The following is a 272,839-nucleotide window of genomic DNA, read 5'->3' on the forward strand; positions in this document are numbered from 1 at the left end:
TCCAATAAAGCTGTTGCTTAATGGCGTAAGTAAGTATCTAGGTAAGTATCAACATTATTTATCTGAAATGTTTCTGGAAAACACATAGCATGATTGCTATGTACTTGTACTTAATGTGCTTGTTCCTTCCGGGGTAGATCCCTGATAAAACACGTGTAAAAAGTTCGTAAAAATACCCTATAACATTTTATAATAATCCAGCTGCACTATAATATAATAACACATATTATTTTCCAAGATAGCCATCTCGAGACCACATGTTTTACTTAAGTATATTTAATTTTACTGTCAAGCGCAAAACACTACATTTAAGTTGGCAATTAACTAAGTATATCATTGTCTTTTGTCAACTGTAGTCGTATTTTTAAACAAAAATTACATTAATCTCTTTAAATTAATATATTATGTAACCTGCAGTATAAACCAAGAGTACCAAAACCAATAGGCAATTTATGTAGGTGGTACATAGTGAGCACAGTTTTTTCCCGAAGACTAGCTCGGTCTTCACCAGTAAATGATGTATCTAGTATAAGATACTAAACATTTGGGTAAGTGTCTAACTTTTAGTACTTTGGTGCTGAAAAACACAATTAAAACTTAAAATATTATAAGTAAGTATTAAGTTATAAGTGCGACTAGGTACGTACACTCGAAACATAATTGTCATAAAAAACCCGGGCAGTCAAATTCTTCCTTTATTTCACAGTTAGCAGACCGAGTGAGAGCCCAGAGATACCTAAGTCTACTTACATCCTAAAAGTGGACTAGTACTTATCACGTCGTGTCCTAATGTGATGAACGTGTTAAGCGATTTTACATGTATCATCACAAAAAAAGTCAATTATCCTAATACCTTTTCGTAGTTTCTCATTATCGGCATTTTTAGCAATGAGCTAATGTATAATAGAAGATTCAAGGAAAAAAGCGTTAAAAAAAACCGAAAAACTGTTATGATGAACCGATGAAATGGAAACAAGTAGGTATGATGTTTTTGTCGTCTATTTCCATTACTTGGTGTATTTTTTACGCAGTTCTTTAATCGAATCCTTCATCAGATGGTAATAAAGTCAATTAAGTATAAATTATAATATGCATATTTCATACGCGTTAAACAACCTATTATAAAAAGAAACGGGAAAAATCGGAGGTATTGTCAAAGTTATTGTCATTAGCATCTATAAAAGTACTTCCCTACCTACTTTATCTGAAACTGTCTATGTGAACGTGTGCAATGTGCATACAATTTGGCCGACCAAGTGAATACCATCCGAAGTAAATCTACAAGAAGTCACGTATAAAAAAGCGTACACACAAACTTGAACACTGTAAATGTTCCGGGACGTAGTGGTAGCAAAATCCCGGAATGCTTCCGGCACCGCATCTATGTGTAGCGAGCTTAAAACAATGAGGGACTTCCCAAGCTACGTTCCCCAAGAATTATACAGGGTGTTAGTGACATCGTAACGAATACTCAGGGGGATGATTTAGACCATGATTCTAAATTAATATCAGGTCGAATTTTTCGTCGCAAAATTCATGATTTTTTTTAGTTTTTTAAAATTATTTTCAATTCTATACTTTTGCGATGGAAAATTCCACTTGATATTAACTCAGAATAATCAGCTGAATCATCCCCCTCAGTATTCGTTACGATGTCACTTACACCCCACACAAGTACGTACATACAGTACCATACAAGTAGGTATGGGTATTAGTGACAACGTAACGAATACTGAGGGGGATGGTTCAGACCATGATTCTGAGTTGATATCAAGTGAAATTTTCAGTCTGAATATTCATGAAAATTTTTGTGTCTTTTTTAATTATTTTTATTTTTCGTTCCATACTTTTGCGACGGAAAAATCCACTTGATATCATCTCAGAATCATGGCCTCAATCACCCCTCAAAGTTTCGTTACGATGTCACTAACACCCTGTATAGATGTCGCTGTCGAGATTTAACGTGATAATTACCTATTTTCTCAATTCAAAAATAATTATTAAAAAATATTCAAAAATACAAAATAATGGCAGAAGCATATGTACTTATATAAAAATAATTGTTAAGTACTTACCTGATATTTGGGTTACACATTACGTATACAATTATGTTGCTACCTAAGTATTTGCTTCCCTTGTTTTTAATCAGAATAATAATGGGTGGAAGATGTAATTATGCGTGGGTGTAAGTCACGAGCATTAATATGTATACACTTTGGTACCATGTCACATTAACTATTTTGACAAATTGAACTGTAAGTCTCACTAAATGTCAAATAATATATGTTAGTGCGACAGAGTCCTATAGTGGGTACATTATATTGCTCATGACTGTACTTAATAACAAGGGTCTTAATTAATTAAAGGTGCATTATTTATTCAAAAGATACATAATATAGAGTGAGTGTGTCCTGAGTGTGTTCGCAGACAGGTGGGACTCTCCACTGCTGCGCAGGTGGATGAAGCTCCATACCGACTGACAGACTGACTGACAGGACTGATGCATTATTTTTAGTTACTAACATTAGACAGTAAGAAAATTGTTACTAACAAACTATGGACAAATGTCTGAAAATAAAATAAATAATAATAATAATAATATCTGTTATCCATGAAATTAGAAAGTTAAAAAAGGAAAATCTTTACAGTGCTATATTGTTTTTGAGGAACTTACCGTGGAATGTCCCTCATAATGGAGGATATAATAATGGAGGATTAAGTTTTTATTAACATTACTTACTTACTTATTTATATTATTTAAAAAAAAGGTGCATTTAGGTGTAGCATATACATGAGACATTACACTAACTATGATTTACAACAGTGTAGTTAATATCACACCTTCATTCATACACTTATAATGTGTAAGTACATACTTAGTTCGTACGCAAGTAACCTGACAATGTTTTTCATGTCATTTATTTTTTGCAGTGTACTTAAATAAAGGTTGAAATTGAATAAAAACTCAATGAATCATCATTAATTATATTTTATCATTGATGTTAGAAAAAATATACTTTAATTAACTGTAAAATAATGAGCGAAAATATAATATTTTGCGCTTTGAGTTTTCCGGCGATCATTGGCTCCGTTTGGGTCATCCGACCCGCGTATCCGCGTGTTTTTTGGACTTCAACCGAAAAGTTTCCATTTGTTCCAATTATACCCGTGCGCTAATCAAAAGAGATTATAATATGGTTAAAATCCTTTAATAAATTACCATGTTTTTATTCGTGATGTTTTTGTTGTGAACTAATTGAGTCTTGTACACAGCGCAAATTGTCGAACAGTATTGGATTCGTTCTTGTTGACATTATTACAAATGCTAACGTCGGCGAGATACTTGCTATCGGGTATAAAGCATCGCATTCACTTATGTAGGCCATTCGTGAGCGGATATAAAACGCAGTTTGTTGCGGTCGTGTGACATTTAACTAAGTATTTGTATAATGGTAAGTTCTTCCCATCTCTACAAACAGACCTTCGTAAAGTCCCGAATATGATCACTTAAAATAACTATAGCAGTAATGAGGGACTTTGCTGGCAACATTCCTTAAAAACAATATAGATGGCGCTGTACAGATTTTCCTTCGTTTAACCTTCTAATTTCATAGATAACAGACATATGCATCTTTTATCTTTGTTTACACCAAGGCACTATAACATCCTCCACCCATCATTCTGATCAAAATAAACAAGGTAGCAACATAATTATACTTATACATAATTTGATCCAAATAACAAGCAACAGTTATTTTTATATGTCCTTTTGCCATTATTTTTGAATAATTATGTAAGTACCCCGAATAAGTAATTAAATGAAAAAATAAGTAATTACCACGTTAAATCAACTATTATATTGATTAACGGGTAACGTAAACATTTTTTGTCTGTAATTTACCTACTACCCAAGATATACATTTTTTACAACTAAAATAAAGAAGATTATCAAACATCTAAGTAAGTATACTTACTAAAAGGTCTAAAAAAAGCAATGATGTAAATCTGCTACGTCTCGCGTCAAACTTATTTACCTGCGTTTATTATTATTTTGCCGTAGCGTCTGAGCCGCGCGTCATTGTGCACTCACCCTAATCGTCCTTACGTTTCTATCGCAGGTTGTTTATATAAAAGCCTCGCCGCGCTTCGCCACCAGTTTTGTCCTTACCCAGCGACTGCGATCTTGACGTGCATAGTTGACATTTGAAATAAAACTCTACAATTGTAGAACTGTTGCATAGTCTATTGCAATTTTTGTACCAATTTTGAAGTTTGGTAAATTTATTTGTGTAGTGAAATGTCGTTGCTGCAAGGGCCTTCGGCGAAGCAGGCGGAGATCATCAAGCAGGAGCTGAATGAGTGCGAGGAGGACCTGGAACGAGGAGTGAGGGAGCTGCGGAGCATGTGCGCTGCCGCCCCGCACCTGCCCTCGCCCGATCACTTCGGTGAGTTACCTTCTGTATTGGGAGATGGTGGTGGCTCTTATTTACAAGTATTTATTGGACAACACAGGACAACACCTTTGTCTGAAGTCATGATATGCTCTTCCGGCCAAGTAGGTACTCGTTGAACATCGAAGGCAAGACTACAAAGATAAGCGAAACGATTGATTGATTGATCCTTGCTCTCGATTCTCGATCTTACTTGGGTTCTTTCAAAAATCAAGAATTATGGATTTAACAGCGAATACCCGAACGTGGATTCCCGCTACAGTGAGTCTCTTTAAGTGAATCTACGTCGCGTCTCTCATATAATTTTGTTTGTACAGTACAAAACACAAGTAAAATGACGCTGCATATTTACAATGTAAACACCATAATTCGTATTAGAAGAAAAATTCTAATAGGTACTACAGACACAGACGGGCAGGCAGGTACATCATCTACCTACAAAACTCGTAGGTACGCTGTTCAAAATGCTATTCGAATAAACAGTAAAAAGTCATTTAAACAGAAGTCGGTAGGAATAGTTGAGATTAATAGTTCAATAAGTACTTAATTATTTTCCAATATCAGTTGTGTAATGTGACCTTTTGGTTACCAAACTATCAAGGAATCGATTCTATATTCAAAGTAGAAAAGGGCCTGCTGCCCTTGCGCCACCTCATAAAGCAGTTCTCCTTGATAACACAAAAACTATTTAATTATACCGATAACGAAAACGAAATCAATAGGTGGCCATTAGAAATATGAATGCAATCAAAATGTTTAGCAACCATTGTATTTTTCTCCGTCGTACATTTATAACTAGTTAAAAGTTTATATTACATTTAATTACGTACTTAAGTTCTTGATTTTACCCGTGGTTTCGATAGCTTACATAAAAAAAACCCTGAACCGACCTGTCAAAATAATAATCCATTAACGATCATACAAAATTTCATCCAAATCGGTGGAATACTCGTAGTCCCGGCGTCAGACAAACCTTTACATTTGTGATATAAACACCCAAACAATCTTTTCATCACTAATTTAAGAGCCACGCTCTTATCGGTGTAGCATTCTCCATTCTTGTCTACAACAACCAACCCAACTCAACTCTCAACTTTCAACAACACCCTTACCCGAGCAACCAACCCAATCAACCTCAACAACCTTCAACCTTTTACCCGACTATTTTTATAATAATACTATAGTGAAATCTTCTTTGATTGACGATGTTTGATGAAAACAAAATGTGTATTTGTGCATTCGGTTGCATTTACTGCCACGCTTGCAGCTATCGCAGGGATACATGTCAAGGCTGAGAACACAGTAATGAGACTATAATGCTGATTATTGAAGGCATTATTGATGCCGTAAACTATGTTTATAAATTGAGTTTGAAGTGGTATTATAACATTGTTTTAATAAAAATATCACCAACATCAAGTGTTTCGCTTCCTCGTTTCTTATAAGTTCGTATCTAAGGTCTAAAATTCCCTGCTCGCGAATCAGTTTTCCGTTAAGTACAATCTGGGCCTCTTTAATAGCAAATAGGCACTTACCACCAGGTGATTCGAGATTGTGGTCAAATGCTTTCCCATTTTTTTTTGCATGCATCTATGCGCATGTATCTATCAAACAAGTAATCTAAAGATTTTAAATGTGCTAAACATGATCTACGAGTAAAAACTTCCTTCCTTAAAGTTGTGAAGTCTATAAATAGGTTCACGTTATTTCATTAAACAATAAATAAAGTCCCTATACACATAGGCATACATACACAAACTCAAGCCTATTTCCCACCTCCTATTTTCCACCTATTTCCAACGGCTTCCGTGGTCCTGGGTTTGAATCACGGTGGGGACATATCACAAAAATCACTTTGTGACCCCTAGTTTGTTTAGGACGTTTCAGGCTGATCACCTGATTGTCCGAAAGTAAGATGATCCGTGCTTCGGAAGGCACGTTAAGCGATTGGTCCCGATTACTACTTACTGATGTGAGTTAGTAGTCGTTACATGAGCCATGTCAGGGTTGTTTAGCGGCTTAATAGTAACCCTGACACCAGAGCTGTTGGGGTTGGTAATCGAGATCACAACCCACACGATATAAGAAGAATATTTTCCACCGATCACAGACTATGGAATTCTGACACACTTCGCAATCGTTTCATACACGAATAGCCGGCGGAACACGTGCAAATTCATAATGAATCCTATTACACTACTACCCAAAGGTTACCTGGAAAAAATTGCTGCATGAGCAGTAAGGCCGCATGTTGTGTCTTTCTGTATCTGTTGTCCTTATTTCTATATCTAGTGTCCATTGTGCTCAATAAAGTATTTTATTCAACTATAAATAAAACCTAAGCCGGATTTCTACTGTTGCTGTGTTTGTCACCATCCAATGTTACATCAACAGAACAATTTCACGAGGACGCATTTTTACACATATAAAAGGAGACCTAAATAATTTTATACAATAATATACGTACTTAAGTAACAACATAGCCGTTCTCCTTGGACCGAGATGATAATTTGATTTAATATGTGTCGCGGAAATTTTTACTGGACACCGCTTTACGTTTACGGCTCCATGGTACTTCACAACACACGCACTTTAGATCTATCTAGAACTAAACAATGATCAAGCATAATAAATTAAAAATATCTCAACCGGAAAACTTAAGTACACAAATCTAATATGCCTATAATCTGCCTATAAATAACTTTTTAACATGCCCACGTAAATATACTTAAATAAAATTAGATCATGACATAATAAAAATATTTATATCGACTTGATATGTAAATTGCTATCGTAGGTATTATCGAAAATTAATTCATAATGAATTAATTCATGTTGGTTGATTCTAATTTTATGTGTTTTTGAATTTGAAGGCTTTTGTGTTACAAAAAGTTAAACCTACTTACCTTAGTTTTTTGATATAAGTATTGTATAACTTAATGGGTCGGATAGAATTACAGGTACTTACTTTTACAAATAACTATTAATGTGTTTTTCCAATATGTATAGGTATAATATAATATCTCTGTTTATGGGTCGAAAGTGCCATTTATTTTAGTAGATACCTTCCTTCGTCCTTTTCAGGACCATAAACTTCATAAATCAGTCGTTGCAAGTTTAACAATAGGCAATAAACCGCCGAAATTAATAATATGCCTTAATGTCCACATAGAAGCAATGGTCCCTACGTGTTATTATGCTTGTATACAAATATCTTATATTTAATAGAGCGTTTTATGCCATTAGGCCGTTTTTTAGTGCAAGCAGAGCCGTATACAAAAACAAATAGTCAGGACTCACACATAAAGCTTTATTCGGTATGATTTAAAGTGTAGAGAAACCATGAGCCTGTCAATACATTGCCAGTAATATTGTTTCATGACATGACAGAAGGGTATGAAAACAGAAATGAGGGACTTTCCGGGCTACATTTCCCAAAAAATATACAGATGGCGCTGTACAGATTTGCTTTCGTTTAACCTTCAAATTCGATGGATAACAGACATTATGCATCTTTTATATTTATTTTTGAATATAAATGATGACCCTTGTTATTACACCCAGGTACAACACATCTTCCAACCATTATCATTCTAAACAAAATAAAGAGAAGCAATAAAAGTAGCAACATAATTCATAGATCTGATCCATATACCAAGCAACAATTATTTTTGTATAAACATCTGACTATGTAGCCGTGTAATGAGAAAATAAATAATTATCACGTTAAATCTGTATAACTCCATCTATATTGTTTTTGGGTAACGTAGTCTGGTGATAATTTTTCCCTAAAATGTAGGATGGTTGCCTGGAAGAAATTGCTGCGTGAGCAATAAGGCCGCATGTTGTGTTTTTCTGCATATGTTGTTCTTATCTCTTTATTTTGTGTCCATTGTGCTCAATAAAGTATTATTATCTATCTATGGAGAGGAATGCTACACCGACAAGATTGGCTTTTAAATTGGTGATGAGTCTGGAAAGTCCCTCATTAAGTGGAATAATTTCTTACAAGACATCCAGTAGATAAGTAAGTAAACTATTTGAATGTAACAAGGTTAGCCATATCAATATATCTCACGCGGAAGGAACACGCTTTACGTCGGTATTTCCGTAACACGAACGGTAAAAACCGACCAAGACACGCCGTAATTAATAAAATAGACTTTTTTACAAATTAATAGCTTTGTTTTAAAATAGATATTAAATGGAAACTTTTAGAGATATTTATAGAATTCATGGTCGTTGGCCTCATTTGAGGGAGTTATTCGCAATAAATTATGATCATTCAACGTAACGGTGGATCGTTTTTATGTTTCAGTTTCGTTGGGAAATTTCCATATTTAGGTATTTTACCGGCATGAATTGGCTTCGTAGCTATTATTATATTGAGTTCTAACTCTCTTTATATTTTTTTCTTCTCCTATTAATAATAAATGACATGTCTTATGATTAATCATCGCCATTGATGTTATAATAATGTTATAATGTTACTAATTAATAATTTGATCAGGGTAATTCCCCGTTGTTGCTTAGTTATATTATTCACTTAAGAAATCACTGTACAGGCAGTAGGACTTGCTGCTTCAGCGTAATAATCTGTAAAATATTTATATATAAGTATGTCATCATCATCAGCCCATTAACGTCCCCACTGCTGGGGCACGGGCCTTCCCTATGGATGGATAGGGAGATCGGGCCTTAAACCATCACGCGGGCCCAGTGCGGATTGATGGTTATTAACGACTGCCTTCCGAAGCACGGAGGAGCTCGAGATGAAAACTTTTTTTTGGTCACCCATCCCATAGGATGAGGTTTTGCGAAAGTTGCTTAACCTCAACAATCGCAGACCGAGCGTGTTTACCGCTGCCCTACCGAGCTACTCAAGACAGATAAGTATGTACACGTGTCTTAAAATGCCTTCTGTTTCTGTAATTAATGAATTCACCACCAAAATTAGATTTTCCGTTTTAAACGAATAGTAATATCACATTCCTATGTGTCGACATATCTTTGTAGGCTTTTCTTTGTAAGTAAGTACGTAAGTATTTCAATGGCATATTTATATCTGTATATCTGTTGACATATATTATATTATGTGATACCTATGATTTGTTTAGTTTGAAACAAAAATAAAAAATATAAATCAATTAATTAATCATTAATACAATTAAGGTCGGCGAGCGCGTTGAAATCGTTTGTATGAAGGACCACACGCACGGACAGTAAGGAAAACTCTACGCATTGATTAGCGCGCAAACAAAATACTTAATATCTAAGTAATACATAACTAAGCTTACTAAAGTCCACAGGATGTTTATCGTTAGACCATACGCAAAAGACAAACTAAGTACTTACATATGACAATGGACGATTTAATAGTAGAAACTACAATATACCCAGATGGTTATAATTAGGGGTGAATAATTTACTTATAAGTAAGTAAGTACATAATAAACATTATTTGTAAAAAATGATATTACGAAAAACATTGAATCGAAGGAATTATGAATAATAACAATGGTAAATAATGTTAGAATCTATACTTAAAAAAGCAAATTCCAAACGCAATTACGTCAGTAACTAAACTAAAATAATATTCAAGTGTATTTATTAACCACAATATTTACAATATATCTCGATATAAGTTATATTGCTATTTCAACACGAAAAGCCAATAAATATAATTCAAATCGCATAAAATTGGTTCAGTCGCGAGTCGGTAGTCGTTTCAAAACAATTTCAAAATCAGACATTTTGCTATCTACTGCACGCACGTAGGTATTTCTACCTCTACGAAATGTCTGCGGATTTCGTATGAGATAAGTAAGTAGGGTAGGGTTATTATATTACTTAAGTAAGTAAGTGAATTTCGTCAGATTTAGCGACAATTTTCTCGCCTAGCATGAGTGATGATTTTAGGGCTGATTCACATTCAGTTCACATAAGTAGTACCTACCTACTTACAAGTCTGTAAAGGAGTTTCTACACTGTACAAGTCACGGCAAGTGACGTACGAATGCGGTGATGTTTCTAGATTAAAAAAATAAAATAAGACACTGGAAATGTGTTTGATACTCAAGAACTAGAGGGTTATATTAGATGTAAACACTCGGGGTGGTATTAATAAGCTTTGAGACTGCCTCCAAGATCATGTCAATATGACAGTTCTTATATAAAAACAGGGACTTGAGCATGATCTTGAGGGCAGTCTCAGCTGAGATTAGTTTATTAATACCACCCTTTCTTACTTACCTCGTATTTTGATGTAAGTACTAGCTAAGTTACTTATATCTAAGCACTTTAAAGTCGCTTTAAATATAGACCAAATGCGAATCAACCTTAAAGTAGACCATCCATCAGTTCTCTGCAACTCCCGCGCCTCATCTGCATTCAAAGTGTGTGCGTGTGCGCAATGTTCTGTTTAATTGATATTTTGAGCGCAGCGTTCACTAACCCTGGCTTCTTTGGGGATTTGGGTTGCTGCTTGTTATACATGAAGTCACTTTATTGCGAATTGGTTGGTTGACTATCAGTTCATTTTGACAGGCCACGGCCAGGGGCCTGTTTAATAAAACTTACAATTGTAAATTACAACGACATTTTGATGTTCATTACGTAGCTAATATGAAACTACAAAATATTCGTGATCATACACCCGCAATGTACATCAAATTGTCATTGTAATTTACAATTGTAAGTTTTATTAAACAGACCTCTGGTATGTCGAAGGGCGATAGCCTTTTTTCGCCGACTGTAGATAACATAATAAAAAACGCTTTTCCTGTTTTGATATGTACATCGTTGCTTAATAATGAAGGGCAAATTCCTCAAAAAAATATTATTTTAATATTTAGATATCTCCATAGTATATAACCTTAGATTATTATATGTATTTTACATGTAAGTACTTATCTACAATTGTAAAAAGCTTTTTCTTGTGAAGTAGAACGGTTCGATACACTGACATCCGGAAATTCAATACCTATTATGTTAAAACTAGCGCTTTGTTCGATGATCGAATAAAAATATGTACTTAGTTATCATAATATTTACTAGATAATGACGTAGGTGTAATGTAGGTTATGGTAACGTAATGTGTACTTGGTAATTAATATGAAACCACTTATGTATCATTACTTGTGAAATGTAATTTTAGTTATTTAATGACAAACGCGACGTAGAGTGAATAAACTAATCTCAAAGACTGCCCTCATGATCATGCTCTAGCATAGGCATTGATATTACTTTTCGTTTGAAACGGAAAATCTAATTTTGGTGGTGAATTCATTAAAATATTACAGAAACAGAAGGCATTTTAAGACAAGCGTACATATTTATATATAAATATTTTATATATGACCTGTTATATTGACATGATTACCTCAGACTCGAAGCTGAGATTAGTTTAATAAAACCACTTGTAGAGGCACTCGCCGTAGCCGGAAGATGTTCTGGAAGTCGCTGTCAACGCAATAATTCGTGTTAAGTACCAGATACTTAAAGCCTAATTAATTGAAGATTATCTTCTATTAAGTACCTAAGTAGAGGTAGGTACTAACAGTGGATGGACATTGGACTTTATATTCAATAGAAACCCGCTAGATTTTCTGGTTGAGTAAGACATGGCGGGTGAAAGAACCACTGCGCAAGACGCAACCGGTTCCCCTTTAGACATAGGCAAACTAGGACTAGACTAATACACACACACACATAATAATATATATACAGGGTGTTAGTGACATCGTAACGAAAACTTTGAGGGATGATTCAGGCCATGATTCTTAGTTGATATTAAGTGGAACTTTCCGTCGCAAAATTCATGATTTTTTTTTAGTTTTTTGTAATTATTTTCAATTCTATATATATTCTATATATTCTATATATCAATTATATATATATATATATATCAATATATATATATATATATACAGGGTGTTAGTGACATCGTAACGAAAACTTTGAGGGATGATTCAGGCCATAATTCTAAGTTGATATCAAGTGGAATTTTCCGTCGCAAAAGTATGGAACGGAAAATAATTTAAATAAGCTCTAAAATTTTCATGACTTCTCCGACAGGAAATTCCACTTGATATCGACTCAGAATCATGGTCTGAATCATCCCCTTCAGTATTCGTTACAGTGTCACTAACACCCATACCTACTTGTATGGCTACTGTATGTACTTGTATGGGGTGTAAGTGACATCGTAACGAATACTGAGAGGGATGATTCAGCTGATTATTCTGAGTTAATATCAAGTGGAATTTTCCATCGCAAAAGTATAGAATTGAAAATAATTAAAAAAAACTAAAAAAATAACATGAATTTTGCGACGGAAAATTCCACTTGATATTAACTCAGAATCATGATCTGAATCATCCCTCTAAGTATTCGTTACGATGTCACTAACACCCTGTATATACACATTTTTTTTTCTTTTTTTTTATAGAGGGTTTTTTCTATACAGAATATGCCACCCTCATAGTTCTTACAATATTATAGGTTTAACCTAAGTTTCTCTGCCACCTTAAATAACTTATACACACGCACACCTACCCCGCCGCCTTTGCCCACTTTACGTATAGAATAAGTTTATCCTGTAAATGTTTTGTGAATTTGTGTGCAATAAAGTATTTTATTATTATATATTTTAGTAAAGTCGCTAGTCGCACCACTCTTCAACTTTTGGAGTGCTTTGGAGCGGGCAAGAAAAATTAGAAAATATTTGTCAATTTTTGTACCAGAGATAAAAAAAAAACTGATTATCTGTATTAAATTGTGGCAGGTAGCTTGCCCATGTTATTATTGCTACTCAAAAGTGCATTTACGTTTTTTTTAGTTTTCTTCTACGATTACAGCTATGCGATAACACGATCCTTTAACCTCTTAAGAACCGGATTTATTTATTTGGTTCTCCATCAATGAGTACAATAAACATTACAAAAAGAATATACAAAACATATACTTAATTCCAATATTTCCAGACACAATAGTTAAACAACGGGATTTAGATATTAAAAGGTTCTTAGGAGGCTAAAAACAACTCGCAGGTGGGGGGTGAACTATCAAAGCATACTTACATAGAATAAACTAGTAGTCATTGGAAGTAATGAGTACTTAGTATTAGTACTTTATATGGACATGCACGCTGGTAGTAAGTAGCTAATTTTCTTTGAAAACTTTGATAAGAATCCGTGGCGTTGATTCTTCAAATTGTTATTGACAAGACTAGTTATTGCGAATTATAGAATAATAAGCAAGTCCTTATTCTGAATACGTAATTCATTTATCTATTCAAAATATACAGGCGCAAAAATATCTTTCGGTTATTATAAGTCATCAAACCATTACGTAAATGCACGATGCGTTAAAATTGTCTATTTCGTGGAACTTCCGCGAATCAATTGTTTTATTTGTGGAAAACCCAAAAAAAAAAATGTACTTACACGTGAAAAAACAAAAATATTCCGAATAACATAATTGTACGGTCACGAGTACTAATATGTACACTTTGAAACTATGTCACATTAACTTTTTTAACAAATTAAACCGTATGATTTATTAAATGTCAAATATGATGGTGCGACAGGGTTCTAAAGTAGTTACATAATATTGCTCATGACTGTACAATATCTTATTTCACTTTGTGTTTTACCTCCGATTGATCTTTTTTACTAATAATAGCCCCATTTAGTAGGTAAACCGTGACATCATCGGTATGTGGTATCTATTAATGACCGCATTGCGGAACTACAATTAGTAAGTAAGTACTTAAGTACGTATATCAAAATTACACACGGAAAAGTTGTACTTATATCTCTAATTAGATCAAGTAAATGCTGCTGAGGAGCTCGGTGGCGCAGCGGTAAACGCGCTCGGTCTGCGATTGTTGAAGTTAAGCAACTTTCGCAAAGGTCATAGGATGGGTGACCACAAAAAAAATGTTTTCATCTCGAGCTCCTCCGTGCTTCGGAAGGCAGGTTAAGCAGTTGGTCCCGGCTGCATTAGCAGTCGTTAATAACCACCAATCCGCATTGGGCCCGCGTGGTGGTTTAAGGCCCGATCTCCCTATCCATCCATAGGGAAGGCCCGTGCCCCAGCAGTGGGGACGTTAATGGGCTGGTGATGCTGAAATGCTGCACGTTATTTACAGGTACTTACTTACAGTTTTTAAAGTGTACTTATTAGGAATTACGTTTTAAATAGTTAAGATTTTAGTTTTATCAGGTATGTAGACTATTATAGAGAAAGAAATAAATGGAGAAAGGTCTGAAAGGAGTTATAAAGGTCACATCGAAGCAATTCATCTGAATAGGAAATAAGTAATGCTATTTGACATTTGTTTGCATTGCGCACTTACTTTTAAATGCGCAATATTTTTTCTTTTATATTCTCTAATCTATTCAAATATTTTATAACCGCATGCGGCCTTTATTAATTACGATTACAGTCGTGAGTTATGTTTGTCGGTGTAGGTCTTCCTGTATCGTGTAGGTTGTGAGGTGGATGACCCATCACAGCAATGTTGGTGTCAGGGTTATTATGGCTCATGTGACAACTACGTACTTCCATCTTTTAGTAGTAATCGGGACCAATGGCTTAAGTTGCCTTCTGAAGCACGGATCATCTTACTTTCGGACAAATGGCTGTAATGTCCTAAGCAAACTAGGGATCACGAAGTGTTTTTGTGATATATCACCACCGGGATTCGAACCCGAGACTTCCGGATCGCGAGTCCAACGCTCAACCACTGGACCACGGAGGTCGTTTCGGTATAGGTTAGATATAAAACTTATTTAATATTCGTGTATTATTGGTAAAGCAATGGCTGTATCATAAGATGTGCCTTGCCAACAGGTGGCCAACTCTTTTGCAATTTACCTTATGTACTTATAACAAAAAAAACGAGAAGGTTCTAAACCAGTTTTAAAAACTACTTACAGTAAACAAAACGGTCTTTAATTCCTACGTTCTGGTAAATGCTACATAGACAAAATACTTTATTGCACACAATGGACACAAGATACAGAAATAATGATAACAGATAAGTACAGAAAGGCACAACAGGCGGCCTTATTGCTCACGCAGCAATTTCTTCCAGGCAACCTTTGGGTACAGGAACATTTTGTACAAATATAATAGTTAATATATAGTTAGTAGGGTTAGTGCATTCTGACATATAAGTACACTAATACTATATATTACAGATAGTATACATATATACATATATAATATCACTATGGGAGAAGGAAAACATGACAGATGGTTTACATAGAATAAGATAGAGGCAGAGTTCACGAAATGCGCCTTTACCTACTTGTCTTGTAATGAATGGGAGGAATATGAAAAGCTTGATTGTTTGTTTAACAATGAAGTTGGAGGTCTTAAATTAGAGGTCTGCCTGTATGGAAGTACATAGTTATACCTATGAGGAACTTATTTCCAGTCTTTTATTGTCTACAGACAAAGCCCGTGTCCCACCGAGTATGGCTATTTCGCATTAAATACTGCATTACGTTTTAGTGATGTTTTGAATCGAGGATTACGAGTCGTAACATACCTATAAGGTTACTTACCTATAAGGTAAGGTATGATTAGACTAAAGTCCCTTTCCGGAGATAGCTCAGAGGGGTTAAAAAGACCACATCGAAGCAATTCACCTAATAAAGCAATATTGCTATTCGACATTCGGCGCAATGCAAACAGCGCACTTATTTTATATGCGCAAATGTCAAATTGCAATATTAGATTTTTTAGATGAATTGCTTTAATGTGGCCTTTTCAACACCCCTGGTAGGGTCTTTGCCTCTTTTAAAGCAATTTTAGCATAGCGTAACTTTATGTAGATGAGTAGGTAATATCGAGTTGTGCAAGTGCCGTGTACCTCTTTTGATTCGTTGACCTGTGAATTGTGATGTATATTTGAGGCGAACTGTTTGACTAAAAAGAGGTAGGTACGGTCACGAGCATAATATGTATACACTTTGGTACCATGTCACATTAACTTTTTTGACAAATTGAACTGTAAGTCTCACTAAATGTCAAATATGTTAGTGCGACAGGGTCCTAAAGTGGGTACATGATATTGCTCATGACTGTACGTCTCAAAAGAATTCGTATAGATCAGTATGTCACTAGACTAGTTGTTTTATATTATAAGTAGAGCCTTGACCGGGTAAAGGCCCTTCTACATTATGTGCTGTTGTAACTGTCATAAATACTGTTATTAGTATCATTTTACTCTATACAGGATGTTACTGACATCGTAACGAAAACTTTGAGGAATGATTTAGACCATGATTCTGAGTTCATATCAAGTGGAATTTTCTGTCGCAAATGTATGGAACTGAAACTAACTAAAAAAGACACTAAAATTTTCATGAATTTTCCGACAGGAAATTCCATTTGATATCAACTCGGAATCATGGTCTGAATCATCCCCAGTCAGTATTCGTTACGGTGTCACTAACACCTATACGAATTGTGTAGTTATCTGTAAGTACGTACTTGTACGGGATGTAAGTGACATCGTAACGTATACCGAGGGGGAAGATTCAGTTTATTATTCTGAGTTAATACCATCAGAATCATGAATCATGGTCTGAATCATCCGTTACAATGTCACTAACACTCTGTATAGTTATTACAGTACAGTATTAGCTCGAGCCCTACTACTGTTCACGTCAATATACTGTTACGCAATATCTGTCACTAGGCTGTATTTTACAGAATAACAACCGCCAGTTTAATAAATCTTAGCCGACTGTTTATTACGAGGACTTAGGTATTTGTTACGTATTAGTTATTAGATTTTGCAATTGGTATTACTTGAGTAGTAACAGCCTCCGTGGTCTAGTGGTTAGAGCGTTAGGCTCACGATCTGGAGGTCCGGGTTCGATTCCCGATGGGGACATTGTCGAAATCACTTTGTGAGACTGTCCTTTGTTTGATAAGGACTTTTCAGGCTTGAATCACCTGATTGTCCGAAAAAATAAGATGATTCCGTACTTCGGAGATCACGTTAAGCTTTGGTCCCGGCTATTAGCCGTAGAAACACCTCCACCAACCCGCAATGGAGCAGCGTGGTGGAGTATGCTCCACCATACCCCCTCCGGTTGATTGAGGGGAGGCCTGTGCCCAGTAGTGGGACGTATATAGGCAGTTTATGAGTAAGTAGTAGTTATACTGTGAGTCTGTGGTAATAGCGAATATAATGACGGTATTTTCACGCTACGTTCCCCAAAAAGAATATAGATGGCTCTGTTTAACCTTAGCCTTTAGCCTTCGTTTAACCTTCATGGATAACAGACATTATACATATCTTTTATCTTTGTTTTTGGGTATAAATGGTGACCCTTGTTATTATACCGAGTATTAAAATAAGAAGTAAAAAAGGTAGGAACATAATTAATTCTATAAGTACCCTGATCCAAATATCAAGCAATAATTATTTTTAAATACGCCTCTGTCATTACATTATATTTTTGAACAATTACGTAAGTACCCGAGCAATGAGAAAATAGGTAATTGTCACGTTAAATCTGTACAACGCCATCTGTGTTTTTTCGGGACCGGAGCCTGGAAAGTCCCTCATTGGGATATAGTTGTGAGCTTATGTTATGTTTAATCTGATAAGAGTCGAATACCTAACTTTTTAATACCTCACATTCAGGACTAACCGGTCTGCCAGAGGTTTTCCTTGTAATTTATTTTTCGTTGCATTAAAAAACATAAAGTACCTATAAGATTACGCCTTTTTCCTAGGTAGAGACCACAGAATTTCACTTATTAAATACGAAAAAAAATAATTTTAGAGACACTTTTATTTTACATAACATGGGGTAGTCAGACGTACGTCCATAGTAAGATTTTTCAGGTGAGGAGAGCCTCAGCGCTCCCCATATGTTCGGCGAAGTACGTAGTTAATAGGTACCATCTGCGGCAAATCTACAATAAATCTAACTACTCTTTAAACTTGAACTTCAAACTTTAAACTTGAACTTCCATGGAAAACATGTGTTAAATAACTGATTTAATTCCCAATAATACGCATTCTATTACGGGACACATCTGAACATAACTTTATGCTTAGGCGATGACCTACATTTAATTTAGGCACCGCGCGATATTGTAAATTACTTAGCTATAATTAGTGTCCAATAAAACTTCATAGTGACAATACGTTTGTATACTTTCTCAACTTTTTCTTTATGTGCACTCGATTTCGGCCAAGTAGTTAATGCCATCCGGCCAAGTAGTTAATACCATCTGCGGCAAATCAATGAGTCACGTAAAAAAGGGCACTCGAAAACTAACTTCAACTTAACCAACTTTAAGATATATGGGCTAATTTTCTCTCTCTCTCTCTTGTTCGTCACTACGAAATAACATTCAACCGGAATGTGTCGGAAGAACATTCTGCTGGGAAGTCAGGTCCAGTGAAACTAGTTCCAGGTGTTATTAGCCATAATTTATTGATCATCAAGTACCAAAGCCGTAGAGAAATTGCGTTGATTATTCAAAGAACCTTGCCTCTTGACAATGACTGCGGTCTTCATTAAAGGTAATTATTTACTTAATAATAACTATGAGATTTACCCCTGTTCTACCGGTTTTTCTTTGTTATTTTTCACCATTAATGATGCAATATTTCCTGTCTGAATGAATCGTTACGTATCTATTACTGCATTTTCTTATTGGTTTCGACACGTAAGAGCGAATGAAGGATAATAGGATTACTAAAGCGGTATATAGCGGAGGTTGGTGGTAGGGCTGACCTAGAAGGACGTACATTGACCAAATTGGAGATGTCTTTAGAAAAGGTTTACTACGATCTTCTCTGAACCGGCGTGCGCGTATGAAACGATTGATGAATGTGGAGGAAGCAAGAGAAGTGTGTCAGGACCGAAGCAAATGGAATTCCATAGTCTCTGCTTACATATAACACATTATAACGCTCATATAACAAACGTAGACAGTTTCCAGTTTTCCGCGGCATGGTGAAAACCTAACGTTATTCGTCAGAGAAGCTGAAATAAAGCCTTCACTTCATTATAGTCTGATATAATTCAGTTAGTTTACGTCTAAGTTGTCTTGTGATTACTTGTAGCTCTGACCATCCTATTTAAGATTGCGGGCGTGAATATTTTCTCTTATGAAGCAATTCGGATGCAATAGTTACCTACTTAATGTTAATCTTTCAGCTAATAGAAGATCCACGAGCATCTATTGTCTCGGACATACTCCGTCTTGCACCGAGTAAGGAAGTCATGACGCCAACAGACGTCAGCTGTTTGGCAACCACTTTATAGCTGCCCGTATTTAGCATAGTAACCTGTTATCTAAATACAACTACATACCGTACCAAGATATTGAATAGTAAATAAAATAGCCTGCTATAGGTACACAGCACCGGTATTGTCCGGTATTCTTGAATAGGAATAATTTTCTGCTTGAGTTAGCACTTACAAACATCTCTACGACCATAATAATAATGTACTTACTTAAGTAAGTAATTGTATATATTTATAGTAGATATAACATTCTTTGAATTTGGAGAAGGTAGTACCTTACCTAAGATTTTAATTGGAAAAGTTTTTGAAAAATACGACCTTAAAATTAATATATGTAAAACCAAAATTCTAACAATTTCCAAAACTCCAAAAATAGACAGCCAAATAATTAAGTTAAATAATATCCCGATTGAAAATGTAAAGAACTTTAAGTATCTAGGCAGCATAATAACGAATGACTCAAGATGTACTTTAGACGTTAAAACCAGAATAGCAATGGCAAAACAAGCTTTCCATAACAAAGGGTGCATATTCAAGGCTAAGATTGCCAAATCTATCAGAAAAAGATGTGTCAAAACCTTCGTATGGAGTATAGCCCTCTATGGATGTGAAACTTGGACACTGACACAGAAGGACAGAGAGAGACTCGAGGCCTTTGAAATGTGGTGTTGGAGGAGGATGGAAAGAATAAGTTGGACAGAAAGGGTTACAAATGAGGAAGTGCTAGTAAGAGTAAGGGAAAAGAGACAAATACTGAGAATTATTGAGGACAGAAGAGGCAAGATGATTGGACACCTAATAAGACACGACGAATTCATTAAAAACATCATAGAAGGAAAGCTAGAAGGAAAGAGAGGAAGGGGAAGACCAAGAAGAGCTTACATGGAACAGATTAAAGAAAAGGTTAACGTCGTGTCTTATAGGGAAGTCAAGGAATTGGCCTTTGATAGACTGGAATGGAAAATGCTACACCGACAAGAGCGTGGCTCTTAAATTGATGATGATGAAAAGTGTATTTATTTCAAAATGTAATTTAAGGATTTTGCGGGGTTGAACTTGAAGCTGTAATAACAAAGCCTAAGTAGGTACTTTATTTATACGTCCCACTACTGGGCACAAGCCTGGCCTCAATGAACTAGAGGAGGTATGGAGCACATAAATACATAATATAATAATACATTACTTATTTACTTACTTACTTAATTAAGTATTCACCACCACTCAGATGATGATGATCATAAGTAAGTAATTTCTTTTTTTTGTGTTTGTCAACAGACAGGCAGTTCCTAGAGCTGTTCGTGCGCGGCTGCCGCATGGACATGGAGCGCGTGCGCACCAAGTTCGAGGCGTTCTGCGTGGCGCGCGCGCGGCACAGCGACCTCTACGCCCACCGCTCGCTCACCGAGCCGCCGCTCAACGACGTCTGCAAGTTCCTGTGAGTACGCTGCTGTCTACCGGTTTAAAAATTACTCACTGGGTTCACATTTCTTCAATATAATCTTCTCAAACGACGCCCTGAGACTAGCCTCAGGCCTCAGGCCTGTTGACTTCAATTTTGTACCTTCAGCGGCTTAGTAGCCACCCTCACTGTTTTGTAAGTTCACTGTCGCGTCAGCGCTCGACAAGATAAAGCAATACACTTACCTAAGTACCTACTAGTATACAGATACCAACTAATACATTGAAGCACCACCGAAAAACAGCCATTGATTAAGTCACGCCACACGGTGTCTTTTGCTGATTCAACTCTTTAAATCATTGATTGAAGTTCTTCGAAAACTTATCTTAACCCTTTTCCGACAGAGACATGATCCCGCTCCCGCGGCTGACGGATGAAGGCTACCGCGTGACGTTGTTCCGGGTGCGGTCAGGGTACCCCGAGAGCGCGGCCGACGTCGCCGCCGCCGTGCGCGCCGTGCTGCTCGTCAGCGACGCGCGCATGTGCGACGAGCGGCTCATTGCCGGCGACGTGTTCATATGGGAGGTCAGTACTAGTAACTCTGTAAATATTTATAGATGCGTGTCCTCTTCACTCTTTCTTCTTCTAGCAGGCAAGGCATATGTGCCACGGGAGCGTAACAAACGTCTAAAAGTGGCTTGATACAGGTTTCGTGATTAGAAGACGAGATCAAAATTTAAAAAAATATTAAAGTATAGCCCTGAAATTCTGTTTTTAACTGATAAAATCAGACGTTTATTGCTATTTATATTATATAACATGTAACGTCATGAAAACTTAGATACTTAAGTAAGTACTTATACTTATTTTTTTTGTAAGTAAAGTAATTAAAAACTACAGTAACTGTTTTTTTTTTTTGCAAACTGCGTAAATATGCGCCCAGTCAGACGTTATTTTCTTCACTTTACGAATATAAGTAGGTACTTAAGTACATAAAACAACGTTACATTGCAGCTTTAAATCGAAACATTTCTCAGAATTATTTCAATAAAGCATTCCAACGTAATATTGTTATTCTGCAAGAATCATTTAAGGCTTTGTTCTTAAGCTAAAAAACCTTCTCATTCCGCACGTGGCTATGAGTCAATGATACAGGAAGCTCAGATTATATTTACATAAAGAACTTATCAACTTACGCAACGTTTGCATCGGGCGATACCAAATCATTAGCAATATGTGGCAGTACGCTCGGTGGCGCACCGGTAAACGCGCTCGGTCTGCGATTGTTGAAGTTAAGCAACTTTCGCAAAGGCCGGTCATAGGATGGGTGACCACAAAAAAAAAGTTTTCATCTCGAGCTCCTCCGTGCTTCGGAAGGCACGTTAAGCCGTTGGTCCCGGCTGCATTAGCAATCGTTAATAACCATCAATCCGCACTGGGCCCGTGTGATGGTTTAAGGCCCGATCTCCCTATCCATCCATAGGGAAGGCCCGTGCCCCAGCAGTGGGGACGTTAATGGGCTGATGATGATGATGGTGTGGCAGTATCTACCGAGTTGATGTTTAAATAACGTCAACGGAGGAACAAGTCTGATTGTTGTCGACTAATCTTGTTCACATAAACGCTTATGCTATACATAATAGTATATTACGATATGAAATATGTTAGTGTCCTCTTATCAATCGTAACGGCGTTTGAAGTAAGCTTTATAAAATAAACTAATATAAAGCTGGGAATACGGGCCGCGGCGCGAGATTCTGTTTCCGTTTTTTTTTTATTAACAATGAGTTTGCGTGTGACGACAATCTCACTTGATGGTAAAGATATGCCTAAGGTAGGACATGCTTCTCAATATATTCCAGCTTTCCTTTCTGTCCCGCTTTTCCAGCTCTGTGTGCCGGTTTTTGTGTGAAGGTTTTTCTAATCGCACGTTCACTTTTACAAACTATAAAAAGTTGTAGGCTACTGACGTATCTAATTTTACATTGAGATAGTTGTAGCTTACCTTGGCAACTTGTAGAGTAGGGGCATCCCTCCACGGAAGGAATCAGGAAGCGACATACACCGGCCGCTTTTCAATGACAAACTTATGGAAATATACCAACTCGAATATATAAGTAATATTTAAAATTAAATCATTTAAGTATCACTACAAATATTTGTCGGTAATAAAGTTAATAAAAGATAAGTTGACCAAAAACCAAATAGATGCCCTTAGAAGAAATTCAGTACGCTTTACTCTGAACCGGCGCGTGCGTGTATGAAACGATTGATGAATGTGGAAGCAAGAGAAATCTGTCAGGATCGAAGCAAATGGAATTCCATAGTCTATAAAGTTAATTATATACGATGGTAGGTATGCAAGGTGATGTATCGCCGGCATTTCGGTATCTTCGATCAACCTCATTTATTACATTGTGTGCACTGAAGGGAACATATTTTTTTCAAAATGTTTAAAATACTTTATAGGTTTAAAAGACTTACCGCCGTGAGTAAGTTAAGTATAATATCGTTGACCTTTCCTGCTTGTCCGCTCATCTTGGAAAATTACTTGCAGGTATTAGTTCGTTATTAAATAATAATACTTACTACACCTGATTAATGAATACCTCTTACGTTTGCGCTAGTTTTTTTGTCAGTTTCGCTTCAGACATTAGCCGTTTGTTTTAGAATCAGAAGCATTGCGGTTTTCTGTACTTATTTCGCAACCAGGATTTCGAGTAGCTATACTTCAGCAGGGTCTATATGCCAACAATGTTCAACCACAATCCTCATTCATCTTGTTTTAACTGCTTAACGAATGACCAGTGGCGTTGAATCCCTGAAATGTAAGTACCCTTAGGATTTAAAAAGTTCAAATACCTACCTACTTATTTATACTTCTGTAAGTATTACCTATTGGTTTTATGAGGAATAAATTCAAGTAAAACCTACTTGTTACTTTTATTTCTTTCATTCACTTTCTTCTTCTTTAATCTGAAAAACATTATATTATTAAAAAATATTTTTATTAGACATAAAAAAAATATTTTTGTATTTTGTAGAATGGTGTCGATTCGAGCAATAACCCACATGATTTTAAACTTAATTTGACAGGACTAAAACTAGCTTTAAGTATTCCTTTCTTGCACTCATTGTAAATGAAGGACAGCACATAGTTTAAACCCGATACTAATATCTCCATATATTAATCTACATTATTCTGCAAAACTTGAATCCCTTGCCTGCAGGTATCAGAAGTGCGCGGTTCACTGGTGGCGCGCGTGGCGGCGGCGTTTGGGCCGATCCGGCGCGCCATCCAGCTGGCGCAGGCGGCTTACCCGCAGCGCCTCAAGCGGGTGCACGTGGTGGGTGCTCCGCCCTTCCTCGCCTCCTCGCTGCAGCTCATGCGCTCGTGCGTTAACGAGAAGGTTCGCCGGCGGGTGAGTTCAATTCAACATCATTGTACTGTGTATTGTGTAATCTGTGAATATACTATGCCTACTATCGACCTTACTGTTTGGGATTTAAACTTTACAAAATAAGAACTCTTTGTGACACATAAATGCGGCAAGATGCGGCATGTTGGCTCGCAGGTTTGCCCGTTGTAGTAAGGAGGTGAAGATTACGCTTTTTAAAGCCTATTGTCAGACCTTCTACACGGGGGGCTTGTGGACCAATTGCTCGCGGAAGGCACTAGACGCTCTGCGTATACAGTATAATAATGGTTTTAGGATGCTCCTGGGATTGCCTCGATATTGCTCAGCGTCGGGCATGTTTGCTGAAAATCGAACAGACGACTTCTTTGCCATGATAAGGAAAAAGACCTCATCCATTTTAACAAGAATGTGGGACAGTCCCAACAGCATCCTACAGATGGTTGCTGCTAGGTATGACTCGCCTGCACTGAAACACTTCATGAGGGTTTTAGTGAGGCAGTCGTGATTGATTGTATATAGGCCAATATAGTTTAATAAGGTTATTGTAATACTAACATAGTTGTAAGTTTTATTTCTGTAACTAATAAGTGGGCCTACGTTGCCTAATTATGGTAAATACAAATAAATAAATAAAATAAATAAATGCATAACAATAAATACGACAAAAGCAGTAGCAATTTCTTCCATGCAACCTTAGGACGAAAGTTAAGTTAAAGTTAAGTATATTATAATGACAGATATCAGACATAAGTCAAGCTCAGGTATATGAGACACTATTATTATCGACATTTAGGTAGTTTTACATCAGTAGCGGCTCTAGCAAAATATTTAGGTGGTGCGAGACCTCACAGTGGCGGCTCTCAAAATACAGTTTTTTTTCGATTAGTTTACGGCCACCGAAATATACCTAATTAAATCTTTGAAAAGTGTCGTTTATGGCCACCCATTCTTCTTCTTCTTTGCGAGTCGATGGCGATCGAAGCTAAATTTTTGCTGACCAATAATTGGCCACGCTTACGGCATTGTCAGTGGCTTCGTACAGATCTTCAATAGTGCTCTCCCCGCCACCCATTAAATGTATGAGTTTTATGTCGCCGATAAGAGGTCTAAGTCACATCACAGGTGTACCCAATCCAGTTACTCCCCTGTAGATCCGGGGCTGCCAGCCAGGATGGCCCCGTTTTGGCTGATTTTGGCGCCCCATCCCCCTCCCCCCTTAAACCGGGGCCCGGTGCAGTCGCACCGTTCGCACCGCCCTAGGGCCACCACTGGGTTGCATGATAAATCATCGATGTTACCTACATTACTTACTCTATCTATCGTTTACAGTAATAAACATTGAGAAACATTGAAACTCACTACTTATAATTTCATGATGAAATCACAGTCAAGACATATCAACCTTTTAATTGTGAAATAAGTACAGTCAATGGAAATATTCAACCAAAATTGCGATGTAAAATAATTGTTGCGCAAAAAAAAAAACAAATTTCCATAGGTGATAGATAAAAAATTCCTAAGTCAGCAAAACATAACGATTAAAGTTATTTTTGGATGTAACAACAGCAAAAAAACCGGATCACGTTCAAGTTATTTTGGGTTGTGCATCACTTAATTCTGACAGCGTGTATAATCTATGATTCGGAAGAATGTTATGAAGTTATAACAGTAGCCTATATGCCTGACGGGGTAGGCAGAGGAGTATAGCATACACACCCAATGCACACACTATATTTTTCATGGCCGTTATTATATTTTAATGATGTTTGTCCACAGTACTACCTACATTCTAAAGTGGACGAGCTTCTGGACCACGTCCCGGCGCGCGTGCTGCCGGCTGAATGGGGCGGACAGGAGGAGTCCATCGACATCCTAACCAGAAAATGGCGCCGACGCATCGATGAGCTGCGAGATTACCTCCGGGACCTCAGTGAACTCAGCACCGACAACACCCCTCCCCTAAAAGACAGTGACCTCTACGGCACAGTCGGTGCGTTCAGAAAACTCGATATCGACTAAGCACACCACTAGTACACCCGCCAACCAATCGGAGTGGACCTCGCGTCATAGCGGAGCGCTGTGATTGGCTGAGCATGCCGCTAGACACGTTGCTCTCGGGACGGGCACACGTCGATATCGCGGCGACCGGTGCAAACACCAAAGAATGAAGGCGCTTACTTTACAGCTCAAATAAAACATTAGATTTAATAAGAATCTAACTACTTAATAAGTAGTACTTATAATTAAACTTAGTAGGAATTTGTACAAGATTAAATAATAAGTAATGTGATATTTTATGAATATCAACCTTAAAGTAAGTAAATTAAGAAAACGACTATCCTTATCTTATAGTGATAAAGTAAATATTGTATACCTAGGTCAATTTATAAAGTAGGTAAATAATTAAAATAAATATAAAAACTTAGATTGCAGCAGTTTTATTTCATTATTGCCCTATTATATCAATAACAAAAATAGAATAGAAGGAAGCAACACGATAATATCTAGGATCTAGGCTATATAATTTGGATTCTAGGTAGGTGTCTACCTAGTTGATAAACAAAAAGGAAGTACCTATATCCACCCACTGCTTGGTACAGGCCTCCCCTCTTTCACGCCATCCTTTCCAGTCCAGCAAACTCTCATCGACTGCTTTCCAACATATCTCACAATGACATCCCACCATCGGGCTGGTGGTAAGTACTGTAAAGTGACGCACATGCTCAATCGGAACAAGGAATTTGACCTCCCGTTTTTTATATTCCAAAATTGAATTTTAAATCATGTTTAACTTGTTTTATTTATAATTAGTATTAGTAGGTACGGTCACGATTAGGTACTAATATATATACACTTTGAATTCATGTCACATTAACATTTTTGACAAATGTGACTCATGACTGTACCACCCATTTACGTCAAGCATACTTACTTAAAAATACTAAACAGCGGGTGCGCCAAAGTTCACCTAAATTTTCTACTCCGATATTTGGAACTCCGAAAATGTTCTTCCTAACATTTTTCATCCTAACAATCGCAATTCCTAACTGCTCTGTTTCTAATGTGCATAACATCGAATCATTTAATTTCATAATGACAGTGGCCATAAAAATCTATTGTACTATCCTTTGTTTTCCTATATTTTCTCAACAAAACCGTCTTTTACACTAAACAGCACATAAGAAAGTACAAAAATGAAGTAAGTAAGTAAATACATTCTAGTTCTGAGATCTCTGAATGATTCTCTAGCTAGAATACCGTAAATCCTTGTACTTATTTATTTTTAACTAATTGTAGGTTTGCCTCAGATGGTATATACTACTTGATCGGATTCGCAAGTAGTCATAAAACATGGCAAAATATTTGCTCGGTCCTTGTTCGGTCGGTAGTCGAATTTGAGACGGATGTATTCGATTCTTGTTTGTTATCTGGAATAATAAAATTATGGAAATGTCCAACTTCGGTCATCAATTTTACTTTCATATGATCGAATTTGTAATAGATAACGCAAAATATTATACAAATTAGCATTCATATTAATCTCAATTAATACCTATTTTATTATTCTCTAATAATGACCTACTCGGATCAATATTATGTTGTTATATTGTTATATTGTTATATATATATTAGGTAAGTACCTATAAATAAACTTGGTACTTAAATATAAATAAACAAGTAGTAGGTACCTACTGAGTTGTTATTGCTTTATTTGTGTTGTAAAAAATAGTAAATCCTTACCTACCTATCTAATAGTCTCGCAAACATAATTAAAAAAGCAGTAGAATGATACTGAACAATGTTTATAATTTTTGTCGTATTTTTCGTATAATATTTTTGACCTTAAAACCTATGCGACTGAGATTAAAAATCAATTCAGATTTACATAAGTTTTATACCGGTTATACTTAGTCCATCTTCCGACGGATGTAACTCTGACTATCCCAATTGGGATATAGTCGTGAGTTTTTATATTATTAAGTAAGTACGTTTATTCGTAGATAACAAATAGCAATCAAAGCACGATACTGGCTGACAACTTGTGGCTCTGTCTACCCCAGTAGAGATTTAAACATGAAGTACTTATTTGATAAATAATTTACATTGTACTGCCATCTGTTGTTCAACAGATGAACTAATAAAATAAAGATGTTTAGTACAGCTATTAGACACTAGATGGCAGGAATCACCGGAAATTGTTAACTTTTTAATAATGTAAAATAACGTTACTAATATGAATAACCGTTAAATATTTTTTTGCCTGGCAACACAAGTAGTTGTCATTTCAATTTCGATTTTCAAAATAACGGCGGAGTACCGGGCTGTTGATTTCGTACTTGAAAATATTATAATTACAATATTTACAATAAACAAACCATGTATAATTTGAAGTGATTGTGTAGATATTGTTGTTGAATATGGAGCCGTCGAAAGAAGCCATCGCAGTGCGCATTACGCGGCTAAACCGCCAAATACTGGGCAAAGTGACCAGTGGCACCAGTAAACTGAAGAAGACAATAGACCGCGAAACTCTTCTGGATGCTCTCACTGTGTTGTATGATGAATGTAATGATGACCCTATCAAGAAATGCGATGAGCTCGTCAAAGCGTTCGTGGATAAATGTAAGTTTCTGGTGTAAAAACTCTTCTTGATCTGTAAGCTTCCTAAAAGTAAATTAGACCATTTTATTGAATCAAAAGTATTTTATTTTCCGATTGTGCACTAACTTACAATCCTCTTTTGTAAAAAAAGACGCATTAAAGCGCTAGTTATTCTTATATTCTTTATAAAATGCTTTAGGAATGTCACACCTGCCCCATAAAGCAGCCTGTATTGCAGGTGCTGTCAACATTTTTGCACCTTATTAATTCCAGTATATCATACTAAAAATTAATGTTGCAGCACGGCCCTAATAATGAGAATATGTTTCTAAAAATGCTAAAAATTATACCAAATATAAAACTTTGTTCACCAATCCTTTGCCTAAGGGTTAGGAGAAAGCACCTATGAGGCTGGCATAAGCACCCAGAGTGTTCGAAGCCTCATAGAAAATGAGAATAAAAAAGACAACAATCGGCTGTTTCTGTATAAACACAAAGCAATGAAATTAGTTATGTGGCTCATATGCCCCTAATTGGGTTGTGAGACAAATAAAAAAATATAATTTTCCCACACTATTATTATATTTTGTTATTAATACTTACATAATTTTAAGAACATCTGTCGAGGTACAGTAATCCGTCTGCCTACAGTGTGAACTGTATCAAGAGCTTTGATCAACACCCTTCAACAACATCTATCCATGTGTGAACTCGTCAAAACCCTCTATATTACGCGCGACGCGCGCGGCGAGGTCGCTATGCGGCGCCTGCTAGAGACCTTAGACATTTTTCTAGTTTGTATCATTTATATGACCTTTCAGATCGCAGCACCCTGGTGGACCTGCGGCGCACCCGAGTCTGCCTGTCTGACTTTGAAATACTGCAAACAATTGGCCGGGGACACTTTGGTGAAGTGCATGTGAGTTTTACTTTTGTTCCAATAATACCGATGGATTAGACAATTATTTGAAGATTAAAATAAAATACTTCACAAGACATTTGTAGCAGTGAAGTAAGGAAAATATTTATATTCTAAAATATTTAAGCAAAAATATGACTAAAGCCAACAGCAGCCATACTCTTAACTAATGATCCTTATACCATTACCAGATGGTGCGTGAGAAACAGACGAGCGACGTGTATGCATTAAAAGCGGTGCGTAAGGAGCTAGCGACGCGCGCAGCCGGCGTCGACGAGCGAGATGTCATGGCCACCGCCACCACGCCCTGGATGCCTAGGTTGCAATATGCCTTCCAGGTAAATGAATATATGGAAGTATTCCCTAGATTTGTGAACCGTCTTTATATGAGAATTTCCTTCATGTGGGACATTGGTTGTTGCAGCAGCAACCTACACTGTCCTTTTCTATACTGTGAATGTGTAACAAATTTTAATTAACAAACTCATTGCATTTATAATAATGATTAGGATTGGATTTCACTCACAGGTGTTTATTTACAAAGCAGAGAACATTATGAACTGTCCACTTTTTCATTCTATACAGAATACTACTATTAAGTTCTGGAAAATGTGAAAATACCAAACATTGTAACTATAACTATTATAGACAGTTTAGAACAAATGGCGTTTATGATGCAAGCCTCCAATGTCCTTACCAAATATCCCCATCTGGAATTGAACCTGGACCTCCAACCACTAAACCACAGAGGCTGATTGTACGAAAAACGTTAAGCCGTTAGTCCCAGCTATGAGCCATAAAACACTTCCACCAAGTGACAGTGGAGCAGTGTGGTGGAATAAGCTCCACCAGTTGATTGAGAGGTCTGTGCCCAGTGGGTCGTATATAGGCTGTTTGTGTTATGTTTATGGTCTTCAATCAATCAATCAATAATACTTTATTGCACAACAACATATACAAAGGACATAAACATACGAATAAAAACATAAGCACAATAGGCGGCCTTATTGCTGCAATTTCTGCCAGGCGACCTTAGGGTGAAAGAAGATTATGCATTGGGCAGGTCTTTTTGGAGAGACTATTCTATAATCACTTGTACGTCCCAGGACAACTCGTCCCTCTACCTGGTGATGGAGCTGTGCGTGGGCGGCGACCTGGCGGGGCTGCTGGCGCGGCGCAACCACCCGCTGGGCGAGCGCGACGCCGCCTTCTACGTGGCCGAGGTGGCGCACGCGCTCAAGGCGCTGCACGGGATGGGATACGTGCACCGCGACGTCAAGCCGCACAACATATTGCTCGATCGGTGAGTTTATACCACATCCTTTTGCTTGGTAATTGGGCAGTTTCCTAAGTCGAAATAAAGACAGATCGAAAGGTGACAAAAAATGGTTCCTTTTTTCTATTTAACTTAATTATGATTTTTAATAAAGAAAAACATACGTTTCGACACGTTTTTCTGAAAAAACGTGTCAGCTCTGTGTAAGTATCATCTGTCGAATTGTTACATTACATTATTTTGGTGTAATAATCATGTAATAATCATGTGTGCTCAGTTCATCTTACGATGGATGTACCTCTGTCTAGCCCAATTGGGAATATACCTGTGAGCTTATTTTATGTGTTCGAAATTGCAATCGTCTAGATGTAAGCATCCGCAGATTCGACTCATCGTGCGTAGTAACGGAGGTTAACGCAGTAAATTTGTCCGCAGCTGCGGGCACGTGAAGCTGGGCGACTTCGGGTCGTGCACGCGGCTGTCGGAGGGCGGCGGCGGCTGCGGCGGCGGGGCGGCGGCGGGCACGGCCGACTACGTGGCGCCCGAGCTGCTGGCGGCGGCCGCGTGCGGCGCGCGCCACGCTGTGTGTCTGCAGTACTGTCGCGGGATTGTGCACGCCGCCATTGTGGGTTCTCACGCTCTCGCTTTGTGTACAGGCGCTCTTATAAGTACAGCTTGGACGGACCCTCGGATACCCTACCATTAGTGTTATGATTGATTGATGTGTGATAAGCTACTGAACGCAATCTATGTTTCCTTCTTTATGTAATCTAGCACAGAATATAACATAAACAACCAATATACGTCTCACTGCTGGGCACAGGCCTCACTTCACGCTGCTCCACTGCGGGTTGGTGGAGGTGATTCAAGCCTGAAAAGTCTTTACTAACACTAGACTTTAAATCGCGGAAGTGTGGGCACGAATTCGTTCTGATTATGGTCTCTAGATACCTTCATACTATGTGCAATTTGAATTCTCGAGGCCTTTTTTTTGAAGCAATTACCTGTGATCAAGGATTGTATGGAAACTTATATTTCTAATCTCACACACACATACAATTTGCTCTCGGTAAATCAAACTTAAGTCTGTTACTTATAGGAAACTCTGTATACTGTAGGTAGATCTATAGTAGGTTTGGTGTTGATATGTAAACTTAGATTATGTGTGATTTATTAATTTTATTATTTATGAATGATGTCATATTTTTATAATAAATAATATACTTACACCTATACTAGTAGGAAGAATATACAGGGTGTAAATGACATCGTAACGAAAACTTTGAGGGATGATTCAGGCCATGATTCTTAGGTAAAATTCATGTGGTTTTTTAAATTTTTAATTCTATACTTTTGCGATGGAAAATTCCATTTGGTATTAACTCAGAATCATGGTTTGAATCATCCCCCTCAGTATTCGTTACGATGTCACTAACAACCTGTATATGTATCTTGTAGAAAGAAGTAAGATACTTTTAGTAAGACTTGTTTGTTTTTCGCACATCTAACTTATAAGTAATATTTTTATTTCAAATAGAGCATGGTTTTCGAAAAAGAGCATTATTGTAGATAGTATTTTCATTTGTAAATTTCGTAGTTAGTGCGATGTGGTGATATGAATTGTACAATTAGATAGTGTAGTAGGTAGATGTTTCAACAACTTTTCTAAATTAACTAATGCACTATCGTGTAACCTGCCGGTGCTTAATGGTTTTATTAACATTTAACTTATTAACGAATAATCCATCACGTGAAGAGAAGAGGACTTAATCACTTGTCGGTTTTTACGACATGCCTGGAATGATAAGCGACTGAACGCAATCTATGTTTCTTTCTTTATGTAATCTAGCAAAGAACATAACATAAACAGCCTATATACGTCTCACTGCTGGGCACAGGCCTCCCCTGATGCTGCTCCACTGCGGGTTGGTGGAGGTGTTTTCACGGCCAATAGTCGGGACCAACGGCTTAACGTGCCCTCCGAAGCACGGAATCATGTTAATTTTTCAGACAATCAGGTGATTCAAGCCTGAAAAGTCCTTACTAAACAAAGGACAGTCTCACAAAGTGATTTCGACAATGTCCCCATCGGGAATCGAACGCGGACCTCCAGATCGTAACCGTAAACCGGTACAGGACTTGCATGAATGAGTCATAAACTTATCTTAAGTGCAGTTTTCACTAACACAGTTGACTCGACCAGTATAGACGGCGATACGGCACACCGCGTTGGTCTAATAGAAAGCTCGGTGATGTGTTCATCTTGCGATGGATGTACATTTGACTGCCCCAATTAGGATATAGTCGTGAACTTATGTTATTTTTCACTAACTGTATTATGTATGTCGTGTTCAGTCGGCGTGCGACTACTGGTCGCTGGGCGTGGTGGCGTTCGAGCTGGTGACGCTGCGGCGGCCATTCTCCTCCAGCGATGAAGACACCGTCGCGCAGATACTCTCCAATATACAAAAGTAAGTATTCTGTTCTTCACACAATATTATGTATACACAATATAGCAGACGAAGTTACAAAGTATATTGTGAAAGCTGTTGTCTAAAATGCATGAGATCATGCAGGTGTAGTGAGCGAAACCTGAATTATTTTTATTGTAACTATGTAAATGTAAGTTATGTAACCTTTGAATAAAGTAATAGTGACATAATATTATGTATACACAATTTAGCAGACGAAGTTACAAAGTACTTAAGTATTTTATTTGTGTTGTATCTACAGAATTTGTATGAATAAGTATTAATGTACTTGACTATTTTATAATATATTGACATTTGTGTTATGCGCTCTTTAAAAATGATGTGATATTCTATCGCGTGGGTTGTGAGGTAAATTACCAACCTCATCAAACCTGGTGACGGGGTTACTATTGAGCCGCCAAAGGCCCCTGACATGGCTCATGTAACGACTACTTACTAACATCAGTAAGTAGTAACCGGGACCAACGGCTTAACGTGCCTTCCGAAGCACGGATTATCTTACTTCTGGACAATCAGGTGATCAGCCTGTAATGTCCTAACCAAACCAAGGATCACAAAGTGATTTTTATGATATTCGGAAGGCACGTTAAGCCGTTGGTCCCGATTACTACTTACTGATGTAAGTAAGAAGTCGTTACAAGAGCCAAGTCAGGGGCCTTTGGCGGTTCAATAATAACCCTGACACCGGGGTTGATGAGGTTGGTAATTCACCTCACAACCCACACGATAGAAGAAGACAAGCTTAACTACCTGCCTACGATGTTCACCTCCCAGATACGAGAGTGACACAGAGACGGGCCCCCCATTCGAGCCGGCGCCCAACGGGCCGTCGAGCTCGTGGCGCGCGCTGGTGGGCGGGCTGCTGCGCGTGCAGCCGGGCCGCCGCTACAGCTACCTCGACGTGCTGCAGCACGCTGCGCTCGCGCACCTCGCCTCGCACAACATACGCGACCAGGTCTCTATACCTCAATTTACCTCTTATACCACTTCCTATTGACATTCGCAATTTACCTTCCGACAGTTTTATAACAGTGATTAAACAGAAAGTTTGCAAAAAAGTTATTGTAAAGTTAATAACTATTTCCAAGATAGAAATTCATTGGTATAACCGCCTGGGAACCAATATTATGTAATTACTGAAATTGTATTCAATATTCTTTTGCTTTTTTTAAGAACGTGTAAGGCTCTGTGCCGAAGGTTTTCTTGCAGCTTCTTTTCCTTGGGTATGCAGGTAGGACAAGCTATACTAGTTTTAGGCGAATGGCAAAAAATATATTTATATAAAAAATACGATTCAAAGTGTAACTATGTTACCTAATAAATAAATATTTAATTTGTAACTACATTAGCGAATCCCAGCGACTTCCAAATCCACTTTAGATGTGCTTTCGTACGCACACAATCTCTATGCGCACAATCACTATGCGCACTTTCATAGTACTCGGAAGACTGGAATCATTTATTTATTTGTAGACAATAAAACATACAAAAGAAACAAGCTTATCTCTAATAAAAAGAGTTTTTTTTCTAAGAGATTGTTCGTGCGTGTTCTTAAGTACTTATATGTACGAATCGAATTCGTACGGAAACGCATGCGAGACCAACCTAAATGTGAAGTTCGAGATCTCGAAAGCAAAAATGTCAAAAGGAACCTGTGTTGTAAGTCGTACTGATAAAGTACGTTGTGGTGCAGCCGCCGCCGTGGGTGCCGTGTGTCCGCGGCGCGGAGGACGCGTCGTACTTCCACCCCCCCGACCGCGAGCGGCCGCAGCCGTCGGCGGCCCCGTTCCGCTCGCGGCCGCCCTTCGCCGGACAACTGCCCTTCGTCGGGTACTCCTACGTGGCTCTCGAGGAGAACGACGACAGTAGCGGCGGCTTCAACGCCTCGCATGACTGTACTGCCATCGATTTGGCCACTTTCAAGTAAGTAGTTATAGTTAGAGTATCGTATTTTATTTGTATCTAACATAATTATCAAATTCAATAATCTAAAAATAACAAAAACAACAACACGAGCTAATTATAAATAGAAAACCTCCTCCAAAACGCTGGCAGCATTGCCCCTCTGAACTGCCAGGCCTATTCTCTGCGCAAAATAACTGCCAGCTCTCGGATCGCCAGTTGCCTCAATGAGACGCGCCGAAATGTCACTCAAAAATAATTTCGCCTCAGGGCCCCACGGTCCCATCGTCTCCACTGCGAATGGCAAAAAGATATACGACCCACTTAAACCCACATATTTCCTTTAGTTAGAGTCATCTTAAAAATGTACATAAACATAAGCTCACGCCTTTATCCCATCATCACTAATTTAAGAGCAACGCTCTTGTCGGTGTAGCATCCTCCATGCTACCTTTTAGGGAAAAATAGATATGTGGTTTCCCTCTCGCCTTCTTTCTATATCCCAATTGGGATGAATTAATGAATGAGTATTTATTCTTATAACAATTACAAGATAAACTAAATACCTATGCCTCACCGAGCTTTCTGTTAGACCAACGTGATTCGCCGTCTATAATGGTCAAGCCAACCGCGTAAATGTACCTATAAGTACTCGATATTATCTCAATACTCGATCACAAAGATATTTTGTAAGTAATTTGGTACGTAGCAGCCATGGAGTAACAGAGTCGTCTCTCAACATTCTGTTTAAAAAATAACCAATGAAATAATCATGTAGGATCTGCGCGCTTTATACAATTTTGCTTATAAAACATTCTTAAACATGTTATTATAATAATAATTAGACAACCATTAAATGCGTCATCCTCACATCACATCACAAATCTATTGATCTGTTAGTTTTGTTTACGTTCTGTTGGATAATATTAGTTTAGTGAAATCTATCGGCCATGCTGCCCGAGTTTCATACGGTCGTTAAATTTAGGAATCGTTTTTTGATTCTGACGTTCAATGTGTAAGTTAAGTAAGATACTTCATATTTAAGTGAAAGGCGATTTCAAGTTTTAAGATATTATTTCAAATGTACGACTTGAAAATGCTATTTATTTAGGCTTAGGCGTAGTTACGCTGATGTTATTATATATTATGCACATGTCGACTTACGGGACTGAAGGTAGGGAGAATAGAATGTACCGGGTATACTACGAAAACGAACGAGACGGATTCTTCGTAACGGAGTTACATTACTCTATGTTATTGCTCTGTTAGTATTGTAAGGTCAGTCTATAAGGAATCACTTGCGTTAATAGTTCCCTAATACATATACTCGTATAGTTAGTAATGTAGGGCACTAACAGTACTCTGCGTTTGTTAGATTAGAACCCTTATGGATTCGTCATGTCTGTCTGTCTGTCCGTCCGTATGTCACAGTCACTTTTATTGTTAATAGATCAGCGGAGAAGCTGGCTGCGATGCGCGGTCGCGAGATCGCGTCGCTGCAGAGCAAGCTGGCGGCGGCGGAGGCGGCGGCGGGCGCCGAGGCGGAGCGGACGCGGCGCGCCGCCGACCAGGAGGCCGAGCGCCAGCGCGCCCGGCTGCAGGCCGAGATCACCGCGCTCTCGCTGCAGAACAGGTTCGTACCAAGTCTAAATATTTAAAATGAGAAACCTACGTATTTCACTACGCGCATACGTACAACTAATGTACACACTACGTATAGAAGGGACACTCCATCCGTGCGACCGATACGAGCTTGGATTACCTTACCGAGTGTGCGCGGACTGTTTGTCTCCTTCGCACACGCGGGGAAAAAAAATTGTACAGTGTCTGGAGTGCGCTACGAGGTAGACACGTTACTAATCGCTTCATTATGAAAACATTTATAAACCTCGACTTGCTAAAATATACAGCATAGCAGCGCTGGTTCTGACTAGAGACTTGCAGTTTTAAACGAAACACCTCCATGCGAATGAAGTCGCAGCTAGTTAACGTTAGTTTTTGTACACATTATAGTGATCCTGACCATTCAAATGTAGAAGATGGTTAGTCGAAGGGCCAGAGGTGATATACAGGTTTAGACAACTTGAGACAAAAGAGTTAAAATGATAGATCGGCGAATGATGTTGAATTAATGATCTTCACTTATTAAACCAAATGCAATAAAAAATGGTGATTTGATGTTAGATTTTCTCTGTATTTTGTGTCCATTGTGCTTAGTATTTTATCTATCTATCTATAATAATATCTTTTTCACTTGAAGATAAAACGATATACATTATATATTATTACATTTATTCACTTAAAAATAATACTATTTCGTTTACATTATTTCAAGGGCCTATAATAACTTCCTTCAGTTTTAATTGGTAACTTTTATTATATAAATAAAAAATACTACAATTTGAAAGAAATGAAGTAAAAGTTACAATTTACTATTTTATTTATTTATTAGTTATATATAAATTCAGATACAATATTTTTATTTTTATACACATTCCATTATTCGGCGGTAACGTTTAGGTCTGTATCTGTGTGCCCATTGGCAAAGGCCTCCCCCAATCTATTCCACTCCTCTTTGCATTTAGCCGTTCTAGTCCAGGTTCTTCCGGCCACTCTGACGATTTCCTAACTAGACTATAAAAGTTAATAAGAATACTCCACAACAGTCTAAAATGGCACAGTGCGAGCAGCATAAAGATTATTTTGTACATGTCTTTATTATTTATTTATGCAAGTTTCAAAGAAAGTGTTACTTTTAAATTGTTCTTACATTATCTTCAGATCAGGCCTCATAGATCTCTTAATTATAGCCTCAGTTCAGTACTAACATAGATTACCTTGCAGTTTATTACATCAATAAACAAACTCTTTATGACAACGGTCTCAAAACTTAATAAATTTTTTTCAAAGTCATTCGACTTCAATAACTTTTATTACCATTGCTTCACCGTTATCATCATTTAAACATGGTAATTTCTTAGCACTATAGTCTATATTCTTTTAAGTTGTACCTCTAACATAATTCTCATATCAGCATTTTTTTCGCTTAACTCCTTTGTGGATTTCATTTATATCAAATTTTTCTTCATCACTATGTTCTTCTGGGTCTGTAGTTTCAATTTTGATATTGGTTAGAAATACTTTATCGTATTCTACATTTTCTGGAGGTAAATATTTACTCTCGGGTTTTAGAACAGTAGTACTACAACCAGAATCAAACTCTATAGGTACTTCTATAGGAGAAATTGGTACTGAGTCATTATCTAGATTCTGTTCGGATTTAACAGACACAATCACACAGGGTAGATTTAAAGGAATATTAGGTTCGCAACCAAATAATGCTTGATAAGAAGATTTGCCTGTAAGAGGATGCAATGTATTGTTCTTCTGGTATTGCACAAACATACAACCAAGTGTCCAGTTTGTAGAGTTTTTTTCATGCATCCATGATTGTAACAAGTTTTCGATGTCTTGACTTTCCGTGCGGCCTTGAGGTTTCCTAGGGTTTGGGCCACAACCTTGTACAATATTACTAGCAGGCCACAGTGCTGTTATTTCTTTTATAACTTTTTCAGTTAAATCATGACCCATTTCAGACTGTAATACATTAGGAGATCCGAATGTTGTAAATATATTCACAAGTTCCATAGCAACGTCAGATATATTTTTAGTTTTCAAAGGACGAAGCAATGTGAATTTCGTAGCATTATCTTGGTAACTGAGTAACCACTTATAGTCACCGTCAGCACAATACTGCAAGTCTATGATATCAAATTGTCCCTTTGCATTGTAACGGACATTGGCTGGATTCATAATGCTGCTTCTTTTGGGTGCATTTCTATACATTCGACATGTTGGGCACAGTGAAACAAATATTTCTATTGCCTTTTTTGGTATATAAAATTTATTCTTGATGATATGGATCATTTTGTCCCTTCCAGCATGTCCACATGATTCATGTACTTCAGATAGTTTATTAAAATACTGTTCCCTCGGTATTATATATACAGTGGGCTCCTCAGAGTCATATCTTCTAAAAATTAAATGATCCTTATCTTCGGTGGTAAGAACATCGTACTTGGCTGTATAATAATAATCCATCTGTGCTCGACGCTCTCCAGGATTTAAAGCTTTAGCTTTTTTAAGTTGCTGTATAACCTCAACTACTCTTTTCTGAAACCATGGCTTCCTCATAGAACCTTGAAGAACACAGCAATAGATTAATATTTCAAAAAATCTGCATAATATTTACAAAAAGCAAAATAGGTGTCAAATAAAATTATTACCCTGGTGAGTTTCATCATAATCCAGAAGCTTTTGTTCAAAGTTTCGTTTGAAGATATTGTTTGCCTCTTCGTGGTTGTTTAGTCCCGTAGTTCCCACATTTTTCCTTTTTACTTCGTTCATATTGTTTACATCGGCCGGCGAAAATATCTGAACTATATTGGAGTCCCGAATTCCGTGGACTAGTTTGGCTTGTATTGTTTTTTTTTTTTTTTTTTGTTTTGGTTTTCCCCGAAGGGTAAGGCAAAGGGAACTATGCCCATACAGCCATGTCTGACGTATTTTTTTCTTGATGATTAATGAAATGATGAAAGGTGATGATGATGAAACCTAAGCCCCCACCCTCGGAGTAGACTCCTACTCCGAACCCCAAACGAATTAACTCAAAAGTCCGCATAAACTTTTGAGTTATGAAGCGGCTTCCTGACACGAAGCGAAAATAGGCAGATACACTTTGTTTATTGAATACACCAATATAATAACACTCGCGAATGTCTTCCGACTAACTTAATGCGATCATTAACCACAAAACACCACTTCGTATTAATTATTTAGATCATTCAATGAAGAAAGCAACTGTCCCGTTCCCGTTTCCCGCCAAAAAGCCTTGGCTTGTATTGGTTTGACAAGTGATTTTTTTTTTGTTTTGGTTTTCCCCGAAGGGTAAGGCAAGGGAACTATGCCCATACAGCCATGTCTTACGTATTTTTTTTCTTGATGATTAATGAAATGATGAAAGGTGATGATGATGAAACCTAAGCCCCCACCCTCGGAGCAGACTCCTACTCCGAACCCCAAACAAATTAACTCAAAAGTCCGCATAAACTTTCGAGTTATGAAGCGGCTTGTTGGCACGAAGCGAAAATAGGTAGATACACTTTGTTTATTGAATACTCCAATATAATAACACTGTCGCGAATGTTTTCCGACTAACTTAATGCGATCATTAACCACAAAACACCACTTCGTATTAATTATTTAGATCATTCAATGAAGAAAGCAACTGTCCCGTTCCCGTTTCTCGCCTTTTTGTTACTGTCACTTTTCACGTCAATTACCGTCACTTTTGTGCTATGTTCAACATATATGAATTGTAAAGTCCAGCAATTAATATATGTTGACCATAGCATCACGCCTGTATCCCCGAAAGCGTAGGCAGAGGCGTATAGTATTTAAACCGAATCCTCGCCCACTATGTTTAAGCCTAAGCAGTAATAGGGGGCGAGTCTACTGCCATTGCGGTCACAAATCCTGGATTCAAACTCATAAATTCTAATTCAGTGTTTTAGATCCCGAGCCGAAATTCTGTGACCAGGGATTCAAAAACAAAACTATTCCTGACCTAATTCGATTCTATAAGAATATACACACACAAAAATGTTATTTGCATAGACCATCATACACTGGCCTTCCATCCTTTCTTATGTCTTTCGGTATTATATCATAAATCTTCGTTGCGGCACGCACACACTCGCCACTCCTCCGTGCCGTGCACATGCTTAATGCACTCCTTGCATCAGCACCAGAGTGTGTGTTTGTGAGTGAGTGGACGTATGTGTGTCGCGAGTGTCTGAGGTTCTGCGAGATAATGAATGATGTGTGAAAATTAAAATGTTTTATATGGTTTACACCTAAGTTTTTTTTATGTCTAATGATATTAATGTTTATATTGAAAGTTTCATGGCGCATTGGCGCTTCTGCACTGTAAAGTCGTGAAATGTAAATAAATAATTAATAAATACGTGGAGCCGTGTGTTAACTAACAGCTTTACTTCTCAGGCGTCTTGAACGCCAAATCGAGGTGGAGAAGGAAGAGCGCATGGCCTTGGAGCGCACCAACCAGCAGCTGTCGACCAACATCTCCGACCGCACCAACGCCGAACTACGCGCCGCACAAGCTTCCGTGGCAGAGGTGAGTACTACCATAGCACACTCTCTTTCACTTCATTCTTCTAACAAGACAGAAAGACAGAGTAAAACATGCTTTATTTCACAATTGTCTTACGCGTCATGTTTCAACGCAAATACTAGGTATATTGTTATTATGACGTTTTTAAATGGTACTACGCTACGCTACTTGTTTTTAAATTTTTACGCTATCTTGACAATTTTTTTTTGTTTTTTGACGTGACTTATTGTAGATTTGCCGCAGGTGGCATTAACTACTTGGCCGGACAAATCTTGACATTTGGAAACTTGCGAAATGTATGTGTTTCCGTATTCTGAAACACGAAAGAATTAAACTGTAAAGAACTTTGTTTAGTTCTTCCCGGTCCCAAGCGGACCCTGTGATAAACGGGATAATGCTTGGGTGACGAATCGTTCCTGGTCCATTCGATAATAAATAACTTAATAAGCCATATTTTTTCAGCTTTGTGGTAAATAATTACATTTATTAATTCAATTTATAAGTTATTCTGTTATGTGAAGATGACAGACTTTACTTTCAAGGCGGGTAACAAATGTCCTTCTGATGTTCCCCCTCTTATGTTAAACGGATCATCTATAAAAAGAGTTGGTTCTTTTAAATACCTTGGCCATATGATGACTGAGGATATGCGTGACGATCTCGATATGGAGCGAGAGCGTAGGGCTCTGGCGGTCAGAGCGAACATGATAGCCCACAGGTTTAGCAGATGTACAGCTCAGGTTAAGATAACTCTTTTCCAGGCTTATTGTACCTCGCTGTACACTTGTAGCTTGTGGACTCGTCACTCGCAACGATCATTGGACGCCTTACGCATTCAGTTCAATAATGCATTCAGGGTGTTGTTGGGGCTGCCGCGTTTCTGCAGTGCCTCGGGTATGTTTGCGGACGCGCAGGTAGATGGCTTTCACGCCATACTCCGCAAACGGTGCGCTGCGACGCACTGCAGAGTGCGTGCCAGCACCAACAGCATCCTGGCTGTAATAGCTGATAGGTGGGACAGCAGCTTTATAAAGCACTGGACCCATCAGCATTTAAGCGTGTGCCATTATGGTGTTTTATAGCTTTTAAGTATTTTCTTTCTTGTATTTTAGGTTAGTACATATGGATGTAAATTTGTCCGAAATAAAGTATATTTTATTTTATTTTATTTTTTATTTATTTATTTTACTAAATCTGGTGTCATTTATTAAGCTATAAGGATGCGACGCTAGTGGCGACTACCTATTTACTTAGCTTAATTTGCAACCGACACTGGGGGCTTAACGTGCCTTCAGCACGGAATCATTTCGTTCCCAACTAAATCAAAAATTATTGTAATGTCAGATACAAGCGGAGCGGGATGCGCTGCGCGAGGACTTCCGCCGCTTGGAGTCGCGCGTGGCAGAGCTGCAGGCGGAGTGCGCGCGCGCCACCGCGCTCGCTGACACCGCGCAACAACAACAGAAGCATTATAAGGTACATTGTAAACATTTTTTTGGATACTTCTCTCGTGTGCGCCGTGAGCTCTATGACCATCTTCAGCGACCTGGTGTCAGGGTCCAGGGTTGCTATATTGAGCTGCCAAAGGCTGACATGGCTCATGTAACGACTACCTACTATAACGTACACGTATATGTGTATATATAAACAGCCTATACATCCCACTACTGGGCAGCCTCTCATCAATCAACCGAAGGGGGTACGGAGCATACTCCACCACGCTGCTCCACTGCGGGTTGGTGGATGTTTTTACGACTAACCCTTGGTCCTTCCAACCTCTTTCTTCTGTTCCGTGGTCCTGACATTCCTGTATTTTATGGACTAAACTATTATATATATTGTTGTATCCTGCGATTATTGTTTTACCCCGTCCAGGACATACTAGTGCACGCTCAAGAGTTGCGACACAGGCGACTGACGGAGATCAATGTGAAGGCCATAGTGAGTGCCTGTTAACGGTGGTCATTTCTGCTTGTGTATTATTTCTATTAGAATGTATACAGGGTGTTAGTGACATCGTAACGAATACTGGGGGGGATGAGTCAGCTCATAATCAATCATTATTCTTTAACCTGTAGCATAGAATAAATAATAGTGTATCTAGGTTGAATGACACGTGCATTATGAGTGTAGCCTTTTTGTACATTTTGTGCTTTTGAGACAGTAATGGTTAACTGCTGACTTTGTTATTATGCGTAGTAATAGTGTAATGTGCATTAGTGCAAACCTTTTTGTTTCTTTTTTTTTTCAATTTGCTATCTGCGAGGAACTATAATTGGCTTTCTGTTTTTACCATAAGTTGCTACTAAATTAATTATAGCTGTTGTTTCTCCGAACATTAAATAAATAAATAAATATTTTCAGTTGTATACTGTGCGATGGCAAATTTCACTTGATATTAACTCAGAATAATCATCCCCCCCTCAAGTATTTGTTGCAATGTCACTAACACCCTGTATGTAGACTAGTGTTGTACTGTATTAGTCTTTTGTAGTTTTCATAAAACTAATAATTTTATTTGATTCTATCCTATATTCTTATATGTAGAATCAGTAATAGAACTTAGATTCACCTATACTCAAAGGTTGCCTGGAAGAAGTTGCTAGCTAGCAATTAGGCCGCTTATTGTACTCTTTCCTTTCTTTTTTTTTGTTTTGTATTTTTTTTATATCCTGTGTGCAATATGGTATTCGTTATGTTGGAATTAGATTAGATAATTTACTTAGTAAGTTAGAAATTAGCTAGTAAATTGTAAGTTGTAATAATAATGTCGCTGGATGGCCGCGTGTGTTTGATTTTTGAAACTTTTGACTTGCAGGACACAATAGCGAAAGAGCGCGCGTTGCGTCGCCAAACATTAACCGGTGGGGAGGCGGAGAGTCGCGAGGCGGGGGCTAGAGTGGCGCAAGCGGAGGCCAACGCGGCCAAGGAGGCGCGCGCCAGGGAACAGCTGGAGAAGCGGCTGGCCACTGCTGAGGAGGAGAACGCTAGCCTGCATGCCGAGGTCGGGCAGATCCGGCGGGAATTAGCCCGGGCCCAGGTAAGATTACTTACTACATAAACAGCCTATATACGTCTCCCCAAGTGAGAGATCTCAGCGCTCCCCAATAGGCTAGTTTCCAACTAGTCAAATCAGTTACAACGGCCTCCGTGGTCCAGTGTTTGAGCCTTGAGCTCACGATCAGAAGGTCCCGGGTTCGAATCCCGGTGGGGACATTCACAAAAAACCACTTTGTGATCCCTAGTTTGATTAGGACATTACAGGCTGATCACCTGGTTGTCCGAAAGTAAGATGATCCGTGCTTCGGAAGGCTCGTTAAGCCGTTGGCCCCGGTTACTACTTAATAATGTAAGTATGTAGTCGTTACATGAGCCATGTCAGGGGCCTTTGGCGGCTCAGTATAACTCTGACACCAGGACTGATGAGGTTGGTAAACCACCTCACAACCCACACGCTAAGAATTATCAGTTACTTTTTACTAAACGTCAAAACATGAAATGACTACGGAATTTGTATGAAACAGCACACTGTGACGTCATAGATATACGTGATGAAATGTCGCACTTATTATTACGTTTTTCTTGATTAAAATTCATAAATAGAAAAAAGAAAATGTTTTTCGTCAGTGATCAGAATTTCATAATTTATCTTGAACCTAGTACACGACCCAATTGTCCGGCCAAGTAGTTAATGCCAGTTGCGGGAAATCTGCAATATGTCCATCACCATTAGTTCATCTTGCGATGGATGTACGCCTGACTAACCCCATTGCGATATAGTCGTGAGCTTATGTTGCTGTAAGTAACGTAAAAATAAAAACAAAAGTAAATATATTTATATACATCCCATTCTGCTGGGAGCTTCTACGCTGGATTGAAAGCGAGTACAAAACATAGAACACGTTCAGCTGCCTGTCTTGCGGGCATGACGTAAAATCCGACAGAGGAATGGTGTCTTTAACATTATATTGGCGATGGATCGATCAGCTGTCAATATACAGTTCACCATATCCATCTCAGGACTTATATCAAAAGTGAAACTAAAAGTTGTCTTCTGACCACGTGCTCACCCCATTAGGGGTTACGGGCGTGATGGGCGATATTTATGTGTATGTGTATGTATATTTATGTGTATTATGTTATATATCGATGGTTATATGCTGCAGCATTAAAGAGGAACAGCCTCGCAGGGAGCAGACTCCCTAGATATTGCAAAGAATTATCTTAGTGCGCCAGATTCTCGTTTCTTTGTAAGTGTCCCTAAGCACGGGTAAGTGCTATAAAAACAAAAATCATGTTTATATTTTATTTTTTAATTCTAATCTATAGGAAACCCTGGGTGAGAAGAACCGGTATGCAACGGCGTCGACGGAGCAGCTGACGGTAGCGCAGGCGCAGCTGGCGCAGGAGCGCGCGCGGGTGGCCTCTCTGCTGGCACAAGTACAGGTACTTATAACTCAAGCCTCGTATTTTTAAATCGTTCGTCCCCAGCACACATGCCAAAATATATACCTGTTTCATCTTGAAAATGACAAGTTTTGATGCGCTACGTGAAATGTAATGTAATTTATGTAATGATTTATTTATTCGGTGTACCTTTTGTCTTACTGATTTTGGTTTACGATATGGGCATGTATATAATGAGGAGGGATGAAAGGCAGTTAAAGGAAAGTTATGACTATGAATGTGGATGGATATAGGAGTATTGGACGACTATTGGAAAGTGTGGACGGATTGTGTAAAGAAGGATATGTGTGTGAATTTTGTGAGTACCGAGATTGCGACTGACAGAAATGAATGGAAGAAGAATACATGTTGTGCCGAGCCACGTAAAATGGGACTTATCTGATGATGATGATAATACCCACCTGTATCATCATCATTATCAGATAAGTCCCAGTCTATCATTATGGGTATCATCGTTCTCCTGCCTAAGGGCAGATTTTGGTGTATGTTGTGTCTTAGGTGTTTAATTAATTTATCACAATGTCATGGTAATGTGATCAGGAGTTGGAGCGCGGCATGCAGGAGGCGGGGCGGCGCGAGGCGGCGCTGGAGGAGCAGTGCGGCCGCACGGAGGCGCGGCTGCACGAGCGGCTCGACGCGGCCGAGGCGCGCGCCGCCAGCGCGCTGCAGGACGACGCCAGGCACCGGGAGAAGGTACGGGCTACCTCGGGCACTTCCTTAAGACTATTGTGTCTGGAAATCTCGGCCACAAAAGGATAAAGAAGCTTACTGTAACGGACCTATTGCTCGGCGGCTTGTGAATTATTTTATTTTCTTTGGCACACCAACAGTAACTATTCATGTATAAATTACATTTCAAAAGACTTAAAACCAAAACTAATTGCGTAACTGATTAACGGTGAGCACCGCATGCAATAGAAAAGAATATAACAAAAACAAACGACGTTTGTCACTCCTCAAACAATAAAAAAAATACTAAAAAATTAACAGACTTTGTTGAAGTTGTCACAAAAATATAGCTTATTCATTAAAAAGAACATACAAGCCATAATTTATAAAAGAAAGACCGAAAATCTATGATTACAAACTGATTCGCGGGCGACCAGAGTAGTGATCAGCCTACTTCAATTTCAATCACTTTCAAAATTCCTTTGAATTTGATGTTTGATTGGTTAATGTGATAATAGGTAATAAAACTAAATACTTCGAGCCGGATCTGAAGGACCAAAAAATATACCGGACTTATTGCTCGGCGGCTCTTGATAATAAGTACATACATACATACATAAACTCACGCCCGTAATCCCTAATGGGGTGGGCAGAGCCACAAGTAATCAAAGGCAACTTGCAGCCACTTTTGATACCATGTCGTAAGCTGGATATGATGAACCTTATAAAAGACACTTACTTGGATAATAAGTATTTCGTTTTATTACCTATCACAAGCCGCCGAGCAATAAGTCCGTTACAGCTTACTATCAATATTATTTTTGAACATCATAACAGATTCAAGTGAACTTTCGTCTACAATTTCACCTGATGTTAAGTGCCAACGGCATTTTTAGCTGATCCATCACGTTCCCTTAGTCGAAATGTACGGCTTTTGTAAAGGTACAGAGAAAACATATTATGTTTCTTTTTATTCCAGTAAAGAAATCCATAAGTTATCTAACATACTTTTTTACGTGACTTTGTGTAGGTTTGCCTCAGACGGCATTAGCTAAGTATTTAATTCATCTAAGGCCGTCACGCTCTCACGTAATCATTTAATATATACTAACCTATCCCCCACAGGTCAACACCCTGGAGCAGTTAGTCCGTCAGCTAGAACGGCAAGTGACGGCGCTAGAAGGCCGCGCCTGCCCCAATTGTGAGGCGCGAGACAACGAGGCCAAGAAAGACGCGCACAGCGACACGGAGAGTGTCGGCGACGCGACTAGTGTCGCGCAGACACAGGTCACTGTGCTCAAGGAGCAGCTTGAGAGGGCCGAGGCTCAGTTGCAGGTAACATTCTAAAAAAAACTTTTTACTCTCGCTTGTGTGTGAACCCCGAACGGCGGTATTGACTTTTATTCCTGATTTTTGTTTCTCTCTCTGTGCTTTATCGCAAGTACGTTTTTTCACGTGGTCTCCGTGGCTACCCACGTGGCGTGTGGTGTTAGCCACGGCGACCACAGCCAATGTTGTACTTCTTTGTTTTAGGCACGTGCCGATGAAATTGCATCCTTGCGTCAAGAGGCGAGGGCCGCTAATTTAGCGAGATGGCGAAAGGTAAGCACTTCCTGTGGCACTAGGTCAAACGTCCATTTCGCATTATGACTAAGAAATTCGTCGAGTCCGTTTTTATTACTAAAACGTAAATACAATTCTAAGTAAAGCGGGTTGAAAACTCTAGCGAATGGGTTGGGTACTAGCTCAAACGCTTCTACCAACCGGCAGTGATTTAGGTGAAGTCTGTTCTTTTTGATAATTAATTTGTTGACATTTTGTATTCGCGATTTTTACCTTAACCTCTTAAAGCCTAGATTTCCAGATACAATAGTTAAACAATGGGGTTTGGATTTTAAAAAGACATTCGATCTTACGGCTTTAATATGAAGGACTAAAGCTAGCTCTATCTCTTTCTTGCACTTATTGCAGTGAAGGACGGCATTAGTTTAAGAGCTGTGTATCCGTCCGAATAGGCACCATTGTATTCTAATATCTATTCATTGACGATCATATCTTTGTTGTTACCTTTTTATATTATGTTAAATGTTTTAAACATAAATGAAATAAATACAATTATGTATGTTATGTAAGTAAGCAACTTTAAGTTTATGTCCTACAGGAACGCGAATTCAACGAGTTACAAGTAGAAGCGAAGTCGACGACACGCGAGCTCAAACGCGTAGAAGAGCGTTTATCAGCTGCATTAGAAACTAAGAAGACTGCTGAACAGAAAGCGTCGACGCTACAGAGCGAGATGGCGATATTGAAACCGCAACACGAGCGAGCGAGCAAGGAGGTGGAACGGTTGAAGGAACAGTTAGAGAAGTTGCAGAAAGCGCATGAAATTGCTCAGGCGGAGGTGGACAGGTAAGGGTTGTTACTAAACTTTTGCCACATCCTGAACATTCTATACAAAAATCCCTTACTGTATGTCTAACGTGTAAGTGCGAGCGGAATTATTATTAGTATTTCAATAAATACAAAACTGGGCATTTGTTTTCTACCTTTAGCCAAGCATACAAATTGCAAGGGGCTTTCATATAAACCGTAAACATTTTTTTCGCTCTTTTGAGTGACAAAACTTTTGCCGTTGTTTTTTTATTCCGATTGTCTGAAAGTAAGATGATGCGTGCTTCGGAAGGCACTTTTAGCCATTGGTCCCGGCTACTATTTACCGATGTAAGTAAGTCCTTTGCCGAAGGTTGTCTGGAAGAGATCGCTCTTAGCGATAAGGCCGCCTTTGCCCACCTTAGAATAAGTTTATCCTGTAAATGTTTTGTGTATTTGTGTGCAATAAAGTGTTTTTATTATTATTATTATTATTAAGTAGTCGTGGCTCCTTACATGGCTCATGTAAGCCCTGACACCAGGATTGATGGGGTTGGTAATCCACCTCACAACGCACACGATAGAAGAAGAAGATCCGAATATTATTTTTCAAAATTACCGCCAGGTCTCGTAACGACATCCGCAAGTTGAAGAGCGAGTTACAATACAGTGAGAAGCGGCGCCTGCACGCCGAGGAACAGGAGGAGCTGTCGAGCCGCGAGCGAGCGCAGCTGCGAGACGAGATGACAGAGGTGCGCGCGCAGAACAACGATCTCATACAGGTATGTTGCTTATTATATTACTTGCAGTCCGCCCACGACTTCGATTGTGAAATGATTCTAACTTTAAAAATAACAAAGTTTCCTACAAACTTAACACCTACGTCCTAAAAGGAACCCCTATGCAAAATTCTCATTCTTACCGCGTTCTGCTTAACACGTTAAGCGCGAACGAGACAGACAGTTCGCGCGCTCCCCCTTAATCTTATTCTTTATTCTATGACATAAGTCTAGGCTTCTAGGTACTCATCATCTCCCTAGCATTATCCCGTTTTACCTAACCTGAAGATTTGACAGGTCCGGTTTTTTACAGAAGCGACTGCCTGTTTGACCTTAGAACTCGCGAAGGGAAAACCAGCCTAATACAGGTTAGGTTAGGTTAGCATACCTCCATAGTATACCTCTGAAAATGCATCTCGGGAATCATCAGACATTTCTCACGACGTTTTCCTTCACCGCTGAGCACGTGATAATCATTTATAGTCCAAACATGAATTCGAAAACAAATTCGACAATTATAGGTTTAGGCCTGTGCTGAATTGGAAACTGCGAGCTGAAAGTGAGAAGCAAGCGTTCTACCAACTGGGTTACCATGGCTCTAGGCTTCTAGGTACAACAAGATGAAATTGTCCGGTGCTGCGTTCCAACTTCAAGTGTTCCTACTCGAGCGTTGTTCAGCTGGGGTCTGTCCTCGTGAACTATTGACATAGCTATGTATAAAAACAACATTACGTAAGTATCCGTTTGTGTTCGTTGGTCTTTTATGTCATCGATTTTATTGGAGCCCGTTGTTGATGGAATTCCTGAGCTGTTTTTCGGTCGGAACTTATAAACATAAACACGATTGTCTCACCGGCGCATCATGATCCTCCTTTCCTATTCAGTAATCGCTCAGTCTTTGTTGGCGTCGTATGGTCAAATGTCCTCCATCGCTCTCGTGTATAATTAATTATATTTGAAATGAATTTATTTCGGCGTTTCAATTTGTAAAACGGGCAGTGTTCGTCTGTGTTCGCTTAAATATTTTATCTTTGGAATTGGAATATGTTTTCGCGGATAAATCAGTACCAGTTGGAGTTGGAGATGCTGCAGATCGGGGTAGGGGCGTCGTTTCAGCAGCGCAAGCGGAAGGCGGTCGGTGAGAAGCCGCCGGTGCGTCCGAAGCCGGCGTACCTCCGCACTCTGTTCGGCGCGAGCGCGGCGCGCGGCCGCGACGGCTGCTGGGCGCGGCGCGTGCGCCTCGCCCTGGCCGCCGACCTGCTGCAGGGCCGCTGCCGCGCTACCGACACTGCGCTCTTGGCACTCAACGCGCACTTCGACAAGGTACTCTATCAGAGACGGTCTCAACTCTAGTGGACGCACACATCGGTCTAACAGAAAGCTCGGTGAGGTATGGGTGCTTAGTTCAACTGCGATGGATGTACCTCCGACTTTTCCCCAATTGGGATATAGTTGTGAGTCTATGTTGGGTTATGTTTATAGCACACAAAGTGCAACCGGCCTTATCTAGTTCCAATAACACAGGGACTACTTCACTGAAATGAAATGAAAATGTATTGTAATAAATGTGGTATTTCTTTTAGCATTCTGCACATTTAGTCATATCGTGACATACAATAATAATTAGATAACACAAACACAAATCAATGATTACAAATATTATACTTAAGTATCTTCTGTTACAAGCAAGAATTCAAAAGTCAATGTCTGTCTGTTGTATTCTTTCTCCTGATGCTTAACTGTATTGATCTTCTGTGCTTGATCATATGCACGTCTAATCCTAACACTTTATATTCTTCTTCTGTCCCTAACAGCTGGTAAACCATAAAACTCGTTCGAGATCGCACTATCAACATCGCACAAGAGTCGGTTAATAAAAACTTATGTTTACAAAATATGTGTCGACGTAATTATTGTTTGTTTACAGAACAACAAAGCGTTACAAGAAGCATGCAGCCTACTGGAGGAACAGCTGACGGATTTGGAGAATCTCGCCGACATGCACGAAATTAAGAATAAAGATCTTGAGGTTAGTTCTATATCAGGTATTTTAAAGATACCTATATGTTTCCTTTGGAACTGAAATAATCCAACGTAAAGTTTATAAATTGCCAAGTAGAATGCTCTAATCGTTGGGCGTAATGTTAAGTCACTCGTAATTCCTCTATCATTTCCGAAACATTTATCATTGACGGCTACCTTTACCCTTTCGCGTCTTTATAATTCATCTGTACTTAGATACGCAAATTGTAGCGAGAGTTATATGAAACTAGCGTGGATTTCGAGTTCGAGACTTTAAGCTCAGCTTTAAAGTGGTATGCAACAACGTTGTTTCTAGGCGGAGACGCAGCGTATGCGTTCAGAGCTGGAAGCGTGTCGCGCCCGCCTGGGCGAGGCCGAGCGGGCGGCGGCGGCCAGCGCGGCCGCGGCCGGCACCGCCTCGCAGCAGAGCGCAGACGCGCGGGGGCAGGCGCACCACGCGCACTGCCAGCTGCAGCTGCTCACGGTACACACGCATACATACTACATACTTACGGCGACAGGTATAATTTTGTAAAAGTAGGAGCAGATGCTATTTCGTTTGGTCCCACCGGAATGAATTAAAAACATTTGACCAAATGTCTATTTGACTAAATTTTTTATTGCTAGAACTAAATAAACATAAACCTAACACACTTTTGTCGATGTTAAAATCCAGGAGCGGCTAGAGAACCGCGAGGCACGTGTGGCCGAGCTGGAGATGCGCGCGGCGGCGCTGGAGGGCGAGCGGCTGGCGGCGGAGGCGGCGCTGGGCAGCGCCGTGCGGCGCGTGCGCGACCTGCAGGAGGAGTGCGCCGCCATGCGCACGCGCGCGCGCGACCACCACGCGCGCGCGCTGGCGCTGCAGGCCAGCCTCGCCGAGGCACAGGTACCTGCACACGCGTGACCTCACTGAAGTGTTTGTCTTTTTACGTTGGTATATAGAGACGGGATTCACTATGCGACTACATAAATTGTCGTATAGTTTCACGGTTTGGCCAAATGAAAAAAAAATCTACATATCTATTTTTTGTATGTAATAATATTATAGGAGGAGATATCGGCGGTCCGCGAGGCGAGCGAGGCGGCGACGGCGTGGTGGCGCACGCGCGAGACGAAGGCCGACGCCACGCTGCGCCAGCAGGCCAAGCTTATTGACTTCCTGCAGGTAGGTGGCCGGTAGTATATCCGATGAGGAAACTACAGCAAAATATCAGTTTATTGACCTATATATTATATCTACATTGTTATTGAAAATCTACCATTGTGGGACCAATGCACAACATACAACTACTATTCCGAAAATCTGATATTTGATTATATATATATATAATCAAATATATAATAAACACCATAGTATATAATATGCCATCGAACCGAATAAATACCGAGAATTGTTTGATATCCTTGGGGGAGGCCTATGCGCAGCAGTGGGCGTCATACGGCTGATGATGATGATATATCCATACCATACCATATTTTGATATTTGCAGGCAAAAGTAGAAGAGGCGGGCCGCAAGAAGTGTTCGCTGAGCAACAAGTTGTTCGGCCGCTCCGGGCGCAGGACAGCCACCTCGCCGCCGCTGCGACGCGCTAACAGGTAAGCTTTCATCGTTTGACGAGAGAATACACGTTGGCTAACAATACAGACTACCCGCAAACCCGCAAGGAATGTACCGCGCCTTGGTTACCCAAGACATTGAAAAAAGGAAGAAAGAGAGAAAATCGTTTATTTTAGAGATAAGTACTACATATTTCAAAGGAGTAGTAATAATTAATTTTAACCTTATGATTAAAAAAAACGCACATTATCAAAGCTAAATCGTTGGCACATTCCCACAATGAGGGAACGCTGATTTTCAATTGTGACTAATAACTAAAAGAAATGAAAATATATACATAACTTATACATAGCTTATATACGCTACTTGGCACGGGCCACCCCTCCTCACTGCGGGTTGTTGTAGGTGTAAAATAAACTAAACAAAAATCAAAATCAAATTGAGATTGCTGACAGAGGAAGCGAAAGCACGAGATCAAATACTGATTATAAAGAGAAAGACAACAGATAGTGAAGTCGAGTGCCTTTCTCCTGTGTGAACACAGCGCGGCTGCGAACTATCTAAAGTTCAAAGTAAGGGCTGTTAGACTAAACAGCTAGAATATTTATTATACTTCATGACTATATCTTTTTCAGGGAATTACGTGAAGAAGTAGACAGATTACGCGCTAAGCTGTCGGCGTATACACTCAACGGCGAAGCAGGGTATGTTATATATAACATTTTGTTTATTCTTGGTCGTTGTGAATATTATGTGAATGTATTTTTATTATTTTATTGTTTGCAGATTTCCAGCCACACCGCGACGAGAAAAGCCGAAGCCAGCAGTTAATGAGTACGTATTTTTTTCATATTTTCTTGAATTTTCTATGCGTTGTCCAATAGTAATTTATGTTGTTATCGGCAACATCGTACAACAGCGCGCGACGTTGCCAGCTGAAGCGCAACATGTCGCGCGTGTTGTTGTTTGTTTAGAGAGCATCGTTAGTTGAGCATCAATTGTTGTCGAGTGGTCACGTGACACGCAACAACAGTACTTCCTTTGGCGACATGTTGTCGACAACGTGTAGTAGTAGATGCGTAGACAGACAACGTTGTTAAAGAATTTTCAACATGTCGCGCGCCAAATGTTGCCAATTGGAAACGCGGCTTTAAGTAAGCACGTAACATTAACATTGTTGCAGGAAGAAAAGCATAGACACGCCCGATGGTCCCGATGAAAATACTTTGCAAATAATATGGTAAGTTAAATCTTGCATTCTATTCTTGAACAATCTCTAACAAGTGCAAGATCACATCTTTAAAGCTTGTAGCGAAAATATTGCAATTACACAAGTCAGGCCAAATACAACTAATGTTGCCGAACTATTGATAGTTGTACAAAATTTAAAACAACAAGCCTCAGGGCGTCGTCTGAAAGGATTATATTTGAAAAAACTAACCGACACTCGTGGGTCGACACTATAAATCATCATTTATCAATGTATTGATTTTTTTAAGCTATCGATATTGGCCAATTGTAGGCTACATCGTCACTTACCAACATGTGAGATTGTGGTCAAACGGGAACCTAAAGTGAATAAAAAAGTCGTGGCTCATCAAACATAAACAATTTATCCATTACCGCCACGTAGGAGTGACGGGTCCCGCGAGCGCCTGCGCGCGCGCTGCAGCGACGGCGTGCTGGTGCTGGCGCAGGGGGGCCGCGACGTGCGGGCGCGGCTGCTAGCGGCCGACGCGCGGAACCTAGCGCAGAACGAGGCTAATCGGGCGTTCAGTGTGAGTATTGAATCACGATAAAAAATACTTCACGCATTTATTTTTTTTTAAATTCAAACAAACTCATGGTCATAGAAAACATGTATAAACTTTAATGAGGACACCCCATCGAGGTCGTAACCAAGTAACGAGACCACAGTGACAGACGGTCAGCTCATCGCTTCTAATTCTCCATCATGTTGATCGTGTTTTTACATTCTGCTACGCACACTACGCAGGTCATACATGTATCATCTCCCTATATATCGTAGGGTCCGGGGTCAGCGGTATCAAAGGTTGCCTGGAAGAGATTGCTACTTAGCAATAAGGCCGCCTATTGTACTTTTCTATTTTGTTTGTGATTTAGTATTTCCTATGTGAGCAGTAAAGTACTTGTCATGTTATGTCCGCTTCACGCAGTAACATGTCTGATCGATCGTTATAAATACTTCCATCCAGGTGCTAACAGACAAAGGCGAGGCCACAGTAGTGTGTTCGAGCATCAGCTCCCGCGCCAGCTGGGTGTCGCGGCTGACGGCGGCGCCGCCCGCCGGGTACGCGCCCCTCGCCGTGCTGCAAGTGCCGGCCCAGCCAGAAACCGCGCTCTATGTCGCACCCAACGCCATAGCTATAGGTAACACATTGGTTCCCATTCTGGCAGACAAAACTTCATTATATTTTAGCCTAAAAGCTCAAAAAAGTGCCGTCCACACGAAGAGTACGAAAGAGATAGAATAATCGCTACAATCCCAATAGTCGCAACCATCATTTTTAGAAATTCTTGTTTGCGCACTGTCGCAGGTGGACTTCCGCTGGAATAGATCTGTCTGACGATAAACTTAGCTTTATCCTAGAAATTACCGAGAGTTTGTTAATTCAATGCTTTCTTGTAACTTTGCTCCTACCTTCTATTACTCAAACAATTATATTCCAACCAACAGGTTGCACAGACGGCTTGCACTCTCTACGCGGCCTAGTAACCTTGGAATTTGACAGCGAAGTATCTCCGCCGCGTCATAGCGCTAATACCGGCGTGGTATGCTGCGCTGCGGCCGCGGGGCGAGCGCTCGTCGTGTGGTCGGGACAGCTGCTCCACGGAGGGTTGTTGGCGCTAGGGTCCGCGCTGCGACGGGCCGAGGCCTTGAGGCCAGGACTCGCGCTTAGCCGTGTGAGGCTGCCTGATCTCACACCGCCGCATCTTGTCAAGGTATGATATCCTTATTAGCTAAATGTTTGATATAATTGGATTATATGTTGGTAGACCAGGCCATAGATTTATTCATTTGAAGACGAAAAAGTGTTATATTATCATTTACTAATGGCTTTCATAAAATCTGTTGTTATTTTCAGGCTTCAAGCTATGATGCCAACGAAGGTCCATGTGCAGTCGTCGCATGCGGACGCAGAGTGTTTCTACTCCGATTCGAGGCATCAACAGCTGAGTTCAAGGTCGTTCGCTCGCTAACTGTCGATCGGCCGACCAACTCACTATTGCTCATGGACAAGTGTCTGTACATCGCGGGCGAGAAGCCGCTCAAGATAAATCTCCCTTCGGGAGCTCTGGAAGCTTTCGGTATGGACGAACCAATCATAGCGGCCGCTGCCAAGAAACATTCCCCGCCTAAAGCTATACTTCTCATACGCGACCGACCGACTGAAATCCTGCTCTGTTACGCAGAATGTGGAGTTTTTGTCGATGAAAACGGCAAAAGAACGAGAAATGAAGACCCTAAATGGAGTTCAGCTGTTCAAAGCTGGGAGTATATCAACCCTTTCCTATATCTCGTAGGCGAAGAGAAGATCACGATTATCTACATCACCGAAGAAGCGTACAGAGCCCCTCCGTGCACGTGTGACACCACATCGCTGGCGTCCACAGCATCAGAATGCTACATGCCTGAGAAGTTCAATTTGAAAATGAGCGAACCCGCTTTACTGGGCTCAGCCCCGAATGGAATTATAGTACGTTCGAAAACCGACAGTGGCTACAGCGTCTCAATAGTTGAAGGCATGGCAGCCTTCAAAAGCGTCGGTGCGTCTATTGAATCTCTAGAAACCATCTCCGATATGAAAGGATCTTCTTCAGATTTGGGTCAATCGATGACAGATTTAGCACAGTCTATGAATGAGCTAGCGCACGACGTTTCCCATGAGAGTGTGGAGGCGAATACAGGGTTCCTAGCAGACATCAGGAAGAGAGCGCAGCAGTTAGCCAAGAAACGTCACAAGGACAAGTCCCCGGAGGACGTTATAAAAGAGATTTTAACAACAGAGGTGGGATTAAAACGGTCTTCCACAGGTAGAAAGTCACCAGCAATGATTTCCGAGAGTGAGTCGGAAACGGATAGCGAAGATATGGAAGAGAACCAACAGATGACCGCCACCAAAGGACCAGCGGATCTCTGCGCAGAAATGTTTACGAGACAGGTTAGATTCCAACCATCTTAATCAAACTCATTAGAGTAAACTAACATAAAGTTGCTTATATAAAATGACGTAAGTGAGTGTATTGAAGTACCTACTCATATTTTTGTTACTGATTTACAAGTTTTCATAGAATGTTGGAAATGGATAAATGTTCTCAATATACGTATATTATGAAAGCTGTTGTCTAAAATGCATGAGATCATGCAGGTGTAGTGCAGGATTATTTTTATTGTAACTTTGTAAATGTAAGTTATGTAACCTTCCTTTGAATAAAATAATAGTGACATAATATTATGTATACACAATTTAGCAGACGAAGTTACAAAGTACTTAAGTATTTTATTTGTATTGTATCTACAGAATTTGTATGAATAAGTATTAATGTACTTAACTATTTTATAATATATTGACATTTGTGTTATGCGCTCTTTAAAAATGATGTGATTATTCATAACGAGTTTTCTTCAGAAAAATGTAGTGAACATTGTCAATATACCTTTACATGCTACCAACTGCAGGGAATGAAAGCAATAGTGTGATAGGAAGACAAGTTGATACGATATCATGTTTATCTTGTTCTTTTGCAGTTATATAACCTGCATTTGTAATTCGTACAATACATGTCGTTTATTTTTGTAGTACACCGTTTACTGCAGGGGTTTACTGTATTGTTTTCGTTTCGTTTGTGATTGATGGCGACGCTTTCAAGGAGTTTCAAAATTTTATTTGGATCATGTCAGGTCTTGCCGCTCAATAAACACATTTTTAAATGTAATTGACTTAATATTTATTTACGAACAATTTACTGTGATTTGATAAGTTAATTTAGCGTTTAGATTAGTTTTAATCGCTAGTGTTTATTTGTTTGTATTGTAAACTGTGTCGAAATAATGTAAGTGATGTTTGTTTATGTGTTGGATAATATATTTTTTCTTCAGAATTTGTCGTTTTTAATTTCTAACAGGTAGCGTTAAAGTTCCAGCTACTTAACGTTAGTTCCAGTAACTTAACAACTTATTAGTAGAAGTTTAATAATATCTCAAACGATGTGTTTTAGAGCGATCATTATGAAAATTTGCCTCTCTTTTAGATGCCACGACTATTTTACTACCACAGTTTAAGCTTGGGAATTTCTGGAACTAGATGTATTTGTTATTTTCATATTAGCAATGCATTTATCATTAGTAGGTATTTAAAATTTAGAAATGAATACGTATACCCAACCATTGAAAAGGAGAAACTATAACAATAGTGAGATGAAGCGTGGTTCTGCCGGTCAGAACGTGAAATCAGAAAATGAACGAACCTTGTTTATCGTGTAGGTTTATCAGGTGAACGTACCTAATCGATACGGTTATGTGATATTTATTTATATTTATGTACCTTCAACTTACCTCACAAATAATCAATCAAAAATAATGTAATCTAAATTAAAATACGACGAGGGATAACGAGAAAATCAACAAAACATATTTATTGTAATGGCACTTTCACACTCAACACAAAGAAAACAATACTTAAAATTGTTGAAATCTTTTATTTACAGCTTATACATACATTTTACATTACATTAAGTATATGAAGTGTAGTCGGAAAGATTGTATCGCAGATCACGAATTATTACATTCCTCTTGAAGACACTAATATCGGGAGAGTAATCAAAGACAGAGAAACAACACCCATAATACGGTTTTCTTTCGAATATTACTTCATTAACAAGATCATGTACTTGAAAAGTGTACTACATAAATCTGACGTAATAGCAGAGATCTTTATTCACAAAACAATGTACAACACAAATTACATAGCACGTTGCTTTGCCTGTAGTTATATTAGACTCAGTCAAAACAGTGCCGTTATAATACAAGAATCATTCAACTGCTTTTATTACAACATACATATCCACTGGTTTCAATATTAAATAATGAAATCACACAATATTTCACAGTCACACATATATATCATTATTTTTACATAAAAACCACTAAAAATTCATATTCGTTTGAGGCAGTTTCCGAAACCGCATTGAGTAGCGCTTATCTGCTACGAGTTTGTCATTTCAGTTGACATTCAGGATGATAGAGCTCAGCTCGATTGATTGTAAAATACATAACGGTTCACAACTCTTGCAAGGCGAAATAATCGCAGTCTTATGTTGAAGTATCAAGGAACAATTGTATTGCTATTTTCAATAAACTGTTATTTATACAGATTACTAATATTTCATCCATGATTTTTCCACGACTCTTTCGACGAATACCAATCAACGTCTCGCTCTAAGCACTTACTTAGCCGGGCCCGCGACACAGGCAAGCGACATTTAGTTGAGGAAGCCGCGGCACTGCGGCGCTCCACAGAGGCAGGGGATCTTCTCGTCCTCGAGCGGGAACTTGTAGTCGTACGTGATCTCCTCGTCGACGCCAATTGGCTGCTTCGAGTAGATGACGATTTTCTTCTGAGACTCTATTGTGATAATCTTCGCGTAACAGTTCGGCTGTTGTAGACAAAATAGTTGTATTATTTTCACGTCAGAAATAACTTTGTAATTAAATTAAATGCCAATTAGGTTTCTTGACTGTTTCTTGACAGTCACAAAATAATGGGAAAGTACCTACTCTACTAAGTTACTTAGAATGTTGTAAGTCAAGCAATGTGCAAATATCTACTAAAGACATGAATAAGGGTGACTCCTACTGAAGCGTTAACCCACACCGCTCCGGGGAGCAATTGCTCGACCTCTGAAGTAGTATTATTATATAAGCTGAAACCTCAACACCAACAGACAATACTCACATTGCAGCTGTGGTTGATGAACCGCGCGAGGTTGCCGCACTTGGTAGCGTCGATGATGGTATCCAGGTCGATGCGGAACAGGTACGAGCTGCCGATGCCGGTGGCCTCGTAGTGCGCCTCCCGCACGTCCGCCACGATCGGCCGGATCATCTGGCCCACGTACTCGATCACCATCTCGTCCGCGGCGATTGGTTCCTGGTATGAGAATCGTTGGTATAGTGACTATTTACTACTGCTGCTGTTATACATACGTTGATAACCTCTTTAGTTAACATCCTTCACATCACCATCAACATAAAAATATGACTTGGAGACGCTACGATTTGCGCACAATGTGGGACTTCACGCGACCGAAACGATAAGGAGAGCGTACCCTATTTGTCGAGACAATCATGTAATTCAAATCTGAGGCAATCATGTAAAAAGAAGCTTACTCAGCCTGGTGGTGGGTATTTTATGTTTGGTGCGATTATCATAACAGAATAGAAGTTCCAAAGATAACGCTACAACATAGTACAATATACGTATACCTCGCACATACAAATTGACTAACCCATCGTCCTCGAAATAAAATGTCATTAGCATAACACATTCACAGGAAACATGGTAAAACTGTAGACTGCTTTTAAAATAAAATATCTTCATGGTAACGGTAGAACCTGCAACACGACTTTGGTTACCAATGCTACTTTATTGTGGCCTTACTTACCTGAAATGAAAAATAAACTGTTTGAAACGTATTGCCTTTCTTTCTATGGAGGCAAGAAAGAGTCCAATGTGTTCATTTTTCATTCCTGGTAAATGATGTAGGTCACTTTTCCAGATATAGGAATGTTATTCCGTATATCGATGTAGGATATGTGATCAATGAATTGCATGTTATCATAGAGACTGGAGTGACAAGTTACCTGCGCAAAAAGACCCCAGTCGTGAATGCCAGACTTGGCAAATTTGAGCTGCTTCTTCCTGAACTTTAACTGGTTGAATTTCAGCAGATCCGAATCTGTGTCTGTACCTGGGGACACAAAATTTTGTCATAAGTTCATTGATAATCATAGGCATGATGGGATAATAAATCAAAAATTATTAAGTAATTCTGCTTTAAATGTCTTTGCAAGTTAGCAGAGCAACTTGTAGTAACTCGGAAATCTGCCTTTTTGTCCAAAGTTCAAACTATGTGACTTACCGAAAGCAGTTAGCAGTCGGCGCTGGTTGGACCTGGCCTCTCGGGACAGCAGCTGCATCTTGGAGGCCAGCATTTTGTTCTTGTCCTCCTGTGCCGGTGCGTCCATCGTAATCGTTGAGCTGCGTCCGTGGTGGTACTTGTACTTGGCCTTCAGGCGCGCGTCCATCTTGTAGTACCCTTCCGTGCGCGCTGAACCGCTGGAGTGACCCTGGAATTAAACGATTAGTTGATGTATGCGAAGTGTATAGTCAAATGCGAGGTGAGCTCATATGTCGGATTGTTGGTAACGAATCTACATTGTTACGCCAACTTCTTTTTCTTATTGTCCGTAGTCAAGTAAGTCGTGGTAACAACAGTAGTATTTCATGCGTAGGTACATAATTTCTAAATGCTTACCTGTAAATCTTCATAAATATTATTATGCCTCTTAGACTTCTTCTTGGGCGGGCTATAGCACACGTCAGTGGGCGAGTGGTCGACCCAATGCGTATCGTTGAGCCAGTATCCCTGCGCGTCCTCAGCTAGTAGCGACTCATACGCGCGTCTCAAGTACTCCACGTCCTCTCTGTCGATGCCGCGCGTCAGGAATTCGTACATCACTTGCATCTCAGCCATTATGTCGCGCGGCTTGAAGGTCACGTTCGGGTGGAGCATCTTATCGTAGTCTTCGCTTCTCTCGAAGATCCTGGTAGAGTGTTTAGTAAGTTAGATATTTTATGATTATGGAATGACTTTAGCTTTGCTTCCAAAAAAACATGGGTTAGCGCAAAAGTAACTCAAGTCACTCTGAACTTAAGCCAATAGAAAATAGAGTATGAAGGTTTGGAGCACTATCTAGACCAGGTAAGAGTTGATACTCACTTGTTCTGTATCTCGGCCAACTTCTTGGTCTCGTACTTGCGTTTGTACGGCCGCTTGGTCTTCTCCTTCGGTTTGACTTCCTCCATCGGCGAGTCCAGCTCCGGTTCCGCCATCCATGTGTAGCCTAGAGAACACGTCCAATGTTAATTTAACAGTTTTGAATACCGTCCGTGGTCCAATTAGTGCTATATGAATTAAAATATAATTACCATCGAATTTGGCGCATTGATGGACTTATAAATATAAAAAAAACCGTCCATCTTATTAGAAATGACACAACTTTCTGTCCTAATGTATTGGTAGGGGTAGAACAAAATTGCCCTAATGACGACGGTTATTTTCATCGTGGTCATGTCGTAGATGATTTGATGGTCTTCTTCTCGTGTCCTCCTCGTCGTCAGGCAGCAGTCAGCAGTATAAGTGGTTGAGCGCCACCTGGGAGGCCTGAGACGCTCGTGACGCTTGCGACTGGAGTGAGGATGATCACTTACCATGATCATGTTGTAGATGGTTGGATGGTCTTCTCCTCGTGTCCTCCTCGTCGTCAGGCGGCGGCCGGCAGTATGAGTGGTCGAGCGCCACCTGAGACGCCTGAGACGCTTGTGAAGCTTGCGACTGTGGCGACGATGTCTCCGACAGAGCGCTGCTGATCTGTAGGGGATGTAAAATTGACAATAAGGAAGAAATAAGGAGGAAGGAAGGCGAAATATACCATCATTATGAAAGTAGACTCAAGTTTGACCTTGATTTGATATTTATTCGGCACTTGTCTACTAGCATTTCTCGATAGACCTTCACACAGCTAACAACAAGTAGTGCAATAGGCTCTTAATATTGTTAATTCCTGGGTATAATCTTATTTCTACTGTTGTCTGTCAGAGATCCAGAAAACACCAGCTCGATCGAAAACTTTTAAACTATCAATACCCTTTATGACACAGAAGAAAATGTACGAGAAGAGTGGAATAATCAAAGGGAGCCTTTTGGCCAGCAGCTACTCCAAATAGGCCACGATAAGATAAAACGAAAATATACCCTACACGTACCTCCTTAACCCCGTTAACACTAACAGCGTCAGTGTTGCTGTGCTCACTAACAGACACGATCCGCTGCCGCTTGTCTCCCTTCTTCCTTGCATCCTTGCGTCGCACCGGTTCCTCCTCTGACGTAATCTCTCCTTCTTCCATTTCAGTGTCCAGCTTGCTCTTTTCAGGAGACTTGACGTGATTCTTGAGCGGACTGCTCTTGGGTTCTTCAGCTTTACTATTAGCTGCCTTCTCGGGTTTGCTGGTTATTGAAAAAATAAATGAGTAAACTCTCAAGTTTACTAATGATCAACGACCCATTCAAATTAGCATTGGGATTTTTATTTTAGTAGCTTTATTAAGATTTCCATCGGATTGCAAAAGGAAGGCAAGAGGGAAACTACTGTCCTATTTTTCCCTAAAAAGTAGCATGTAGAATGTTTCACCGACAAGAGCGTGGCTCTTAAGTTAGGGATGTGATGACTAAGATTTCACTATTGTTTCATGATCATGACAAAAAAAATAATGGTGGTCTAACGATTTTGTACTGACACATTTCTACACCTCTCCTTCCTATCGCAGTAGGCAAAGCCACAAATCACCGCAAGGCAATCCGCAGCAGCATCTGATATCCATGTCTTTGGACTCCAGTTCCAAAGTCTAAAAATAGAAACTCTTCTGTCGTACCTTTCGTCAGGCGGTTTTTCAGGCTGCGGCCGGTCTGACTCCTGCTTCTGCCTCTGTTCTTCCAAGAACTCCCTCTCGATCTGTTCCATATACTCTGTGTTCCGTCTTCTTCTCTCCTGTTATTGAAAAATGGAAATGTCGTCAAAATTCTCTTAAAAATTAAACTTAACTCTATTTCACTCGAGTATACTATTTAATCAGGAAATTACTCTTACGTTTTATTCTGTTTTTTATTCAATAAATTTAACTAAGATCTTCAGGCGGCCTTTATTTCCTGTCTTTCGCATATTTTTACCCCACTTAGTCGAAGCATTTTAGTCATAGCAAGTTAATACAACTATAGTTTACCTGGTATTCTCTCTCCTCTTCCGAATCCGAGTACACTCTGTCCAGTAGGATATCCTTCGGTTCTTCTTCTGGTGACAGGATAGGAGAGCCCAGTCGGTCGTCTGAAGCCTCCACTTGAGGTATTGGGGTCTTTTCTGAAATTATAATAGGTATAAATAAATTACAGAAGATATAATTTGCGTGCATAATATCTCTAGTGCGTGCTTACTTTACAGATTCTTAAAATATAAGTACATAGATAAATAAGCATAAAAAGAACAGAGAAATCAGTTACGTGAACCATACCTCTCCTGCTTTGTTCCTCTTCGCTGTCTGAAGAAGATGAATACACTCTCCTGAGTCGTTCCTTGTTCGACACCACTTTGAGCTGAGAAGCAAGTGAATATGTTTTAACAAAAATTGAGACATGCTGAAGTTTTTGGAAACGTATATTGTGTTCCTTTCTCCCTCCAGCAAGCCACACTGAATCAGTGTGGTGAAGTTTGGTCTAGATCCCCTCCGGTTTATTGAGGAGAGGCCTACACGTAGCAGTGGAACGTGTTTAGGCTGTTTTAGTATATTATGTATGGTCACGTAGTGTGTTGTAATACTTTATTTCATTTACCTCAGCCTCGTCAAGGTCGGAGTCATCGTCCGACTCGGAGTATATCCGCGGGGCCGCGCCCTTGCGCTCCGGCTCCGACTCTGTTTCCGATGACGATCGACTCGACGACGATGACGACGATCTAAGAGAAAATAGATTAAAATGTAATCCAGAACACTAAACCATAGTTAAGCTGTATAACTAACAGGTCCAAGCCACCTGGCACGGCTGGTAGTAAACTGTTGGGAGTGTTTACAACGTGAAGAGGCAGTCGGTCAGTATGGCAATCGATTTTCGTCTGCCATCTTGTACTTGTACGTATTTACTACGAGTCACAGGACGTATGCGATTCCTAAGTGTGTTTTTAAACGTGTTTACTGCGAGTACGAACCTAGAGGAACTGCTAGACTGCCGCCGTCTGCTCCGGGACAGATATGAGCCAGTCGTCCTGTTCCGCGGACTCGTCGGTACCTCCTTCTCTTCGTCAGAGTTCTGCACCATCTCCTCCTACACAAGAAGATTGTTTAAAATTATTTTATTTCAAAGTATCAAGAACATTTGAACATGTCATTTCATTTGGGTGTGAGGGTAACGAAAGTTGCTTGACTGTAGAATGCGAATTGATTTGCAGATCTAAATACAAACGGTCTAAGTACTATTTATAAAAATATACCAATTAAACAGTGACAATATCCCGGATAATTCTCCGGGAAGTGAATGATATAATCACCTGGTCGCTAAGCCGCTTGCTGGAGTCGTCGTCGATATGCACGGGCGAGGGTATCTTGCGCTTGCGCCTGAAGCTGGGCATCTTGGGTATGGCGGCGCGCAGGCCCAGCCCCGCGCCATAGCCGCCCAGCTCTAGGCCCAGATCGCGGGACTCCATGATCGACTTGATTGAGTCTACCGCCTCTTCCTTCTTGTTTGAGATGTCCTGGGAGAGGAGATTGAGTTTTTTTTTTAACATTGTGTAAAAAGACCGGTACCACTCTGGACGCATACGAACGAACCCTGGTCAATGATCACCAACTCGCACTTAGTGCTGGACTGTTAAGATTTATAAAGATATATAAAAGGTCTAGACAGGAAAAATAAGTCTTTACTAATTAGAACAAAGCGTCTACCATAAGTGGGCATCGGCAAAAATAAAACTAGAGCCTGTTTCACCGCTTGCTGTTTGCAACTATCTGATAGCTTATCCAGGACTTAATGCTATTGTACACTTATCTGGCAAACTTGTTAGAAAGTTACTAAATAGGCTCCAAAACATTTAAATCCAGTTTAATCAGTTGTCAATATTACCTGCAGCGGCTGCCCCTCCTCCTTAGGCTTGACAGTCTGCCGGTTCTTGCGACTCTGCTCGTCCCACCACAGCTCGAAGTTCTTGAACGCCGTGCTCTCGATCATCTTCTTGTTGAAGTCCTTCTTGAGAATCATCTTCAGCTCTGCCGTCACTCGCTCTATCACGCTATTGATCGTCGGGTAGTGCGGGTTGTCGCATTCCTGTGTAGTGTGGTTAAAACTCAGGTTATTATACATATAAGATGACGTCTATTTCTGTTGATGTTTGTGAAGCACTCGAACCACATGGCCAGGGGGAATGCCTGTCATCGCTACATACCGGTACTGGATGCACAGGCTCCGTGTAGGGCTGGTAGTGATGCGTGAGTATGGGCGGCGCCGTGAAACCCGCGCCGTACGCCAGTGCTATCTCCGGCGCCGGGTACCCGGGGGGAGGGTACGCTGGAACAAACATATATTGTTATGTTCCTTACTTGTACTATGTTGGCGTCCAGGTAGGTGGGCGAAATAAGTCACAGAACAGACACGTAATGACGTAGGATCTGGATGTCTTGGATAAAGACTGGTGAGAAATCGCTCGTGATAGAAAACAACTGAAGACAGTGAGACATTTGTCTCACTAGACGGGAAAATAGGTTAGGGTTGGGGTATTGTTTATGTTCACATTTGGTGTGCGACAGCTGTTATAGAGATCGACAAGTATACGTACCAGTCGGCGCCCACATGTGCGCGTAGTAGGGGTGGTGCGCGGGCGCGGCGGGCGGCGCTGCGGCCGGGTAGTAGTATGCGTCCGCCGGGACCTGCTCCTCGATCTTGGCTTCAGTTGACGACAGCGACGACAGCGACATCTGGAGGTAGGATGGTGTGCTCAGTCAATAACATACAGCAGTTGGCGCTAGTGCATTTCGCACGGGGCGGAAGCATGGGCGGATCCAGGGGGGCGACAGATTGGGTCATGGGTTGTCACTGCTATTTTATCTAATTCTCTACGGAGATAAGTTGCCTGCTACCTGGTGACCCAACACCCTCCCATAAAAACTGAATCCGCTTCTGGGCGGAAGGCGAAGAAGCTGGGACACGTCGAACAAAACGGATCAGTAAGGTATGACGTAACTCATAAGCTCATTCTATGTCTATGCTGTTCTGGGAGCAAATAAAAAACATATAACACGTTCAGCTGCTTGTCTTCCCGGGCATTGTCCTCTAACATGATAGACTAATGTTATGGGCGATAGGCTGATCCCTTATCACCATAAGGTTTATCATATCCAGCTTACGACATCGTATCAACAGTGGCTGCAAGTTGTCTTTGATTACTTGTGGCTCTGCCCACCCCATTAGGGATTACGGGCGTGAGTTTATGTATGTATGTAATAACCTGGTCGTCGTCGAGGTTGTCCCGGTCGTGGTGGTTGTCGGGAGGCGCGGCGGGCGAGCGGCGCGGCTCCTCGCCCGTCAATAGCTCGTCCTCAGACGACGAGATGTCCGACCCGATCTTGTCCATCAGGGGGAACTTCCTACGCTCCGCCTCTTTCACTTTCTACAACAAAAACATCTCTACATCATACCACGAGTTCTTTGACCTTACATAACCTCACTTATAAGTCTGGACTGGATCATCTGTAGACATAGTTTTCCTGTAAGTGTTAAGGAGTGTGGATTGATAATCGGGGATTAAAAAGGCCATATCGAGGCAATTCAAAAAAACAATATTGCTATTTGACATTTGTGTACATTGCGCACTTTTATATGCACAAATGTCAAATTGCAATATTGCTTTTTTAGGTAAATTGCTTCGATTTGGCCTTTTTAACCCCATTTTTTTGCACAGAGGTGCAGGCGGTGAAATCAAAACACGCCTTGTAAGCTACCAATACTCTTTTTAGCTAGTAAAAATATGATCTGAGAGTTTAAAATGACCAATAGCTAAAGCTTAAGGAACATTGAAATCACACCAATACCAACAAGTAGGTGTTAGTGACAATGTAACGAAAACTTTGCGGTACGGTTGAGGCCATGATTCTGAGTTGATATCAAGTGGAATTTTCCGTCGCAACACTATGGAACTGAAAATAATTTAAAAAAGCACTAATATTTTCATTAATTTTCCGACAGGAAAATCCACAAATCCAGGAATTCCACTTCATACCAACTCACAATCATGGTCTGAATCATCACCTCAGTATTCGTTACGATGTCACTAACACCCATACGAACTAGAGTGGTTATCTGTACGTACTTGTACGGGTTGTAAGTTACATCGTAACATCCTGTATTATTATAAAGCAACGCACCCTTTCAACGGTGATTTTAAGACACTCGAGGTAGAACTCTCTCGACAGGTACGGCGAGGGCGTCGTGGACAGTGGCTCCGACTCCGGTTCCCTCTTCGTGTTGAACGATATGATGCTATCCCGGTCTTCACTGCCTGAACCTATTGGGAAACAAGTCGTTAACAATGTAAAAAAGTGTTTCTTTGATGCAGAAAAGACTTTAAACTTTAAAATGCTACGTTGCTACCTCTTGCGACACAATACAATCATAAGAAACGTGAGGGGTGCAGCTTACTCAATCACACTGCTCCTCTATTAGTTTGGTTGTGGTGTCAGTTAGTAACTGTCAGTTGTTAGTAATCATGGCCATGTTCACCGACAGAAGCAGTGCAGTTATTGTTGAGAATAGATATTCGCAATCAAACTCTCTAACGTTCACTTGGAATGGATGTCGTTTATTTTCAGTACAGTAAATATTTCACAGATATACGAATATGTATTGTTTATCCTTAGTTTCTGTCCTTTCTACTATTTGGTCTTGCTGTGTACACTATATTTTTATTTTGGGTTGTAGACTATTTCTAAACCTGTTTCGAGTATATCATATGTATATCATGTATATCATATGTGTATTGTTTACAATCTGTGTACCTTTTTAATAAAATATTCTTTTGCGTGGTTCGGAGTAGAGTCATGGACCAATATAGTCTATGCTATTTTACTTCTTTATGATGAGTGTTGCCATAATTATATCGCAATTTACAACAGTAGTAGATACCTTCATCGTCCGAGGGCGGGTGGTGTGCGTCGAGGTCGGGTATCTTGGTGGGCAGGCGCTCGTCATCCTCCTCCTCGCTGGACATGTTGAGCGACAGGAAGGGCGGCGCCAGCCCACCGCCGCCGCTCGCGCCCTTCAGCAGCATCGCTATTCTGTAACACAACGTAACATTAATAATAATTTACGTTTATTATGGCAACTCGGCCCAATTGTTAGTAATACAGAAAAAAAACACGTAAATACTAAGGTTAGTAAAGCTTAACATAGAACAATATACTTCACAGATAAACACAAAAACATTTTAATGGGAAGCGATTAACACCCCCATAAACTGCTTCCATATTGGAAGCTCCAACACAAAAGTCCACACGAATTCATGTCGTACGAACACGTACTAACACGCCTGAATGACCTCTAAACTTCCAAGTACTTTGGAAGTGCGAGTCGGTCGTCGAAGACAAGTAGTTTAATCTAGTAAGCTAAAGCATCGCAAACACGCAGCAGCTACAGCTGTTGCCGTAATATCGGCAACCAAAGCAAGTAAAGAAGCTTTTCAAAACAGGTTTTCCAAGGTTCTCAGACATAATCATCAATGTAGCTATAAATGTACCTAGTATCGAGATCAACATTCTTGGGCTCCTCAGCTGGTGGCGGCGGCTTGGGCTCAGGCTCCTTCGCGTCTGACGTGTCCTCCGGCGGCCGCGGCTCCACCACCTCCACACTCTTACTTGGAGTGTCCACAGCAGGCTCCTACATCAACACATTTTTATCAAACTCCAGCACAAGCCAGGGGCCTAAGTTGCAAATGTTACTATCGGATGAATCATTAACGTGTAAGTCGCGCGAAGCAAAATGCATCGCTGGTACGCATCGTCCTTGACATAAGGTGTTCAATTAAATCGGCTGGGTTATACGTTATACGGAATGTAGACACCGAAATTTAGCACCTGGCTATGCCTAGAAGTCATGATTTGAATTTTATAGCCTAAATATTTTGATTACTGAAATAAAACGCTCATAACGGAATAGCATAATACATTGATTATGCACACAGCGCCTTTATGAGTATGTTGGAAGCTATACGAAATATTAAGACAAGATAGTTTTCTGTGAATCATTACACCCGTTATGATAAATTGGTTTATTATTTAAGTACTAGGAAGGCAAGAGGGGCCACTGCCCTATTTTTCCTTAAAATAGTAGGATGGTAGTAGATTGAGAATGCTACACCGACAAGAGCGTGGCTCTTAAATTATAGAGTGATTTAGGTAACTATAAAGAACTTATCTAGACAGACATGCATTGTACAAGATCATGCACCACACCATATAAATTAGTCACACTATGGATGGATAACAAGCGGAACATGCGTTTATTGATGATGCGGTTTTACAAATACTTACCGCCCATAAAATTATCGCAACACGTGTCTACAAGTAGCCTAAGTCTATTTATCTATTATGTGCAACATTAGATAGTGTTTTTTACTTAATTTGTGAAAGTGTGCTAAACATTCATGCTTATATTTAAATCAATCTTTTCACAGAACCACAATAGCCCTTTTTATATCGACTCTACATATTCTTAGGACTAAGTTACACCTGACATCAAGAGCACAAAACGGAAGCGAAAAAGAAAAATACGTATTACTGTATGGTAACGGAGTCGTTGGGTCATAAACGTCAAACCCGATAACTTAGTTCATAAAGGCTGTACTATAATTATATCGAAAGATTTAATCCGAATCTGTCAGCCGCAACCCATCGCTTTCGTTCCGTGCTTAAAACCTTGATATAAGCCTCGTACGAGGAATATATTTATCGTAATAGTGTTGGTATGTTTGCATGCTGTGTGGCTATATAATATGTGCATAGTTTTCAAGTGCGTTGGTACGTGGGTGGGTAATGCCGACCTTTTCCTTTTCTTTTTTCTCCTTGACTTCGGGCGAGACGCGCTCCTTGGGCGCGGGCGTGGACGCGGTCCACGCGGGTGTGGTGCTCGCTCGCCGCTCCAACTTTAGTCACACCATAGTTTAGCTACTGCTCTCTACACTCATACTATTTATACTCATTGTATTGCTCCAATACAAGGGTTCTAACGATTGTGTAACTATCGTAAAATGCTTAATTAATTTGTAATGAAAACAAAGCGACATGATAAATGGAGAATTCTGCTGGAAAAACCAATGACAGTGATTTGGATGAATTTTGGTGTTAATCAAAAAGAACGGGAATTTATTATGTAACACCAAAACACACTGAAACGTGAAGTATAAAACGGATGAGCATCTTGTTAGTATCATGTTACATGTGTGATAGATAAAATCTCAAACAGCACAAACAATGATTTTGGGAATTTAATTCACTGGTAAGCTTTCTTAAAAAATCTGAAGATGATGGAAATTGTATGGTAAAGGTAATTTTTATGTTACATGAGTGGTACGAGTGGGTACTCACATGTGGGTGGTGATGCGGCGTGTGGTGCGCGTGCCTCCAGTCGTGCCACCACACGCTGCCGCCCGGCGTCGCTGCGGGGGCGGGGTAGCTGTACCCGTACCTATGCACCGAAATAAACGTTTTTATTATAATTACATAACATAGCATCACGCCTGAATTGTATAGTATTAGCTATGTTTTAATTCCCATGTAATAAGGGGCAATCCTACTGCTATTAACCAGGCACAAATCCTGGAAATCTGGTGATATCAATTAAGTGGTTCAGAGCCTCGGGATTCGAACCTTTATTATTATTTATATGAACCGATTCTCCTTACTATCGTGAGTTTTCAATCTTAACCTGATAAATACATCATGATCAATATACAACATCACCACACTGTAATGTGTCAGCCATATCTTATCATCAGACTCTGCAAAGAAGCTATTCCAATCTTACTTATTGTAGATATGTCTTGGATAGGTATTACGTGGACGAAGAAATGGGTCGAACCTTTTATCGAATAAGGAATAATAAATAGCACAGTGATGAGCAATATCATGTACCCACTTTAGAACCCTGTCGCACTATCGTATTTGACATTTAATGAGGCTTATGGTTTAATTTGTCAGAAAAGCTAATGTGACATGGTTGCAAAGTGTATACATATTAGTACTCGTGACTGTACAATATAGAACGGCAACTCTCCGCTTCCCACCAGCGGCTTAGCTAGGTTTACCTCACCTCCCCTCGGTCTAACTTTAGTCTACAATCGTATGGGCGTCAGACGTCAGACACAGTACGCGTGTACGAAAACATCAGTGTGTAGTGTCTGTGTAAAACGAGGTGTTTTGTATGAATTGTGTGGGGTGTGACTGAGGTAAGTAGTACTCACCCCGGTTGGTAGTAGGGGTCGTAAGTGACGGGTTGCGCCGGCGTGTAGGGCACCTCGGGCGCGTGGCTGGGGGCCGCGAACGGCACCTCGCTCGTCTCACTGGTGCTGCGCGCGTAACGCTCCCTGTACCTTTATAAGTGCAATAGAAATTGGTAATGATTCTAATATAGAAATATTAGAATGATAAGAATCCGCGAAATCACTAAGTTAAGAGCAAAGAATGTGCACTTACATTTCTTTTTTGACATGACTTATTGTATAATAGATTTCCTACATGTGACATTAACTATTTGGCCAAAACAATCCGTCTACAGTTTAGTAGTCTAGTTTAGTTAGGCTAGTTTAATTTGTATGAAAAAGCAACCTGTGACGTCATAGAAGAGCGTGACAAAATGTGGCACTTATATAAGATAAATAGAAAAATGAGACGTTTTTTGACACCTTTAGATGTGTCTTTATTTAGAAATCAGAATTTCATAATTTATCTTTGACCTAGGAAACTACCTAATTCTGAGTATAAGACTACATTATAAAACTGTGAAGAAAATTTGGATATTAATTATGTATGTATAGAATTATACCTGCGTCTACACTTCCTCTTGCATCGTCCGCTTGTAAAGTAAAATACACCCATTAAGCTACAATAATCATATAAGAAATACCAATAGTTATTTAGAGTATAGTTTTGTTTACTTGAGCAGCTGAAGTTTAAATGCGAATAAATGTATCGTGGCCCGATCCCGCTCAGAGCGACTGCGGTGCCGGTCATGGCGGCGGTACTCGCGCAACAAGTGTATCATATTACCTGTCCCGCTCACGGTCTTTGTCCCGCTCTTGCTCAGAGCGAATGCGGTTCTCGCGCATCAAGTGTACCATATTACCTGTCCCGCTCCCTGTCCCGGTCTCTGTCCCGCTCACGGTCTTTGTCCCGCTCCCGCTCAGAGCGACTGCGGTGGCGGTCGTGGCGGCGGTACTCGCGCTCCTCGTCCGACCATCGCGTGTTGCTGTCGCTGTGCTCTACGTCTTTGTAGCTTCGCGGGTATGCCTCCTGTAAGACCAGGCCTCGGACATTCCATACAACTGATTCAAATCAAATCAAATATACTTTATTGCACAGAACTAAATTACAACAATCAGACATAACACATGAATAAAGTACAATTTGGGCGGCCTTATTGCTCTAGAGCAATACAACTTCAACTTGATTGATTCAGCTTGTGCTTTTACACGCGTGTATTGACGTATGTACTAGGGTCTACACAAAATTTATATTTACCCATTTAGTCTTGGTTAATGTCTAAGAGGGCAGAAATATGTACAAATTTGTCTATAGGCTTTATAATTTTCATATTTAACACCATACTACCTGTTCCTTTATTTTTTTGCAACTATTAATAACATAACACTGTCAAAATTACAACATAATATTACCAAAATATTTTTAATCTTACTTAATTTAACAAGTTCGAATTCACTGATACTTAAAAGACAATCTTAATTTACTTTATAAACAACAAACACACAAAAAGACATTTCTTAACAATGCATCCTACAGCTGTGAGAATAGCAAAACATATTTAATTATGTAATATCTACCTATTATTTAAATCTTTACACTAATTTTTCTCAAGCCTTGGAGCCTATGTTAATGTCTCAAGTAATTATATAACTAGAACTTACCTTTTCAGTCAGCTTGGTTTCCTCTAATCTCTTGCTGAGGGTAGGGTCCACCTTCTGTGGCCTCACATCCTCCACCAGAGGTGGTTTTGCAATGGTGGGCAGGGGCTGCGGCTTCTTCTCCAGAGTTTTATCATCTAACAACTCTTGACATCTCTTGCCAAAGGCATCATGGAAGACTTCTAGCACCTAGAAATAATACATTCAACATAATTTATATTCATTGTTATGAAAGAAGGATGAGTATATAAGCTAATGATTTGTTAAGATGTTTTTTCCATTTTTCATCTATTTTTATATAAAGATGGTACGCAAAAGGGTAGGTATGGTTCTTATATTGTCAACAATACGGGAGAAAGCCTCTCTCAATGCATTTGTGCAATCTGAATAAGTATGCCTGCAATATAGGGGTATTTAACAATATTATTAAAGTAGTAAGTATGTAACATTGGCTCACCTGACCCATGACAGACTTCCCATTATATTTTTCTATACATAGCTTAGTAAATTTTACATCTTGGAATACTACTCGAGCAAATCCCAGGTGCCTGTTTGTTATTGGATGGTAGAATATAGTCAGCTCTTCATAGGGACCGATTTTGTTCATCATATCGGCTAAGAAAGCCTTATCTATGTTGTCATTTAAATTAGCTATTGTTACTTCTAGCTGTGGGGGAGTTCCTACATAATTTTTGTCTATTTTGAATCTGAAAAAGCAGAAAAATGTATAAAACAAGAAATACAATATGCAATAAATTGTACTAGGAAATCTATTATTTGAAATTGCCGCCACATGTAAATGTCAAGAATCTTTAGGTTATGTTGGCAACATTGAATTTGGAGCTATAATAAAAACAAAGGGAAACAATAGCCAAAATTGCAATAATTTCACAAAATCTTTACTAGGAAATAGTTTCTATCCATAAAACTGTTTTAATTTAGTTCAAGAATCCAACAACAATGAAGTAATATTAAATTTAAAGTGCCACATAACAACCAACTAACCCAACTGCAAGATATCAATAAAATTGTGAAAATTCAACAGTAGAAAACTAATTAGAGATATTTCTTCAATTATTACTGATATAACAAGTAGTAATTATGTACTATTGGCAAGAACTTTGAGATAGTTATCCTAAAACTCAATATTGACACCTTAACAGTAACCTGAATATGTAAAACTCTTTTACCTAGGAACTGGCAAATCCGCTGGCTCCAATCTATTCCAGATTCTCGACAGCTGCGACCTGGGGTCTCTGCATTGCACAGGGGGATATGAAGAGTCTCCTGGAACTATCCCATCATATCTGTACAATTTTATTGCTCCTTTCACAAGAAATGGGTCCATAAGCAGTTTATAGTTTTTAGGTGCTTTATGAAGCACAGCATTGTGACCTGAAGCTTTATGCTCCATCCCTCCATTCATCCTGAAAGAAAAAAGCAGTAATAATGTTAAACAAGACATAACCTCAACTTTTACAATAATTTACAATTTCTTCAAAATGATTCAATCTATAGCCAAGTACTATACGTCGATATCCGTATAACATTACAATAATGATCAAAGAAAGGTAATATTTCTGTAAAACCGACCTGAAATAGAAAAACAACAATAATGTTAGAAAAATTTACAAGTCGCCGTGTTTTGACGATTGTTAGCTGCGGGATACGATTTCATCGTATCTTATGGGGAACGAATCTTCATAACAACAATGAGTATGACGAGAATATAAATTTCACTAAATTAACGCAACAAATATTGAATTATAAAATAATTTACTACAGTAAGCTCTCTCCATGGTGACGGTCAAAAGAACTCTATTTCGTACAAGAAAAAACATACTTACAATAGATTTTTTATGGCCTCAAAATATTAAGCATAAAAGGTTTCGTGGATTAAATGCGCCATTAGAAATAATATTCCGAGTAAAATAATTTTACTTGGACAAAACACACAAATAAGACCTTCGTTTGATTTCTTGCACAATGTTTATAAGAAAGTATATAATTTTTTAACCTCACTTCAATACAACTTATTTTGAAACAAATCTATCCTTTCTGGGCGTGTTTTTTTTGGAATGTTGGTGAACGTGTCTGTCACTGTCACTTTTACTACCGCATGACGTCAAAACCTACCATGTATACCAGTTAACAGTACTTTGTATTTTCCATTTTTATGTTTTCTCTTCAAATATATGAGGAAAAAAAATGTTCAAAGAATTGAACAAGACTGCATTTTGAATTCTCACCTAATTAATGTTTTATATGTACCTTCCTGAACATAATTACCTTTCCTTATTATAATATGCAAAGTTTTGACTTGTAGTACAATTTTATGTCGATTTATTAAAATTTACTACCAATCTGTTGAATTTTATGACGATAGCAACATTATTTCTAACTACTTGCTGTTGTTGCGTCATCGATTGAGGTAAATTTTTGGTAAATTTTCCATATTTTATACTAATTTTACTGATAAAAACGTTATATTAACTCTTAAAAAATAAAGCAAAATCTCTACCTATAGTAAGTCTTAATATTTTTACAGACAATTCCATAAGAATGGCCGACAAAGTGATTCCTGTAGTCAAGGCGGAGGAGGCTGAAGAGGAGGAGATGGTCGATCCTCAGACGGAACTCAGGGTTTGTATAAATTCCTATTCTATTTTCTTACCTTACAAAGCTGACATCAAGGTCTTTCTAAAATCATAACCAAACTTCACCTCCATGGTGTTTTGAGGCTACCTTGCCAGAAACGGTGTTGTTATTTTATTATAGTAGGTATTCTATTGTTTTAATATTTTTTACGCCGAATGACCTTGAACAGAAAAAGAACTACATTGTTTATTTACTTTTTTTATAGCAACGGATTGGAACTCCAAAGAATATTTTATCCTTTGAACTAATCATTGTCCACCAACCAAGGCGGCAGCTATGAATTGTTGAACTTTATTTATTTTAGAGAAAATGAAGAATTGAATCAGGATACTTATAAAGGTTTACGAAATTTTATTTCATAGCAATCTTGTTATACTTGTAGTATAAATACTTGTTTAGTTATTCTAGGTATATTACCTGCAGTTATGGCATTTCTTGTTTGGGTACTACATTTGGTTCATATAGTTCTGCTGTTAGAGCTCTCAATATTTACTTTAGATGAAATGTAACCAAATGTGTAGTGTAAGTTTTAATGTATTAAATCCAAAGTAACATTTACATCAATGATTAAATCTGTGGTTGTAATGTAATTTTTTTTACAGGAAAGTTGTGCACAGAAGCCCGAGTGCCAGAGATTCTGGGACAAGTACCAAGAATGCAATGCTCGTGTCAGCTCCCGATCACAAACCGCAGAGACCTGTGAGGAAGAGCTCATTGACTATGTTCAAGTCCTTGACAAGTGTGTGAACAAGGACCTCTTCAAGAGGTTAAAGTAATCCTATAGATCATAATAGATTTTAATTGTCTGCCATCACTCGTTCCGGTTTTCAGTCAAACCTAGCAAAAGATGGAATTTAGTGTGTCTAGTAAATTATTTTACCAATTACCATTGCAGAAATGATACATAAAGTTGTTGTTTATTTGTAAATAAATAATTTTGAGGTTACATTAATGTGTTTTTCTAAGGCATCACTAAAACAAACACATTTAAGGCATATACAATCTTTATTATAAAATTTAAACGAAAATATAACATTTTGAATATAATGATCATAAAAAATAATCCTTCAAAAAAAGTAAGTAAGCTCAAGAAATTACATAAAATGGCACTAGTCTACATTATAAATTGAAATAGTCATAGTTTTTACAGATATTTTGGAATGTTTCTCAACATTATAAAGTATATTTATTATCTCTGGATTTCGAACACATTATTTTGTATGTTCTTAAAAATCTTAAACTAAAATTCACATTTAAAATTGACAATGTAAGTAAGCAGGTGAAGTGTGTAATCATCACAAAATAAAGCCATTAAACGAAGTTATAAAATGTAACAACATTTTTAACAATATGTTAACTTCACATAAGTTCGTATTCTTAAAGCTAGTTTCAAAGGGAATACAAGCACAATCAGACTTTGGCATAGTAATTTCATACACTTACTAAATCGAATAATTTCGCCAACTCATATTTCGAGGCACTATAACATTTGGAGCCATGTATAGTTAACTGGACGCAGCCATGGCTTACAATACTTCTACACCTAGAGTGTTATAGAATCACTAGCCTAAACACTACAAGTACAGCTACATACACAAGTATTTGCAGTTTCGATTTAAAATGTGAGGAACAAAATGTTCTACATCTCAGAACAGAAAATATACACACAGAATTCTATTCATACATGAATGTGGAAAAAGCTGGTGAATTCTAAAACATTTGTAATAATAAAAGTACTAGCGTCTATTGAAAATCGGCCGGCATATCCTTATACCCAAAAACTACAGACCACTCATCTCCTTATCGCATTCCAACTATTATATTATGATACAATTTGTTTCTGCAAAGGCATAAGTTTTTTAAACTCCAGTGCTTTCGAAGTTTAAATATATCAAGTAAAAAACGATTTTATACGAATAATCCTTTCAAACAAGCCAGTCGTTCGAAGCGGACGGACGCGCCATTATTGGATCGTATAAATAAGTGAATAACACGGTTTCCTGCTCGTCGGCCGCTTCAACTGGTTCCGTCTATAAACAGATAATCACGCCGTATTCCTATAGCACAAGTCATCAATAAGATAACTCGCAGCTACTCCTGAAGTTAGATAATAAGTCATGTTATCGATCGCCCTCGACATACAGCGGCTCCGAGGACTAGATGGCCCCACTAGCTAGCCCGTCCTGCGGTGACGTCACGCGTAGCTAACTCGCGCCCACCTGCAGCACGTTGAAGCAGATCTCGCAGACTCGCTGCGGCTTGTTCAGGTTGAACTTGAGGATCGGCACGTCTTGGCTCGAACACTTGTTGCACAGCATGCGACCGCAGTGACGGCTGCCAAGGAAGTGTTCAGAAGTTTTTAATAAGTTAGAGCATAGAAAAGCCTACTATTGTAGACTGAATAATGATGGCACAACAATGATTGCCGTTGCAATTTTTCGAAAGTTGTCTGGAAGAGACCCCTTTTAGTAATAGGCCGCCTTAGCTCTTTTAGTTCGTGTACCTGTTCTGTATTTGTGTGTGCAATATAGAACTTATTCATTCATTCATCAACTAGAAATTCCTTGCCGTGCAGTTTCGTTAGTGTGCGCGAGGCTCTTACCAAACAAATAAAAAGTGCCTAGTTACCAGTGATGCTTCCTCATAGTAAGCGTGAACTTCGTGCCACATTCTTGACAGAGGTCGCTCTCCGCCCAGGGTGCTTCCGCAGGTAAAGCGTCTAGCAACCGGTGCAGCAACTGCTTAGTTGCCACCTGTAAGTAATGTTTTATCTTACAAGCACATAATAATATATTAACAGCCTATCTAATGTAATCATATCCCACAATTGAGTGCAAGTCTCCCCTCCATTAATATATAATTACCGTAGATTAAACATAAGCGCTCAAAAAGTGGGATGAAAAGTTAGGGTACAAATAGCGATACACGCTCCGACATTACGTAGTAGCGATTAGGCCACTGGCAACATGTGCATTCACATCGCGCTATAGATGCGACGACCGCAACTACGTAATTTTTGACGATTTTAATGTATCTATATACCGCTGCGTATGAACTTACAGCTAAGTTAGCGTCATGTTTTCGTCGTATTTTTGTATGACGCGCTTTATCAAACGGAGGGGGAATGGAATGTACACCAACACGCTGCTCCAGTGGTGTTACGAGCTAGCTGTAGATCTATAGTATGTTTCTGTAGCTGACATAATTCTATTTGGAACTAGCATACACAATCACTTCTTAGATTCTTGACTGACAAAAATTCGTCGGTAGTTAAATGTTATTTATTTACAAAGGTGGATTAGATAAAAGTAAACTCATCTACCCTACCTGGTAGTTGAATATGGAGACGCCGTCCTTGTTCTCTTGCGCGAGGCATGCTCCCGCGCGGACCAGTACGCGGCACATAGCACCCTGTCCGTTCATATACGCTAGCAAAAGAGGTGTGTTGCCCTGGAAATTCAATAGCAATTTTGGACAAATAAGGTAGAGTAAAAAACAAAATGTCTGCCGTAGAAGGGTAAAAAAGCTGAGAAGATAAAAGAGTTTTGACAAGTGTTTCAAGTTCACTTGTTTAAATATAAATGCGACCACATATTATTTTATTTTCACACAGTAAAGACTATAGTCGTCAGTTTAAGTAATTACGCACAATAGCATCAATGATATTGGCGCCCGACAAGGGGCATCAACAATAGTAAAACAAACAGTATTAGTATGTTTATGTTACCTGCAAATCAGTTTTGTTGATGGGATAATCGGGCATGAATTCCAGGAACGTTTCACAGATCACTGCTGCGTTGTCTTTTTTACACCAGCACAGTTCATGCAATGGATTTCGACCTGAGAAAGAGTAATTTTGTTAGTTTTCCCATATTAAATGGATAAACAAAACAAGGCAAATAAGATGATTTTATAATTTCTGTGTGTACAATAAAGTATTTATGATTATTGTATCTAAAATGCTACTAAAGGTGCAATTCCAGAACGCTACTGGTCAGTACAGTCCGCAAATGTATAAGAACGATTACGATAACTGCGCCGCGAGGTCAGTTGACGACGACGCCAATATGAGTGTCAGCTATAGTCTGACTGCTTGTGCTATATCGTGTCTTAGAATGCATGGCTCGTGGCAACATTACTGGCGGCGCTCGATCCGATAATTTTTCAATGTCGTTACGAGTAATTTACCTTTCAAGTTAGCAGCGACGGCGTCGATGTCAGTGTCCGCCAGCAGCGCCCGCGCGGCAGCCACGTGCCCCTCCCTCGCCGCCACGTGGAGAGCGTTATCCCCACCAGCGTCTACGGCCTCGCACAGCGCGCCGCCGCTTACAAGGGCCGATATTATGTTCGCGTGGCCCGCTTGCGCCGCGACATGGAGGGCTGTTCGCCTGTAAGGGGTTGACACGTTACTATCCTCGTCGAAAAGATAGCTTTATCTTCTAGGACAGCACGGTTCAGCGTCTATTGGTAAAATGATTTTTTAAAGTTAACACATCACCCAGAGTGATTCTTCAACGACGGACCACAATTTACGTCGCTAAGCCTTCGCTAAAAGGTTTTGCCTTAAGGACGCTCACCAGGCACAGCATAAAGCCTATCTCCGCGGATAAACAGACGAATATGAGTCCAGAACGACTTGAATTCCTTTGAGTTGAGGTCAACTGCGAATTACGTGATGTCATAATTAACTTGATGCAACCAGGCCAAAACAAATACTAACTTGACGGCGTCGCGGTCGTTGGGCCGCGCACCTGCCAGCAGCAGCGAGCGCAGCAGCACCTCGTTGCCGGCGGCGGCCGCTAGGTGCAGCGGCGGCGTTAGCGACGCGTCCTGCACGCGCGAGTTCACGTCCACCTCCACCGACAGTAAGAACATCACGCTCTCCATGTCGCACTTCTGGATCGCCACGTGCAAGAAGTTGCGGCCTTTTTTGTCCACCTGCGCGGAACGATTTGCGTATAAATAAAACTCTCTTCACACTGCCGGCATGACGGGGCGCTAGTAGTTGTACTGAGATCTAGGATAGACGCCGTCAAGAGCGCGCGGTTACCGCCACAGCGAGCACTTACGCCAGTCGTGTGGCGTCTCTTCTACATTACAGTACAATAAACAATATCACCCGTTCACCCGTATGGCCCGTTCTCCCTATCCATCCATAGGGAAGGCCCGTGCCCCAGCAGTGGGGACGTTAATGGGCTGATGATGATGAAACAATATTAAAAGTTTCAGCGGTTCTTGAGACCGAGATGATATCAGTATGAAACAGTTATAGATAAGAGAAAAAAAAATCAAATATTTGAAATAGCAAGTATGTTCAAGTCACCTGTTCAGCAGCAGAGGGATTCTTCTCCAATATAGCCTGCGCCGCTTTATTGTTCCGAGCCGTCAAGGCCGCGGCAAAGGGCGAGACTCCTCTGTTGTCTCTTGCAGACAAGTCTATGCCCGGCTGCGAGAGAAGGAGAGAGATGATACCCGCGTGCTGATTCTCTATCGCGATGTGCAACGGTGTCTTGCCTTCTGAGTCCTTCGAGTTTATATTCGCGCCGTGTTCTAGAAGAGTCTGAAAAATAAGTATTATTTTAGTCATAGAGTGATGTAATTGTGTCGCAGAACCAATTTAGTGCTTCCTATGAAAAAATAACAAAATCAACTCGTACACTTTAGTTTCAGGAACAGTCTGTATAAATTAGTCATCTCATGTCGGAACAACAAATATCTTTTGAATTGTTGAACTTCGTATCTGTTTACAAGCTTTCATTCCTTCATACGACTCCTTCAGACAGCTACCTTCTCACATTACAACCGAGAATGAAGCATCTAATATAACTGACAAACTATACGATACACATTGAAACCCCCAAACACGCCTACCTGTATGACGTCAGTGAGCCCCCACGTACAACAGAGGTGCAGCGGCGTGTGCTTCTCGTTAGCGATGTCGGCGCCCTCGCCCGCCGGGCCCGCGCGCCGCGACGACTCCACGTCGCAGCCCGACCGGATCAGGAACGTCGCCAGGTTCTCTTTGTTCTCGTCTACAGCCCTGACGATTGAATTTAGTTGGATTATCGTTAATTTTGTGATATTATGTTTCTTTAAGTGACGTTTGTTTAACACTTTCAGAAGTTTCAGATTATCAAAATAATTGTCAATTACTCGTAGTCACTGCTTATTTTAAAAACTGTTGATTCTCGATGATTATAATTATGTACCAAGCTCAGTAAGCTTACTAGCAACGGTTCACGTTAGATAGTTTAGAAGGGCATTGTTAGGATTAGGGTGTAATGTTCCTAGCGACTGCAGAGGGCTGGTTGTCTGAGGATGAGGCTGACAAATAAAAACATCCAGAGTGCCAAAAGTTACTGAATTTAATTTAAATTCGTACAAAATTATTAATATTTTTTAATTTGTATCCAGTAGGATACAGTAGTTCACGAGCGCGCGAGGAGCGCAAGAAAAATCGGAAGTGACGCGACAAATGTTGTCATAGTAATAAAAATATAAATTTAGTGTTGGGGTTCCCAGCAGGCATGTTCTAGAAGGTAAACTTCTGTATCCAACAGCTATATGAACCCGAACAACCCTGCTGCAATAAACAAACTAACTGTTCTGCAATTTGCATAAAACATTTGCAATTTACTTTATTGTAATAACAAGGAAATTATACGAGCTAGACGTTATTAAGTTACGGTCCATTAAATTTTATTCCCTGGGGTAGAATTACAGCAACTTTGTTAGTGAATAATAAAGTCGATAAGAAATAAACTTGTTATGCAATATTTGACAATACCAGTCTGAAAAAAACTGGCTGTTCAATGGCGCCTCTCACGCACACATTATGAATCGATATAACAATTTTATATCCGGTCCTCAATTTTCTAAATACTTCGGGAAATAAAATACCTATTATTTCCATATTTCAATTGTTATAAAAATAAAGTTATCTTACTTGTGCAACAGAGTTTGTAAGCAGCCATCTGGCCCGGGTCCCCAGCAGTCGGCGTCCGCGCCGTTTCGGACTAGAATCTAAAATAAAGGGGCATTCTTTAATATGATAAAAATATAAAAACCCTTATTTGCGAATAATATTTTTATACATAAATTATCTGAAACCTGCCTTTGTGAATGTCAATGTTAGGAAATCCACTAAAAAAGGAATACACAAATTTCAAATTACAGAATTGCATTTTAAAATGAAAAATTGTTCTAGGTTCAACCTGCTATTTTTTCTTATGTAGTTGGTCTTTAAAAAGTAGGATTAAAAAAAAAAGATGAAATTTCCAGATGTGTTGTTCAGACATCCTGCAGTTACGGGGCAGGTCAACTTACACTGGCCACCTCCTCCTGGCCGGAGTCGAGCGCGGCCCACAGCGGCGGCACTCCGTTGGCGTCCAGCCTGCTCATGTCCACGCCACGAACACACAGCGCCTCTACTACCAGGCCCAGCCGGCAGTGGATAGCTAGCTGCAGGGGCGTCTCGCCGGCTTCAGTTCTGTGGTTCAACCATATTGCGTTGGACAGTTACTTAACATTTAGTCCATTATATTTGAAGGAACTGTACTACATAAGTACAGTCTGTAATACAAGCAGTAATACAAGAAATTGCATGTGTCATCCATCAAACTGAATGCCATTCAATGCAAACATACAATCACGTTAAAAAGTCCCGCTCTGTAGGGAAAACATGCGCAACGTTTTAAAATTATGTATCGATTCAATATTTTTTTATATATATTTCTTTTTTATTGAACTTGACATCCTTAAATCTAAATACCTTTGAAATTTTGACATTATTGCTTAATTCAATTCAATTCATTGACATTGTTACTTTGTTTTTGCTATTTAAATTATTATTAATTGCTATAAATTTTATGTTATTAATTATTTATTTTTGTATATGTAAAATTGTTATGTTCTTGTCATGAAATGTTTAAATATGTTAAATGGATTATTATTATTATATATATGTCGAACACAATGTAAAAATTGTTAACGATTACATAAATAAAAAAAAATAAAAAAATTTGTCGAAATCGATAAGATTGTTTTATTCTCTAACATGCATGACACGTGATTTTGTACGTATTTTGATAGAACGACATGACTTATTTGGGTTTAAATATTAGCACCAATCGACAAAACGACATAATTACACCGTCAGAATCGATAAAATGACCGTGACATAATTTTATCATGTTGCGCTAATTCACCCTACTGGTGTTGCCGTACTTTATTTTACAATCCAATTAATATATATAGATATTTTATATCTGTCTTAAGCAATTTATTTTGTGATTGTCAATTTGTTTTAATATGCACATAATAAGTCTTCATACAATAGAGACGTTTTAAGTACAAGCACTCACAGAGCGTCCATATCAGCGCCGTGGTCCAGCAAGTAGATGGCAGTTCGGGAGTCCTCCTCCACTATGGCCTGGTGGAGTAGCGTGAATCCCTTGCCGTTGCGCACATTGGGGTCCGCCCCGCCCTCGATCAACGGCGCTATCAAGTTCTTGTGACCTGCACAATTTTGTTGTATCTACAATACTTTAATTGCTTTGTTATGTAATTATTTATTAAGCAGTGTGTTTTACAGAAAACCTACTCATGTAAACTGAATTTTTGGCTATTGCATGTTTTTTAATGTTCTTTAGCATGTCATGCTTGTGCAAAAGATCGCGATAAGAAAAAATCTGTTATTCGAGCCCTACATCCCAACAGGAGATATAAGGATTATTAAAAGAAGAAGAATGTTTGAAATTTTGGCTCTAGGCTATTGAGGTGGTGGGAACTTTCCGCAGATAGTCAAATATGCTAATGACAATGGGTAGATATCATCATCATAAAGGGTAAAGACGATCCAAGCAGTATCTACGATGTATTTACCCTCCTTTCCTTCATCCTCTGTAATGAACGAACAAATACAGATGAAGAGTAGGTTAAAAAGAGTGAATTGACTGATCACCTTGATTTAACAAAATTCGGTAAAACGCTGGGACTTAGTTCATCATGCGATGGCTGCACCTTTGCCTTTTTGCCCTTTGCCTATGTATGTTTTATGACGAGTATACCTTCAGTCAAGGCGAGGCTAGCCGGTGTGTCTCCCTCGGAGTTCTTGAGGTTGAGGTTGGGCAGCAGCGGCGCGCCTGCGCGGTCCGCGGCCGGCAGGTCGCCCCTCTCCACCTGCTTCTTGTGTTCTATCACCGCTAGCACCACCGCCTCGTGGTTGTTCAGTACTGCCAGGTGCAGTGGGATTTGTCTGGGTAGGAGTATTAGTTTTAAGACCTTTAATTGATATTTGAGAGGACAGTAGCAGTTGGGACTCTGGCTATGCCGCAAATATTTTGTGATAAAAGGAGTCAACGTTTCTTGGCAGGTCCCCAAAAAACTAGAGATATCTATCTGGTAATATCTACTGTGTGTCATTAAGATTTTTATCAAGGAGCGAAGTCATCTTCTGAGCAACGTACTCCAACTCGTATTATCTTCAGGATGCCACGAGAGACACAGTTCGCGAACCAGAACGTTGCGCTTGTCTCGCGAGACGGTCAGAATGAACCTAGTTAACGTGGACCCAGATGTTGGAGGTACAGACCTGTAGACAGTGTCGTCGTGTTCCCCGTACGAGCTCTGCAGGTTAGGCCGGGCGCCGTGCTCGAGCAGCGCGGCGGCGAGGCGAGCCAACCCGTTGGCGGCGGCCGCGTGCAGCGCAGACAGGCCCGCTTCATTACTGTGGTTTAGCTCCCCGCCCAGGTGAGACACTAGGAACACTGCCGAGTCCTAAGTTAAAGAAAAGGTAAATATGTATTGTCGCCGTTTTGAAGGCAGAAAATAACGCGCGCATAGAAAAAAAATATTCTTTTTAACAAACTAGGGACAATCTAGAAATAGAAAATCCAAGGGCAGTAAAACAGTTCATTAACTTTTCTTTGACAGGCTGTTGACAAATTTCCCGCCGAGACATGAAAACCAGAGATTAGTTGTTATTCAGTATTTTATTTATTTTGGGATTTACAATAGAAACACTGCGCATATTCTTTTTAAGATTTTTAGCTGCTACAATGTTTTAAAAAATGTTCCGGTATGCTACGCGTAAGGTGCAGTCCATAAACGGACGCCCCAAGTGCGCATTTATGCGTGCGTTGCACTGTGACTCATTGCACCAGCTCAATAAAACAGACGTCAGCGACGGAACGAATCCAAACTTCCAATACTTTTGTGTAACCTTGCAAGTAAGTCGCTATCGGCACGCTGATTTAGAAGTACCCATTAGTTTATGATTCAGTACACGTGAAATGAAATTATTTACACTAAATTTCTCTTTGTTACTCGTAATTGTGCATATGAGCCTCCCAGTACTAGCCTTGTGAAGCAAAATCTTGCGATGTAGACAGACTTTATATAATTATTGTCTTGTATATATTAGAAAACCTTATTACTTAGCTAGAACTATTGATTGACGTACCCATCACCTCCCATACCTCCCATTATGCCAATTGCGTAAATGCATGGCCACATTTAGGCTGCGCTGGTTCAAATATTTGTTCGTTCTATTTGTATAACTATATTAATATTCTTATTTGTATAACTATATTAGATTTCTTATTTAAAATGCTAACCTCAAACCACCCTTGCGCTAGTATATGCAGCAGGCTATCTCCCGACCCGGAATAAAGGGGGTTCGGCTGGCATCCTTTCTCCAACAACTTAGCAGCGAACCCTCTCTCGACGATATTCTCCGTCTTGCCTTCCACGGGGTCTTCAGTAAAGGCGTTCTTGTTCGTCACCGGAGTATCAAACGGATTGGATCCATTCATTACTAAAGTCTCGCTTGAAGATATAGACGCTCGTCTATCGTCTACCAACGCGTAGTACAACGGTGGATGCTCGTCTGTCAAAGTACGCAAGTTCGTATCCAAATTGGTCTGTTTGAGAAGCAGGTCGAATATCCTTTGGTTTCTAGCTATGACTGCTTGGTGGAGAGGTGTGCTGGAAAGTGTTGAAAGAATTAGCAAAAAGGCATTTCACACAACGCAAAACTTTAGTAATTTTCGAATGCACTGAAGAAATAATAGGGTCAAGTATTTTTGGTTAAAACTATTTTTTTCATACAACTGAGAATACTTTGTATTCTAATACTATTGTATTCTTAGTAATAAAAGTAAGAGATAATAATTAAAGTAGCACATAAATATTACGTTTTTAAAGAAGTTGTTTGTTCTTGAAATCAGCAGAAATATAAATATTTTAATTAACAATTTTAGTGTTCACTTACAAGCCCTTTCTATTCTGTCTGTTGATATCAGCCCCCTTCTGTACCATGACCTCTGCGATCTCAGCCATCTGTTCCATGGTCTCCTCGTCACACGAGCTCGTCGTTAGTGACGCAATCAGATGCAGTGCCGTGTCGCCTTCCTCTCTGAGTGCAACATTTTTATAATTCAAAAAATACACTTATCCTTTTATTGGTTGGAAACTTTTAAGGGCAGAACCACGACGAGTCATTGACCTTTCATTTATAAATTAATAGTCACTTGGGAGTGGCACTATCGACCTGGCCTTGAACATGTTAAAAACCTTTAATTACGGTAAAGTGATACATATGATATTTTAAAATACCAGCAAAACTGATTTATGCTGCGAACTGTGTAATTAATTGATTACAGGATTATTTTTAAAAGAAATACAGATGATCTTTATGCGAATTTATTTTGTATTTATAACGAGTTCCGTAAGTGTTCTGGTAAGAACAGTTGATCCTCGAGACGATTTTGAAGCTTTGGCAAGACACACAGTAAAGCTAAAGTTCAAACGTCTCAGCATTACATACATACAGCCTAAAGTGAGTTAACTGATATTTTCGCACACGCCAAGGCGACACCATCATTGTAATATCGTTCGTTTCCCTTTACGTCATTCACTCATTATTTATTACTCTACTTACTTTGTGGTAAGGTTAGGATCAGCACCATTGTCGACTAGGAACTTAGCGGAAAAGGCATCCCTAGCGTCGACCGCTCTATGCAGCAATGTGCGCCCGCGCGGGCCGCGCGCGTCCGCGTCTGCGCAGTGCTGCAGGAGCGTGGTCGCGATGGACGCGCTGCGGCCGCGGAGAGCCAGCTCCAGCGGCAGCTCACCGCGCGTCGACATCGCGTTTACTATATCTGTTAGCTGGAACAAGAGGAAACTCGTTAGAGACTGGAATTCTCTGCCGTCTTCTGTATTTCCGAATGCATATAACCCAGGTGTTATCAAGGCCAGAGTGAACAGGCACCTTCTAGGCGAACTCGCTCTATCTTAGTTTTCATCAATTCGCCTTCGGGCAAGTCTGGGGCCAAAAGCAAACCCATCAAAGGTAAAAAAGAGAGGTTAGATGCAATAAGTTCCCTTTAGTATATTATTCCCATAATACTCAATAAGTATATTGCCATTCCACAATGTACAGATACAAGTGAAATTACACAATAAGAAACATTATGGAGCCTGGAGGGCACAGCAAAAGTAGGAGAGAGGAAAGCGTAGTCTTAACTTAGCAAAAAATAAGTAATAAAGTATGGTTGCCTGCATAGATGATATAAAATAGGATGCCTTGGGTCTGACAGACTTCTGCTAACAGTTGTTGAGTGATCACAAACATAACTACACATTGATAGGAGTAGGTACGTGAGATGAAAGTACGTAGTGATTACGTAGCTAAGTACCAAACCGCCAAGTTACAATATACCAGTAAGTAGTTCAATCCTTTCAAGGAGCAGCCACCTTGCAATATAGAGATAAGGTGGTGCTATGAAATCGTGAGCTCATTAAAACGAAATTAAAACATTTATGTTCACCTCACTCGAATGGTAAAACATTTCATACAATGAATGTAAATTCATTCGAATCAAATGTCGGCTCTTTGTTCAACGTAAAGAGCTGAGTTCAATTATTCATCAAATTAGTAAACAACATTGTCTTTAACAGGCCCATGAGTAGAATTCTCAAAATTACGATTGGTACTCTGCCAAAAGTGAAGTAAGAGTAAAACTGTGCACGTATCGGAAGCGCAAGCGCAGTGTCCGAGCAATATATCATGGTGAGCGCGTGAGTAGACACACGTTCAATTGCACGTAACTATTGATTTATGACCTCACTGATCCTTAATAAGACTTGGAGAACTCTGTAACAGTGCCCTATATGTAATCGTATTCATATAATGAGGCAGTTAGTAAGTACAGGTATAAAAGATACAATATGGATCCGAATAAACAAAACAAATAGAACTACTAAATGAAAGAGAAAGGATAAAAAAAATAGGAGAATATATATATTTTTAATTACAATTTATTATTTCTACACTATATTGGCCACCCGATATTGTCAGAGAATAAGTTTTGTATTTGACGTGACTTATTGTAGATGCCGCAGATGGAATTAGCTACTTAGCCGAACAAATGGGGAGCGCTGACCCTCAGAGAGAATAAGAAGACAAACTGGCAATCAAATGATTCAACGTCTTACGTGCATTAAATATTTATTGTGTTGTTTATATTGTCTTGTAGGAGCTGCTATGACAATGAAAAATTGCAATAGACATTCCTCTCAACCAAAAAAGTTTGCCTCTATAATAGCACATGGATCAAATATATTTTTTAAAACCATTTTTACATCATTTTTAACATGTTACGGTTGATGTAAGCCGCTACCGGAAAACGAAGAACACTGCCTAATAATACTGTTTATACTTTCATGAAAGACTGTTTTTAGACGACATAATTTAATGTTTTTGCATGGTTAATGACAAAATTATTAGCTGCCAGTCCACTCATTCTTTACTGCGTACGAAGCAGCGCTGTCGCGATTGTCGATTAAATAATAGGTGCCTGACGACACGCGAACGATCCCAATTATCGAATCAATTTAAATACAATTGGACGTTACGTTATTACGCTTACATTTGCATGTTTCTTTATTGCAACGGCACTTTAGAACTCGCTGCAAAAAGTTATTATGCACTGCAACTTTTGGCGCTTACTCAAGATTTAACTTGAAACTACAATTGAGTACACGCTACTTAAGTGCTTTTCTTATGCACTAAGTGATGTTCAAGGAAACTATTAACTTTTAAACGGGTTAAAGAACATATTTTCTAAAGACACGATGGATTTTGTTACTGTCTAGAATCGACATCTACCTGTCGTGTATTGTCGAATTTAGGCCTTCACCTTCTTTGGGTTGACTGATCTCTTTTCCATTGATACTAATTACATGCATCTATTAAAACATCCGTGTTGTCTGGAATATAAATGGCACGCTAGCAATCAGTGTCAATTGTCATCTAGCGCGATTATACTCGTAGTGACAGTTTATGTAATTGTATCACTGTAGGGGTACGTACATTATTTGATAGTATGGTCAGAAAATTAACAGAAATATAAAGGTACTATAAAAGTAAACTTTGTATATCATTTACTAATTATTAACTGATTAAAGTATTACTTATCTACAAATGTAAAAGATACTAAGTACTACGCGATTCCCCTACTAAATGCATTTTATTTATGTTATGATTTATGTCATAAAAAACACGAGGCGCGGGTCAAGCCGGTAATACAGTTTAGTTCAGTGTAGTTTCGTACATAAACATTATATAGGTACATAAACAGTATATAAACTATACATGTTTATGTAGAAAATTCAAAATGTTTACAGTCTTATCGTGTGGGTTGTGAGGTGGAATACCAACTTCATCAACCCTGGTGTCAGGGTTACTATTGAGCTGTCAAAAGCCCCTGACTTAAGTTATGTAACGACTACTTACTTACATCAGTAAGTAGTAACCGGGACCGACGGCCTAACGTGCCTTACGAAGCACGGATCGTCTTACTTTCGGACAATCAGGTGATCAGCCTGTAATGTTCTAACCAAAATAGGGACCACAAAGTAATTTTTGTGTTATGTTCCCATCGGGAACCGAACCCGGGACCTCCGGATAGTGAGCCCAACGCTTAACCACTGGACCACGGAGATCGTTACAGTGGTAGTAATGTTTACAGTGATATAAAGTTGAATTATATTTGTCAAAAAATCAGCCATTAAAACTTGTAAGTAAATATTTATTGTTAATGCACGGGACAGGGCACAGGTGCCCTGCGTATGCGCGGCGTATCCGCACTGAATGTATCTTGATGAATGACAATAGTCCGCTTTCTCAGTTATATAATACGGCAACCTTTTCGTGTCAACTAGTCGAACATTCGAGTTAGTTTCCCAATCATAAAGATTTAGACCTAGATTCGATTAGACATTTAGCATGTTTTTTTAGTTACAGCATCATTCATCAGCCGGAAATCGTCCCCTGCTGGACGGAGGCGTCCCCTAAAGCTCCACAGTGACCTATCCTCTGCTGCCCGCATGCAGCGAATAATACTTAAGTATATTGAAAAAACATATGAGAGTAGACACAGTTCAGTACTTTGCACCCAATAAGTTCTTTTACGAAATAGTCCTTGAAGTATTGGGTAGTTTCTTAGGTTAAAGATAAATTATGATTTTTTTATTTCTAAATAAAGACACATCTAAAGGTGACAAAAAAAAAAACGTTTTCTTTTATCTATTTAACTTATTTTTGAATATTAATATAGAAAAATGTAATAATAAGTGCAACTTTTTGTCACGTTTTTCTATGACGTCACAGGTTGCATCTTCATACAAATTCGTGTTTTGACTTTTAGTAAAAAGTAACTGATTTAACTAGTTGAAAACTACCGTATTGTTGCGCGTATTATATAAACAAACAAGATATTTTATTCCCATAAATTACATCAAAGTTGGCAAAAAAAACTGATCAGGAAACAAGTAATTATATGAAATACCTGTAGGTATTTCAGTACCTATTATGCAATGATCATCACGCATCAATGAAAATAAGTTGTTTTTGTATCCTGTAAAACTATTTATTGTCTCTATATTTACATGTTTTCGGAAACTAATAGTTAATTCAATGAGTCACAGTAGATACTAAGAATGTTATAATGTATTATTAATATAGACAATATTGTAAGCATTTAGTCATTGGTATACCACATCCGCTGAATATGATGATGTCAATAACATTTGTAGAGACGAATCAAGTCGAGGACCTTATGATGAGTAACATGTTTGATCATACTATTATATTATTATTGTAGTTTGTTGTTTGTAAAGCATACATAAAACCAACTAAACAAGAAACCAATTTACAATTTATAATTTTTATGCAAAAAGAACTGGCTATTCACTATTGCCGTTCCATTCTTTGTAACAAGTTTTTGTACTGTTTGTAGGCATGCGCTGCTTACCTCATTACATCTTGTTAAAGAGGATTCAATCGTGATTCAATCAGCGATCGTGTAACTTCATTATTGATGAAGATTGTAGGTCTTATTATTATATGTAATATACCTAAAAACAATGACTCTCTTCATTTCTTGTAACTTCTAAAGTCTTGGCCGAATGACGGACCTGCGATGAGTATTCACTATCAATTTTCTTCCATTTTACAAATGCTTTTATTTTATCAGCAATCGTTATTAAACAGACAACAAAGGCATAACGACGTTATCGTAATATGCAAATATTTTATTTTGCAAGATTTAACAGAAGGTTTTGATCGAACAGGTAGGCATGTAGCAAGCGAAAGAACATATTGCTATTAGGTATTTTAAAACAAAAGATTCATATCGTTTACCAATACAAGTACCTGTATTTCTAGTTTTTAAGTTGCTAAAAGAGCAAGTCGAGAATAACCTGTGCACATAGCGGCCGTGATGTCATTCATCTCATGATTCATCCTTCACATTTACCGTAACAATAAATACTATTCTAAGTATAAATAAATAATTAAACATTCCTCAATAAAAGGCCCTTTATTCCGCTTCCGACAAACGTCATTGTCAGTGATATCCGTAGATATCCATCGCTGGTAGCGTTACAAGTTTACTTTCACAAGGTGGTACAATAACAGCATTGTATTTGGTGTTATCGCTTTGTGAATTGGTTGATTGTTGGCCGCGGCTGCGATCGGCCGGATGACGTCGATTGAGGTAATCATCAGTAATAGTACGCGTGGGTGCCAAAACAAACCGGCGAGGTTCTCGAATACAAGGAGACATCTGATAATGTATTGTGATGACTCATGATTACTTTTTGTTGAAGATGTTCCCACACCGATTTTGCCATACTTTTGAAATATTTGGTGCAACTTTTTTGGTGAATTTCAAAATGTTTATCACAGCATAAGGGCAGAAGTTCTTACAGTAGCAAAGATTTACCCCGAAAAATACATTGTCCATATTGTTTTGCTGTCGTGAGAAACTGGATATTTCGTAACTTCAGAGACCTTGGATACTTTTTATATAAAAAAAAAATACACCGACACCTTTAAACAGGCACGACTACAACAAAATATTAATTGTCAGCTTATACTGAGAAATCAAGATTTACAGGTTTTAAACTCGTGCTCTAAAAAACTAATATCTGTTTCTAAAAAAATAAGTTGTTTTTGAAAATATAATGTCAATTAATTTTACGTTTTAATTGGTCAAAGATAGAAAATATTGAATACTTTGAAGTTATTCACAAATAATCAAGTAAATAAATATAGTACTTTAATACTAAATAATTTCATATCCAGTTGCGAAAATTGATTGATGAACAAAATTAGAATTGTAAATAAGGCACAAATTCAGAAGTTGCAACATGTACTGCCGATCGAGCTTTCGAAAATCTTTTGTAATCTGCAGCGAGCGTGCGCTGCGCGTGCGCTCTACCTTGGCGACTTGGCCAAAACTCGCTCCGTGACATTGAACACTTCGTTCTGCTCTTATACCAACAACCGGTCTTTAGACACAGCTGATTACTTATACATATAACCATAATATACAAGCTACCAATTGATTTTAGCAGCATTTCTAGATTTTTTGTACGGTCTAAACAGTTTTTAACAGACTTTTTAATCTTTTGATAGTGATATCATATAGATAAGTAATTGTATACCAATTTACATTTTTCATACTAATATTAGTAATAAAATAGGTATGAGTCTGAAATTATGATACTTAAATGTGCAGTAGAGCCTTGACCCTTCGGATACTAGGAAAAGCCCCTTAATAGTACGTCTTGTGCAACAGAAGCTGTTTATCTTTGTACCTATATACACAAAGGCTAATGGTTTTATGATATGACAGTAATTAGTAAAGGCTGCCAAGCTTGTTGACAAATAACCAGTAGTTCATGTTGTCTCAAAGCAACGCTTGATGTCGGAAGCGATCAATTTCACAGTCCAACGGCTGTTATAACTTAATAATGGGTAACTGAAATGGCGCTCTGGAACAAGCAATCGAATTGCTCAAGTGGTCTTAGGGCACTTTATATTCCGTGGCTTAAGCAAGTTCTCACTAATCAACTATCAGTCTTCATAAGATGATTAATTGATTATACATTTCCTCTTGTAGCCTATTCGTTTGTAACAGCACATTCTTGAGCAGCCTGCTACGATTAACTGTGTTTCGTGCAGATTTAGATTCTGGAGTCGTCGAGTGTTATATGGCTCTCATAAACCGGAAAAGTTCACCGAATAGGTTCACATTGTTTTCGGGAAAAATATCGACATATTCTTGGGCCGAATTTCATATTTATTATATTGTCTTTTAGCAGGATTTTCAGTAACGTCATGTATCACGTTTCAGGATATATATAATTAAGGAATCAATATAATTAAGTTAAAAATTATATTAAATAATGACGTAGACAAGAGTGTCTAAAACGTCAAAGCGGAGTATTGTACCTGTGTTATACAAGGTTCTTACAATATCTCGCAGCCTTGGCTTTGGCGCATACACCAGTCAGATGTTGAAGCCGGTGCGAGGCACACGTTTGGCTGAACGAACCAGCGGAGTGAGTTGCGATCTCAAATACGATTCCCGCGTGTGTGGTTGCTATCAATATTGTGGTGATAACAATTCTTATTGGATGTGCTTGGATACGGGAGTATATAAATTACGAGGTTTAAGGTAGTTATTCTTTTTGGATGTGAACTTTATAATTATACGCACTAGTGTTTTTATGAAAATGATCTTTTATATCGGATTCGCTCACAGATTTATTGTTCTGAGTTCTGTAACGAAAACCCTGGCATTGAATATTTACTAGGTAGAGTCGAATCATAAGTAGTTTCCAGTTTTATTACTTTTGGGTATAGGTAAGACTATACCTATTATGCTATTTTAATTAGCGAAAAGCGAAGATATTGATTAATAAAATTATCCTATTATAGACATCGATAGGTGGTACGGGCTGAAAATATTTTTAATACAAGTATATATTACGAAATATCTAATAAAACTGTCTAGTCTTCCATGATCAACCTAAGTGAGTAATATGTAATATGTGTAATGCCGAATGTTAACACATTTATGTTTCTAGTAACCTAGTTAAAAGCTGTTAGCATGTGTCTTATAGCCACATGAGAAGTTTTAAGCGTTTACTGGGTTTCCACACAAACTAATTAGTTTCAAACAAACTCTATGATGCAACAAACGACCTCTTGCAAATCTCTTAATTAATTTTACAAATACGTGGAACGCTCGCGCCCATTTGTGAAACACTACTTATTGTTTCTCTGATAATATCGCTTTAGTTGCAATTCATTGCAAATAAATTACAGAAGATCAAAAGATAAATGTCTGGATAATCCATAATTTTGAAATAAAGTAGGTAAGTAGGAAAAACGTAAAAAACTACACGATACCGTCATTATCACTATAATTAATTTACATAATACAGTAATAAATACTAATTAAACAGTGTAGAATAAATAGGATAAGGTGTAAATATTGTGTACGAAGCTATTAGTGGCAAGGCTGCTTAGGCTACAAAATATTAGCTTTGAGTTGCAATGAATCACTATATCAATACGAGCGTATGTTAAAATAATGCTAAGAGTCATATTTCTCCATAGATATTACAAACATACGTAAACTGACGCCCGTGTGATCCCTAATAGGGTAAGCAGAGCAGGAATAATTATTATACGCTTACTTACGGAATAATTAATAAGATACGCTTCTGTATATACAGAAAGTTGCCGGTTCAGACCTTTTTTCATAAATCAGTAATAATACCATGATAAATACTCCATCGAGGGTTTGCGGTGTTTCTCAATTACAAGTTAAGAAAAGTATGACTAATAGAAAACCGGTCATATTTATTATACAGCCATAGCCTCCATGGTACTGTTTCCATCTGGAAAATATGTATAAGGCCTGATGATGATGAGCAGCAGGACATTACTAGCTTAGTACGTTTATCAAACAAAGTTTTCTAGACAATCATTTTTTTATTAAATTCTGTAGTTTTTTATAGTCTAAGATATAAACAAAAATAGTGATTTTCCACAAATTGTGCGTCAGGAAATAACTACTAAGCAATTGTAATAAAAACGTTTCAAATCGATGTTTAATTCACGATGACATGTGTTTTGTATGTTCATATACTGATTTGGGTTTTAATATACTTAAAGTTTTTGTAAAACGATACCGGTGAGATCACACTTAAATAGCGTTCGTTATACACGACGTAATTCACGATTACGGTGATACACAAACAAACTCACGTCCATAATTACTAGTCGTATGCATACACCATGAGTAGCCAGGAAACATCTTGCAGGTATTCTTAACAAGTGCTTTAGGCTCGCCCCCTATTACATGGAGCTTAAACATAGCTGGCGAGGACTGAGCGTAATACACCTCTGCTAACTCCTTGGGCGTGCAGGCGTAATGCTATATTATGTATGTCTTAAGATAGACTTTGGCCAACAGCTTCCACTATGTATTCTAATATTGGTCTATTCCCTATAATAACGTTATATTTACCATTAATTTACACTGGAAAATTTTACATTTACAACGTTCAACATGACGTCGCCGTAAAGAAACTATTTTATTTCGATGCCACTAATGCAGAAAACGACGACTGTTAATAAATTAATTAAGATATTGCTTGGTGTACGAAACTGCCAAGTCTGTGGTACACAAAGCGATATTCGTTTGACCCACATGCTGTGAGTATTGTGAAACTGTACAGGTTCACTTCATTTGCTTATCTATTGAAGCTTATTGAAGTCATTAAACTAAAGAAATATTGGTATGTAACACTTTAATCTAAACATCGGAAGGAAACCAACATTCCCGAAAAATAGGTACGTATCGGAGGAATGGGACCCAACCTGTATTGGGCTGCGGGTTAGAAGTTCAGACAGGCAGATACGCTTCTGTAAAAAATCGGACCTGTCAAATCAGGTTCTTCAGGTTAGGTGAGCGAACCCTGTGTAAATGGGATAACGCTAGGGAGATGATGAACATTTTCAACTAATCAACGGAACAAGAATCGCTTGAAGTCGGCAGTTTAACTCTTGTAATTCTCCCTGTCTCTATCAATATCATCTTCTATTAATCTTTCGAACGCCGGAACGCGGATCTCGACCAGACACAATGTAAAATCTATTGTGTCTGGTATCTCGGCATATGAGAGGTTAAGCTAGTGCTGAGTATCTAACGTATAAGGTACCTACCTTACCTAGTAAGGTACCTACCAACGTATACGTTGTGTGTTGGTCACCCAGCCTGCCTACGTACCTACCTAACGAACGACGAAGATCACGTTGAATTGAAAAAAAAAATCCTGGCTGCTCAGCATCAGCGACTATCTGGGTGACCAACAACAAAAAAGATGCAGATGGTAAATAGTACCTAAAAGTCTTACGATATGGCATGTAGGTACATTTATTTTTGAAAGAGTCACCCGTAAATATGGTATCGCTCTAGTTTAGTTCTTTGTCTCAAAATAAAAAAAGTCGCATTGTTTGAGGTTTAGGCGGTTACAATACAATGCAATACAAATATCCGGTTTTCGGGAGTCTCATATTTCTAATTAAACGCGGTAGGAACCCGGTAATATGTGTTTTAATTGAAAGAGTCACAGTCCACGGAATGAAATTACGACACCGATAGTTTTGTAAGAGTTAAGATAGCAAGCTCCAAGCAAATATACACGCAATTTAGTTGAAGCTATTTTGTTACTTTCTGTACAGAAAGTAAAAAAGGACGGCAATTAATTTCGGTATGTGGACTTGACGTCAACAAAAGTTAAATATTCACTGAACTTGAATTTAATAGTACCTACACACGAATTAAACGATAGTATAATTAATCTTTGTGTTTTCTTTTCTTTAATTCTAGTAGGTACGATAAAAAAATATTTAAACGAATTCCTATATTCGCAATAAAAACCTAGGAAAAGCAGTTTCGCCAGGAAATGCAATTCATAATAAATCACTATGGAAACCCAACATGATGATATGTGCGTGAGGTAAAATTATTAGCGAAAGCCGACATACGCAAGATGTAAATAAAACAAGGCAGACAGACAACGTGCATAACACGAGTTAGTGCTTTGCCTAATGAACAGGTTGTCGTTGTGCAAATTATTTCAAAACAAACTTCAACGCATCTGGCTTCACATAAGTGCCTGACAGCATATTTAGGACTAACACACATAATACAGATTATATCCATATATTATAAATAATTATACATACACCCTTAATCCCTAATGGGGTGGGCAGAGCCACAAGTAATCAAAGACGACTTGCAGCCACTGTTGATACGAAGTCCTTAGATGGATATGATAAATCTCCCATAATAATCAATATCGCCCATAATATAAGTAACATAACATACCTACAAGTACAACATATGCTCTCGACGATATCCCAATTTGGGATAGTCAAATGTACTAAGCAATTCGCAAGATGATCTAAGGAATTCATATAAGAAGTATATAATTATAGTACGAAAAAAAAATACGCTGAGGTAATTAAATGACGTGAATGAGGTAAATACAAACAAACCGTCAGTCTAGGGTCTATCTAGATACGCAAATCGTCGAAAAAGTCGAAGACATAATCTTCTCTTCTTCTATCGTGTGGGTTGTGAGGTGGATTACCAACCCCATCAACCCTGGTGTCGGGGTTACTTTTGAGCCGCCAAAGGCCCTACATAATGAAGACATAATGTATCAGTATATTCCCCATCTCTATTGTTACAAAATGAGCGTAACAGTTCGTGTAAACTCGATTACCATCTATTTGCAATGGTCGAACTAAAAGACGTGAGTAAAATGTCCGAGCTTTCGTCCATAGCGACGAGTTTGACAATAGCATACGAATGCAGAACACGTTTCGCCAACCCCGTCAGGCCAGTTGACTCACTGTCGCGAACGAACCCACGCCAAAATACAAAGAAACACACTATAAATATACACACATAATCTGTGACTCTTGTAGCTACTGTTCTATGTATTTTTGTCCCTATAAACACATACTTAATAAAAGTAAAAATTCCATCGATTTTAAATGTCTAAAAACAATGTCGCGATGTCGTCAAACAAATTGATTAAACCTAAGGAAACATGTCCAGAAAATGAGGTTTATGTCCACGATCCACTAACAGAGGTAACTCGCTGTTTCGGAACCGCGGCAGAAGATTCTCACTTATCCAACTCTTTGTAACAAAGTTTATTAGGTACAGCCAATAATAGTATCATTAATTACGGTCCAATATTGGCCATATGCAAGTAGAGCACGCAACAAGAAAGGAAAACACTTTTAAGCACACTGAGAAAATGTTATTTATTTACATTGTCTATCTTTATTCATATCTATACATTATATGTATATACAAACTGATGTGTGCACAGCCCCAAGTAATCAAAGGAAATTTGCATCTACTGTTGATGCGAAGTTCTATAAGATGGATATGATGAACCTTATGGTGACAAGGGATCAGGCTATCGCCCATAATAATTTATTGTTCATCATATTAGAAAGGACACAATCCTTCTGACGATTTTTACGACATGCCCGAGAAGACAAGTAGCTGAACGAATTCTATGTCTTCTATTCATTCCCAATCCAGTAGAAGCTCGATAATTTCTCGGTCATTAAAATAGTGTACGGAATTTTTTGTCACAGCTATTCTGTTATTTTAGGTATTATTTCTGGCCTATTGTGAGTGGTTACATAATTGACCAGTAGCTAAGCGAATTCATTTAATAGTAATTATAGTACGAAAAAAAAATACGCTGAGGTAATTAAATGACGTGAATGAGGTAAATACAAACAAACCGTCAGCCTAGGGTCTATCTAGATATGAAGGTACCATTCCTGTACCTATGAAGCAATATTGTGCATTATCCTTGGAAAATAATACACCTTTCCCATAATCATTTAAAATGTATTGGAACGCATTTCAAATACACGTATAATCATTAATAAATTCAACCTTAACCTTTATCATTTAAGTACCAGTTCAAAACAAGCTGTAATTACACACGTTATTCAGCATAGGCCAGCCTTCACCTACCGATACCGACTTGTACGTAGTCTGACACAATGCAACGAGAATTTCAAGTATCAAGATTGTATGACGGCCTTCAAAAACTTCTGCAAACACGCATTAGCTGACTTCATTATAGAACGCATTCGGTACCTCAGTAAATCCTTCGTGATGTTTATATCAATTTATACATTGTTCGAGGTTTACGCGGTTACTATTATTATTAAAACACATAATAACGAATTATTATCGCATTAATCCTTCGAATGCGGGAAACACTGATCAGGGCCACACACAATGTAAAAACTATTGTGCCTCTTATCTCACCAGATAAGAGGTTAAATCAGGAATATCAGACTATGACTTGATGTATATTTTTAGGTAGAGTATGGAATTGATAGAGAAACACAAAAACATAAATACTGTATCCCAATGGTGTAGAAGTACATCAATCGCAAGATGAACTAAGTACCTACACCCCACCGAGCTCCATAAAAACATGGTCATTTATCAAAGCAATATCTTACCTTTTAGGGTCTTTTTGTCGTAGTAAATAGATGTCCTAAAACGCAATTCGCAAGTTTTACAATTTTGCAATCATTATAAGTGTGAATTTAGCTAGTATTAGATTTTTGCAGTGGAGTAAGACAACGACCTCAAAAATAAAACAAGAAACATCAACTGTTCACCTTGTCTAAACTTAGATTTAGAATAATTTGGCAGTATATGCTAATACCGAGATGTAACAAAGGTCAAATCTTGTTTGCAAATCACTTTTGAGCCTTGAAAAGTGACGAGTAAGTGTATCGTCCGAAGGATCTTGCTACATTAATATGAAATAGATAAAATAGACTAAAAATACAACTATAAATAAATAACCTTAACTTTTCGAACGCCGGAACGCAGATCTCAACCAGACACAATGTAAAGTCTAGTGTGTCTGGTATCTCGGCAGATGAGAGGTTAAATCTTCAAGTTGAACCCTTTTTGCACTTACAAATTAGGTAGGTAATGATTAGCAAACCTGCAAACTCTAGTCATTGACAAAGTAAATAAGTAACATAGTTTATCGCATTAGCAAATGATGTATTTACGTCTCTAAGAAATAGGTAAGGTAATAATTGTTTCAAAGTCACAATATTTAAATTATTGTGCTTAGTCTAACCGAACTAACTGCGTTTAGAATTAGAACATTGTAATCTTATTTTATAGATTTACCAATTGCGATGAAGTAATCAGACACTTCACATGGGAATGGTATACTTTTATTGGATGGAACTCCACGTACTTGATAACTCGATGCACGCTAACTCATGCTCGTTTGAATATAAACTCGAACTATAAAATTACAATGCACAGCGAAATTGAATCATACCTATTTGTAGATTTATAGATGTTAGAACGGAGATAAACACTTTATTATGTAGCTGGTATTAATGATGGTAATATAGATCCAAGAAAGATAATGTTTGATAAATGACCATATTTCACGCCGATAAATCCGGCGCAACAGCTGTTTTGTGCTTATGTTATGTATATTACCTTAAAAATATGTTATGTAGGTATACAACATGATAGCATAATTGCAGATTGTATTAAATCAAAACTGCGAATGAAGTCAGTTAATAAAAATATAATTCAAGCAGATAGCTGCACACACATATAGCTGTGATACAGACAGATAGCTGTGAGTAGCCGTTTATATCCCAGGTAAACGTCAACAGTAGACAGTTTAATATTTAAACGTCAATGCCTATATACTACAATTATTATAGTAAGTATTATAGATCGGCAGATATTACAAACAGGCCCTGTCAAGTGGTCAGGGCAACTTTGCTCATTTACTTGAACTAAACCACCTATCGTAACATACCATACCAATCGACCATGTATAAATTGTATAAGACGATTTCTACCGCTAAGGTATTTCAATTATTATTTATGATAAGAAAGAAGTTGTTTGTTATAAAGAAATACCTTTATTATTTTATTACTTTTTTCTTCTACACTACCGGAATTAGGACCCTTTCATCATATCTCCTTTCATGGTGTAGGCATATAACATGATTTGGAGTAAGAGGTTTTCTATTTGTATCTCTATTATAACTACTCGTACCTTATAAATTCAGATCCAGAGAAGAAGCAATATCTCTTTTTTTATTTGATATACTTAGATGTATAGATGGTATTGCCAAGTAATGTAAAAGTGAAGTAGATAAGAATGTCATCACTGTAGTCACGATTACACTAATACATAATGCATGGACTATTTGGCCAGGATTGGTGCGTACGACATCAATAAGTAATACAAGTAACATGCAACTAGTCTGAGAAAGGGCAACTGTGACCTTGAAAGCAGACTGGGTCAAACTTAGCGCAATGCATATTATTGAACGCCGCTCGTTACGGAACAGTTTCGAATCGATTCTAATCGGTAAGCAAGCCTAAACGAATTACATAGCCGGTGTAATAAACGAATTATTTTTTCTTGCATTTCAATTGCATGCTGCTATTGCGGATAGAAATAAGATTATATTGAGATACCTACGCGTAGCGCAGAGTATTTAAATTTAAGTATATTCGATGATCTTATCTTATAGAAATGTCAACTGTGTCCTGTGTTCCAAAAGTTAAAGTTAAATGGAAGGTCCAACGGTCCAAAATAATATCCTTGTAACTACTACCGTAGCGAATTAGGGGTATGTTCACTTACCTAAAAAGTCAGAAAGGGATTTGGTTTGATCCCTCTTTCGTCATATGTAAATAAATTATAGGAAGACTACACACTTGTTGGAAAAAATAAGCAGTCGGCATTTTTACATCATTGTATTATTTTACACTATCATGAGTCGGTGCGCAAACAAACGCCACGGCGTGTATCACTTGTATAAATCAATTAATCAATAAATCTATTAGTTCAACAGAACAGGTTACAGGTACAGGTACAGGTTTCTGAACCGGCGTGCGTATATGAAGCGATTGATGAATGTAGAGGAAGCAAGAGAAGTGTATGGAATGATAGAAGCAAATGGAATTCTAGTCTCTGCTTACCACGGTGGGAAATAGGCGTGAGTTTATGTATGTATGTATGTGTTCAACAGAATATTCTATCATTTCTAACATGTCTAAAGAGTACGGGCAAGAGCTAACTCAATGTACAATATCTAACTCAATGTACCTACATTTGTGGTTTTATGTCATTTCGGTAACTTTTCCTACTGTCCTATTTAAGTTACCATTATGGAAAAACATTAGACTATTGTTTTCGCCTGTCGATCTTTAGTGCGGTGGTACCAACCAACAAGAATAGGAGTTCGTAGTTATACTAGTTACTAGTGTAATCACGAGGAAAGAGGATATACGAAGACCTATTCACAGTTCAATGACCAATATCGGAAATAGCGGTGACAGAAATGACCCCTAATATATTGTTTACAAATTAAAGAATACCTAAAACAAGTAAATTTATAAATCATCATCATCATCACCAGCCCATTAACGTCCCCACTGCGGGGGCACGGGCCTTCCCTATGGATGGGTAGGGAGATCGGGCCTTAAACCACCGCGCGGGCCCAATGCGGATTGGTGGTTATTAACGACTGCTGATGCAGCCGGGACCAACGGCTTAACGTGCCTTCCGAAGCACGGAGGAGCTCGAGATGACAACATTTTTTTTGTGGTCACCCATCCTATGACCGGCCTTTGCGAAAGTTGTTTAACTTCAATAATCGTATACCGAGCGTGTTTACCGCTGCGCCACCGAGCTCCAAAATTTATAAATATAAGAACAATATTTCAAGTAGAAGAAATGTTAATTAGACGTTAATATTGTATATTAAACACAACATAACATAAGCTTACAAATTGGCACATCCATTACAAGATGAACCAAGTACGCACACTTCACCGAACTTTGTTTATGAAATTACACAATTTGTCTATTGCGCGGACCAACGTTGCTAACAATCAACATAATATGCTTCATTCACACAGAAGCTTGTGGTGAATAGGCACAACAACACAATGTAATTGATAGCCTATTGTTTAATTTATAATTATTTTGTGGCTGGGTATGATTGGCGACATTTCTACCAAGGCTCTACATATTTTCGTAACGCGCTGTGTTTGCAACTGGTATATTTATTCGCATTAAATAGAGGAATGAGTGTTTTATCATCTAGCATAGAATAAAGATTTATATTACATCTAGGTCGTGATACTGCTGTAGTTATTTTTGTGGACACTATGAATCTTGTGGATCTATTTATATCGTCATAACATGTCATGAACTAATGAGCGGACGTTGGTGTGTGAATTGACATATTATCTCTGTTTGCAAACATACTTATATTAAAAGTTGAATAAACTATACGAACAAAAAGTAGGTGTACCTACTCACAGATAGGACAGAGCTTGTCTTATCTGTAACTTTGTATATTATTTAAAAATATCAAGCAATCATATTTGTTCTTTGCCCGCAGATATCACGAAAACAACTGGGTACCGCTGAGTTGACTGGTATCTACATCATAATCGCTGGGGCTCTACGTATTGCGGATATGAGGAGGACAGACACTATGGAGCCGATATCAGTAGCCGCCGTGACTGCTGTGCTGTCTATGATCGTTACAGGTGCTTATTATTGTTGAATTCCATCAATTCGCAATTGCAAAGTAACCAGCCAAAAATAAGGAATAATTAATAATTAATGGTTATTAGGATGTCATTTTCACATCTGTCGGTATTAGTAAGTACTACCCGATACAGCGAGTAGTATTAAGTACGTTACAACGTACTCGCTTGGGCTGCTCGCGACTACCCTGTATTTTTATGAAAATAATATTTAATAGCGGTATTAAATCAGAACAAGGGGGCTAAAAAGCCACATCGCAGTAATTCATCTAAAAAGCAATATTGCAATTTGAGATTTGCGCATATAAAAGTAAGTCCGCAATGCAAACAAATGTCAAATAGCATTATTGCTTTTTTAGATGTGGCCTTTTTAAATCAAATCAAATTAATTTATTTGCATCAAATGTGGTACATAAAGGTTTTAACCACCTAATACTCGTTAAAAAAGAAATTTCCGTCAGCCAAAACGACTTAAGATATTTTACAAATTCACCCAGTGCACACCGTTACATCAAACCCACACGCATTAATTCGTGGCATATGTAACAAAAATGTGAAAAAATGTGGATATTTGCGTAATAAGTGATTAATTATCGTGAAAAGTGAAATGCAAACGTTAAATGGTTCCGCGGTGGAAGTTAAGCGTTATATGCACTTTTGAGCACGAACATCGCAAACAAATCACGAATCACTATAGATACATAGGATCTTATACATATAAAATATATTTTCTCTGTCAACTGAAAAGCACGTTCGTACCATGTAGAAAACGCTTATAAAATCTGAATTCAAATCATATTCAATATGGCATTTACAACTACGGACATAATTATAGAAATAAGCGTGATTCTTCTCTAGAAGAAGAAGAAGAAGCGGGAATGACAGTTACTGCCAAGTTTTCTGTTCACCCACAGCCCATAAATTTCCAAATACTTAAAACACCCAGTACATTCTTCAGTGCCACGTTCGAGTTCAAAGTTCGCTAATGTTACACATACGAACAACATTGTTCTGTTACACATCGCATAACGTTACAAAGTTGTTCGGACTTGCGTATTGTGTACACGTCTTTGCGTCTGGATTGCGAGCCGGAAACTAGAGTAAGAAAATCAGCCACAGAAGTTGCGCGAACTAGCTATTAATTGCAGAGCCACGTATTGTAATAATCAATTTTAATTATAAATTCTTTTCATAGCTTCAGTAAAAATATATTTAAAAAAAAATAGAATTTATACATGTTAATGTAAAGATTACCTTATTAGCACGAAAATAATTTACTAACAAATTAGTTATTTAGTTCCAAGCTGATAAAACTAAAATATTATATTAATTGCATAGCGCAACAAATAGAGTTCCGTTGCCCTTCGCAGTTTCAGAGAGCACTTAAAGAATACCTTGGCAATGTTGTATGGCTATGTCCAACCTTAACCCACAAAGACATTTTAAACTGTGTCACTCTCTATTGTAAAACACGTTACATCTTCATATACACTCATAATATATTTAGTTACTTCTAAGTGAAATATGTAAAAAATGTATCTTCGAAATAATACAATTTTTATAATTATAAACAGTTATAATTATTAAATATATTAAGAATTACGCCAGCTGTCGCACTATGCCACTAAACAGGTCATACAAAATGAGCGAGAAGAGCGCGACGGCAGCTAGTATAGCGACGACCCTGTATCCAGGAGTAGGGTCCCGGAACTCGTAGCACAGCGCGTGGAACTTCCTGCCAGTCTCGGCGCACAGCGAGCCCGGCTTGCCGACCACGTACACCGGCTCATCCATATCACAACGAGAGTTCAGTTCCTCTTGGAACGTGTATCGAGTTACTAAACGTGCAACCCTACTAATCGATCCATTAGAAAAATCACCTATGACTTTTCTAGACCAATTTTCTTCGTACATTCTTTGCACAGCATCAAGTCCCCATTCCTCCATAAACGGCACGCCTACAACTCGGTCAAATGTAGACCGTGAATGACTTAAAGTGACTGTTGTTGATTGCTGTACAAGATCGATGCCTAGCCTCCTTAAGAATTTATCACTCATGATATTAAGCTTTCCCAATGTTTGGCTGCCTTCATAAGCTATTAAACCACAAAAATACTTCTTCTCAATAAAAAATTGTGCGCCCGGAGCGAAGTTACATACAACTCTAATATCGCCGTTGGACTTTTCTGCATAAGCACATCCTATTTTGAAAGTTTTCGCCCAAATCAATTGGACTAAGTTATACGTCGATACTTCAATATGTCCACATTTGACATCTGTTACAGACAGGTTGTTGCCCGCGCTCCAGTACCAGGCGTGCAGGCATCCAATTACGGGGTGAACGGAACATTCAATTTCTGGAGTGCTGTCAAAGGATTAAAATAGTTAAAACTTAATAGGTAAACAAACAAATGAAAGCATAGATAAGAAAGATAAGTAGATATGCAATAATGTGTAAAATTACCAGAGAAAATATAATAATGATTTTACCATACACTACTAAAATCTTCCATATCTGCACAGCAACTTTTTGCCCGTTTAGTGCATTCCAGCTGAGAAACGTGAAGATCATTGAGAGCTACGCAGGGAGCCGGGCCCGGCAAACACTGACGAAGCCATCGCTCAGCCATTATTTGGAGATCGTAGTCGTAGAGAACTTGCTTCATGTTTGCAGCAGGCGGCAGAAAAGGATACTCACTCTCTGAACCTTTGGCAACATGATTTCTCATAGAATTTAATATATTAATGAGAGCAAGTTGTTCCCAAAACGTCATTGTCTTCACGACGTATTTTTTGTCACAATTAAATGCGTTTTCATTGCTTGGAAAGAGGCACAGTGTATGATCACCATAGCAAGGTGCCATTGAACACCATTTATCATTTGAGCGAGACAATTTAAAAACAGGTCTTACGTCTTCCTCTGGTCTGTAATCATATTTAACGTTTTTTAAAAGAACAGGATATGTACGAAATACTTCCGACAAATTTTGGATTTCAATGTTCCCATGAAGAAGAGGCAGTTTCCAACAAGGCAATCGTTCTGGGACATACCACGTGTTCAAGTTGGTTTGATCCACAACATCTCCTCCAATCTCTATATGTTCTGCAGCTGGTTCTAGGTTATAAAATTCGTTTGCTGGTAATACGATTGTGGTTTGATTGTTATATTTTGTTCTACTTTTTAAAATATTATTCTTGTTCGTGGATTTTTCCCCGCGAATCACATTTGAAACAAGATGCAGTCCCAATTTAGGGTGAATTTTTATGCTCTCATTCGTTCGGTCGTAATCAAGGTTTGTTTCGTCATCTGAATAACTATAATCCGTATTAATGCCCAGTTTCCGAGTTTGTATATCACTCTGTGTGTATTGACTATTATTGAGGTCCTCAGGAACTAAATATTCCCCAATTCCAAAGCTTGATTGAACAAACGATAGTAAAATTAAAATATTTAACATCAGCGATGCCATTTTTACTGCTGTCAGTTTCGTTTTAGGCCTACTAGAGTAGACATTATAATGATTTAACAAAACTTACAGAGTTGTTTAGACAAAAACCATGCGACAACGTGAACGTACGGTCACGAGTACTAATATGTATACACTTTGATACCATGTGACATTAACTTTTTTGACAAATTAAATCGTAAGTATCGTTAAATTTCAATATGACAGTGAGACAGGGTTTTAAAGTGGGTACATGATATTACTCATGATATTACTCATGACTGTACACTATTTATGAGAAGCAAGAATAAAATATATACAATTATTATTGATTATAATTTTGGCACAATGTATATTGTTACAGTATTATGTATGTGTTATATTGCAACTGTTAAAGGGGACAGGTTAGTGTCGCTTTCAAAAACGCTGATTTACCGGCTGTGAACACTGGAAATCCGCATGTGACTCCACCATTAGCAAACAATGTGATTGTAATTCAAACTTTCCTGACATTCATATTTTATCTACAAAATGAGATTTAATACCTTCATTATAGGGACGTAATTCGATGGAAATATGTTATTTTAACAATCAAGCGTCAGTTGTCGGCCTTACTAAGTTATGAATAGTGTTAAGGCCATCGACACAGAGTAATAAATAACGCAAATAAGAGAACATACAACTACTGTCCGACTGAACATTCGGTTTCGTTTTCGATGCGGTGCTAAATTGATTTCCGTTTAGTTTTGTTTTCGGCAGAAAATCCGCCCAAACTACGAACTAAACGGAATCTAAGATCGTTAGCTGTTATGGCCTTCAGACGCGATCGGCGCAGTGCAGGATGACGAGTCGAGGACACTTTGCCTATACTTATTTCATTTTAATTTTATATGTATTAATAGTATTCATTTTATACGCCCTTATTAATAGGCTGTTTGGGTTTGGGATCCATATAAAAAGGCATGGACTATTAATGTGAACAGAGCCATAACCACAGATTAGGTACTACGTAAACATAACTAGAGCCGATCAGCCACAGAATTTTTCATGTCGTATCTCCACGAGTAAGCTTATTATTTCCTTTCGTGTTCCAGGCGTGTCATCCCTGCAATGCTATCAGTGTCACATCAACCCACCTCCGGGCCACTATTACAACACTACTAAGCGACTGTGTATGAACTTCGACTATTCGAAAGACTTCATCGTCGACTGCCCCTACTCTACCTTCTGTGTCAAACAGGAGTTTTATCTGAACTTACTGAATGGAGGTAAGTGTTGCGTCTGACGTGTGGCTATCTTACGTTTTAACGTAGACCTATTCGTTTTATCCTGAAATGTTTATATTCGTCATATTTTCCATTGGCATATTTATAAATAATTAACGCTGGATTTCAGATATAAATTAATGACATAAAAGTGAAGATGAAACTAGTTGGTATAGAATTGCATAAGTGTAATTGAAGTTGCAGAAATCGTTCTGGTATATATTATATTCTCAAATAAGTTATTGTACTTTCCAGAGCGGGTAGACGCCACTCTCCGGGATTGCGCACCTCAGAAACATGAGTACCAGGATTACAAGAACGGGCAGTGGTCGCCCAAAATGGAGATCCTCGAACCGTATCGCGAGGGCTGTGAAGACGTCGACGACAAGGGGCAACGAACCACACCCACCCGGTACTTGCCTTATATGTTTACATAATGAAGAGCAATATCAAGCTGTGGGTGTAGAAAAATAAACTAAAAGCATTGATCAACGACATTGGGTTGTTTCAATCAAACAATATAATATTAACTGTAAATAATTGCAACACTTCACAATGAAACATAAAAGTTTTTTTTTACTTTGCCCACAAAAATCTGCGAAGAACATGGACGAACAGTATTCAACTTTAATTAAATATTTATAGAATTTATTATAAAACGAATCATGTACTTACGAAGTAAATGTCATTACCCGTCGCGAAGCCTTGCGATTTGTTAGTTTATGCGCTAAATCGTCATTCATTAGCTGTTGGTTTAACTCTATCAGATAGTATATCAAACAATAATGGTTGTATTACATTTCAGATACTGCTACTGCCGAAGCGACCTATGCAACTCATCTCCAACGACAAACCACGAAGGATACACGGACATCATGGGTGTGATAGTGGTGTTCAACCTCATGAAGTACATTAACAGCCTCAGGTAGTGACTGTGACTAGTGGACCTTCCAGTGCCAACATGTAGGCTATGATTGCTATGATACAATACGAGGTTGTGACTGCCAGTCTGTCGGTAAGAGTGAACATTACCAGTTTATGAGTGAAAGGTAATGGGGAGCATCCAGCCACATTATATAGCTTTGTTTTATTTTTTAAATGTCCAGTGTATTAGTGAATAAATGATTATATTTATCTGTAAATAGCAAGTTATAATCCAGTTAAGTTAAGTCATAGTCAAGCCTACACTGAAAGGAATAAGATTGCATATTTACTTCAATATGTTACTCATAATTATACGTATCGTGAGCCAAAAGTTACTTGATTCTACTTGCAAGGAGTTTTGGAATATACCTATTACTTATATTGGATCTAAACCTTCAATTTATAATCTTTGAAATATTCAATTTATAATTTCTCTATGGATGTTCCTCGGCTATACGACTCAAAATTGTGATATTGACGAATGAATGTATTCCAAAGGGACCAATCTTTAGAATTAAGATATATTGTATATATTTAAAAATAATCTAATAAAATAGATAGACAATTTAATTAAAAGCTAGAAGGTACTTCGGCTCAGAAAAACTGAGTATGTATCTATGGTACTATTACCGTTTATCGCAGATACGATGAGAATTCCGGTGTATAAAATCATTTGTTTAGATATTGGTGTGATGTTTTTTTACTTCATTTTATAATTAATTATATTGAGTAAAGCAGAATATTGCGTGTTGTACCTAATTTAATGCACATTACATAAAGTATATACCTATTTATTACCTAGTATTTGTGTCGGAATTGTTTGTTCTGTAAAAAACGGGACCTGTCAAATCGTCTGAATAGGTAAGCGGACCTTGTGAAAAGCGGGATAACGATAGGGAGATGATTTTTGTCGGAATTTAACAGTATTTAAATTACAAGAAGGAAGTATCTACAGTAATAGTGAAATGAGTAACATAAGCTCACGACTATATCACAATTGGGATAATGAGAAGTACATCCTAAGTACCCACACCTGACCAAGCTTTCTTTGCTTTTTGTTTAGACCAACGTGATAGATGGTGAGCCGTATCGCTGCCTATAATGGTCGAGCCAATTGTTTGTGAAAACTGCACTTGATAAATTAATAACTTATTGGTACAAATCCGGGGGAGTCTAGTAGGAGAAATTAGTAGTGTAAGAAAATTTGGATTTAAAAGTTAAATACGTCATAACTAGCTGAAAATTTGCATACGCACTTTGACTTTTTGTCTACACCTAACCTAAGTAAGTGAACAGTGTGACTGAGTAGAAGTACCTACCTACGCCTAGTCTCATAAAATGAGAGTTTAAAGTTTTATACTAATTTTAGTTTAAAATGTATATATTTACTGAGATCATGTTTGGAAAAAAGATGTTATTAAAATTGAATACTTAATTTTAAATAACACGAAGTAATTTGTAAATTATTTAAGTACGAACATTTTTGGTGCAAATTGTTTCAACGATGATAAAATAAATCAATTAATTATTTAAAATGCGTTTTAATAAGCTATAAATATGAAAAGCTTTGAAAGGAATGTGACGCAGCGCAAAATGAAGGAAATCGACGACCATGCCGCCGCCGGCTGGGTCGGTATCGGGGTCCTGAAGTGTTTGTTGTCGTGGGCTCACTGGCCGTCTCTTATGGTTAAAGTAATCGGGATGTTAGGATAGAATATTGCATCTTTCGGACGCCGATATTTTTCAGGAGATACCGTCCCTAAGCGGGATGTATTCGGAAGCCGCAACTACCAGGGGATTTGGGTACGGCGTAGAATCAAAGAAATGTATAGAAACTGATTTGAGCCATTACAAAATGGAAAGGAGACCTAGATTAATGTGCAGATTTTCAAGCACATTACACAAGGAACCACAGGTCTCCCGTGTGCCGTGGCTTTTCAAATGAAATGATATTGCATCACTTGTGGCTGTAGCTGGTGGATTAGTCAGGGACTTGCCTGAGTCAAGACCACTCCGGCATAGGTCATGACCGGAAGGCACTTTGCTCCTAAGGATAATTTACTAAAAACCGACTAAGAGAATATGTCATCGGCGTATATGTATACTTCTCATTAATTCATATTAGAACTCCAATAACAATTGGCGACTTGTGGTTACACATACCTAATAGGTACGTAAATATACTCATATTTAAGTAATTCTAGAGTAGTATCTATTCAAAATATATTCGTATTACAAAATAAAACTATCTTCTCTACTTATTTGAAATAACATTATATTTGGAAATAGAATTATATAATTCCTACATATACCTGTCACGAGTTAAGCTGTCGCACTATGCCACTAAACAGGTCATACAAAATGAGCGAGAAGAGCGCGACGGCAGCTAGTATAGCAACGACCCTGTATCCAGGAGTAGGGTCCCGGAACTCGTAGCACAGCGCGTGGAACTTCCTACCAGTCTCGGCGCACAGCGAGCCCGGCTTGCCGACCACGTACACCGGCTCATCCATATCACAACGAGAGTTCAGTTCCTCTTGGAACGTGTATCGAGTTACTAAACGCGCAACCCTACTAATCGATCCATTAGAAAAATCACCTATGACTTTTCTAGACCAATGTTCATCGTACATTTTTAGCAAACTTGCTAGTCCCCATGCGAACGCAAAAGGGTGTTCTCTCACATCAGCGTTAAATGTATGTGGTGAAAAATTTCGCTTCATGTGAGGTAAAGATTCGACTGTTGTCGATTGTTCTGTAAGATCGATGCCTAGCCTCCTTAAGAATTTATCATTCAAGATATCTCCTTTTCCCAATATATCATTGCCTTCATAGGTTACTAAACCACAAAAATACTTCTTCTCAATAAAAAATTGTGCGCCCGGAGCGAAGTTACATACAACTCTAATATCGCCGTTGGACTTTTCTGCATAAGCACATCCTATTTTGAAAGTTTTCGCCCAAATCAATTGGACTAAGTTATACGTCGATACTTCAATATGTCCACATTTGACATCTGTCACAGACAGGTTGTTGCCCGCGCTCCAGTACCAGGCGTGCAGGCATCCAATCACGGGATGAACGGAACATTCAATTTCTGGCTTGCTGTCAAAGGATTACATTAGTTACGACAAATATTGAATTAAACTTAATATGTACGAAAACTCAGAAAATACTAAATATTTAAGCAATTCATGTTTCGATTATGTACTATGAAAAGCATACATCGCGGGACGCTATAATTGAACCGATAGAATAAGGGGCCTTTCAGACCATGTTCCTCAAAAAATACAGATGGCGCTGTATGACTCCAACGTGACTATAATTACCTAGTTTCTCATTGCTCTTTACATAATTATAAAAACATTAATGTAAGACCTCTGCCAAAAATCGTAGAGAACGCGGCCTGGAAAGACCCTCATTGGTTTATTTAACGCGTAGCCAATAGGTTTGGTCCATTTATCGCAACCCACGCGGTTTGCGTACCGCATGCTACGGGAGCTGCTTTCGTTTTAAGTATATCGAATCGTAAATAAGTAGGTAGGCTAAGTATGAATATGCATCCTGATGCATATTACTTATAAAAATATGATCGTCACCTTACAGCTCAGAAGCTGTTAGGCATTATTAGGATAAATTGTTATCGTTATAGATAAGTAAAATACAATCACATTTTAATATAAATTGCGGAGTGCGTGTGTAGCTTAAATAAAATAATTTTGTAGTTTCATAGCGGTTACGCAATGAACACTGAAATGTAATTGTATATTACAATTGTAATATTTATTGAACAGGTTTAGAAAATATATACTCCTAGTTCGCGCCACGAAAGAAGTCCCGTGGCCGGGGCGCTGATTAGATTCTGCGGAAAATTATTATGATTTCTTAATTACTTGGTCATTCAAATCTGTAGACTTCTTTCGTGTCGAAGGCATCTATATTTTAAACCTGGCATTATACTTAGTTTTCTTTTTGTAATAAGGCGGGTCTTGTTTTATTCGAGCTTACTGTTACTTATAGTGTAAATAAACCAGAATGTTTATAAACACCTGTAAAATTTTTCCGAGTTCTAAAAAGTATTAGAAATATTTTTTTACCATTTACCACTTTTATGCGGTTCCTTATTCAAACAACAACTTTCCGCCCGTTTAGTGCACTCCAGCTGAGAAACGTGAAGTTCTTCCAGAGCTATACAGGGAGCCGGGCCCGGCAAACACTGACGAAGCCATCGCTCAGCCATTATTTGGAGATCGTAGTCGTAGAGAACTTGCTTCATGTTTGCAGCAGGCGGCAGAAAAGGATACTCACTCTCTGAACCTTTGGCAACATGATTTCTCATAGAATTTAATATATTAATGAGAGCAAGTTGTTCCCAAAACGTCATTGTCTTTACTTTATGTTTTTTATCACAATTTAATGCGTTTTCTTTACTTGTAAAGAGGCATAACGTATGATCACCGTAGCAGGGTGCTAGTGAACACCACCTATTATCCGAAGAAGATAATTTAAAAACGGGCCTTAAGTCTTCATCTGGTATAGAATCATATTTAACGTCTTTTAAAAGAACAGGATACGTACGAAATACTTCCGACAAATTTTGGAGGGCCATACTTCCATGAAGAAGAGGCAGTTTCCAGCAAGGTAGTCGTTCTGGGACATACCACGTATTAACGTTGGTTTGATCCACAAACTGTCCTCCAATCTCTACATGTTCCGCAGCTGGTTCTAAGTTATAAAATTCGTTTGCTTGTAATACGAGTTTGTCGAGGCTATAATTGTAATATTGTGCCCTACTTTTTAAAAGATTCTCCTTGTTCGTGGGTTTTCTCCCGCGAGTTACATTTGAAACAGGGTGTAGTTCTAACTTTGGGTGTATTTTTATGCTCTCTTCCTTTCGCTCGTCATTAAGATTTGTTTTGTCATCTGAATAAATATAATCTGTAGTAATGCCGAGTTTCCGAACTTGTATATCACTGTGCATGCGTTGAGTTTTATTGAGGCCCCCAGGGTCTAAATATTCTCCAAGTTCAAAGCTTGACTGAACAAACGATAGTAAAATTAAAATATTTAACATGAGCGATGCCATTTTTATGGTTGATAGTTTCGTTTTAGGCCAACTAGATTAGATATTCGAGGCTATGCTATATTACTATGTATTACAAGATACAACAATAGTCTGAATACCAATCTTATGTGTAAAAACTTGTATTTAATAAATATATTTTTTCCAAGTAAGGCTAATGTAAATATGCAGCTACGTTACATATTCAAATGCAACGGTTAGACAAGAGAGGATTGATATATTCTGTAATAAGTAGGTATGTAATATAAACACACGAGATAGAAACAGAAATACTCCCGAATCTAATAAAAGCTCGAAAGTGTCTCGAAGTTAATTGGGACAAAAACAATATTTACTTAGCTACAAGAGGTATTAATTACAAGTCGGACAGACAGACTCCAGGCGCCTGCCAATCGTTTCATAGCACGACACGCGACGTTGCCGTGCTAAACCTAATCGATAGGAACGCAAATACTACGCAATAATTTTGTGCAAGTTCCGTAAGTTTAACACGTTTTATAGTAAGAATTAATTGAAGTATCCAACTTTCTATAGGCAGCTGAAGCATAGAAAGCAAGTTTTAGGTTTTTTTGGGTAATCCATTTTAGATAAATTTATAAATATCGTATTTTTGTTAATTCTAATTCAGACTAAACCTTATGAATTGCTATGCATGCACCTGAAATGACTTTAATATATATACCTATAAGTAACTACTGCTGTAACTGTCTGAACTAGATAGATCTTTCTCGAGTTATTGAATTAAACAGTGATAAAGTATTTCCCATTACTGACAATATCGCGGATTTGTAAAAAAAAAACGTAATTATATTATTATTTCACGATGGATGAGTCAGTGAGCCTATTTAAATTTCATGTTTCAAGCCACCCACGCGCCCCGCCCTTGGAAAATTATAATTATGGCGCCCTACTTTATCTACTCCATTTGTGACATTATACATACATATTTATCATTTCATACATTTGTTGTAAAATAATAGTACTTGTAATATTTTTTGTTTTTAGGTATTAAGGTTTTTAATTATTATAACGTAACAGTAGCTCACGAATATACTCACAATTGGGGTAGTCAGAGGTACAATCATCGCATAATGAACGAAATACACACGCCTCACCGAGCTTTCTTTTACACCAATGGTAGGTGGTGAATTGCGTTAGTGAAAATGCACTTAAGATAAATAAATAACTCATTGTTGCAAGTTGGGTACAGGTGTAAGAACCGGGGCACTCCGTGTTTGAGAAGCAAGCCAGTGTCACAAAACCACAGTGACTTCTAATTAGGTATAGGTATATATTTTTTATTTTTTTATAATTTCCGCCCTATAATTACTATACTATATGCTTAAATTAATGAATGCACACATTTATTTATTTATAATTTGGTAAGTAATAAGTGTAAACAGATCTCTGTTCTACTATTCATTACACATTGACAAAGCGGCGACTGCCAGTCGCCAAAAGAATATATGGAAACCTCTGCAGTCGCTACCACTACCTATGTTTATTGATAAGAGGTGAAAGTAATATCTCTACTGTTTACATTTAAAAATTATTTTTATGCGTCATCTGCCACTGACCCGAGTGGCAGATGACGCATAAAAATTGCCAGATCATAACATTTTTATCTTGAGTGGAAGCGCAAAGGATGTGCGCGTATCAGGAGGAGCGTTTCACAACGGCAGACGCGCGCAAAACGGGATACCTCGTAAAATTAATATTCCACTGAACTACAACTATCGGCACCTTTATTAAGATTCTAAACACATACACATTCAAAGTCCAAGTCCATTTATATATTATGGGGAAAAAACATAAACAATATTTTGATAACGATATTTTTTACCTATGCAGATAAAGCAATCACTCGTATACAGAAACCAGAGCAGCTTTGCAAAACAAATAATATACAACCGTACCGCAGTTCTATAAAAAGACTTAGGTATTAGGTTAACCTAACGTTTTCAGAAAACAAGAAGTCGTACAACTTTCTTCTGCATTGCCGGCAATTTTTTAGCGCATCAATCACCAATACCTGTTGCTATAATCAAAACAACATAAGAGAGTGAGTGCGGGAGCTAAAACAAAAATACGATGCGTAACCGCCAAAAGATGGGCAGTCAGTAGTCGGCCCCGCGTCGGCGCCACCGGCGGTATCGACCGCGTGATTCAGCGCCCTGTCCCGCTACTATCGAGCCTCAATTTCATCGATATTTGGACATGTCCCGTTTTGCCACCGAGTTTCCTTTCTGTGAATCACTCGGGATATAGTTGCGGTTTCAGTCGTGTAGCGATGGCTCACACGCTTAACATGTGCCTCCGAAGACGGGACTTTGACAAAATTTCGCGATCAATTGCCATTTGAAAAAATAGCTCAGTTTTAGTTGTTATATTTTATTTAGTTGTAAGTGGTTCGCGAAGAATTTTAAGTGTTGTTTAATTTATAAACATGGATTTGTATTTGTTTTTATTGGCGTTCACGCTGTTTTGGGAAAGTAAGTGCAAGTTTAGTAAATGAAAGTAAACAATATTCGACCTTAATATATTTTACGTTTATGTTGTTTGAGAACTTTAATAGCAAATAATTAAATAAATATCTGCTTCAGTATATAACATTTATCAGCTCATTATTATGCATGTGGGCATCACATTCGTTACTCGTTCTGTATGTAAATCAAGTGTCGATAGAATTTCGACACATCTGGCGAAAATGTCGCATTGTGGGTGTACTAGAGGCTAATTTGGACTCGAACAATGCAAAAACTATTCCAGCCCGGTGGCGGCGGCGGTTATATCGACCATGAACATTATAAACTCGTAAGTGCGTGGCGGAGTGACATTGCACTTGTTACTAAAGTAAAAGGTCTAGATTTTCCCTAAAAGTATAACGCGGCTCGTTTTTTACAGGAATAATTGAACTATGAACGTAGAGAAACGTGGGGTCGTCCTTATATACCTAAGTACGTGTATTAAAAGGACATATCAACTTGTCGGCAATATGTTGCTTACTTCCCACACTGCTCTACTGCAGGACGGTGGTTAATGAATAATTATCTTTTAAATATATTTTAAGTACTTTTTAAATTAAAAATAAGTAACAGCTAGCAGCATGTTCTTAGACAAAATGCGATTGTTGAGTGTGAAAATGTAATAATTTCGCTGCAATATTGTATGTCACATTACAGAATAAAATATAAATACGTTTCTCAATTTTTTTAACGTATTTATTAATCAACTAGTTAGTATCGCAAAATAAACAATTCGAATGTATTCCAAGGATAAATATATGCAGTGACGTTTGTATTGTACAGTCATGAGCAATATAATGTACCCGCTTTAGGACTCTGTCGCACTAACATATTTGACATTTAGCGAGACTTACAGTTCAATTTGCCAAAAAAGTTAATGTGACATGGTACCAAAGTGTATACATATTAATGCTCGTGACCGTACGTTGCATTGTGGTACATAACTACGGATAGCTGTTACAGACAGACAGATAATGTGACCTCAAATTTGAGACAATGCATAGGTCGAATTACATTATCTCGTCCTTATCTACAACTTCGATAAAACTGAAACATGTGATGGGAACGAAATATAGAAAGAAATTCTAGAATTACGTTGTAATATAATATACTAGGTACATTTAATAATGCCTAATATAGCGATGTTTGTAGATCCGTCCAATTGGAATAGGCAATTTAGTTACACTGAGTAGTTTGGCCAAAATCTTTGAAAATCATGCAGGACATTTTTATGCGAGCAGGCCAACTTAATAATAATAACATTTGTTTAGGCCGTGGTAGCCCAGTTGGTCGAAAGCTTGCCTCTCACTTTGAGGTCGCGGGTTCGAATCCAGCACAGGCGTAAACCAATGATTGTCGAATTTGTTTTCGAATTCATGTTTGGATCATAAATGATTATCACGTACCCAGTGGTGAAGGAAAACATCGTGAGGAAACCCACATTCCCGAGAAATGCATTTTCGGAGGTATGTGACGTAACCTGTATTGGGTTGGTTTTCCCTTCGCGGGTCGGAAGGTCAGACAGGCAGTCGCTACTGTAGAAAACCGGACCTGTTAAATTTTCAGATTAAGTGAACGGACCCTTTGTAAAACGGGATAATGCTAAGGAGATGATGATGATGATCAAAAACGTTTATTTCGAACAACCACGAGACACATTTACTTACAACTAACGACGTCTATTCGTAGGTAATCTTATAAATTCGCAATTTGTAAAAAAAAATACATTTTAATTGTAAAAAATACATTTGCGCGCAATGCAAACAAATGTCTAATAGCATAATTACTTTTTCAGAAGAAAGGCTAGAGACTAGTTTCCAACTAGTCTAATCAGTAACTTAAAAAACGAAATTGTATGAAAAATCACACAATGACGGCATAGAAAAACGTAATAAAATATCGGCATTATTACGTTTTTTTGATTAAAATTCATAAATAAATTGAATAGAAAAAATAAAATGCTTTTCGGTAATCAGAATTTCATAATTTATCTTGAACCTCGCCTTTCTAATCCCCTTAAATGAAGAAACTTTTCCTGCCACCGTACTAGCTTTTTAACCGGCACATAGAAATATGGCGTCTTGCGGTTTCGTCTATTTTAAGAGGGACTATGTGCGTATGTTGTTCTAGTAAAATAGTGTCCATTCATTATGTACTTGTAGAAACAGTGACATGAATTATGCAAGCCATGTAAGGCGCTGCATGTGGCACCATATGGGCGTTCCTTGTCACAGAGGGACCTTTATGCAGACCGGATTTGAACAAGCATTGACGTATGGCATTAATCAAACGTGTTTTATACGCTTTTTGATTACCAAATCTATACTGAGCTGTACTTCGTCACTTTTGAATTATTTTCGAAAGCGTTGTAAGTATATAGTTTATTAATGAGATTAAACAATTGGGTATTTGACGGGGTCAAAGATAAATTATAAAATGCCAATCTAGAAATAGAAGCCAGTCTATGATGTTCAAAAAAAAATCAAAAATCTCATTTCACTTTATGACTTATTTTCGAATTTTAATTACGAATTAAGTAACAATGAGTACGACGTTTGAGCGCTTTTGATGACGTCACAGGATGGTATTTCCATACAAACTCCAAAACTTCCGTTTTCACGTTTCGTAAAAAGTATCTCATTTGACTAGGTTGTCAAGTAGCCAATTTAGGTTCTTATGTTCAGTGACTCGATATTATATATGTACTCCTTTGCCCTCGTCACTCAATTCAACAATAAGTCACGTAGGTTCCTATCTTTTTGAACTTGCTCATGTCTAGGAACTTCAAATCAAATCACACGACTCTACCGACCCCCAATGCTGCTCCATTGATGTGAAGAATATGTCCGTTCAGTATAATGTTCAGTAGTCGGTTATTTATGTTGTTTATGTTATAATATGCACTGACGAAATCCTACTCTACTTTACACTTTATACTACAAGCAACGGAGAATGAGTCTTTGTACAATAATTTCTATTGCACAAATAAACATTTTGAGTTCTGGTGAAGTATATATTATTATGCTATTTGTGTAAAATTAGTTTCAAAATCAATAATATTAATATTTAGGTTACTTTTTGTGTGACTAATCATCACTAATTTAAGAGCCACGTTCTTGTCGTTGTAGGATTTTTGGTAACACCCATCTGCTTGTGACTTTGCAATGAATAAATGAATATGAATATGCATTCTCCATGCCACTTTTTAGGGAAAAATAAGGCAGTGGTTTCTCTCTTGCTTTCCGCCCCATGATGACGATGAGTGAGCAATACAAAATCAAAAATTTTTTGTCATTATTATTATTAAGCAATTCAACGACATTGTACAAGATTTTACAATAATCATCGCGCTGGGGTTAGGTATGTTCAACTTGTAACGTTTGTACCAGTATCCATAAAATTTCGTTTCGTTTCGTTAAACCAATTCTAGACAATAGACATAGCGCCAGACAAACCATATTATTCTTTAATTGTAAAACCGCTGTTGTTAATTGGCTGTAGAATGTTAATTTATTTTTTTAAGAACTCTATATTCGTAGATCTGCCCACTGCTATTTTAATGCAGTAGGTACTATACGAAATTATATAGATAATATGTAGTACTTAGTTAAGATACTTTTTGTAATTATTTCTTTTTATTTTGGTGCAATAAAGTGTATTTGTATTGTTTGTATTGTATTGCATTTACATTTGTTTGGGTCACCAACAGAAACTAAGTCTTATATGCCTATTATATCGCAAGTGGTCGTAAGTGGACTAAAGAATCTAGTGTCTAACACTACAGACGTTATGAACACAATGTGTTGAATGTAGTCTATCATTAATATAACGATACAAAGTATTTATTATGAAGACTAAAAGTAAGTGCGTTTCTAAACGCACTCTTTGCAAGTGTGTTCCTAAACGCACTCTTTGCAAGTGTGTTTCTAAACGCACTCTTTGCAAGTGTGTTCCTAAACGCACTCTTTGCAAGTGTGTTTCTAAACGCACTCTTTTTGTCTTTACAGCCCGTTTGACCGTGCCTACTACGTTACGAATTATGAGCGTGAGTTAAATTATATTCAAATCTAAATTCTTGTCAGTGATTTATTTTTGTCAGTACATAAATACATTATTACATGTACGTATTTCTTATGTTTATAAATTGATATAAATATTCTTAACACGCACACTGAATTTATTATACGACCACATAAAAGTATTTGTTAGCTATAGTTTGACAAGAAAGTGATATGATATTCTTTTGTCTTGTGTTGTCATTTGTGTGTCATTTTATTATAATAATTTTACAAAAGGCGAACTTCGTTTTCATAGAGGGACTTAATATTAAGGAGCGCTGGTCCGGATAGGAGGTAAAAACAAAGTTAGCCTTTTAGAAAATTATAATTCAAAGACACACATATGACAACACAAGACAAAAGAATAGCATATCACTTTCTTGTCAAACCATAGCCAGCAGTATTGTTGACTGATTTGGCACATCAGAAAATAAACCATGAAAATCTAATTATTGTATTTGATTGCAATGTCATTTCTTAGGGGCTACGGGGTGTAGGCTAATTTTGAAGAGGGAATGCACGAATATTTTACACCCGCAATATAACTGATTAGCCACCATCAATACATGGTAGGAAGGAAAACAGCAACTGTAAAGGAAAATAATACGATAACAGGAATTATGTACGAGTACGGGTAAAATCCAATGACAACCCAATGTCAAAGGTATCAGGAATGTTATTTAATTGTGTACGTACCTAAACATAAAATCCAAGGTAAAACGAAGCTGCTACAATCTACGTTATACTTAAATCGTATATAGAGTTATCGTAGAATCGTAATAAATCTACTTTTGGAGTATGTTTGTAAGGATGCGGCAAATCCATAGTAAGTAGGGAGTAGTCACTTAAATGAAGGAAATCCTATTATGTGGGAGAGGGACGTATATACGCTACTTACATTAGCACATTACTTAATATTACATTGGTGCTGATTCGGGCGAAAGACTTTATTTTAATTTAGATTGATTTTTAAAAAATAGCGCTGTTCTGTACTTACGATAAGTACAAGAATGAGATAGAGCAAATTTTAGAGCTAGCAAAATAATTTCAAATTTGTATCTGCCCGAATCGAGACTATTGTCCTATTTTTTTATTATATTTTTTTTTATTGATCAGTACAGTACTGTATTATTTCAGTGTCAACGTGCATACAGTGCTTTGCGTGCGAGGCGCAGCGGTCTGACACTAACAAGCTGCCTCTCTGCGAAGGCTTCGACTACAGCGCGCAATTTATTGCCGACTGTCCCAAGTCCACCGGCTGCGTCAAGAAGGAGACTCGGCTCATCAGCTTAGGAGGTATGTAATGTACATTTATAAAAAGCCAATATACGTCCCACTGCTGAGCACAGGAAAAGGTCCCCTCAACCGGAAGAGGTAGTATGTATAAAAAAGCCAATATACATCTCACGGCCACGGAGTAGATACTACACCTCTTTGGGCCAGTAGTAATACTAGCTAAACACAGAGTTCTTTTAAGCGACATCAACGAAGTACCTACATCATATTCGTTAATAAAGACTACCTTAAGATTTTTCCAGGAGTTACCTTTTTGTCAATATTTACACGAATTGGTTATAAACTTTAGGATAGCAAGTAGACAAGTAGGTATATAACCCAACAGGGGGCTAAAAAGGCCATATTCAAGCAATTCATATAAAAAAAGCAATATTGCGCACTTATTTTTATACGCGCGAATAGCCCTATTGCTTGTTTAGACATATTGCTTCGATGTGGTGTTTGGAAGAATTATGCTAAGCTGAGAGTGCCAGTAATTATTAGACACAAAGAAAACGTAAATCAGTCTTTAGTGGGTGTGAATTTATAAGTTGGTGGACGCTGGGTTAATTGGTTACCTTCACAGGTCAAACATGGTTACTCACGACTCTCGATGCAAGTATGGTTAACGAACGAACGACATTCTTATGAACGTATTACCAAACGTGTCCACTCGTTTTACTTGAACTATAGGTGGGTACTACTGAGTAAAAAAATATATTTCGTCACTTGCTTTCCCTTTTCTAATTCAGAATAAAATTAATAACGCAACTTGGTTCTTAGAAGGCAGCAATATACACTTCTCATCAAAAAAATCGAAACACTTCCGTTTTCATTGTTTCTGTCCGAATTTAACACAAAAAAGAATTCATACGATGAAAAAAAATACATAAATGTATAGCTGGCAGTTTGGCCATTACAGTAATAAGCGAAAATTCTAAATTCAAAATTAGAATTTCATTTGTTTATCTTATAAACGAAATGAATCACTGTTTTGAGACAAATGTGTGTTTAGGGTTGGAGTACATTTAGCGTTTAAAAACTAAAAATTGGCGCCTATCCTTAAACTTTTTGTTTTTTATTTCAATACTGTGACTTTGGGACGTCTGAAAAAAGGTTTTTTTTCTAAAACGTATGGATACTTCGCCCACAGAAGCCGCCCAAGTTGTGGCATTGCTGGATTCTGGCCTTAGTCAGCGTGTTGTGGCTGCAAGACTGCATCTAAGCCTGTCATCTGTTCATAGAGTCTATAAACGTTATCGGGAGACTGGTTTGTTCACGCGCCGTTCAGGATCTGGCAGGAATCGGGTCACTTCTGAGCGAGATGATCGATTTATTGTAACAACTTCTTTAAGAAATCGACGCCTTAACGCTTTTCAACTGCAGCAGCGGCTTCGTGTTGTACGAAGGGTGGCTGTAAGTGACTCTACAATTAGAAGAAGGTTGAAGGATCGTGGACTGGTACCGCATAAGCATACGGAATAAAAATGACTTATTTAACAAAATACGAAACCTATGAAAAATTCATTTAAATTTAGAACATTAACATTAAGATTTGATAAGCTCATATTACTCACTATTAAACGACATTTAACATTTATTCCTAAATGTACACATTTTTCTGATAATCCTGACAAAACGTAAACTTGCAAGGTGTTTCGATTTTTTTGATGAGAAGTGTAGTTGATCAATCCTTTTCTTTAAGTTCATTTAAGTTCTATTCTTCCGACTCTATTCACATTCACCTCTACTAAGCTAATCTTCCTCATTCAAAATTTCTTAGATGAAAATAATTAAAATTGAGTCTGAATAGTATTATTAAATGATCTTTAAGAATGTATCTTCTGCTACGCCAAAGTCAGTTGTTTATAATCCAATGCCAATGACCGGTTAACCTCAACGACCCGCCCCGACATTGTGTGACGCACGAACCATCGAAATATTGTCCAAATTAAAACAAACTCCCATAAGGGCTCGCGAATAATGACGTGAGTGTGAGAATGTCTGAGGAGGAATTTAATTAAGATCTGTCTGCTAGGCACGTAGTTTTGTAACAATAATTTTGACGCCGCTCACATTATTCAAAAAAGGAATTACAACTTATGGACGTACTGGCTCTAAAGTATCACCTTTGCTGTTACAAAGTAATTCCATTCATAAAAACTCTACCAGCTAAAACGATAACTTTTATAACTCGAACCTCTACGAAAGGGAAAATAAACAAGCACTTAAACCGAAAGCGAATGGTATTCGCGAATTGCAAGCATCCATAAAAGGCTTAATGTTCCGAGACGGCACATACGGCAATGGCGTAACTTTTACGGCGTGTGGTGTGGTAAAAGCCCACTTACGTCTAACGTGTAAGGAAATTGGGGCGCCTCTTTTACTCCGAGTAGTAAATACTCATAGCATAACCCTTATATTGCGGTCGCTTAGTATCACTTAGGCATTGTTATAATAAATGTTTATTTACGATAAATAGTACATTTATCGTAAACGCAGTCTTCATAACGCAAGGTAAAAATATTAATGGATAAGTTCAAGAAGTTCCTAAGTCCACTTAAGACCACATAGTTAACATTCATTCATGAATCACCCAGCGATAATGATGATCAAATATATTTTTTCTACATCAATTCGATTCGAATTTTATCAGAAGAATGACTGGTGCACCGAGGTGTGAATCGTGTCTAATTATTGTTCCCTGAGAAACGTGAGTTGCGCTTTAACGGTTACCTGGGTCTGGTGAAGGACTAATAAAACGAAATGCATCTTAAACAGAGAAAAATGTGAACAGTATCAAAGTTAGGTGCGCTTTACCTGAAGGATGTGGCCATGGTATGGTCATGGTATATCCCCAACAACCAAATACTTAAGGGAATAAAAACAGCATTTGAAAGACAATTGGGTCGTGTACTAGGTTCAAGATAAATTATGAAATGCTGATCACGAAATAAACACAGATTTAAAACTAACGAAAAACATTTTCTTTAATCAAGAAAAACGTAATAATAAGTCCGACATTTTATCACGTTTTTCTATTACGTCACAGTGTGCTTTTTCATACAATTTCCTCAGTAATTTTGTGTGTTGACGTTTATTAAAAAGTAATTAATTAGACTAGTTGGAAACTAGCCCATTGTAGATATTTCAATTCGAATACAATAAGTTAGCAAAAACGCTCTATTATCAATATTTTATGATACGTACGACTTATCACGACTAATCTATAAGTATGTAAATGTCAGACATGAGCGCCGAGCGGCTTAACAATACAGCTCATCTTGGTCAAGGTAATTAGTTTGAAGGCTGCACCTGTATTTGAGGATTTGCACAAGTGCATACGTAATTTGCCTAGAGTTAAAATTTCACTTAAAAAAATAGACTCGGTGTTGTAATTTTACCCCCTCCCTGCCCCCTCCAGTTGATCGATGGGAGGCCTGTGCCCAGCAGGACTGATAGGCTGTTTATGTATGTTGTAATTTTATACAGGATTTTTCTTAATCAGCATCTTTGGCTTTTTAGTGATCAAGTGAGACTTTATATATCTATATCCCAAAAGAAAAATACTATTGTAGTAACAATTTAGGCAAAACAAAAACCATACAAATGGACGTACTATTAAAATCCTAATTCATGTTGATTACAGTGACAACCAGTACCGTAGAACGCGGCTGCGCGGCACAGACTATGGATGGTTATCAGGAGAAGATCAACGGCCATTGGACACACGTCACCAAGATACACGAGGTTTACGAAGAGGAATGCAAAGAGGACTCCAAGGAGTTCGGCAAGTCAACGCAAGCTACTCACTGCTTCTGTCGAGGGGACCTTTGTAATAAAAGTGAAATCATGCGGAGTGGCCTGGCTTTAGTGGCCGCTTTAGTCCTGCTATTGGTGACGTCGTAGTAGGTTTATGACTAGGATTGTTAGGAGAAATTACTTCAAACTAAAGGCGATAGTAAGCCGTTCATTTGAATAAAGAATAGAACTAAGTATGTAAAATTTATTCGTAGACGGAAATGACAAAAGGAAAATGCTTTGGAACTAAAACTTACTGACTATACAATAGACTACACTCATTTAACACAAAACTTTATTGATCTGTTTCTAAAGAATCTTTCTCAATATACAATTATTTTCATTTGTCGGTATGAAAATGCATGATAGAATTTTGCTGCAATACTTTCATTCCATTTTGTTTTAATTTGGATGAGTCATCAAAAGTAAAAGCAAAAATGAACCGCATAATAATGCCTTTAGGCAAGGAAGTTTCATCAATTTCACTGCCGTTTTTATTAAAAACAGAAAGATACGTCAATGCGAATCGTATTTATTAGTCAATAGTTAGGGAGAACAACGGTTTGATTTGTAATTAATGTATTATATTTTTAGGGAACCACGATGGACTTCAGTCATTGAAGCTCTTAGAAATATCGTATATTTTGAGTAATTGAAATCACTTGAAACTAATTCAAATTAATTAATTTGCTTGATTGAAATTAATTCGTAATAAAGACGCGTGATTATTGATTCCATTAATTAAAGGTGCGTTCGTCGACCTAACTAAATACATACTTCAATTTACAAATGCTATTTACATACAATAGACCGCAAAATGTAAAACATTTTTTTAAAGTTTTATCAAAAATATTTTATTACGAGACGCATTATTCTTTGACAATACGCAGAAAAAATATATTTGAATTGAATTTATAGTATAAAAATAGATGTGGAAATATGTGACACATTTTCAGCAAGATAGTGATAATTGAATACTCGTTCCGTAGCGATAACATTCGCTTTGTTACGCCTACTACGTTACATTGTTAAATAAAAATAAAATGTACTTATTAGATGCTTAATTTTAGCTTGAATTCTTCATATATTTGTGTTTAAATTTTTCAAGTCATATTTTATAGTAATTAATTATATTTTATAAATAGGCTTTTAAGGCGATAAGTTTGCTAAAATGTGATATACTTATAGTCTATTGCCATGTAGTAAGTTATGCGTAGATTTTAATATATAAGTAGTAAATGCTTAGAATTCCAAAGAGGATAGTAAGGGAGCTTTTACTTGGTGCTTTCAATATTCCATTATGTTAGGCTTCGAGTCACAAATGGAATATACCTTCAGGGGGAACTATAAGTTTCCTTTTTTTAAGTAATGCTTAGTACTTAAGTAGGTGTACTATAATGTTAGTAAACCATTAGCTAGTCTAATTTTATTACCAAACTATCTTCCAAAACTTAAATTTTGTATGTTATAATATATTATATTACCTGTATTAAGTCAATCATTCCCGCTTATTGAATTAAAAAGTGTCTTCATAAATAACAGTTTTTCATTTAGTATTGCCTAATATTCGGTGTTTACACTCGTAAATGTTTGGGTTTTAAGAAGTGACTTTGACGGTGAAGAGTAAACATAACAGATCGTAGGGAATTTAGAAATAATTTTAGCCACAATGGAGTAAGAATCTCGCAATCGCATTTTGTTGGTGTATGTAGGTCGGGATTTAGACAGCGTGGTGGACTGTATTCGTAAAACACTTGTGACGAAGTTTTAACGATTTAGAGCCTTTTTGTTTTAATTAAACCAGGAATTGGCCCCGATTCCTGCAGACACTTCCTAATTTTATTTTAAGTTATACCCGTCATTTTCTTATCTGCCGAAAAGGAAAGGGACGGACGCTCTTAATTTTAGGAAGAGTGAGTAAATTAATGAATAACTCGGGCGAATTAAAAAGGTATCTCGCTGGTATGCAAACGTTTGTTATTAGCCAATGCAAAATTTTTAGACAATTGTTTTAGATTTCTGCTTAAAATTGACGTGTGTTCCATAAATTTTATGCTTATCGATTACCCGTCCCTTTCCTTTCCGGCGGATAAGAAAATGACAGGTGTAACTTAAAATAAAATTAGATGGTGTTTACAGGAATTAGCACCATCTTTAGAAATATTATGCCGGTCTTTCTATACTATTGACCTTGAACAAGATATTTTATATACTTTGCAATGCAATACGTCAGTGCGCTACAAAATGGAAACCAGCACTTCATTTATAAGCATTTCAGTAGCAATAAAGTAAATGATAATTTGCATCTGTAGGCTCTGCACGGTAACCGGGCGCGAATTATATCGAGGCCTTCAACCAATAACCGTTTGACGGTCATCTACGTAGATAGCATCCTTATCTATTATTGGTCGAAGCGCTCAATATAATTCGCGCAGCGCGCGGTGCGATTGTCATGCAAACCCGACTGGAACCCTTATGACATAAACGGATCTTAATTTGTCTTTCAGTGGAATATTGTTAAGTCATCAAACATGTGGCTCTACTCACCCCGATAAGGATATATCAAGACATAGAATAACGTCAATGACGTCACGTCAACTCTCCGCTCCCCACTAGCGGCTGAGTTAGGTTTAAATATTCGAAAGAATTGAAAAGAATTAATCGATCCTAACGGGTCGATAGCGGTAAGCGCTGAATGAGCCGAAATCGTCGACCACGCCAGCGGGGTCGGCATCGGGGTCCTGAAGCGTTTGTTGTGGCGAGCTGATTGGCCGTCTGTATCGCTAGAGTTATCGGGTCGATCGTCTTTTTTGTTACTGCTCCGTGGTGGGTAAACTAAATTATGAGGATATAATAGAAAGCGCAGGAGTGTTAGAGCTAGTACTCACGTTGGCGTGGTTCTCGACGAGACAGAGGAAGACAACGTCCTCGCGCAGCAGCCGCACGGCGCCGTGCAGCGGCTGCGCCGTTTTGCTCTTCAGCATACGGTACAGAAGAGCCGACGACATGTGCGCGAAGTCCTCGCCTGACAAATAAACATACGTCATACAAATAACAAATATGGGCACTTCAAGCCTTTGGTCCCACTTACAACTTAATGATGTAAGTAAACATTCGTTATATGAGCCATGTCAGGGGCCTTTGCAGCTTAATAATATTGGTGTAGTACCTAGGCGGATCCAGAGGGCGGGGTCTAGGGGATCCATTGTTTCATTCTTTTTTCAAAAATACAACTGTAAACTGAAGTTATTTTTGTGTAAATACCTAATAGTACTCACCAGTGAGATCATCCCAGTGAGCCGATATCAACCCTGAGCAGTGTTCCTTCAATGCTGACGCGCCAATCTCGTCTGCTGCTGAATAGAACTTCACACAGGACCTGGAGCAAATCATTAAATGTATTAGTTTTTAGCAATACCTCGACATTTCTCTATCAACTTATAACAAGCAGTAAAGGGAAGTCAATGAGAGAAAGCTTGTGCAATCTAATGCAGACATATAAATGTACCATGTTATAAATAGTAGTATAAATGGATAAACACATACCTACCATACACGCACCTAAGATCTAATATTATGAAAATATTTTTATTTAAATTGACCAATCATTCTCTATCATTGAATTCACATTTCAGAAATCTTTAAACATTCAGGAATCAAACCTGACGACCTGACAACAGATAGATTTACAGCAAGCTGTAAATCAGTCTTTTTAAAGAGATGTCAGTACATTGTTAATTATCTTACATTTATCATCTTAAATTTGTAATATCTTAAATAGTAGAAACACAGAAATGACTAATATTTGTCAGTTTGTTTATATTACAAATATCTAATTAGTATTCTTAGATTTAGTAAAGATAATAAATTACATTAGAAATAATTATGGTTAATAGGAGTTTGACAAGTTTCTTGGTGTAGATAACAATGTTAGTAATCAGTATGAGTGTATAGTACCTATTACTGCTTATGTAACATTCCTATAATGAAAATATGTATTTTGTATTTCATTGGTAAACCAAATTAAAAAATGTAAAACTAAGTAGGTAAATCTATCCACACAACAAAGACAAATGTCTCCACACAATAATGACAGGAACAATGTTAACAAATTAAATAGAAACAAATTTGCACTACCACAATTCAGACTAGATAAGGTAAAAAAAACAAGCATTAATAAGTAATAAAGCAGGAAAGAAAGTATAAAAGCTATATATAAAAGTGGAATGTGTAAAACAGCATACTATAAAATAGATTATTATTTAAAAGATAAATTAGGATGATGTAGTAAAGTTTCCACTAAACATAAGGATAAATTAAGATTGATGTGTGGTTTTGATTTTGAATTATAAAGACATTATACTGTGTTGTTGAGGAGTTTGTTTTGCCACTTCTTCAGTCATAACATGTTTCGAAGTAGTAGTAGATTATTAGGTATTGTAGTAAATAATCATTTATTGATTATTATTTTAAATATACTACCCTAGTAGAAAAGCTAGTTAATTCTTAAACTATAATTAATAATTATTATGTATTGTAGGCCAATTTTCCACATCATTAGCATACATTATAAGTAAGTGCATAATAAACTACTTAGACCATGTTTACATAATGGTTGCTTTCACAGTGGTAAGTCAGTAATTCACCTAACATAATGCTACACCTGTGCAAATTAAATTAGTGGCCAAAGACTAAGCCAAAAGAATATATAAAATATATGTGACATGAAAGCAGGAGATGATCCTTACCTAACACCAACAGATGCAATAAGTGCCTGTTCACACTTGTTGACCAGCCCATGCAGTTTGAAGCTGGCTGCAGACTTCATGAGCTGCAACGCGAATGCATCCCCTCGTGTCAAGTCCACCACATCTGTGTACAGCCATTTGAGGAGAGCTGCACCAACTTCATCAGGAAGTGTGGACCAGTCTGAAATATTATTGTTCTCTACTTAGTACATAACATAAACCCACCTACAGGATAGGATAGGATAGGTAGGATAACATAAATGGCCTACATATGTCCCACTGTAGTGCACAAGCCTCCCCCCTATTTACTAAACCTAAACCTATCAACTGGAGGGGGTATGTAGCATACTCCACCATGCACATCAAATGTGGGTAGATGGTAGTGTTTGGGATAGTTGCCTGGGGCCAATGTCTTAACATGCCTTCCAAAGCATGGACTCTTACTTTTTCAGGCAGGTGATTTAGTGTATTAATCTAGCTAAACAAAGGACAGTGTCCAAAGTGATTTTGATATTGTCTCCATCCGGAATCTAACTCGGACCTCCAGAGATTGTGAGCCCAATGCTCTAACTATTAATCCACTGAGGCTGTTTCATGTTTATTTACTATTACTATAAAGAGAAGAATAAATAAAATGCATTGAACTAATTGTCTTATAAACACTGCTACCATCTTTATTTTTTGCTGCATTGCCTGTACATTAACTCACAGTTAGTACACAGAACAACATTCAAGGCTTACCTAATTCATCAAGGTTCTTCAAAGCTTCTTCATTCCAGTCATCAGAGCGGGCATTCAGCACAAACTTGTGGCCGGGCATGGACTTGCTCTGTAGCTTCACCTTGATGTCAGAATAGGTCTCCCGCCCGTACAAGGTGGCCACAGTCATCAGCAGCCTGGCCACAAAGCTAGTCTCGCTCAGGTCGCCGGCAGATGCCGCCGCCAATGTATACTTCCTTTCCACTTCCGCGCAGTGGCTTTGCAATTTTCCATATTCCTCCTTCAACAGCGCCAAGTGCTGCTGTAGTTTCGTCACTTCGCTCGACGCTGTAGAAACCGACATAATCACACTCTTGAGTACACAAGTTTCACTACACCGCCCACCAACAACAAAACAAGTTTTTCACAAACAAGACAATTCCTTTCAGCGCAACTACTCACCCATGACGAGGATTTACTATGGAAAATCCGTTGTTAGAACCTTCTAAACTTTATATCAAATAAAATAAAAAAAGATTTATCGGTAAATAATTGGAAAATGACAATGACAATTTACGCGATCTCAACAACAATGATTTTTTTTTTGTTTTGGTTTTCCCCGAAGGGTAAGGCAAAGGGAACTATGCCCATACAGCCATGTCCTACGTATTTTTTTTCTTGACGATTAAATGAAATGTTGAAAGGTGATGATGATGAAACCTAAGCCCCCACCCTCGGAGTAGACTCCTACTCCAAACCCCAAACAATTTAACTCAAAAGTTTATGCGGACTTTTGAAGCGGCGTATGAAGCGGCTTGTTGGCACGAAGCGAAAATAGGTAGATACACTTTGTTCATTGAATATTTCGATATAATAACACTGTCGCGAACGTTTTCCGACTAACTTAATGCGATCATTAACCATAAAACACCACTTCGTATTAATTATTTAGATCATTCAATGAAGAAGAAAGCAACTGTCCCATTCCCGTTCCCGCCAAAAAGCCTCGACAATAATGATGTTTTATTTTATTTCATCTAATGCGAGAAAGAGTCTGCATGTCTAAACATTGTCTAAACATATCTGTTTTTAATATTTACCATGGCTCAATCGCTATACCTTGGCTATTTCTAAGATTAACCAGGTAAAAGTCCGAAATGAACGTTTATTGAGAAATAATTCGGACTTTTATCATAATCACTTCGGATTTTTTCGGGCTTTTACAGTAACAAATACAATACATGGCCTAAGGAAAACCAAAGAAAATATAAATCAAGTACCTACGCTTTACCTATAACATAAAACTACCAAAATTAAGAAGTTTTTACATACTATATTAAATTTTAACGCATTTGAATAAAGTTTATAATCGTGCAAAAAAAATAGGAGTTGCTTTTTTTTTTTTGTTTTGGTTTTCCCCGAAGGGTAAGGCAAAGGGAACTATGCCCATACAGCCATGTCTTACGTATTTTTTTTTTCTTGATGATTAATGAAATGATGAAAGGTGATGAATGATGATGATGAAACCTAAGCCCCCACCCTCGGAGTAGACTCCTACTCCGAACCCCAAACGAATTAACTCAAAAGTCCGCATAAACTTTTGAGTTATGAAGCGGCTTCCCGGCACGAAGCGAAAATAGGCAGATACACTTTGTTCCTTGAATACCCCAATATAATAACACTCGCGAATGTCTTCCGACTAACTTAATGCGATCATTAACCACAAAACACCACTTCGTATTAATTATTTAGATTACTCAATGAAGAAAGCAACTGTCCCGTTCCCGTTTCCCGCCGAAAAGCCATAGGAGTTGCTTTTATCAGCTGTTTGTTCTTTAATTTTTAAGTTCCAATTTACGCAAATAATTTGCACTCGAAATACAAAAAATAAATAAAAATGCAATAATAAATGAAAATGTAATAAAAAAAGTATTCTTTTTATAAGTATAAAATGTAAAGCAAATGTAAAGTATTGAATAAATCTTTAAGTTGACAGTTGAAGATGGATAGAAATATATATTAAAAATCATATTAATTTGCGTATAAGGAAATGTTTTTATGCTATTTTCCGTTGCACGCAAATGAACACTAGGTAGAAGGTGTTGTGTAATAATTTGTAGAAATAATTAACAAGCTAAAAAGACAAATTTAAGAAATGCCTAATCTTAACTTATAGTAGTATTTTGTAGGCTTTTAAGTTATAATTTATGTACATTTCTATGTTCTATTTCAACATATCGGTACGTTTCAGTATCACGATCATGGTCCTTGTGGTCATGACATTTGATGACATTTGTACTTGTCGGTCTATTATACAAGATGGCACTACCGGTCTAAAATCTATTAGATAACCTTTAACTGTTTTTGTCAATTATAAATTGATAACAAGCAAGCATCAGAGTAACAGCCTGTAATTTGTGTGATTAAAATAATCAAGATCTTTAACCGCCAATATGGGATCTCTAAATAAGGTTGTACGTTATAGTTCGGTGATTCCGATAAATGCAAGGTATTTTTCCATCATATCATGTTATTTACGAACATCCAGGTTTATATTTGGATCACTGTAAAGTAAAAGTTATTTTTGTAGGTTGATCTCTACGACTGCACGTCTGGACGCTGAAGACAGCTGGTTATCAAAGTTGTTGGTGCGGAAGATAGAGCCTACTAAGGAGTCGCATAGTCGTATGCTTAGCGACAAGGAAATTATATACGCGTTACATACGCATAACATTAGGCCGGACTCTGTGGATAAATACCTGCAAAACTAGTACGTACTCAGTATACTTATGTCTATAACTTATAACCTGACGCCGATGGTAATCAACTGTTATGCAATATTCTGTAAATAGTACAATATTATAAGATCGGCAACGGCGATAACGTAATAAATTGTTTACATTTCTTTATCGGCGAGACCTTGAACCTTGGTAGTTGTATGGGCTACCACCTTTGGCAACTATTTTGAAATATTGCAGCTATGTTGATGGAAGATAGCACCCCTCTGAACATTTTTCTATATTCTACAGAGAATAAAAAATTAAGAATCTTCCATTATCCATCTAAAAGGCCAATACAAGATCTGTAAAGCTCAGTGATTATAACTACAAACAACCCTTTTTAATAGGTTTTTAATTAGCAATTCTAATATTTATTTTGTACATTAGATAGACATGCAAATTAAACTATTATGTTTGCATTTTTCTAGCAAAACTTCTGTAGAGTTTGTACACTCTAAAAAATCAGAGCTTGGTTGTGAGCTGGTGGGATCATGGACGGTGTCAGTCGGGGACATGGACCAGGCGCTGCACCTGTGGCGCTATGTCGGTGGCTTCGAGAAGATAGACAAGGCTAAGATTCTTTTCAGGGAAAGCTCGGTAAACCATTAATTTCTTTGAACTTTTACAGCTATACCTGGTCTTTAATCCCATGTAGAAGATAGGCAGAGCCATGTTGTCACTTGACAACTGCAGCCACTTTTAGTATTGGTTTACTATATTTTTTTAACGTGTTACAAGTATTCTTTAGGAATTTTATATGTCAGATAATCTGCGTGTATTATAGTAACATCATTATGACTACAATAAAGATTATTTCTTGACAAATAATAGCAATAAGTTATAATATTTGGGTAGCCTGACCTGGATTATAAAAAATCTTGTGATGTTGAGGAAAACCAATAGAACATTAGAATTTATTCCAATAATGGTATTACACTTAAAATGTGACTGTCAGTTTGTTTTCATTTATTCATAGCCGTGAAATAAAAATACTTCTCAATACATTAAAATAGTTGTTAGAGAAGAATTCTGAAGAAAAATCCCTACTCCACTAAATAAAGTTGTCAATAAGTCTGGAGCAATTTTTATTAAAAAAAGACAGTTTGTGTAGAAATGCAGAGTTCCAATTCTGATTTAGATAATTGATAAAAAAAAAAAATTGATCAGGATTTGATTTACTTTATATTCTATTAAAAGTGGACCGCTTAGTAAGGGGCTGTAAGTTTTCTGATTAGTTCTGGCTCTACCTAACCCATGGAGTTCATGTATGCAAGTTGTTTAAATAGCACTTGTATACAGTAAAGAAAACATTAAACTTTAAACAAATTCACATGGGCCTGTTCAGTTACTGTTGCAATAAAAAATTTTATGTGGCACCTTTAAATCTGCAATCCATAAACAAACTCAACATTATCTATCACCAGTATGGAATACTGCAATTGTGAGAAATGTTTTCTTGCCACTGGTTGCCTGGAAGAAATTTCTGCTTAGCAATAAGGCCGTCAGATTGTACTGTATCTTTCGTCCATGTGTGTAAAATTTGTTTTGTATGTTGTGTGCAATAAAGTATATTTGTATTGTATTGAATACTTTTAAAATGCTTTGGATACTTTTGTGAGTTTAATCTTATCTTACTCTTGAACTTCACATCTGAGAAGTGGTTGGTGGATGTGATAAATATTTTAAATGGATTATGAATGAGAAGACATTAATATTCGAATGCATTTGACGCAGGAATACCGTGCACTGGAGAAAGAGCGCGGCAACTTCGTGAGGTCGCGGCATCTGCAATACCTGCTCAAATTCAGCTTCTGGCCCAACGCTGAGCCCAGGCCTGGGAATAACATTTATGAAATTAGGTCCTATAGGTAAATAATCATTTTTAGTTGCAATAGAGCAGCATGGTGGAGTATGCTCCATACCTCATCCAGTTGATTGAGGCGAGGCCTGTGCCCAGCAGTATGACATATATAGGCTATTTATTTATGTTATTTAAATATTTCAGACAGCAAGTTTCACTTGAAGAATGAAGTTAGATTCAGGCGTTGCTGATTAATGAAACATATTTCTAAATATCTATATTTTTTTTTATTGCCAGGCTGCGAAACGTATACCTTGTTTTGCGCCAAACATTTAATTATTTACGAAGTACATTTACTGTCGTGATTGGCTAATAATGAATGTTTTTCTTATTAGTCTCAAGCCCGGCACAATGATCGAGTGGGGCAACAACTGGGCCCGCGGTCTGCAGTTCAGACGCTCCAAGAATGAAGCATTCGCGGGCTACTTCTCGCAGATCGGTCGTCTCTACAATGTGCATCATATTTGGTGTAAGTTTCACTTTTTCTCCATTGTTGTTCAGACTTCAGACACTTTGTCATGTAGTTTCCAGTCAAAAAGATTTCATCTTGTAATGAGTTCTTCCGTCCGCAGGTTACAAAGACCTGCAAGCTCGCCGCGAGACGCGCGAGAGCACGTGGCGTAACCCCGGCTGGGACGAGTGCGTCGCGTACACCGTGCCGCTCATCAGAGAGATGCACTGCCGCATCCTCGAGCCCACAGAGTTCTCGCCCACACAGTAGACACGCTCACCATTTGTACTGGCATCTATGGAAGGACCCCGCTTGCCTCACTTTATAAGGACTGCTCTTGCCTTTCACTTTAGATCCAGAATATTATAGGTATGTTAATGAAATACAGTTGATGTAGAGGAGATCTAAGAGTGAGGAATATTGCTAATTTGAGTAATTAATTTTTGAATAATTTACCGAAATATTAAGTAAAACTCTCAAGAAATACACTTGTGATTATGTGGTATGTAAAACATATATTCCGAAGATAATAATTATGTAAATACCTATGGTAAACCTATAGTATTCTTGATCTGAACTTTCAAACAGGTGTTTAAAGTTTACATAGCAGCTATGACATTGTAAAGAATGTTTCCTTTTGATGAGAAACTGGCATGGTCACCTTCATGATAATGATTGTAATTAGATATGTTTACGTTAATTACGATTGAAGCACGCGAGAATAGTTTCTGTATATTAACTTCACTTGACATTAATTTCGTATTTTTGGCTTTTATCAAATCGATTTTGTGGGGCGGCGTACAAAGGCATTTTTTCATTATTTATGTATCTGGATGGATGCCAGTTATTGAATTAGTCAATATTTCGAACATCATGGCATAAAACAGAGGATACAATGAAATGTTACTGTGCAATATTGCACATCTGAATTATAAGTTAGTCATGACGCTATTCGTGTGACGAGAAAAACCTTTTTTAATTGTTTTACAGGCTGCCTTTTGAATATTTTGACTGAATAATTATGTGTAAATATATCTACCCCTAAGAATAAGTCTCGAACGAAAGCTAATTGTGGGTCAGCCGTCATTGCAGTTAATCCAGTGTTACTGGGGAATTATATTCTATGTATTTTTGAAATAATTATCTAAATCTATCTAAAAAAATAGGTGCAATAACTTTGTAATGCATGAAGTAGAGCTTCTATGTACTGATCAGCACAACATACTGCGCCATGTAATCGGATGCAGATATAGTTTTCTAAGTAAATAAAATATTCTTTACTTATTTTTCTTTATAGCATTTATATGTGTATAATTAAATTTTAAATATTGATACATAAACCAATATTAGTAAGCTTATTTCGAAATTAAGTATCGTTAATTCTTGTTTTTTGTTCCAATTTTTACCTTACTATACTATTAAAGTAGTTTTTTTAAACATTTATATGTTTGTTTCATTTACTGTTGTATTGGGTGGAGCGTACAGAGTAGACAAAACACAGAAATATTTCCTTTCTATTTATTTTCAGTTTGATTTTTTCATTAATAAGATTATATTACAATATAATAATTAATGATAATAATTATTAAAACTACAAGTCGATTGTGTTATTTAAATATATAACAAAAAATAAAAAGAAAACAACAACGGCGCCGCCCGCGCGTCAACAACCGCAACGAGCCCCGCGCGCGCGCGCCTTGTCACACCTCTGTCAAAATATTGCTAACTACCTATCGGTGATAAACGACTATACAATGGTAAAATATAAAAATTATTTAGTTACAATACAATGTACATATAATACGTGATCGCTAACTACGAGTTTGGTACTTCTATATCGTAATAATAATTTGTCGGTAGTGACGTGTTGAGGGTGAAACTTCTAACTCTAGAACAGCTAAGAGGTGGGAGGTTGGGAATAAGAAAGAGACGCATCTACGCACTATTCCCTTGCTTTCATTCGATACTGGTAGGTCACTTCACTGCACTCCAAATTCGAATCGGAGACAAACATTTTACTAGATGCTGTTGAAAACACTGAACTCTTACAAGTTAGTACAGAACGTAGCCATACTCAGCAGTCTTGTGGTGCATACTTGGAAAACAATCTCACAATTTAACTTCTTTTTAAAGCACAAGAGTTCCACCTGCACGATTTCAAGCAGGGCTCTATGTAGCGAGCGATAACTACGCGCCTAACGTTTATATACCGACCATCAATTGCAGGCAAGCGAAGTTACAGCTACAATTCAATTCCTTAAGTGCTTCGGATCCAGATATTTTCTAAGATCTTTAGGAGTTCAACGGTGGCCTTAGATGTTCACTTAAAAATATATTTTCATATATCATAATTTCGATTCAACATTTGAATGGCGAAAACTGCATGGCTTGGCTAAGGTGCATTAGTTTATCAAATATGATATTTAAATAACAATTATTTATTAGGCACATTCATACTTCGTATATAATAGAGTAACACTAGTGACTAGAAATATTGTCCCGACCTGCCGATCGGTACATAAATCTAGTAATAATTTCAATGGCAATTAGTTGATAGAGACCACCGCTGTTCTCTTATATAAAGGGCTTGAGAAGGTAACGATATTAGTATAGATTCATTTAGATGGAAACAAGTTTCGCGAGCGCTAGATTGCACATTGGCCTAATGTATTTACAGAGACAAAATGACAAGTCGAGTCAGGCTGTGTCTAGAGATTATTGTCAATTACTTGGTCAGGTCAGGAGAAGTGTGGAGGCTACGACTTTTGAAGTAGCGACGTGCAATGCCAGCTACCGTTGAACGATACTACAAATAAGTCAGTCAACTGTCCACGACAGCGAGTTGCTATAACATGCCACCAACTAAATACAGAGGAAACTCGAGTCTGTTTATAAATAAGATATCGAGAGCTGGCATTGCACATCTAATAATTTTGAAATTAGCGATTTAATTTCGATAAATATTTAAACATCTATTTTGTATCGAATTTTGAAACCCTAAATAACTGTCAACAGACTCAAAATAATACGAATCACATCGTGTGATGCTTACGAGCAATGTGATATAGGAAGAGAATAATTAATAAAATAAAAAATTACTTTAAAAAATAGCATTAACTAAATTTGGATATTTATGACTAAAATCGGCGTTAAATTAAATATTTATGTAATCGTCTATACATACATGACTGGTAAGCTTAGTAGACAATACAATAGTGTATTAGGACACTAGATAAAGAAAATAGCACATAGTGGGCCCCGCGTGGGGCGCACGCACTCCCAATGTACACTATAACGCACTCGCACCTTACAAAAGTAACAAACTATGTATAATATAATTTTATATTATTGTTCTTTATGTACAAACACCGAGCCCCGCCCGCCGCCACTCGTAAGGCAAATTGTGTGCTCCTGCTCGCGATATATACTTTAATATTTACAAAACATAATTGGCAGTTTGTTATACAATATCCATACACAGCACTTGCATTTTTGTTACGATTTATTTAGTAAAGCATGTTACATATTAACATCTAAAACTTCTAACGTAAGCACAATTGTTGCATTGGTAACAAAATTGTAAATACATTTAGAAAATCAATTCTAGGCCAATAAACAAAACGATCAGTCGGCGCGCTAAGAAATAAACTTATTTATTATTTTCAAAATTGTCCCTAAAGTAAAAACTAATGATATGAATATTATAATTTGGACTATCTAATGTGTGTGATAGTGAGCTGCGAGCGGGGTGCGGGCGGGCTGCGGTCGCCGTCACTGCCGCCCGAGGCCGGCCACTAACTTGTAAGCGTACTCTTTGAGGATCAACATTCCTTGGTTACACTACAAAGTTTACCTTAAAATATCATTTCACCTGCTCGTGGTTTCGCCTTCCATCCTGAATAGGTGAAGAGTAACGAGAGAAAGATTGGCTAGAACCACTAGACGTATTACAGCTATATAATATGTTACAAGAGTAGATCAGAGTACTAGAGTTTAGTTTAGCATGCGCTCTACACTCTACAGGACCCTGCTCCGTCCGCTCTGCTGCGGCAACCTGCAACTTTACTCATGGACGGCCTAATAGTATTTTAGATTCCGATTCAACTTTAAATCTAATCATGGAAGATATAAATCCTTATGTCTAAGAGATCAAGACGTTAGTCAAAACAAAATATTAAGATAATTTTATAGCATGCAAAAGTGTTATTTTTGTGTGATTATTATTTGTTTTGTTTATGAGCAAAAAAGACGAAGCAGAGTCGTATTGTGAGTTAAAATTCCTAATAGAAAAGCGTATCATTCGCACATCACTGCACATTTAAATAACATGCTACCGGCACAGTCTCTCCAACAATTTCATACAATCATTTTTTTATTTTGCAGTGGCATGTTCCGGGCTATATGAACAGTTTGATTTCGTTCAGGCTCCATATCATGAGTGTCAGTGACATTGCGTTCTGAATGTGTCCGGGCTGTGTGCTACGAGCGTGACCAATGTACAAGGCGGTCCCGGAACTAGCCGCTGCGCTACATATAATTTAATTAATTATGGAGTGTAATAAACTTAATAGTGTAGATTAGGAAATGCCCTCCCGAGCCGCTGGCTGGGCTACCGATACTGCGCATTCTCACTTGGAAGACAACGTAAATAACTATGGGGTGTAGTTTTCATTTTGTAAATTAAGCGTGATTGTTATCACTTAAATATTATAATAGATATTGTATAATTTAATAAATATTTTAAACTACACTCCACGTAATAAAACAATTATAAAGTTGGCTAGTAGCCAGTCTAATGTTTACATAAAATTCGTGTGTACAGTAGTACAAGATGCGGGAGGGCTCACAGTCTCAGTACGATGACGATGGGGCGCGGAGGCAGGCCGCTGTTGCCAGGCGTACCCTACAACTAGTTATTACCAATTACGTGCTAGCTGAGTCTTCAACATTCCAAAATGTATCAATAATTTTCAAAAGCAATTCAAAGCGATCGCTTCTAGATTGAATACTCGTAACGTAGCAATTGTCTAACTATCACAGCGAAGCGTACTCAGTGGCCATCATTCCGATTCGCGACACTATCCCTCCCTATTCCTACACGCTGCTGAACAATTTCACTCAAGCCTCTACAACAATTACTTATGGCTCCAGCCTAAAGGCAACACAGGATAAGATAAAATAGCTCACTACCAATACAGTGAACGTACGTTTCAAAAACACCCATTTAATACTTTTTAAATTGACTTTCAGTAAAAACGAATTACCTAAAATGTGAAACATACTACGTCTCATGAGCATAAACCCTCAAGGACAAAAGTAGAAATGTTCAATATACAAAAATAGAGAGACCTCGATCACTCGATGTAAATAAAAGAAGAGAGCGTTTTATCTTACACCGTTCACCAGAGCAAAGGTGTCTGGCAACAGCGCGGCCTGGGTACAGCGGTGTGGCGTGTGTGTGTATGTATGGTGTGTGTGAGTGTGTGTGTTAGAGCGAGCCGGCGGGGAAGCTGGCCGAGGAGTTGGAGTGCGCGAGCGACAGCAGCGAGCCGGACAGGGACTGCTCCTCCGAGCCGTAGCCCTCTCGGCTGCCCTCCGCGATCGCCATCGCGCTGCAACAACAACATTCATGACAGGGACAGAGGACATTTTCGATTTCATCAGTTGTTGGTTCATATCAAATCCTTGTGGTTTAGTAGGCGAACTTACTCATAACAAATTTACTTCACCTAAGTTTCGCATCCACGATCGTCAGGATTTTCGCTTCGTATTCCTTCATCAGCACAACACGTAATTGCCGACGCTACGTGCGTACGCAAAGACATGGATTCTTGACCCGGTAAAATATTCAACGGGTAAATATTGTCTATGGTGAATTTATTTTTACGGGGTACTTGTCCATATCTAGTGCTAGTACAGTGTGAGCAGGGAGTAAGTAATACAAGATGACAGTATAGGTGTACCGTACCTGAACCCGAGCCTGGCACTCTCGTTGTCGAAGTGCTGCAGCTCCCGCTCGTGCCGCTCGTGCAGCATGCGCGTGCGCTCGGCGCGCTCCGCCACGAACTGCGCGCACTCCGACTCCATCTGCGACACCACACCACGGTTAGAGGGCCTTGTACTCTGAGATTTCTTAGAAATATGATAATAAATTTCGCTGCAGATTACAAGTATGTGCGTAAGTTGTTCATCTGTCTATGCATGACTTTTAAGTCGTAAGACTGAATGTTCTTTTAATCCAAACCCAATTGTTTAACTATTGTGTCTGGAAATCTCGCCTTTACGAGGTTAAATGTAAAATCAGTTGGAAATACCGTGGAGTTTTGTCCTGTAGTATGTATGTTTGTAGCTGATGGATGTAGCGGGTCTCCATAAGACACGTGTCATATGGAGCAGTTGGTGTGGTGGTGGTATACCCACCTTCTGTTCGAGCAGCGCGCGACGCACGGCGACGCGGTCCTCGAGCTCGCGACGCTCGCGGTTGCGCTGCGCCTCCGCCTGCATCTTGCTCTTGCTCTGGTACGCCGTCAGCATGTCCAGTTCGTGCTCCAGCTGCATCTTCAGCTGCTGGCACTCCATCTGCAAATTGTATACATAATGTTTATCTTTATGTATCATATACTGTAGCAATACTTCCACGAACCCACAGTGGAGCAGCGTGGTGGAGTATGCTCCATGCCCGCTCCGGTTGATTGGGGAGAGGCCTGTGCCCAGCTGTATATACTGTAGCAATATTAATTCCTTAGATTAAAATAGTTTTCTTTGGATGTTGACAAGTTTAGAAAGAGTAAGAGAATCATCGTCTATATAAACTAGGCGCTGTCGTTGTTCCTCGCGTTATCCCCCCCCCCACTTTGTTGTCGACGGCAGCGAATGATTATATTATGCGGATTAATAATAATAATACACTTTATTGCACATAAATTCACATTTACAGGATAAACTTATAAATGAGGATAGTTCACGCCCACACTCGCAGTCCCATTGCCGCATATGAACCATCAACTGGGATATTGAAGGGTAGCGCTGGAGCAAGACGAGCGTCCTGTTACAAACTCGCAATATTCACTATCCCGGAGGCCGACACTGAAGTCGTTTTTTACCAGACACTACACAATGACGTTATCGTACACGCGCATCTGTGTGTGTGTGACGTAAGACCGAGGGGGGTGAGGTAAACCTAACTCAAACATTGGTAGGAAGCGGAGAGTTGCCGTTCTATACGTGGTTTTTTTCCTTATTCTATGATTGAAAGCTGAATGTATGGATGGGGGTCAGTCGTATATATCTCACCATTTGGCTCTCGTCGAGCCGCACGGTCTGCTTCTGCAGCATCTCGCTGATGCTCTGGTCGTACTGCTCGCCGAGCAGCACCAGCTTGCGTCGCTTCTCATCCTTCAGCGTCTTTATCACCTCCTTCTGTTGCTCCTGAAATCATTATGAATGTAAGTAAGTATTACTACTTGGAAAGTATTGTAGGGAACTTATTGCGAAAATGCCAGTTTACAACATTTGCAAACTTCATCTTACGGTTTATCGTATGCATTTTAAAATGACTATCTCAAACCCCGTTACATAGATTATGAGCATAAGTTTGTATAATTGTATGTACACATTTATCGCCGGCTGCTACCTTGCAGTATAGGAAATTGTCCATTACAAAAATGCAGTGTTACAAATAGGAAGGGCTCCCTTAAGAATTTAGTTCAAATTCCGTACCTAATAGTCAAATATCATATTACATATTGTAGTTGAGTTACCTTAGCGGTCATCTGCAGTATCTGCGCTTTGAGCGCCTTGTACTGGCGTGTCTGGATCTTGCACGTTTCCCGGAACTGCTTGCGTATTTGCATCTCTTTTTGCTGGAACACAAAGTTACACTTATTAGGATTGTTATATTAGAAAATGCATCTGCGACGAGTCTATACAGCTGGTACATGGGCGAATCCAGAGGTGTCTGCGTAATGTGGGTCATCCCCCCCCTTCTGGACGACAGATTGGGTCATGGGTGGCCACTGCAAATTTTATCTAATTCTCTCCGGAGATAAGTTGTCTGCGACCTGGTGACCCCCTTGATATATAATTCATCACAACTATACTACGGGATTTATGCTCGGATACTAGATAATTGATATCACGTGATTTCCAGGATTTGTGCCCAGTTACTGACGATGGGTTCGCTCCCTATTACATGGGACTTAAACAAAGCTGGCGAGTAGGGGGTATACTAAAGACCTCTGCCTAATCCTTCGGGGTAGGTGTATGTTTTTGTGTACGGGATAAAAGTGTCTTCCTCGCAGTCTAGAATGAGTGTGTACCTTGAGGCTCTTGGGTTGTTGTTTGAGCTGCAGCGCGTGCTTCTTGCGCAGCTCGTGCTCGGCGCGCTGCATGTACTCGCGCTGGTTGGCCAGCTCCGTGGCGTGCTGGTTGGCCAGCTGCTCCTCCCTGCAAGCGCCGTACACTCGTTATTAACTCTTACTGTAGCGAGCGCACGTGGCCAATGCTACTTGGTCTGGACAATGCAGATCGATATTGATATTGAACATATCGATTGATGAAACATAATTATCCTTATAAGGCCGCGTGGCTTGGGTTATCGTGATAGGTATCTATTCATAAGTCCCTGACTGAAAAGCATCTTATGCCCGTTTCCGAGTTACCAATTTTCATCCAATTTGATACACCGTGTCAAGGTGACAGACAGTTACTTCCGCGTTTATAATATGAATGCGAATAAGGTGGAGAGATAAAGGGGAGGCCTTTTCCCAGCAATGAACCAAAGGAAAAAAATGGCTAGTAAGATGAGAAGTATCACCGTAGCGCGTGCACGCCCTTCTGCTGGCGGTACTCGAGCTCCTGCGTCTTCTCATGGTGCCGCAGCAACATGGCGTGCGCCTGCTCCAGTTGTTGTTGTCGCTTGTTCAGCTCCTATAACACAAAACACATGCTTTTTTTATTTACAAGTGTCAGTAATCTTCAGATTACCGGGTAATAATAATAATATTTATTGACAAAAATATTTAATGTCGGTAGAATGTCTTTCTTAAAGTAAGCATATAGTAGTAAATTTGACATAAATATAATTGAGTAGGTACCACAGCTAAGTAAGGAAATACTTGTATTTCAGTCTATGATGCCGCTCTTCTGGAGATGACACACGGAAACATAGCTAGCATACAATGTTATGTTGCCGAGTTCCGGGTGTCTAGAAACTACTGCAAATTGGGGTGGTTAAAGCTTGATACTTCCGCAAACTTTATAAGGTCAGACAACCGTGTCGCTGCGTTAGATAACCTATAGACACTGTTGCTGTCTAGAAATTACGTACACGGAGAATAACGGGATAACGACTAGACAATGAAGATAATACAATCCTAACCTATCTCAGCGGCAAGTTTGACTGTATTTGGGCAATCTACCAGATTTTTTTAATTGGGAATTTTCCCAAAATACCTCGTACATTACGCATCTGAGTATTGTATCAGCCAGGTGGATGTGTGTGGAGGTACCTCTCTGAGCAGTTCCTGCTCCTTGTGGTGCGCGGCCAGCATGCGGCGGCGCCGGAAGCGCCGCAGCTCCAGCTCCAAGTACTCGCGCTGCGAGCGCACCAGCCGCGCCTCCTCCGCCGCCTCGGCCTGCTTCAGGTTGTCTTTCTGAGACCTGCAATAAAAGTGGTCCATGGTTTTATTTATTTTTGACAAATTGACACATCTTATTAGAGAACGGGTAGACGGTCGCCGTGGTCTAGCAGTTAAGAGCATTTGGCTCGCGATTGGAGGTACGGAGTTCTAATACCAGTGAGTGACAAAAAGCATTTTGTAAGACGCTGTCCCATGTTTGAAATTGCTATGCTGAATTATTTGATGGGCTGAACGACGAGGTAATTCATACTTCGGAGACTTCGGTTTCAGCTACTAATTACTCAAGTAAGAACGTGGTTTTTAACACGGTAAGTAAGAGGTTTTGGCCAAATGACTCTGAAAGATGAGATAAGCCTCCAACCCTGACCTTAAGTACAACCCACATAACAAGAGCACATATATATCAAGTATACTGACTGCAGCGTGGCGTCCCGTTGTCGTTTAGGCGTGGCGTCGTCCATGCTGAGCTCCTTTTTCCAGCGTTCCTTGTTGGCCTTGTACTCGCGCTTGCGCTGCGTGTCGAACGCCTTGCGCTCCTGCTCCTGCCGCGCCGTGATGTCCTTTATCAGCTTCTTCTCCGCTGACGCGTTCTGCTTCTGTTTGCGCTCCAACTCTTGGGCGTGCTTCGTCTGGAAATATGTTGTTTGGTTATAAGTTTGTCGTCGACAGAGGATGTCAATGGTATAATAGTTTCGGTCGATAGTAAGCTCGACTCCAAGTTTAGAAGTCACTCATGATCATGGTTTACTCGTGAAATTTCCAGAACTTGACCAGTTGTTATATTTACATTATGAAAGCGTTAGATATATTAGTGGAGCTTCCGACGTGTGCTCGTAGTAAGTAATACTAAAGTTATTACCTGCAGCCGCTCCAAGTCGCGCGACAACTGTTGCAGCAGCGCGTCGTACTCGCGGTCGAGCTGCGCCTTGTGCGCGTCCACGTCGGCCTTGCAGCGCTCTTCTAGCTTCAACAGCGCGGCCTGGTGCTCGCGCCGCATGCGCTTGTAGCCCGACATCTGCTCGTGCATCTCCTGGCCGGAAAATGTCACTCTTAGTGTCACATACAAAATCAATTAAGTTATATAATGTCGGGTGCGCTCAATCGGTGTCAGATGGGTGATACCGAGCACTATTTTACTCAGCGGCTAGCGTGTTTTATCACGGTCGAGTGGTCAATTACATAGTTTTTATTGCATTGCACTGCCTAATGTCTTATCTTTTACAATGGGACTGTGTGTGGTCTTGGCAGAATTGTGAAGCAGTTGTACGGTGTTAGATATAAGTACCTGGTTGTGTTCCTTCTGCTGCTTGGTGACGATGCTGGTGGTGCGGATGGTGGCGAAATTGTTGGCGCCGTGCTCCGACACCGCCAGCGACATCGCCGCGGACACGCTGTTGCTGAGGCCTGCGACACCAATATACATATAACAGGAACGTCACAACAGGAGGCACAGTAGGAGCGAGCACAACAATTTGACATTATTTATCTGATTTATTTAGAGATATTTGTGCCGTCTTTTAGTGCAAGCTGTAATTACACGTAATTTTAAATACGAAGTTTACTTGGCTTTGTATTACAACATTAATTTATCAACATTTTATATAACGCATTACTTTTTCTTTAACTTGAAAAATATAGTAGAGAAACAGTATACATACATTCCCGATCCCTGTTGCTGAGCTGTCGCCGCTGCGTGTTCCTGTTATCGTCGCCGGTCTCGTGATGCCAGGCGGGCGGTGCGTTCACATACTCGCGGTACTCACTGGCCTGCCGCTCGCGCTCTCGCTGTGCCTCGCGTATAGCCTCGCGGTTCGCGTAGTCGTCTCCGAAGTCATCACATAATGAATCTCGGTTGGCGAAGTCACGCACCGCGTCTCTGTTCACGTAGTCGTCGTTCACCGCCGGCAGAGGGCTCTCGCTCTCTCTACGTACGAAACAGCAACATGAGTAAAGCCACTTGCGTCTGAAAGTAACGTGCGACTACCGCTAGTGCGTGCAAAGCGACTACATCTGTGTATATGGTTGTGATGTGTGGCTAGTACACATTATAATACATTATACTATACATAATGGATGCAATGTTGTAGGGTGTTTCGTTGTTAGGAAGTTATTTTTGATTTTATGATACCAAAAGTATTTAAATGAAACATAGGTATATTATGTTTCGTTTACACATCATTTTCATTATTTTTCAATAAATAAAGATTCAGTTTCCAAAAGCGATGATTGGGTATGCTAATAAAATTTTTATTTTATGAGCATTTAGATTATTTTGTGCATAACAAACAGACAACCAATCTCTGTAAAAAAGCTTGTCACACACTACGGCGCGTAACGACACTGTAGAATCGATATTGCACTTTATTTGAACAGCCATAACATCTCAATTTGAGGGAACGAATTTATGCTATCTACATAACTTAATGTATACGACATAAGTATTTACAACACAGATCTAAAAACTCCTTATCGAAGCTTTGATTTGATTTTTCAAATATTTTTATAGATTTTCATCTATGTACATAATGTATTGTCTATGATTTCAAGCGTGCAAATGCAAAACTGTGAAATAAACAAAGTACGGTGTTGACTCGAGTTAATTACGATGAAATGAATTAAATGAATATGCTATTTATTGACGATTTGACAATCATGAAACGTATTTTTTTCTTTTTGGACTGTTTGGCCTGATTTAACAGATTTAAAGATCAAAATAAACTTTTATCCTGTGACGTTATAAGGGTCGAAGTCGTCGTGTTCTTTTAATTTCGTAATCTTTTTTGAGTCGTAAATGACAAAATATAGTAGGTATAAAATCAAAATATCTTTAATGTTTTTTTTATGTCTATCCATCTTAGGGCTTCGGATCAAAAGTGGCCGTAAATCGTCTTTGATTATTTATCTGCCCATCCCATTACGGAGTTTATGTATGTATGTAGCATTACATTAGCGTACCCAATTCCTTTTAAACGAAACACCCTAGAGTTTATAGCAGAGAGAACCATTTATATGGTGACTACTTTATCATGTACCTACCAATGGTGACACAAAGTGAAACACAAAGGTAGTAAATGCCATAGAAATGGTATCATCTGATACAAACACTTGAATACAAATACACTTTCGACATATATAATACTTCGGGAACAAAAACGAAGAACATGCATAACGTGATAGTTATTTCACAACGTTTATCTACTGATATCTACAGCATTGACAAGCATAACATTCTATCTACCACAGAAGCTCAGTTTCAATATTTACATGCTGATATATCCCCCCTACCTGATAACATCTAACAAAGGATTTAATTCCAGTCCAAGAGATTCAGATAACCAATTAATTAGACAAGTTTAAATTACATGTCATTTATCAAGTAAACCCAATATTCCAAATCTAATATAGAATGATTTCTCTCTTGATTAGATGCTTCTCTTTCTTATAAACATTGCAAGTTCTATACAGGGTGTTAGTAACATCGTAACGAAAATTTTGAGGGATGATTTAGACCATGATTCTGAGTTGATATCAAGTGGAATTTTCCGTCCATATCAACTCAGAACCATGGTCTGAATTATCCCCCTAACACCCTGTATATGTTGGGTTTATTTATTCGTGAGTTTGAGATAAACCCGAATTATTGACATCAACTCTGCTTATGTTTGAATATTTCTATCTTTTACAGGCAAATTGTCTTTTAGAGATTGGAATTACGGAAGTTGTGTCTTTTTATACTGAAGCCGTGCAATGTTGCACATGTATTACATTGCGATATATGAGACAGTACAAATTACTTGGTTTATTTACAGAGACTAGAGCAAATATTAGGGCCTTATGCTACGACTGCATAATTTTCTATTTACACAATCAGAATTGATGTTAGCTGCCTTCACCATAAATAAATAGTACGTACCGCGGCTGGTGCGGCGAGTGCTGGTGGTTGAGATGCGCGTACTGCGGCGCCGGCGCCGGCTGGCCGTGGTGGTTCGCATTCATCTGGAACAATACACAATAATATAACATAAGCTCACGACTATATCCCATAGGTACATCCATCGCAAGATGAACTGAGTACCCTCACCTCACCGAGCTTTCTGTTAGACCAACGTGATAGGTAATGAGCCGTATCGCCGTCTATAATACGACTTTTACAGTGCAGCTGGATCGACATCCAACTTAAGATAAACAACTCACTGGTGCAAGTCTGAGAAGTAACCCGAACCACAGGACCACAATGACCTCAATAATGTTCCAAGTTTATATTGCAAATAAAAAAAAATGGTTGCCTACCAGTGTTTCCGGAAACCGTATCGATTCTTTTAGTATTTTGTATCTCTTTTATCTTAGAAGAGCTCGGCTCGAGCCTAGTGTTGCTTAATTTTATTCGAACAACGAAGTTTGAACAGATTTTGGGAGCGATCATTCGCCTATGACTTTCAACATGATGGACAATAGGACCGACAAACTGGTAACCTGTCACTGTACGGTAAGCGTGGCTGTTGGTCGTATTTGGCGATTTGTGACATAGGAATTACAGGAGTGACACGTGTCCGTTTGTCTTCTAAAAGAAACACCATAGATTAACAGAACGCACCACTCTCGGCCGCCGCCGCAGACTGCCGGAGGAGGAGCTCTGGCTGGAGGCGCCGGCCGCGCTGTGCTCCGACGTCGCCGAGTTGGACTTGGAGCTGTCGCCGCCTGATCTCTCCTCGGCTGTCTCCTCACTATCACCTGGGGTAACATAGTTTATGAATTATACTCAACGAAGATAGGCTACACGAACCATCTTCGGGCGCATCAGCGTCGTGACGACTAGGAGTCGAAGTGGTCGCTATGGTTGAAATCCGGCGGAGATCATCATCATTATTATACACAATTTTGAATACATGCTAATAAGTTGCGTAATAGCATAGGTACCCTATGAGGATGAGAACTTATGTTGGAGAAGGTCAAGTCAAAGAATTTATCAGCAAGTGAAACAGGCTCTAAAACGAAAACAATTTAACAAAATACGTATGGAACGATTGATGAATGTGGATGAAGCAAGAGATGTAGAGATGATGTATGTCAGGACCTAAGTAAATGGAATTTCATAGTCTGCTTACCCCGGTGGGAAATTGAATTGGGTCTATGTATGTATGGCATAATAAACTCTCGGTTTCTAGAATACATACCGATTGCGCTTTCATTATCGCCGTCGACCATCAGTATCTTCTTCATCTTCCTGTAGTTGAGGTTATCCAGGTCCCGGACGGCGGCCTTGGTGCGTTGTATCAAGTCCACCAGCACGTTGGGCGATCGCGGCCGCGTGATGAACGGGTGAGACAGCAGCTTGGTCGACGACGGCCGGTCCGATGGGTTCTTTTGCAGACACGCTTCCACGAAGTATCTAAATGTGTCTGTCCATTCTGGCGCCTGGATGAGGACAAGTTTATGTAATGCTTCTAATTCATTATATTACGAAGTCTTAGTAGTTTACTGAATGTATAGACGTTTAAATAAAGACTCATCACTAATTTAAGGGCCACTCGGTCGGCTCTTGTCGGTGTAGCATTCTCCACGCTACTTTTTAGGTACAAATAGGGCAGTGGTTTCCCTCTAAATATTTCTAAGTCTCAGACGCCAATGGAGGCGTCGAGACTAACTGAACATCGTCAGAGCGGGGTTGGTAAAGTCATCTACTTTACATAAGAAAAGTTTTGATAAATGACTGTTGTAAGGACAAAGGAGAGACACTATGAAAGTCAGAAGAGATGATAATATGTAGAAAATACGCCAGTGTGACGTTCAAACCACCAACATCATGGAGTTTTCAGTTCTATATTATAAATAATTGATACAAAAAGTATATTTACTTGTAGTGTCGGCGAGTCATTCTGCGCGATGTGGTAGAGCGCGGACATGGCGTTCATGTTGAAGTATGGCGGCTTGCGCTCCGCCAGCTCGATACACGTGATGCCCAGCGACCACACGTCCACCTGTAACACAAATACTTGTAGAAAAAACAACTAATCAGCTTGCTATCCAACCCCCTTTACAGAAGATCGCCACTCGAACAGGTTATATGCTAAAACTTCATACATTATCTTATTAGTTGAGTATGCTCCATACCTCCTCCGGTTGATACTGGAGGCCTGTGCCCAGCAGTGGGATGAATATAGGCTATTTGTGTTATGTAACTGCAGAATATTTAAGAAGACCATTAGACTCCTTTTCACACTTATATTGGAATTGAATGGACACTTTAAATGTAATTATTTTCACTACATTAAGTCTTCATAATTAGCGTATTTGATAATGACTAGATTCCAACTGCACACTAACCTTGCCGTCATACTGGCCCTCGTCCATGGCGAGTATGACCTCGGGCGCCATCCAGTAGGGCGTGCCGACGAAGCTGTTGGCGGGACACTTGATGCTGGCGCTGCCGAAGTCCGCCAGTTTGACGGTCCCGTTCTCAGTCAGCAGGATGTTCCCGGCCTTGATGTCGCGATGAATGCGCCCGAGGCTGTGCAGGTACGATAGCCCACAGACCACGCCCTCGCATATCGCTGCTATCTCCTCCTCGCGCAGTGGACGCTTGTGGACCTGGTGGTGAACAATGGGAGGCTCAGTCACCCTTTACTAGAGGTATTAACAACCTAAAAACTTAAAATCTATCATGCGTTTGAACTAGATACTAGCAAAAATCTGTTATGGAGGTTCAGGCGGTGTGAAAAAGAATGGTTGTATAGAAATCTTCACCAGCTTGTTGAGGCGCTTCTGAGACTAAATTATTATTTTTTAACCTAACCTAACAAATATTTAAGGATAAAAATATTTTTTATTTCACATAAAATTACGATATAATTTTAATCGCACTACAGTATGACATTAAGGCCCCTATATACCTGAAATGACTATTTTTGAATCACTACTGCTCCTAAATTAGCCGGCTAAAATTCCACAAAAATATATAATAATAATAATAAATAATAAAATCGTTTATTTCGGACAAAGTCCATAGAATGTTAGTATACAAACGACTTATAAACTAGTGTTAGTAGGACATTATTCGGGCGATCATGAATACAAATTATAGGGTGTGAAGCTCCATCCACCTTTTTAGAAAGGGGGAGTCCCACCTATCACATAACGTCTTCAGGATACCGCTGGGGCTGGCTCGAGTCCGCGTGAGAAGCGACGCACAACGTTTCCGCATGATCGCCGCAAAACCATCTGTGTGGGCCTCAGCGAACATACCAGAGGCGCTGCAATATCGCGGCAACCTCAACAATATCCTGAAAGCGTTATTATACTGGACGCGCAGATCGCTGTATGCCCGACGCGTGTAATCCACCCACAGACTGCACGTGTAAAAGGACTGGCAATATGCTCTGAAGAGCGTTACCTTAACCTCTTCCGTACACCGTGCAAATCTGCGGGCAAGCATATTACATCGGACAGCCAGCGACCTGCGTTCTCTTTCTATATCCGTACAATCACTGAGGTCCTCTCGAACCCAGTGTCCCAAATATTTGAAGCTCGTGACCTTGGACAACGCGGTATCTCTGAGCATGACTTGTGGTACCTGCGTGTATGTTTTTAACCCCGCCTTAAATATTAAAAACTCGCTCTTTTTTGCGTTGTACATTAGGCCATGCGCTTCTACATACGACTGGCAAATGGCCAGCAGCCTCCTGAGAGCCCCTATCGATGGACTCAACAGCACCATATCATCAGCGTAGCTTATATTATTGACGCAGACTCCGTCCACATGACAGCCAATGCCGGTGCCGCTGAGCTCATCGATCAGCTTATTGATATACAGGTTAAAAAGACGGGGGGACGTTAACCCTCCCTGTCTCACCCCGCATTCCAACCCGTACTCCTCTGAGCAAGCTCCTCCCCACCTAACTGTGTTACTCTGGTTGCTGTACCAATATTTTAACAGACCTGTTACCTCATATGGGACAGTGGTGTCTCCCATTAACTTTGCCCATAACACGTCATACGATACTAGATCGAAGGCTTTAGAGAGATCTAGAAAACAAGCAACCACGGGGGTTTTTCTGGCTGTATAGTACTGTACAGTCTGCTTGAGACAAAAGATAGCATTCTCTGTAGAAAGGCCTGAGCGAAACCCAAACTGCGCATCATTAAGAGAAATATGCTTATCCAGATGTCTATCAAGCAGACCATCCAGCACTTTGGCGACAACAGAAGCCAGCGATATTGGTCTATAGTTAGCCAAATCAGAAGGGTCCCCCGTTTTGTTCTTAATGATCGGGACTACTACTGTACGCATTAACATTTCAGGTAGATATGAATGACTGAGACAAAGTGTAAAAAACATGGAAAGTACTCTGGGGAGATGAAATATATGTTACGCTTTGATATCTTCCCTACACTTGAAAAGTGGCATATTAAATACTATACTAAAAAAATAATTAAATAAAGCTGTTTTCAACTTTCATTTCCCTGCTTCTCCCAAACTACAAACGATTCATTTATGGCTATTATTAGACCATAATAGTAATTAATTTATCTTGAATTGGTACCTACACTGGGGATTTGCACAAGGTTTAGAGAGTAAACAAGCGGAGTAGTCTTATTTTTTTAAATTGTAACATGGTATTGTTCATTGCAGACACTTGTTGACAATACAGTAACAAAAAAAATTTTTATTTTTTATATATTTTTATTCGTCATATACGAACGTAATGAATTATCAAAGATTTTGTTAAGCTAAATATTACAATTATTATTGATTCTACTTTAGTTAGCTAATCGCCTGAATTAAGTTAATCCGACTTTTATAATTGATTTCCTTATAGTGTAAACTGCGCTGCAAATTATGTCGCGCACAAATACTATATATACATTTCTACGGTTTGAACAATAAAATTACCTCGTTAGACACGAGTTGGTGTGTGTGACTGGAGATAGACAATCCGACGGTGTTACGTTGGAAGATGTATTAGGCATACCCATATGCATCGCGCTGTAAGAACTTTAGCGCGTTTCAAGTGCCGATAAGCACTATCTACGAGTGTGTTTCTGTGTAGACTATTTGGTTAGTCACATCACTACCTCCTCTGGCCGGAGGTCAATTCATCTCATGACTCAAGTGCCACTACAGGGATGTTGTGTTGCTATACTCCCATTGAGTCCTATTGAAACAGGAAGAGCTACGCACAGTAAGGATGTGCTTCTGGCTACGATGAGTCGGGATGTGGAGTTGGTCCTTATCCGCGATGAGTCGAGATATGGAGCTGGTGATTGGCGTGAGGCGAGAAGGCGACCCATCGGGTGGAGTGCGTTGCTGGACAGCGTGGTATGGCAGTGTACTCGTATGCTATGCTGCTGTTTGAATGAAGTATGGTGCAGGCATCTAGAGCACCTGGTGATGAATCATGACGCTCCTATGTCCTGACGCATGGAATGGCAAGTCCAGAAAATGTGTGCAGCTAGCTGCTTGTGGACATGTTGTTGCCCCGATGATTAAAAGCTGATGATGATCTCCTGAGTATTGGTGCTGATGGCATGCTGGATACTGCTGGTGTGAAGGTGTTGACTCCCATAAGGTGGCTCATGTAACGACTACTCACTTACATCAGTAAGTGGTAACCGGAACCAACGGCTTAGCGTGCCTCCCGAGGTGAGACGTGATCAGCCTGTAATGACCTAACCAAACTAGGGATCACAAAGTGTTTTTTTGTGATATGTCCCCACCGGGATTCGAACCCCGGAACTCCGGATCGTGAGTCCAACGCTCAACCACTGGACCACAAAAGCCGTTACCTATAGTGAAATGAGATTGAAAACTATATGTTGTAAAATAATGTAATCCGAAAACAGGAAGTAAATAAAGAAACCTACTCAGTAGTGGTGTGATAATACATATTTGATATTCATTTGCACCGTACGCGTGTCACGGCACGGCGCGAGTGTATTAACATGAGAGAGGTGATGGGAGCCCGTCACTTGACACCGTATGCAATTTTTGTATTACATTTCCATACTAATTAGACAGATACATCCTCAAAGAAAGATTTGGCTTCGTAAATGTATTAAGATTACTCGACTAAGATTTACCTGTCATATAATTTATAAAAAAATAATTCGCATTTCTATTCAGAATAAAATTTGCGTTAAATAATATTAAGACGAATCTATCGGTGTCATATATCTGTGCCGCCATTCACGGCTAAACAGTGAAAACGAATTTGGTCAAAGCTGTATCAATTATCATATAACAAGCCATCAGAATGTAAAACAGGCGGAGGTTATTCACCGGAATTCGTAAACGATAGAGACATTATATCAAACGCACCCCAAATCTTTAGTGATAGTTCGAGTATGCTGGACATAGATAAGGAAGAACTGATCCACTTTTCACTGATTAGGTAAATACGAGCAATAACATAATATTACGACGTTACAATACAACCAGATGACTCAAAAATAGTCGTCATTTGCATTAGGTTCGCGCGGGACAAAAGAAACATCTAGAGCGGTTAGCCGATCATCCGAATCCCCTCGCATCAGAGCTTATAGACCTCGCAAATGTGGTGAAACGACTGAAGAGAAGCCATGTCGTATAAAGTGGGAGGCTGTGACATTGGTTGTGGCTCCTGACACGTCATCTATCCACTTAACGAAACTGCTTATAGTCTAGAGGACTGATTGTAGTTTAAACCAAGAAAAAAAAAAAAAAAAAAGAAATCAAAGATAAGTATGACTTCATATTTTTGTGTGAATTTGAATTTTTCAAATTAGGCGCAAATTAGTCATTGTTAAACGGACACTGCATGTTGTGAATATCGGCCTAGCGCCAATTAATCACTGAATTCTAGTCATAATCAATCTTGGCTAATTTGTGGTGTTAGATCCAATTGCAAATATGATTATAAATTATATAACAGCTGTTTCATTTCCTGTTATTGGCTAGCTTAAATTAATAACCATTCTATTTTGGAAGTTGCACAGGTAATTTATCTTTTTTATAAAATTCTATACATAATATCGTCACTGGAAAGGCAAAATTACGTAAGCGCCAAAAGGCCATTTCGAGAAAAAGCCGTTTAAAGTTTCATTTTTTCGTTTTTTTATCATAACTTTTTACCCAATTATCCAATTTAGATGATGTCAAAGTAAGGTTACATTGTTTTTTAATTTTCTATGTCCAGCAATACATATTATAACAGTTGGATTGCTATTTTAGGATATAGTGGCGCTTACGTAAAAATGACTTCAGTTTACAGTAAAGCAAATTTACTTAACCGCCATCTGGTTAAAATATTATTTGGAAGCAAAATTACTTACAGCTCTTACGACAATGCATACGAGAACGACAATATTTCTTTAAATATAATAATACTGTAATGTTAGCGGAGTAAAAGTTACTGTAACGACTTTTACACATCTGCTTTCATTATGTGAAAATTGCCTAAAAAGTGATCGATTGATTATGTCAGTTCACCAAAGATTCTTTAAAGTAAGTTCTTGTAATATCTTACATGGGTAAAAAGACGTAAGAGACAAATAATTATTCTTAATACCTCCTTAAATTACTTATTACTTCAATTGATTTATAAAAATAGCTATTAAAATACTGAAGTGCCAGAAATAAAGTTTCATAAAATATAAATAATAGCGTACAACCCGTTATCTGTTTGTAAAAGTTTCTTTTTAACACTTTCAAAGACAGAACGTATACGGACGTTCCGATTCCAAGGTGTCATACTACCTATTATGAACCACCAATGACCCATGGTCTCTATCCGTGAAAGGGTTAAACGGTTTTATTTAGCTAAACCCGTACGGTATATATTTGTATCAAAATTAGAAATTGCAATTTAAGTACCTTCCTGTTGTCAGATTGATCTGAAATTTGGTACGCACCTTTAATTCCGATGTCAATACAATAAAATAAAATCAATAACATTGTAAAACTAAGATGGCAGCCGATACAAAATGGGGATTACATATTTTTCCAAACCCCCTCAATATGGGTATCAAATGAAATAGCTACACAAGTAGAATACTGTGATTATGTCAAAATTTGTTCCAAAATAGCGGACTAGGTACATATTTTTCCACAACCCCCTCAATATGGGTATCAAATGATAGGACTACACTAGTAGAATATTGTCATTATGTCAAAATTTCAAATCCAAGATGGACGATATTACAAAATGACTGAAAGAAGGATGTTGCCCTTAATTTTGTCAGTGGCATCCACCGTCCATAATATGCAGGGCAGCACAGTGGATCGCTGGGCAATGATACCGCCGACGAACTGGCAAGGAGAGGATCAGACACCAGGGTATATGGACCCGAACCAATCCTGCCGATACCTTTCAGTCAGTTACGCTCGTGGGTACGGGACCATACCCAGCAACTACACAACGACAGATGGGCACAGCTGCCCACATGCAGACAGTCGAAGGATATCATGCTTATCATGCAGGAATGGGGTCGCTCCGCGAAGCCTGTGAAATCCCCAGGAGGCTTCTGAGCTTCTGGAAGGAGATAAGTTGGCTTACGTAGTCAACAGTTACACGCATAATGGGCCACCTTAGAGTCTAAATGCGGAAAACAGAGCCCACTAACATAACATAACATATGCAGAGCAGCACAGTCGACCATGCAGTAGTATATTTGGGCTCAAAATTGTTTGAATTAGGACAAGCATACGTGGCTCTAAGTCGAGTCAAGTCTCTGGAAGGGTCAAGTCTTTTTAATTCCTCAATAATTTCTAATTCCTCAATAATTTCTAATTCCTCAATAATTCCCCTTATTGTTTTTCAAAGTATTTACCACGAAGTTTAAAACACTTTTCCATTCGCTCGAACCAGGTATTATTTAACATTTATTCCACTCCAAAGTAGAGGTGTTCAAAATGGCTGACTTGAAAGCGTTGGCCGCTTCTTCACCGCACTGGAATCTTTGACCGCGAAGAGTTTCTTTTTTAATTTAAGGAAATGTAAAGAAATCATTGGAGCTTAGGTCAGGACTGTATGGAGGATGGTCAAGAATTTCTACGTTTTCCTGCTTCAAATAATCGTTTGACGAGCGGTGTGTGAGCTTGCGTTGTCATGGTGCAGCATCCTGCACCCCTGGGCATCATCATGCGTCGCTTTGGGTTAGATTTTCGAAGTTCGGCGATGACTTGTGGTAAACAAATTGTGGTATACCAATCCGCATTAACCGTCCTACGATCTTCAAGTGCAATTGTCGCAACATGACCGATTTAGCCACCTTTTTCTTTGAAGTGCTTCGAGAGCGAACATCTTTAGTCGGCTTTGACTCGTTTTGGAAGACCCAAACTGTGGATTGTTGTTTGGAATCATGATAATAGCATAAATCCAAGATTCGTCACCACTGATGATGTCGTGCACGTGATTTGACTCTCCTCGGTTGAACCTCTGAAGAGTTTTCTTACACCATCTGACGCGGGCTACCTTATGATCGTCAGAAAATGCGGGATGCAACGGCAAACTAGTTTTCTCACACCAAGAGCCTCATGCAATATCGTTTAAATGGTTGTCCCTGAAATGCCTAATAACGCCTCTATTCTCGGTATGTCACAGTCATGACGATTTTTGAGGATTAGTTGTCTCACAGCAACGATATTATCTTCAGTGAAGGCGCTCGAATTCTAAATACCAGCGTTCGATGGTCCGCAGACATGGCACTTCATCGTGGAATAGAGATTTTAACTCTTTGAAACACTGAAGTCGCGGTAGGCCTCTTCGAAAGTTATAGAAAATTTTTCTTTGTAAGATTCATTTTTTTTTTCATTGTTTTGATATTCGAAATTCCAACAAATTTGAATTTTGAGTTCTCAATTCAAAATTGGCGCTAAATATGCAAACGACAGAACTTAAAAAGTATAACAAAATCGCTTTTTCTGTCCCTATATCCCTATGTACGCTTAAATCTTTAAAATTGCGCAACGGATTTTGATGCAATTTTCTTTAATAGATAGAGTGATTCAAGAGGAAAGTTTATAGGTATGTATAATAACATCCAATAAATAGTGTAGAAATACTGTTATTTTTGAGGATTTTAATGTGATGTCGTAAATAATTTCATTTTTCCTCAGCATTGCACCCGAGCGAAGCCGGGCAGGTCGCTAATAAATTATAAAATCAATTCTAAAATAGTTTTACTTTTAGATCTATTGTTAAAAAATAACTTCCTGGGAAACTTACTGCTAGCCCACAAACTTGCTTAATAACAGCATAAAAATGCGAAGGCAAATTTACGTACACGCCTTACTTATTCTAAATACTGTAAGTCAAAATTACTTATTCGCCATTCACTGCATAAACATGCTAAGACATTTTTTCTTATACGCCTTACTTATTTTAAAAGCTGTAAATAAAAATGACTTATACATAGTCTATTTTTTATTTTCAGTAGTCCAAAATTACTAATAAAATGATACTTTTCAAACTATAGAATGCCAAATTTACTTAAAGTTAATATGTAGTTATTATATAGGAACACAATATTACTTATACACCAGTCACGAAAAAAACACCAAAATCTTGTTGTTTAAGAAACTGGAATTGAAAAAAGTCAACTATTTTTAAATTTACGTAAGCGCCAAAAAAGTGCTCGTATCGCAATGCTACCCAGACAGATCGACGCAGAATGAAACGCTGATTCCGAATATATAAAAAACCCAAAATACCTATTTTGGCGCTTACGTAATTTTGCCTTTCCAGTGACGATATGAAAAACTAACAAAAATTACAAGGATATAGAATAATGAAGTTACCTCAATGATGTCAGATGCAGAACCAACACAGTACTCCATAACCAGCCATGCTGTGTGCTCCCGCTTGTAGCACCCCTTGTATTCTATGGTATTTGGGTGCTCCAGCTGTTTCAAAAACCTGCACAGAAAATTGCAATTACAATACATATTGCCTGATTCCAAGTTTCAGATAGACCAATCAGAAAACATAAAGTATTCCAATATAATAGGGTAGTTTCCAACTAGTCAAATCAGTTACTTTTTACTAAACATCAAAACACAAAATTACTGTGGAATGTGTACGAAAAAGCAACTTGTGACGTACTAGAAAAACGTAACAAAATATCACACTTATTATTACATTTTTCATTATCAAAATTCATAAGTTAAATGAAAAAAAGAAAACGTTTTTGTTACCTTCAGATCTGTCCTTATTTAGTAATCAGAATTTCTTAATCTATTTCTTAAGCCTCATCTCTATAGTGTAGTGATATTGATATTAAAAAATACATATAGTATTATATGTGATTCCCTATATCATATCATGGTATCAAGTAACTTACTTGATCTCTTTCAAAATGTCCTGCCACTTCTCCTCACTCTGCTTCCCCAGATAGGACATCTTCTTGATTGCCACAATCTCTTTGGTGAGATTGCAGCGTGCATAGTACACCGCCCCGAAGGACCCATGACCGATCTCGCGGAGGTCCTCAAAGATCTTCTCAGGATCATGTTTGTTGAACAATTCAGCTATGTCCGGGTCCTTCAGACTGCCGGGGCGCGGCATTCTTGTCTGAAACAAGAATTACAACTTATAGTCTCACTTTCTATCTCACTGTAGATATAATGTAAGAGGCAATGAAACTTTTTATCATGTCAGTGATCCTCACATTTCTATCTCTGTTAGTATATTGCTCTTGACAAGTCTAAATGTATCTTTATATTCCAGTCAGTAAAGAGATCCACATCATTTTCTTGTTTTCTATTTAGTACTTGTCCTACCATTACAAATAACACATGGACATTGGATGTCTTATAATGAAATATTCATAAATTGACTTTTGTTTGCACAATATTGATGTTTAGAATAAAACATTTTCTTGACATAAAAAAATAAATGTAGTTAATCCAGTGGGAATATTCAGCAACAACAACTACTTATTTTACAAATATTTTATTTTCCTTTAGTCTTAGTCTTTAGTCCTTTAGTCTTCAGATTAACAGACAAACATATTAATGATGATTTATTTCATTTTTTGCAGTAATTTTAAATTGGTGCCCATCATTTGACAATTGTTGTTAAGGAAATCCCATATTTTTAAAAGAAAGAAAGAAACATTTATTACTTTACATTTTTTCCCTGTAAACTTCATATTTATATGGTGAAAGAAACTTAACATATTTTTATAAATAAAAAAATATAAAAAAAAATAGGGATATGACATTATTCAGTGAAAGGATATAAGTGGTAGTATACTGCTAGGTACTATTCCTATTGATAATGAGGGAGGGACAGTGTGCCCGGTAGTGGAATACACTATTTGTGCTTTATGGAATTATTTGCTATATTTACATAGGACTTTTTATCAAGTAAAAAGGTTGAAAACTTCAAAATACATTGGCAATGTTAGCATTGTTCACAAACAATACCACAGCACATTTGCCAGTGACCTTGTGATGCATGATAATTATATTCTGTAATTGATCATAATACCTGATCAGACATCATGTGCTCTCAAACAATAACCAATGTTTTCCTGCTTTTAATTGGCATCATCTATGACTATTACTGAAAGGATTCATTAGTTCCAGTCTTTGTAGTATCTAATGGGCTTAAGCTCTACTTGCTATTATGGAAGCCTTACAATTAAAAATCTGCTAAAGAAATGAGTAGAAAGATTATTAGGCATCTAACACTATTACTTGAAAAATATAGTGACATTTGCAATTACTGCAATAGGCAGTGTATTATAATCATAGAAGAAGTTATTAACCTATCAATGATTATGCCTGGCTATATGTGCATGAAACTTTTAACATACTGGTATCAAATAATGATATGATTGACTACTTTTCAGAATGAAAGAATCGACCTCATTCTAAGTCCCATTGATAGGTCAAGTTTGAGTATATAGAGAAATAGTGTAAGTGAACATACTGCTAGCGCCAGCTGTAAGCCGGCGGCGTCCGTCAGTTAAATAGAGCGCTCCTGCCCCGGGCCATCCTCCGCGCCCGATATCTGCAACAGTCGGAAATAGCGATAACAGCCACGCCGCAACCACTCACACCCCTCCGCGGTCAGCTCTGCACCAAACTTTGCTGCTGTCCGCAATAACCCCCCACATCTCCAATCATTAACCCGAGTCAGCGGTGTAATCTAATTAATGCGAACACCAGGACAGCAAGTCGTAACCCATCACAGGGCATCCCATCCACCTGAGCCCAGAGTAATGACGCGGCCTTGTATCACGTATCACAGCTATTAGCCACCCTTTTCACATTCACTGTCACTGATATTTATCACTCACAACCCTTACACGAGGACGCTAATCGAAAATATTGCGAAATACTTGGCACTTACAATACAAAATTTCGCCTCAAAATGGCGTTGGGGTATCGTGCGCAATGATAGTTTTTTGTTTCATAAGGCACACCTATTATGGTTTTCCATTACTTTCAAGAGTCACTTTATAACCATTAGATCACTTTTAATGCATCTTACGTTTGTAAGGAAAGCGTTTTGTTAAAATTATAGTGAAAATTATTTACAACTTTCCCATACACTGGATGAGACAACTTCAACTTTCAGAAATAAAAGCGCCCTCTGTCTTCCTCTAGCATAAATATTTTTTTTATTTCATTGCCAGTTAAAAAAACATTGAATTGAAAAAAAATATGGATTTATAAAGTCAAGATTTACTACGGATAATAAAATATTTTTAAAAGGTGATTGATTTTCATACAAATTATTATAGTATTATCTTCTTGAAGCTTTTTTTGTTTTTTGCTGTAACTTGGGCGTCATTGGATGAATGAAGAAGTATTATATATGAGAAGTTGAGAACTACTGAATCAAATCATGATTTGAACTTATCACTATCGTTCATTAATTTTTGAGCACAACACTGCTGGTGAGTGAATGATGTGAAAAAAAAAAAACAACAAAAACTGATGGTTCCCGTTTGCGGCGTGACGCCGGTTTATGTTTTTTGTGTTGTGATTTGAAGACGAGAGGTAAAATGTATTTAAGATTAGTTAAAAATTCTCTATACAACCGAAGGAACTTGCTATACATCAGTCAAACATAGTTTTTGTGAAATTTTACTAAAACCGCCGCGTATTAGACTTGATTTTGCTTTATCCAAAATGGCGGGACAATAATCGCAATAGTATGCAGAAATTGTTTTTATCGTAGTTGTAACTATGTAACTAAATGATTTGTTGAATTTAGTACAACGCCCAATTTATTGCTGAAAAGGGTTATAGCTTGATAAATACATTAAGATCTAAAGTAGATTATTACTCATAGGTTAAGATGTTGTCAAAAACCTGGATTATATTTTTAAATTGTTCTTTTTTGTTCAATACCTATTGCTAGCCTAGACCTTTACTTTTTTAGTGTGCAGGTATAATTTAGAATGTGATTGATTCGACAGTGTAGTGTTTACATACATTGTGTTTACATTTGTACAGAACTGGCTACTAACCTAATGTGTGATTTGTTTAAATTAATTTTAATTTCAGTGTTATAATGGCTGATAAGAAGGCGGAGCCCGAAGCAGAGGAGGAATTTTCTGTAGAAAAAGTGTTAGACAGACGCGTGAGGAATGGAAAGGTAAAATAGACTTTATATTTTATTAATCATAGTTTCACAACTACAAACTTACCGATTGTGGGTGTTGTTTTTGACAAAACTGTTGTGGTAAAAGGGCGAATAGGCGTAAGTCTACTATGTGTTAATTCTGAATTTTACAGGTGGAATACTTCTTAAAATGGAAAGGTTACAATGACGAGGATAACACCTGGGAACCTGAAGAAAATCTTGATTGTCCAGATCTGATACAGGCATTTGAAGAGGCTAGGAAAAAGAAAGAAGCTGGTAAAAGCAAGATTTATCTAAACATAAATAGAATATTATAAAAGTTATTCTAGCTTTGCATTTTCAGAGGATTATTTAATAATGGATTACCTATCACATATTTTTATATTTTCTAAATGTCTTTAAGATATAAATAGTAGGTACCCATGTTATTTAAAACTATGTTTTCTAACTGTGTAGAGGGGAAAGGAGTCAAAGTAGAAAAAGATGCTAAGAAGAGGAAATCAGTTGCTGCAACACCTGATCTAAAAGGTGCAAAAAGGGCAAAGAGTGACGATAAGAAAGCTTCCGGGTTTGATCGTGGACTTGAGCCGGAGAAAATTATAGGTAAGTGTTAAACCTTTATTTGCTCTTTAAATATGTTTAATTTAATAAAGTTATCATAAACCTTTACATTGTATACTGTTTTCATTTGCTGAATTACTCTATTGTATTCACATTTGCAGTTTGAAACTTAATCATATATTTATTGTTATAGGTGCAACAGACAGCAGTGGCGAGCTGATGTTCCTAATGAAGTGGCAAGGCACAGATGAGGCGGACTTAGTGCCAGCCAAGCAAGCCAATGTTCGGTGCCCACAGGTTGTCATCCAGTTTTATGAAGAGCGACTAACATGGCATACACCTGCACCTGATGAAGGCAACAATGACGACTAGGATGTGGTAAGGATTAATGTAAATCATAAAATACTCTTAAGTAACTAGGTACATTTTAATGGCAACAATACAATATATCTAATGTTTAATGATCAATCAATATTTCTCTTTTAAATACTGTATACCTAAATAACATAAACATGTTTGTTTTCATTTCAGGTTTGCCATATTGGTGAACTTAAATGGGATTCTGATTCTAATGTTAACTTCACAAAAAAGATGTGGCATGTATCAAAATGTATCAAGGAAAATGACTGCATAGCAAAGTTTATTTTATAATAAATGTGAACCTATAATATGTAAAAACAAAACTGGTGTTATTATTAGAAGGTCAAAGGTGTTGATTTTATCACAAATAAATAAATTCATTTTATAAAATGTAGTTTTGACTTAAGAGGTATTATACCACTCAAGTCAAAAATATATTGAAGGTAATGTATTATTACTGTATTTGTTCAGGAATAAGTTTTGTATAATTTAATACTTATTGTGGTATATCATGATAATTTAAAACTAACTTGTATGCAGAAGCTAATTGATATGTTTTTAGGCAAAACATTTTCAAAGCTTTTGTCACATTTGCCAGATAATTTGTGTGGTTAACATTGCTGTAAGTGAAAATTTGATTACTTTGACTATTAAGAACTTTTTTAGGTTAAGAACTAATTTTCATTTGTGTATTTGAATTAAGATAAAGACCATGTCTGTGTCGTATGTCAGTGACAAGGCCTATGCAATGTATTGCGAAATATTGGCCCAAACCAGAAATCAATATTATGTTAATTGTAATGTAAACTACACATCATCATAGACCGGAAATCATCTACTGTTGGACATAGGCCTCCCCCAAGGCTCGCCACAATGACCAATCCTTTGCTGCCCGCATCCAGTGTTTTCCCGCGACCTTCAGAAGTTCATCGGCCCACCTTGAGGGAGCCTGCCCACGCTGCGCTTTCCGGTTCACTGCGATTTCAGTAAACTACACATTGGTAGTCAATGATTGTAGTTAATTTGTAAATCGAATTTAGAATTAGTTTTAAAGTCGACAAACAATCATTGTTGGTTGAGGGGTTATAATTAAGTGTTAATGTTTTGGAAAAAAAAAAGTGTTTTATAGTGTGGTCTGTAAAACTACTGCTGCTCATCATCTCTATCATTTATTCTGGGCCTACTTACATAACTTGAAGCCAGTGTTAGTTTTAGCACTGCAACGAAAAAAATGGAATTGATATAATGAAATAACCATTAAAAAAAAGCATTTACCACGTCACTTAACTCACGCACTTTGAGTCCGTATACGTAGTCTGTTAAAAATAGTTTACTGTAATTACCAGATTACTTGTCAGAAGCCAAGATCCACTTCGGGTTGCTACGCCGAGGGAAGCAAGTTCTCCGGCGTAGCGACCTGTTGTCTGTTGCCAGTCAGCACTCTCCAGCTCAGCAAGATTTTTTTCTACCGGAGTCCTTCCAGCGGTATCTTAGCGACCCACCGGTCTTACTTGCCGGTTTCCAACAAGGATCCGTCCTCTTTACTGTTTTTATCATATACCAGTGATATTCCCAAATTCTGAGCTAGCTCTATTCACTGATGACAGTCGTGTATTCTTCGTGCAGCGATCGAGATATGTTGCTAGTGGTTTTGCAAATGGATAATGGAGGTAGCCCGGGAAAAAGTGTTAACGTCACTACTGCCTGAAGCGAATGTCGGACTTTTTCTGAACTAGGTTACTGATTCTCGAACGTGAACGAACCCTATGAAAAATTTGACAATTTAGCACAGACTTTTCATACAGTTCTGAAGTTCTTGCTAAATTGTCATCATCATATAAATCTTGTTTTATACTTGCCCATTTAGACAAAAATACAATGAGGGACTTTCCAGGCTGCATTCCCCAAAAAAAAATATACATACCTAGATGGCGCTGTATACATTTGTCGTCGTTTAACCTTCTAATTTCATGGATAACAGACAAGCAACTTTTATCTTTGTTTTTTGGGTATAAATGATGAACCTTGTTATTACACCCAGGCCCAATCACATCTTCCACCTATTATTCTAATCAAAATAAAGAGATATAATTGTATGTGATCAAGCCACAACTATTTTTATATATGCTGCTGCCATTACATTATATTAAATAATTATTATGTACTCGAGTAATGAGAAAATAGGTAATTATCACGTTAAATCTCGACAGGGCCATCTATAATATTTTTGGGACACGTAGCCTGAGAAGTCCCCCTCCCTGGGATGTAAACTGCTCCGAAAATAGAACTGTTTTCTGGTTTGTCCACTTTAAAGTATAATCCAATAACGAATGGTGTTTTACGTCATGCCCTCTAGCATAATTTACTCCAATGTGTGTGATGCCTACGTACACTACGTACGTAGTCATATATTTTCTACTATTAATATTTTTAGGCTTGACGACTATTGTTATTACTGTCAGACGTGGCACCACAACAGTTGTGTAATAACACAACAGACATGCTGATTTATAAATTGCCGACTTTGTTTTACACGTTTATAAGTAGATTCATATAACTCGTTATAATTATCAGATTGTGTAAATGAACTCTTCGGCCAATATAAGATAAAGTACGATAATGTAGTTTTATTTTGTAATTCTCCTTTAGGATTATTTTATACACTTCTCATCAAAAAAATCGAAACACCTTGCAAGTTTACGTTTTGTCAGGATTATCAGAAAAATGTGTACATTTAGGAATAAATGTTAAATGTCGTTTAATAGTGAGTAATATGAGCTTATCAAATCTTAATGTTAATGTTCTAAATTTAAATGAATTTTTCATAGGTTTCGTATTTTGTTAAATGAGTCATTTTTATTCCGTATGGAGTATAAAGGAAATGGATAAAACAACACACGTAAATGAAAAAAAAAGCTAAAAAACGTTTATTTAATAACTTGTATTCCCTCCCCGAGCTCTAATTACTGCTTCCATACGGTTCTTCATCGATCGGATGAGAGTCACGATCACATGCTGTGGTATATTGTCCCATTCCTCTTGGATTGCATCTTGCAGCTGGCTAAGTGTTTCTGGGGCAGGATCTCTTGCTCGAATTCGTCTCTTTAATTCATCCCACAGATGTTCAATGGGATTCATGTCCGGGCTTCTTGCTGGCCATTCCATAATAGAGATATCGACTTCGTTAAGATAATCTCGTACGACGCCCGCGGTGTGAGCCCTAGCATTGTCGTGCATGAATATGAAGCCGTTGCCAATAAAATGTGCATAGGGCATCACATGAGGCTCGAGACACTCTTCGACGTACCGATGACAGTTTAGTGCAGGCAGACGTGGCCCAGACACGAAAGCAAGCTCTGTCTTACCGTCGGCGCTGATTCCTCCCCAAACCGTCCACGAACCGCCACCATAGCTGACCTTTTCTTCAATGCAGCATTGTGCATAGCGTTCTCCGTCTCTTCTGTAGACCTTGTTCCTTCCGTCGTTACCATACAGCATAATTTTACACTCATCAGAAAAGAGAACTTTGCTCCACTGTAGGTATGACCAATTTAGGTGCTCACGTGCAAAGTTAAGGCGCGCTCTTCGATGGTCTGCAGTTAATTTCGGCCCATTTGCTGGCTTATGCGGTACCAGTCCACGATCCTTCAACCTTCTTCTAATTGTAGAGTCACTTACAGCCACCCTTCGTACAACACGAAGCCGCTGCTGCAGTTGAAAAGCGTTAAGGCGTCGATTTCTTAAAGAAGTTGTTACAATAAATCGATCATCTCGCTCAGAAGTGACCCGATTCCTGCCAGATCCTGAACGGCGCGTGAACAAACCAGTCTCCCGATAACGTTTATAGACTCTATGAACAGATGACAGGCTTAGATGCAGTCTTGCAGCCACAACACGCTGACTAAGGCCAGAATCCAGCAATGCCACAACTTGGGCGGCTTCTGTGGGCGAAATATCCATACGTTTTAGAAAAAAAACCTTTTTTCAGACGTCCCAAAGTCACAGTATTGAAATAAAAAACAAAAAGTTTAAGGATAGGCGCCAATTTTTAGTTTTTAAACGCTAAATGTACTCCAACCCTAAACACACATTTGTCTCAAAACAGTGATGATTCATTTCGTTTATAAGATAAACAAATGAAATTCTAATTTTGAATTTAGAATTTTCGCTTATTACTGTAATGGCCAAACTGCCAGCTATACATTTATGTATTTTTTTTCATCGTATGAATTCTTTGTGTTAAATTCGGACAGAAACAATGAAAACGGAAGTGTTTCGATTTTTTTGATGAGAAGTGTGTATTGTGATCCTTCTTCCCAAATAATGGTGTAACATTTTATCAAAAGTACAGGCGAATATTTGTCTCACAAGACGTTTGGGTTCGACGTACGTACCTCTGAGAAGAATGAGTAAGGTTCAAACCCAAACTACATCTGGCAGACCCTCGTCGCACTTTTCTATATATTTCTATCCTTTTCTGTTACTGTGAACCGTCACTTTAGTCATTCATTTCCTACAGCAGGGAGAGCGACCACACGCGGTAGAATCGATGAGGCCGCTGCATAGAATAAGGAATAATACTTCTGCGATTGTTGAAGTTAAGCAACTTTCGCAAAGGTCGGCCATAGGTTGGGTGACCACAAAAAAAAAGTTTTCATCTCGAGCTCCTCCGTGCTTCGGAAGGCACGTTAAGCCGTTGGTCCCGGCTGCATTAGCAGTCGTTAATAACCATCAATCCGCACTGGGCCCACGTGATGGTTTAAGGCCCGTTCTCCCTATCCATCCATAGGGAAGGCCCGTGCCCCAGCAGTGGTGACGTTAATGGGCTGGTGATGATGACTACGTATATAACGGCAACTCTCCGCCCTCCAGCACCTGAGCTGGGTTTATCTCCCTCTCCCCTCGAATATAAACTTAAATAGTGAAGGCTGCGCGCGGACTGTTGTTTTTATTTTTTATCAGTTTATAAGTTATGTTTTAATTTTGAAATTGGACGCCGATGTTCTTTCGTCTGATTCGGAGATCCGTGTTGTTCTATACCCGCGCTGGGTATGCCTAAAACGTATTGGTTATATTTTTATTTTTCATGGTAATTATCTATTCATCAAAACATGCTAAATAATTTGCAATAAAATTGAGCCTAGGCTAAGTGCTTAATGTTAAAATAATGTGAATGCAATTAATTATTTCAGTGATTTTTTAAGTCAAGTGTAAAGTGTCTATTTATTGAACCTACATTGTTCAAAATTTCTTGTTTATGATTTGTGTGGTAAATAAATAAATAAATAAATATTAACTGATTATTATAAAGCCCCTTTGGAAGTAGTACTACCTAAGTAATAACGTTAAATAAGGTATTGTTATAGTCTAGTTTCCAACTAGTCAAATCAGTTACTTTTTACTAAACGTCAAAACACGAAATTACTATGGAATTTGTATGAAAACGCACACTGTGACGTCATAGAAAAACGTAATAAAATGTCGAACTTATTATTACGTTTTTCTTGATTAAAATTCATAACTAAGTTAAATAAAATAAAGAAAATGCTTTTCGTTAGTTTCACATTTGTGTTTATTTAGTAATCAGAATTTCATAATTTATCTTGAACCTGGTACACGACCCAATTGGCAACCCTCAGACATCACGCACACAGCTACGCGTGTTGATTATGTCAATGTGTAGTGTCTGTGTAAAACGAGGTTGTTTGTATGAAGTGTCCGTAGTGTGCCGCTAGCGTGCGTTAGCATGCGTTCGCGCGATAGCTGCTACAGTAGTACACTGACGCGCGCGTACGCGTTATTAGGACCCATACGGATCATAGATAGAAGTGAGACAGTTTAATAAATACGATAATAAAGGTAGTTTGACTTATTTATTTATGTATAAAAGGTACACCAACAGCTTTTACATTAAATAAAATAAAAGTTACATCAGGAATTGGACAGTTCTCTACATTGTTTAATTATTACGATAAATTTTACTGTGTTCCCTACTAGTATTATGTTCAGATATTATTGAAATACAACAAACATTCTTGTACGCTATTAATACTCGAACTCGTCTAATTGCAACATAACATAACAAATAGTTTTTTGCATACAGATAATACAAACATACTTACAGAAACAAAGAGAAATACAAATGTGTAAGTATTTATATATATTTTTTTGAATAACTTATAATTACGGAGATTATCAGAGTATGCAAGCGGATTTTTATAAGAAACAAAGTATTTAAGAAATAATATAAACGATATACATACCTATGTAGGTATGTTTAAACCTACTTATTTAATACTTATACCTATGCAGGTATGTTTAAACCTACTTATTTAATACTTACATAAGAAAATAATACATACCCGTTGATGCGTATTCGCGGCCCCTCCCTCTTAGTCGACACTGAGGGACGGAGGCGCGCCTAATAGACGATTACTTGACGTACCGTCTTCGGGTGCCAGGATCTTCATACACTCGTCCATCATCACTGTGCTGGATGAGCCAATTAGATCTGATATGTCTTTCCATGTTGAACCATTGACTCTTGACAATAAGTTTAATTCTAAATGTGCGACTTTTTCTGAAAAGCCAGACCAAATACTTTAAAATATTCACGCAAACATTTTTATAACCACCACCACTTTCATGATTTTACGTAAGGTTTTCATCTGAATTAATTAAGTTATAAGCAAATATTTCTCACCTCTCATTTTATTCAAATCGTCTACAATAAGTTGTATACTTGCTAAACTTTTTTGTATCTGATGTCTTGTTATATTGAGAATTTCAGAGTCGTCATCCACAAAACTTGGTAATTTAGAATCACAATCAACTTTTGACTGATTGTTAATTGTTACACATTCGTTCAATAATAGTTTTGCCATTATAGGTAATTTTTAAAATTAGGCGCGTTGTTATTCCATATATTATTTATTTTTACCTAGATTTTTACAATCAGTAGGTATGTGCAAGTCTTTAGTGTTTGGCGGCATTTTTTTTGTTATGAATGTTGCTAGCAGTGTTACCAACTCCTAAAATTATATATCCCTAAAGCTGAAGTTAAAAACCCTAAAATTGCTACAATTACGAGAAAATCCCCCTAAAAAAATGTTATTATTAAAATGAGAATAAATAATAGTACCCGTACTGAAAAAATATATACCCAGGTAAAAAAGAAATGTGCCTCATATAATATATGTGACATGTATCAGACATATTTAATTAAAAAAAGAATAATGATTATATAAATAGATGGAAAATAACTTAGGACATCTTTTAGAAATTGAAGGCAAAAAGTATTAGAAAATGCAGGTATTGCTTTCATGTAAATTTCGTTCCATTTCTTTTCGTCTTTTGGATAGTAAGAATCGTAAGTACTTATAGAATCGGCAACTTCATTAACAGTTGATATCAAAGCTTTATGTTCTTCTAAGAGTCTCATATACGTTGTTGTCAACTTCCAATGTCTCAGAACAGTATAATTGATTTCAACGTCATTAGCGCTTTTGAAATCACCTCCAAAATCATGTCGCTTGTGATAGCATCTTTGACAACAAAGACCTTGTATAGAATAGACAGATAATATTTTAGAGTGACGATCAAACTATCACAGCTCTCTTTCTTCCCTATGGCAACAATCTCTGTGAAAAAAAGAAACAAACATAGACAAACACCGCTGTCTAGAACGTCAGTGTTGACCGTTTTGAGATGTTGTGGTAGCCAGCTGGATACCAAACCTGCCGTTAGTTTTTTGGTGTTTTGGGACGTTATTTTAACTTTTTATATAAAAAATCTGTGAAATAGTTATTCATTATGAACCATGGCTTGCGTAGCTATTGGTTGTGAGAGTAGAATGGGTGTTATAATGGAGAACGATCCAATTATGTCTCACCATGGGTAAGTTATCGACCACATAATATAAATGTTTTGCATTACAACAAAACAGTTATTATGTGTTGAATAAAACACACAGCGTTTAGGTGAAGAAGCAGTCTGTGAATAGCCTTGAAACCATAAATAATTTAAGAAAACATACCTGAATCTCTATGGTTTACCGTAAGTTTCTTTCTACTGTCACCAGAGGGCGCCAGTTTCTATGCGATTGGGACGTCATCTATGACGTACTTCATAGTGTCTTCGCCACCAGCAAGTACCTTGATGCAACGCTGTGTGTTTTATTCAACACATAATAACTGTTTTGTTGTAATGCAAAACATTTACATTATGTGTTTTCCTAAAACACACAGCGTTTAGGTGAAGACCTGTTTGTTATCTGCTGGTGATTAAAACAAACGCTATGTGATCTATAAGAAAATACACTTTAACATAATCAGAAACTTTATGTTAAGAAAATAAACATTTACATATCATGAAATTGTATGAAAATAAACATTTAAGAAGCATGTCTTAAACATATTCAAAATAAACAATCAATATTAAACAAATAAAAAACGAAAAGTAACTAAAATTCTTCCTAAGTTATTTAAAAATTAAATCAAAAAAAAATCTTAGGCATTTGTAAAATTAGAAACCAACAAATCAGCACTTTTAGCTTCAGTTCTTTCAATCTGCCTACAATAATATTTACTGAAAGTTTCAATACTCTTCCAATTCCCTCTGCGGAGAATTTCTTCTACGGGTCTATTCTCTAACCAGCCTCTTGAAGCTACAGCTGATCTTATACTTCCAGGTGAAGCATCTATATGAGCCTCTCTAAAAATGGTCCGTATCCATCCTGCTATTATGGTCCTAGTAGCTGGTTTTACTACACCAGTAACCGAGATAAATAGACTTAAAGGATTTCCTCCTTTTGAACGTCTAGAGTTAGAGGCTTGGATAAGATGTTTAATATGTCTTACAGGACAAACCTTCACATCAGTGTGTGCATATAGTCGCCAACCTGACTGACGATGAGAAGCTGAATCTGTTTTGGAACCAAAAATTGGCCACAAAATGATTTCATCATCTTGTTGAATACAACTCTCATCAGTGACTTGAAGAAGTGTCAAATCATGTAATCTACGTCCTGATGCTAATAGAAGAATCAATGCTGTTCTTCTGGAAATATCAAAAAATGAACCTGTACTCGGAGTTGTTCTTAACCAATCAAATAACAAATTTGTATCCCATATTGGTGGCTTTTGGGGTCTTGGTTTCACTTGTGATATGGCTTTTAACACTTGGTGAACTAGAAAATTTTTTGTCAGATGTTCTCCGGATGATGCACAATATGTCAATATTGCAGATTTATGTAGCAATATGGTGCTATAAGCCAAGTTTTCCTTTATGTAAAGGTTGGCTAAGAATCTTGCAATGTCATTTCCATGTGGAATCTTGTGATTAATGCTATTAGATTCACACCACGAAATCCATCTCTTAATAGGAGCGCTGTAAGTAGTAAGAGTAGATGTCCGCCAACTACTTCTCAAGAGCTGTTGTTCTTCGTGGCTCCAATGCGCGATCCTATCAGCCCACCCCCAATTTTCCACGCCTGCAGACATAACTTGTCTATTTGTGGTGGAACAGTTTTTGTAGTCCAGTCTATCAGAACCTTCCGCAGGTTCGGTATAGGAATTGGCTCTTCTAGGGCTCTCGCCTGAAGGTCCGGTAGCCAAAAGCACTGATTCCAATTCGGGGCTATCAGGATGAACGTCCCGCTCGCATTGTTGAGATGAGCTAGCACCCGCGGTATGAGATTGGGTGGTGGAAACAGCCAGCCCAGCTGGACGACCCATTCTTGACTGAAGGCATCGCAAAAAATTGCCGAGCCATCTCTCGAGTCTAGGGACACATATTTTTTTACTACGGCGGTTTCTCTGGACGCGAAGAAGTCGACGTCTGGAACGCCCCACTTTTTGAATATGGCCTCCGCGGCCGGGCGTAGTAGGTGCCATTCCGGTAATGGTCGACCCCTTGACAGGCGGTCCGCTATTCCGTTTAACCTCCCCGGGAGGTAGGAAGCCGACAGCGTCAGATTCAGCTGCTCGGTTAGCTCCAGGAGCCTGGTAGTTAGATCCAGCATCCCCTGTGAGTGCGTGCCCCCCTCGTTTCTTATGTAGGCTACTAACGTCCGATTGTCCGATTGAATCAGGACATGAGCATTCTGAAGGATTGCACGTTGGTGTTCTATGGCACCATACACTGCGTACATTTCCTTCATGTTGGAGTGCCATTTCCAAGTCCACTTCCCCGTCAGGAAGAATTCGTTTAAATGTGCTCCCCACCCCGCATCCGCTGCATCGGTGGTTAGAAAGTGGGTTACTTTTGGCTTGTGCAGTAGCGTTGAGCTGTGATTGATTGCAGCTAGCCACCAACTTAAATCTTGGAGTACGGGGGCAATTCTCTTTTTTGTCTGGGTCTGTTCTTGTTGAATTTTCTCAAGAAAATTTGGGTTTTGCGACAACGTAGGCGTCCCTTGGGAATGGCATAATTTGCGAAATTTAGTAATCCCAAAAGGCATTGAGCTTCCCGCAGAGAACACCTTCTTCTGCTTAGGAGCATCGAGATGCACTCCCTTAGCTTCGTAACTTTCTTTGAGGGTAGTGACAGGGTATTTAATTGGGTGTTCCATAAGAGCCCCAGGTACTCTAACTCCTGGGTGGGTTCGAGAATAGATTTTTGGTAATTGACATGCCAGCCCAGTGCTTGCAAAGTCTTCAGTGTTTCCGCAACCTGACAGACTAATTTGGAGCGGTCTTGGTGTACTAACAGGAAGTCGTCTAGATACACCAACAGACGGATGCCACGGGCACGAAGAATCTCCGCAACCCAATTTGTAACGGCCGCAAAAGTGCGGGGGGCCGATGACAGGCCAAACGGTAGAGAAGTTAATTGGAGTACTTCCTGGTTGTAAATGACTCGTAGGAAGCGCCTGTGCGATTCCGAGATTGGTATATGAAAATATGCATTTTGAAGGTCTATCTTTGTTAACCAGTCTCCGGTCTGTAAAAAGTCTCTCACATCTGTTTGCATTATTAGGTGGAAATGTTTTGTATATATGTGGGCATTGAGACCCCTGAGGTCGAATATTGGCCGAGTGCCTCCATCTGACTTTTTGACTAAAAACATCCTCGAATGAAACCCGGAATTTAGAATGGGTGGTTGTTCTAATACCCCCTTCTCCTTCAGATCGTTTATCATTGATGTCATCTCCGGGGATATTTTTGTTGAAAAATTCTTTATAATTTTTCTGTGAGGGTAATGTAGAGGGGGCTCGTCTTTGAAAGGTATCCGACACCGCGCAATGGTTGTCAGGATGTATTGTTGGGCACCTAATTGTTCCCAGTCTGCTAAATGTTCCCTCAGGCAACCCCCTCTGAACGCCCTCAACAGATAGTCATTTTGACTTAGTATTGGAGTCTGTTCCACTGTTTCGGCGAAAGGTGTGGTTTTTCTTGTTATTATGAGTCTGTCTTTTCTGTTCTGTCTTATTAAATTTGCTTGGTTGCTTCTGGACTTTTTTATTTGTATGTTACTCTGAAAACCTTTTTTCTTTTAAATAATTAGTTGTGTTCAGCCAAGACTGCACTCCCCCCAGAGAGTTAATAAGTGGCAGCAAACTACCTCGGCTAAACAGGTGCTCTGCACTTGGAGGAATGTTCATTAAGGTTGTCTTAACATTCGGGTTCTTTATTTCCTTAACGATACGGTCCCGACGTACCTCGATGCATTCTGATCTCTTACCACAGATTATTTGCATCGTTGTTTCAGACATGTTATAGCTTGGGGAACCGGGACCAAATGTAGATGAAACCTTTTCAAATAAAGAATTAGGGTTCAAGTCTTTGGGGTTGGCCGATGCCCAGTCTACCAAGTTTTGTAAACCTGTCTTTAAAAGTTCCCTTTGTTGTAAAACAGCATTTGACAAACCAGCTAACAGATTCTCTGTTGATGCCAAATAATCCTTGTTCTTGTTAAAATGACAAAATTCCTCATTAACTTTCAAACCTACAAAACCAGGTGTTGCTGAAAGAGTTTGCAGTGCTTTTTTATAGCGGATATTTTTCCAAGCTGGACTATCAAACTGTTGCAGTCTTTTTAATTCTTCTAGTCGGTCCTTGTCCGCTAATGGCACAATGTTTCTTTGGTCAAATTCCAAACCTAACTCACCTAAACCGACACAGTTAGAAACCGGCAGACACGGATTTTGTAAAAAAGATGATGGGCCTGGCTGAGCAATGTTATCTACATTTGTATTAGTGTTTAAAGATTGCAAATATTGCGGTATTTGTGACACATACTCAGATAAACAACTTACATGATTAATTAAAGTTTCGACACGAGGGTCGGAACACGTCGTAACATGTTTGGTGGACTTACGTTTTGGTCTCTTATTAGGCGGCGGCGATACGATACTTTCCTCATCTTCCGAAGATGAAGAACTGCTATCAGTATCGCTCGAGGTCCTATTCTGCTCTCCCTCAGGAGCAGCAGAAGGACCCGCTTTATCCACTGGTTCCGAATTATCCACTGGTTGATCCATATTACATTCGTAACCACTTTTACGTGATGCTATCACTCACTTTTACGTTTTTTAACATAAAAATCTATGAGAATAAACTTTAATTTTGCCTTTTTCTTACGAGAAAACTTTTGACGTTCTGTTACCGGCAAAATTCACAAACGCTATGAAGTACGTCATAGATGACGTCCCAATCGCATAGAAACTGGCGCCCTCTGGTGACAGTAGAAAGAAACTTACGGTAAACCATAGAGATTCAGGTATGTTTTCTTAAATTATTTATGGTTTCAAGGCTATTTACAGACTGCTTCTTCACCTAAACGCTGTGTGTTTTAGGAAAACACATAATACATGTTTGTGTGCAAGAAATACATTACCTGGTCTGGTTTTTGTAAAGTTTATTGAGCCCTAAACACGATGCAGACGCAGATTTTCAGCAAAGCCGTCACATTTGTAAAAATAATTGATTTCACATTTTACGTTAATCAGCTTTGACAGATCATGTACCCAAATTATTATAAGTAGTGTTGTCCTTTGATGTCGATAACATAATATTATGTTTGAATGTAACATCTACATGTTGTGTTATTCTATTCCCGTTTAATTTATTTTTCGACCTGTTTCCGATTTGGATGAAGATTACATAAAGATATTGTATTTTCCAGATTTCCTAAATATCCTAATTTACGAAACAAGAAATTAAGAAACAATTAGATTCAGACCATGAAACGAGATGATTCTCTCTTCTGAAGGACGCCTTCTCCTTATTTAAGCCTGTGCTAATTACATTTCGATGTATCTTGCTTTCTATCGAGCAGGATACCAAACAAAAATATTACATAAAGATGCAGTACCAACAATATTCACTCACATATCTCACATAAGGTGAGTTTAAGTTTAGTTATAAGTTTATAGATGAATTTGCAGCTATTTCGTTTTTGTATTCTACATAAGCATGGAAAAAATAATTCAATACAATACAAATATTCTCTATTGCACAAAATAATTAGTATGAATAACTATTTTTGTAAGTACCTGTGACTCTTCCTTCTATGTGCAATGTGTAAACATGCAATGCTTGTGTATTTGTGTGCTCCACGTTAATATGTGCCATTCTTGCAGGTAAAGTTATAACGACCAGAGCCGACACTATACACTTCTAAAGAAAGTGAACAAGAGGAAATATTTTTTTTTATCACCAAAAGTCGGAATTGTTCAGTGCTTCGTGGTCATTGTATTCTAACTATATTGAATAAAAATCTTATAAAGAAGTATTTGCTTTTATTCTTTAATCGCATTAAGATAATCCCCGAAATATACTAGAAGGTCGTCTGCTTCTTGTATCGAGAGCCGATTCGATTCCCGGTCAAGTCAATGAAAAACGTAGAAAACGTGTATTTAATTGTTATAAAATATTTTTGAATCAAGCATGATTTAGAGCGAAAACAAAACAAAGCGTTCTTCCCGGGGTAGGTATGTGATTTATAGCAACCTGGCCGCAATGTCGTATTAAAATGATACTATAGTATATTTGGACTAGATGGACCGTCCTGACCTCCTCGGCCATAACACCTTGCGAAATGACATAGATTCAGAAATGTTAAATTGACCTTTAACAAGTTTGTCGATGATAATTGCGTTGAACAAGTAAATCGTTTTAACTAATTTACTTGTGGTTCTACCCACCCAGATATGAATACTAGGTCGTTATTTCTGTATTTAATTAATCATTCAATTTGTAAAGTATAAATTTTTAGATCTTGGACTAACATGAAATATTTAGCCGATAATAATGTCGATAAAAACATGGAACGGCACTAGTGGTCTTGATACAAAAACATATACAATAGGTACGTTTCTATAACAAACCCGCTACGCGAGTACAAAAGACGTACCGACGATAGTATATTTATCTCTTTTTAACTTATGACGGCTCATATGAGTGCGAAAGACAAAACCTATGTTTTTCTTTCGTCTTAAATATGCTCCGTCTATTCTATACAAGGTCTTTGTTTGACAAGTTTGTTGTAATATCGATGCTTCTCTCCGAGAGTTTTGCCTTCCAGTTCTTTGGGCGGCATCTTGGAATCCTGAAAACACAAAAGCGATAGTACGTATTGGATAAGATGATCAATTTTAGAGTTTGGTTCACCTTAGCCGTAGGTACCTAACACAAATAGAAAAGACCTAGGGCGAGGCGAGGATGTTCCGGAGACATACCGCCCCTTTAATGTACATTCCTACAAAATGTATATGTATGTCGTGAGCCGATCGCGATCTAGCTGCATTTCATGATTTGGCCAATTAATTATTTCATGATGTGTCCAATATAAAGTTGGGCAGATCGATGGGAGCAACGTCGATGCCCTCGATATGATCTACGGATGTGATAGATTTGGCTGAGCGCATCGCAATATAGTTCTGTTTCCGGACACTAGTGTTGCCGATCGATAGCGCCATATCGATAGTTTTCGATCGAACTATCGATAGTTTACCAAAAAACGATAGTATCGATAATTAATCGATAGTATCGATACTATCGATAGTATCGATAGCTCATTTTTGGCGATACTATTGATAAGCAACGATAGTATCGATACTATCGATAGTATCGATAGTTAAAAGATGAAAAACTATCGATAGTTGAAAAACGAAAAACTATCAATACTATCGATACTATCGATAGTATCGCTCTTCGATATTGCGCAAGCTATCGATACTATCGATAGTATCGATACTATCGATAGTTTTGTACGATCGATAGGGCCCTTAATTTCGACTATCGATAGGCCTATCGATTGGGTAGATGATTTTGGCTGTTTACTATCGATAGTAAAACTATCGATTTTTCGGCAACACTACCGGACACTGGTGGCGCTGTTTATGTGTGTAATTCTTCCTCCAAGGTGTATTACGTGCGAGAAAATTTGATGGAATCACAAGTCTGTTGGGTGAACATTTGCAGATATGAATTATTATAATACGAAAGGAACGTACTAGCAACGTACGTAAAGTGAAATTAAATATAAGTACTTTAGCGAGAGTTCTTAGGACCTCGGAATGAAACCAGTCCTTGAGAAATTAACTATTCGAGAACGTAGCTTTCGAAGCGGGCCGGTAGGCGGCGCTCGCGTCGTCCGGTAAGACGTTTCGTTTCACGCGCTACAGTACCTCCATGAATCGGGAGTTATTATAATAATAAAATGACCTGCGGTTTGTTTTCGAATTCATGTTTGGATCATTTAAATGTTTATCACGGGCTCAGCGGTGAAGGAAAATATCGTGCGGATACCCACATACCCGAGTTTTGGAGATATATCACCTAAACTTGCTGATTTTCCCATCGCGAGTTGGGAGGTCAGACAGGAAGTTGCTTCTGTAAAAACCAGACCTGTCAAATCTTCAGTTTAGGTAAGTGGGCCCCGTGAAAAACGGGATAACACTAGGGTGAGATGGTGATTACTTGATACCTACCCAACACAATATTTCTCTCTTCATCATACCTCCATATGTCCTCTAGAGGGCGCCATATTGAATTTAGTATGACGTCATACATAGACCTAACTACCGGACAAACAAGACGCTTCTATTGACACCTCATTTGTTAAATTCTGATAAGTGTTTCCGAAGTTAGGAAGGAATAGACGTACATACCCACGTACATAGTGGTCAAATTCATAACCCTCCTTTTCGTTTCACCGCAGTCAGGTAAACAATATGACTGTTGATTCCTTTTTTTTTTGACGTAACTTATTGTAGTTTTGCCGCAGATGGCATTAACTACTTGGCCGGATGACTGTTCAGTCGACATCGATAACTTTTAATTATCACCCGCCACTTCATCTTTATAAATTATACCTCGTGGTATCCTGCATATCCATGCATAAGCAATATTATTAAGTTTCTTAAAAAATGTATTTCCGTAACAATTTATAATATGACCAGGATGTAAGATACGCGTTAGGGTAAATTAGCAATAAAATAATTAAACGATTGCTGTATTTGTAAAGTATTTATTATTTAATTTAATAATATTACGACTCTTAGTACCTACTGTATATTATTTAAACAATATACCTACCAAGTTAACTATTGACTTAATTTATCAAAAAACTTAAATAACTCCTTAATGAATAGCCTAATTAGGTTAGTTAAAAAAAAAACAATAAATCGTAATAAGTAGGTACAATTGTTTATAACATGAAATAGTTATTCTTAAAGATATTGCGTAAATTACTTGTGTAGAATATAACTCACTTGTGCATTATAGGCCTCTGATATCTAAAAAAGTTAAAATATTCATACATGCGCATATTACTTTTATCAGCAAGGCCAAAATCTAAAAATACATTTAGATCGGTCCACAATTCAAACAGTATAATATATAATTATAAAATACAAAATGATCAGGCAAAGCAATGAGTTAACACCTGACATTAACTTCAGCGTTTTCCCATCCGACGGCATCCTGATACTTTCTGTAATAGTGAATTCTAATTTCTGTTGAAGGATGCGACGAAATCATTTTACGTATTTCTGCTGCTACCTCTGATTCTTCATCTTTCTCGTAATAGTGTTCTGGCAAATTTTCCAGAACTAGCAAATAGCTCTGAATAAACTCGCCATCTTTTAAAATATGTTTAAAGAGATTTACACGAACCAGTGGATGAATATTTTCAAATGTACGGTTAAGAGCTTCTCCAAATAACAAGTAAATAGAGGAAAAATATTTTTGTATATCTTTTTTCAAATATTGAAGACATATATCAGAAAAATCGGGTATCACTTTCATGTACACCTCGTTCCATTTATTTTCGTGTCTCGCATAGTAATAACCATAAGTAGTTAATGATTTAGTTTCTTCATTAACAGTTGGTAACAAAGCTTTATGTTCTTCTAAGAGACTTACATACGTTGTTGTCAATTTCCAATATCTTAGAACAGTATAGTTGACTTCAACAGGTAACGATTTTTCTAGTAGATTTAATATATCCGTGAATAATTTGCTAGGGAAAACCATCTTTTTCTCGAAAACAAACTTTTGAAATTGTCCTGAAATCTCCTCCAATAAATATCTAATATTTTCTCCTATCCATTTAGGAACTTCTTCTTTCTCGTCATCTGTCTTTTTATAATCTTTACATTGTGCAAACGAGCGTTCCAGCAGTGGAAGCAGAATCTTGTTAAACCTCTCGGTCTGTGACTCTACGTCTTTAGCGCAAAGTAAGTAGGTTGCCATTATCTCCTTGAGTTCATATCCCTGTTTGCTGAACTTTTCATCTAAAGAATCCATTAGCAATTCTGAAACAAATCCTGGATCTAAGTGTTCCATCACACTCGGCATTTTATATATTATGTTATTTATAATGCTTTCACAATTTGCCTTAGATGGTAGGGACTTTAAAAACTTGAATCCCTTCATTATAAATTTGCCTCTTACACCGATTGGTACATTATCAACCTTACCCAGTAATTCATATATTTTTTTGTTTTCTTCGGTTGATATATTTTCAATAAATATATTTAGCAATTCCCATATTTCATTTATCATGGTTGCGTTTTTCTCTCTGCAGAGCAGATTGTACGTCTGTTCAAACAACACTGCTCGAATGGATGAATTTTTACTTGCATTCCAAATATTATGAAATACTTGTTTCAATTCTGCGGTATCTAACTTAGTGAAGGCGAGTCTGATTCCGTGTTTTTGTAAGGACACTGGTGCATCTAAAAGTTTTGTTATTTGTTGGCGGCTACTTGCAGAGCTCATGTTGTGTAGAACTGCATTTAGAGAGGGAAGAGCGAATTGCAAATAATCGCCACGAGCGTACAGCATGACCACATCGAGTGGCGGGTGAGGTCTGGACAGGTACATATTTCTAGCAAGTTGTTTTCGTAAACTGAGCACATGCTCATCATCTACACTCCAATTTATCTTACTTTCAGGAGGGGCATATTTCTTCACGATATCAATTACTTGATTAAGGGACATTAAGGTGCAGAGGCCCCGTGTCAGTGCTTTATGTCCACCTGCTTGGTCCAGTCGAGTGAGATACGAAGTCGACCATTCGCTAGCTAAAGTCTGCGGCCAGTACACGCGCAGTGTGACCAGTGAGCGCCGTAGAAACACACTATCATTAACAAGAATCTTCTCCATCTCGTCTTTGTGTCGTGATAGTAAGTCCGGATCATGTTTTAAAGCGTTATGGCAAGTTTCATCGGATGGAGACATGGACACAGACTCTTCGAATAAAACTTTTCTCCATGACTTTTTTATGTGGTAAAGAGAGGACAAGCTTGGTTTCCACGAATTTTCGTTTTTGATTTTAATGATTTCCTTAATTTTGTCGATTATAACTGGGTAATCAACGAGTTCCCGTTTCCAGTCTATTAAAAGGTTTTCAATATCTTCCACCGACTGAATAATTTCTGACAAATCTGATTCACTGGCAATTTTTTTATTTTCAAGTTTTTTTGCGACCAATTTGTATAAGTAATTGAAAATTATCTCATTTTCTTCCTTGTTCAATTTGCTTTGTATGGATTTGAGGGAATTAAACTGAAATTTATTTTCTATGATCTCAGGTATCGGTTCATTATGCAGAATTTTGTACACAATTATTGCTCCGATACAGGATTGAACGTTATTCTCAGATTCGGTGTATACTTCCATACTGTAAAATATTTTGTTCAGTAAGTTCCAGGATAACTCATCAAATTTGTGTGAATTCGTCTTGGAGAGTATCATGTTGACGAACTGTATTTTAAACTTAAAAGGTTCATTTATGTGCTTGTCGTGGTAATACTGTAATAACGTGTGCAAGTGTTGAGGATTCCTGCCAGCACAGGACAAGAGAACGCCGAAGATGGCGATGCGTTCAGTAGGAGCTGACTCGGCACGAATCAGTTTAATCAAATCTGGAAATGCAACATCAAAGGGAGCAAAACGATACCAACGATAAATATTGGCGGAACTTGCCGAAGGAATTCCACTTGTTGAACACAATTGCATAGCACAGCTCATGCTGCATTCATCAGATTGATACGGTACAATGTCCTTATTTTCATCGTTACTCTTTCCTTCAATAAACAGTTTCTTCAGGAATTCAAATTTGCCTTCTTTCGGCATATGTCTGGCAAAGTGTTTTAAATTGTCGAAAGTGAACCATGATTTCAAATCCTTATTTCCAGCTTTCTCTGTTAAGAAATCTTTTATCTCTTCCTTTTTCAAATGTTTTGCAAAAGTTTCCAAATCAATCTTATTGGCATATTTTTCAAACTTATCTAAAATTCTTTGGGGACATTTTTTCATCAAAACGCTGGTAGTTTTCGGTCCAAAGTTTGGTATATGATAAGAATCAAGGGGTTCTATTATGTTCAAATACTCTTCAGTATTTGTATTTATTAGGAATAATGCAAGTCGTAATTTATCTGTTTTACAATAATAATCCGTTTTTTTAATGTAAATTTCAAGAATTGTAATAGATATTTCAAAGAGACGTTTAAGCAGATGGTCGCTCATGTCGCTATGTTTGTTTTCAACTTCATTTTGTATAAAGGGCAGAGAACAGTGCGGTAACCATTTGAGGGCCGCTTTTGCATCTTTTTCTTTAATGTAATTGTAAAAGCCTTCAACGCGATCTTCATCTTTAAGATTGAGTCGAATATGCAGCATTAGCTTAGCACTGGCTTTGAATATCATTTGTGGAAATAATTGAGTGTGCAAGTATTCCGGATTGATAATGTGGGAGTGTTTCCTATCGGTGATCAGCCATGAGCATTTTTTGATAGCGCGAGATATATACAACATGTCTTCACACTTAAGTACATTGAGTATATACTCTACATCTCTTTTGTTGCTGGCGATATCAATTTTTATTAAATTATCGACGTCATTAGTGCTTTTGAAATCACCAGACTCCAAAATCGTGTCGCTTGTGATAGCATCTTTGACAAGTTTGTTGTAGTATCGATGTTTCTCTCCGAGAGTTTTGCCTTCCAGTTCTTTGGGCGGCATCTTGGTATCCTGAAAACACAAAAATCATAAGTTCAATAACTAACTATGACTACGATAAAATCACGCTCTAAAAAGTAAATATGTTTTTTTAAATTCTTCCAAATAGGGATGTCTAGGAGGCAGCCGTGGTCGTATGCCGCGGTAGACCTCTTAGGACAGATTGGCATACGACCTTCGCTAAGCATTTTAGAGAAATATTTTCTTCATGAGTTTAAATTTTCTAGAGGGCACCACATTCAAATTAGTGTTACGTTACATAACTTACAAGCATTGGAGAATCAAGACGCTTCTAGTGAAACATTATTTCGAAGTGTACATACACAGATGTATATTAGTACAGAGGAAACACCTAATTTCTGAACTAATCATATCAGAATTACCTACGTCAACATTTTTGACTGTTAATCGACTATAACTTGAAAACTTCTAAACCGATGAAACTTGAACTCCTCCCTTAGTTGGACGATACTTTCCTACCTACTACGATACTACGGCCCGTATTTATAAACCGATCTCAATACCGCTCTCAAGAGCGATATCAACCGAGTCACTCTCAAGATGTGAACAGCATCTTAAGTGCGACGTTAATTAATAGACGAATATCAAGTGCGTATCACATGATATCGATCTCAAGTTCAGGATCTCAAGTAAACGTCCTAATTGAGTGAACTATTGACCGAACGAATCAACGTTTCGTTCTTGCTTTTAAAAACTATTTCGGTTTAGGGCTTCAAACATATTCAAAATAGTTTAATTCTTTACTAAAATATTAAAATTATTATAATTCATACGTAGGCTATTTAAATGTATTATAAAAGCGGTCATTTAACGTTTTAAAAATAACTTGTTATGATTTCAAAAGGCAATGCGTAGTAACAAAACGCAACAAACGTCATTGTTAAAAAAAACGCGTCCTTCGCAGCCACTTGTTTTGTTTATGTATAGTTTAGTTAACAATAATAAAAGTAAAGTAATTACTGCCCATAACGATGGCAACAAATAAGAAGCATATCTACACCTCGAGAAGAAAACTTTTTTGGATATATTAAAAAGATACTCCTCGGTGATAGAGAATAAGGATACCGGTGGCGCTTCATTACGCGCAAAAAAAGAAGCTTGGGATATTGTAACCAGAGAATACAACGCAAGCCCTCATGCCGCTAATCAGGTAAACAAACTTATTTACCTTCGGTGCACGATTTCCTCTCGCTTTTTGCTAGTTTTTTATAATTGCATCCTTGATTTTAGGTTACAAATAAACAACTAAGGAGATTGTGGATGAACCTCAAGCAGCGGCACAGGGAAGCACTAACAAAAGAACGTCAACATTGGCTAGCTACTGGAGGGGGGCCTGCAACCAGTGATGCAGTTGTAGACCCAGATGTGTCTGAGGTGGCCCCTGCTGTAATAGTTGGTATTGATGATGCTGTTGACTCTGATACAATTCCAGGTAAGTAATTTTCTTAATCACGCCTATATCGCCGAAGGGGTAGGCAGAAGTTTATAGTAAATACAAAATCACTACTTGCCAACTATGTTTAAGTCTGATGTAATAAGGGGTGAGCCTATTAACATGAATTCAAACTCATATAGTCAAATTCAGCCGGAGCTGGGATTAAAACCTGACAGTATGACGTAAGCCACACATTCTCCGAAAACAGCTATAATCAATTCTATCTTTTTTAAATATGTAAATTGGATCATTTTTTTTTAAATTTCTCTCTTTAAATTACTTTGTTCCAGTAACCGTTGACCTTGCTGTTCAAGAAGTAAATATGGACCCACAGCCCGTCTCTTCTCTTCCCTCAACTTCTTCCCAAATACCATCCACAAGTGCATTTCCTGCATTTTCTTTATCACCACCCCCATGCGCTGTTGTTACACAAGCACCACTTGCTGCCCCAACCCGGACGACATTGACACCACCTCCACCTGGAGTAGGTCCACTACTGTCTCTATCTACATCTACCCCACCACCAGCTCTCCCTACATCCACTCCACTACCACCACCTCTTCCTGCTTCCACTCCACCACCACCTCTTCCTACATCCACTCCACCACCACGTCTTCCTACCCCACCTCCACGTTTTCCTACCCCACCCCTTATTAACCCATCAAATACAGCCCCCCAAACTTTTCAAAGGCATAAAAATTCCATTCTGGATAAGGAATATAAAGACAGACAGAGACGGGCTAACGAGATTCATGAGTTGGAGATTTTATTATTAAGAGAGAGAATAAGAGAAGCGAAGGCGAGGGCAGACCTTGCAGAACTTCAACTGCAGCAGCAGTGTTCGTCAGGTACATCAGTATTATCTACTTGCTCATCATACTATTTTAAAAACTAGTATAACTTTGTTAAGTCCTGGGATAATTAATAAAACTTTTTTCATCTAATTTGTTTCAGATACTGCAACTGATGCCAGAAGAGGGGATGTGGCATGATATAAAAAAATGGAATATTGTTAATTTATTAAATAAAAGCACATAAGTCAATATATCAAATATTTTTTATTAAATAATGCAAAATACTATTCAATCACAAATAAAGCACTGCTCATAAAGACTATTGATAATAATTTTCAACAATTGAATTTCTAATTAAAAATACGGTGCTAGTGCTTGGTATTAAAACTATCTGTTTCTTCTTGTTCATCATTCTGATTCTCATCAAAAACCATGACAACATTTCAAATTAATGACAAGTTGTGTAATACCACACATGCTACAATTATATGAGAAACAGTTGACAGTTTGTAACCTAGGCCTCTAGATAAACAGGGAAACCTCCGTTGCCAAATGTTCTTTCCACAACATTTCTGGATTTTATTTGAGCTCTATTGTATCATACTGAGGGAGCATCTTCGGGGGCAGGTCTTATAGGTGTGAGAACAAAAGGTAGTGTAGGATACCCATTGTCTCCGACAAGTCTTCCACTTAAAATACCCTGCGTGTATTTTATGTAAACTGTTTACATTTGAAATATTTCGGCATCTGGCTATTATGTCTGATATTTCCCTCCTGGGCCCTGCAACAACCTGGACATTAATAGAAAAATCTGATTTCCTATTTCAAAAAACTTCATGGTGCTGGAACCCTGGTGTTGATGCAATTTTAACATGGGTACAGTCAATAGCTCCATCGATCCCGGGAAGTCCAGGCCACTGTCCATGTCTACCCAAAGTCTCCGCAGACTATCTGAAAAGGCAAGGTTTGTGTAAGACATTTATTTAAAATGAAATTACTTCCTATTACTAATTTATTCCTGTCCTGGACACAGGCTTTCCTTCATTAACTCGATCAGAAGGATATGGTGCATTGCTCTACTGTATCCAGACTTCAAGATGTTCAGATACAGGCATAGTAATTTCGATGTTCATTGAGCTATCACTTACACTTTTTAAAGACAAAAGTATATATAAATTCTAGCTTACCTGAAATAAAAGTGCTATTTGCGGAGCAATCGGTAGACCTCTGTTGTCCTGGTCACTTCTCAGCAACAATGTTATAAACTTGACAGAATCTGTATCTTTTCTGGAACCGATCCGCTCGCATTTCGAAGGGATTTTCGGCGTTCCAGATGTAAACTTTTGACAAAAGATACGCATCTTGCCATAACAAAGCGTCCTAATGATCTAAATCGTCGTAATAATTGATTTCTTGTAAAATATTTTCTAATTCCACTATCGCGAGATCACAAAACCCGCACTCATTGAGAGCCGAGTTTCGTTTATTAATACGGCGTCACTCATATCAGCTCAGTTGATATCGGAACCCTAAACGCGCACTTAAGTTTCGTTTATTAATAAGAACGTCATCTTAAAGAGCTCACTCAAGATAGATCTCAGAGCGCGGTTTATAAAACGGGCCTACGATTAGTTTCTGAGAAATGCGTGGACATACATACATACCTACCTGGGCATGAATTAATTTTGTAGATTTGCTATTTCCTTGGCCGGACAAATAGCGAGCGCTGACGATTCACCCAGTACAATATTTGAGACAGCCTGAGGGTGCCCAGTTGGGTGCCAACCTTGGCTCAGAGCGTCGTCTGAGAGGATTATTCAAGAATTGAAATAAAGATTTCTATAAATAGCTATATTATATTTTTATATTTGATAGAATAATATATTTGAAGACCCTAGTGGGTCGATAGCGATAAGCGCTGATTGAGGGAAATCGTCGACCACGCCGGCGGGGTGCGTCAAGGTGTCATCCAGAATGGGAAAATCGACGTTATTCGTAGATGTTATTAGGCTAGCTCGATCGTGGTTACCATGGTTAGTACTACTCACGATCTCGAGTGACCTTGACATTGACGCATTGGGCATGATCGTAGCTTACCTATTTATTTATTAGTACTGCCACATGGTTAACACACAACACAGGATCGACTGGCGAAAATGATAACCGCTATAGTAATAGAACATCGCAATAGGTAGAACTTACCCGATCTCCTTTTTTATCTTTCCAACACCGCAACGCAGATCTCGACCAGACACAATAGGTATAAAATCTGTTGTGTCAATCAAGTTACCTATCTGGGTGGTTCATAAATTCATAATAGATTTTTCCTCACAACAGTGTTCACAGTAAATTAAGATATCTATTTTTAATGGATTTTATCGGATATGATTAGCTACAGATTAGGAAAAACACTGCGCGCGCAGAGGGTGACATCATCATTCGTATCACTTATTAAAAAAACTACCTTATTTCACAACATTTTGTCTAACACAATCACAATGCAATATAAGATAGGTAGTTATAACGTCTGATACAGTTACCTAGGAGTTCTAGAGGAATGTCGGCCTTCAAAGCCGCTAACTGGTCGAGGCCGGGAAGCAAGCTGTAAACAAAAAACAAACTGAAATAAACTCACTATGCGGATAATTTGAAGGTCATCGAATATTGTTGAAATAAAATTCAATAGATCCAGTCATCAATCAATAAGTAAAATAATGAAAGAATGATAGTACAGGTAATGTCTTTTTCAATTGTAAAGAAAAAAAAGAAATGTTTTCTTACACTGATAAATATGTACGTAACCGGCCTATCACTTCGCAACCAAATCAACCAATAATTATGATGTTGTGGTTGGTTATATCCTGACCAATTTAAAAGAATGAGTCATTCTGAATGACTAAATGAGTCATTCTGATGAATGACTAGAACAATACATGGTCTTTGGACTAGAATGAGTCGAGTCAAGCTGTCAAGTCAAACAAGGTCTTTGCAAGTCAACGATGAATGAACTAAAAAAATACTCGTTCAAAATAAAAATATTTTTTAAAGAAACGTCACGCAATACCTTCTCTGTTCCTATTGGTTCTCATTCGTCAGACGTATTTTGTCGTGAAGTTGATTGGTATTTGTATTTGTTATTGAATGAGTGATACTTTCATAGTGTTGCGCTACGTTAAAGTTAACGACATGTCGTGATTCATTGAATGCGGAGTTGACTCAATTATTTGAATGAAATTATTTGAGTGTTATTTGATATGAATCATTGGGAGCAATACTGGTGTTACTATAGTAACATGAATGATATTGCTGGCTATTCTTTGATTCGTATGTTTCGCATAGGATAAATAAAACAATTTATTGTCTATAAATTAAAATTACAATTAATTAAAACATTTTAAATTATTGCACAAAAAATGCAGGTCAGTCTAAAATACCGCCCCCTCTCGTACCTGGATCAAAGGTGCCCATTATACTGGCCCAAGGATAAATTATGTTAGTGATGGAAGAAATGGAAACGGTTATGTTATCTCTTGGCAAACAACTTGAATGCATAACTTTCACAGAGGATATTTTTAGAAATGAAGTTATTCATTGATTGTCTGGTCCAGGCACAGGGTCTGAAACAAATACCAGGGTGTCATCTATCAGCGTATGATACTGAGCTGGGGTATCAGCAGCGCCGCATTCATGCATAGGCCTAGGGGCCTCCCTCCACTACAAAGTAGTCATGCCAGTGGGTAGGTATATTTAAACGGAAAAGGGGGAACTGAAGTTTCTACCAAAATGTGCTGAAAATAGTAGTTCAAAGTCATCATCATCATCACCAGCCCATTAACGTCCCCACTGCTGGGGCACGGGCCTTCCCTATGGATGGATAGAGAGATCGTTCCTTAAACCACCACGCGGGCCCAGTGCGGATTGGTGGTTATTAACGACTGCTAATGCACCCGGGACCAACGGCTTAACGTGCCTTCCGAAGCACGGAGGAGCTCGAGATGAAAACTTTTGCGAAAGTTGCTCAACTTCAACAATCGCAGACCGAGCGCGTTTACCGCTGCGTCACCGAGCTCCTCGAAATAGTTCAAAGTAGTTCGATTGAAAACAAAAACAGGGATTAATACTGTCCTAAAAATGCCCTCTCCACCACAAGTATGGCCTTGTGGCCCGCAGACCCTAGATGCGTCGCTTCTGGGTGTGGCTGTATCGCCCGGTCGCCCGGACATTACCAGTACCTCAGAACAATAACTAAAGCATAGAAGGAAGGCTAAAATAAGAATTCAGAAACTATAAACCGGCTCTCTTCTAGCTTACGACACAAACTATGAGTGAGAAAAGGACAAATGATTCGCTCTTTGCTTCATTTTTTCCGAGGTTGTCACAACATGAAATGTCATTTGGACCTATTGGACTCATTTTAACTCGGCCAAATACATAGTAACATACATAAGAAGATTTTACTTATATTTACCGAACTATTTGACACGGTCGCGTCAACTGTGTTTACGAGTGTCTTGTGTTCAGATTGTTTTAAGTGATAATTTAACAATATTTTTCCAAATAAATGGAAAGAAACTTTTATTTATATCAAATAATTGAGTGTCTCGACTGTGTGACATTATGTCTTGTGTGGTATGGGGCTGCAGCTCACATTCAGGAAGAAAAGAAAATAGCCAACAACTTCTGTCGTTTCATCGGTAAGTTTTTTGTAATTTTCTAGTGAAATGTGAACTGCTGAACAATTTTAGGAAAGTAATATGTTTTGCTGAATAGATTTGTAGCATAAAATATTTGAGATATCCATTATATTATACGTTTCATCGATGAATACGGAATTGATTTGAGGTTATGTTGATTGTCCATAGTGATGTACTAAAATTATCGATACTTTTAATTTTTAGATTTCCTGTAGACGATAACAAAGAGAAAGAATGGATAATTCGCATTAATAGACGAAATTGGATTCCAAATAAGTACAGCCGTATTTGCTCGAAACATTTTACTGCGGATTCATTTATGTGTGTTCCTAATTCAAAGTGGAGGCGTCTTCGAGACGATGCTATTCCTACATTGAACATTATAGATCAGACAGATGAAATGGTGTTTAAATTTAAATTTCAGCCTAGCCTGCATCATCTCACTGCTGGATAGATAGATAAGATATTTGTATCATGTTATCACAACACGTTTATACTATCTATCATTCAACTACATATTATTATGTACTTAATAAACTTAGTATATACTAAGTCTGTAGTTGTTTTATGTCTAAACAATTATGAGTTGTACACGTTTTATATAAGTAAATTATTATTATCTTTGATTTCAGATATTAAATCCAAAAGTGTCGACTGGATTTACATGAAAAGGTATATCAAATAATTTTCTTTTTTTATATTTTTAACATGATATACATATATAGAGTGTATAATTCAACCAGCTGCACAATGCACTTAGATATATTTTACTTTTATTTTTATAGATTATTTTGTACATATACTATTTTAACATTATTATTAAACTTTATTTCAGTCAGTTCAAGAAGACGAGATGAAAAATTTAAAAGAAAAGCTGAACAAGTCCCGCCTCAAGATCAAACGACTTAATGAAAAAAAAAAAACATTGTGACAGGGTGTCACAAAGACAGTTTCTAATTTCTAAGCTGTTTAGAAATTAATAAATTTGTATTTATTGTAAATATAATGTACATAATTAATAACGTGTGAAATAAATACTTGCTAATGAAAATGAACAGATTTACGATCTAATTTATATTTCATTTTACCTCGTGTTCTTATTTACTCCTACTCCAACACTCCAGGTTGATACGAACTGCGCCCAATAAAGAATGTAATGAATGTTATAGATTTGTGTAAGCGACTTAGATAAATCTTGACTAAACCTTCCTTTACAAATACAAATATACTTTATTGCACACAACATACAATACTTACAAGTTTTACACGAAAGATACAGTACACCACCTACCTACCTTTTACTTTCCCTTTCTGTTCTCTTATGAATACTTGTATGCCGTATTTTTTTAAGTATAATGCTATATCTAGTAGGTACGAGTATGGTAATCCTAGTATTGAAACAGCTTGTAGCCCTAGTAAAGACCGCCATTTTATGTTTACAGAGTGGCACGTTTTTTCTGTAGGTATTTCCAGTCCATACTCTTTTCTATGTCTATGGCGTGACCCCATCGGGCCTCTTACCGTCTGTGCGGCTTAGACCCGGCGGCGGCGGTTCCAATTTGCACGGCACGTCGATCGACACCAGTGCACGGCGGATGACATCATAAATAAATTCGAATATTACAAAATACTTACCGATGAAACGATAACAGTTGGCTATTTTCTTTCCTTCCTGAATGTGAGCTGCAGCTCCAAACTAATATAAACCAGACAATATAATCCAAAAATGGTTAGATACTTACCTATCAGAGACAGAGTCTCCTTTCATCAAGAAGAAGATAATTGCATCCTACAAAAAGAAATCTTGAAAAAAAAAATATCGACATTAATTGTAAGTAAATTAAATTTTATCGACATATTACTAAAGTGAAACCCAACACTAGGCAATGAAAAACCTGTGACAACCTACGAAATTACGAAACAATTTTTGTATATGCGTCTTTGTCTAACATTACGCCAGTTCCGTAAGATAAAGTAGAGCAGAATTATAGAGTTCTGTTGCTATTTTAGCCTTCCTTCTATGCTTTAGTTATTGTTCTGAGACCAGTACTTACTTATTATGGTTGTTATTGAATGGTCACCCACGCTCTCGGGTTATTAAGACAAGACAAATCGATGTAGATCACATTTTATAGGGTTATAAATTTATCAATTCATCGATCATAAGGCATGCAACACATTTCGCCAGTAAAAGACAAAATATATTAATAAAACCCAGTTAATATTCATTTGAAATTTAATTGAAAATCAACGGCCTGAATTATTATGGTACAATTGATAATATTTTGCATAGAAATAGATCATTTTGTTTTTGATTGGCAGAAACGTGAATGGTTACAAAGCAAATGTTCAGCTGTCTGTAGATTCCTATTTAATAAACTAAAGTTCAGTGCACACATGCCGTTCGTGTTGGGGACAGGAATTTTAGTGTTTGTTAAGTTTGTAGGTATGCACCAGTTTACAAAAAAATGCGGACGCGGCCCGTTGCCATGGATACGATACTCATTAAACTTCCACTTTCCGCCCCCACCTACTTAAGAATTGATCTTGGCAGGATATTTTACTACTTATTACTATGATAATAATGATTGTTATAATTTGCTTATTTTCCCGTGAAGTGAGACCTCTATATTGGATTTATAGGTAACCTAACACCACAAAAATATTAGGTACTTACCTACCCATTAATGTTCCGGAGATTTTAGGATACCGAAATAATAATTTGAATTGGAGTCGCCTATGATCACCCAGGTGATCATTTTCGCGGGTGACCAAAGGGCACTAAACTGTCGCCGATGGTCACCTGGGTGATATCACCCATAGTGGAATAGACCCCTTAGAACTTTAGTAATAAGGGTGGTCGCAAAATGTGACTTGAGTAGTTAAGGCTCTGCCCAACTCGGTCGATAGAGACGATGACGTGATTTACGTTGGAGGTTTATTAATAAATGTGAGTTGCTTATATAATTCACGTTAAATAGTTCACAATTGTTGCCATTTTATTTAAACTTGAATTTCGACAATCGTTATGATCATTACTGTTCAAAATTAAGTTTGTGGTTTATCGTTTAGTATGGTTTATAATATAACCACTGAGTGCCTATCTTAACGGTGTTGGGTGCGGTTCAAAAGGTCAAAATATGGAGCAATTTGTTTATAGGTCGAATAATTCGGATTACAGGTTTATTCAATAAGCCCCTCTGGCTCAATGACGGCGGATTATTATTTCAATTGAGATATAGGTAGAGATAGCGAATGAAAACTTTCTGTTACTTACTTAATACAAGTTCCTTATTTCGTAAGGTCACCTTACTTGCCTACAGCTTACCTTAAGTGATATAAATATGGTTTTGTTTTATTACATTAATATAGGCAGGGAGAGAATATTTAATAGGTGCAATTTCTTGAAATTGGAACACGACTATATATTATCAATATCTACCTATCTTTACGAGCAGATCCACCCCGCAATGGAGCAGCAGCATGGTGAAGTCATAGAGTTTCCTCACCCCCTTCTGGTATTGGCCAGGCTATTTATGTTACATAAGATCATGCCTATTTCCCGTTGGTTGGGTAGGGGTGGGCAGAGAACACGGAATTCCACTTACTGCGATCCTGACCCATCACTTTCCCTTCTTCTACTCTCATCCAAGACTTCATGCACGCTCGCCGGTTTAGAGTACTTACTCTTCAGTTGATCCTTATTTAAAACATCCAGGGGGGTTAAAATGGCTACATCGAAGCAATTCATCTAAGAAAGCAATATTGCTATTTGACAGTTATTTGCATTGCGCACTTACTTTTATATGCGCAAATGTCAAATTGCAATATTGCTTTGTTAGATGAATTGCTTCGATGTGGCCAGTTTAACCCCTAATATAAGTACCTACATCGGTAGGTACTTCTTAGTTTCTTAATAAGTCTTATACAGCATAGCAAGTTAGTAGTTTACGTTTGAATATGAAATATCGAGATTAAGACAAATTGCCTTAAACCTAGTGTGCTTGTCTGTACCAAGAAATACTGGGCGTCGACTGATGTTGTACGTCTTTGTTGAAGCATTAAAATTACATGTAGTAGGTAGGTACATATGCGTACCCATCTGTTATGAAACTAATATTTGTTTAACCAAGTAATTTATGAACAATCGGCGACAGTGATTCCCGTTCCCGTTCAAGTTCCCAGCTCTGAAGGCTGCGTTTCCATTGACGCGGAGCTGTGCGGAGATGAGCGGAGATGTGCAGGAATCGACCAATCACCGTGAGGGAGAGAGTGACAGAGCGTCTTCGTTTTTCGCTCTATCTCGAACGCTGTGATTGGTCAAATCCGCATATCTCCGCTCTTCTCCGCCCATCTCCGCGTCAGTGGAAACCCGGCCTTACTCCTGCCCACAGCGGCCTGATATCAGCAAGTGTTGAATGAGGGAAATATCGACCACTCCGGCGGATATCGTATCGGGAAGCCGCTGAAGTGTTTGCTGTGGTGAGCTGATTGGATGGCTCTATGGTGCTGGATCCCGTCGTTCGGTCAGAGCCTGAGTTTCTAAACTCAGGGAAATATACACCGACGACGATATAGCCACAGGGAAATACAGAGAAGCTTTAGGCATAGTTTTTTTTTTTGACACTTACGTCTATAAGTTACTTAGGACGCGGTGTAGCGTTCAATGTACAGCATGCTACATTTTCAAACTGTCGATAGCATTGGCAACAGTTCTGGGTACACGGCACACCACGCCCTGAGCCGCGTGCTTGGCCCAATATCTCAATTGATCTGAATCGAGGTTACAGACCACAGACAACGGGCGTTTAGTAATTTATTGTGGGGTAACACGCGCCACGCAACTAGTCATATGCCATAAAGCGCGACTTGCCGAAAAGTTAATTAAACATATTGAATTATTAGGGTACGTATCAGGAAACTACTAGATCTGTTCATGTTTGGTTTAAGGAAGCAAAGTTTGAAACAATAGTATCTACTACATTTTTATTTTTTTAAAGAACGTCTAGGGCCCTGTGCCGAGGTTTTTCTTGCAGCTTCTTTTCCCCGGCTATACAGATTGTGAGAAGCTGCAGTAGTTTTAGGCGGATGAGACGTTCGTTATGTAAAAAATTGACGATTCAAAGTGTAACTATGTTACCAACTGAATAAAGATATTTTTGAATTTGAATTTATGGCGTTGGATAGAAATAGCTAGAAATAAATGAAACGGTGGTTATGTTACCCGTCAGGTGGTATTTGTCCACTAAGTATGTCTACATATTACTAGTAGGTAGGTAACGACCTCCGTGGTCCAGTGGTTGAGCGTTGAGGCGAGGGGTTGATACGGCGTTTAACTTAACACACGACGCCGCACAATGAAGCGCGAGGTGGTGGCGGTGTACATACCTACCTGCCGTAGCTCACATTGATCCGCGAAATTAGGTACATACGAAGTAAATGCGACCAACAACATTCCTAAGAAGCGAATTATGGTCAAAACTCTACAAGACTTCCATCCGTCCGCGAGTCTCCTTCGCCCGCACAGGTAGTACAAAATTGTTTCGTGCAAAAAGCCACGGGAAGCCCCAGGGTTTTATCGTAGTCAAAATTTACACACTGACATAGGTCTCCCAACCATTGCCCAATGACTCAAATTAGCTTCTAAACGTTTTTTCGAAGGTAAATGTGTCCATAGCGCTCTACACATTACCGCGCTGATACCGCAAAAAACTAATGAATTACCAGAACTCGTTATATAAAAATAAACAACGAGCGACATAAAAAAAGCAAATGCATTCGAAAATATACCATTGTACTTATAAGCATAAATTGTGGAAAAGGTAAGTTTACACCAAGTTTGGTAAGTGTCTATTGTCTAAAGCCTATATACTTACATACTACCTACTTTATACTATTTATGTACCTACTTACGTATTAGGTACCTGCTGTTTGCGTCAGCCTATATTATGAGTATGAGCCACATGAGTAATTAAGACTCCCTCCTTACTAGTCAAACTTCACCTACATCAGGGAAGCCCTGCGGAGAGTTTGAAATAATACTGCTTGGCAGATAATAAACAGTACAACTATTGTACTGTTATGTAACCAGCATATCCTAACCTAATATTAATTTAGGCAGTCATATTATTAGAAAGTCTTATATTGGTGGTTTTAATTTAATAAAAAGCGTAGCGGGATAGACAGAAAATAATAAAAGTAATAAGTTGAAAAATATAAGTATAACTAGATAAACTATATTAAAAACAATACATAGAAGACAATAAATAATGATTATAATAATATATAAATAAGTACGTAAATATAGACATACATTACTATGGAAGAGAGGAAACCATGACAGTAATATAATACCTAAGTACTTTATAAAAAAAAATCGTATTAGAATGTCATTTTTCAAAAATATTCTTTTATAAGTATGTGTGGTATTCAGTATAAGGCGAAGATATTGTTCCTTATTCCTTCCTATTCGAGATTCCGTAATCCCAACCCAACAAATTACTTATTCACTCACTTAGGTCTAAATGTCGCGATATGTAAAACAGGAGTAGTGATTGATGCAAAGATCTAGCTATAACTTTTACTCCCGCAGTCAGGTTGCTAAGGTATGCTAAACGTAGGCAGAAATAATTAGTTCTAAGTAAGTATATCGGGTTGGTATTAAAGTCTTTAGGGAAACTGACAAGTATATACATTTATGGCTATAAAGAAGTTCATAGCCTACTTAAGTAATTGCACCTTGTTGGTTGAAAATTTAAGTGGATAAGGTTACTTTAATTGGGATAGCATTAGTTACTTGGCCGGACAAATGGGGAGCGCTGAGGGTTTTCATACGGTATGAAATTTAAGACAACACGCCTGAGGGTGTCCCGTTGGGCGCGAACCTCGGCTCAGGGTATCGCCTGAGAGATTTATATTTGGAAAGAATTAATCGACCCTAGGGGTCAATAGAGATTATTATTATTATTTATTTATTTTACAGTTTTACATAAAACAAGCTAAATGAGGGAAATCGTCGACCACGCCGACGGGGTTGATATCGGAGCCCTGAGTTTGTTTGAGCTGATTGGCCGCGTCTGTCGGGCGTCGACACTTTTCAGTACCGTCCCTAAGCGCGCCTATTAGGGTGGTGGATTTTGGGTGGTGCGGAGCAGAATCCAAAAAAACGTTTAGAAGCTAGCATTCGCTACACCTAGTCTCGTTAGACAGGATGTGATAACTTCGTGGACTAAGGGCCCTATCTCACTAGGTACTTACCCTTTATACAACTGCATACGTTTAGTTGATGCCGCAACCTGATGATGGTGTCCTCGAAAGATACGGCCCTTATTATGTGCAGAATGAACAAAAACACCTATTAAGTAGCTTGTGGTAGGTAAGTATGTCATTGGTAGCAGGGACATTGTAAGATTTTGGTCGCGACATTTGTAAAATAAATATTTTATTTTCATTTATTAGATCTTTTACATTGTTAATTAATTTATTGCAATAAAGAGATAAAAATTAACAGAATGTACCTAAATCCACCACAGGCTTCGTCAGTATTTATTAGGTTAAGTATTTATGCCCGAAATTTTGGCCTCGGGTTATCGGTTCTTTAACTTTCAGCTAAAGCTCATTTGTAACAAAAGTACAACAGCGTAATGTTCATTTAAAAGCAAGAAATAGCTAGGCGTTCCTCAATATCGCGTATTATGGCCGTAATTTTTCATACTTCTTGTAATTCTTGTTAGCAATAGCGTTCACAGATATCATCATCATCAGCCCATTAACGTCCCCACTGCTGGGGCACGGGCCTTCCCTATGGATGGATAGGGAGATCGGGCCTTAAACCATCACGCGGGCCTAGTGCGGATTGATGGTTATTAACGACTGCTAATGCAGCCGGGACCAACGGCTTAACGTGCCTTCCGAAGCACGGAGGAGCTCGAGATGAAAACATTTTTTTTGTGGTCACCCATCCTATGACCGGCCTCTGCGAAAGTTGCTTTACTTCAACAATATAACAGATATAACTGCAGTTATTTACAGTAAATTATTTTGAACTAGCTTTAGCCCGCGACTCCGTCCGCGTGGCGTGTTATAAAAGAAAAGATCTTTGTGTGTGTGGGAGAAATGTTAAAAATGCTTAATTTTATTATTTTTAAATGAGGTTACAGTATAAGTAGCTCAGTTAAATAATGAATTGTTATTAATTTCTAGATTATTAGTTTGTGATTTGGTTTGATATTTTAGGAAAATACGATCAGTTTCGAAAATTTCAACAAAATTTAAAAATTACAACAGAAATACGCCGTGAAACGTCCGCCTGGAAAATTCAACAGAAAACTACCTACGAAAGATTTGAACCATCCAAGAATAGTGAAAAGTTCGCCCGCAAAATTTAATATTTGACACGACCATCGACGACGTCTGCCCTCACGCGTCTGCCGCGTTCCGGTTGCTCACTCGGGTATCTGCTCCCCGGGGCTCCGCGCCTCGCCACCGCTGTCGCCGCCCCACAAACGCCGCCGCGGCCGCGACGTTTCTTGGTTGCCACTACCGCGAGCTATAAATTTCAAGCCTCTAACTCGCTTCCCGTTCCCAGGGAAATTTTTAACTTTGCATTCACTAAGGTATATAATATATGCATGTCAAATTTCAAGCTTCTAACTTATGCAGTTTAGATTTTTTCATACAATTTTTTTTTACCCGCCAATTCCCATTTTTCAAAATACAGCCATAACTAAAATTTATATTTACTAAGGTATGCATGCATGCTTTTATTCGTAGCATGCATGCTAGATTGAAAACATCTATCTTACGCGGTTTAGATTTTATCATACAAATGTTTTTTCCCGCTAACTCCCGTTCCCGTGGGAATTTTGCAATATCCAGTTGCAACTAAGCTTTAAGTTAACTATGGTACCTGCATGCCAAATTTCATGCGTCTACTTAAGCGGTTTAGAATTTTTGTACAAAAGGGTTTTCCCGCTAATTCCTGTTCCCGTGGGAATTTCGGGAATTCCTTTCTTAGTGCACCTCTACGGTACCTAAGCTACGTCCCTTCCTAATTTCAAATGCCTACGTTTAGCCGTTTAGGCTGTGCGTTGATATGTCAGTCATTTAGTCAGTCAGTTTCTCCTTTTATATATTTAGATATTTCCGTCATACATGATTTCTATGTAACTTTAACCATCAAGGCTGCTCACGCGACGGAAGCTTAAAAAATGGAGTAACTTTTCCCGTTTTCCCAAAATTTCCCTTCACTACTCAGCTCCTATTGATTGTAGCGTGATGAAAAGTATACTATAACCTGCCCAGGAGTATGAAGAATAATTGTACCAAGTTTCATTAAAATCCGTTCAGTAGTTTTTGTTTCTATAAGGAACATACAGACAGACAGACAGACAGACAAAAATTTTACTGATTGCATTTTTGGCATCAGTATCGATCACTAATCACCCCCTGATAGTTATTTTGAAAATATATTTAATGTACAGAATTGACCTCTACAGATTTATTATAAGTATATAGATGTACTTTACAATGTTGAGTTTGATTCCTTCATTAGGCGATATATACATGCCAATGATGAGTCAAATTCTTCTTACTATTTTGTATTTTAATTTCAATATCTTTTTCCTCATTCCATAAATAAAATATACTTAGGAACTTAAGTGAGATGATAAAAATAATGGAGGCACGTAAATAAAAGCAAATGGTACCTATTATCAAAGCCGTGGTAGCCCAGTTGGTAGAACGCTTGCCTCTCACTTTGCGGTCTGAAGTTCGAATCCAGCACAGGCTAAACCAATGATTGTCGAATTTGTTTTTGAATTCATGTTTGGATCATAAATCATTATCACGTGCTCAGCGGTGAAGGAAAACATCGTGTGGAAACCAACATTCCCGAGAAATGCATTTCGGAGTTACCTAACTTGTATTGGGCTGGAAACGTGTTATGTGCGCGTTGGAAGGTCAGACAGGCAGTTACTTCTGTAAAAAAAACCAGGCCTGTCAAATCTTCAGGTTAGGTAAGCTGACCCTGTGAAAACGGAATAATGCTACCTATTATCAGATATGATGGTACCCATTATCAAACTCACTTATGGTATTCTCTGGTATTATAACCCTAACATACTCGTACATACGGTGATAGGTAGATAACTAAGTATCCTTTCCATCTTTGACCGTGCATACCCTTCTTCTATGATAACCGAATAAAATATATTTCATGTTGTGGTCTCTCTTCTCTGGGAGAAATACCTATGGTCTCTCGTGATCTACTTACCTTGTACGTATTGCGAATTATAAATTAAAAAATGATTCAGTATCAGCAGAGAAGGAAAGTCGTTACGTAACATAGCAACTATCGTTAGCTAATAACTAGAACAAAGCCACATTGATAGAGGACCGAGTAATGGTTTATACACAAATGTTAAACTATAAAGTAATACATTAAATACATAGTTATTTCAGACTGGCCAACTAAAATACCTTTCAATTCACTGTTATATTATAGGTTCGCTAACCTAACGTGAAAGCTATTTAAGTACCGTTCAACTTTTTATCTTCTTCTCTCGTGTGGGTTGTGAGGTGGATTATCATCCTCATCAACCCTGGTGTTAGGGTTATTATTGAGCCGCTAAAGGCCTCTGACGTGACTCATGTAACGACTACGTACTTACATTAGTAAGTAGTAACCGGGACCAACGGCTTAACGTGCCTTTCGAAGCACAGATCATCTTACTTTCGGACATACAGGTGATCAGCCTGCAATGTCCTAACCAAACTAGGGATCCCAAAGTGAAATATATATATCCCCACCGGGATTCGAACCTGGGACATCTGGATCGTGAACACAACGCTCAACCACTGGACCAGGGAGGCCGTCAACTTTTTATACAAATGACTATACTCGTAGTCCACCTACCTATCTACCTATAGGTACAGATTACTTCATTATGCGGCCCGGTCACAATTTCATGGTAGATTCTGAAATTGGGAATCTTAAACATTGAGTGCGTTTTGGTGGCCCTGTGATAAGTGGAAGACATTTAGCACAATTTACCGACATATTTTTTGTATTAAATACACTAAAACTTGTAATACATTTACAACTGCTACAGATCTCAAAATGGGTTCACAACATTTAAGGGACCCGAAATAATGGTAAAGATGATAATTCGATAAGATTTGTTTCCAATATTGTTGTAGACAATAATTGATCTGATTGCTTTGCGGCTATAAAGCCTTTGATATTTCTCTGTAAGGTTTCGACATCGTAAGTAGTTTTGTTGTTGGCTGTACGCAGTAACAAGTGGGCGCGGTAGGTCTCTGGGTCTGTATCACAGAGGATAGTTACGACCACTTGCTCTTATTTATTGCCTTAACAGCTTTTGTCTGCGTATTCGTCTTGATAGTGACTGTCTGTATAAATTACTTATAAATGTAATACATATTATTATAAACTTACGCTCGTAATCCAACTTTAATGCCAAGACAAGCTGTCTTCCGTTATTGTATTGCTGTCTGTTCCGTAAGAGGAATAATGGCGTGAGTTGTGTCTGTCTGTATGTCATAATATAACATGCCATAAGTTCAGGACTATATGCCAAGGTAGTCAGAGTCAGAGCAAAATGAACTAAGTACTCACACTTCTCGACCTTATAGACGGCGCGGCGATATTTCTCACCACCTACGGCATAATACATTTGTGTTAGTGACATCGTAACGAAAACTTTGAAGGATGATTCAGACTATGATTCTGAGTTGATATCAAGTGGAATTTTCCGTCGCATAAGTATGGAACTGAAAATAATTAAAAAAAATACAAACATTTTCTGAACTCAGAATCATGGTCTAAATCATCCCCCTCAGTATTTGTTACGGTGTCACTAACACCCATACCTACTTGTACTTGCACGGGGTATCAGTGACATCGTAACGAATACTGAAAGGGATGATTCAGCTCATTATTCTGAGTTAATATCAAGTGGACCACAAAAGTATAGAATTAAAAATAATTTAAAAAAATAAAAAAAAACATGAATTTTGCGACGAAAAATTCTACTTGATATTAACTCAGAATCATGGTCCGAATCATCCCTCTTAGTCGTAGCCGGGAAAGCGGCACAAGCGGGTAGGTGGGGTGCTGATTGCTGACTTTGTATGAAACCGTGCAGACAAAATCCCGCGCCCTAACTCGTTTATTCCGCTGCGTTGTCATAGAATAAAAAATAATACCGCCCACACCAATTCGTATCAAGCGCCGAGCTAGACTCGACTTCTGAGTCGTACTTTAAGGCCGCATTACACTATACAATCTATCGAACACGATCTATCGGATGTTGGTATGAAATGTATAAAATCTGTGCTCGGGGCCCGCTCTCCCTGCTTCTTATTACGTCGCCCGGCCCCGAGAGATTGTGTAGAGTAATAGGCTCTTTAATCTAAATGGCCATAAGCTGCAAAAGAGTAAGTGGGAACGCGGACTTACACAGTAGGTCGGGCACATGGTAAGGATGAGATTTTTGAATGGATAGCGTCTCCGATGTGCCGCTGTCACAGCTGTGCGGAGACGAGCGGAGATGTGCAGGAATCGACCAATCACAGTGAGGGGGCGAGTGCCTGAGCGTCTTCGTTTTTCGCTCTCTCGAACGCTGTGATTGGTCAAATCCGCACATCTCCGCTCTTCTCCGCCCATCTCCGCGTCAGTGGAAACCCGGCCTAAAACTAGACCCAGCAGTGGTAAATGTTGTTATCAGTCAGTCAATCAGGTTCAATATATTAGTCTATACATTTGTATATTGCTTGTAATAGCAGTTTACAAACGTGCAGTCATTATTGCGTAGTACCAACGCATTTTTTGCTGATTGTATTAACAGCTATTAACTTTATTGTTATTACAAATGTTATTGGCAGCGAAATTATTTAGAGACGTGTGATTGTATGGTAGGTACCTACTGCATTGCTTGATTAGGTAAGTAGTTGTATATTAATTAATACAAGTACATATATGCAAGCCTTTTTTTGTTAAACCTATGTTCCTTTGTAACTTACCAATTTTTTTTACCAATTTTATTCGCTTAATATATTATAACTCTACATTATTATATACCTACTTATAGCTACGATTACTTTATTGTTTTATCAATAATGTATTTAGTTAACACTTGATAATTCATTCAAGCAAAAACTAGGGTTATTATAACAGACCAAAAAAAAAATATGGCGGAAGAAATGGCCTATTAACTTGCATGAATATCGTTCTATTATCTACAAGGCGTTGCATTTTTACGCATCCTATTTGTATGTTCACAAAAAGCACCGAAATTGCGTTTTTAGGGTTCCGTATCCTGAAGACAATGCTTTCGGCAATGCCTCCTGAACAGACTGTGTTCTCATTATTTGTCTCAGTATAATTCGAGGATATAATGTTAACATTACTTATCATCCCCTTATCCCGTTTCTCACAGGGTCCGCTTACCTAACCTGAAGATTTGACAGGTCCGGTTTTTTACAAAAGCGACTGCCTGTCTGACCTTCCAACCCCCGAAGGAAAAACCAGCCAAATACAGGTTAGGTCACATACTTCCAAGAATGCATTTCTCAGGTATGTGGGTTTCCTCATGACGTTTTCCTTCACCGCTGAGCACGTGATAATCATTTATGATCCAAATATGAATTCGAAAACAAATTCAGCTATCATTGGTTTAGGCCTGTGCTGGATTCGAATCTGCGACCTCAAAGTGAAAGGCAAGTGTTCTACCAACCAACTGGGCTAATACGACTCCGTTAACAGTACTTATATCCTTTTGAATTTGACTGCGTGAAATATGTTTGCCTGGTATAGTAACCCAAAAACCCCATTTAGACATCAACCCTGAATATGAACCCTGTGCGCTATTTTTTTTCGACGTGACTTGTTGTAGATTTGCTGCATATGGCATTAATTAAGTGACTCTGTCGCGGGGCCACCTCTTCTAATTTAGTTGAAGACGATATAGTTTAATGTAAGTACATTATAGTGTACGTGAAGAGATTTTATGCGTACTTCCGTGCTAAATTAACGAAGAAATAAAGTGATCCTACTGCAGAGCAAACTGTCCAGCGGGGCCATTCTATGCATACTTCTAACGTATATAATTTGATATTTGCGCCATGCAAACAAATGTCAAATAGCAATGCTGCTTTTTTACTTAATATATGAAATGTATGAATTGTTTCGATGTGGCCTTTTAACCCCCAAGTAATATTTAAGTACGGAGCCTTTAAACTTTTGGTGGAATTATTCGAGTTCGACACGTACCTATTTGTTTAATATTTCATGTAGTAACAGCAATAAACATTCCAGTGTCGCGTGCGTCGCGCACCGCCGCGCATGCGCCGCTGCTTTAATTGGATTAACTATTATCAGAGTACGATCTATAGCTTCCTCCTCATTAACTCTTCCGAATAACTATTATAAAGATGTTGCGAAACACTATTATGATGACCAGTCAAATGTTGATGATAATTAGTATTATAAAATATGGACATAATCGGTGTAGAATTCATTATTATTGGGAACCTACCTACCTACCTAGAAAGTGCATAAAACATAACATTAACAGCCTATATACGTTACACTGCTGGGCACAGGCCTCCCCTCAATCAACCGGAGGACGCATGGAGCAGTCTCTACCATACTGCTCCAATGCCCGTTGGTGGAGGCATCTGGGCTAGTAGCCCGGGACCAACGGCTTAACGTGCCTTCCGAAGCACGGAATCATCTTAATTTTTCGGGCAACCAGGTGATTCAGCATGCGATGTACAAACTGATTTTCGACAGTGGTAATCGAATCCGAACCTCCAGATCGTGAGGCCAATGCTCTAACCTCCGCGGCTGTTACTAGACCACGGACCTAAAAAGTATAATTACCAGAATGTACTGTATCTTTCGTCCATGTTTTGTATGTTGTGTGCAATAAAGTATATTTGTATTGTATTGTATTACTCATAAAATGTGGATGGATACAGGTCATACAGGCTGCATAGATAAAATATAAATACTTAAATATGTTTTGCTGAAATATTAAACAATCAAATGTAATTTAATTGAAAGTAGCTGCGAAAAAATAAAATATATAAGTATAAGCAAGCATCTATAAGTGCAATAACCCAGCCATTAGGGTTGATGAGGTTGGTAATCCGCCTCATAACCCACACGATAAAAGAAGATACCTGTACATAATTTCGCGTTTAGTTAGATACATTTTGTCTTTGCTTTAATTTAAAGTTTCTACCTACTAATAACTCCAGACATTCGGTATGCGGAAGCGTTTATGCAAATAGAGTACTTGAAGATATTTATTTATGGTCCAAACGTTGAGATACAGATCTCTGATTGTTCCAAGTTTCACACTCCCATTCATCACTCGCCTGTATATGTGATGACCTGCTACAGCATGTACTTAGATAACTATAATTGGAATTAGACTGATTAGTAAAACAATACAAACATGTTTCTTTTTACGAAAATCTTGTAAGTACATGAAAATCGAATTTAGTTGTTCGATTTTCATATCTAATTCTCTTGATTAATACTTAACGACCTCCGTGGTCCAGTGGTTGAGCGTTGGGCTCACGATCCGGAGGTCCCGGGTTCGATTCCCGGTGGGGACATAACACAAAAATTACTTTGTGGTCCCTAGTTTGGTTGGGACATTATTGGCTGATCACCGGATTGTCCGAAGGCAAGATGATCGGTGTCCCGGTTACTACTTACTGATGTAAGTAAGTAGTCGTTACATGGGCCATGTCAGGGGCCTTTGGCGGCTCAATAGTGACCCTGACGCCAGGGTTGATGAGGTTGGTGCTCCACCTCACCCACACGGTAGAAGAAGAAGACTACTTAATTAAGATTTTACTGACAAAAAAATATCATGTTATTGTATGTAAAGACTACAAGGAAAGAGAGGAAGGGGAATACCAAGATGAGCTTAAGTACATGGAACGATTAAAGAGAAGGTGAACGTTGTGCCTTACATGAAGTGAAAGAATTGGCCTTTGATAGACAAGAATGGAGAATGCTACACCAACAAGAGCGTGGCTCTTAAATTAATGATGATGGTGTATGTAAAGATTATTACTATTATTTAATAAGAAAGAGTTTTCTATAATACGTCCAGGTACTCCGTTTTTTCGCTGTAGTAGGTATTATCCGAGCCAGCTTTCCTGCAAGATGCGTGGAGGACTATTCTTGTCACCATTGTAGAAGCTAAGTATACTAACCTACTTATATTACATTTAATAAAAAAAATACCCTTAAAAAATACCCGTCTTTTTAAAGTTTTATTAAGTTTTCAATTAAAACAGCACTATACCGTAAAATAATGGTCCCTACAAAAAGTGTAATTTTATACGGAAATTGAAACCGAATTACCTATAACTGAGTCTTTACTAAACTAATAATTTAGTTTGTCAGTCTATAAACACGCTGTATAATGCAACTGTCGACGACAAATTACCCAGAACACCCTGACTGGTAAATAACATACCAAAACCAACCAATGATACCCCGCCAATCCACTTATGAGCGTATTAATTACAAATATAACCACTTGTATGAATAATAACCCGCAATGTGATATTAAATTATAGGCTCGAGATGAATAAACGCCGAAATCGGATCGGAAGGTGTCTTTAAATCCATGCATTAAGAGACTAATTCATTTTATTATAGTATTTGACAAATTACAGTGTTTCTTAAATTCAATAGGGTAGTTTCCAACTAGTCAAATCAGACTTGTTACTAAACTAAATGTCAAAAACACGAAATTACTATGGAATTTGTATGAAAAGGCAACCTTTGACGTCATTATAAAAACGTGACAAAATGTCGCACTTATTATTAAATTTTTCTTTGTTAAAATTCATAAATAAGTTAAATAGAAAAAAAGAAAATGTTTTTTTTTTCACATTTAGATCTGTTTTTATTTAAGTACATAAACAGCCTATATACGTCCCACTGCTGGGCACGGGCCTCCCCTCAATCAACCGGAGGAGGTATGGAGCATACTCCACCACGCTGCTCCAATGCGGGTTGGTGGAGGTGTTTTTTACGGCTAATAGCCGGGACCAACGGCTTAACATGCCCTCCGAAGCACGGAATAATCTTACTTTTTCGGACAATCAGGTGATTCAAGCTTGAAAAGTCCTTACCAAACAAAGGACAGTCTCACAAAGTCCCCATCGGGAATCGAACCCGGACCTCCAGATCGCGTGAGCCTAACGCTCTAACCACTAGACCATGAAGGCTGTTATATTTATATAGTTTATCAATATTCACAGCACTTTTTGCTTATGTTAGTCTCATAGATAAACTTGTCAATAGTACAACACACTAATAACAGACATCTGACTATCCAATTATGATGCAAAATTAATTTGAAGAAGTCTTGTATTTATTTGCGTGGGGTGTTATTATAATAATTTGGGTTGCATGGAGTAAACATTTTTTTCTTTAATTTCATAAATATATCTTTCTAACTAAAGTCAAAGCTTTATATTTTCTTTGTTTAATAAGTAGGTAAGGTTTCTAGCGTTCACTACTGAAAATTAGATATCGACCCCTCACGTGCATAGTTATTTTTCAATAAACACGTTAGGTTTTATGTACTTAGACGCACAATGGCAAGAAAAAAAAATCTGAAAAGCCTCCCGTTGGATTTTCCCATTTTCCCTGGTGCCCCACATATGGGACATGCACGTATGAGTTTTTTAGTGCCCCATGTGTGGTTCATACTTAGTGAGTTAAGTAAGGTATAAATAGTTGAAAGGACTTTTTTATCTTACTTAAATTAATTATACTTATTTCATTTACTCAATACCTAGAGTATGAGTATAGAAAGGAGTAAGTACCTAGTAACGGCCTCCGTGGTCCAGTGGTTGAGCGTTGTGCTCACGATCCGGAGGTCCCGGGTTCGAATCTCGGTGGGGACAAATCACAAAAATCACTTTGTGATTCCTAGTTTGGTTAGGACATTACAGGCTGATCACCTGATTGTCCGAAAAGTAAGATGATCCGTGCTTCAGCAGCCACGTTAAGCCATTGGTCCCGGTTATTACTTACTGATGTAAGTTAGTAGTCGTTACATGAGTCATGTCAGGGGCTTATGGCGGCTCAGTAATAACCCTGACACCAGGGTTGATGGGGTTGGTAATCCACCTCACAATCCACACGATAGAAGAAGAAGTACCAAGTTAAAATGGCAGGGGTAGCTCTCCTTTTCCTGAGGATTCAGGATAGGTCGAATCATAATTGTCTAAGTACCTATATGGATGGTCCGTATCAGACAGGTACAGGTACCAACCAACTTGTTATGCAAGTGACTGAAACATTTATGTTGACAAGCTATGACAGGTGAATATTAACTTTGATATCTAAATGATACGCTGTAGGCTATACAGTAATTGTTGTTTGATAATGTTGGCAGATAAAATTTTGGTAAAAACTGTACCTACCTCGCATTAGTGATCTGTGATGTTATCCTATCGACACAGTGATGGCTAGTTAAAAAGATTTACTTGTCTATAATGATAATACTAAATACAATCGTAATACATTCATTACATAATGCACAACAAATAGATCACAGGTAGGTTTGGTACTCGAATTGTGTCAAGAGTTACAATACTTACTTACTTAATGAAGATTTTTTATTTCTTTTCTTAATAAGTTTTTGTACATATTGGTTTGTCATCGGGATTTTGCGAGATATACAGGAAGAATTACATTACATCGCTAAATAAAACTTAATTTCTGGATATGACTTTACTAATGTTTAAACTAACGTAGCCCTCTGCTGTACACAGGATTATCTTAAGCCCTCACAGATTCTCGCTACAATAAAACATAAACAGTGGAGCATACTCCACCAGGGTGCTCCTCTGCGGGTAGGTAGGCGTTTTCGCGGCTAATAGCTGGAACCAACGACTTAACGTGCCTTCTGAAGCACGGAATAATCTTACTTTTTCGGACAATCCGGTGATTCAAGCCAGCAATGTCCTTACCAAACAAAGGACAGTCTCACAAAGTGATTTCAATAATATACCCATCGGGAATCGAACCCGGACCTCCAGATCGTCACCCTAAGGCTCTAACCACTAGACCACGGAGGCTGTCTCGCTTCAATATCCAGGTTTAATCATGCGTATGTAGGTATTTTATTAAACTGCCTAGTATCAAGTACCATACATATAACCTTTTATTGATCTCGCTCTATATTTCGGTGCATCCGGATTCGAACCGGTGACCCTCGGGCCGTAATCAGGGCGGCACGACCGGGTATGATAATAAAACCGTTTATCAGTGGTATTCGGTTTCGCATTCATTAAGTAAAGCTCCGCTTTTTGATCATGAACGCATAAGGTCGTATATCTCATTTGAGCGACACAACCTGTAAGTATGCTTTTGAAATGGATAGTATTAATTCATATTGTAATGTGTTCCCGGTAGCAGTGCACTAAAATATATTCTTTATTAAGAAGAGTAGCAGGTTACTATTATAATATTATATACGAGTACTAACTACTAATAGGTACTTACAACTAACACAACTACCTAATCTAAATATATAAAAGAAGAAACTGACTGACTGACATATCAACGCACAGCCTAAACGGCTAAACGTAGGCACTTGAAATTTGGAAGGGACGTAGCTTAGGTACCGTAGAGGTGCACTAAGAAAACAATTCCCGGAATTCCCACGGGAACGGGAATTAGCGGGAAAATCCTTTTGTATGAAAAATCCAAACCGCTTAAGTTAGACGCTTGAAATTTGGCATGCAGGTACCTTAGTTAACTTAAAGCATAGTTGCAACAGGATATTGCAAATTTCCCACGGAAATGGGAGTTAGCCGGAAAAAACATTTGTATGAAAAAATCGAAACCGCGTAAGATAGATGTTTTCAATTTAGCATGCATGCATACCTTAGTAAATATTAAGTTTAGTTATGGCTGTATTTTGAAAAATGGGAGTTAGCGGGAAAAAAAATTGTATGAAAAAATCTAAACTGCATAAGTTAGATGCTTGAAATTTGATATGCACTCACACACACACGAAGATCTCTCTTTTATAACACGCCACGCGGACGAAGTCTACTAATTTTGTTGATAGAGATGAGTTTGGTGTCAGCATCAGCACATTTTTTTAACAGCCTTTTGTTTGATTTACCATACTGGGTCTGCTTAATTTGATCATCATCTCCCTAGCATTATCCCGTTTTTCATAGGGTCCGCTTAATCTATCCTGAAGATTTGACAGGACTGTTTTTTTACAGAAGCGACTGCCTGTCTGACCTTCCAACCCGTGAAGGGAAAACCAGCCCAATACAGAATAGGCCACATACCTCCAAAAATGCATTTCTCGGGAATGTTGGTTTCCACACGATGTTTTCCTTCACCGCTGAGCACGTGATAATCATTTATGATCCAAACATGAATTTGAAAACAAACTCGGCTATCATTGGTTTAGGCCTGTGCTGGATTTGAACCTGCGACCTCAAAGTGAAAGGCAAGCGTTAATTTGATGTAAATGTAAAAAGTTCTGTTTTCTGCTTAAATGTGTCCATGGTTTTTCTTCAGACAATACTTGCCTGATAATAATTTATCTACTTGCTTGTAAGGGTTTGATTTATCTATTTTGTTTGTGTACTCCCTCTGGTTGATTGAGGGGAGGCCTATGCCAGCAGAGGGACGTATATAGGATGTTATGTTATGTATGATATGCCTATACGGGATCGAGACAGTGGAGAAATTTCTTTAGAATCAGACTGCGGGAATTCACGGTTCTCTATCCAACAAGGTGTCTTCCCTTTCCAGCAAGCATGTGGAAATTGTGCTGTACTATTTGTGCTGGGGTATTTATATCGCAGGCATTTGTAAATCAGTGTATAGTGAATATTCACGCATGGATGATATTGAATTATTCATTTAGTATCGTATGAAAAATCTGCGTTACACATAAAACTTGCATTAGGTTTTGCAATCGACAGTTTTTGCTCAGATTACCATCTCGAGGTTAGACAATGAGATTTTTTTTATTCGCCACACCGACTATTGTTTCGGTAAAAAAACTTATAAATTCAATTTCTTTTATTTTTATTTTTTAATGGTCGTATTTGATGCGGAGGAGAAGGAGTCGAAAGATTGTGGTAGGTAACACGTAAAGCATATTTTGTGAAATAACAAATAGTTATTATTGTAATATACTCTACTAAAAGCTACTACATGCTATTCTCCGGCTGCAATGCGTCGGGTCGGGATCAGGAGGAGTAATTTATTTATTATTTATTTATTTATTAAAGGTCACCAACAGAGTTAACAACGAGTCTCTTACGGTAAAGATCTTCATAAAATGTCATAGTAATTGTAACCCTAATTATAGGTGACAACGACATGCAATGGACTTACAGCAAAGATAAACTAACCTAAATCTAATTGTACAAAAGAAAAGCAAAAAAGTAAAAATAATAATAATAATAATCTGAAATAGTCCTAGATGAACCAGCGATTGTCTTTGGGTGCACTCCCACAGTGCATACAGTGATAATCGCCGGTTGGTGTCACACAACATTTAGATTAAATTGTCTTAAGGGGCCTCTACGTGTTGGCATCGGCCCCACACACGCCTTCTAAAAGTCCGAGACTCCATAGGCCCGAGATATGGAAACGATATACTTAAGTACATAATAATAATTGTCTTAAGGGGCCTCTACGTGTTGGCATCGGCCCCACACACGCCTTCTAAAAGTCCGAGACTCCATAGGCCCGAGATATGGAAACGATATACTTAAGTACATAATAATAATTGTCTTAAGGGGCCTCTACGTGTTGGCATCGGCCCCACACACGCCTTCTAAAAGTCCGAGACTCCATAGGCCCGAGATATGGAAACGATATACTTACATAATAATAATACATCGGAAGGGTGGAGTCACGATTCCGCCATACATTTGATATACTTAAGTACCTACGCGTCGCATCGTGTCCGATGAAACGCGTAATGTAACCCTTAACACGCAAATGAAGCAGAGTGGTGGAGTATGTGCATTCCCCGTTCGCCGAGGGGAGGCTTGTACACATGAAAGGGGCTGTATACAGGGTGTTACTGATATCGTAAGAAAAACTCAGGGGGATATTTCAGACCATGATTCTGAGTTAATAACAAGTGGAATTTTTCGTCGGAAAATTTATGATTTTTTGATAGTTTTTTTAAATTACATATTTTCAATTCTATACTTTTGCGATGGAAAATTCCACTTGTTATTCACTCAGAATAATGAGCTGAGTCACTTATAAGTACCCCGTACAAGTACATACGGTAGCCATAAAAGTAGGTATGGGTGTTAATGACACCGCAACGAATACTGAGGGGGATGATTCAGACCATGATTCTGAGTTGATATCAAGTGGAATTTTCCGTCGCACGACATCAGAATCATGGCCTGAATCATCCCTCAAAGTTGTCGTTACGACGACACTAACACCCTGTGGAGGCTGATTTATGATATGTTCGGTATTAGTAGCCGCGAAGAAAGCTAATCTCGTAGGTCATGGGTAAAATAACTTTATTTTTATATTTATAAAACAACGGAATAGAAATTGAAACATGTGATTTATCGATATAGAATTTATTCTAGAGAATATAGTATAATAAAGTCCAATAGGCAGGTGAGTTATTTAAGAGGTTGTTTGCTTTGTTTGCCCATTAAGGTCCCTATTAGAATTAGATTTGACGGTACCTATTATGGTTCTAATTTATTTGTATAGAGTTGCTCTATAAAACAAACTTCATTTATGTAAAAATAAATTGCCGGGTGCCATTTACGTTATTCAATCAAAATAAACACGCGATTGTAACATTTAAAAGTCTTGGCTATAAAGTTGGAAATATTATCATATACTTACAGATACTTACTTTATTTTCTTGTAAATGTTTTATTAGAACCAACAGTATCATATAAATTAACCTCATAAGTCATTTATCTATATTCAACTATAAGTATAATAACAGGAGGCCTAATGGCTTCGAATATTTCGTAGCGTAGGGTATGAGAAATGCAGTTACCGTAAAGGCACAGACGACTTTTAGACATCTAAGGTAGCCTGACCACTTTTTTATTTATCCATACCACACCCCGGACACTTCATACAAAACACCTCATTTTACACAGACACTACACATTGACGTTACAGTACGCGCCCATCTGCGTGTGTGACGTCTGACGCCTATACGATTGAAGACTAAAGTGAGACCGACGGGGGTGAGGTAAACCTAGCTCAGCCGCTTGTGGGGAGCGGAGAGTTGCCGTTCTATACGTAGTATTACTCCTTATTCGATGCCCATACTATGAGGACATATTATGGGGAGAAGTCAACCTTTTGGAGCGTTACAGTAATAAAAATGAATTGCATCCATATGATACTACTATGGACTGGATATGGCTGTTCTTCCACGAACACATGGACTTGCACTACCTGACATTGTCATTATCTGAGGTTTAGTAATATAAATATAAAATAGCAAACTAAGTCAGTTGTCAGTTGACCTCTTACGACAAAATCGATATTCGGTATATTACTGGAATAAACCTGCTAAAACTCTTTTTATTAGTTAAGATTTTTTAGTTTTAATTGTCTTGAAGTTAGTACTTCGAAACGTTAAGAAATAAATGAATATTAAAGACCCATAAATAAACAAATTAAATAATAATAATTAGACACCAAACTAGATAAGCTGACATCATCGTAACAGGAATAATGAAATAAAAGATACATTAATGCATGGTTTGTTAAAAAACAAGTCGACATTTAACTTAATTGATTGTACTTGAAATTCAGATCACTTACTTAATTATGGTGCCTCGGGCGGAACTAGTAACTTATATATATATATATAACATATGTCTATGTAATGTGCGGTATGTTAAGTGCCACTTTATTAGTATCAAATGGTAAGTGAGATGTTATCAAAAACTGACAATAGGTAAACAATTTACTTAGCCGATAAACACTTGTAAATACAAATAACAATGGCCTAAGTAAATTGATTTTGGGACCTTGATATGTCAGTTGTATTCTGTTGTAACAGGAAATATGCAATATTAGGTATTCATTAGTTGAAGACAGTTTAATCCATCTGGGAAATGATAACTACATTTAATATCTAAATGTAAGTGAAAAATAAACTTAAAATTGGGTGATAAAATTGTCCTTTCCCACTTGATTTAATAACCACTGATTGCTTGATGTTAACCGGCAAATTATTCGAACTAAATTATAGACCGATCAAAAATATGGAAATTGCTTAGGTTCAAGTGAATTGATTTCATGCTGTCATTAAAATATACGTATAAGTAGGTACAACATATCACTGCGAACTGGAGTGTTGGAACCTGATAAAACATCGCTTTTGAAGACAACTGGGCACCTTCAGTAGTGCTAACATGTACAGCGTGATAAAAATGTTGTCACGGTCAGTTTATCGATTCTGACGATGTAATTATGTCGTTTCGTCGATTGGTGCTAATATGTGAACCTAAATAAGTCATGTCGTATAAAATACTAACAAAATCACCTGACACGCATGTTAGGGAAAAAACAAACTTATCGATTTCGACAAAATGTATTGAATCGATCGATAATTTTATCACGTTGCGCATGTTAGCCCTGCAGGCCTATTGTCTTAAATGTCTTAAATTTTAGTATCGAGTGAGAGTCCTCACCGATCACCATTTGTTGTTGTACAGGCTGATCACCTGATTGTCCGAAAGTAAAGTGATCCGTGCTTCGGAAGGCACGTTAAGCAGTTGGTCCCGGTTACTACTTACTGATGTAAATAAGTAGTCGTAACATGAGGCATGTCAGGAGCCTTGCGGCTCAATAGTAACCCTGACACCAGTTGGTACTCCACCTTACAGCCCACACGATAGAAGAAGAAGAATACCATTTGTTACCATTTGCGGCAGTCAACAATAAATCATGTCATAAAGAAATCTAAGTATTTACTTGAAGATAATGAGGAATACGGAGCTATAGTCTCCGCGGGATGTTTAGTGTGTACCTATTTGGGTTAAGTCTGGTGTACTTTGGTATTTCTTTCTTTTCGTCTATATAACACTACAGATATGGCTGCAATGAAACTTGTATTTTTAGGGGAATTTACCACGTATTGGGGATCAAAACGTTGAATCTGATGAGGTTGAAAATACAAATATGAGGATTAGGTATAGACAGTAACATAGCAGCTGTGTGCCAAAACGGGTTGGCAAAGGAGTATAGTATGTATACACCCAATCTTCGCCAGATATGATGATATAGATACCAAAAGCCCAGACACATTACGAAGGCAGACCCCGATACTTACGTAATGTTTTCTTTATGAGGTCGGTAACCTCTGACTTGTCTCTATACTGCTCTACATATCTGTCTAAGGAGTTTTATACGAAAAAAGTGTTTTTAATAAAAGAGGCTGCAAATTGTTTTCCTTCGAATTTTGAACTTCGAATGTACATTTACACGAGAAAATCTGTTTTATCCTGGCTCTCGGTATCCTGCCTGCCCGGTAAGCCCAAACGGTACGTATTATACTTAGTTAATAAATCACTATTAGGTAAATTCACTTTACAACATTCCTGAGTTGACCCCTGTCACAGGCCGATGGTGTGATAAGCTAATAGATTAGGTCCATTAAGATTGACTGATTGCTGTATACCCATATTGGGGCTTTGTGTATTTTAAAATGATCGATTGGAGCATTTGAACCTGTTACCACTATTCAGGTGGACGATTTATTTATAATAGAACTACTAGTTGTTGTATGTAGTACCCACACTCATACAGACACTTATATAGTAACTAGCTTTTGCCCACAGCTTCGCTCGCGTTGAATTCGGGGTAACACGGTTCCCTTTTCCTTATGTACCAATTTTTAGCTTCCTACCTTGAAAACTGCGAAAAGTCCAATATAAAATGTCACCCCCTGTTTGAAGGGGTTGGGGTAGATTTAAAAAAAATGCACGATTTTTTTGTTAGTCACAAATAGTCCGTATACCAATTTTTAGCATTCTACCTTGAACATTGCGGAATGCTCCATACAAACTTCCACCCTCCATTTTAGGAAAGTGGGGAGTTAGAAACAGACACAAAGTAGCCTATGTCACTCTCCATCCAATTATCTCCACTTAAAAAATCACGTCCATTCGTCGCTCCGTTTTGTCGTGAAAGACGGACAAACAAACAAACAGACAGACACACACACACACACACACATACACTTTCCCATTTTTTCAGTCTTGCATTAAATTAGGATGGCTCGACTTTGAACCACCAAGTAATGAATGCCATCCGATGGATACAATAACGTCAAGAAAAAAAAACTCAATGAAATAGCTAGGTTATTTGGGGGAGGCTTGTTATATTAGAACGATATCCTAGACTGTTTATAACTACGCAGTAGGTATACGAAAGTACCTTTGTACCCTTGATCAATAGAAGAATATTAAGAGATAACCATGCCGGTTCACTGAGAATAAAACTTAAACATGAATATAGGTACATCCCACTGCTAGGCACAGACCTAAATCTCTGCCGGAGGTATGCAGCATACACTGCGTTACTCCTCTGCGGATTGGTAATAGCGTTCAATCCCGCCCGAGCGGGAGTCGTACTCTTGATATTCTGATTTGTCGATCGTGCATACGTGCAGTTTGACTTAACTTGTATGTTATAAAGGTCACCCAAATAAGATTAACACAAATACATATGGCGAGCCGCTCCCGGCTATTAAAGCTTGTCTAGTCGTTAATCTAAATAGGAGACCTTGACGAGTTATTATTGCATTGAAGAATAACAGATAGACAGACATATCTTCCTATATATAGACCCCACAGATAGAATCGTCCTCGAGGAGAGGAGCGCCTAAAGTTACCAGAAGAGAACTTGCAATAATATCATACGTTGATCGATCTTCTATCGTGTGGATTGTGATGTGACTTACTAACCTCATCAACCCTGGTGGCAGGGCTATTATTGAGCCGCCAAAGGCCCTTGACATGGCTCGTGTAACGATAACTCACTTACATCAGTAAGTAGTAACCGGGACCACCGACTTAACGTGCCTTCCGAAGCACGGAACATCTTACTTTCAGACAATCATGAGATCAGCCAGTAATGTCCTAACCAAACTGGGGATCACAAAGATGATTTTTGTGATATGTCCCCACCGGGATTCGGACCCGGGACCTCCGGATCGTGAGCTCAACGCTCAACCACTGGACCACAAAGGTCACCTATTTCTATCTCTTTTTAAGGACATGTCCGGGTAAAGCAACGGGGATGGATTATGTATAATCTCAATTCAGTAAGAAAAAAGTGCTTTTATATTAACATAAGTTTACGTCTATATCCCTACTGGTATAGACATAGGTACATCCATCATAAGATGAACAAACAATATTATTTGCATAATTAAAGCACATAATAACGGGTTCTTACCGCGTTTAAATGGGGAATAACTTAAAACAATATTATTTGCCTTTAAACCAGTCATGTAAACTTGGACTCCAGCAAGTGCTGTGTAATGTATAGTGTGTGTGTCTGCATACAAAAGACATCAACGCGTTTATATTTCTGAAAATTCTATAAAAAAATATTGTTTTACGAATACTACGGCGATTGTCATATGACACCGTGGACCGTCGTGGATAGCGGTAAAGCGGTCGGCAAGGTTACAATCTTATAAGAAGACCACGTATGCTCAATCCTATGACAAGCCGCCATTGCTAGCCCATTGATGACGTAAGTGTTACCATTCAATTGGTATCAACGTTCCAAGGACGTAAATTTTATTATTTAAAATTTAATAATGTATTTTGAAAATGTATTTAATTACTATTATTTGTCACATATATAAAAATCATTACAATTGTACGTAAATCTTTTACTAAAAGTACATAATTTCCTTGCAAAGTAAATTAGAAACATTGGACGTGGGTGATTTATTTTTTACGAAGTGGCAACGCAGGGTCGGTTGATGTCAGCTGGGCTAACCTTGAAATGCTAGCTGTCAGTTTTGAGCATACCTGGTTTTCTTTTACCATGGTGGCAATGAATTGTATGAAATCCGCTGATGTGTACACGACCACCGCCTCGCCGCGCGGTGCACCGCTACAAATCCGCGTCGTGTGAGAATAGCTTAAATCTGCTAAATAAGTTTCCAAGGTGACCTCGTCTTGGAAGAGAAAGCTAATAGACATGAAAACCATAACAAGCACCAAAAAGTCTTGATACTTTTCCAAGAATATCAGATAAAAATTACTTAAGTAAGTATATTGCCTTTCATACCTACTGATAGTAAATTAATAAATTAACTTTATCTTAAGCGTTATCGTTCCGTAAACAACAGTTTGACACCTTTTAATCTAAAATGAGTCTGTCAATAATTTAGACTTCACTTTGAAAATAATTAGTTGTGATTACAAACGCCGACAATGTTCTGTGAGCTAATTTTAAGACATTAATTTATTTATCTTTGTGTTCGTAATACAATTTAACGTTATCAGTTTTAGATGCTAATTTGGGTGCCTTTAGAAAAAAAAACAGTTAAGGTTTAGTTAGTATTTACAGCACCAAGAATAATAGAAAATAATTGTTACCATATAGCAACTGTGCGATCACTTTTGACTGTAAAAGTTTGTTACATTTGCAAGGAAGTTATAGGTTTCAGAGCGCTAAAACTCAATATCATTACTTATTAGTGTCACCGCAAAAATATCCCACAAACAAACTTAAGTATGTTATATTGCATGTGTCTGGATGAATTTACCAACGTACTTACGTAAGTACTTACTTGATATTTTTGTGGTTGTATGTTGTGCAGAGGCGGAGATGGGAGTACGGAAGCGGAAGGCAAGAGGGAAACCACTTCCCTATTTTTCCCTAAAAAGTAGCATGGTGAATGCTACACCGACAAGAGTGTGGCTCTTAAATTAATGATGTATGTTGTAGATGACGCGAACCTACAAAATACGATCGCGCTGCATCGCTCTGACTTTGCACCAGTGTGAATAGGCCCTTTAGAAGCACGTCGTGTCTAACGTGATGATCTTATTATATGCGACAGGTTGGTAATACCAGCTCAACATATTTATCTTAAAAGCTGCTAAAGTGTCTACAGTTTTTAACTGACGACTTGTGGTTTCAAGGAGGGATTGCAGTCGTGAGTTCATGTATATATTTAAAACATTTTTATCTACACGTTTTAGAAGTTGGGAAGGAAAAACGCACTTTGAAGCATTCATTCCGGGCGTGTTGTCCTGAAACACTTGGTGTCATAATAAAGGTATGATGAAACGTCTCATGAATAACAGGTTTTATCAACCGATTGCCCATAGAGATAGTTAATCACATTGAAGAGAACATAATAATAATAATATACTTTTAAAATACATAATAATGGGTTTTTACCGACACTGTTGCAAGTGCCATGATCACGGGATGACTGAAACAATAATATACTATATTGAAAAAAACTAATAGTACACTAATAGTAAAGTTTCAATAAAGTATATTATTACAGTAGAATACAGAGAACTTTATAGACAAGAGGTTATTCTCACCCTCCTATCGTGTGGGTTGTGGTGTGGATGACTGTAGAGATGTAAAGCGTCCCTATTCCCGGATGTCATTCAGACATCTGTCACTGTCAGTGTCAAAATCTTTACTAGGTACGCTGTGGTTAAATCCGATATTGAAACAGTTTAATTATGGAAATAAAAGGCTAATGAAAGTATATGAAACAGTTTATTAATTACCGAAGAACCCTACAATGACCAACCTCATTAACCCAGGTGTTAGGGTTATTATTGAACCACCAAAGACCCCTGACGTGACTCAAGTAAAAAATACGTACTTACATCAGTAAGTAGTAACCGGGACCAACGGCTTAACGTGCCTTCCGAAGCACGGATCATCTTAATTCTGGCCAATCAGGTGATTAAGCCTGCAATGTCCTAACCAAACTAGGGATCACAAAGTGATTAGTCCCCACCGGGATTCGAGACCGGGACGTCCGGATCGTTGTTCACATCCATGAGTTGACTAAACAGCCGATATCCATAGTTGGCCAAAGGCCTGTGTCATGGATGTCAGTTAAATAAAGTTACATAATTCAAGCTTTCATCCGGCAAATATGCTCAGATACGCAACTAAAAGCAATTTGTGATTTTTCTTCACTCCCAGTTCAGTTGAGAAGTGTTACCAACAACAGGCTATAATAAATCCATCAGTCGTCACCCGCGACACCGCAACCGGATAACTACAGCCTGCGCCGCGATATTTATGTAATTAAATAAGTATGGAAACATTTAAATAAATTAGAACCAACATCAATCACTCGCATACCTGCATAGTGTTCGAGCGTAGCTGCTAAATATCATATCGTCACTGGAAAGGCAAAATTACGTAAGCGCCAAAAGGCCATTTCGAGAAAAAGCCGTTTAAAGTTTCATTTTTTCGTTTTTTTATCATAACTTTTTACCCAATTATCCAATTTAGATGATGTCAATGTAAGGTTACATTGTTTTTTAATTTTCTATGTCCAGCAATACATATCATAACAGTTGGATTGCTATTTTAGGATATAGTGGCGCTTACGTAAAAATGACTTCAGTTTACAGTAAAGCAAATTTACTTAACCGCCATCTGGTTAAAATATTATTTGGAAGCAAAATTACTTACAGCTCTTACAACAATGCATACGAGAACGACAATATTTCTTTAAATATAATAATACTCTAATGTTAGCGGATTAAAAGTTACTGTAACGACTTTTACCATCTGCTTTCATTATGTGAAAATTGCCTATAAAGTGATCGATTGATTATGTCAGTTCACCAAAGATTCTTTAAAGTAAGTTTTTGTAATATCTTACATGGGTAAAAAGACGTAAGAGACAAATAATTATTCTTAATACCTCCTTAAATTACTTATTACTTCAATTGATTTATAAAAATAGCTATTAAAATACTGAAGTGCCAGAAATAAAATTTCATAAAATATAAATAATAGCGTACAACCCGTTATCTGTTTGTAAAAGTTTCTTTTTAACACTTTCAAAGACAGAACGTATATGGACGTTCCGATTCCAAGGTGTCATACTACCTATTATGAACCACCAATGACCCATGGTCTCTGTCCGTGAAAGGGTTAAACGGTTTTATTTAGCTAAACCCGTACGGTATATTTGTATCAAAATTAGATATTGCAATTTAAGTACCTTCCTGTTGTCAGATTGATCTGAAATTTGGTACGCACCTTTAATTCCGATGTCAATACAATATAATAAAATCAATAACATTATAAATCTAAGATGACAGCCGGTACATAATGGGGGATTACATATTTTTCCAACCCCCCTCAATATGGATATCAAATGAAATAGCTACACAAGTAGAATACTGTGATTATGTCAAAATTTAAAATCCAAGATGGACGATATTACAAAATGACTGAAAGAAGGATGTTGCCCTTAATTTTGTCATTGGCATCCACCGTCCATAATATGCAGGGCAGCACAGTGGATCGCTGGGTAATGATGCCGCCGACGAACTGGCAAGGAGAGGATCAGACACCAGGGTATATGGACCCGAACCAATCCTGCCGATACCTTTCAGTCAGTTACGCTCGTGGGTAAGGGACCATACCCAGCAACTACACAACGACAGATGGGCACAGCTGCCCACATGCAGACAGTCGAAGGATATCATGTCTATGATATCCAATTCACTCGCCGACTGCTTCGCTTAAACCGCAATGACCTCCAAATAGTAGTGGGCAGTATAACGGGTCACTGCCCACTCAACAAGCACCTATTTAACTTAGGGATAACGGACAGCCCACTTTGCAGAGGCTGTCTGGACGCAGAAGAAACTGTTCCCCATGTAATTCTGGAATGCACGGGAGTGTCAGCACAACGGGTAAAAATCCTCAAAGGAATGGGGTCGCTCCGCGAAGCCTGTGAAATCCCCAGGAGGCTTCTGAGCTTCTGGAAGGAGATAGGTTGGGTTAGGTTAGGTTAGATAGGTTACGTAGTCAACAATTACACGCATAATGGGCCACCTTAGAGTCTAAATGCGGAAAACAGAGCCCACTAACATAACATAACATATGCAGGGCAGCACAGTCGACCATGCAGTAGTATATTTGGGCTCAAAATTGATTGAATTAGGATAAGCATACGTGGCTCTAAGTCTAGTCAAGTCTCTGGAAGGGTCAAGTCTTTTTAATTACTCAATAATTTCTAATTCCTCAATAATTCCCCTTATTGTTTTTCAGAGTATTTACCACGAAGTTTAATACACTTTTCCATTCGCTCGAACCAGGTATTATTTAACATTTATTCCACTCCAAAGTAGAGGTGTTCAAAATGGCTGACTTGAAAGCGTTGGCCGCTTCTTCATCGCACTGGAACCTTTGACCGCGAAAAGTTTCTTTTTTAATTTTAGGAAATGTAAAGAAATCATTGGAGCTTAGGTCAGGACTGTATGGAGGATGGTCAAGAATTTCTACGTTTTCCTGCTTCAAATAATCGTTTGACGAGCGGTGTGTGAGCTTGCGTTGTCATGGTGCAGCATCCTGCACCCCTGCGCATCATCATGCGTCGCTTTGGGTTAGATTTTCGAAGTTCGGCGATGACTTGTGGTAAACAAATTGTGGTATACCAATCCGCATTAACCGTCCTACGATCTTCAAGTGCAATTGTCGCAACATGACCGATTTTCTCCACGAAGGTAGCCACCATCTTCTTTGAAGTGCTTCGAGAGCGAACAACTTTAGTCGGCTTTGACTCGTTTTGGAAGACCCAAACTGTGGATTGTTGTTTGGAATCAGGATAATAGCATAAATCCAAGATTCGTCACCACTGATGATGTCGTACACGTGATTTGACTCACGAACTTAAAAAGTATAACAAAGTCTTTTTCTGTCCCTATATCCCTATGTACGCTTAAATCTTTAAAATTGCGCAACGGATTTTGATGCAATTTTCTTTAGTAGATACGTAGAGTGATTCAAGAGGAAAGTTTATAGGTATGTATAATAACATCCAATAAATAGTGTAGACATCCAATAAATAGATAGAAATACTGTTATTTTTGAGGATTTAATGTGATGTCGTAAATAATTTCATTTTTCCTCAGCATTGCATCCGAGCGAAGCCAGGCGGGTCGCTAATAAATTATAAAATCAATTCTAAAATAGTTTTACTTTTAGACCTATTGTTAAAAAATAACTTCCTGGGAAACTTACTGCTAGCCCACAAACTTGCTTAATAACAGCATAAAAATGCGAAGGCAAATTTACGTACACGCCTTACTTATTCTAAATACTGTAAGTCAAAATTACTTATACGCCATTCACTGCATAAACATGCTAAGACAATTTTTTCTTATACGCCTTACTTATTTTAAAAGCTGTAAATAAAAATGACTTATACATAGTCTATTTTTTATTTTCAGTAGTCCAAAATTACTAATAAAATGATACTTTTCAAACTATAGAATGCCAAATTTACTTAAAGTTAATATGTAGTTATTATATAGGAACACAATATTACTTATACACCAGTCACAAAAAAAACACCAAAATCTTGTCGTTTAAGAAACTGGAATCGAAAAAAGTCAACTATTTTTAAATTTACGTAAGCGCCAAAAAAGTGCTCGTATCGCAATGCTACCCAGACAGATCGACGCAGAATGAAACGCTGATTCCGAATATATAAAAAACCCAAAATACCTATTTTGGCGCTTACGTAATTTTGCCTTTCCAGTGACGATATGAAAACTAGTTTCGTTGTTTGTAGCTGCTACTTCTCGTAGCATATCACTATTAAATTAATACTTTAACCTCCCTTAGAATTGAATTGGGCTATTTTGATTCACCCCTGATCGAAGTATCTATGTTCTAATGCTTGAAAATTAAATTACATTGCTGTAGTAACCATGTCTCTAATGTTTAATTTATTAAGTAAGTACATATTATTTATTGGATTTTTGTATAAAATATAATATATAAAATATCTGTGAAGTGATATAAATGAAAGTTTCCAAGTAGACGATCTAAAATCATTAAAATTGACCTGGGTGTCTTTTCGAGCAACCTCGTATAAATAATTCGTAATCATTCACCACCTATCACGTTGGTCTAACAGAAAGCTCGGTGAAGTGCGGGTACTTAGTTCATCTAGCGATGGATGTACTTCTGACTATCCCAAGTGGGGTATAAACGTGAGCTGTTAATTGGGATGTTATGTGGTGTATAATGCAGACTTATTCATTATTAATATGTAAAAGATACTTAGCAACACCCAGCAAATTTTATTTACCAAGTACTTATGTTAGCGACTGCTTATCTCATTTAACTTCTAGTGTAAATCCTTAGGACAGATCACTTAGGAACAATTTGTTAAACTATGTAATAAATAAGGGCTTGTGAGTTATTTCAACGATGTTTTGGCGTTATTTGTTGGTAAATCGTTGAATTAGTATAATTTCGACCTACATTTGAAATCTTTTTGTAATTGATTTCATTATTACCTCCGGCTACACCCACGCGTCCTATAATTACTAATAAATAATTCCTATTAAAATTAAATATATGAATATCCTGTTTAATGTGTTGGAATTTTTGTAGGCGATGACGGCTAGTGCGCTGAGTACGCTGTTTAACGAGTACTTACTTACGTATAAGTATCTTATTTATTTTCATAAATGTCTCCAATTGCGTCAAACTCTTTAGGTCTGCGTGTGCGGGTATGCCGTGTAAGTATTTTACAATCAAAACCGCCAAGCAATTGTCAATACGCCGAAATAGGAACAACAATTATCAGAATAACTAGACTATTGGGAGGTTGAACCTATTGGGGTAGCCAAACTAATAAATAAATAAATAAATAAATTGTGGTCTTCTTCTGTATTTTTAAGGGTTTTGAAGACCATTTGCCATTCACATATTAATATCATGATGATAAATGAATCCGATGCCTGGTCTGCAACACCGATTACTTATTTGAGGATCCTTTTTATCTCAGCAGAAATATATGACAGGATACTGATCTTGTTCATTATTTTGCAGAAGTAGTAGCAAACAAAAAAAAAATATCTCTAGATAAGAAAAGCCTCTTTGTAGGCATATATTTTACTTTTTATTTATTTATTTAACAGTTTATTGTACATAGAACAGGGAGATTAAATGGCCACATCGAAGCAATCCAGATGAATTGCTTAGATGGACATAAAACAATTAGACTAACACAGGACAGACAAATGTTTCAGCTTATTTTATGTGATGACTAACTAAATGCATTTGTGCCTACAATCACAACAACAATGATATTTAGAATCACTTAGTAAATAAAGGCCGTTAGTGTGCGAGCCAACGTTAAAAAAAATGTTAAGTTTATTTTGACCTATAGCCAGCTGTCAAATAGTGCGCAGATCGAATTGTATCGAAGTTTCCATAGACAGTGAAAGGCTTGCGTTAGCGCAAGGCCGAAAATACAATACAACGCCGGGTGGCAGGTATCAATGGATTCTACTCCGGTATTTGTACCAGATTTACATCGAACTGACATGACTCACTTGTTGGTATTTTTTGATTTGCGTTATTATGATTGATAACATAACATGACCTCATGACTAAATCCCAATGGGGCAAGCAGAGGTGCATCCATCACAAGATGAACTATGTACCCACACGTCACCGAGATTTCTGTTAGACCAACGTGATAGGTGGTGAGCCGTATCGCCGTCTATAATGGGCGAGCCAACTGAGTAAATTAATAACTCATTGGTGCAAGTCCAGTACCGGGGTTCGAACCGGTGCTCCCCGTTTGAAAAGCCAGCCGGTGTACCACAGGACCACAGTGACTGGGCGTAATGATGGATGACGTATGATATTTAAATAAGTTGACGAATTTGAAATTAAATGCAGAAGTAGTAGCAAACAATTAGAGATAAGAAAAGCCTCTTTGGATGTTTGAAAAGAAAAGAAACGAGAAGAAAAACTGAGAATGCATGCAGTTTGGATTATTAGGGTTACGAACTAAAGCACCTCTCAGACACTGCTTGAATAGTTGTTAGGACAAATTTGGGGTCTTGTGATGAAGATACCAGGAATGTCATAAAAGTCGACAAGGTCTTGTTAACAGCCAGGATGGTGGGTGACGGGCTGGTAATCATATATCTAAATGACACAATCAATTTCCATGTGTGATGGTGACATAAGAGAAAAACTTACTTATTGTATAAAGATATATGTGATACTATTTAAAGGATTATTAAGTATTGCTGTTAAAAATTATGATGTACTTGTATTGTCTGCAATCTCTATGTGTAAATAACAATCATAAAAAAGATGAATACAATCTGTTATTTCCTTAAGTTATTACGCTAAGATATTTTTTGTTCTTTTTTGTATTTGCCACAGACAAAACGGGGAACTATTTTATGTCAATTACAATAAGTTTAAATATTAGGTGATAAGTTTATTCATTTGAAGACCTGCACATTTTAAATAAAAGGTTGGACTTGTTAATCGTAATAAAGGAGCAGTAGAGTATATTCTATTAGTTATAAGACTTATTAAGTCTTGCGTTGTTTAGTCGTATAAATGTAATTAAATCAACAACTAGACGTCGGCATTTCATCCTTATGTCGTGCGTGATATACCACCAATCCGCAAACGTTTTGCCTCTTCCTTTATGATACGAACGGCAAAGGACTGGAACTGTTTGCCGTCGTCTGTTTTTCCAACTCGTTATAATCTGAAAGCCTTCAAGGCTAGAGTGAATATGCATTACTAGGTAAGCGTGATCCACCCAGGTGAGATTGTGGTCAAACGCGAGCCTATATTATTAAAAGAAACACATTTCTAAGGGATCTCAGGATATTTCGTATCTAGGAAACTTTAGTCGGATGTTTGAAAATTGTTTCCTTTTGAAGATAGAATTAAACCCAATTAGGCAAATGAAACGAAATGTAATGCTTTGTAGATGGATAGATAGCAAACAGTAGTTTAAAACTAAGCGAATCGCATAATGTTTAATTAGCGGTTAGTTTTATTATATTTTTAGTGTCTGTAAAGTAATTGTTTATTATGTTGAGATATCATTCATATCTACAAAATTAAATTTTATTGTTTTAGTACTAATCAAAGTAAGAATATGAGCAAGTGTACGGTTGAAAAACTAATAAGTAAGGTGATGCAGCATGATATATAAATATAGTAATTGTTTTGTAAACACTCCGCTCGTTTCGTCATTCTTAAAAAATAGTACTAATTCATGGGGAATAATTAAGAAACTTGGTTCTCATCATTATTCATCATAATGATCCGTAACATAATAAGTAAGTACCTATGTAATCTCTTTATGTTATCATAATGAATAAAAACAGGCACATTCGGTTAAAAATATTATCAATAAATTCCTTTAAATATCGAAAAACAAAAAGACATTTTTTCTTCTTAAATAGTTTAAAGCCTTTGAGTAAATTTTTTGTGCGTCAATGTGGCCTGTGTTTTTGATTGATAGGATGTGTAAACTTTTTTCGTGAATTTCTTTTGATGTTACATAAAAATAAGGAGACTGCATAATATTACGCTTCACCTCTCCCTATCCCTTATCATAATTATTTAGATTTTTTTTGAGTAAGTATTTTGCAGTAGAATTTGTAACTACAAATTAGCAATCCATAGAGTAGATGTTGTCACTCAAACACGGTTATAAATGGGTAATATTACAAAGGAAGTAAGATATGTTTTAAGTGGCTCAAAATGGTTGTTTTACAATGTATTTAGTAAGGCTATAGTACTTCAGGCGCTGCGATTAACATCGGCGCAAGATCGACGTGCGTTTGCGCGCTCAACTCGAAAATGCCTTTATTACTGTAATAATGAGGAAATTTAGGTGCTTGTTCGATTTCGAATAGCGTTTGTGTGGTTTCTTAGCCTTGTTTAGAAAAAAAGTATCAGTTTTGTTTTTGAAATAATGATAATTACTATAGCTAACAATAGTTATTTCTGATAAGTACGTATTTGTATTAGGTAATATAATAATAGACGTAGGTATTATAGACTAATAGTTAAGCAGCTGCACGTTGACTTGTGCCTTTACCCATCTCAACAGAGATTTCAGCCGTATGTTACATCAACTTTTAATGATTTTTTTTATCAGATGGAGAGCAAGACTTTCGTGGTTAAAGTCCATTTATTATATTTTTTTATTGCGAATTCGTCCTACACGCAGCCAATATTGCACATTACAGAGACATTATACGCCAGCACGTGGCGCGCCGTGGTTCGTGAAGTACAGGCGTCAAACAAACAGTGCGCCGCGGCCAGTCGGAACGAATTGGTATGAAATTGAATAAACTACGCACAATATGACACTTTGTCAGTCTACTGGATTATATCGTCACTCGGTTAGTTGGTTCGACTGATAGACTTAAAATAAATAGGTATTATAGTAGCTTAGCAAAGTTGTTAAATCACTATTAGGCAGATACAATTTATTATATTTTTTGTATCAGGAAACCTTGACTAAGTATATCCTAAGAGATAAAAATGGATTTATTACATAAAATATCCTAATAATGATTAACATGTAGGTCAAATTTTTGGACGTAGATGTACGTAGGTAAGTGCATTCAATATTGACTACCTAATCAAAAAGGAAATTATGTAACTCAGAGTATTGCACGTAAACATTAAATAAGTTCTATCATTTCTATTTACTTCACGGATGTTTACGACCGACTCATTCAATAAGACGATTGGATACGCTCTTTTTGCTTCGACGTTGTCAATTAGATCTTTCTTACTCAAATACGAGTAGAACCAATTTGAAGACATAACATTTATATTTTTACTTCTTTCACAAAACACAAAACTTCAAACTTTTTGTTTTTGTCTTGGACAAAACGTATTAAATAGTATTTGTATCGTATAGCAATATCACATTCGTAACCTATATTTTGTGATTTTTGACAACAAATCCTTGCAATCGCACGCAAATTTCAATACTTACAGGTAATATTTTTGTCTCATTTCTTTACAAATTTTTCACTATATGCGACGTTATACAGCAGGTTGTTTCATCCATGTTCGTTTGTGCATGTATGAATAGTAAGCAAATAAATAAATTATTTGTGTTGTAATTAGCACATCGCCTTATCTACGCGCATACATATTAAAAGTAAGTGAAAACCATGACACGGTATTTGACTCTAATTCTTACATTATAAATGAAGCCATTGAAGTTTGCATAATGTTAAGTAACTTTAGCGTTTATTAGATTATTTGACCATTTCTGTGCTAATTTGCTTAAGCCTTTCAAATGCGCTATGCATGGCTAAACTCTAGGTAGCCTAAAGTGGGTTATTTTAATTATTGTTAGTATCTTCAGGCATGCTGGCTATTTTAATTAGTAAACGTAGTATTTGGTCCAATCAGAATGTTAGTTGTAACGAGATCGTGGTCAGACAGCTGGAAAAAGCAATCGGCATCTGTCTTGGTGACGAGACGTGCTTGTAGCCTAGTTGAGATCGTGTGCCCGAGACGATAGCATAGCCTCCAACACCGTGAAGATTCATTTTGATATTTTATTGCGCTGCTGAACACGTAGTTTCAAATAAGTAAATGATGCAATAAAATTACAAAAGTATGGGTCTTCTTCTATCGTGTGGGTTGTGAGCCTCCAACCAACCTCATCAACCCTGGTATCAGGGTTATTATTGAACCGCCGAAGTATGCGGGTAAGAATGCACAGTCTAGTCATGTGACCCAATGATGGGCGTTTGTTTATCTAGTAGGTATAATAATAAGTAAGTATACTGAGTTAATTTAAAGCATCGCAAACTTACAATTCCAGCCCAGCAGCCCAATTGGTAGAACGCTTGCCTCTCACTTTTAGGCCGCAGGTTCGAATCCAGCACAGGCCTAAACCAATGATTGTCGAATTCATGTTTGGATCATAAATTATTATCACGTGTTCAGCGGTGAACGAAAACATTGTGAGGTACACCCACATTCTCGAGAAATGCATTTTTCGGAGGTATGTGACCTAACCTATATTGGGCTGGTTTTCCCTTCGCGGGTTGGAAGGGTGAGGCAGTCGCTTCTGTAAAAAAAAGCGGACCTGTCAAATCTTCAGGTTAGGTAAGGGGACCCTGTGAAAAACGGGATAATGCTGGAGAGATGATGCAAACTTACGATTAAATTATAATGTAAGTAATCTCGCAAAGCCCGCAGATTTCCTAAACAACGTACTTACGCTGCAAAATATGTAACACCATTGACGCGGCGCCGGCTTATAGACCGTTAATGTTGTTCAACAAATTATGTTACCAACAGTATCTAAATACAATGGTTATCATTTCTTACTATCTAATCGCTTTAAGAAACGGCAAAAAAGGAAGTAAGTCGATGGTTAGAAAAACTGTTGTAACTTGTAATATGTAAAATTGATTAATAACTGCCGGTTTAATAGAGCGCGTAATCAAAGACTGCATGTTACTCCACTACTTACATACTTGTGCGTGTTTTATGCACCTTATAGTAAGGGGATAGGGGGTGATATGGAAGGTTTGAAGACGAGAGATAAGATTGTCAGATGTGCGGTGACGGACGCAATGTCATCGTTGCCAAAGTGCACCAATAATGCATGACAGTATGTAATGCAATGTAGTTATAGGCTATCCATGTTTTCTCTTCTAAATGTTGGGTAAGTTTAGTGTTTCAGTATTTTTGTAGACTACTGCCAAACTTAAGTCTTTACTACGAAAGGTGACGAGGCTTACCGGCGGTTGTTCGCGTTATTCTAATCGCGTCATCAAACAGGGAGCTCTTTTCCTCTAAGTATATACCAACATTGCTGTTACTTATTATATTACCTATAAATAAACATAAATACAAAATGTTTATATACCTGGACATAAACATAACATAAACAGCCTATACACGTCCCACTGCTGGGCACAGGCCTCCCCTCAATCAATCGGAGGGGGTATGGAGCATATTCCATCACGCTGCTCCACTGCGGGTTGGTGGAGGTGTTTTTACGGGTAATATCCGGGACCAACGTCTTAACGTGCCCTTCGAAGCACGGAATCATCCTACTTTTTCAGACTATCAGGTGATTCAAGCCTGAAAAGACCTTACCAAACAAGGGACAGTCCCACAAAGTGATTTCGACAATGTCTCCATCGGGAATCGAACCCGGACCTCCAGATCGTGAGCCTAACGTTCTAACCACTAGACCACGGAGGCTGTTATACCTGGAGGACAGCTAAAATAATTGTCGTTTTCCATATCCTTTAGCTTCAAACGCCGCGTCGCCCTTTACCACACACGTCACCATCTTTATGTCTCCACTTTGCTCGCTTAGGTTTAGCGGAGCGGACGGATAGACGGATAAGTCAGTAATAGTTTCGTTTCGTTTTGAATTCTTCAAGCAAATGTTATAATTTCCTGTTATAACATCAGATATGTTAATATTGAAATCAGTATATAACATAAACTATATAATAATTTTATACAAGAGTTTTGAAGGCGTACCAGAATCGTACATCCTACGTATGCTGAGCCTTATTTCCATCAAACACGGACCTTCAATTCGTTGTACCACTCAAACAATTCGACATTCCTCATAGTTTTTGGACAAGACACTCGTTCTCATTGACTTCGGTCCCGCCCACTATTGAGAGCTCATTACAACCTCTAGGCGGAAACGTGGCTAGATTCTAGACTTATCCTTGCAAATTAGCTGCCATTAAGCTTGTTATACGTCCGTCCGTTGGCAATATTCTGGATTTATATGCTTGTCTTTTTGTTTTATCACCTATCACGTTGGTCAAATAACAAAGTTCGGTGAAATGTGGCAACTTATAGTTTCTTATCCGTTAGCTATACTTCTAACTATTTCAATGAGGATTACCTATAGTCATGAGCTTCATCATCATCAGCCCATTAACGTCCCCACTGCTGGGGCACGGGCCTTCCCTATGGATGGATAGGGAGATCGGGCCTTAAACCATCACGCGGGCTCAGTGCGGATTGATGGTTATTAACGACTGTTAATGCAGCCCGGACCAACGGCTTAACGTGCCTTCCGAAGCACGGAGGAGCTCGAGATGAATTTTTTTTTTGTGGTCACCCAACCTATGTCCGGCCTTTGCGAAAGTTGCTTAACTTCAACAATCGCAGACCGAGCGCGTTTACCGCTGCGCCACCGAGCTCCTCATATATATTTTGATTGAAAAGTGTAATAGGTTTATACAATAAATATGGGAAATTGAAACCAAAGCCGCCGTGAGAGTAAATATAGACAATAATTTCATCCAATCATTGATGTTTTAATTGTAAATCGTAAATTAAGTCCGAAAAATGTACGTTATTTCGTCCATACGAGTATATAAAAGTGCATTTGTCGTTTAACCAATATATAAATATCCATGATAACAGCAGGCAGGAATGAGTATCATTACATTCTGATGATAGTTCGATATGGATTGTGCAATATTTGGCACTATATTTCGTCTAGTTTGCACTAACCTTTATAAGTCAATATGTAGTGATTTCTGTTGCTGCGTGACCGCTGCAGGCGCCGGTTTAGTTTTTCAAATGAAGTCGTATCTAATACTTCGGTTTGTTAGCAAATCGTACTATATGTATATTAGGTACATGTAGAGTTATATATCTGCCTTTAGTACTCTGGGTTAACTTACTGGGCTGGTGCTAAGTCAAAATCCATGAGATAACGGATATCGGCTGTCGGAAACCAAATACGAATTAGGCGAAACCCATTTCTACAACAAGTGGAACGTGGTTTTATTGATTAATTATTAATAGCCTAGAAGAACGTACGTACATTGATCAAATTGGAGTTCTCCTCACAACATTTTACTTTTAATTTAATCAATACGTAAAATAAATAAAAAATGACGACGCTGATATTATGGCGTCGTGGTTCACGCCGCGACTTGTGCTGAGTGAGGCTCTTTTATCTCAGGACGTCCACCACCACCTTATGATCATTTCGACACACACCCGTCTTGCTTTTTTGTAAGTAATTGTTTTAGTGGAAATTTGATATGATGTTGTTGTCTTTTTTTTGTGTGTGGCGTCCTTTTATAATAAACTATTTCTGTTCTATTCTATTCTGTTGTCCTTAGAAAAGGTTCAGTAACATCTAGATCTACTTTGAACCCGCATGCGTATGTCAGGATCGAAGCAAATGGAATTTCATAGGCTCTGCTTACCCGAGTGGGAAACAGGCGCGAGTTTAGGTATGTATGTATTCTTATGTTTATGTATGTGTGAAATGAAAAGTGCACATACAAATTTTTCCTGAATTTTCAAGGATTGTACAATTTTCCAACCAACAGCTTAATTTAATTTGAATAAAAATAATAAAAAATGTTACCTAAATGTGGGTCAGAAATCACTAAAGTATTCTTTTAATGAAAAATAAACACTACACATTTTGAATAGATTTGTAAACTTGATTATGTATGTACTTAGCTGCGTTAATTACTCGTTGCTACATAATTGCAGTAATACGACATTGCCTTCTTAGCGTTGATGCGTTAATAGTACGGTTTAGCTAGTTTGCATTGTTAGTTAGTACTTACTGACGGGTTCGTAGTCTAGTTGCTATCGGTTGGGCGTTCGTTATCTAAATACCTTAAGTAGGTGCGTTTAGAGGGAGGCTTCTATATTATATATTATCGTCGACTTATAATTTATCGCGAAAACCACGTACTACAAAACCTAGACTTCCTTCTCTAACCTAACCCTAGCTTTTTTTCTTTTTTATTGACTTTGAGTCGTTACCCGCTGGACACAAAGGCGGGCCTATAGAAGTCGAGGCAGACCGCGTAAAAGATGGTGCGACGACCGCAATGCTTATTTATCGGAGGGAATAGCCGGAGGTCGCGCAAAGTCGAGAGGAGATTTCTTTCAATTCATTTTATAAATCATTATATAAATGGCTTAATGAACGTAATTTTTATTCTGTCAGGTAATTTCTGCAGTAATGTAATTTTTTTGTTATTATATAAAAGTTTAGTGTAAGTAAATAAGTGTACCTTTGTCTATATAACATAATGACATTTGCGTGCCAACATTGTTATGGTGAAACATGTATTGTACCTACCTCTAATACCCACTTGTCACCTTATTCACCATGTTTGACGCAAATAAAGTTTCTATTCTGTTCTATTCTAAAAAGCTTGTTGCGAGGATTTGTTACTAAAAATCACATCGAATGTGATTTTTCACTGCATATAGAGCAACGAGTCTATCTTTGACCCGAAATACAAATACTTACAGACTTATAAGTACTTACAGACTTCTTTGAATAATTAATGCATTATGATTCGTTACAGGTGGTGAATGCCGGCGCCGTATGCACAGGCTGAGCTATCATTCGATAAGAGGATAGGAATATATGTGTGTAAAGAGGATAGGAATACCTGGTATAACCATTCTATGTGGTAGCGTCCGGATGCAATTCCTGGTCGACTGTTCTCGAGGCATTTGTATCTCTTCAGTCAGTAAACCACTCGTTCAACTCTGTGAAACATATAATAAGCTTTCTAAATTTCAAAGATTTTTAGAATGAGACCACGAGTTTCCATAATAACTACATAACGTTGTCTTATAATGAGAACCACGTTAGCGCTTTTTTGATAAATCACATTCCTTTTTCGATTTTTCTTAACAAAACGTCGCAACAGACAAACTAGTTTCAATACAGGTAATTATAATCAATCATTTATTTGTTACTAGCTTTTGCCCGCGACTTCGTCCGCGTGGCGTCTTATATAAGAGAGAGATCTTTGTGTGTGTGGGAGTGCATACTTATGCAGTTTAGATTTTTTCATACAATTTTTTTCCCAATAACTCCCATTTTTCAAAATACAGCCAAAAATAAACTTTATATTTACTAAGGTATGCATGCATGCTAGATTGAATCAATTGATTGAATTGTTTTTTTTTTAGTTGATTGTTCATTGAGTTTTAATTTTAATACACACTTCCTCTCTTCCCTTCAACGTTGCTGTGCCCTACAGGGTCCATGTTTTAGTTCCTATGCCTATGTAACACCCCATTGTACTACATGGAATGCAATAAATAATTGAATTGAATTGAATTGAAAACATCTATCTTACGCGGTTTCGATTTTTTCATACTAATGTTTTTTCCCGCTAACTCCCGTTTCCGTGGGAATTTTGCAATATCCTGTTGCAACTAAGCTTTAAGTTAACTAAGGTACCTGCATGCCAAATTTCAAGCGTCTAACTTAAGCGGTTTAGATTTTTCACACAAAAGGTTTTTCCCGCTAATTTCCGTTCCCGTGGGAATTTCGGGAATTCCTTTCTTAGTGCACCTCTACGGTATCTAAGCTATGTCCCTTCCAAATTTCAAATGCCTACGTTTAGCCGTTCAGGCTATGCGTTGATATGTCAGTCACTGAGTGAGTCAGTTTCTCCTTTTATTTAGATTTGATTTTTTCATACAAATGTTTTTTCCCGCTAACTACCGTTCCCGTGGGAATTTTGTGATATCCTGTTGCAACTAAGCTTTAAGTTTACTAAAGTACCTGCATGCCAAATTTCAAACGTCTAACTTGAGTGGTTTAGATTTTTCATACAAAAGGATTTTCCCGCTAATTCCCGTTCCCGTGGGAATTTCGGGAATTCCTTTCTTAGTGCACCTCTACGATATCTAAGGTACCTGCGAGCCAAATTTCAAACATCTAACTTGAATGGTTTAGATTTTTCATACAAAAGGATTTTCCCGTTAATTCCCGTTCCCGTGGGAATTTCGGGAATTCCTTTCTTAGTGCACCTCCACGGTACCTAAGGTACCTGCATGACAAATTTCAAACGTCTAACTTGAGTGGTTTAGATTTTTCATACAAAAGGATTTTCCCGCTAATTCCCGTTCCCGTAGGAATTTCGAGAATTCCTTTCTTAGTGCACCTCTACGGTATCTAAGGTACCTGCATGCCAAATTTCAAACGTCTAACTTGAGTGGTTTAGATTTTTCATACAAAAGGATTTTCCCGCTAATTCCCGTTCCCGTGAAAATTTTGGGAATTCCTTTCTTAGTGCACCTCTACGGTACCTATGGTACCTGCATGCCAAATTTCAAACGTCTAACTTGAGTGGTTTAGATTTTTCATACAAAAGGATTTTCCCGTTAATTCCCGTTCCCGTGGGAATTCGGAAACTACTTTCTTAGTACACCTCTACAGTATCTAAGGTACCTGCATGACAAATTTCAAATATCTAACTTGAATGGTTTAGATTTTTCATACAAAAGGATTTTCCCGCTAATTCCCGTTCCCGTGAGAATTTTGGAAATTCCTTTCTTAGTGCACCTCTACGGTACCTATGGTACCTGCATGACAAATTTCAAACATCTAACTTGAATGGTTTAGATTTTTCATACAAAAGGATTTTCCCGCTAATTCCCGTTCTCGTGGGAATTTCGGGAATTCCGTTCTTAATGCACCTTTACGGTACCTAAGGTACCAGCATGACAAATTTCAAACATCTAACTTGAGTGGTTTAGATTTTTCATACAAAAGGATTTTCCCGCTAATTCCCGTTCCCGTGGGAATTTCGGGAATTCCTTTCTTAGTGTACCTCTCTAAGGTACCTGCATGCTAAATTTCAAACGTCTAACTTGAGTGGTTTAGATTTTTCATACAAAAGGATTTTCCCGCTAATTCCCGTTCCCGTAGGAATTTCGAGAATTCCTTTCTTAGTGCACCTCTACGGTATCTAAGGTACCTGCATGCCAAATTTCAAACGTCTAACTTGAGTGGTTTAGATTTTTCATACAAAAGGATTTCCCTTCACTACTCTGCTCCTATTGATTGTAGCGTGATGAAAAGTATACTATAACCTGTCCAGGAGTGTGAAGAATAATTGTACCAAGTTTCATTAAAATCCGTCCAGTAGTTTTTGTTTCTATAAGGAACATACAGACAGACAGACAGACAGACAGACAGACAAAAATTTTACTGATTGCATTTTTGGCATCAGTATCGACCACTTATCACCCCCTGATAGTTATTTTGAAAAAATATTTAATGTACTTACAGAATTGACCTCTCTACAGATTTATTATAAGTATAGATTAGCAGAACACAAAGTTAAAGATTTTATTCTAAGTAATACAGTGTATATGTATTCAACCTGCAAGCAGATGTGTAAATATAAAAAAAAATAAGTAAAATTAGTGGTTTCAATTTTAATCTGTACTTATTTGAAATTGATTGAAAGAAGAAAATAACGTATCAGTAGAAATTGATTTAATTTTTTTAAAATAGCGTTTACTTACATGGATTTCACTTTAAGGCGTTGGTAGATAATCAATTAACATCCAGGTATTTACTTAATGTCGGTACCGAAGCACAGGTAAATAAAATTATTCAACACGCGGAGGTAGATCGAATTCTTAACTTTACGATCCTGTTCAAGGATGTACTAGAACTACCTCTAGAGTATTTTATCACATGATCTTGAGCAGGTTATAAACTCTTTGATCCTGTACGATTATGTAGGTTATAAAGAGATTCTGGTGACACAAAATTTGAGTTTCCTGATTTTTGTAAGTGGCTTATTGGTTTGTCTTAGATGGCATTAACTGCTTCGGACGAATGGGGAGTGCTGAGGGCTCTCACCCGGTAGAAGTTTCCAGAAAGAAGGTACTTGATATAAAAAGATTTCACAATGGAAGGAGAAGGAAGTAGTAATAAGGAAGTAGCGTTGTACATTTCAGAATCGGAAAAGGTTATTGTGACAATATTAACAAATCGTTTTCTCGGATTACTACAGATAAAGACATATTAATAAAGAAAGATAATAATTTAAATGATACCTATTACTTATAAGAAAAAATACTTGCAAAATTGCAATAATATGGTTTTAATACTACATCAAGTTTATGATATAAAAGCAGTTTGGCTACAATGCACAAGGCATGAAAGATTTAAGTAATTAATGTGAATTTATGATGGTAATAAATCAAGTTCAATAAGTGAACTCTATGGGAGTCAGCTCTGGCCAGCGGCGATACTCAGAAAGGGAAATGCACTGACTTCGAAACCAATTGACCTTCAAAAAAGTTATTTGCGAAATTCCATAAGTATTAAAATTTTATAAGTATTTTTTAATATTTTTTAGTAAAAAGTGTTTGTGAGTAAATCGTTTCCTGGGTGTTATTGGCACGTAAGTTATAAGCAGAAACAAAAATAATTACTGGGCGTATAGTAAACACTTATTCAAAATAAAACACCTTCTGAATACTTACACTTTATGCGGTTAAAAGCTCCTAGTTTTACTGGCCCCGTGTGAGCGTCTTCCGTGCTCCCCATTTGTTCGGCCAAGTAAGAAGCAAATCTACAACAAGCCGATTAGCACTTGCTAATTTTAGAAAGAATCCAACACCATATAACTTAGAAATTTTAAATAACTGTATCCGTGAATCTCAGAGACTTATAAGAAATGCCTCAAGTAGGAATTGGCATGGGTTTTGTGATTCACTGAGCGAAGTGTCCACTGCGGGAGAAATGTGGCAGAAAATGAAGTGGGTGAAAGGTTATAGGACTGAAAGAAGTCACATAGATGCAAATAGGGCTGAATCTCTTCTTGTTAGCTTATGCCCCGCATATGTTTCCCCGTCGCGACCTGTTTACGAGTCGGATAATTCATGTTTAGCGACTCCTATTACATTAAATGAACTTGAGCTATGCATTAAGTCAAAAGATACTGCTCCAGGCTGTGACGACATATCTTATTCTATGATTAAAGCCCTTCCACAGTGTGGCAAACAGGTTTTAGTCACGCTATTTAATAGATTTCTATCTATGAGCTTTACCCCTGAACAGTGGAGAGATATTTGCATTGTTCCGATTCCGAAACCGGGCCGCGATCCAGGATTACCATCATCCCTTCGTCCTATTTCGTTAATATCTTGTTTATGTAAGATCTTCCATTTGATACTGAACAAAAGGTTGGAATGGTATTTTGAAAGAGAGCAGATGTTTTCTACGGAAACTGTAGGCTTCAGAAGGGCAAAGTCGTGTTTGGATAGTTTGAGCAGTCTTGTGACAAGAATTCAGACAGGGTTTTCGAAGAACCGACTTACCCTTGCTTGCTTCCTTGATATCGACAACGCATACAATAATGTAGACATTAAAATACTTATATGGAAGTTGGATAAACTTGGTGTTGGCTCGAAAATATGTAAATATCTATGGGAGTTCTTAAGTCTAAGGCACTTAAAAGTTAAAGTTCATGACTCTTTTATTAGCAGAGATACTGGTCGTGGTTTGGCACAAGGGGACCCTTTATCCCCACTCTTATTTAATGTCGCAACACTTGAGATATGTCATATGATTAAAGATGTGTACATATCCCAATATGCGGATGATTTTGCGTTATATACTTCCGACAGCGATATGGATTCTGCCAATAGTAAAATTCAATCATCGTTATGCGTTCTGGTCAGGAAACTAGAGGAATTAGGTTTATGTGTGTCATCATCGAAAAGTAAAGTCTGCGTATTTAAGAAGGGTCCTAGTAGATCCCAAACTAACATTCTAATAAATGGTACACCACTGAATGAAGTAACAAATATTAAATATCTAGGTTTATGGTTGGACCGATCCCTTAGATGGGGAAAACATATCAACGAACTCAGTGAAAAGGTTAATAAGTTCCTCAACATTTTTAAAGTTCTAGTTGGTCCGGGATGGGGAGTCCACCCAAAACATTTAAGACGACTGTACATCTCTATTATAAGAAGCCGATTGGACTACGCTAGCTTTCTGTATGACAATAGTTCGAATTCCAATCTATTTAAGTTAGTTAAAATTCAAAATCAGGCTTTGCGAGTCATTGGTGGATTTATAAAAACTACGCCGGTCCATGTAATGGAAAGCGAGATTTGCTTACAACCACTTCATATTCGCAGAAAATATTTGGCTGGTAAATTTTGGCTAAGATCTAAATCAATAACAGATAACGTCACAATTACAGCTTTGGAAGAATTGAGTAGTCTTATTGGTAGAGGATATTGGAGACGTAAAAAGCCCCCACTGCTTAGTATAACGCACAATGAGCTTAAAAATGTTGCGATTCATTCTAGTGGACAGCTGGAAATGTACATGTTGGACTCCTGGATGACTTCTTTCGACTTAAGTAATATTTTAAAATTTCAAATACCTACTATTAATGAGCCTAAACGTAACTATGAGTCTAATATAATTCAAAGTATGTGTATTAGATTTCTTGAAAGCAACTATTCGTCGTCATATAAACTATTTACAGATGGATCTAAAGAAGATGAGCATTATATGGGCCTTGCATTTTATGATCCTTTAACAAACTACAATATGAAATTTAAAATTACAAATAATGTATCTATTATGTATTTGGAACTTTTGGCAATTTTAGAAACCTTATCTTATATCGAGTCTATTGATTATGACAAATTCGTTATATTGACGGATTCAAGAAGCTCATTACAGCATTTGGCTCGATGCGCCTCTGGCTGCAGAGGTACACCGATTGCCTATCATGTAATAGCATCCATCTTTAAATTGAAATACAGGTCGAAGGAGGTTGTTCTGCAGTGGGTTCCATCGCATATTGGTCTAACAGGAAATGAAAGGGCTGATCTCTTGGCAAAAGAAGCCTCCAGTGATGGTATACCAATCAGTGTTACGCCATTCTATACAGATTGCATACACCTCATTAAGAATAATTGTTACCGGTCGTGGAAAGAGTACTTTGACGAGAGATCAGCGGAAAAAGGATTGTGGTATAGAACTATTCAAAGTATGCCGTGGAAAACTCCCTGGTTTGACAACTGTAACTTTAAGAGAAATATAGTTGTTACATCATTTAGACTTCGTTCCGGACACATTCCTCTGAATAAGTTCGCATTTTTAATGCGCAAAACCCCGTCCGCCAACTGTGAGGAGTGTGGCGTTATCGAGGATGCTCAACACATCATGATGGAGTGTGTACGGAACGAGGATCTGAGAATACAGCTGCTAGATAGTTACAGTAATATTTATCAGGTGGGGGGCTGTAACAGTGCTTTGTCTTTCCCATTGTCGGGAGAAGCAATGGCACTGTACAAAACTGTAATGGTGGGCTTGAAGAGAAGGGGATGAACAGTTTGTTTTAAGCCTATACATCATTGCATTAGTTTAAGTTGTTTTTAGTTTGTGTAAGTTGTAGTATCGAAAGAAGTCACTACGGAGTGACATTATCTTTTTGTAAGATAAAACTCCTTAAATAAAGAAAAAAAAAAAAAAAAAAAAAAAAAAATGCAAAGCCTTGTCTGAAGTTATAGTATGGGACGTGATTGTCATATGAAAATAAACTAAGTTTTTCACACACAGGGTTTACTTTAGGACGTCGAGTTTTAATCGACTTATATTCACGCATTATTTATATTTTCTAAATTATTTTTAAGTAATTCAATACTTTTGCGGTGTGACTAACACCCATACCTACTTGTATGGCTCCCGTATGTACCTGTACGGGGTGTAAGTGACATCGTAACGAATACTGAGGGGGATGGTTGAGACCTTGATTCTGAGTTGATATCAAGTGGAATTTGTTGTCGGAGAATTCATGAAAATTTTACGACTTCACTAACATCCTGTATGTACTTAGGCTGTTTATGTTTTTACTTAAGTATTCTATTCTATCTAAACTTACATGCCCAGTAGCAGATATTAAATCACTTAATTGTTTTATCATGGCGACACGCGATCGATCGTGATTTATCGCCGCGGTCGACGTTTGCACCCCGTAAATTACAGTCTCAGTGCGATTATCATACGAATATTGAATTCCGCCGCATATCCGCTATCGGAACTACTGTTGTTCAGTATGAACACGGCTTTGTTTTGTTTCTGTTGTTTGCTGCAATAATGGCCCCAATTCCTGCAGACACCTAAATTTATTTTCAGTTATACCTGTTATTTATAACTTAAAATAAAGTTAGATGATGTGTACTGGAATCAGCACCATTGTGGTATTGTTCTCGGCATAATAATATGCTTACGCCTTTGTATTCTCAATTGGGCTAGTCAGAGGTATAGGTACTTCCATCGCTAGATGAACTTAAGTACCCAGTAAGTAAGTATAATAAAAATACAGGCACGACACGGGATAATAAGAATGATTCCAAATTTTATAGGTTACCTGACTAATGCTAAACTAAAGTGGTAAAATAAGGGCCCTCACTGGGCATTGCAGACTCAACAAGCACCTACATAGAATGGAGCTGACCGAGTCCCGTTTTTGCAGATTCTCTTAGCTGTGCAGCTCTGAGGCTCTCATACACAGTAGAAGCCGAACACTGGCGGGCCACATAATGTATCCCCAGGAGGTCAAGAGGCTTCCTCCCAAAAAGACGCGCGATCTAATCGCACGGATTGGTCTAGATGAGGAGTTTTAATAGGGATTTGGCCACAAATAGATCTAGTTGAATCGCAGTGGTCATTCGGGCTACATTACTTCGAGCCCTCTCAATACACAAATAAAAATAATGCTAAACTATATGTAGTGTAATGAAATTAATCTTACTTTACAATACAATATGACTGAATATAATAGCCCGTTCGTACACATTGGTTTTATGGCATATACTTACCTACTTAAGTTCGTAGGAAGATACGTAGAGTTACAACACGTATACATCTGGCTTAGTAGAATCACCTGTTGACTTCAAACAAGTGTTTGCCTCAGAAGTAGAACTATTTGCGCACATTGCACTTGCACCGAGCCAATCAATCATTCATTTCAACATGGCGGGCCTCCGCGGCTGTGACCGGCGATTTAAACGACATCTTGCCGACACGTTTCTCACTCGACGGGGGTGATAGTGTCATCTCTATTGTTGTTGTTTTCTAGTTTTATTATGTACTTAAGTACAGAAAATTCAAAATCTTTTAAATTTGTTTACGCTGGGGGGTTAAAAAGGCCACATCGAAGCAATTCATCTAAAAAAGCAATATTGCAATTTGACATTCGCGCATATAAAAGTAAGTAAAGCAAAAGCAATATTGCTTTTTTAGATGAATTTCTATGATATGGCCTTTTTAACCCCTCTGGTGACTTTTTATTTCTTTCTTTATAGACAGCAGGGTTGATTAATACGTAACAATTCACGCTATCTCCACGCGACAGTAAAATAATTCCTACTGAAGTCACATTATTTCACTGCTGTTCGAGTAAGAGCCCTCAGCGGTCCTTATATGTCCGGAAAAGTAGTTAAGTAATGTGATTTGCGCAAATCTACAATAAGTCAAGTCAAAAAAGACGAACGTTTTGGAACGTGTTGAGGAGAAGAAAGTTCCCTTACCTATAGCAAACCCTAACAAGATATAAAGGCATAAATAATTACAATGCCTCCAAACATCTCTCTTGCGAGTTTGCGCTTAAACACAGACGAAAATAAGTCGATCAAGTATCTAATACTTTTGTAATTTAAACTTTTTGTGGCTGATTCGATTCCGTTAGCATTTAAAAAATCATGTCTGTTCGGTTTACCACAGCCAACTTTCATATCTAAAATACAAAATTGGTCAAAATATTTTCTAATCTAAAGCAAAATCAGCTACATTAAGTTAATAGAAAATCATTTAGTATTAAATTGTATATAAACTAGTAACCACAGAAGCAGTGATTTGTCTTTTGAAACCATAAGGTTCGTGCGGAAGTTGATTATACGCAATTAAATTAGAATTAAACTGGCTAATAATCCAAATCACGATTTCACATAATCAGTACCTAATTATTCTAGGTTAATGGTTCGTTTCGAAAGAAATGGTATTTTATCAACGATATAGCGAGGGTTTCATAGTATGGTTGTTATATGAACTCATTTACGTACAAAGTTACTCATTAACACGTTTCCTCATAATAATGTTCATTTCGACTGGGATTATTTTTTTTATACACAGTGATATGTATTCAGCCACTAACTAAACAGTTATTCATCTAAGTGTCAACGTAATCTCACTATCTCGAAAATCTCGTGGTCTTATCCATGTTAACCACAACATTCAGGGTTGTTGATCCTACTACTGCTATGACTGACGGCTCCTGTCATTGCTTACCGTACTTTACGATCGTTGGCGACCAGGGACTGTAGTCAAGTTGCAAACGATGAGTAAACAAAAGCAAACTCGTGGGTTTAAGCTAGCAATATGTTAAGTTTAAAAAATATGCAAACTAAGCATGGACTGATCCAGGGGGTGGGGAGGGTCATTGGGGTCATAACCCCCTCCCCCCCTGGGCGACAGGTTGGGTCATGGGTGGCTACTGCAATTTTATCTACAAAAAAGCTGGATCCGCTCCTGAAACTAAGCCCTTTCATTTGATACACAACACAACATCCTGGGATTTATTTTTCTTCATCAGTTTTGTCCTCTAGAGGGTGTCACATTGTGTTTAGTGTGACGTCACATAGTCTATAACCACCGGACAATCACGATGCTTCTAGTGACACCTCCTTTGTTAAATTGAGGAGCATACACGGCGGTCAAACACATGACCCTCCTTTTTATTGCACCGTAGTCGGGTAGTGATTTTATTGTCTTGTTCTTATCATTATCAGCATCATCAGCCGTACGACGCCCACTGCTGGGCATAGGCCTCCCCCAAGGATCTCCACGACGATCGGTCCTGCGCTGCCCGCATCCAGCGGCTTCCCGCGACCTTCACCAGATCGTCGGTCTACCTTGTAGCGCTTGTTCTTATGTATGGCGTTTTTTTATAATAAACAATTTCTATTCTATTTCTTTTTTAAATCGTTTGCATCTTAGCTAGGGTCCGTTTGATTAGGTCACAGATAATATAATACTAACGATTAGGTTGACAGCAAGCCCTAATACCTTTACCAACCCGCAGTGGAACAGCGTGGTAGGGTACGCCCCATACACCTTCTGGTTGATTGAGGCCTGTACGCAGCTATGGTATGTATATAGACTATACATATAATGTTGTTTTTAAGATGTCTGACGGGAGGAAAGGTTGCCTGGAAGTAATTGCTGCTTAGCAGTAAAGCCGATTGTACTTCTGCTTTTTGATTCTAATTGCCTTTTATATTGTGTTGAGTGCAATAAAGTGTGTTGAATTGAATTGAAAAAAAAAATCGGTACAAAATAAAACCTCATACAAAAGACATCAACGTCGTCAAACGCGCAAAATGTCCTAACGACCAAATTAGATATAAACAAGTTTTGTTATTGTTGTCGTAACGACCGAGTGACTTGGTTCTGAGGGAAACTGCAAAGTATCGGCCAGAAGGTGCCTGTTTACTCTGGCCTTCAAAGCACCCGGGTTATATGCATTCGGAAATACAGAAGAGAATTCCACTCCCTAGCACCTAGCACTCCCTTGTTGTTAAGCTGTTGGATATCCTCAATAAGTAAAAAAATAAATAGTAGCAAAGCTATATTCACGTTGTAAAAAAATTTCGGTATGTGACACAGAACGATTGCACATTTTTTCCATCTTTAACCCTTTCACGGGCGGAGACCATGGGTCATTGATGGTTCGTAATAGATAGTATGACACTTCCTTCTCTCTGTCCTTGAAAGTGTTAACTCGTACAGTATTTTGCTATTTTCTACAGTTTGGGAACCTACCCCCACTAGATTAGCGTGGTGGAGTATGCTCCATACCCCTCCGGTTAATTGGAGGGAGGTATCTGACCAGCAGTTTTTAGGGCTTTTATCTACATAATATATAATAAGGACGATGAAAGTATAGACATCCTGTCACCAGGGTTCATCATATCCATCCTAGTCCTAAGACTCCAATGTACCAAGTGTGGCTGCAAGTTGTCTTCTATACTTGTGACCCTGCCCACCCCGGTAGGGATCACCAACGTGTGAACTTTATGTCTACCGACTGCGCTTCCTATGATATTCCTATGAATATCGAGTAAAATAAACTCAATTTCCTAGTCTAAACCATATTTTATAACACTTAATTTTGCATTTTACTTATAAATTAAATCATGTGAAAATTAATTACTCAATCATAAGTATCTAGTTAGTCGTAACCTTTTATTGCGAAAATTATAAAATTTCGAATTACTTAGATTAATTCCAGCTGAAGTATTGCTTAAAGCTAGATTTAGGTTGGTCTAATACAAAGCTCAGTGAGGTACTTAGTTCATCTTGCGATTAATGTACCTCTGACTAGCCGAAATGGGATATAGTAACTTATATACCAAGCATAAGCTTATACAAGCTTTTTACAAAAACGGTTTCCTCTTCATGCAAAAATGAATGCAGTTTTCAGTAAAATAATAAATCTATGTCACTTTCTTGCTTATAAACAATGTGTAAGAATTATTATTTACGTTCGAACCATTGCTACTTTGGCTACGAAAAAAATAAAAAAATAAGAATACAATATTATTGTGGATACTCTCAGGGCTGTATCTTATTAGGAGACCATAGTGGCGCATGGCGCCACCAACAAAATGTATGCAGTTGTATTTATAAAGAGATACCTCATCTGGTTGCTACCGTTTTGTTGCCGGTACATGAATCCCGAATAATTTCCTGCCGGTGTAGCAACCACGGTGTACTAGTGAGATAGGGGCCTTAGCATAGAACCTGAATACCAAGTGTGGCTGCAAGTTATTGCTTGATGACTTGTGGGTCTGTTTGCCTGTCTGCCTATTACACGGCCCACCACCTAGCAAAGATCTCTTCGTATCAACTAGAGCAAGCATAGAGCGTACTCAACCATATTAATATACATACATAATTAAGTAGTATAAAAGCTTACCAGATCCGCAATAGTCAATTAATGTACACCTACATAATTCGGTGTGTATTGAAATGTGACAAGTTGTACTGGGCTACTGATAGGCCCTGTAACCGGTACAGTTTGCTTGCCTTATCATCATTAGGCGTGCACACTAAGTTAGTAATTATTAATATTGGTATAAGGACTACACCCTCACTTGTGAGGTAAGTATGGTGTTTTCATCCAGATATATATATTTTTTATGATTATTTATACGAAGTAGATAATACTCATACGCACAGAAACGCTAGTAGTTCCGATAGAGGATGACACTCGCAAGTTGTTTTAGAATCGTGAGATGGATGTACAGAACCATATTATATTGAATAATACGTTTTCCTTTCACAAATATTAAAAATGTGTAAGTGAGTTTCGCAAACACTAAATCAAACGTATAAACAATTCGAAGGACACAACCAGGGCCGTAGAAAATGTAATAGGACAATGAGGAGTGTTGCGCAAGCGCGGTCGCGGCGGAGAAACTGCAATCATGATTGGAGGACACGCCATGACCGTGACCGTATGTGGGGAGTGGCTCACCTGCAGGCCTGCCTCGCTGCCTCGATGGGTGTGCTTCGAGACCTACAAACGATAGACTACGAGTGTGCCTCGCTCCTCGAGTCTACAAACGAGGAAGGTGAATCTCGTCAAGTAGGCGTCAATTAACTAGCTTCATTTAATACTCTGTGGTTGTCATTATTCGATTACCTATTGACTACCTTATACAGATTGTTCCTAGTTTCATACGCGTAGCAAAGAACGGTCCAGAAATCCTAACTGACTGACTGACTACTATTTAGTAAAGTTCATTAGTTCGTATGTACTCTTTACATTATATTTAATTGGGGTGGCTTTCCTTTGGGCTAGGAAGATGAGTTTAGTAGAAAAAGTCGGACTTGTCCTTAGGTAAGAGAATACAGAAATAAAACCGTACATAAGTTAGGAGGATGATGATGAAGTCTAAACTTAGTAACTTAGTTTAAAGACGAAACTTTAAACTCATCCAACGAACTAAAACAAAGTGCAGACTAAAACGAAACAAAAAAAAATGCACCTAAAGTATGGGATTCATCAACAAATGCCACGCCTACGTAAGTTTGTACACCAATATGAAATACAATACAATAGGCAAGTTTCGAATAATTGCTTGACAGATACGATCATAAACAAACTTAATAGTTTCTTAAATACGACTGTTACAATCATTCAATTGTATTATTACATAAACGTACTTACCGTCTCAGGCTAGCCATACCTCTCTCAGTCAATAATGAGTTATTGTCAATACTAAACTAGTTCACGAGATCAAAGAAAAAAGTTATCTTTCGCTAGGATACATTACCTATATGCTTCAACTCATCAATTGGAAGAGATAGTGGAAGAGAATGAGTTGAGTAAGCTCTATAACCACGCGGTAAGAGTCAGTGGAGATGTTTCTCCACGCTGTCTCGAGTCCGCGAAACTTAAGTCGTCATTGTAGGTATACCACGAAACCACCTAGAGGTTCTATTTCATTCCAGTTTCGACTCGCGGTCGGGACAAAATTTAGGTGAAGGTCGCATGTCAATAATGAGTTATTGAGAAAAAACTTGTGAGAAAACTTTTCCGCTAACTGATAGAGGTTTTTTTCACACATTTGGCTCGACCATTATAGACGGCGATACGGCCGCCATCTATCACGTTGGTCTAACAGAAAGCTCAGTGAGGCGTGGGTACTTCGATCATATTGTGATGGATGTACCTCTGATTACCCCAGTTGGCATATAATAGTAAGCTCATGGTGCCAGAACAGAGGAACAGCACAGCGTTAAATAGAAGCGAAAGTGTTGTATCAGGATCGCGGCAAGTGGAATTCCGTGGTCTTTGCCTAACCTAAGGGTAAATTTATGACATAAACAAACTATATACGTTCCACTGCTGGGCACAGGCCTCCCCTCAATCAACCGGAGGAGGTATGGAGTATACTCCTACACGCTGCTCCACTGCGTGTTGGTATAGGTGTTTTTTTACGGCTAATAACCGGGACCAACTGCTTAACGTGCCCTCCGAAGCACGTAATCATCTTAATTTCCCGGACAATCAGGTGATTTCATATTAGTATGAATGCATTAATGCAAGTATGGAACAGCTTGGTGGAATGTGCTCCATACTTTCTCCTGGATTTAGGGAAATCGTACTAACGGTACATTTGTACTAAGTATAGGTACAGTAAATATTGTGTACCAAACTATCTACGGTTTTAACATTTATTTATAAGTACTATTCGTAATATAAACTAAACAGGTACAGGTATCTACCTAAAGTAAAGAAAAAGTATTAGTAAAGTATTATCATAGTCATATAACATTATGTGAAAGTCATCGTCATAAAAACAATAGGTAAGTACCTCTTTAATTCTTTGTAACCTAGAATAATTAGAACTCGTGGGTTGTCGAAATAATAATTAACTGGAAGATAATTTTTATGATGCCCATTAAACATCTATGACATAAACTGACTAAACGCGAAAAGTGAGTCCTATTAATTTCTAAAATTAGGTGTTAAATTCAATTGAAGAAAAAAGTCGTGTTTGGATAGAGTCGTTTCCTTATGATTTACAACTTTATGATCATGAGCTTTTCAGGGTACCATATTATCCGGTAGGTACATTTTCTTCAAATGCTCGTAAGTTCCATCCCGCTATTGGACATGACCCTCCGCTACTGTCTACTAGTGAGGAATCAAAAAATATTATAGAATATACTGAATAAAGCACGCGGTAACAACGCTACGTATAGTAGATAATAAGCTACAAACGAGATAAAAAATCTTTTCGAAATTGACTCTACCGGGAATCGAACACAATCCACATTGAATAAACGATGTCGCTATCGAGCGAGGTTATCACAATTCAGATCCTTATTTCACTGAGAGACTAGGCCCTACTTTCTTTTTTTTAAAACTGCATGTCCTTAAAATATTCAAAACGAATATTCATCCCGGAAATCTCCCAAAGATTGTGGGTAAAACGTTTGTCCAGCTTAACCATTAGGTCAAATACCCAACTTCGCCAATGTATCGATATGTTCTGTGATGACCCTGGTCCAGCACAAGAAAACAAAGGCTAACGACAGGTAAATAAATATGCACATGTTAATAATTCAAACACGGATCTTTGTACTATACTCGGAAGTCTATAACTTCTTAGGGTTTCTTATAATTTCTTTGTGAATAAGCACAAGTTCTTTTCTATCTTTGTTCATTCAAAATTTTAGGCAATTTCAAAATCACCTTAATTTTCCTAACCCGCGTTCCGGCGGAAACGTGTGCATCTCACAATTAAAAATTACACTGTTGCACTTGCTACCATTAATTGTTTCCAATTACCGGCGCATTGCGGGCGGTTTCATATATAAGGGGGCTGCAGCGAAACCATTCGACATTCCAACGCCGAACTTAGTGGCGAACACTCGCTTAGGCGAAAATTTCATAGGCGAGTACTGGCTTTCCAGCAGCGCCTAAGTTAGTTCGTTTGAGATCTCCAAAACCTAGAATATTCAAATAATCATGCAGTCCTTGGTAAGTCATTTTTAGTTTTGGTTTCGATTCATACTCTACATACCTACGTACAATGTTACAGTTTCAGTGTTACAGGTTTATGTAGCTTATAAAGTTATTTATACTTAATATTCAAAATCTATCAGATATAAGTCATTATTGTGGTATGTACTTATATGTGGTTTATAATTTTTCGTGATGTATCGTTTGCAGGATTAAGTATTAGGAGTACATAAGCGCACCTGCAATCTTTGCGACAACATGTGATATTTCGAAAAGCTTTTTTTTCATTTCACTGCCCTATTTTTTTTATAAGTCAATTTTGTGAAAAGATTTAAAATGTTCAAACGTGCCGAAATATGTGGCTGTTCCGTAGTTACTTCAGTATACTGTAATCGCGAAAATATCACATAATCGCTCCAGAAAATTTAATTAACGCATAAAGTAGCACATTCTCAGCTTTTTTATGTAATATGAGCCGCTGAAATCATTGACTCGGAAATTGATTAAGATATTACTACGTTTGAATAATTAATTACCTAACGATCGTAGCTTTCTAATCTAACTACGTTTAGATAACCTCTGGAAAATACTAAGATAAATAAACTTAGGTAGGTAATCATATAAAAACAACTCATATACTGACATCTAAGCTAAGTAAACAGTTCTAATATTTATATAATATATAAAATATTATAAATAAAAGAATACAATTTGTCAAATAATCAGAAACATATCTACGTAACTTCGTCACATCCAACTAGACGCTTAAATAAAAATACACACATACATAACATAAATAGCCTATATACGTCCCATTGCTGGGCACAGGCCTCCCCTCAATCAACCGGAGGGGGTATGGAGCATACTCCACCACGCTGCTCCACTGCGGGTTGGTGGAGGTGTAAATAAAAATAACGTAAATAAAATGTATATATATTGTAATATCATTGGCATCTATATCACATTGAAAATAAAGTATTTATATTAAATAAGTACGATTTACGAAATAATAAATTCAAATGAATTCAACTACGCGACGCCTAGCCGGTCCATGATTTGTTAATGTCTAAATAAATTATTCGATACTAAATTGTAATCAGTCATTACATGTATTAAAATTATGATGTCAAGGTCTATTCCGCAGACAATAAGGTGATGAATACATGTATCCGGTATCAAGTCGCCTACGATCATTTTGCATGATTACTTTTGACTCATAAAACAATTAATTATTTTCTTTATGACTTACGGAATTTTCAATACTAAAGACCTTTGTTGTAGGTCCTAAAAAGAACCTTATTAATATCGTATAAGTAATAAATAGAAAAATAGAATCAACCAATGGAAGCATCGTAATGTTCGCGCCTAAACAGCTGTCAAAGGCGCGCGCACGCGCGTTGGGCGGGCGAGATGCCCGCGCATCAGTGCATTCCAAATGTAAACAAACGATTGTAGGCGGAAACTTTACGCGGGAAGAAATAACCTTTGTCAATGAATCATCGATTGAACCTATTTGCAAAAGTTGCAATTTGTTTAAAGTTTGTATGTAATCGTGTCGCAAAAAGTGAACTCAAATTTTTTTGCACCAATAACGTTAGTAATAGCACAAATTACCAAATTTTGTACTCGATTGCATGTAGAAGAAAATATTGTCGATATCGCGTTGGATATTACCAACAAATAATAACGCGGCACGACCGGGAGCCATAACCGCTGATCAAGCGTGACGAGAAATTTCTATTTTTCAATGGCAAATATGACCTTGATGAGACCATAACACTTCCCGCCCCCGGCTCCACTTGCTTCCTCTTGGGCAACGAGCAAAATTGCAATAGCTGGTTGTGCACTAGTTCGCCGAATGATAATTCCGATCTATTGCAAAACTCCTTGCAACAGAATGCTAAGGCGAGTCGATATGAGGGCCTACGCCCACGAATTACAGGCCACTGCTTTGTCTGAGGTCCTTATATTTTCTTTCAACTAAAATGAAACTTGTTAACATTAGTTATTTCGGTCGCTAAATACGTTTTCGCTATAACCCAAAAGTACTTTGAACTTTGATCGTGACTAGGTAGTTTTCGTTGCGATAATTTTATAGGGCGCTTTACCTATTTGTATCAAAAGTAATCTATTGTTGCATTTGCAGTAAACGCAAACAATAGCCATTGGTCTTGACACTCTAATCATTATTTCTATAAATGGCAGAATAGTTAATAAACAATAGACAATTTGGTTAAATGAAATTAGAACAAACCTTTCTATACTAAAGGGCGGTGGCCATAATTGCACAAGCGGTGATTGTTTATAAAACGGCTGCTATTTACACACAGCTCACTTGTCCGATAATCTAGTAGCATTTGCAGACAAGTGGTTTTACTTAAAGCTGTGATTTAGAAAATTGAATTTATGGTGTTAGTTTTGACTCCGGTTTAGATTTCGTATAATAATGATACCCATAATATAAATTGCATACCAGTTTGAAATTGCAAATACAAGCGAAATACTATTTTTGTATGTTTCTTAACTACATAATATCCCTCTCTACATAACGCGGATAATCTAACATAACCTACCTGTATTAATAAATTGAACTGGAGAAGATAAAACTTTAATAAAAATAGACCTACTTAATAAAAGATTTCTTTTTTTGTGATTGGATCAATGACTGGCGAGATAGGTATTTTACAGTCACTTATTACAATTCGTACACCTGATTATTTTTTTGCATTCTAAATTTGAAAAATGTAAAGCCGTAAATGTGTAATGTAGCTTCTATTTTTGGAATGTAAGAAGTGCTATATCATGTCCATTTTATTACCATGAATAATTAAAATATAGAGCACACGTCTCAAGGCATTTGAATGTAATAAGAACTGCAATTTTATGTATATAGTTCTCATTACGTTAGTTACGTAAGTATTATTTGTAATGTGGTGCTGATTTTAATTTATAGTGAAGGCTGGCTAGTTATGACAGTAAAAGAGTAATTGCTGTATAAATCATAATATAACCGGAATATAACGAGAGAAGACAATGCGCGAAGTTATTAACTTGATCATAAGTTTCCCATTGCTCGTTAACTCACATCAGGACACGCCCTACGTCTGTCTGCCCTACTGATGATGTAGCACGGCACAGGGGATCGAGAGCATTTGAGGTCTGGCCCTTTATATTAATCTTAAGTACCACGTAAGTAAAAAAAGTCACATGATAGAAGAATTCTGACCAACTTCATAGTTGTACCAATAGTTTCTAAAATAACATATTTAGGTGTTATGCTTTGCAGTAGTTCAGTGTTATCTAAAGTACTTGTTGTGTTCGGCAAATATAAACCTGCGGTTAGGTGTCGGGTGTCAATTATTCAGTTATAATTTTGCACGTATAGAATTGCAAATGAGCCCGAATAACTTATGTAACGCGATATAGAATTGAAATTGGAACAAACCGCGATTGGCCGACAAGGGCTCTTATGATAAAACAGACTTGTTAATAGCTTGTCGACTTGTGTCGATAATTTGTAATTTAGAATTCAAACATCGAACGTTAAAATATTCATTGCATGTTTTTATTTTTTTATGCTAGCGGATTTCCAGCTGGTATTCATACCGTACCTATCCATTAACGTAGTTAATTGAATCTGTAACCAAATACATAACGTAACACCAATCAACCTTCGTTCTTGCATTGTTCCTTCGTTCAACAATACACGGAAATCAGAGAAGACACGGAAGCGCGGAAGACGTTTTCCATTTCCGAACGATATGCACATTCACTCATAGCAGTCTCCCACAGAGTCTCCTTGGTTGACGAGGTTGATTACGACAGCCTCTTTGACTCTTTACCTCTTCAAACCTAAACGCTGGTTTAATGCATGGAGAGTTGGAGATCAATGCCTTTAAACATAGCAGTAACTATGCTTTTCAAAAAATATATTTAGCCATATTTCCGTGTTTAGGGTCCTGGATAAATTTAGCTATAGTGGTCTAGAATTCTAGAATTACAGGTTTTAGTTATTTAAAGCCTTTCCTATTGCAGTTTATCTTTCATCTCGGGCAGTGCGTGCAAGTATGCCACGCCTTCGAATGTTTAGCGTAACTCTTAAGTGCCGGTCGGACCCTTGTTAAAACGAGCTTGCAAAATGTAACACTAATTTTGTTTATGACACCTTGTGTAAATTGAATAAACTGTGCAATACTGGCAGTTAGAACAAGTTCTCTTTTTCTTTAATAATAAACGAACTTGTTAAGGATTTGAATCGTTGCCCATTTATCTATTTTTATTATATTTCTGATAAATTATTAAGTTATTATTAAGTACCAAAATTAACAAGCCATAATTTCCAAACTATTGATAACACCTGAAGCGTTTTTCACTTATTTTAGCAATACGAAATAAGTTCATATTTAGAAACGGCAGTTACGCTCCAATTTTGCACAATTTTAGTTTTACTCAAAATCTCGATTTCTCACGGGCAAAATACTTGCATTTTGTAATGAAGGCCGCTGACACTATAACGTTGTAATAACATGACAATAACAGTAAATGCCTGTGCTAAGTTAATTAATTTTAAGCTCAAAATCATCGTAATAGAACTACCGGGTAATTTAATTCGATTAAAAAGAAACGAGAACATCTATATAAAATAAAACAATATGTAGAAAAAAAAAACAAATATTATGTTACACTTTGCTGTACGTATGTACCGATGGAGCTGGCATAACAAACTTGTTATAAGCCCCTAAATAAAAGAATAATAAAAAAAGTATCCCGCTCAAAATTAAAAATAAAACCCTCGGAAAGGAGATCATCGGATTTCGGCCCAGAAGTCAAAGTGCCGGCCAAAAAATAATTTTGCTATATTCCGTTAGACCTTATCCGTCTGAATATTTATTACTATGGCACCAAAGCTGTAGGGTCAATATCTTCGGTTTTATTCGAATTAAAAGAACTGTATTTTTCATACATTTTTGGTGAAAATGTAAAGTGCCGGCCAAGTAACAATAATGGTTTATATCCTTAGAACTTATCCATCTGAGCATTTATTACTATGGCGCCAAAGCCGTAGCGTCAATATTTCTGTTTTTATTCGAATTAAAAAATAAACTTGTATTTTTCATACATTTTGGCGAAAATGTGAAGTGCCTGCCAAGAAACAATATTGGTATATCCCGTTAAAACTTATCCCTTTGACCATTTATTATTATGGCACCAAACGTCTATGACCATTATTTTGGCTTTTATTGGACTTTACGTTTTAGTTTCTAAGTGAAAAGTGCCGGTCAGCAAAAACACATGTCAAAACTATCGAGAAGATACCTGTAAACATTATTCACTATGACAATAAACGTGTATGACCACTAGTTTGGCTGTTGTTGGATTTTTAAAATCTCGATTCTTGATTTATTTTGTTATAAAATAAAATATGACAGGCGCGTTATTTAAAAGATCGTCAGAATGTTTATTACTATGACATTAAACGTCTATGACCACTATTTTGAACTCAATTAGATTTCTCAAAAATCTGGAGTTTTCATAGATACCTACACTTTGGCGAAAAAAGTTTTATCTGACGATAATGCAGGTAAAGGCGTAATATCGTGGTCGTCTTTGGACACATTTTTATTAATCAAAAATAGGTTTTCGTTTGACCACTATCTCACCTGATGGTGATACACGCTTTAGAAGCTTATTTTTTTTTTAAGAAAAGTGAGGTACATTGTGATCGGCATACATGCAAAGTACAACTGCCCGACTCCTGTCTTCCCTAACAGCTACTTCAGACGTCATGCCAAAATACGAGTTTCGTCACTAGATGGCAAGCTTATCTTAGGAGGGTGGTAACCATCTACGGTCAAGATGAATCAATACCATAATTCGATCTAAACTTAGGCCGTAACGTTGAGTCGAATGCAAAAACTACAGCCAACGTTATATCTAAAATCAGATAGTATTAATATAGAAGTTCACCTAACAACACACAAAACAAAAACACAAAGTATTTATTTGACTAATAACTAGTCATAGGGAAAGCTCTGCTTATTGTCATTGTTAAAATGTATACAGGGTGTTAGTGACATCGTAACGAAAAAAAAAATGGAACGCCTATTTTATTGTACTAAAAATGATGGTGGGTGTTTTTCTTGTCGCAAATGTTTAATTAAGATTTTGAATTTTTACTGTGCCGCAATGTAAGTCGAACAACGCGCCACACAGACGCTAAACTTACGCGCGGCTACGTTACGCGTGCGTGATACGATGTTGATATCTAGGTAGGAGTTTTCATTCTCTTGTATTTAGATGCTTAGTGGTTCAACGTTTAAAAATGTTGTTTGTTGAAGTAGAACACCTACTGCCACGATTTTTCACGCACGGTACCTACCTACCAGTTATTAAAACGTTCCTAACTTATTAACAATAAAAACCCTACTCTTGCCTTACCTTAATTGTTATTCCTTCGGATGAAGTACCTAGGTAGGTACCCTAGAACATGTCACGTCACGTAGGTATGCAACATCGCGTTTCCTCCGCGGTAGGTAGGTATCACACGCACTCACAAACACAACACCTTGCTCTTTAATAAACATCAACAATCTTCCATACTTTTGCGCAGTAAATGGTCTATGATCTATCATCATAGTCGACACTACTCATTTACAGAATGAAACAAACACTCACAAACACGAAAAAAATATCCTCGAAAAACATCACGCGATTCGGGTCAAGCTTAGTATTCGACTGAGCGGAAGCGCGCGGCGGCGTTAGCGCAAAGCATCAAAGGCGCCGACTAAGGGCGCCGACGACGCACCGGCCGCGGCCGAGTCGAGCCGACGACTAGAGAGAGAGAGAGAAGTATGTTTATGGTGCAAGTGACAGAGAAAGAAATAGTATCTGTTCGTATGCCTACTTTATTGGCGAGCGTTGCCCTTGACCCGTGCGCCGGCTATTCACCTGCGCATAGCTGAAGTTGTAGATACGTTATTATTATTATTGATGACTTTGATAAAATTTAATAATTAGTAATTTTTATTTGTTTATTTTAAATGTGCGTTCTATGCAGCTTAAAACACAATATGGGACTGAAAAAAATCGAATTTGTTTATGAATTTGGCGACAGGAAACTTCACTTGATACCTATCAACTCAAAGAAATACCTAGTATCTGTTCGTAATGCCTACTTTATTGGCGCGCGTTGCCCTTGATCCGTGAGGCTATTCACGTCCGAGTATCCATCAAGACAGATCAAACAAGCCCTAACTCGGAGGTCTTGCGTCCCAGGATCCTTTAATTATGTCTTAGAACCTTCTTGGCCTATGTGGTCCAGTGGTTGAGCGATGGGATGCGGAGGGTCCGGGTTCGTATTCCGGTGGGGACATATCACAAAAATCTGTTTATAAGGCCTTTGGTTGGGACGTTACAGGCTGATCACCTGATTGTCCGAAAGTAAAATGATCCGTGCTTCGGAAGGTACGTTAAGTCGTTGCTCCCGTCTACTAGGTACTTATGTAAGCACGTAGCCGTTACATGAATATTGTACACAGAACAGGATAGGTTTAATTAGTTCTTTACTGATGATTTAACAATGAGATTTAAAACCACGAATAACTTAGTACTTAGTACCTCGGTACCAACATGTAACAAGAAAAATAAGATCTCTCCTCTCGGACAATTTTTTTCTTTGAACATGCCGACATTGCCTACGCGGCGGAGTTGCCGAACTATCGATAGGTAGATTATCAATTGTTGAACTTGAAAATTGTCTAAACTATCGAAAGTAGTGATAGTACATTTAGATCGATACTAGCGATAGTACCGATAGGTCTTGCTTTGTAATAATAATGGGTATTGATCTAAAAGATCTATCGATAGGTACCTACTATTGGTTTTTTTTAACTAGGTATCGATAGAATATCGATAGGCAACACTCTGGCGGAGTGTCCGCCCAATTCTAGACGCGATCTCGCTCGATTTTTGTGTAGCGAGGTTTTGCGTAGGTACTTACATACTAAGTTGGTGGATGGTTGACATAGTAGGTAACTAATTACCTAATCTGTGGTGGTTGTGTTAGTTGGTTGTTAGTTATTCTAATGACAACAAAGAATACAATTATTTACTGTTTCAACTGTTTTAGGTAGATAATGGCCCCGATTCCTATGAGTAAATGAATGAATAACCCGGTCGAATCAAAAAGGTATCTCGCTGGTATGCAAACCGTTTGACGTGTGCTGTCAACTTAATTCTGTCGGTTGTTTTAGATTTCTGCTTAAAATTGACGTGTATTCCATAAATTTTATGCCTGTTGATTATCCATCCATTTAAGAATAAGAATAAAATAAATTTATAAATTTACGATAGACAGAGAAAGAAATAGGATCGGTTCGTAGTGCCTACTTTGTAGGCCGCGCCGCCGCCGCGCCGCCGCCGGCGTGCGGCGCGGGGCGCGCGGAGCGGGGCGTGCGGAGCGGGGCGCGCGGCGCGCGGTGCGTGTGGCCGTTGACCCGTTCGAGCAGCTGTTGTCTCCATTACATCGAAAATTTTCGATAATTTGTCATTATTGTTTTTTTTATTGAAATTTGGGTTCTATGCAGCTAAAAACACAATATGGAATTGAAAATAATTAAAAACAAAACTCAAAATTTCATGAATTTTGCGACGGAAAATTCCACTAGATATTAACTCAGAATCATGGTCTGAATCATCCCTCTCAGTATTCGTTACGATGTCACTAACACCCGGTATAAAAAAAAGATTTTTTTAAAAAGTCTAATAAAAGCCAAAGTCGATATTTGGTAATATAGTAAAAAAATACGTTTCAAGTCGTTTACCAAAAGATTAGACTTATTTTGTTTCGCTGGCTGACATTTTCCCATTTGAACCAAAACGGAAAGAGAGACGAATAAAAGTCAAAATAATGGTCAAAAATGTTTGCGCCAGATTATTAAATGTTCTAAAGGTCCTTTGTAATCCGCCGTACCGCAAGTTTTGCCTAAAGCACTTTAGTTTTAAACAAAACAAAAAAGAAATCAAGATTTTTAAAATACAATAAAAGGCAAACTAATGGTCATACACGTTTGGCGCTATAGAAAAAAATGTTAACAGGCATCTACTCGATACTCTCAACATGGTATTTTTGGTGGTCGGCACTTTTCACATTTGAACTAAAACGTAAATTCCAATAAAAGTCAAAATAATGGTCATAGATATTTGGTGTCATATTAAAAAATATTGAGAAGCAACTATTAGACAGATTTGACGTATTTAATTCGATGGCCGGCATTTTAACATATTAACCAAAACGGAAAATCCAATAAACGTCAAAATAATGGTCATAGAAGTTTGGCGCCATACTAATAAATGTTCTAACGGTCCTTTGTAATACGTCTGTATCCCTTTTATTCCCAACGGACATAATATTTTTTTTTACAAAATGTATGAAAAATCGAGATTTTTAAAATCCAATTAAAGCCAAACTAATGGTCATACACGTTTGGTGTCATAGTAAAAAATGTTCACAGCAATGTACTCGAAAGGTTCGACACATTTTTTTTCTCTGGCCGGCACTTTCGAATTTGGGCCGGCCAAAGTATGGAGAGCCGATGATCTCCTTTTGGATTTATGCCTATCACGAAGACTTCGACGTCATACAGGGATAAAAAGCGTAGTGTTGTATTATGTCTTGCGATGACGGAATAATAATGGTTTATTCAGTAAAGATGAGAATAAAGTGGATTAAAACAATATCTACTGCGATTCCCCGTAGCTTTTGTCAGCATGATTAAATGATTATACAGTGAAACTTGGTTAAGTGGGACCTGGATAAGTGAGAAACCTCCATAACTGGAACTCATGCTGAGGTCCCAACACTTTGGCACTGAATTACCTCTGTTAGTGGGACGAGGTAAGCCTCTATATCTGGGATTCGTTATTTCGATTTATCATCATAGTTACCTCTATAACTGAGACAGCGAGTAAATTTTTTATTCATAAACCTCTGTAACTGAGATAACATTGTTTGTTTACTCATTCTTATTCTACCCACAAATTCCACACGTAATTCCAAGTACGTAAGTACAAATTTTGAGCTTCAATTACCTTCATTTTAGTTTCGCTTTACTATCATACAGATGTTTATTTGAAAAATGCCAAAACGAAAGCTACAATCGTTATCTGGGTAAATGGAATCGAGACACTGGGTAAGTGGAATACCTCTATAAGTGAAACGACATTGCAGGTCCCTTGATGTCTCACTTAACCAGGTTTCACTGTACTATTACTCACTGTTATAATTTCGAGTTGCATTCATACTCCGTGTTGCGCGTTGCTTCCCCATGTCAAATTAATTTGTCAGCACAATAGTCACTTAATAATTTCGTGAGAAAGTTGCAAATGATTCCTTCATAACTTTAATATGTTATTTTGTTACAATTACGAAGTACATTTTGTAACGGAAGCCTATGTTAGCGTGGGTACCTAACACTATGACCATTGCAAAATATTGTAACTATTCCATATTTTTTAAAGCTATCAGTAATTTTAAAAACACTTCGGTTTCACTACAATGTTTTTAATTGTTATACTCGTTATGTTGGAATTGCAACTGAAGGCGAAGTATTTAGCAATTTGCTCCGATTTCATTGCCGCGGTCAATGCCATCTGAACATCGACATTATGTCAATTGTACTACTAAATTAAAAACAAAAGTTTTGTCATTGCCATGCTGTAATATTTATATTATATTTGCCTGATCATTTCACTAATTGATAGCATCTACAACAGCATTTCAATATTAAGTAAGTACTGATTAAAGTATGCTTGAACAGAAATCGTTCCCTGCATTGAACGGTTGACTATTCCATACACGATTGTGTTTAGGCACAATATATAGAGTACTTGTATTATATTCGCAGCTTATTTTCTTGTCTCTTTTTTTTTTAAAAAATAAGGTGTTAAACACATATCGTAAAAGTTTTATCGTGTACGTAATATAAAACTTAATAAATTCGGAGTACTGAGATAATTACCTTATATCTTAATATGTCTTAAATACACTATAAAGTAGAGATATAAACGCGTCCGCGCGTTCCGCACGCATAACCAACCTAAAGCAATTAGCTCTACTTGCTCTTGTTAAACGATCGTAATTCATTTTCTTGTTAAACTTCCATTTACGCAATATATTTTAACTTAATATTACATAATTTTATAGATTGTCTAGAACAGTATAAATAGGAAGAAATGTCGTTTCTCAAATACGTAGATATATGAAATTGCAAGTTGTAGTAAAGAGAGACCTGAAATATGGTTATTAATGGTGGATTGAAATCCCTACTGCAGGAAGGTCTAAGACACGGACATGGAAATTTAAACTACTTAATCAAACCTACTCGGTAATAAAATGAAAATAGAGCAGAATATACATCATCATTCCCTCAACACATATCCTATTCGTATTCTAATTTCTTTATAAAAAAGACAAACATACATAATATGGTATAAATACGAAACAGCTTTACTCACCTCGCAATGTATTAACCATCTCCTTTACTTGCAGATTATCTTCGCAGCGACTGTCTGCTTGGTAAAGGCGTCGTACTACGCGCACGCGCCAGCGCCGATCCAGCTGAGCCCGGACGGCAAATACGTGCTGGATACCCCGGAGGTAGCGCATGCTAAAGCCGCACACTTAGCTGCGCATGCGCAAGCCTCCACCGCGCACGGTGCGTGGGCGCCGGCCATCGGCGGCTGGGGCGGTCCCGGCCCCGCCGCGTACGGCGCTGGACACTATGGTGCACCTGCTGCTGGTGAGATATCCCTTTTATTAAAAAAACTCTTTTCTTTGTATCCATTCAAAAAGTTATTAAGAATATTTGAGAGTCAATGTTTTGTTCATCCCTGTAATGTTCATCCTTCAGGGGTGCTTAAAGTTATCTGGGTATTTTAGTAGGTTTATTTAATTAACATAACATAAACTCACGACTATACCCCAATTGGGGAAGTACCCACACCTTACCGAGATTTCTGTTTGAACAACTAATATTTAATAAAATATACGTAATTTATTAACTAAAACCAACAACCCCAAATCTAACTAAAGCCAAATTCTTCACCAGGTCTTTACAAATACGGCCCCGCGCCTCTCGCTCACGACGGCCGCGTCATAGACACTCCTGAGGTAGCCCACCTGAAGGCGGCCCATTTGCAAGCCCACGCTAGCGCTTCACACGGAGGGCTCGCCCTCGGCCACGCAGGTCTCGGCCTCGGCCACGCCATCGGCCCTGTGGCCCCTCTCGGCCATGGTGGTCTCGGACATGGCTACGCCGGCGGCTACGGCAAGTGGACTGGCCCTCAGGTAAGAATAGTTTTCAGGTAAAATGAACGAAACCAAATTCAGTAGGTACTGTAGAGCCCTCAGCACTCGAAGATTTTCTTACAAATGCCGAATTAGAATTTAAAATTCTTATTCTGCCTCGTTGTGAAGTCGATGGCCAAACTCATCAAACCGTGGAAGAGGGATATTTTTCAATGTTAGCTGTATTACAAACTATAGAAAGTAGCGCATCTCTTTATCAGTCAGCGGGTCTTCAGCTATATATAATTTACTTACCTCAAAGCCAGTGAATAACCAAATTACCATGACCTCTACAGGCTCACATCCAGTTGACGCACGACGGCCAATACGTGGTGGACACTCCTGAGGTCCAACATGCCCGCGCCGCACATCTTGCCCAGTACGCCCATGCCGCCCACGCCGCCGCCGCCGCCCCTGAAGAACCTTGGGGCCACGGACCCCATGGTGGCTGGCACTGAGCACCTCCCTGACCCCTCGCTGACCTTTTATATAAAACTCTAGTGAAAAAATACAAAAAAATGTTAAACTGTATATAATGAATGAATGTAGCAAACTGAAACTGCCACTCTTGTAGAGCGAACATGAAAATGTGTAATAAAAAAATTTAATAATGTTACCTACTGTTTTTCTTTATTAACACTTTCAAGGAGAATGCACCTATATAACCGATGCCCCGATTCCAAATATGGTATAGTTTCATCAAGATTAGATGCAGCAGACCAAGTTCTAAATAAAATTTGAGATAAAGGGAAGGTTCTTTAAATCATAAGTAACAAGTAACGGTTTAACCGTTAAATACAACCAGTTATATAGATAAGCACACACTATATCCTATATCATATAACTATAGTCAGAGGTAGACCCATTGCAAGATGAACTAAGTACCCACATCTCACCGAGCTACTCAATGACCACAACCAGTTACTCAATGAAGAGACATGGGAAATATATGACTTAAACTAACTGACTTAGGTACTAATTAATAATAAGAATACCTTTAATATTGGTAGTTCACAAAACGCTAGATAGGTATAGGTATGTCATTTATGTTTGTTTAAAAGTCATCATCTCCGTAGCATTATCCCGTTTTTCACAGGGTCCACTTACAGGGTGTTTGCGGGTGCGCTTAGTGTTTGTTTAACAGTGTGTGTCTATAATAAAATTCTAGTTTGAAGAACATGTACATATCTACCTTTTTAATAGGACAAAGAAGATGTATGTCACCATCAAAAGTATTTTGTATAAGTATTCTTATGAATAGCTTTTGATACCCTTTTGGGTCGATATTTACGACTATTTTCATTCCACTATTGCACATAGAGCTTTTTTTTGACTTGACTTATCGTAGATTTGCCCGCAAATGGTATTAAATACTTGGCCGGAAATAACTACTTGGCCAGATGCACATAGAGCGGGGTTCCCAATTTTTTATGCAATAACGGAACACCCACTAATTATCTTTTATTGTATGTAACCAAACCGATCAAATTATTACAAATCAAAGAGACTAATTTAAATAAGAAGAAAAACTAGTATGAGAAATATGTTAAATTTGGAACATTTTATAAATTTAATTTTGCAATTTAATGAGATATTTCAGCTTTAAATGTTGCGTAGCATCTGAGGTGTTAAATTGTGTGATAGAGTGAGAAACACTGTGATAACAGAGAGGGATGTGGTGTAAAAGACGAAATAGTGACTAAGATTGAGAAGGGAATGTTAAATTGGTTTGGAAACGTAGAGAGGATGAGGGATAATAGGATTATGATGAATGCAGTAAATAAGGCGAAGGTTGGTCGTAGGGGTGGCAGAGCAAGACCTAGAAGGACGTACATTGACCAAACTGGAGATGTCCTTAGAAAAGGTTCAGTACGATCTACTCTGAACCGGCGTGCGTGTATGAAACGATTGATGAATGTGAAGGAAGCAAGAGAAGTGTGTCAGGAATGGAAGCAAATCGAATTCCATAGTTTCTGCTTATTATAATAGGCGTGAGTTTATGTACTTATGTATGTTCATCTTTAAACTGAGGTTTATTTAACAGTTAAAACTAAATACTTTCGCGATATTTTGATAACTTTTGAGAACCCCTATGTTTTTACATGGAAATCTCTGTTTCCTTCACTACGTGTAAGTCAGGGCGTATCATTTTATGAAATATGCCATCATGTCGTCACAGTGTTGATTTTATAATACCATCACGTAAAGCTGTTATGTATCACGGAAGTGGATGTCTATCAATAAACTAACGTGTAAAACATTGTAACATTGTTTGTTTTTACTACGAATATCGAGTATAAAGAATACATATTCGGCAATCGCGGCACGGGTACCGAGGACGTATATCAAGGGCTTCGACTAATAGACGCAGCCTATGCTATCTACGGTAGATAGACGTCTCGTACTACTCCAGAATATATTCGACTTTTATACAGAAACACAAACATATTCTATGTATATTAAAAAATACACCTACATAATCAACAAAAAATAACGCACATGATCCACAAAGTAATCAGACGACAACTTGTATCCACCAATGATATACTCACGCCCGTCATTCCTAATGGGGTAGGCAGAGCTACAAGTAATCAAAGACAACTTGCATTTACTGTTGATACAAATAAAGATTTTTTCTCCAAATCCACGAGAGTAGGGTGTAGATAGTATTTTACTATAATATAACATAAGCAGCCTATATATATCCCACTGATGGGCACAAGCATCAACCGGAGGGGTATGGAGCATACTCTACCACGCTGCTCCAATGCGGGTCGGTGGTGGTGTTTTTTTACGGCTAATAGGCGAAACTGGCTTAAAGCGTGGCGTGGCGTGGCTTAAAGTGCCGAATCATCTTACTTTTTCGGACAATCGGGAGATTCAAGCCTGCAATGGACGGCCTCACAAAGTGATTACGAGAAGGTTCCCATCGGGAATCGAACTATAGAGGATTAAAATAAAAAAGAAGCTTACAGTGACACACATAGCTGAATTTGGACCTCACGCTCGCCATACGACTTCTCTACTAATAAGTAGAGAAGATACGAATGTCAACACTAGAGAGACGTGATCAAGTCGAATTTTGCGACACGCCTAGAAAATAAATTAATTGTCTGTTAAAATACATACAATAATAAGAAATAATGAACTTTGTATAAAAGACAAAACATGTGGTGCTTCAGGGAATAGTATGAAACGCCTACACATAAAGTATTAAATGAATATTTCGAACGTAATATTGCTAAGTCTTTTCTAGCAGTGTCATTTGAGCGCCTGCTTTACGTATCGAGCAAAACATGAAACGAAACACATTTATTTGCTGTAATTTTTGTATGTTTGAAATTGCTTTAAGAATTCGGGGTGTAGATACCTACAAGTAAAACTGACGATCTATGAAAACAGAGAATAGTAGTAAATTCTGTGTTGACTTGCAATGCCAAAAAATGTCAAATAGCAAAATTGTTTTATAGATTTTTTATAGTTTTAGCCCCTTTGTTCTAGATAATGTTAGGTATTATTAGCAAGAAGCTCCAGACATGGGTGTCTACTAGAAACATACTTGTTATATCTTATAAGATAAAATATTAAAAGTAGGTCCATAAATACGGGGTTTTCCCATTTTCTATGAATACCTACAGAGATAATAATACCAATACGTATTTAAAAATATATAGGTTACTGCGTGAGTCAATTTTATACATTGAGTGAACACAACAATATGCCAAACCGCAAAAAATATAAAGAAGTAAGTAGTTATATTTACTTTAACGAGGTAAACTATTAGTAAAAAATGTAAATGACTTGTTATACCTACGACTGTTGTTAGTTTTTGGATGTTAGTAGGCATTGCTGAATAATATTATGTTATTATTATTTATAGTAGGCACCTATATTTTGTTAGATTGAGTGTTTTAACATGTTTGGGAGACTTTAGATCGCATCTGTGCATCTATGTTTTCCTGTCAAGCGTTGAAAACCGTTGACGATTTG

The 272,839-nt window shown here is 38.0% G+C and overlaps 13 protein-coding genes and 2 long non-coding RNA genes across 26 annotated transcripts; 9 read left to right on the forward strand and 6 right to left on the reverse strand.

Annotated features, from left to right (window-relative positions):
• Positions 1-4,143: 4,143 nt before the first annotated feature.
• LOC126376041 (alpha-tocopherol transfer protein-like) lies at positions 4,144-26,987 on the forward strand. Its single transcript, XM_050023201.1, has 5 exons — positions 4,144-4,445; positions 21,020-21,179; positions 21,548-21,728; positions 24,374-24,565; positions 26,339-26,987. The coding sequence occupies exons 1-5, from the start codon at positions 4,298-4,300 to the stop codon at positions 26,579-26,581; spliced, it is 924 nt and encodes a 307-aa protein (XP_049879158.1). The 5' UTR covers positions 4,144-4,297; the 3' UTR covers positions 26,582-26,987.
• Positions 26,988-28,877: 1,890 nt separating this feature from the next.
• On the forward strand, positions 28,878-58,936 carry LOC126375974 (citron Rho-interacting kinase). 2 transcript variants are annotated; one of them, XM_050023092.1, is made up of 30 exons: positions 28,878-29,185; positions 29,986-30,083; positions 30,275-30,421; positions 31,190-31,386; positions 31,795-31,984; positions 33,715-33,830; positions 34,626-34,806; positions 35,545-35,774; positions 37,204-37,386; positions 41,817-41,949; positions 43,291-43,422; positions 44,765-44,986; positions 46,276-46,392; positions 46,954-47,106; positions 48,208-48,417; positions 48,616-48,684; positions 49,244-49,491; positions 50,078-50,234; positions 52,159-52,260; positions 52,570-52,737; positions 52,930-53,139; positions 53,302-53,418; positions 53,744-53,850; positions 54,448-54,516; positions 54,599-54,646; positions 54,996-55,052; positions 55,446-55,590; positions 56,029-56,203; positions 56,511-56,776; positions 56,920-58,936. In XM_050023092.1, the coding sequence occupies exons 1-30, from the start codon at positions 28,981-28,983 to the stop codon at positions 58,015-58,017; spliced, it is 5,550 nt and encodes a 1,849-aa protein (XP_049879049.1). In that variant the 5' UTR covers positions 28,878-28,980; the 3' UTR covers positions 58,018-58,936. The 2 variants fall into 2 exon arrangements, with proteins under 2 accessions (XP_049879049.1, XP_049879050.1); XM_050023093.1 differs by having other exon boundaries at positions 31,795-31,942.
• Positions 38,029-40,529, reverse strand: LOC126376020 (KRAB-A domain-containing protein 2-like). Its single transcript, XM_050023173.1, has 2 exons — positions 40,040-40,529; positions 38,029-39,952 (listed from the first exon to the last, which is right to left on the reverse strand). Exons 1-2 carry the CDS (start codon positions 40,158-40,160, stop codon positions 38,784-38,786), a joined length of 1,290 nt encoding a protein of 429 aa, XP_049879130.1. The 5' UTR covers positions 40,161-40,529; the 3' UTR covers positions 38,029-38,783.
• A 577-nt stretch (positions 58,937-59,513) lies between the features above and the next one.
• On the reverse strand, positions 59,514-76,846 carry LOC126375976 (histone-lysine N-methyltransferase SETD1). Of its 4 annotated transcripts, none has more exons than XM_050023102.1 (29): positions 76,688-76,846; positions 76,031-76,267; positions 75,298-75,547; positions 74,844-75,029; positions 74,045-74,211; positions 73,164-73,292; positions 72,289-72,388; positions 71,745-71,846; positions 70,443-70,582; positions 69,833-69,984; positions 69,076-69,215; positions 68,160-68,321; positions 67,491-67,629; positions 67,101-67,222; positions 66,782-66,982; positions 66,210-66,413; positions 65,871-65,986; positions 65,501-65,621; positions 65,182-65,263; positions 64,897-65,030; positions 64,549-64,664; positions 63,883-64,123; positions 63,328-63,487; positions 62,837-62,960; positions 62,372-62,660; positions 61,976-62,183; positions 61,698-61,804; positions 60,790-60,984; positions 59,514-60,490 (listed from the first exon to the last, which is right to left on the reverse strand). In XM_050023102.1, exons 2-29 carry the CDS (start codon positions 76,264-76,266, stop codon positions 60,317-60,319), a joined length of 4,497 nt encoding a protein of 1,498 aa, XP_049879059.1. In that variant the 5' UTR covers position 76,267; positions 76,688-76,846; the 3' UTR covers positions 59,514-60,316. The 4 variants fall into 4 exon arrangements, with proteins under 4 accessions (XP_049879059.1, XP_049879060.1, XP_049879058.1 ...); XM_050023103.1 differs by lacking the exon at positions 76,688-76,846 and adding an exon at positions 76,473-76,651; XM_050023101.1 differs by lacking the exon at positions 76,688-76,846 and adding an exon at positions 76,434-76,651.
• Positions 76,847-77,198: 352 nt separating this feature from the next.
• LOC126376081 (cytochrome b-c1 complex subunit 6, mitochondrial) lies at positions 77,199-78,444 on the forward strand. 2 transcript variants are annotated; one of them, XM_050023250.1, is made up of 3 exons: positions 77,199-77,271; positions 77,389-77,483; positions 78,101-78,444. In XM_050023250.1, exons 2-3 carry the CDS (start codon positions 77,403-77,405, stop codon positions 78,272-78,274), a joined length of 255 nt encoding a protein of 84 aa, XP_049879207.1. In that variant the 5' UTR covers positions 77,199-77,271; positions 77,389-77,402; the 3' UTR covers positions 78,275-78,444. The 2 variants fall into 2 exon arrangements, with proteins under 2 accessions (XP_049879207.1, XP_049879209.1); XM_050023252.1 differs by having other exon boundaries at positions 77,248-77,282.
• Positions 78,445-78,484: 40 nt separating this feature from the next.
• LOC126375980 (rabankyrin-5) lies at positions 78,485-134,947 on the reverse strand. Of its 2 annotated transcripts, XM_050023111.1 has the most exons (21): positions 134,830-134,947; positions 134,410-134,715; positions 133,669-133,849; positions 132,199-132,299; positions 131,809-131,945; positions 89,440-89,666; positions 88,771-88,914; positions 88,115-88,484; positions 87,091-87,275; positions 86,567-86,754; positions 85,862-86,015; positions 84,825-84,987; positions 84,445-84,521; positions 83,370-83,538; positions 82,822-83,058; positions 82,219-82,436; positions 81,687-81,886; positions 81,226-81,338; positions 80,826-80,948; positions 80,127-80,251; positions 78,485-79,832 (listed from the first exon to the last, which is right to left on the reverse strand). In XM_050023111.1, exons 1-21 carry the CDS (start codon positions 134,831-134,833, stop codon positions 79,703-79,705), a joined length of 3,552 nt encoding a protein of 1,183 aa, XP_049879068.1. In that variant the 5' UTR covers positions 134,834-134,947; the 3' UTR covers positions 78,485-79,702. The 2 variants fall into 2 exon arrangements, with proteins under 2 accessions (XP_049879068.1, XP_049879067.1); XM_050023110.1 differs by lacking the exon at positions 134,830-134,947 and having other exon boundaries at positions 134,410-134,823.
• On the forward strand, positions 96,364-113,713 carry LOC126376074 (uncharacterized). Its single transcript, XM_050023242.1, has 5 exons — positions 96,364-96,526; positions 106,393-106,543; positions 111,084-111,257; positions 111,510-111,666; positions 112,060-113,713. Exons 2-5 carry the CDS (start codon positions 106,471-106,473, stop codon positions 112,181-112,183), a joined length of 528 nt encoding a protein of 175 aa, XP_049879199.1. The 5' UTR covers positions 96,364-96,526; positions 106,393-106,470; the 3' UTR covers positions 112,184-113,713.
• LOC126376078 (uncharacterized) lies at positions 119,399-130,462 on the forward strand. Its single transcript, XM_050023247.1, has 3 exons — positions 119,399-119,753; positions 124,982-125,140; positions 128,769-130,462. Exons 1-3 carry the CDS (start codon positions 119,708-119,710, stop codon positions 129,026-129,028), a joined length of 465 nt encoding a protein of 154 aa, XP_049879204.1. The 5' UTR covers positions 119,399-119,707; the 3' UTR covers positions 129,029-130,462.
• Positions 134,948-136,678: 1,731 nt separating the features above from the next.
• LOC126376052 (protein NipSnap) lies at positions 136,679-140,902 on the forward strand. The gene is made up of 6 exons (XM_050023217.1): positions 136,679-136,876; positions 136,958-137,137; positions 137,576-137,744; positions 138,882-139,015; positions 139,344-139,477; positions 139,581-140,902. The coding sequence occupies exons 1-6, from the start codon at positions 136,821-136,823 to the stop codon at positions 139,727-139,729; spliced, it is 822 nt and encodes a 273-aa protein (XP_049879174.1). The 5' UTR covers positions 136,679-136,820; the 3' UTR covers positions 139,730-140,902.
• Positions 140,903-140,963: 61 nt separating this feature from the next.
• LOC126375986 (serine/threonine-protein kinase Tao) lies at positions 140,964-166,671 on the reverse strand. Of its 3 annotated transcripts, none has more exons than XM_050023125.1 (21): positions 166,434-166,671; positions 166,011-166,091; positions 164,416-164,645; positions 163,874-163,991; positions 155,425-155,688; positions 154,956-155,078; positions 154,275-154,515; positions 153,695-153,831; positions 153,014-153,096; positions 150,759-151,024; positions 150,386-150,504; positions 149,960-150,130; positions 149,518-149,729; positions 148,969-149,119; positions 148,275-148,387; positions 147,778-147,904; positions 147,220-147,321; positions 146,753-146,887; positions 145,880-146,038; positions 145,428-145,546; positions 140,964-145,071 (listed from the first exon to the last, which is right to left on the reverse strand). In XM_050023125.1, the coding sequence occupies exons 3-21, from the start codon at positions 164,637-164,639 to the stop codon at positions 144,948-144,950; spliced, it is 2,988 nt and encodes a 995-aa protein (XP_049879082.1). In that variant the 5' UTR covers positions 164,640-164,645; positions 166,011-166,091; positions 166,434-166,671; the 3' UTR covers positions 140,964-144,947. The 3 variants fall into 3 exon arrangements, with proteins under 3 accessions (XP_049879082.1, XP_049879081.1, XP_049879079.1); XM_050023124.1 differs by having other exon boundaries at positions 149,960-150,127; positions 150,759-151,063; XM_050023122.1 differs by having other exon boundaries at positions 150,759-151,063.
• Positions 166,672-166,955: 284 nt separating this feature from the next.
• LOC126376073 (chromobox protein homolog 1-like) lies at positions 166,956-171,216 on the forward strand. Its single transcript, XM_050023241.1, has 6 exons — positions 166,956-167,086; positions 167,597-167,687; positions 167,828-167,951; positions 168,132-168,278; positions 168,430-168,614; positions 168,768-171,216. The coding sequence occupies exons 2-5, from the start codon at positions 167,604-167,606 to the stop codon at positions 168,606-168,608; spliced, it is 534 nt and encodes a 177-aa protein (XP_049879198.1). The 5' UTR covers positions 166,956-167,086; positions 167,597-167,603; the 3' UTR covers positions 168,609-168,614; positions 168,768-171,216.
• Positions 171,217-174,450: 3,234 nt separating this feature from the next.
• On the reverse strand, positions 174,451-176,141 carry LOC126376085 (uncharacterized). 2 transcript variants are annotated; one of them, XR_007567677.1, is made up of 3 exons: positions 175,300-176,141; positions 174,901-175,176; positions 174,451-174,859 (listed from the first exon to the last, which is right to left on the reverse strand). It is a non-coding gene; the product is annotated as an uncharacterized LOC126376085 (long non-coding RNA). The 2 variants fall into 2 exon arrangements; XR_007567676.1 differs by having other exon boundaries at positions 174,901-176,141.
• Positions 176,142-183,068: 6,927 nt separating this feature from the next.
• LOC126375979 (uncharacterized) lies at positions 183,069-194,219 on the reverse strand. Of its 3 annotated transcripts, none has more exons than XR_007567671.1 (3): positions 194,099-194,219; positions 193,858-193,919; positions 183,069-183,146 (listed from the first exon to the last, which is right to left on the reverse strand). XR_007567671.1 is itself a non-coding variant. In XM_050023108.1 (3 exons), exon 3 carries the CDS (start codon positions 189,068-189,070, stop codon positions 185,480-185,482), a length of 3,591 nt encoding a protein of 1,196 aa, XP_049879065.1. In that variant the 5' UTR covers positions 189,071-189,079; positions 193,858-193,919; positions 194,099-194,217; the 3' UTR covers positions 185,056-185,479. The 3 variants fall into 3 exon arrangements, 2 of the variants coding, with proteins under 2 accessions (XP_049879065.1, XP_049879066.1); XM_050023108.1 differs by lacking the exon at positions 183,069-183,146 and adding an exon at positions 185,056-189,079 and having other exon boundaries at positions 194,099-194,217; XM_050023109.1 differs by lacking the exons at positions 183,069-183,146; positions 193,858-193,919; positions 194,099-194,219 and adding exons at positions 185,056-189,079; positions 193,520-193,827.
• Positions 194,220-195,775: 1,556 nt separating this feature from the next.
• On the forward strand, positions 195,776-197,344 carry LOC126376093 (uncharacterized). Its single transcript, XR_007567685.1, has 3 exons — positions 195,776-196,011; positions 196,644-196,683; positions 196,847-197,344. It is a non-coding gene; the product is annotated as an uncharacterized LOC126376093 (long non-coding RNA).
• Positions 197,345-256,383: 59,039 nt separating this feature from the next.
• Positions 256,384-269,465, forward strand: LOC126376059 (pupal cuticle protein-like). Its single transcript, XM_050023225.1, has 4 exons — positions 256,384-256,521; positions 268,052-268,301; positions 268,611-268,849; positions 269,146-269,465. Exons 1-4 carry the CDS (start codon positions 256,510-256,512, stop codon positions 269,305-269,307), a joined length of 663 nt encoding a protein of 220 aa, XP_049879182.1. The 5' UTR covers positions 256,384-256,509; the 3' UTR covers positions 269,308-269,465.
• Positions 269,466-272,839: the final 3,374 nt, after the last annotated feature.

The sequence above is a fragment of the Pectinophora gossypiella genome, chromosome 20 (assembly GCF_024362695.1).
Source record: "Pectinophora gossypiella chromosome 20, ilPecGoss1.1, whole genome shotgun sequence".
NCBI classification, from domain to species: domain Eukaryota; kingdom Metazoa; phylum Arthropoda; class Insecta; order Lepidoptera; family Gelechiidae; genus Pectinophora; species Pectinophora gossypiella.

Excerpts from the sequence above, each read along its gene's own strand:
- LOC126375976 (XM_050023102.1), bottom strand. The coding sequence starts at position 76,266 with ATGAATGGAGGGATGGAGCATAAAGCTTCAGGTCACAATGCTGTGCTT. Across the intron at positions 70,583-71,744 it reads AGAAAAAAGAAAAGGAAAAG|GAGCCTGCTGTGGACACTCC; the intron begins GTCGGCATTACC and ends GTGTTGATGTAG. Across the intron at positions 62,184-62,371 it reads ATATTTATGAAGATTTACAG|GGTCACTCCAGCGGTTCAGC; the intron begins GTAAGCATTTAG and ends GTTTAATTCCAG.
- LOC126376073 (XM_050023241.1), top strand. The coding sequence starts at position 167,604 with ATGGCTGATAAGAAGGCGGAGCCCGAAGCAGAGGAGGAATTTTCTGTA. Across the intron at positions 167,688-167,827 it reads GACGCGTGAGGAATGGAAAG|GTGGAATACTTCTTAAAATG; the intron begins GTAAAATAGACT and ends TGAATTTTACAG. Across the intron at positions 168,279-168,429 it reads TGAGCCGGAGAAAATTATAG|GTGCAACAGACAGCAGTGGC; the intron begins GTAAGTGTTAAA and ends TTATTGTTATAG.
- LOC126376081 (XM_050023250.1), top strand. The coding sequence starts at position 77,403 with ATGGCCGACAAAGTGATTCCTGTAGTCAAGGCGGAGGAGGCTGAAGAG. Across the intron at positions 77,484-78,100 it reads ATCCTCAGACGGAACTCAGG|GAAAGTTGTGCACAGAAGCC; the intron begins GTTTGTATAAAT and ends TTTTTTTTACAG.
- LOC126375980 (XM_050023110.1), bottom strand. The coding sequence starts at position 134,731 with ATGTCGGTTTCTACAGCGTCGAGCGAAGTGACGAAACTACAGCAGCAC. Across the intron at positions 131,946-132,198 it reads TCACTGGGATGATCTCACTG|GCGAGGACTTCGCGCACATG; the intron begins GTGAGTACTATT and ends TTTATTTGTCAG. Across the intron at positions 87,276-88,114 it reads TAGCGCAAGGGTGGTTTGAG|GACTCGGCAGTGTTCCTAGT; the intron begins GTTAGCATTTTA and ends TCTTTAACTTAG.
- LOC126375979 (XM_050023108.1), bottom strand. The coding sequence starts at position 189,070 with ATGCCGCCCAAAGAACTGGAAGGCAAAACTCTCGGAGAGAAACATCGA.
- LOC126376052 (XM_050023217.1), top strand. The coding sequence starts at position 136,821 with ATGGGATCTCTAAATAAGGTTGTACGTTATAGTTCGGTGATTCCGATA. Across the intron at positions 137,138-137,575 it reads GATAAATACCTGCAAAACTA|CAAAACTTCTGTAGAGTTTG; the intron begins GTACGTACTCAG and ends GCATTTTTCTAG. Across the intron at positions 139,478-139,580 it reads CAATGTGCATCATATTTGGT|GTTACAAAGACCTGCAAGCT; the intron begins GTAAGTTTCACT and ends TTCCGTCCGCAG.
- LOC126375986 (XM_050023122.1), bottom strand. The coding sequence starts at position 164,639 with ATGCCGCGCCCCGGCAGTCTGAAGGACCCGGACATAGCTGAATTGTTC. Across the intron at positions 163,992-164,415 it reads GACATTTTGAAAGAGATCAA|GTTTTTGAAACAGCTGGAGC; the intron begins GTAAGTTACTTG and ends TTTTCTGTGCAG. Across the intron at positions 147,322-147,777 it reads AACAACCCAAGAGCCTCAAG|CAAAAAGAGATGCAAATACG; the intron begins GTACACACTCAT and ends TTTGTGTTCCAG.
- LOC126376041 (XM_050023201.1), top strand. The coding sequence starts at position 4,298 with ATGTCGTTGCTGCAAGGGCCTTCGGCGAAGCAGGCGGAGATCATCAAG. Across the intron at positions 21,180-21,547 it reads AACGACGTCTGCAAGTTCCT|AGACATGATCCCGCTCCCGC; the intron begins GTGAGTACGCTG and ends CTTTTCCGACAG. Across the intron at positions 24,566-26,338 it reads ACGAGAAGGTTCGCCGGCGG|TACTACCTACATTCTAAAGT; the intron begins GTGAGTTCAATT and ends GTTTGTCCACAG.
- LOC126376059 (XM_050023225.1), top strand. Across the intron at positions 268,302-268,610 it reads CTATGGTGCACCTGCTGCTG|GTCTTTACAAATACGGCCCC; the intron begins GTGAGATATCCC and ends ATTCTTCACCAG. Across the intron at positions 268,850-269,145 it reads GCAAGTGGACTGGCCCTCAG|GCTCACATCCAGTTGACGCA; the intron begins GTAAGAATAGTT and ends TGACCTCTACAG.
- LOC126376020 (XM_050023173.1), bottom strand. The coding sequence starts at position 40,160 with ATGAACGAAGTAAAAAGGAAAAATGTGGGAACTACGGGACTAAACAAC. Across the intron at positions 39,953-40,039 it reads TTATGATGAAACTCACCAGG|GTTCTATGAGGAAGCCATGG; the intron begins GTAATAATTTTA and ends GTGTTCTTCAAG.
- LOC126375974 (XM_050023092.1), top strand. The coding sequence starts at position 28,981 with ATGGAGCCGTCGAAAGAAGCCATCGCAGTGCGCATTACGCGGCTAAAC. Across the intron at positions 29,186-29,985 it reads CAAAGCGTTCGTGGATAAAT|ATCGCAGCACCCTGGTGGAC; the intron begins GTAAGTTTCTGG and ends ATGACCTTTCAG. Across the intron at positions 41,950-43,290 it reads CACAAGCTTCCGTGGCAGAG|ATACAAGCGGAGCGGGATGC; the intron begins GTGAGTACTACC and ends TTGTAATGTCAG.
- LOC126376074 (XM_050023242.1), top strand. The coding sequence starts at position 106,471 with ATGAGGAGGACAGACACTATGGAGCCGATATCAGTAGCCGCCGTGACT. Across the intron at positions 111,258-111,509 it reads TCTGAACTTACTGAATGGAG|AGCGGGTAGACGCCACTCTC; the intron begins GTAAGTGTTGCG and ends TGTACTTTCCAG. Across the intron at positions 111,667-112,059 it reads CAACGAACCACACCCACCCG|ATACTGCTACTGCCGAAGCG; the intron begins GTACTTGCCTTA and ends ATTACATTTCAG.
- LOC126376078 (XM_050023247.1), top strand. The coding sequence starts at position 119,708 with ATGGATTTGTATTTGTTTTTATTGGCGTTCACGCTGTTTTGGGAAA. Across the intron at positions 119,754-124,981 it reads GTTCACGCTGTTTTGGGAAA|TGTCAACGTGCATACAGTGC; the intron begins GTAAGTGCAAGT and ends GTATTATTTCAG. Across the intron at positions 125,141-128,768 it reads TCGGCTCATCAGCTTAGGAG|TGACAACCAGTACCGTAGAA; the intron begins GTATGTAATGTA and ends TGTTGATTACAG.